This window comes from Vidua macroura, chromosome 25 (assembly GCF_024509145.1).
Source record: "Vidua macroura isolate BioBank_ID:100142 chromosome 25, ASM2450914v1, whole genome shotgun sequence".
NCBI lineage: Eukaryota > Metazoa > Chordata > Aves > Passeriformes > Viduidae > Vidua > Vidua macroura.
In genome coordinates, this window is record NC_071595.1 from 7,374,758 (window position 1) to 7,588,691 (window position 213,934).

The 213,934-nt window shown below is 48.8% G+C and overlaps 6 protein-coding genes across 47 annotated transcripts; 4 read left to right on the plus strand and 2 right to left on the minus strand.

Annotated features, from left to right (window-relative positions):
* The first annotated feature begins 4,508 nt into the window (after positions 1-4,508).
* MECR (mitochondrial trans-2-enoyl-CoA reductase) lies at positions 4,509-11,118 on the plus strand. 2 transcript variants are annotated; one of them, XM_053999020.1, is made up of 10 exons: positions 4,509-4,899; positions 6,133-6,230; positions 6,405-6,536; positions 7,964-8,107; positions 8,191-8,293; positions 8,504-8,606; positions 9,006-9,079; positions 9,482-9,542; positions 10,004-10,076; positions 10,882-11,118. In XM_053999020.1, the coding sequence occupies exons 1-10, from the start codon at positions 4,604-4,606 to the stop codon at positions 11,043-11,045; spliced, it is 1,248 nt and encodes a 415-aa protein (XP_053854995.1). In that variant the 5' UTR covers positions 4,509-4,603; the 3' UTR covers positions 11,046-11,118. The 2 variants fall into 2 exon arrangements, with proteins under 2 accessions (XP_053854995.1, XP_053854996.1); XM_053999021.1 differs by having other exon boundaries at positions 4,717-4,816.
* Positions 11,119-14,685: 3,567 nt separating this feature from the next.
* SRSF4 (serine and arginine rich splicing factor 4) lies at positions 14,686-23,604 on the plus strand. Of its 2 annotated transcripts, XM_053998848.1 has the most exons (6): positions 14,686-14,858; positions 18,096-18,238; positions 19,106-19,218; positions 20,912-21,126; positions 21,939-22,022; positions 22,180-23,604. In XM_053998848.1, the coding sequence occupies exons 1-6, from the start codon at positions 14,752-14,754 to the stop codon at positions 22,949-22,951; spliced, it is 1,434 nt and encodes a 477-aa protein (XP_053854823.1). In that variant the 5' UTR covers positions 14,686-14,751; the 3' UTR covers positions 22,952-23,604. The 2 variants fall into 2 exon arrangements, with proteins under 2 accessions (XP_053854823.1, XP_053854824.1); XM_053998849.1 differs by lacking the exons at positions 14,686-14,858; positions 18,096-18,238 and adding an exon at positions 18,466-18,792.
* Positions 23,605-27,247: 3,643 nt separating this feature from the next.
* Positions 27,248-68,032, plus strand: LOC128818965 (lethal(3)malignant brain tumor-like protein 3). Of its 8 annotated transcripts, XR_008440607.1 has the most exons (23): positions 29,340-29,405; positions 29,493-29,597; positions 34,866-34,974; positions 35,282-35,390; positions 36,734-36,791; positions 37,838-37,926; positions 39,103-39,207; positions 39,845-39,980; positions 40,473-40,564; positions 41,513-41,664; positions 42,425-42,501; positions 44,722-44,807; positions 48,443-48,553; positions 49,682-49,796; positions 49,897-49,996; positions 50,809-50,985; positions 52,340-52,471; positions 52,850-52,911; positions 55,870-56,036; positions 60,623-60,685; positions 60,771-60,945; positions 61,915-61,993; positions 63,973-63,997. XR_008440607.1 is itself a non-coding variant. In XM_053998806.1 (21 exons), coding segments are annotated over exons 2-21 (2,070 nt in total). In that variant the 5' UTR covers positions 27,251-27,267; positions 29,493-29,596; the 3' UTR covers positions 64,099-68,032. The 8 variants fall into 8 exon arrangements, 7 of the variants coding, with proteins under 7 accessions (XP_053854782.1, XP_053854781.1, XP_053854784.1 ...); XM_053998806.1 differs by lacking the exons at positions 29,340-29,405; positions 60,771-60,945; positions 61,915-61,993 and adding an exon at positions 27,251-27,267 and having other exon boundaries at positions 63,970-68,032; XM_053998809.1 differs by lacking the exons at positions 60,771-60,945; positions 61,915-61,993 and having other exon boundaries at positions 29,341-29,405; positions 63,973-68,032.
* A 19,901-nt stretch (positions 68,033-87,933) lies between these two features.
* On the plus strand, positions 87,934-96,858 carry TMEM200B (transmembrane protein 200B). Its single transcript, XM_053999092.1, has 2 exons — positions 87,934-88,053; positions 95,094-96,858. Exon 2 carries the CDS (start codon positions 95,117-95,119, stop codon positions 96,407-96,409), a length of 1,293 nt encoding a protein of 430 aa, XP_053855067.1. The 5' UTR covers positions 87,934-88,053; positions 95,094-95,116; the 3' UTR covers positions 96,410-96,858.
* Positions 96,859-102,535: 5,677 nt separating this feature from the next.
* On the minus strand, positions 102,536-198,136 carry EPB41 (erythrocyte membrane protein band 4.1). 33 transcript variants are annotated; one of them, XM_053998690.1, is made up of 24 exons: positions 153,336-153,795; positions 150,473-150,703; positions 148,030-148,134; positions 144,974-145,016; positions 142,955-143,030; positions 142,274-142,492; positions 140,018-140,105; positions 139,330-139,482; positions 138,444-138,541; positions 137,937-138,109; positions 136,332-136,448; positions 134,948-135,076; positions 133,620-133,727; positions 131,926-132,131; positions 130,099-130,155; positions 129,942-129,986; positions 129,125-129,187; positions 126,009-126,188; positions 112,448-112,909; positions 111,118-111,246; positions 109,015-109,116; positions 108,478-108,558; positions 106,894-107,001; positions 102,536-106,003 (listed from the first exon to the last, which is right to left on the minus strand). In XM_053998690.1, the coding sequence occupies exons 1-23, from the start codon at positions 153,786-153,788 to the stop codon at positions 106,903-106,905; spliced, it is 3,417 nt and encodes a 1,138-aa protein (XP_053854665.1). In that variant the 5' UTR covers positions 153,789-153,795; the 3' UTR covers positions 102,536-106,003; positions 106,894-106,902. The 33 variants fall into 33 exon arrangements, with proteins under 33 accessions (XP_053854665.1, XP_053854646.1, XP_053854655.1 ...); XM_053998671.1 differs by lacking the exon at positions 112,448-112,909; XM_053998662.1 differs by lacking the exons at positions 102,536-106,003; positions 106,894-107,001; positions 108,478-108,558; positions 109,015-109,116; positions 111,118-111,246 and adding exons at positions 187,422-187,656; positions 188,742-188,829; positions 188,912-189,027 and having other exon boundaries at positions 111,254-112,909.
* A 937-nt stretch (positions 198,137-199,073) lies between these two features.
* On the minus strand, positions 199,074-212,081 carry LOC128818911 (CCN family member 2-like). The gene is made up of 5 exons (XM_053998694.1): positions 211,823-212,081; positions 206,463-206,676; positions 202,429-202,680; positions 201,256-201,464; positions 199,074-201,047 (listed from the first exon to the last, which is right to left on the minus strand). Exons 1-5 carry the CDS (start codon positions 211,883-211,885, stop codon positions 200,736-200,738), a joined length of 1,050 nt encoding a protein of 349 aa, XP_053854669.1. The 5' UTR covers positions 211,886-212,081; the 3' UTR covers positions 199,074-200,735.
* Positions 212,082-213,934: the final 1,853 nt, after the last annotated feature.

The window sequence follows — 213,934 nt, forward strand, 5'->3', positions numbered from 1 at the left end:
ATTCCAGCTGCGTGGATTTGCCCATCCCTAAACCTCACAAGAAAATGACCTTGATTAAAAAACAACCAGAACTAAAGCATGGAACCCAAGCAGTTCTACACCAAAGCTCTTTGTGCTGCTCCTTCGGTATGGCCTCAGGATGGAGGTTTTCTTGAGGGGGGATGTAAACCAGCTGAGGCATTTTGTGTCTCTGATCACATCCAAAATCACAAATGTCATTTATTTTCAGACCTGAGGTTTGGCTATTGCTCAAATTTCTCATATTCATGTCTCAGTGCTGACAGGCTGGAGCCTGAGCACAGAGCTGGCTGTGCAACCCAGCTCCTTTATAAATCCAACTGCAAGGAAAGGAGGGAACAATATCACATCCAATATTTATTTATTACCATTTAAAATTTGATTTTACATCTTGTTTGGGTTTATTTTGTTCAGTTTTATGTTCGGGAAAGTGTCAGCTCTCCTCTCTCTTGTTTGCCCTCCTCCGAGCATCAGCAGCTCTGCTTTGGTGCCTTTCCAAACCCCGTTGGGGAAAGGATGCGCTCGGCAGTTTGTGACAAAAAGAGTTCATCAGGCATTTCATGGGAACAAACAAAAGCAACTGGCTCAGGAATAGACAGAACCCAGACATCCCTCAGTTCTTTTCCCAAATAATTGTTCATGCTCACAATTTCCTGCAATGCTGGGAAAATTTCAGGTCTACGGACAACAGAAGGAAAAAAAAGAGAAGTTAAAATGCAGTTTAAAAAGGATAAAAGACACCAATTTGGTGCCTTTCTTTACCTGGGCAACTTTTCAAGCCTGTTCCAAGAGATCTTCCCTGCCAAGTCACTTGGGATGATGCCTCTGGGTGCCATTGTGGCAACATGGGGCCCAAAAGCAGCATCTCCCCTCCCCACCCCAGCTGCGCTCCTCCTCATCCAGCTGCATGATGCCCTGTGGACAGCACACCTCACTTCTGAGTCACCTCCCACACACCAATCCCTGGGACCCGTTCCTGCACTGTCCCAAGCTGGAAAAATGCCTCAACGGGATGATTTTTGCATCAATCACCCTGAAAGTCCAGGGATGGAGCAGCTCCACTGCACAACCCGAATATTGGTAGCACGGAAAAAAGCCGTGATGGGAAAAGCAAGGAGCAAGCAAGGACGATGTCCCAGCACAGCTGGATCCTCTCAGCATCTCCCTCTCCTTCCTTATTTATGGCTGGAGCTGAATCCTCCTTGTTCATCTCCTTGGCAGAGGATCAGAACTCATCAATTCTCCATTTGCCACCGAGAGTTGTGTTTCTTCCTATACTTTTTTCTTAATTATCTGACAATAAAACAACTTAAAAAGGGATTAATAAAAAATCAGAGAGGCAAGAAAGAGCCATCAGTGTGCTTAAAAAACCAAATCCTCTGTGGGCATCCCATCCCACTGCCCTCATCCCCATGTGGAGCTGGGAGCATCAGGCACACGTTTTGAGGTGAAGAATACAATAGTTTATGGGATTGTCCAGCTCCATCAGCGATGTTAAATGAGGGATTCAGGGATAAACCAAGGATTATGTAAAGCAGATCTTTCAGGACGATGTGTTTTCCATTCAAAGATTCAGGCATGTCTAATAAAAAGCGATTGATGTCAGAGCAATGGGGCTTTGCCAGCAGTGCTGGGTTTGGGGGAATTTGAGTTTGAGGCTCAGAATGGGAAAATAACCAGCTGAGCTGTTCTTAAGCATTACAAAGTGCAGGAGATGGGGAGGGACTGGCCCCAGGAGCCTGCAATGGACACAGGAGCAGGATGGTGGCTGCAGTGACTGGGAAGAGGCAGAAGGGTCTGGGACAGGAGCTCAGTGCTCGAGGACCGAGGCAGCCCCTCCAGCACCCTCCCCCACGGGGATTCTGAGCATCCCTCTCTCTGCCTGCACAAGGAAGTTACTTTGCAGCTTGTTTCAAAAGCCTTGTCCTTTTGGTGCATCCTAGCCCTGAAATCCCAGCCCAGCCTCCTGACCTGATGTCCAGGGGATCCAGCAGGGCTTGGACCACCTCTGGCTGCCCTGGGATGGCCACTGAGATGCAACATCAAAACTCCCCCTCAGAAACTCTTCCCAGAAATCTCTCCAGCCTCAGCTTTCTTATTTTTTCCTAAGCAAAGCAGGCACACCTTCCATTTCTCCACCAAAAAGGGAAAAGGTAATAAATTATTATTCCTTTTAATTAAAAGAGGTGTCAGTCTTATAAGCAGCTAATTAATAATTCCACATTAACTTAATTAAGCACTGGGAGAGCCGGAGGCAGCACAGTCCACACAAGGCTCCTGGGGTCAGGCTGAACCTGCTGGGCTCAACTCCTCCTAAACCAGGAGATAAAATCTCTGTCCCCAACAGGATTTAGGGATGAAATCCCAGCAAATGCCACCCTGGTGTCACAAAGGTGCTTGTTCCTGCCCTACATCACCTCACACCTGCAGGAACAAACCCAACTTATCATCAGCACTTTTGCTTTCCAGCCATGCCCAAGTGTGAACAACTCCAATTAATCAATAGCTGTAGAAATCACAATATTATTATGATAAATCAGAGCTCATTAACAATAACAGGGGTTAAAGCAGAGGGGAGAAGAGGACAGCACTCCTTCCCCCCACCAGGTGCTGAGGAATCATCTCCTCTTCCTCCTCTGCCCACCCACTCCTAAACCCTCAACTGCAAAGTGGATTTTCATGCAACGCTCCTATAAAAAAGTGCAATTCCAGGATATGAAGTAGTCATTAATCACCCGGAAATTGTGCTTGTTACAGGAGAAACATTAACAAAATAATCATAAATCGTCTGCCAGCCCTGATTTGCGGGTGCACACATTTGCAAGGGGATGGAGAGGCCTCTCATTTGCTTCTGTAATTAGTGATTAACCCTTTGCCACGCGGGGCAGAGCATGGACACCACCAGCATCCTCCACCACGGATTGCTCGTGCATCCCCCCCAGCACAAAATATCTGAGGCATTCCTGGCGTCCTTGGAAAGCTGCAGGTTTTGAGGTTATTAAAATCCCATTCTTTTATTGCTGTGATTAGATTAAAATGATCAAATGATTGAAGTGCCCAGCCATGCTGGAGGCAGCTGGGGAGGCCCCTTCCTGCCTGGAGGTGGAGGTGCTGCCAGGACCTGGATGTGCCCAGGATGCCAAAACAACCAGGTGGGAAAAGGCTGGTTTGTCCTCTGACTCTGCTGTCCTTGCAGTGCTATCACGTGGGAGACTTTTACATCCACTTACAAGTGACCTCAAGGCTCCTTATAAACTGAAGAAGTCGGTGAGAAAAGTTCTTTTTCTCTCCCTCTCCCCCGTGCTGTACAGAGGCTCTGGTAGGAACACCTCTGAGCCCTCCGAGGCACCCCCAAAAGCAAATCATACCCCAGAAAAGGCAGAAAACCCATCACCAGCACTTTGGAAGAGAGTTTTTTCCAAACCTGAACTTTTCCTTCTTCTCGAATCTGAATTAACGTGAATTCACACCCCAAAGAATATGTTGTTTTCCTTTTCTTGAAAAAAAATGATGTGAGCTATCAAGCAGCTTGACTAAATCTTCTATTTAGGATCATGGCAGCCTTAGGGCTGGGTCACCTGAGCCAGAAAAGACCCTGCCCTGAGCAGCTGGCCTTGTTTTAGTACCCACCAGTGTCTGTCTGTGCTGGATCACTGAATGGGGACAGCCTTGGGACGGTCTGTGAGGATCCAGGAGGAACCTGCGGGGCTGAACCGAGCAACTCCTCCCTTGGATATCAATCCTTTGCGAAGCGATTCTCTGTGACAGGTCTATCGGGAAGGCAGGAGGCTCTGCTTCTCTTTTCCCTCTCCCATCTTGTCAGTTTTAATTGGAAGACTAAATGAGACCTTTCCTTAAGATGATTATACAAAACATTGAATTAAATTACTATCGGGAATTTTTTTCTCACCGCTCGTGTCAGGCATCTGCTGTTTTAAATAATCATCTGACAAACACTTCCCTGCAGCTCTCCGTGCTGGGAGAGTGTCTATCCCGGACAGGGCAGCTGGTGGGCACTGGCTAACAAAGCACAGAAAAGGGACTTTTCTCCCCAGAATCACAGAACCATGGAATGGTTTGGGAGGGAAGAGACCTTAAAGCTCATCGCATTCCACCCCTGGAAGGGCAGGGATCCCTTCCACCGTCCCAGGCTGCTCCAAGCCCCATCCAGCCTTGCCTTGGGCGCTGCCAGGGCTCCAGGGGTGTCTCATAACGACGATCCTGGAGGGATTTTCCAACCTAAATGACTCCATGACCCAGCGACCACGTGGACCGAGATGCTCCCGTGCCCGTCACCGATGCCCGTGGCACAGAGAGCTGGGCTGCGCAGACACGGACGCGGTTAACAGCGTCAGAGCGTTTTGGGGGCAGAGCAGCGGGACCCGGGACGCGGGGCGGCCGGGCCGCCTTAAGGCCGGGGGGCGGGGCCGGGGGCGGGGCCAACCCGAGCGTCCCGCCGGCAGTGCCGGGCTCAGCCGAGGAGCGCCGAGCGGAACCGAGCCGAGCGGAGCCGAGCGGAGCCGAGCCGAGCCGAGCCGAGCCGAGCCGAGCGGAGCCGAGCCGAGCGGAGCCCGAGCGGAGCCGAATGCAGCGAGCGGCAGCGCGGGCGCTGCGCGGGGCGCGGAGCCCCCCAGTGCTGACCCCGCCGGGGCTCACCCACCCGGGGCTCACCCAGCCGGGGCTCACCCGGCCGGGGCTCACCCACCCGGGGCTCACCCACCCGGGGCTCACCCGGCCGGGGCTCACCCACCCGGGGCTCACCCACCCGGGGCTCACCCAGCCGGGGCTCACCCAGCCGGTGCGGGCGCGATCGGCCGCGGCGGGGCCCCCTCCGCTCGGGCTGCTCTACGAGCGGCACGGAGAGGCCGCAGCCGTCGTGCAGTAAGGCGGGGGGCGCGGGGGTGCATTGCAGGGGGGGCGCAGGAACGGGCTGGGTGTGAATGTGGGGGGGCGTTGCAGGGAGGGGGTGCAGGTGTAGGGCCGAGGCTGGGAGCGGGGGGAGCAGCTGGGCAGAGATGTGGAGTGAGGCTGGCGCAGGGGTGCAGGGAGGGGTGGGGATGCAGGTGAGGTTTTGGGGTGCTGCAGGGCTGCTTTGGGGGTGCAGTGCACAGGGGTCAGGACGTGCCCACCCCAGGTGTAGAGAGTGGGGATGGGGTGCAGCTCCCTGTGGGATCCCCGAACACGCAGGGGGACAGGAGGACCCTGGCATGCCCCGATGTTTTCCTGGTGCCATGGTCTCGCAGGTGGATGCTGGGGGTGATGCCTCCATATCCCCCACCCTCCTGCTGCTGGTGTTTTTCTCAAAAACCCCATTCTTGCTTAATTTGGGGTATGACAGGGAGGTCCGAGCCTCAGCATTGCTGTGCCCCAGCTTCACCATTCCATTGATGGGTCTTCCCTTTGAGATCTCAATTTAGGGACCACAGCAGCATCGCAAGCATTTTTTGGGACAACTGCTGATGCTCAGCATCAAAAATCCTGGAAAGGAAAAGTTGTAGTTTAGTGGAGTTCAGGCTTTTTTTTTCAAGGGAGGAGACTCTGAGCTCTTGCTGCCCCTCTTAATTCATGCTGATAGATTATCCAGGTGCATCCAGACACCAGCCCCCTGTTTTCTTGGTGAAGGACTGTTGCTTTTCCAAATGATCATTTAGTAGTGCGATGGTGCTCGTCACCACTGCTACTTCCTGAGATTTTCTGTTATCACCCCATTGCTTGTGTAAGACTGGTCTTGCTTTGTGCTTTGTGACTTCTCCTTTTTCATAGATTTCCAGAAATACCCCAGGTTCCCATAACGCTCTAGTGGGGCAGGATGAGCCGTAAAATCCCCAGCCAAAACCACAGCTTTTTTACGCAACCTGCTGAGTTTGTTAAGTTTAGTGAGCATCACTGGGCTTGGTGGCACGGGATTGTTTTGGGCAGTTGGCTTTTAGCAGCCTCCTCCAAAAATCTGTTCTTCTGTCTAACAGAAATCTGATTTTTTTTTCATGGGATGGGGCATACGGTGCTGTTAATTTAGGCAGAGTGTGTAGGTGATACAGACATCCTTCAGCTTCAGCACAGAAGACACCAGCAAATTGGTGTTAATGCCCTTTTCCTTTGTCTCTCCCTGTTCAGACTGAAGGATCTGGAAGTGCCCAAGCTGGGGGACTGTGATGTCCACGTCAAGATGTTGGCAGCCCCCATCAATCCTGCCGACATCAACATGATCCAAGGTGATGTGCTGGATTAATACTTTGCACGTCGGTTCTCGCAGGATGCTCCGAGTTGGAAGGGACCCACGAGCATCTTCAAACCCAGCTCCTGTCTCGGAGGGTTCAGAGATGGCTCCTGGCGTGGGGATGTTGGGGTAGGAGGGGGTCTCCAGCTCACCTCCAGCTTCCCTACAGGGACCTACCCCGTCCTGTCGCCGCTGCCGGCCGTGGGAGGGAACGAAGGTGTCGGGGAGGTGCTGGAGGTTGGGCACCGTGTGACGGCTCTGAAACCTGGGGACCGGGTCATCCCTGCGAACGCCGGGCTCGGTGAGTTCATCCTCGGCACTGCTGGCTCCTCGCTCTCCCCCCTGCAAAGAATCTTCCCAGGGGGGTTTTGGGGTGCTGGAGCCCATGGAGGGTGCCCAGGCTTGCCCAGAGAGCAAACCCATGGTCGGCTCCTGGGTGAGCTGCTGTGGGGATTTTGGGGGTTCCAGAGCAAAAGCACAGTTCTCCAAAGCACCATCTTTGCAGGGTGTGAGTAGAGCCATGAGCCCCTGCACTTACAGCAATTACACCTGATGAGATGGGATTCAAAATGGGGAGTAAAACTCCATTAGGGAATGCTGGACAAGGGAAGCAGGAGTTGGAACCCATTGAGTGGCATGTGAGACCAGTCATAATGAGACAGTTGAGATAACTGATGGGGTTATTTCTTACCTGTTTATTTTCACCACCTGTTTTTCTTATTAATTTTAATTTTATTTTTAATGTATTTTTTAAAACCAAACTCAGTCCCCTGGGGACCTGCATCCTTCTCAAGAGCCTTCCTGTGTCTGTGGAGGTTGAGCAACATCACTTGCTGGGGCTGGGCGGCAGGAACTGAGTTTGCTTTTAAAAATACATTAAAATACATTAAAACACCTGGAATAGGACCAGTGGCAATGCCATTGCTTATGCCAAACTTAAATTCAGCAATAATCTTCTTTTTTGTAGCACAGACCCTTTATGGGATATCTGTGCTATTATAAAGCATTGCAGCAATCTGTGTTCCTCTGGAAACAACTACATTTTGTCCCATCAGCTTAGAGCTTCACTAAAGACCTGGGATAAAACATTTCACATGGGCAAGGTCACAGTGGCCTCTCACTGTAGTTTTCTCTTTAATAATGCTCTGCTGGGAAAGTGTTGGGAATTTATTTCCCAACAAATGTCTCCCCTGCTCCTCCAAAATGCCAATGGGCTGATATTTGCCGGTTGTGGTTTAGTGTCACAGCTTGTTCTTTGCCTATTTTGTCTTAAAAGATTTTTTGCTAAATGGGAGAAGGATAACTATAGAGTTAAGAGCCAAATGGGGTATTTTTGAGTATAAAAACACTGTAAATAGATGATAGAGGGTTAAATTGCATATAAGGGCAGAGGGAGTAAAGCTGACTAAATTGGCTTGGAATATATGGGCTCATCTATAGGATGGAGAGTATTTCCATTATCTCTGCTCACATACCCCGGGAGCCCCAGTCCCATTACCCCTCTGGGAAATGATTAGGCTTATGCTGGGTGATAAATCTTGGCAGGCAGCGAGGAATCCATTCCTTGCCTCTTGGAGCATCTACCCATATGGGAATCCATTCCATAATTCTCTCTCCAGGGTGTAGCTGGTTCCCAGCACGAAATGCTGCAAGGCTACAGTGTGAGCTGATGGTTTTCCTTTGCTTTCCCCCCTGCTGTGGCTGTGCCCATGGTGCTGCCGTGCCCAGGGACGTGGCGGACACGGGGAGTGTTCCCTGAGGAGATGCTGCTGAAAGTGCCCAGTGACATCCCGGTGCTCTGTGCTGCCACTCTGAGCGTCAACCCCTGCACGGCGTTCCGTCTGCTGGCTGACTTCGAGAGCCTGGTGCCCGGTATGACCCTGCCATGAGGGAGCAATTCCACACGGATTTCCCGGCTGCCTCTGCAGTGGGAATCTGGCTTTGTTCACATCCAGGTGACTCTGTCATTCAGAACGCCGCCAACAGCGGTGTGGGCCAGGCCGTCATCCAGATCGCCAGGGCCTCCGGCATCAAGACCATCAATGTGGTGAGGGACAGGTGGGTCCTCTGGGGAGGAGCGAGTTTGGGAGCTGGATCTGCTCATCCTGCCCATCCAACCCAGGACTTTCTCCTGTTTCCTCCTCCGAGTTGTTCTGCAGCCTCTTCCTGTTGTCCCCATGCAACACCGGAGCAGAAGGAAGGAGAAGGGGGAACTCTGCTTCCTGGCTCATTTAGTCCTCTTTTTTTATCTCCTTTTTCCCTCCCCAGACCTGATCTCCCTAAACTGGTGGAGAGGCTGATGGCCCTGGGTGCTGACCACATCGTCACAGAGGAGATGCTGAGAAAGCCAGAGATGAAAGATATATTTAAGGTACCTCAGTGCTGATCCCACTGGAGAGATGGTCCAGGGCTGTTGCTGCTGATCAGCACTGGGGAAAAATGCAGGGATGGTGGGAAGGACAAATTTCTCTCTAGATCAGGATTTAGCCTTGGTAGTGGAGGGATTTTGCTGCTGCCACAAGGGAAGGATCACAGATTTTGGTTCCAATCAGACTGGGCTTGAAGCAGCCTGGTCTAGCTGAAGGTCTCTTCCTGCACATGGCAGGGGATTGGAATGAGTCCCTTTCAACCCCAGCTGTTCCTTGATTCTACTACTCTCAGCAGCCCTCAAGTAAATATTGAGGTTAATGCAGATGCTTTATCAAGAACCATGGTCCCATCCCCTAAAGAAGCCATAAAATTTGAGAACCTTTGTCATAAACCCTTGCAGAGCATCCCGAGGCCCCGGCTCGCCCTGAACTGCGTCGGGGGCAAAAGCACCACGGAGATGCTGCGTCATCTGCAGTAAGTTTGGCTGTGTAGTGGCTTGGGCACAAGCTTGGGGACAGAAACTGGCAGTAGAGGGTCCTGCTCTGGAGTCTGTTGAACCTTTGGAAAGGGAAGATGAATGGAAAAGTGGTTTTGGATAACAACAGTGATTTGAAGTCTCAAGCTGCTGGGGGTAGTTGGGGTCCAGTTGTGAAGGTCCCCCGGGTTCTGGCCAGGTGTAACTGGTGTGCTGAGCTGCAAATTCAGCTAATGGTGCATGGAAGCAAGAGGAGAGTCTGGAAAGTGGGATCTGAGGGGTAACTGGGGAGTCCTGGGTGCAAGGACAGCCCCAGGGGGTTGGGGGCAGCAGAGGAGGAGGTGGCAACTCAGAGCTGCACTTTTGGGACCACCTAAACCGATACCCCTTTCCTACTCCAGGCCCAAGGGGACCATGGTCACCTACGGGGGGATGGCAAAGCAGCCTGTGATGGTGCCTGTGGTGAGTACTGGGGATGTCCCTCCTTAGTCCCCTGTGCTCCACTGCGTGTCCCCATCCCCTTGGTACTGTAGGCACCTGGCTCTCCCCAGGTGCAGATTGAGACCCTCCAGCCTTTTTTATTTGCCTGACGGTGTCCGTCACAGGACAAGCTGCATCCCACTGCTGGGCTCTTGGCTTTTTATATAAAGCATCTGTGCTGCCCAAAAATTCCAGTGGGGAAATGATCCCGCAGGTGCTGAGCATCAAACCTGCCCTGACTCCACACCTCAGAGTTGCCTCTCTGCATCCCTGGCTCACAAATGGGAACTCTAACAAGGGGCCTTACTGCCACTTTCCACCACTGTCATGCTGGGAGGGGACACACGCCTGTGTGAGGGGACATGGGAGTCACTGCATGCACAAGGGGACATAGGCATGTTGCTGGGTACCAGGAGGACACACAGGTGTCACACATTCCACAGAGTGCCTTCATCTTCCGGGACGTGCGGCTCCGCGGGTTCTGGATAACGCAGTGGCGGAAGGACCACGTGCAGGGTGAGCCAGGGGGGCTGAGGGTCCTGAGCCGGGGGGGCTGAGGGTCCTGAACTGGGGGGGCTGAGGGTCCTGAGCCGGGGGGGCTGAGGGTCCTGAGCTGGGGGGGCTGAGGGTCTGTCCCCCTGCCGGACATGGGAGCGGCGACAAACCCCACCCAGCACCATCCTCACTCCCACTCGTGGAGCCATCTCTGCTTGTCCCAGTGATGCCTTGAGAGGCTGCCTAGAACAGAGGCTGGGCATGATTAAAGGAATAAAGCAGGGATTTATGAAAAGGCCTTCAGAGGACACACCTTGGGCAGTACAAGAGCTCGGCCGAGGCTGCTCCCGAGATGGACGGTGCGTCACAAGTTTTCACACTTCTATAAGTTTTGGTCCATTTCCATATTGGGGTTAATTGTCCAGTTACAGTCCCATCCTCCCAGTTTGCTCTTCTCAATTCACTGCTGTTTACACTTTTTGGGCCTGAAGCTGCAACGGTGTCCTTGGTTCTCGGGCTGGAAAAGGATTGTTCTGTGTGACTAAACTGTGAAGGGAACTTGCTAACATTTTATATGAAGTTCAGAGTTATATACTAACGCAGTACAGAATCTGGAAAATATGAAAGCTAACACTTAAGGCATCACCAGGGTGCTGAGGCACTGGTGCTGGCCTCAGGCAGGGACTGTGCCGGGGGCTCTTCCCTCATGCCACGTGCCTGAGCTGGGGCATGTCACACCCAGGGACCCAGTACGGCCTCGGGCGGGTGTTCCGGGGTGGTGGATGGCCCTGCATGGCGCAGTGAGAGCTCCCTCCTTCCCCTGCAGACCAGGAGAGCGTGGCCGCGATGATGGACGCCCTGTGCCAGCTCATCCGCGGGGGCCAGCTCACGGCGCCTGCCTGCACCGAGGTCCCGCTCCAGGACTACAGGGCAGCGCTGGAGGCCTCCATGAAGCCCTTCGTGTCCTCCAAGCAGATCCTCCTCCTCTGACGTGGAGCCCTGTCCTGTTCCACATGCTTGTCCACAGACTTGAGGGGAGAAAAGACCCTCCAGATTGCTTGAATTTCTTTTTTTCCTTTGTTTTTCACATTTTGGATGCCCACTGAAAGCTTTAAAAGCCTCCGCAGCTTTGTGTGGAAGTGCTGCAGGAGGGAGGCTGCGTCTCACTGTGGCTGGAGGGAGTTTGGGATCCCAAATGATGGCTCACTCAGCTCAGGGTGTGAAAAGAGCAATAGTTCCCCCTCACATGTGCTTTTGGGGCAGGCAGGGCCATAGTTATCCCAGCTGGAATGTGGAATGGGCAGGGAAATCGAAGTCATCTCCCGGCAGCCCTACTGCCTCCAGGCCAGCTCCGAGTAGGAGGAGGAAGGGGCCCAGACTGCCCCAAATCATGAGGGGGTGCTGTGCTTGGAGTGGCCCTAGGTGCTGCCACAGCTGCTGGAGGAGCCCTGGGTCACCCCTGGCTGGGTCTTGCCAAGGGCACTCCAAGGGCCAGAGCCTCTGGCCATCAAGGGCTGGAGCCAGGCCCTCAGTGTCCCTGAAGGGCCTCCTGCCTGGGTGTGGGACAGTGACTGTGACACTGCAGAGCAATGTGAAAAGATTGAGAACAATGTGTGAAAATCATTGAGAGCAACCAACAATGTGTTCCTGCTTCCTCCTTCGCTGCTCGTCTACTCTATGACCCCGCGATTCCCTGTGGTCCTGCTCTCCCCAGACCAGCTGTGCCGAGGTCTGGCAGCGTTGGCTGTGCAGGTGCAGGTGGAGCAGTGGCCACGGGCCCCAGCGTGCCCATGCCGAGCCGCGGAGGGGAGTGCGGGGGCAGCGCGGCCCGGGCCCCTGCGCAGCCCCAGGATTTGGCTGCCCAGGGCGGAGCGTGAGGGCAGCCGCGCTCGGCTGTGTGTGGGGCACCGAGCGTGCGGCAGGAGCGGTGGCGGGGCAGGGCAGCCGCCCGGAGCTGCCGGCGGGGCCGCGCCGCAGGGCCGCCCGTGTGGGGCGGGCGCGGCCCTGCCCGCCGGCCTTGTCTGCCCGTGCCTCGGGCACGGTGCAGCTGCTGCTCCCCGGCGTCCGGGTGTCCTCATCCTCCTCCTCCTCCGCTCCTGCCGCCGGCTGAGCATCCCACCTTTTCCTTGGGAGCTTTGCCAGGATCTCGGTGCCCGGGGAAGGGCACGGCCAGGAGGTTTGTGCTTTCCGCAGCACCCTCCGGACACAGGGCAGGTCATCCCTGGTGAAACGGGCTGGAGTAGAACAGCAGCTGCGAAAGGCAAAGGAAAGGAGTTGTTGGCTGCGAGGAGGAGGAAGAAATCCGAGAGAGAGCCAGGAGCTGGCACAAGAAAGGAGAAATAGGTGTTTAAAGGACTCTGGCATTTCACGCCTCAGGCTTTGGCTGAGTAAAGTGTTAGGACAGAGCTTTGCTAAGTCACATCCACCCTCATGTTTTGAGCATTTGGGAGCAGAGAAGTGTAGGGTTTTCAAAAGCCAGAAAACTGCTGAAGTACCCCAAAGCCCGCTAGTTTTCAGTGTGTCCAGAGTAACTGACGCCAAGACAAAACAAAGCTGTTTGCTCCTGTCCAGTCTCCAGCCTTGGAGAGAAGTAGAAAAAAAACTGTTTATTCAACAAGCAAAACACTCCCCAATACAAAAAAAAAAAAAAAAAAAAACAACACCAGATGACGAAACTCTTTCACCGCTCTGAAGAGATGACAAATTCAGAAAGTCTCTCCTGGGAGTGGTTGCCCAGCTATCAGTCTCCGGTGCTGGGGATGGCTGCTGCAGGTCACAAAATGCAGACTCTTGGTGTTTCTTGATGTTTCCCAGGTCCAGGTCCAGAGCAGGTTCAGACGATATTCAGGAAAGGGGAAGAAAAAAAAAAACAGTCCAGGGTAAAAATTGGACTGCCTAGCTAAACTAACTAATAAGCAAAAGCAAAAGCAAGCAAGCCAAGCCTCTCCTAGACACAGACCATGGGGGGAGGTGAGCCGGCTGATAACAAGACAAAACAATCCTTCACTTTCAGAGTCAGCCCTGAAGGCACAGAACATAATATCAGGCATGAACAGAACACACGACTGGGGATACAAGCACCATAACGTCACCCCAGGACACAGCTGAAGGCTCTTCCAGGATTCATCCTGGCGTCCTGGATGAGTTGGTGGGGTTATGGCAGGGCCCCTCTGGATCTACCAAAGGCCTGGGGGGTCCGGGGAGGTTGCTCCCCTCCTCACTGGGAGCTGGCAGTGCCATTCCCTTGCACACAGAGGGTGTGGGGCACAGCCCAGGAAGGTGGTCCTTCATTTGGGGGATTTTCTGAGTCCCGTGGGGTGAGGAGAAGAGCAGGGCAGGGATGTTGCTCAGGACTGGAGGGAGCACTGTACAACTGCATGTGCGCTTGGAGGAGCAGAACTCCCTGAAATTAAACCCCACTGCCATGCTGGCAACTAAATGGATGCGTCAAAGCCATTTCATCCCCTCTAAAACCCTCACACTGAGACCTCCCTTAGCAGAGAGCAGGTGTCTCCCTTCTGCTCCTCCATCCCTAATAAATCCCCCCATATTTTGCCTTTTCCTTCCCCCTGACAGCATTGGAGGCAGAGCCCCATCCTGTGCCTCGGTGCTTCCTGATCGATGGATAAAGTGGGGAAGAAAAGCAGAAAAAGAACATAGAGATCGTTACGAGCACTATTAAGCATGGCATAAACCAGAAAAATTAATGCAGAGCTTTTATCCCCCATTGTTTATTGGGCTCAACAATAAAACCCAACATGCATTAGAGAACTCTTTCACAAAATGTTCCAACCTCTCACTCCTACACCAGGGCACAAAGGAATAAATAAATAAATTTAATTCTCCTTGTCAAATGAGCAAGATCATGGTTGGAAATCCAGCTGCTGGTGTTGCGCCTACACAATATTAATAGTTTTGGAAGTGATTGTGGGGTTTTTTAGGGGGGTGGCTGCTAATTCTGGAATGTTCCAGGAGCCTCTGCTGGGATTTGGTGTGATTTAGGCATCTGACGTCTCAACTGAAAGGATAAAAATAATTCCCCAAAACTGACATTTAGAGTTCAGCAAGAGGGATGTTGTTGCTCACCAGAGGGAATGAGGAAAAGCCAAGTCTGGGCACGGATGGGGAATGCCATGGGGGGATGCCTGGGCACCCCGAGCGTGGGGATGGGGTCCCTCATCCCTGCCTGCCTTTGGGGTCCCGTCAGGAGCCAGCATTTTGGGAACGGGGCAATCCTCAGGCCCCTGCCAGTGAGAGGACCCCATAAGCACCTCGGCACCCTCATTGGTGGCCCGCACGTGGGAGGGGGACCGAGCCGTCCTCCCCGTGCGGACCGGGACCCCCCACGGGAAGGCAAACTCCAATACACCCCGTGTGTGGGGAGAGGGGACCGCACAGGTCCCCTGGCCCATGGGAAGCGGGGATCCCGCAGAGCCCTGCGGGACACGCGGGAACGCCCATTGGTGCCCCGCACGTGGGACGGGGACCGAGCCGTCCTCCCCGTGCGGACCGGGACCCCCAGCTCCGCGGCGGTGGGGCCCACCCGGCGCCACGGCCCCTTGAAGAGCCAGCCCGCGCGAGGGGCGTGGCCCGCCGTGACGTTGCCGCGCGTCGCTGCCCGCGCGCCGCCGTGACGTCAGGCGGCCGCGCGGCCCCCGGGCCCCTGACGCGCCGCGGGCGCAGCCCCGGCCCCGCGATGCCGCGGGTCTACATCGGCCGCCTCAGCTACCAGGCCCGGGAGCGCGACGTGGAGCGCTTCTTCAAGGGCTACGGCAAGATCCTCGAGGTGGATCTCAAGAACGGGTGAGCGCGGGCTCGGCCCGGCTGCCGCGCGGGAGGGCCCGGGCGCCTGAGGCTCTTGGAGGGGCCGCGGGGGAAGAGGCCGCCGGGGCGCTCCGGGCCGCGGTGGGGGCACGACGGCTGGGTCGCCTCCTTTGGGCGGGGTGAGAGGGGCAGGAAGCTTGAGCTCCCCCTTGGTGGGGAGACGCGAAGCCTGGTCCTGTACTGGGGCGGCCTGTTGGGTTCTCTCTTGTGGGGAGTGGGCAGAACGCTTGAACTTCCACTGGAGGAGGGCCCGGGCGGCTCTCCTGCGGGGGAGAGGATGGCTGGGCTTTTATTGCGAAGGGCAGTCTGCTTGGCTCCTCTTTTAGGGGGGGGCGGGACGTTTGGGTTTCTCCTTTTGGTTGTGGGGGAGAGGGCAGGACGTCTGGGCCCCTGCTGGAGCGGGGACTGGATGCCTTGGTTCCCCCTTTTCCTGGGGGGCAGGACGCCTGGGTTCCCGTTCTGGCGAGGGGGATAGGTTGCCTGGGCTCTCCTTGTGGGGGGGGGTAGCAAGACGCCTGGGCTCTCCCCTTGGGGAAAGCAGGATGCTCGGGTTCCCCTTTGGGGTGGGGCGCAGGATGCCTGGGTTCCCCTTCTTGTCAAGGGGGGACACGACGTCTGGGCCTTTTTTGGGACAGGATTGCTGGGGGCATGCGGATGCCTGCACTCTGCTTTGGGCGGGTTGAGGGAGGCTGGACGGTTGGGTTCCCTTTTTTGAGAGTGGATGCAGGACACCTGGGCTCCCCCTCTGGGGAGGGCTCGGATGGGCGGGCTTCTCCTTTCTGCAAGGCAGGGCACGTGGGTTTCTGTGACAGCTGGGGGTAGGACAGCTGAGTCCCACTTCAGTTCTTAGCAGCCAGCTCAGCTGTGTCCCGCCCTGCCTTCTGCCCTGAGCCCCCAGGGCAAGCGCTCAAGGGTGAGCCGGGCTGCTCCCCAGGATAACTCGTGCCCACAAAGAACCCCACTGTTTTGGTATGGGGGGCAGAGCTGCTCCCAGGACCCCCAGGCTGTCCGGGGCTGTGTTCTGCCCCCCTCAAACACCCCAAGCCCGCCATACCTCGGTGTTCTTACCCGTGCTGTTCCAGCAGCTGAGCCGTCGCTGCAGCTCCAGGGCTTGGATCCTGCTCCACCAGGGCTTGGCCAAGACACTCAAGTGTGGATTTTTGAAGAAAAAGCAAATTGCCATTTTTGGTGGGTTTTTCCCCAACACCCAAAGCTTCATGAGTGCCTTTGCTTTTTCCAAGAAACCCAGCTTGAAGCCTTCCTTAGGAAGGCTGAATGGAATATGGATTTATCATTATATAGCCAGGAGAGTGAGGTATTAATTACACCTCAGAAGTGGAGAAGAGGAATTTCTTTACTCCTTGAGCATTAAAGTGAAAGGGGCTCATTAAGTTTTAATGCTGCTTGTGCTGGCAGGTGGACCTTTAACAGGTTTTATAAGATGAATAAAATCCATTATTAAAGCAAACAAGTGTTCATGTGTCAGTGTTTTAACCTACACAGCCTCAAGTGTTGTTGAAGCTTAGCTGAAATATCTGAGGCTGCTGTTTTCCAGTCCTGCTGTGTATCCTTGGAAATGTTGGGGTGGTGGTGGTGTCAGTTTTCCTGTTGCTGAGTAAGCCCCAAATTCAGTATTTCTGTTTCATACATGTTGTACATGTTGGAGGCGAGGGGGGAGGGAAGCCAGCTAAACTTTCTTGACAGATGTGGAACTGTTGAGTGATGTGGCTGATGTGGTAAAGGGACTTGTCTTTCTGCTTTTAAGTCAATTTTTTTTTTTTTTTTTAGTTTTATATTCTGAAGTCTTTTGACAGGTTTGAAGGTAAATTCTTTGTCAGAAATGGAACTTGAGCAATCAGGTTTTGTGCCTGTGCTTGGGAAGCCCTGGGCTGAGCTGTGCTCTCCTGAGCCTTCCTCCATGGCTTATTTCTGTTTTGTTTTGGAAACAATTCAAGCTTCCTGCATGATGTTTGACTGGAGAGATTCTTGCAGTTGTTTCTGGAAAGCTGGAGGTTCTCCTTGGTGGATCCCCCACTGGGTTTCAGCAGCTACACTGGAAAGCTGGAGCGAGACAGTGGAATGCAAAGTGATACCACAGAGCTCCAAAAGCTTATCTGGGGCTCACTACTTGTAATTTGAGCTTGAAATTCAATGGCTTAAAGCAATTATTACCTGAGGGAAGGATGGGGAAATGGAAATGTGGGTCATGTAGGATTCTCTATTTCAAATGGCAGTTTTTAATTGTGTGCTCTTAGTTTGCACACTCTTTCCTGCTCAGAGCTGCACTGACAGTCACAGCTCTCTGTGTGTAGTGAATGTATGAAGTGACCAGAAAGTTGAACTTTTCAGCCTGCTTTTTATCCTCTATGAACACACTAAAAACTGCTTGTGATGCCTCTCAGGAAAAAACCAAACTAGTTCTACTCCTGTACTCACCTGCCTGCATTACTCTGGGCAGCTCTGAAGAATTCAAGGCTTCATCCTAATACAACACCTGCAGGACAGAGGGATGTTCTTCTGCAGTGGATTGAGGAACACAGGTCAAAGCTTCAAACTTCCATCCTTCCATCTGCCTCCCTTCAAAATCAGTGTTTGCTTTCCAAAGAGGAGTGGTTTGGCTGGGAGGGGACCTTAAAGCCCACCCCGCTCCACCCCCTGCCATGGGCAGGGACCCCTTCCACTGTCCCGGCTTGCTCCAAGCCCCGTCCAGGCTGGCCTTGGGCACTTCAGGGATGACGAAGGCCATCTCTAAGACTCCCTGATCTTGGAGGGCTTTTCCAATCTGAACAGTTCCGTGGTTCTGTGTTTATTTGGTGTGTGGGTGAGTTTTAACTTCTACCTTTAAAAAGATAGATGACACCCTTGATTTCATCAAAGAGTATGCCATAATCGTAATCTCTTGCTAACATAAATGAATTCAGCCATTACACTCTCACGTGATTTATCATTTTGTTGGTGAAGAATGACTTTAGGTTCAATTCAGCGAATCAGCAGATGTGTTTTCATGCCTTGCTATTTCTCTCCCTGGTTTTGGAAGGGTTTTAATTTTTTTAGGTTTTTGTCAAGGCTCAAAGCCTTGAACCCTCAGGTATGCTCAGACGGCTCATCGGCAGGACAGCATGCGCAGGGCTCTGCAGGAGCCCACGAGTTGCTTTTGAGCACAGATGCCTCGGGTTCAGTTCCTTCCCAGTGATCCCTTTCCCTCCCTGTCCCTAGGTACGGCTTTGTGGAGTTCGATGATCTGCGAGACGCCGACGATGCTGTTTATGAGCTGAATGGGAAAGATCTGTGTGGGGAGAGAGTGATCGTGGAGCACGCCCGGGGCCCACGCCGGGACAGCAGTTACGGTTCTGGACGCAGTAAGCACTTGTGCATTTGTATCCGTGGCTTATTTTAAATAAAACATTGTTTTACTCGTTTATAAAAGTAATATAAAAGGAAAGCAATACAAAGTTGTGACTAGTGTTCTGTAACTGTAAATGTAATTGTTGATCTGATTATTTATTAATTTGTTTGTTGTATTAAACTCTTTTAATTGATACATTAATAAACACGGTTTCTTGTACCATTTTTATTATTATCATTTCGTTTAACTATTTGAATGGTTTATTTGCAATGTGATGTTTAACATAGATTTAACAAAGACCTCAATGTTTTAATTGAAAGAGTCCTTTGAGGCTAAGATGACTGCCCGTTCCATTTGCTGACCTTGGGGTACCTTTCCATGAGTGGCTCTTTGACCTTTGTGGCCCTTGGCTGTCCAAAAAAAAAAGAAGCCATGTGACGACCTCAAGCTTTTCCTGTTAGACCTGGGTGGTGAGGATCCCAAGGGTTAGAGACAGATGAGATTAATCTGAAATAGGTGCCTGAAAAGCTTTATTCATGTCAGATATTCAGAAAGCTTTTAAGCAGTGTAAGTAACATCAGTCAACTGGCTTTATTAAATTTCTTCTTTCAACCTGTTTTTAAAATAATATTAAATATAATTGCATGTTAATTCTAGCGTAATTATAGTTCTGTGCCTTGTTTAATTACAAGCTTGTAGTACAACTGTTTTAATGCTTTGGGTCTTTGTAAGGTGTTACATGGAGGGGGCTGGATTTAGCCTTGAGGGTGGGTCTGTGATATCTTGGGGAGCGCCTGGGGCAGAGCGGTTCCGTCGGGGCGGAGAGCGAGGCTCCATTTCCCTGGCTGAAGCTCTGCTGTCTGCTTGTCACCTCCTAAAGGTGGATATGGTTATAGAAGAAGCGGAAGAGATAAGTACGGTCCCCCGACCCGTACAGAATACAGATTGATTGTGGAAAATTTGTCAAGCCGCTGCAGTTGGCAGGATCTGAAGGTATGGGGCCCTTTCCTTACCCTCTCTCTGTTACAGAGCACAAAGGGTAAAAGACATCTTCAGCAAGGCAAAGTGGTGTGCAGCTCTGCTTTGCTCCAACTCCTGAGCAGCTCCATGGGGAGTAGATTTTGGAAGTAACACACACCTTAATACAGGAGTATGTTTGCATATATGAAACCGTTCAAGAGAGGTTGGGAGTTGCACCTGCAGAACTGTTGGCACTGGACAGTGGGAGAATAATTTTATCCTTAGCACCAGCTAACATCACGTACAGGTGTGTTTTATCTTCTCTTAAGCCCTGTCAAAACAGACTCAAATCACACCAGGGGCAGGATTCACTAGAGATGAAGGAGTTTGCCCTTGTCAGTTGGGATTGAACCCATCAACTTGTAGGGTGCTACAGCTGTTTGAAACAACAGCATTGTTCCTGCAAAGTCTCTGTTAGGAATTTCCACATCATCTAAAGCTGTTTTAAGGAGAGTTTCGGGGAAAGGGTGCTTCCAGAATGAGTAATCCTGAAAAATCTCTGCCAAACACTTATTTTTGAAGTCTAAGGGAGTGGCAGGTGATTCTCAGTAGTGGAGGTGTTGAGTGACACTGTGGAGCCCACGGTATCTCTGAGAACTCTGGAGGTGACATGTTGGCTCATGATTATCCACATTGTGGATTCAGGGAGCAGGATTTCAATAGTGAATGCAAAAAGATTAGTGCTTCCTTATCAAACTGAGCAGCAATGGTTAAACCCACTTGTTCTTACTGGAATACTTTCTCTTATGGTTCTCTTTTAAGGGTGTGTAAAATTTGTTCTAAACAAACTTTGACGTAGTAGAAACTGGTCTGTAATTGAATTTTACACTAGTTCAGGTACGTATGGAGATGCTTCCAGTGTCTTTGTTGTTAATGCTTCACACTATCAGTAGCTTGTCTTTGCTTCTGGTATTAAAATCCTAAGTAGAGCATGGCATGATTAATCCTCCAAGTGGATGCATTACTGCTTTTTTTGGGAATAGCTTTCATGTCAGTGTACTTAAAATGGGAGTAGCTGGGTTGAAAACAAATCAAACCAGAGCTCTGTGCCCTGTTCCCACTGCAGCCAATTTCCACAGAGGCTGAAAGATGCCCTGGCCTGGCAGCTTGCTCAAAGCAGGGCAGAACAAACCCCTGATAAACAGAGGGGTTTAGGAATTGAAATGGAGAAGCCAGGAAGCATGAAGTGGGAGAATGAATTGAGCTTGGAGTTCTGTAGGGCTTTTTTCCAGGAGAATGAGCTGTGTTGACAAGGTGGAGGATGAAGGGAGGTCTGCTTCTCTGTGGGCTTCTCACCTCTTCATATTCAACCTTTATGATCTTTCCTAATTATTTCTGAAAACATGATTTGGAGGGCAAGCATTTTAATTCTTTAACCACTTCTGTAATTTGAAATTTAAGAGCCCAGAGCATATTTGATCTAAGACTTGAAGTGGGAGACCTTAAGTTATAATTTGGCTCAAAACTATCAACCTGGTTCTAATCACACCGACTCTGTGAAGTCATAGTGTGTTATTTGGCACTACAGATGCTCTTTGGGTCAAATGCTTGCTGACATCCCTGTGAATAGGAGATGCTCAAGGAGCATCGTGTCAGAAGTGAGCAGGGTCAGCTGGAAGCCTGGCTCTGGATTCAAGGCAATGGTGATTCTGTCCTCTTCCCCCAGGATTATATGCGTCAGGCAGGGGAAGTGACATATGCAGATGCACACAAAGGAAGGAAAAATGAAGGTGTGATTGAGTTCAAATCCTATTCTGACATGAAAAGAGCCCTTGAAAAGCTGGACGGGACAGAAGTAAATGGCAGAAAGATTAGATTAATGGAAGACAGACCTGGATCGAGACGGCGCCGCTCTTACTCCAGAAGCCGAAGCCATTCAAGGTATGTCTGTAACGTATCTCAGGCTGCAGTTAATGCACCTAGAGGGGATTGAGACTTTTGGGTTCCAGAACACTCTGGAAATGTTTGGAGTTCTCAACAGATCTAGTTTTTTGAGCATGTATTAGTATCCAGGGCAAATGAGGGCTGTGTTCTAAGGTGTCTCCCTTGGTGGATGTGTGGACCTGCTCCCTGAACACCTGGCACTGCTCTTCCCTGATAACTCAGCCCTTGTTCCTTGTGGGAGCAGCTGCATGGCCAGTGGAGCCATGCTCATGGAATGAAACAGAAGGTGCTTCTAACACTTCAGCTCTGAACACTGTTCTGTTCCAAGCACCAGGACTAACAGTTCTTTCTCAGCTTGGAAACCTCCACCTGTTCCCTGTTTCTCAGAGATCTGTTGCTTTCCTTGACTGACCAAGAGCTGCTTCAGCAGCACCAAGCGTTCTCCCCTTTCCATTCTGGAGTAGAACTCATTGCAAGAAAACTCAGGCAAATCTTTACTGTTCCTAGAATAACTTTCTTATGAAATCAAAATCTGAAATCAAAGCTTTATGCCCGTGTCTCACCATATTCAAACTGTGATTTGATTGGGAAAGCGATTGTCCTTTTAATAAACTGGCATCTTTTCTTCCAGATTAGCACCCTGCTCACAGGCAGACCTGGCAGAGGGATGAGAGGTGGGGAGAGGGCACTCGTGTAACTCTGAACATTTGGCTGCTTAAAGGTGCTTCAGCGCCGTGGGGTTCTGCCCACAGGGGTCACGAGCTCCCCATGGACACGTGCCAACGTGAAGGTGGTTCCTTGTGTTGCAGGTCTCGCTCTCGAAGCAGACACTCCCATAAGAGCAGGAGCCGCAGTGCCAGCAGCAGCCGCTCCAAGAGCAGATCCAGATCCAGGTATGTCTTCGTCTTGGGACAACTGGGGGCTCCCACTTCAATGAGAAGCATCATGTTAAATTTGCAGTGGGAACACTTTGTTTTTCTTGCCCTCCCATTCTCTGCTCAAACCCTTGCTGCACTAAAGCAGAGCTGTCTGTTGCTTTTGCACTTCCAGGTCTGTGTCCCGTTCCAGAAGCAAGAGCCGTAGTCGAAGCAAGAGCCGTAGCAGAGGCCAGAAGGAGAAAAGCAGGACTCCAAGTAAAGAGGATAAAAGTAGGAGCCGAAGCAGGAGTGCAGAGAAATCCCGAAACAAAAGCAAGGATAAATCTGAGGGCATTCTCCATAACAGCGATGAGAAAGCCAAGAGCAGGAGCCACAGCAAGGAAAAGAGCAGGAGCAGGAGTGGGAGTAAGGAGAGGGGAGAGGCGAGGGAGAGCGTGAGGAGCAGAAGCAAGGAGAAGAGTAGAAGCAAAGACAGGGAGAAGAGCATTAGCAAGGGTAGAAGCAGGAGCAAAAGCAGGGATGAGAGTAGGAGCAGGAGCCACAGCAAGGATAAAAGGAAAAGTAGGAAAAGGAGCAGGGATGACAGCAGAAGTAGAAGCCGGAGCCACAGCAAGAGTGAGAAAAGCAAGAGGCGCAGCAAGCGAGATAGCAAAGGCAGCAGCAAGAAGAGAAGGAAGGATAGCCACGAGCGGTCCAGGTCAGGCTCCAAAGAAAAGGAGCAGCTCAAATCCGAGTCAGACAAGAAAGAGGCGAAAGGCGAGGGGGAGGATGCGGTGTCCCGCTCCAGGTCTAGGTCCATTTCCAAGTTCAAACCAAATATCAAATCAGATTCTCGTTCCAGGTCTAAATCTGTTTCAAAGCCAAGGTCCCGGTCCAAGTCCAGGTCTAGATCTGCCTCTCGGTCACACTCCCGGTCGCGGTCAAGGTCCCGCTCCAGATCCTAACCTTGCTGCAACCCCACTTGGAATGGTTGGAAAAGTCTTTTGTACATGTTTAGTAGCTGTAACCAAGTGATTGAAGTAGAAACCCTGTCGATGCTGTGTATTTTTAACAACCTGATGGTCTGTCTGTCATTAACTGCAGCGCTCTGTCCCTGCCGTGCTCTCTGGTGTGAGGCTGCTCCGCTCATTTTCTGTCCAGTAGAAAGGTTCTCTTTACACGCAGCTCTTCCTCAAGCCCCCAGATTGCCCTGTTTTCCAGTGAGAGCCTTGCAGGGAATGAGCACTGCACCCTGGTGGGTTTATGGGATTGCAGTGGTGACTGATAGGTAGGTATGATGGGTTCAACAGACTTTGCCCTCGATTGATGCCCTTTGATGTCTGCCATGTAGTGGAAGTGCTAAGTCTTAAGTTTCATACTACTTTTGTTCCATATTTTTTGGACTTACAAAGTTGTGAATAGCACAGTCAAAAGGAAAAAAAAAATAGAGGTATTTGCAGTAATCTATAGGGAAAAGAACTATAGTTCCATATTCTGGTATTGTGACAATATCCTTGTTTTATATTAAATTTTTTTATTTTATTTTTCCCTGTCTTGCAAAGTACAGTGATCCCCGTTTCCATGAAATTTGAATAAAGACTATTTTTGCTTGATGACATTTGGTTATGTGGTGCTGTGTTGTGATTGTCAGCATTTTCTATTGATCAAGGTAATCTTGAATTTGTAGAGAGTCACTCACAGAGAAAAGGTTCCTAATTCAGAAAGTCACTTCACATTCAGTGTAGGCACAACACTTGAATACAGTCCAGATAAAGAACTTATTTCTCCAGCATATTTTCCAAGAGTTTTTCCTCCTACTAAAACCCATGTGATTGGGAAGAGTTTTTATAAAAGAAAAAGCTCAGGATGTGCTTCTGGGCTTGAAGCACAGGGGGTGGTGGCGGCAGTTCTGTAATATGTCCCCAGCATCCCTGGGGATCTGGGGAGATGGGAGGGCAGCTTCTAGCAGGCGTTTTGTAGGTGTGTAGGTGCTCCTGAATAATATCCCAAATTTAGGCTTGGGCCATTTGCAAGTTGCTCAGACTGAACTTCCCACAAGCCCTTCTCCTGCACAATCGGTTTTGAATGAAGAAGTGACATCCCCAGCACCTGTTCTGCCTGCAAGCAACATTCTGAAAAATAGAAGGCAAAATGTATTTTATGAGTTCTTGGTCTGGAATAAAAAGGTTAGTTACAGCTTCCCCTAATACTGTCCTTTAGCCAATTCCAAACTGCTCACAACTGATGGCAGCGGCTCTCCAGTGACAGTCACTTCATAGGTGCAGTAATTCCATATAATTTGATCATTTGGAACTTGTCCTGCCATATTAAAAAGATGAAGGGGTAATAGATCATCAGAGTTGCTTGCAACACAAAATATCTCCCCACACTTTGAGAGGGGTCAGGGCTCAGCAAGTGGCTCAGACTTTATCAAATGTCATATTACCACGGCAGCATGAGAAATCTCTGTGGAAGTGGTATCTTCAGGAGGAAATGCCTTTTCCAGCTATATATATTTAGTGCTTTAACATCTTATACTCTCAAAATGACATTTTTAATCCTTTTTGCTGCTTAATCGTAATACAGAAGCAAACCAGCCAAGGCAAGACGTTTGCTAGTAAGGAATAATTAACTGAAAAATATTTTTTAAAAAATCTGCAAATGATACAGTCTAGGTAAAGACTAAAAAGTGACTCCAGTTTCTGCTGTCTGGCAACTCTGTTCCAAATGACCAAGGCGGGTTTTAGTGAGCCCTTTGGGAGAAGCATCTATTCCTTAAATACCTGAGGACAGGCATGGAGGGAGGTATGTGGGAAACTGAGGTCTGAGGTGGAGGTTGTCACTTCGTGCAGTAAGAAGAGGGAAAGCCCAAACTCCTTCCTGTGCGAGCACCTGGAGCGATGGCACTCCCTGGGTGTGCAGTGCAGGGTTTGGACACACCACCCACTGCAGGAGCACCTGTGCTCTACTGCAGGGACAGCCCTTGGGGTGGGCTCACCCCCCCAGCCGCCACGTGTGTGGGCTGGAGTGTCGGAGCAGGAATTCCCAGGCATTCTGAGACATCTTAACTGCTGACAATTAGCGGGAAGCATTGGGAGTGCCCCCAGAACACTGATCCCATGGGCAGGGCCAGGCGCACGCCTCAGCTGGGCGCTGCTGCATCATTTAATGTTCATTTCTGTCGCACAAACGTCACTGAGTGAGTCTCACCCATTAATTTTGCATTAAAGTATAGGGTTTGCATCAAAACCTCCAGCTCGTGTGGCTCCCTGGTGTGGGCACTTTATCTTTCCCAGCTTGGAGTCCCTGCAGTCTTGATCTCCTGAAACTGCAGAGATTGGCCTGGCAGCAGGTGTGAAACCAGGGCAATGGTAATAATATAAAATATTAAAAATAATAATTATATTGCATAGCCAGAAAGATTAGTGGAATGTCTATTGCAATAATTCCACAATATTCCCAAGTAACATTTCTGTGAGAGTAATTACACACAAAGTGAGGACTCAGCTTTAGGCTGGAAGTACCTACCCAAAATGCACTGAAAATCAGACCCAAATCTGATTTAGGGTTGGGGTAACTGTCTTATCGGGCACCCTGGAGGTGAGCTCTGAGGAGGGAAGGCAGGAATGCATGTGGTGGGCACAGGGCAGGTTCTGGCAAAACTGTCAGTAGAGCAGCAAGATAAAAGGGCAAGAAGCCCCAAACTAGGGATGTCTCAACAAAACTTACAACAATTAAAATCAAATTAAGCGTCTAAATAAATATGGATAGTTCAATTACTTGTAAAGTTTTTTGGCTCCAACAGCCCTGTAAACCTGGACCCACTGAATACTTCCAACACTGGCTGCAAGCTTCTGCAGGATTTGCATTTTAGCTGGAACTTGCTGGCACAGATGAGGTAAGAAATGTATTTGTTTTCTGACTAAATTTAAAGATTCTAAAGGGTACTTTATGTGCCTCACTCAAGGGATGAAGAATATTATGATGTGTGTTTCAAATGAGCCATTGCAAATCTCATTTATTATTCTCCTGAAATCCCATTCCATTTAAGCTGTCACAGCTTGGGGCCTGCTTGCGCTCTTGGCGGAAACCCCCGACTCGTCATTAAAAAATCCTACCCCCACCTCTTTTATTGCTCCAAAATTCAAACACAAAGGAAAATAAGGGTCCCAGATGAGAAGACAAACACATTTTACAAATGCAGAGAAGATGAGACAACATCCTCTGTTACTCCTGGGCGTGGGAGGCAACGGGACGCGGCGGTCAGGATTTGCCGGGTGCCGGCAGCAGTGGCGATTCACAGCTCCCCGTGGCAAACCTCCCCTTCCCAAATCCCATCTCAGCCACGAACGTGCCCAGCGCCCACGGCCGTGCCCAGGCTTCACCCGGCCGGCTCAGGGAGCGGGGCTGTGCCCCTCACGGCCACGTGCCCCCTCCCAGTGCCCCCAGAGCCCCGCGTCTGCCTGTCCCAGTGCCGGCTCATGCCTCAGTGCCAGCCCTATCCCAGTTCATTCCCATCCCACGCTTCCACGTCCCAGTACCAGCCCATTCCAGTGCCATCCCTACCCCAGTGCATCTCCGTCCCCGTGCCCAGCTCTGTCCTAGGTCCTCCCCGTACCCAGTGCCCCCTGTCCCAGTACCACACATCCAGTTCCCCATATCCCAGTACACCAGAACCCCATACGTAGTACCCCGTATCCAGCACCCCATATCCCGTACCCCACACCCCGTACCCCACACCCCGTACCCCACACCCTGTACCCCACATCCAGTACCCACACCCCGTACCCCACACCCCGTACCCCACATCCCGTACCCACACCCCGTACCCCACACCCCGTACCCCACACCCCGTACCCCACATCCAGTACTCACACCCCGTACCCCACACCCCGTACCCCACACCCCGTACCCCACACCCCGTACCCCACATCCCGTACCCACACCCTGTACCCCACACCCCGTACCCCACATCCAGTACCCACACCCCGTACCCCACATCCAGTACCCCACACCCCGTACCCACACCCCGTACCCCACACCCCGTACCCCACATCCAGTACTCACACCCCGTACCCACACCCCGTACCCCACACCCCGTACCCCACACCCCGTACCGCCCCGCTCCCGGTCCCCATCCCCTGCCAGCGCCGCCTCTCCCGGGCCGGGGCCGCGCATGCGCCCGGGGCCCGCGGGGCTCGCAGCGCTGCCTGGGCTCCGTCGGGAGGCCCCGGAGCGGCGGCGGGGCCGGGCCGGGCCGGGCCGGGCCGGGCCGGGCCGGGTGAGTGAGGGGCGGGGGTCGGGGCCGGGCGGGGGCGCCGCCGCCATCTTGGGCGGGTGGGGGGCCGGGAGCGCAAATGGCGGCGCCGGGCCGGGCCCGCGGCGCGGAAAGTGCGTTTAAAACCCCCAGGAGGGGCAAAACCACCGCAAAGCCGCCGACGCACGGCGGCAGAACGCGGGCTTAAGTTTTTTTTTTTGTTTTTTGCACGGTCATAAAGCATTTACAGTTTCTGAGGTGGTGGTTGCCCAGTTTTGACCCGAGAAGTTGCGGAGAAAATCGGGGTTATCCCTCCTGGGCGCCGCTCCGGTGAAACTCCTCGGGACTGTGACAACTCAGAAATATTAACAAACATATAAATCCAGTAGAAACAATTCTTGGAGACCTCCCCAAACCCAGAAGGATTTAAGTTTGGAAACAGACATTTTACATGACGGAACAAACAAAAAACCATCAAAGTTTTTGGCAGCAAATTCAAAGTGCAGAACTAATGGAATGGGGAGTTTGGGAGGGGAGGTCTGCGCTGAATAAATAGAGGGATAAATATAATCATTCAAAAGTATCGATCGGCTGCGGGTAGGGATCGGTGTGGGACAGTCCGAGTGATGTTTGGTGTCAGGAGAAAGGGATTAGGACACTTTTATGGGCTCCTGGTGCCGCAAGGAATCGGATTAGATTTATACTATGAAAACATTTAATTTATTCAATTACTGCCTAGATAAATTTTAAAAAATAGCCTGTAACTGGGATTAAGAGATAAAGAGCTCTGATATTTTGTACCAAATTGTAAAAGACCTTTCTGGTCCATGTTTTATTGTACAGTAAAACAGATGTAAAAAGGAGGGAAAACAGGGACTTGGTGCTTCAAACTTTCCTTCCCTACACAGCAATTAAGAGTAGTCTGGTGTGGTCTAATCAGCGTTTTGCTTCCTCAGTTTATGATCTATAATCTACTCAGATTATACGTTTTTGAGGATGGGAACAGTCTTTTCCTGAGTGACTATTCCTGCTTGGCCATGGGAGATATGTAATAGTGATTAATAGGGGTCCCCAGGGTAGTCTGCTGGATTGCAGTCTTACAAAGTAATTACAGATGCAATTAAAACAGAGGATGTTTTTGGCCTCTGTGCACTGGTTTTGCCCTAAAATTGATTGCATCTTATACTGCAAGTAATCCCATTAAAGGCGAACATGTGTGAAATGAATTGTAATTCCCGGTGAGTGCTGGGGTGGAATCAGAGCCCAGTTTGAGCTGCTGAGGACAGCTGGGTGCAGCGGCTGGGCAGGTTGTGCAGGTTGTCCGTTTGTCTTGGCCAGAGGTGATTTATTCTGGCTTCAGGGTTACGTTGCCATAACGAGCAAGTTGCAGGAGGGTGAGTGGGTACACAGCCAGATGTACTCTGCAGACTGCTGCCCCACTGACTCCTCAGGACCCAGGGTGTGTTTTCCTTGTACCAGCCATGCTGTTTGTCAGCAATTTTATCACCAATTCTTTATTTACTGAAATTTTAAGGCTTTACACTGATTTTTAAAAGTAGCATTGTGAATTTATTTAAAGCAGTGTCTGCAGTCTTACTTTAAATGTGCTTAAAATTGTGTTGGTTTATCTGCAGGAGAAGGCCTTATCTCACTTCTATCTTCATGCAAAGCATTTAGTGCAGATCCTTCTGGTATGACAACATATTCCATTGGTGTTGAGGGATGTGGAATTGAGGATGAAGCTTCAGTGTAACCCCCTTGTCCTTTTCCATGAGTGCTGGTAGTTTTTTGAGAGATGTGCTTGCATGTGCTGCAAGCCTGATGCTGGCACATGGAATCAGATTCTCTCAGGATGATGATGGAGATCTTAAAATCATGGAATACCCCGCGTTGGAAGGGAGCCACAGAGATCATCGAGTCTGAGTGCTGGCACAGGACACCCCAACAATCCCATTGAGAGTGCTGTCAGACCATAAGGTGCAGAGTGTCCGTGTGCCAGTCCATGCCTCACCTCTGGGCAGGAAAGTGTTCTGGAGGATAAATCCCATTCTCAGAATTGCACAGTTTGAATATCAAGGAAATGTAGATAAACTGGATCAAAACCAGATTGACCCACAGCAGTGATTACTCAGACATTTACAGTCTCTCTATGAAATAACAAGGTGATTCCTGAGTTGCAGTGTCAGTTCTTCTTCCCCACACACTGTTCTCTCTGTCCCATATTTTCTGTAATTTTTAATCTATTTCAGCCTTTCCTCAAGCCCTCCAATTGTGCTGCATGGGCACGAGAGCGGGAAGAAGGAGACACAGTGGGATGAAAAATCAGATTGGAGACTTGGGGGAAAAATGACCAAGTGAGTCCTTGTTAAGGAAGCCTGGCAGCTGCACACCTCTGCACGTGGAATCAATTAGCAACCAAAGCCAACAGAGATCTGAGCAAACCCTCTTTCTCCTAATTAGCATCACTCACTGTGCTCCACAGGTGAGGTGTGAGGGCAGATGTGCTTTGCTGAATTTGGCGGATTCTCTTCCAGAGAATGGTTTAATTTACTGGTAAAACACTTCACCCCCAAGGAATGGGTGTTCTGTTGCTAGGTTTAGCATCTTTTGGCTCATCTCCTGTTTGTTTTGTTTTGTTTTTTTAATTTCTGATTGAATCCAGCAAAGTGATGGGATAAATGCATGGTGGAGCTAAGCAAACAGGTAGAGGTTCTATTCATGAATCACACAGAATTTGCTTTGACAACCCTATTTATGCTGTAGCTTTTAAACTGTTTGAAAGGCTGAGAGAATTGGAATTGTTCAGCCTGGAGAAGAGAAGGCTTCAAGGTGACCTAATTGCAGCTTTCCAGTGCCTAAAGGGAACCTACAAGAAAGCTGGAGAGAGACTATTTACAAGGGCCTGGAGCGACAGGGGAAGCAGGAATGGCTTCACACTGACAGAGGCAGGTTTAGATCAGATATTAGGAAGGAATTCTTCTCTGTGAGAAGAGGAGCAGCTTTGCTCAGCTCCCGCCCTGTTTCAGGGCAGAAAGGTGATTTGTAAATCAGTTATTCCCGGAACTGCACAGTATCAGATGGTTCCCTCAATGCCAGGTGTTCTTGAATGGGATTTTGCCTCCTGGTCCATGGAAGCTTAGTCAGAAGTGCTGCAAATTTCATGTTAATACTTGATTTACAGTCTTTGGGTTTATTGCACCATTGCATTCATCACCAGAGAGAGACACTGGAATTCTCATGTCATTGGAAATGATCCTGGCAGCACCTGGAATGGGATTTCTGTTGAAATGTTTCTCTTCCCATCAAGACTGATGGTGCTTATAGAAGTGTAGTGAACCCCTATCCACCCATTTAGCCTTCACACTCACTTGGAGTGAACCTTTACCCTTTTTTCTTCCTGTTTTTTAAATTTTTCATCTCCTAACAAAGGCAAGATGGATGTTAAAAGCCAAAGCTGAGGTGGTTTCCCAAGCCTGCAGTGGTTCAGGCACAGAAATGAGATCAAAACCTGAGTATTTCTGACCTCTTCCTGTGGATTACCTATCTAAAGACAAAGCATAGAGGTCTGGGTGGAAGCATATTAATTAGGCTTCATTATCTCTGCCAGCCTGGCAATCATTTATCATTTCATAAATCTGAATCTGCAACTTGGAACGGAATGACTCATCTCAGTTTTGCAGTATCTTCTTTTGCCTTAATGTTTCTGAGACTTAAAATGCTAAATATGAATAGAAATCAAAAACTGGGACAAATGAGGAATCTTTGGGCCTGACTATGGTTCTTCAAAATGTTTCATGTTAGTTTCTGCTCTCTTTTTAATTGCCCCATTTGCTTCCTTTTATTGGGTTGTCTTGATTTTATTGCAGATTTTACTGATAAGGGAGTATTATAAGAAAAGCAATTTCTTTATTATATTTTTCTGTGGGTTTTACTGGATTTATAAAATGCAGAGATGAGAAAGACCAAATATTTTATTAGGTCTTCTCTGGTTAAGTTCAAGATTATTGTCTACATTGTGATTTTTAACAATTTTCCTGGCCCAATTTGAACTAAAATCTCCAAGTTAATTACTTCTGTCCAAGTAACTTCCAAACTCCTTCTCCCAGAGGGAGCTTTGTAAATAATCTTGGTGCTTGAGCTTCTTTATTTTTAAAGCCTGAAAGCAAAGAATAAAATCTAAAAAGGGATGGGCTTGCCCTTGTTGAAACTGGCAACCAAATATTTGCTACAAACAAACGTTTATAGATGTACAAGGCTATATCAAATATTAATGTATTCAATAGCACCCAGTGCAAGGCTCATTTAGTCCAATTCCTGCCTCTCCCTGCAGCTGTGGGATGTGGATGTGTTCTGTGACCCTCAATGTGGACACTGGCCACAGATGTTCTGCACCTGCAGCTCCAATAAACCAGTGGAAGCTGGGGAGCTCCTACAGAGGTTATCCTGTGCTACCCAGACTTAATTGCTATTGCCATTTGCAAACGTCTGTCCTGCTTTTGGCCCAGTTAAAATAATCAAAGAGCCGTGGTGGTGCTGGAATTGGAGCTGCAGGAATGCTGAAGTGTCCTGTGTCGTCCTGCATCAGGTCCGTGGGTTTGCCTTTGGCTGAATTAGGCTCACACTGAACGTGTAGGTAGAAAGTTGAGCACCTGGAAGGCTTCAGGTCAGGAATGGAGTTCAGGGGCAAACAGGGCTCTCATGAATCAGAACCAAGGTCTGATGGCCACAAACATAGAGGAGGGGGATAACAACATTCTGTGTTAGAGGAGGGGGAGGGCTGTTGACATTTGCAAATTAAGGTATTCAGCTGTTCTGTTCCTTTGTGCTGAAAACAAATACACAGAATTGCCTTCAAGGCTGCAAGTTCTGAGTCTTGGGGAGAAAAAGATCAATTTCAAGTGAAATAAATTTGAGCTGAAGGAACTTGAGAGCTCTGAAAAATCAGGTTGTTGTTACCGCATCAGGCATTCAGAATCAGGCCCCTGACATTTGACCTGTGTTCACAATCTTCCTTTTCTTCCTCCTCCTCCCTTTGAGCAGTAGCTATGAGGAAACAATTCTGCCAACAGATGTGGATAAACCTTCATGCTTGGAGTGTTCTGAGATCAGCGGTGTACGCTCCCATAAAACATGGAATTGGTCCATTGACTCCTTTGGGTTATTTTGCAGTGGTGTAACTTTTGCCCTGTGTTCAATCCAAGTCATTATGCTTCTGCTCCTTACCCGGCAGTAACATTCCATTGCAGAAACAGCTTCACTTTTATTGATTCCTCCTAATAGCAGAGAATCACAAATCACCACGTTATTTATTAGACTGAAAGACACCAAATAATAATGTGTTGTTTTATATTAGATGATCAAGTGTAAGAGCCCTCAGTACCCTGGTTAATGGGTCTGGTTGGAATGTTCAGCTGGAACACAATAAGTGGCTGCCCAGAGAGCTGTCCTTAAGATGCCAAATATATTTTTTTTTCCTATTTAATCCTTTTTCCTCCTCTCTCTTCCTCCTGTATTGCAATTCTTACATGCACAAAATGCATTTTTCCTTAATACCATTCAAGAACATCTCTGGAAGGACAGATTATTTCTGGAGGGTTTGTGTGGATTTCATATTAGCAAACCTGCTTTACTGAGCTCTGTTGTGTAAAGGAAGATGCAGTCCTGATAGTAAATTCTGCATTTCCAGAACTTAGGAAGGAGGGATAGAGCTGTGGGATGAAACTGGAGGTTTCCCCGTGATCAGCCAGGCCTCACCCTCAGATCAGAGACTGTTAGTAAAGACGCTCATTGTATTTCTAATACAAATTTATGTGTTCTGGGATTGGGGCTGGGCTTCCCCAGCTCACCTGGCCACAGGTGCACTGTGAGATTTTGGCAGGAGGGAGCCCCAGCCTCTGTCTGCACCGCTTTGGGCAGAAGCAGAGCTGTTCATTCATGTGCAGGGGCATCACTGCCTTGGAGACCTCTGCTCCTGCAGTGCCACGGGCACCTTCCCCGCTCCCGGGCACAGGAACTCCGTCTGGAACAGCATGTGGAGCTTGGAGATCTCCTTCCACTGTCCTTCTGCCATGGCACTGAGCTGTGCCACCAGCCTCAGCCCCTGGAATCTGCCCCGGGATGGTGCTGCTCCTGAAGTGTTTGAGGGAGGTGAACTGGATGGAATCCTGCAGGAAGCTGAGTCCACTTAGAATTATCATTTCTTCAGAATGGGACATTTCTCTTTGTGTTGAAATGAAGTGATGCTCTGTCTCCTTGGGGGTGGAGAGGAGGACGTGAGCTTTTCAGAAGCAAGTCCAGCATCTTTGAAGCTTTAAGAAATACAAGCTTTAGATAAAGAGAGGGAAGAACATTTGGGATGAAGCTTTGATAGGGTGCTGGAGGCAGGATCCTGAGGCCAGAAAGCACATAGGAGTAGAAGACGGAGGGGGCTTCTCCACTCAACAAAGGAGCCCTGTTTCAGAGTGAAGCAAATGCTTTCAGACCGAGGTTTCAATGAAGTGCAGATGGCTGAGAAAAGATCTCAGACTAATGAAGTGCTTGGAATAAAAGCTTCGGAGCAGAGCTTGCAAATGCAACCACCTTTGACTTGCCTCTTTCTTTCTGGAGTTCAGTAGCTCCATAATGCACGCAGTAAAGATGATCAAGGAATGGGTAATCTTTGCAGCTATTTGCTCATCAGAAAGATGGTTTTCTAGTTTAATTTTTTTATGCTTGGTTGCATTTGCAGGTCAGGAGTAATAAAAGATGCACAGTGACACTATTTAACAGACTTTAATAATTTTATCTGGACCAGTAAAGTGTTCCTGCATGCCCTGTGTTTTAAGCTCCAAAGCTTAAATCTCTGAAGTCTGCCACATATCATGCTTTTTCCAAAGCTGCCCTGTGTGTGTGTGGATGGGTTTTCTAGTTCTGCACCTGGATTTCCTGTGATGTCCTTAGCAGGACAGGCTGTGTGTGTGCAAGGCTGTGCTGGAGCAGGGATGAGTGTCAAAGCCCTCTCTCCTTCCCAGCTCTCCCTCCTCCCCTTAGTGGCACACGGAGATGGGAATGGGGGTTATGGTCAGTTCATCACAAGGTTGTTTCTGTTGCTGCTCAGAGAGGAGTCAGAGTCCTTCCCTGCTCCAGCAGGGAATTCCTCTCGTGGGAGACAATTTTTCATGAACTTCTCAAAGTGAGTCCTTCCCATGGGCAGCAGTTCTCCACAAACTGCTGCGACGTGGGTCATTCTTCCCCGGGGTCAGCCCTTCAGGCTGTTCAGCATCACTTACTTTGTAAATCACCAGTTTCCTTTGATTAAATTACTCACTGTTTCAGCAGAGCTCCCTCACAGGTAGTGTCAAGGAGTCATTAACATTTGAAAAGACCTTTAAGATCATCAAGTCAACCAAGATGTGCCTGAGAGTACTATTGGAGACCAGTGCTCCAAAATTAAAACATTACCAATAAAAGGGGGTTTTCTCTACTGAGGTAGTGTGGCAGCACACAGATGATAGTTACTTCCCTCACAATGGGATACTGAGTGTCAAGTAATGAAAGTTTGTAAAGGACTTTGACAGAACTCATTGCCTGAAAGGTGTTTTAACATTTTAATTTGATAGTTGTCTTTTTCTTTACTTCTGCAGTGCCAAGACAAGCTGTGCCCTGCTCTGATTCCCAAACCTGTGGGCAAATGGATTACTTTGAGAATGGAAAGATTTGTACTCAAACAGGCTCCCAGCAGCACAGGGAGAGGTACAGAAATCCCAGATTTTTCCCATCTTTTGTTTGAAAACGTTTAAAGGGAGCATGGCGTTACTGTGAGTAGAGTGATCCTATCAGACCAAGTGTTACAGTTCTATATCCAGGAAATCCTTCAGACACCTTTCATTTCTTCAGGTCCTCAGCCCAGGCCTCCTCATTCCAAGAGATTCAGAGACACTGGAAACAGTGCAGGAATAATGTTTTAATTTTATATTGCTCTTAATTTTGGATGTTTAATGATGTCAAAGACATTCCAGATGATTGCAGAGACGGCAAATAATGGAAATCTTACTACCAGCAGTGGCTGTCAGGTGACTGAGGCTGGCAGACCTGTCAGACGTCTCCGGAGGAAGAGAAGATTGCCTCTGGATTCAGAGGATGAGGAGGAAAATGCATATGAGGATGAGGTAAATGAGGCTGCATGCACTTCCTTTAATGAGAGCTGTGAAAAGCAGGGGCAGTTGGCTCAGGGCTCCTTGTGCAGTGCCAACTGGGCTGAGGGAGCTTGTTCTGTACCTGGGGAATGGTCTGGGTCTGATCCTGATTTACATCAGTGATGGGAATAACTGTTCTGAGGAGTCACAGGGATGAATGAATAGCTCAGGTGAAGTGAAAGTCGGGAGTTCACAGTAATAACACCACATGTCTCCAGAATAACTACACTCAAATACTGTTGTGAGATATTGAAGATCAGTGTCAAACCACAGGGTTTGTTTGGATTTTATTACATACTTGGACGTACTCTCACTGCACTACTAGAAACCTGTATTAGTGGTGCATAAACAGCAGCACCTCAATCCTGAGCTGATCTTTCCTTCCGTTTCCTGCAGCCCCTAACTCCCTCCTGGGGCCCTGTGCTCTGCTCCTGCCCATCAGTACCCCTCTGAGCCATTTGATGTTTATTCACATAACACAGGGCTCTGTACGGCAGAACAGGGGCAGTAAAGCTGCAGCCTCTGCTGTCATGAGCAGTTTAACTCGGCGTCTTGCTCAGCTTTTCTCTGGGATGTGGGTGAGATGTTTTAAGGGATGGATGTTCTCAGAAGTCCTTGCAGTCTCTCTCTTCCCCCTTCTCCTCGTTCTCATTAGAAACTGCCCCCCGTCCCTTCTGGGAATGTTTGGCAGGCAGCTTTGTATGGCACATTTTGCCTGGTTTTGGTTTGGCTCTGAGAAATGACAGCCTGGGAGGAATCAAGCCCGAGTTTGCAAACACACAGAAGAAACGGGAATGCATGGAGTATGACACAGAGAGACCACATTGTCTGGGGTACTTATCTATGACAGGAGTTACTTGAAGGTTCTGCTTCCTTCAGGGCTTCATAAATTCCTTTTTTCCCCCTGTATCCATTCCCTGGCGTAGATGGACGTAAGAAAGGGAAGGGAAAAAGAGTGTTCCAGTAAGGCTGCTGATGTGAGCAGCAAATCCTGCATTGCAGAAAGGCAAATCCTCTGTATTGTAATGGAGATTTTGGTCCTGTGCTTGTCTTTAACAGCCACATTTAAATGAACTTCAGTAGCATATATTAAATAACTTGTAAAGCACTTTGGGATACCAAGATCACTGTTATCTGTGTAACACTCCCTCCTGATGTTCTTTCAGGGTTGTTCAAGAGACAGCAATGCTGGCTAGTACTCCTTTTAGTTACCTGTTACTTCCATGCTACTTCCATGTTGTTACCTGCATTGTGAGATGATCAGAGGGAGGGAAAAACAACCTTGCTAAACTTCTTTTTAACATATCTGTGTCTAGGAGAAGAATAAATCAAATAATATGAAAAGCCGCAGAAACACTAAACCAATAAAACAAGGTGAGCTAAGCTCATAGTCTCTTTTCTTTAATGTTTATAGATATATTTTTTAGTAGCTATTATAAAGTTAATAATAATAAACAGAAGAATAAAGGACAGGAGAGCTCATTTCACATTCAGGACAGCTTATTAGGTACATAACCCTCTTACCACAGTCAGCTTTGGAGGTGTATTAGCAGGAATATCCTGGATTTGCCTGCATGATGGACACAGGGTAAGGATCTGGAAGGAGTCAGCTTCATCCAGAGCTCACTGAAGACAATAAGAATCTTTTTTTCATTGACTTTGGAGAGCTTCAGCCACAGCCTACAGTGCTAAGTAAAAAATAAATTGTAAACAACGTGATTGATTGTAGACTATGAGTTAAATGTATTATATAGCTTAAATCAGTCAATATGTAACTGGGGGGAGAGTTTTAATATACATTTAGAATGTAATTTTCTATATGTATGACTGTGGTTCTACCAGAATGAATTCAAGTTGTTTTCATCATCTGGGAGCTGCCTCTCTAGTAGATGCATTGTGTTATTAGGAGGTTATAAATATATATGTGTATATAAAAAATATTGTGAACTTAGCAAAAAATCACTTGGTTTTTAATTTATTTTATTTTAGGCTTATTTTAGCTGCAATTCTATGCCTCTCTGTGATGCCTGTTAGTTTGTATTTAACCCCTTATTCCTCTGTGAAATGTCAGGAGGACGAATTAATTCCAGCAATTTTAAGTTATTCTGTCTTGTCCAGTCTTTCCCTTGGCACCTTTCGTTGAGCAGCTTGCCAGCAGTCCAGGTGCCACAGTTCATTTGACCTGTGGTACAATAAATTTTCATTTCCTGGGGAATGAGCACAGTTTTCCTATTGCTGGAATTTCCAAAAGCAAGCAAAAGCAAAGAAAGAAAGCAAAACCTTTCCTCAAAAGTTGAGTAACACTGCCTCTTCTGGGGTGCCACAGCAAATGTGGGAGGAGGAGGAGAAGAGATGAGGAGAAGCAGAGCAGGAGGCAGCAGAGAGAAGCATTCATTTTCTCGTTGTTTTTGATTAATTAGTGCTTCCTGGAAAGAAGAAGGTATGGAACTGGTCTTCCTACTTGGAAGAGGAACAGATGCCAGCTGCTCCCCAAAAGCTGTTCAGAGAGGTTGGCAGTTTTTTTCACTCTCTTGCTGTTTTTCTTGGGCAACATCACAGGATTTCTGGCAGTCACAGGATTGCCAGCTCGGTGGAGGTGGGACTGGAGACCACCCTGAAGCTAGCACTTGTATTTCTGAGTTGTTCTGGTACAAGTAGGCCAGGGAAGCAGGCATTTGCCCTGGGCGTCTCATCCCAAACCAGGGTGTAAAAAATGCTGGTTGACTCTCACAGACAAGCAGCAGCTGTTTGGATCTGCTCTGCTCTGGACCAGAGGCTGTCAGGCAGCTTCCAAGGACGGCTGCAGAGGGACAGCCTGCTGTGGGATTGCCCAGAGCCCTCCCAGCCTGTCCCTGTGGGAAGCCATGAGTCTGCTGGCTCGGGCAGTGGTGTGGGCACGCTGGGGAGTGCCAGGAGGGAGGCTGGGCTTGTGTCAGTCACACGGCAGTGCCAGAGGCTGAGTTCAGCCTTGGCGAGGCTGCCTCTGCACCCCAGTTAAATGTGCAGCTCCCAGGGAGCTCTTCAGAGCCCAGGGCTGTTGGTCCTTCCAGAGGGAGCTTAAAAGGAAGGTCCAGTCCTGCAGTCCTGCAGTCCTGCACTGGGTCATTTGGAATCCCAGTTCAGGGTGCTTTTAAACTTTTACTGTATTTCAGCTGTTTCACTTGGATTAGAGACTGCAGATAAATGAAAAACACAAATGTTTTCTGGAATAACTGTAAAACTGGGCTGCAGATCAAGCCTGCCTTGTCCCTTTCACCATTTGAAGATGACAAGTTACCTTTTGGTGAGAGTCTGGACTGACACAAAGTGATTGTAGCTTTCCCAGCTCTTTGATTCTGCGTTGATCTGGGAAGGGGATTCTTTTGTGTTTGAGAAGAGATCATTTCTGCATCTGCTCAAAGATGTGTTTGTAGCTAATTGCAACAGTGCAGTGGTTTTGAGAGATTAATTAGAAAAATGAGTAAATGTGAAATATGGTGATGGTGCCATTACTGATCCCTGAGCCTGCTGTCTGTTGATCCCTCCTGTCTGTTGGAGCCACAGTCACTTGGGGTGGGATTTTCTTCTCTGAGTTGAGCATTTGAAGCCTGAAATACAAAAATTGAAGCCTTAAGTATGTTATGACTGCTCTGCAATAGATTTTGTCTTTAGGAATTAAAAGCAAGTGTTTCTTCCCCCCTCACAGTATCAGTCGTTCCCACAAGGCCGAAATGGATTTAAAGTTGGAATGAAATTGGAAGGGGTGGATCCTGAACACCCCTCTCGATTCTGTGTTCTCACAGTTGCTGAGGTAGTTGCTTTTCTTGTCTTTGATTCCAAAAGTCCCATGTACATCTAGAATTTTTTTTTCAATAAAAAGTAGAAACGTAAGAGTAATAGTCCTTCAGTTAGTTAATTAATGGTAGGAGTTCAAGGTGACACTGAAGGAAAGGTGTTATGTAATTAAGGATCTTTGCCTGAAATCCTACTGGCAGATTTTTACACTTGTAACTAAGAATAGCAAACCTATTAATTGCCTGTAGTGAACAAGTATGAAAGAGAACAATGCCATGAGGCCCTAAGGCTTAATAAATATAAACAAGTCAGAATACTTTTATGCAGCTTCAGTTATGTGAAATCTGGGCTGATCTGGTATAGACATTTAAGTTTCTGGGGCTGCTTTTGTACCCCCCATGCATGTGTGCATGGCATGGAGCAGGGGCTCAGGGAGGTTCCACTGACCAGTTCTATTTCCAGCTGTTTGAAGTGGGGAGAGAGGAGCATGGAAACTGGGAGAGCAAAGGAGTTAAAATACAACTAGAGTTTCTGAGAAATAAATGAGATCCTAAGTTACCTTCTCAGAAAGTCAGATATGAGGGAGTGTTTTATTAGTGATTATTTTTCTCTTCTGTGACCCTTGGTGATAATCAGAGCTTCTCTCACTGTAGGTTCAGGGGTACAGGATGCGACTGCACTTTGATGGTTACCCAGAGTGCTACGACTTCTGGGCTAATGCTGATTCCTCAGACATCCACCCTGTGGGCTGGTGTGAAAAAACAAGCCATAAGCTGCTCCCTCCTAAAGGTATTACAGAAAATAGAGCTGTGTACAAGAAACCATAAATTCTACTAAGATGTCCTGGCTCTGCATATTTCATTTTTAGTGTGATTTCATCTTGGAACTCTGTCTGAGGGGCTAAAGGGAAGAGGTTTAACTAACACAATGACTCACAAAAGAGCAAAATATCTTCCCTGTGATATTCCTAAAGACTGACATTGTTAGTCACAGTAGAAACTCTGGATTGAATATCTGTCTGTGCTTCAGAACTTGTTTCTTTCCTGCGGTCAGTTCTTTCCTGCATTCAATTTCCTAGAAACATTTGAAGGTTGAGATTAATGATTGGACATTATGGTGAAAAAGAGAGAGCTGGTTTAGCTGAAATGCACAGCCTCTGGAGATCGTAGCAGGGCAGTTGTCACGCAAAGTTTATATTCTTTCCAGGTAATTTCCATTTCAGAAAAACTCACCAGAATGTACCAGGGCCATGTAAAACAATCTTTTTTTCTCTCTTCCTAGGTTTCAAGGAGGGAGAATTTAATTGGACTTCCTATTTGAAGAACTGCAAAGCTCAAGCAGCTCCAAAAAGCCTTTTTAAGACCCTCAGCAGTGTAAGTGGTGATATGGAATAGAAGGGGTTTCAATAGGTCTGGTGCTAAGTGAGTTTTGACCAGAATATTTATGTGCTTTTAATATGCTTATGTCAGAGGTACAACCATGGTACAATCAGATGCAAACTACTTCCTGCTGTGTTTTATTTTTAAGAAGGAAAACTCATACAATTTTTCTTCTTTCCCCAGTCACTGACTTTCCAGAGAAAGAATTTGTATTTCCCTTCCTCCTTAATGCTGGAGGAAAAGATTTACTGAACCATTTATTAAATATATTACAACCATCTGTTTTACTGCGCCCCTACCGTCAAGATATTTGTGTCACTTTCATCTAATTTAATAATCTCCAAAATAATTCCTGGATTCCAGCAGCATGCTCATGTGTGCCGTGGGATTCATTGTGGGGCTGAGATCTTGAGCACTTGTCATCCTTCCCCACTGGTGCTCTCTCAGTGGTTGTTAACCTCAGTTCCTGTGGAATGGGATGACACAGGATGGCATCCTGTCCTGGGATGACACGAAGCCCACGGGCTGGTGGATTGGAGGCTGCACATGGACAGTCACTGACTCCAGTAGGATCAGGGCCCAGCTCTGCCCTGCTTCCCACTCAGTCACTTTGTCTCCCTGAAGACTCTCCTAACTTTTCCACCAGTAAAACAGGATGTGCAATGCCCATTATTATCCTCAGCAAATCACTGCAGGGTGTCTCAACCTGGGAGTCTGCAGTGGTGGGTGTACCTGGAAATGCTGTTTTTTGAGCCACATTAGCTCTTTTTTAGTAATAGTCATTGCCAGAACTCATGGAAAATCCTGTCTGCAAACCTCTTGGTAGTCACTGCAGTGTGTTTTGGTCTGTAGGTTTCGGGGTCAAAGGAGTTTAAAAGGGGGATTTCAATGGCTTGACCAAGAATGTGGCTGATTTCTCTTTCCTGGTGTCCTGTTTCTCAGCCTGTCACTCCTTCTGGGTTTCGTCTGGGAATGAAACTGGAGGCAGTGGACAAGAAGAACCCGTCCCTGGTTTGTGTTGCCACCATCACAGACATGGTGGAAAACCGGCTGCTGATCCATTTCGATAACTGGGATGAGAGCTACGACTACTGGTAAAAGACTCTGGTTTTGATACATGTCTGAAGGTAGACTGGCTTTGTTTTAAATGCAGGCCCTAAAGTTGGGATCTTATGTCAGTTCTCAGGCATCTGAATATTACTTGGGGTTTTCAAAGTGAGCCAGTTGCCCAGTAGTTCCCTTCCTGTTTGGGTGCTGGGCAGCTCAGTGCAGAACCATTGGGGTGGCCTGAGCTGTCTGGGAAGCATTGGAGATAAGAAAACTCCTTGTGGTGCCTGAAGGAGCTCCAGGAGAGCTGGAGATGGCCTTTGGACAAAGAATGGAGGGACAGGACAAGGGGAATGGCTTCCCACTGCCAGAGGGCAGGGATGGATGGGATATTGGGAAGGAATTGTTCCCTGGGAGGGTGGGCAGACCCTGGCACAGGGTGCCCAGAGAAGCTGTGGCTGCCCCTGGATCCCTGGAAGTGTCCAAGGCCAGGCTGGATGGGGCTTGGAGCACCTGGGGCCATTGGAAGGTGTCCCTGCCCATGGCAGGGGGTGGAACAGGATAAGATCCCTTCCAACCAAACCACTGCAAGATTTACTTTGTGTTTCCCTTTCTTTTGGGACAGCTTGAATGCCTTGAAAACCCAGTGTTACACATTCTAACGAGGCAGTGCTTGTCTTCTACACCGTGATCACACCCACTGAAAGCATCTGCTCACCCAGCAAAGGCCTATCAGACAGCATTTGAAATCCTGCCTTTCTTTTTGCTTTCCATCTGACTGCTGCCAACTTTCCCTCTTTGATTCAGGTGTGAAACGAGCAGCCCATATATCCGTCCTGTCGGCTACTGCCAAGAAACTGGAACCCCACTGACAACACCACCTGGTAGGTTGCAAGTGAGACTTACTTCCCGCTTCAGCCAAAAAACCTGCAAACTATATCTTCCACATAATTACATATTTGCAAGTTCCAGGTAGCTTCAGAATTCTTTACTGCCTGAACAATATTATTGTTCCTAATTTTCGCCACTGCAATTTATGTTGTTTCATAGTTCATTGAAGAAATCTGTCTTAGTTTGAAAAGACAGGTGTCTGCTAAGGAAGGCAGGAGCCTCTCTTGAAATGAAAAATGTAAACCCTCTCCCTCCAAATTACTATAATTTTGAAATCAAGGGACTCTCAGGCAAAGATATGGGAGTAGGAATTGCTGTTCTTTATTAAAAAAAAAAAAAATTAGAAGAAAATATAAAGATAAAAATGCAGTAATACAAAACAACACTGCCAGGGTCAGAGCAGGCCCTGGCAGGCTGTGGGGCAGGGTGGTGGCAGCAGTCCCATTCCATGGGGGCTCAGCCCTCCTGCAGTGCCAGCTGTGCTTCTGCTGGAGCAGGATCCTGCACAAGGCTGGAGTTTTCCTCTGGAGCTCCAGGGCTGCTGGAGATGGGCCTGGGCTCCCTCTGGGAATGCAGTGGGGCAGAAAGCTGCTCCTCTGGGAATGCAGTGGGCAAAGGCTGCTGTGCTGTTCCAAGGGCAGATTGGATCCAGGTAGGAATGCTTGGCTGCTCCCCCTGGGCGCAGCCTCTGCCCATGGGATGCTGGAATTTTCTCAGCCATGCAGGGACACTCAGTGGCCATGGACAGAAGAGATCTCCTGGAGGGAGGATTGGCTGTGGGAGAGAGAAAGAAAACTGCCCAGAGAACAGCAGAGAGCTGCCCCAGCTCTGACAGGTGGCAATAGAATACACACCCCCAGCTTCATCTTGCAAGCTAGGACAAAATGGAACAGGGTTTGGTAATTTATAATTGAATTTGATTTTATAAGGGAAAAGTGAGAAGGATTTCCAGGATTTCTTTCAAGGTGAGCTGGGAGAAAAAGGGATCTGTTCCATGATTTCCTAGATGGCATTTCTGGAAATCACAGAATACTCTGGGTTGGAAGGACCCACAAGAATCATTGAGTCCAGCCCTTAAGTGAATGGCCCATACAAGGATTGAGCTACTGCCTTGGCATTGTTAGCACCATGCTCTAATGATTTCCTAGATGGAATTTCTGGAAATGAAGGAGTAACTGAATCCACATCTCCTTCTGCTGTACTGGAATTTGGTAAATAAAGAGAATGTTGGCAAATGAGAGAGGACAGAACGTACAGGGAAACCAGTGTTGTTTTCGGGCCTTGGAAGTGCTCATTCACCTTAAAAAGAGCAAACATAAAAAAATTAAGCCTGACATTTGTCAGACTGACAGCCCTGGAGCAAGAATTCCTGTAGTTGCTGCGTTCCAGGTTCAGTGGAGCAGGAAGCACTGCCCGATCCCTCTGCATGGGGGGAATTGGCCTCAGTGTCTTCACTTTAGATGTAGAAGGGGTTGTGAACATTCCCTCTCAGCAGTACCACATCTGTCCCTGCTCCTGGAAGGTTCAGCAGGGCTGGGCTCTGCAGTTCTCTGCTCATGTCAGGATTTCCTGTGCCCCCACAAAACCTGCAGCCAGTTCTGGTCTCCCTGCTGAAGGACTTAAATGCAGCAGTTTGCAGACTGTGCTCTGCATTTAGTCACTGCACCCTCCTGCCAGAAGGAACCTGTCCTGGGGGTAAGCATTACTGAAATAGGAAAGAAGTAGAGCAGTTTCTTAAATGTAATAGCCAGGGAGAGACATCCCACTGGTGTTAGAGCAGCACACCCACAGAGCCTTTTCTCTCCAGGCTGCTGGGTTTACTCAGCCTGGGTGAGCGGGCAGCAGGAGAGGAGAAGGTTCTACAGTCTTACAGGCACTCACACATAGAGTGGTTAATAAAACAGGAAATTACCGTAGTGATGCCATTGCACATTACAGAATCATCCCACTAGCTCATAATTGGAGTTCTCTTTAGAGAATAAGAATTGATTAAGCTGTGCAGAAGTGAACTCACCAGGGTTCAAGCCCAGTGTAAAACTGGGGAACTGGCAGAGCTGCTCTGGGTGGAGGTGGTGGGTAGGAGCAAACAGGCCACTTTCCAGCACCATCCATTGTAAGTGCTCATTACAGTGCCACAGAGCTGCCTTTTTGCTGTTTGTAACAGTAAATGTGGGGGTTTTCTTACAGAAATGTTTATTCTCTGTTTTTTTCAGGATACAGGGATTCCAAAGCCTTCTCATGGGAGAAATACTTGGAAGAAACTAATTCCCAAGCAGCCCCAGCAAGAGCCTTTAAATTGGTAGGTGAATGTCTCTGATTGCTCTAGCTCAGGTGCTGTTATCCACCCTTTTTTGCTAGAGACTTTATTTGAGCATGGTTCACCTTGTCTGTGCGAGGAAGGTGAAACTGGTTTACTTTAAGATCATCTCAGTGCTGCTGAAACAAAAATATACAGCAGAATACAAGATTTTTTTGGTTTTTAATACTGCGGAAGGCTGGCTTGGAAAGGATTTTTGACTAAGTATCTTCAGTGGCTCCATTAGCAGATTTAAGGGCAGAGCCTTCAGTCCACACAGGTAACTGTGGCTTCCAGAGGTATGTGGGAAGTGCCTCACAGAGGGCACAGAGAGGAGAAAGAGTGCAGTTATCTGGTGTCCCCTCTACATGAAGTTTTAAAAACCTTTCTAAAATTCGCCTTGCAGGTGTGCAAATCCGTACTTCCCTGGCTGGTGAGGCTGGAATTAAGGTAGAGAAGTTCATATCAAGGGTTTATGTGTGCTGATATAGATCATAGTCCTTCTGGGGAGGAGCCAGCTGTGCCCTCCACAGAAATAAATGTATTAACAGATGAAAGAGCATCTCTGCCAAGCCCCTAAGACCATCCTGCAGACTCAGTGTGAAGGTGCTTCTCTCAACCTTGAGATAGTGAGCTTTTGTTTCTTTCATTGCAGTTCAGTGTGTTTATCTGGAATCTCACTGTGAGCAGAAACAAACCAAAAGCCTCTAAAATGACTGTACTTTCAATTTGATTTTTCCCCTCCACGCTGCTGGCTCACCTTGCTAAACTTTGCAATAAGTTTAAAAACTCTTCTTTGCCATTGTGACACTTGTCTTGGTTCCTTTTTCTGAAGTGGGAGTTGCAGGTTAATACCTGCTGCCCTCCTGTGTATTTTTGTGGAAAGGTCTTTGGGACTGAGGAGGAAAAGCAATCAGGGAGGCCTCAGATAAGAGAGGCAAAAATCCAGCTAGACAGGTTTGATAATTGCCAGATTTCAGCAGGTATCCTGCTGAGGTTGGTGCAGGCTGGAAAGTGGTATTAGGGAGGTGGAAGAAGTTTTTGCCTCTTCTGAGAACTGTAGGGCTTTAACTGGAGTTATCTGCAGCACATCCAAAACATCCCTGGGATTGAGGTTTCCCATAGCTGCGAAGCACCTTGGAGCCAGGGGCAGGATGAGGAGTGGAGCCTGTCAGTGGGACACAGTTGTTGCTCCCAAGGGTGGACTAAGCTTTTTTGAAATCCCAATAGAGCTGGAAAATGTGAACTTAAAACTCCCAGTCCAAGTCTTCTGTAAGATCTGCCATTGTGGCTTCTTCCCTCAGATTTTCAGGGTCTAAAGTGTGGTGAGAGATGTCATCTGAACATAAGAGAGCTTTGCTCAGGACAGGGAGCCTGCTCAATACTGAGAACTCCCTTCTTCGGATTCTTCTGAAGTGAAGTGTCTTCCCAAGGGGGATGCAGCTGCCTTGTCTGCCTCCTTTCCTGTTTTCCAGACATTTCTGCAGCCATTGTTCTGCTCCTTCAGGTATCAGGCTTTGAAAGAAGAGTAGAAGGACCAATTCTGGCCCTCATGCAACTCCAGAGTGCAAATTAGCATCTAAAACTGTGTTTCAAAAATGAGACAGAAAAGAAAATGTATTTGATATATCAGCAGTTAATAGGACTCTTTCAAGATCAAACCTCGTTATTTTTTCTGGCTTGGTTGGACTGAAGTGCAAATAAATGGCAAAGCTATTGATTTTTTAAAAATAATTATTATTATTCCAGCTAGCAATTACAGGAAATCAGTACATAAAAATGCGGGTTGAGAGCCAGAACAGACATTTCTCACTGAATTAGCTTTTAACAGTTTTAAAGAGCTGTCTTATGTAGTCTGGAGACACGGGTCATCAGCACAAATAGCAGGTCTTGGGTCTGGATTTCTGCCCTCTCCACCCAAAAACTCAGGAGACATCTCCAATGTAAGCATTGTTATTTCAGCCCATCCTCTTGGGCTGGCAATTCCAAAACATTCGTCAGCTATTGCCAAAAGGACAGCAACCCTTCAGCAAGACTTAAGCAAAGAGCCTGGCTCCTCTTCTGGGCAGGATTTGGACCTTGAGCACTCAGCTCCTTCTTCAGGGAGGACAGACAAGGTTGGCTGGTTCAATAAGATGCTCTTGAAAATAAAAGCAGTTTAGATTGTCTGTCTTGTGGTGTGTCCAGTGTCTGACAGCACACTGATAGATGTCTGTGTCCAGGTGAAATGGCCAAAGAGGAACTTCAGGTATGGAGTTAAACCCCTTAGCCCAGGAGTGCATCTCCTTCCTGCCCCCAGCCACTGGCAGTAACGAGGGGAAGGAAGACTGGGAGGGAAGAGTGATTTTAATAATTTCATTAACCTGGTCATGTTCAAATAGACAATTTATCATTTCGTGCTAAAACCCTCACCTCTGTGTGCAGAAGTGAAGAGGGACATGTTTTGAATGAGCATCCATAACCCCGTGGTGAGGAGGTCAGAGGAGGAATTTGCAGTCAGATAAATGGAAAAATTGGTAAAAGCTGTCTGTTGCTTAGAGGTTACATAGGGTGCTGCAAAGGGCACACATCAGGTCAAAGGACATTCTGGAGTTTTCCCAAAGTCTTCAGGGTGTGAAGAAAAGGATGAGTGAACCTCTGCAGGGGGAGGCTCCGGGCCAGAGCTGCTGTAAGCCCCAGCACAGCAGTTCCCAGCAGCTGTTCACAAGCAGCACAGGTGTTGTCATAAGGAGTAATCTGTGTAATGGGGATAATTCTGATAGCCAGGAGCTGTGGCTGAGGCCAGGGAAGATGTAGGGTAGTGAAGAGAGACTTCACCCAATGGTGTGTTCAGATGTGAAAAGTGGGGAACTGGCCACTGTCCTTGCTGGTGTGACATCACAGAATAGTCAGGTTGGAAGAGAGGCTGGAGATCATCCATTCCAACCCCCTGCCAAGGCAGAGTCACCTGGAGCAGGTGACACAGGTGGGTTTGAAATTCTGCATCCAGGTGGGTTTGGAATGTCACCAGAGAGGGAGACTCTTCACGTTCCCTGGCCAGCTGTTCAGTGCTCTGCTACCGTCCATGGAAAATTCTTCCTCATGTTGAGGTTTTAGTGTTTTATTTCAGGGCCATTGCTCCTTTTCCTGTCACTGGGCCCTGCTGGAGAGTTTGGCACTATGCTCTGACACTTGCCCTGGAGATATTCATATGGACTGTTGAGATCTCTCCCCTCTCAGTCTCCTTTCTAGAGAAGACCATGTCCCTGCTGTGTGGGAGCTGTGCTGTCCGGCTGGGGAGGCTGTGTCACTGGAGCTGCTTGTGGTGGTCCCTGGCCTTCTGTCTGTGAAGGAAGGGTCTCTTGTTCTGGCTGGGACAGCTCCTCTGTGTTGGGCCACCTCAGGCTACCTCTCCAGCAGTTTGGGGCTGCTGACAAACACTCAGCTAAGTCCTCTTGGGAACTCTGATTTTAACCTCCTGGAAACTCTGATTTTAGCCTCTGAACTGTCTGCCATGTGACATAACCCAAGGCTGCAAAGGCAGCTATGGGTGGATGGAAACTGGAGCACGTTTCATTCAGAGCACATTTCATTCAGAGCAGGTACCAGCTCTGAACTCCAAGGCTTTTTAGCATTCTGCTTACAATCCTCTCTTCCAGCGTCCTCCTCACGGATTCCAGGTTAATACGAAGTTAGAGGCTGTGGACAGACGAAATCCCATCTTGATAAGAGTGGCAACAATCATTGACAAAGACAGCCATCGCGTTAAGGTATGACCTTGCTCCCGAGTGCAGAACCTGTGCTGGGAACCCTGGGATGGGCAGCACAGGGAAAACAACACTTGGGAACAAGGGGCAGCAAACAACAGCCTGGCAGCTGCTGTGGCCTCCAGGCCTGCCCAGCTGTTGCTTTGTTTTGCTGAAATCTGATGGAATTGGGCTGGTGTTAGTTACTATTCTAACGTAACTGTTTTGAACTAACACTTGACAATGTGATGTCCTATCTCTTGGCATATTCCCTGTGATCTCTGTGACTGATGGCAGCATTAGTGTTCTGCTGGGGAAGCTGCCTGACCGTGGCTTTTTGCTACCAGGAAAGGAAAACCCAAAGCAATTTAAACCCTGGTACATGTGGGAAGTAGTGGCATTCTCCAGTACAAATTTGTCACATCAATGCATTTTAACCTAGTCTTTTCATGCAAATATATTGCCCAAATAATCTGTTGTGCTTTGGCTACTGAGGAACTAAATATGAGCCAGCTAAAGTGGAGGCTGCACTGATGGAGACTCCATGGCCACAGATCCCCTTCCCAAAGGATGATTACATGGGCAGAAGTGGAGTTCACTCCCCATTATCTGGTTGATTCTGAGTCTCATTGCTGTGAACAAAAGCCAAGCTTTGCCAGTCCATAGTGGCATGATACTCAATTCATACATTGAAACTTTCCTGCATGAACAACCCAGTAGCCTTTAAACTCCAGTGATCCTCAGTCTCTGGATCTGAGCTACTGCCAGTCTCTTCATCCAGCAGAAAATTGCAGCTTGTTCACTGCAAAACTCACCAAACTTGTTGGCTTTTATGGTGTTTTGGGATCCACAGAAAACAAAACAAATAGGCGTTTGTGTTTGCATAACTTTGGACTTTGCATGTTAGAGCATCCCATGGGCTGTGGGGTGGCAGACTGTGTCACCAGAGCCTGATTATTCTGTGAAACACAGATGCAGGAAAATAAAGAGTTAGACTGAGCACAGAGATGATTGTGCCTGACTGAAAGATTGATCTGAAAGATGGAATGAATCAGCCCCAAGCTGAGCAAGGTGAAACAAAGGGGGAAGTTAACATAAGAGCTGAGTCATGCCCTGAACTGTGTCTTTCCCTGAGACTTCTGCTTCTTTCAGATACATTTTGATGGCTGGGACCATCACTACGATTTCTGGGTGGATGCAGACAGCCCTGACATCCATCCTGTGGGCTGGTGTGACAAAACTGGACACGCTTTGCAAGTCCCTCTCGGTAAATGCAGGACACACTTTTGTTATGCTGTATAATTTCCTGAGTGCAGTCTGCTCCTCATGTGCAAATCTGTTTATCTTCCTTTTTTTACTGCTCTCAGGTGCTGAAGATCCAGAGGGAGCAGTGGGACAGGCGTGTCCTACTCCGGGCTGCCAGGGGATCGGGCACGTCCGGGGCCCCCGATACGGAACACATTACACGTATGTGGATGAGTGCTGTTAATGACAATAACAACAGCTACAACAACAATAATAATAATAATGATGATGATGATACAGCACCAAGCAACTGCACTGCACTGAAATGATCTCAGGGTAGTTATTCTGGAGATAGCTATAAATGCAATCGCAGCTCCCTCTTGTGTCTGAGTAGGCTGTTTGATCATAAATTTTGTTTATACCACTATAATCATGATAGCTGCAATGCAAACAGATTCATTCGCTCCAGTTTCTACATTCCAGCAGTACTGAAGGAGTTATATTTGTGAAATAATATACCCAAGAACAACATGCAAGGAGACAGTTAAAGAGGAGAGGGCATGGGTAGGATGTTAAAGTGAGGAGAGGTTGCTCATGTTTTGTGCTCTGCCTTTTGATTTCTTACGTGCTTTTGGAAGAGGAAGCTTTTTCTCAAGTAAATTATTTTAAGAGCAAGAAAACAATCTCAAGTGGGAGGTCAGAAGACCTGGTAGTTTATAATGTGGTAAAGGGCTTTGAATTTTTCAGGTTGAAAGTTGCACAACTCTGTTGATTCATGAAATGTTGTTCCGATAAGCAAGTTACAGAGGACGAGCTCTTCTTGTCCTCTGCAGTGGTTAACAACATGACTTTGGGTTTTAATTCTGCCATATAGTCCCCTGCTTTCTCAACCTAGAGCTGGGTAACAGCACCTCCTGAGAGTTTGTGGCCTCATTTTTCCTGTATTTATGATGGATTTCTCTTCCTGAGGTAAGGAAGACTGTATGACTGTAAAGCTTTCATTGCCCTCTCTCTTTTTTGTTTCTCCATCACAGCTTAGTTGGCTGCCCATACTCTGATGTGAACCTCAGCAGAGAAAACCTCTTACAGGACCGGCTGAGTGGGGAGAGACCTTCCCCTGGGAACATCATGCAGAAAGCCAGGAGGCTGGAGACCCCTGGCCCGTTGCTGGGAGCAGGGGAGTCTTCTCAGGGCGACTCTTTACAATCCAGGTGAGCTGGATTTTACTCTTGGCCAGGTACTGGGGAGCAAAACCATTGACAAGGATGAAAACCACTGGAATTGGCAGCAACGCAGTGGAGCACTGAGTTCATCTGTCTGTAATATTGACGTGTGCCCCAATCACTCTTAACACAGAGCAGTGCACTTTTATACCCTCATACGCCTTAATAAGTTTCTCGACTCCTTAATCCTGGTGCTCTCGTCACGTTCCAATAAAGGAAATTGCATTCTGTCTCCATACATTTTTCCTTGCTGTTTCAATTTAAAATGGACTTTTAAATTTTTAAATTTTGTTTCCTGTCCTAAAACTGTCAAGCCAAGGTTATTTTGCACTATTAAACTGTAACTGTGATTCACCCTGGGTCACCTAAGCAGTGTGTGTGTGTATCTCTTAGCAAGCAAACAAGCTGAGCACTCTCAGATACTTTGTTTTCTCACAAGAAAATCTTGCAACTGAGCAGCATTGAAGGAAACTGTGCCTTGGTTCTTGGGGTGCAGGAGTCGGTTAAACCTGTCATGGGACGGACCAGGATATGAAGGATTTTTTAAGATAATTTTTAGTCTTCACAAATCCAGTCTCACTAGGGCAAACTCCAGTAATACTTTCGTTTTTTGTTGTATGTGAAAGCTTATCTGTATTTTAAAGTTTATCTGTTTGTTTAGATTTATAACATTTTCAAGATCTGTTTGTCCAGAAAAAAGGAGTGAATGTTTCTTTCTCCTCCTGAGCCTTCATGGCCAAACTGCTTCCTCCCATGCCACAACTAGGCAGGCATCTTCATTTCCTAATTTCCACACCAAAATCGATTGCATTTCAAGGACACTCTTACCATAAAGTTTGCTCTCAGGAGATTTTGAATTCTTACAGAATAAATGGCATTTTAGAATTGTAATATATTTCTTTTCTTCTAAGTATTTCATTTCCTGATAGTGGGAGGTCTGAATTCAGCCTAGAAGTCTGGTATCATCCTGCTGCTTGTCCTCCCTTGGCCCACTCTGTAGCTCAGCTTATGCATCAAATTTAGTCATGGAAACTCTAAATATTATCCAGAGGTATCGAGATACAGAAATCTTAAATCTCTTGCTTTCACCATAACACAGTGGTTTCCTATAGCTGCTGGGATCAGAGCCTGAGTCCACAGAGGCTGATTTATTTCACTTAAACTCTCTCAATCCTTGCAGAAGAGGAACAAAGCACTTTGTACTCATGGAGGGGAGAGCAAACTTCTGCCACAAGGTGGTGGTTGTTGCTCTCACTTGCCAGGAGCAGCCAGCTTTGTTCTCCTGTGGGAAAAGGGAACAGAGGATGTCAGCTCAGCTACTGTCATTCATCTTTCTTTCCAGAAAATCTGCACCAGACAGTGAAAAGTGGTGTCAAAGCAGCATCCACACTCCATCAGAGCAGTCAGAAGACAGTCGGGAGAGAGGCTGGGGAGAGGAGGATTCCTCTGCAGACATCAAAGCTGCACCAAAAACGTAAACAAGAGTTTTGTGATGTATTTTCATGCATTAACAGTTGTGTTTCTTGATGCTGCTGCAGTATCTGAAATAAAGATGTAAATAACAAACAGCCCAATTTGATTGAAGTTTTGCAGCAGAGTGTTTTAGAATGACATGGTAAATCTCCTCCCTTCCTCCTGTTGTTTTGTGCCCTCTCTTTCCTGCAGTAAACTCAGATCTGAGTTCTGGCCATGAATTTAATCTAACAGCTCAGAGAGAGGTCAGGGGTGGAGCTATTGCTTGTTTCAAGAGGAAAAAGTTTTTAGTTTCTATAAATCTCATTTATCTTTGTATGGAGAAGAAATTACATCCATTTCTATATCTTCTGAAATGTTTTGTAATTGTTGCTTTCAGGCTTGGGTGCTCACATGCCTATATCAAGTTTCAGCTGGTGAAACAGGAAAGCAATGGGAAAGGTTGGTTAAGTTTTATTTCTTCTGTTTCTCTGTGTGTGCCTATCTCTGCAATATCCCCACAGTGACGAGGAGCATTAAGAATTCACAGCTTTTTTTGTCTTTGATTCCACAATCAAGAGAAAGCACATGCTGGAGATGATAGCAATGGTAGTTTTTCTTCCTTTAAAATTAGGAGAAAGGGTAAAATTACTTAGAAGTGAAAGGTTTAATACTTTGTAGAGTGGAGCCGTGTATTTATTAACTGAGAAGACAAGTTTGCACTGGTTTTGTGCCACTGCAAACTCCTCTGCAGTGACAAGGGGTTCCCAATCAGTCTGTGACCTGTGTCAGGCTGTGACAGAGCCAGCACAGGGCTCAAGGGAGACTTCCTCAAAACTTAGCAGATAGTTTAGGTTCCATCAACCCCTTTTTTTAGACCCTCATGGGTATTCAGAAACATATTCTGAATCATTGGAGGATTTTTTAAAGGTTCTCTTAAGGATTAAAAAGAAAGTGAAAAGCTAAATGGAAAAACAGTGGGTTTTTTTTCCTGGTACGTGACAGGTTAAGTTTCCAGAGCAGCTTTCTGCTGTCACTTTAGCAAACCATATGCTTAACTTTCAGATTTACTATAAAAAGCTATTTCAGAGAACGGAGCTGACCAGGCTTTTAGGAGGATTTGAGATGGTAATAAGTCTCTAATCAAAAATAGCTAAGCAGGAACAAACTGGGACAGGTGCCTGGATGTTGTTTGTTTTTTTTTTTTCAATACTCATTTTTACCTAGTGCTGAGTTCTGCAGTCAGAGCTGAGGGATCTGCCTGCTCCAAGCAGCAGCTGCAGCTGGCAGGGAAAGCTGCCCACTCTCCCTTCACATTCACCTTCCATGGAGTGATGGAAATCAGGGGAGGGAAATGAAATCATCCACTGACCTGTAATTTCACAATTACCCAGAGCTTTCCTCCCAGCTGTGTTTAAACAATGAGATCACTGCTTCTTGGTCAGAGGGAAAGTCACTTGTCTAGGTCATGGTTTGGGTGCTTAGTCCAAGGATTTGTGCTTAGCAGAGAAAAGGAATTGGTCTGAGGTGGAAGCAATGCCCACCCAGCAGGGATGTGGCACTGGGGGAGACCTTGGGCATGAGTGGGACCTCCTGGAGCAGGAGGTGGGGACAAGACCAGGTGCTGTCTGTCCCCACCACTGCAGGACGGGGGTGACAGCCTTCTCAGGAGCAGGTCCTGTGCCCTCTCACCACCAGGAGCTCCTGAACTGAGCAGTTCTTACTCAGGCTTTATTTATCATCCCTTGGTTTCATTATTAGAAATTTGATGTTATTTGATGCTGTCTCATGACTGTTAGGGATGTGGAGATGAGATGAGCTGAGTGGGCTCTGGGGCCAGGGGTGTGACTCTTCACAAGGACAGGCTTTACCTCCAGAGCTGCTTCCCCTTCAGCTAGGGGCAGCTGGCTAACCCTGGGAATCTGCTTTTTCTTTGTATTTCAGCTATTTTCCTTTGTGCTTTCCACAGTAGTGACTGCTTGCCCCCCTCATCTTACACCCCAGCCCACTGAGAGCCGCTGAGCAGGGGCAGGAGGGGCAGCAGGGACAGCAGGGACAGGAGGGGCAGGAGGGGTAGCAGGGACAGGAGGGACAGCAGGACAGCAGGGACAGCAGGACAGCAGGGACAGCAGAGGCAGGAGGGGTAGCAGGGACAGGAGGGACAGCAGGACAGCAGGGACAGCAGGGACAGCAAGGACAGCAGGGGCAGCAGGGACAGGAGGGACAGGAAGGGCAGCAGAGGCAGGAGGGGCAGCAGGGACAGCAGGGACAGGAGGGACAGCAGGGACAGGAAGGGCAGCAGAGGCAGGAGGGGCAGCAGGGGCAGCAGGGACAGCAGGGGCAGCAGGGACAGCAGGGACAGCAGGGACAGCAGGACAGCAGGGGCAGCAGGGACAGGAGGGGCAGCAGGGGCAGCAGGGGCAGCAGGGGCAGCAGGGACAGCAGGGGCAGCAGGGACAGCAGGGACAGCAGGACAGCAGGGGCAGCAGGGACAGGAGGGGCAGCAGGGGCAGGAGGGGCAGCAGAGGCAGGAGGGGCAGCAGGGACAGGAGGGGCAGCAGAGGCAGGAGGGGCAGCAGGGGCAGCAGGGACAGCAGAGGCAGCAGAGGCAGGAGGGACAGCAGGGACAGCAGGGGCAGCAGAGGCAGCAGAGGCAGCAGAGCAGCGGCTGCTCCAGGCACACGGAGCCTTCCCGAGGGCTGGGATACAGTGGGAATGCTCGGGGATGCCACGGGATGGCGCTGGGCCATCCCATCCCATCCCCCGGTGCGGGGAGGGAGGTTGGGGGCAGCCCCCCGTGCCGCTCTAAACCAGAGGAGTGCTTCCCAGCCTGCTGCCATCCTCTGCCTGGCTTCCTGTTGTATAACCAGCACGTCCCTGTAGGACCATGACTCTGCACTGCTCCAGTGATCTCATTAGGGAGGGGTGATTCCTTCCTCCTTTTTTTGCCTTGGTTTTCAGAGCTTCACTTGACACATGAGGAAGGAGTTGATGTCTGGAGGTACCGTGAGCACTCCTGGCCTGGGAGTGTCCTGGGGAGCGAGCCCAGGCCATGCTGGCAGCACAGAACTCTGGCTACAGCTGGGGCTGGAACGGTGCCATCAGTTCCCAGCCGAGGATGCTGTTACCAGAATTCCTCCACCTTGTCAATAAAACGCTGCAAACATCTTCTCTGTTAGCAGCATGACATCATTTTCCAGGGAAGAAGCTAACGATAAAGCCTCCAGCCTGGCAGTCTTATCTTTTTTTTTCCCTTTCTCCTGCTCAGGAGGGGGAGAACGTCCTGTGCCACACAGTAGCCGTGCCTGGCTCCACTCACCCTGCTTTGCTTTCCCCTCCAGGCTGTGACCCTTCTTCCTGCTTTGTTGTAGTTGCTGCTCCTTGAAGCCTGGCTCTGACTTGTCTTGTTTCCTTTTTCAGGCCCTGATTTGGATCTCCAGCAGGCCCTCCACCAGTCTATCTTCATGCCTTCCCTGGCCTCTAACCCGACCCACCGCCTCCATCTCTTCTGGGAGCAGCACTGCAGGCTCCTGCCGGAGGTCTCCGGCCTGACAGCCAAACAAGTTGCCAAATGGACCGTGGAGGAGGTGAGTTACCTGTTCCCTGTTCCACTCTCCCGGGATGCAGGAATGCCAGAGCACTCTTCCTCTGGAGTGCTTCTTGGGAGACATGTTTATTTCCTTCCTCTCCTAGGCACTGCTCTTCTGTTTGCTGTGCGTGTGCCACAGCTGACTCAGCTGGAAGTTAGACCCAAGACCCTTTATCAGGGAGGGGAAGGACCCCTGTTAACCCTCTAGTATCCACAGCTTATTGCCCTCAACCGGATTCCCTCCCTCCCTCCCTCCCTCTGTTTATTTACCCCTCGATTTCTCAGTCCTCAGGCCTGAAGCATCATTCTGACAGCAGATTCCCTTTCTCTGATCTCCCTCCCCCTCTCCTGTGACTTTGCTGCTGATTCACTTTTACAGTGCAGAGAATTCCAAACTGCACTGTGCATGCCCACTCCTGCTGCGTCTCCCTGCCGGATTCCGTGGGAACAAAACTGCCCACAGCCTGACCTGATTTCTGGCAGAGGTAGCTGTGCAGCTGGAGATGCGTCTCTGCAGCTCCTGAGATGTCTCCTGTAATTAGGTGGTGTGTGAAAAAGCCAGAGTGTTTTGTGTGCTGAGTAGTTGATTTTTGCCTCGATGCCTTGGGCATAAGTAATATTTCTCTCTGCGCTTGGGAAGTGGTTATAATTTGGATCCTGGTGCTTAATTGCAGGGCATTTAATTCCAGAGAAATGTGCTGTAGTGTTGTGCTTGCAAGGATGCAGGGAATCTGCAGAGCAGGAAAAAGGTGCTGCTGCTCTTGATGCAGAGAGGTTCTTCAGAGACTTTTAGAAAGTGCATTTTCCCTAAGTGCCTCTTAACATTGGATAAATCCTATCTTGACTTTGTTCTTCATGCTGGAGGAGTGGTAGGAGTCTGGTGGGACTTGCAGTGATGTGGGAGATGGGAACCACAGCAACTGGAAAAGGGACAGAGCAATTAGTGCTGATGTTTTAAAACTTGGTCCTTTTTTGTGTTGAGTTGTTGTGGTTTGGTGGTAGTGTTGGGTTTTAGTTGTGGTGGGTTTTTTTGGTGGTTTTTTTTTGTTTTATTTTGTTTTTTTTTTTTTTTTTTTTTTTTTTTGTTCTTTTTAATAAAAATGTTGTAGAATTAAATTCATACCGAGGAGGAAAAAAAAAAAAATCTCTGAATGATTTACTGTTCCTGTCCTTTTGAGAAAGCTTCCAATTATTTGTCCAAAAGGTCTTTTATCAAATCAATAAAGTCAGAAGCAGATAATCCTCTGACATGATAATCAAAATCTCTTTCTTTTGGATAAAACAGGAGGTTGCTTCATGGGAGTACAGTGTCAGGATCCAAGCCAAATAAAATTTGTCCTTTGCAGTTGACCTTTAAAGCAACTCCTGGGTAAATTTAACTGGGATATTAGTTTGATAACGGATGAGTGTGAGCAGGGACCACAGACATGGATACAGGGCACTGGATATAGTGATTCAAACCCGGAATAAACTGAACTCTGCTGCAGCCTGAAACAACTGGGGAACTTTTGGCTGCCAGTAGCAGTGTGAATGGCACATTAAAAAGCTCAGTTGCAGCACCACAATGCACTGGCTGAAGTCATTACAGGTTTTATTTTGAATTTCAGTAAAGTGCATCTGGTTTTGAAAATGTTCATCACAAATTCCCAGAGGAATCAATTTGGGTTCTCTCTGAGCACTTGCAGGACCAGCATGTGCAGTGCAGCGTAGCCACAGATCTGGGAGTTGAAAGCAGCAGGACTTGCTGTGTTTCAGGGAGTCCAAAGTACATTTGGTCTGTTGGCATTTGGGCTCGGCAACATCTTCCTGCATGGCCAACATTTGCCTTTGGGTTGTGCTTTGAACTCTGCTGCACAGAGGAGTCCTGAAGGAGTCTAAAGGAGTCCTGTGCTGATCTGAAACAGGAGCTATGGGGATCTAAAATTCTCCTTTGGTTTCATGCTGAAGAACTGTTTTTATTTTATAAAAATCACATTAAGGGAGAAAAATATTGCTTTAATTCTGTGCTGCTTGAGAGCAGCTGAAATGGCAGAGCAGCAGCAGTAGCAGTATTTAGGGGTCCTCAAGCTAAGAAAGACGTGGTAACACTGAGCAGTTACTAAGAGTAGTTACTTTAATGCAGCTTTGGTATTTATTGAAAGCTTCCTGTCATGTTTTCAGAGCACAGACTATTGACTCACAGAAGAACATTAAGATGTGCTAGAGTTGTATTGTTCATTAGTTAATCCTGCTTCAAATGCCAATACCCTGGTGGGGGGGACACTGTCCTTGTGCCAAGTGTAAGTAGATTTCTAAATCCCAGTTAACCCAGCTCCTCTCTGTGGCCTCAGAGGGGACCAGTCCTGCAGTAGCTGTTGAAGGGATGTGATGTGGGGCTGCCTTGTCACCACAGGCCATCAATCTTGTGCTGATCTCAGCAAGCCTGCCACACATCAGCACCTTCCAGAAGGGTCATGTCCAGTTTCCAGGGTGTTCTCAGGATTGCACAAAGCTCTTTTTCAAGCTCTTTCCCTTTACCAATGTAAGAGTTTCCAGCAGGCAGTTTTGAGCCATGGGATGGTTACAGCAGGAAGGGCCAGCAGACTTTCACCTCTTCATAGAAAAGCTCTGATCCCACTGAGATGTTCCCAACCTGCCCAACACCCTGTCACACCCTCACTTTGAGCCCTCCCAGTCTCAGCCTTTCTCAGGGTTCAAGGCTTCCCTGCCAATATTGTGGGGTTGTGTTGGATTCCTGTGGTGTTTTTTTCTTGGGCTCCCAAGCCTCCCTCATTCCTCATCTGCTCTGTCTTGGTTTGGGAACCCTCCTCCCCAGCAGTGACAGCCAGACAGGTCCCTGTGGCTCAGTGGGGTCTGTCTCCTGCCTGGGGACCTTCTCTCCCGTTTTCTGCTCTTGCATCTTTCTTCCCTCTCTGTTATCCATTCCTGGTAAACCCCAGGGCTGCTGTTTGCTCAAGAGGCCTCTCCAGTGGCGCAGGGAGCTTGCAGTGTCCCTACAAAGGACTTTGGGGCAGATCAAAGGTCTGTCACTCCGTGTCAGTGGCAGTAGCCAGCAGCAGTTGTGCAGGGAAGGATACAGGAGCAAGCCAAGCCCAGGTCATTCCCTGCAGATGTCTGCCAGCCTCTCAGTGCCACAGACACTGAAGAGCACCCAGCTCTTGCCCCAAGGGTCCAACTGTCTTGTAAATTCTCGAAGGAACCAGACCTGGCAGAAGGATTTTCATTTGTGTTTTCATTGTTAGCAGACGGGGGACTCAAAAGGAAAGTAGTCTTTTGTTATTGATTATTAATAGGAGTTTACACTTCTACAGAAGAAAATTTGGAGTCACTGCGTAACAGAGATGTGGATTTTAGGGGTTGCCTTTAAGATGGAGCAGAATAAAGAGGATGAAGGAGAGGGATGCTCTGCTTTCAGGTTACATAACAGAAACCACAGGAGTCAGAGCTGCTCCTGCCAGGGCAGAGCAAACCTGGAGGGCACTCTGAGAGCCCAGTTCCTGCCTGGCTGGAACTGGGTGGGAGGGGATGACTCCAAGTCTAGGGGCAGGATGATCTAGAGGTACAGGGATGTGATTTAGGAGAGACTTTGACAGTTTTGAGTTGAAGGGAGCATGTATCTATCTGACGGTGACCCCTCCCAACTGCTTGTTTGTGTACAGGGAAGAAATGTCACATCTGCAACAACTCACATGGTTACACCTCATGAGGCAGAGCTGCTCCTGCAAGGGAGCATCCAATTAACAGGACATGTTTGATCTGATAATGCCTCAATGTACAAATGTCCTGTGAACCAGTGAAGCTGCAGCTGGAGAAGACAATGCGCATTAAGTCATCCTTGACTGCACACAGGGCTACTCTGCACACTCGTTGGTGTTATATAATGTAACCCAGGGCTGCTTGCATGACTCCAGGGAGATTATTCCAAATGTTAACAGATTCCTTGCCTAGAAAGGTTTTCCCTAATGTGAAATATAAAATTAACTTTTACTTGTTTAATCCTCTTGGTTCCGTGGATCCTGTGTACCCAGCACAGATTAAATGAAACCAAAACTCCTTTCCTTCTCTTCTGCCTTCTTTCTTCCTTTCCAGCTCTTCTGCCTTTGCATGTTAGTAAACCAGCAGTGCTCATTCACTTGATTTATCTTGTCTCTTACAGGCATGTCATCTTCGGAAGCTGTCTAAATCCTTTCTTCGTGTTAGTTTTACTTTCCAACAGTGCTGTAGAGAAAGTGAAGTTGTGAGTGAATTTAAAGTAGTCTAAGCCATATATAGCTTTTTATCTGGAAAAATAATGTTGATTCTGTGAGAACCTTCTAGAGGAGTGGAGAAGCTGGATTCTTAGAGGGAGAGAAATGGTCAAATGGCAATAGGGGCAGCTATTGGTGTTAACCAAAATATACAGAGGAGTTGCAGCAACAACCCAGCAATGTTTTCCATCTGTATTCTTCATTAATGTGAGAGTTCTGAGTATTAAAGTTTTAAAAACTCTTCCATAGAGAATTGTCATAGAAAAATAAGAGAGTTTTTCTTGATGGTGTCTCATTTTAATTGTCTGTGTTTCCTTTCTCTTACATGCAATTGCAGGTGGTGAGCTTTATCCAGCGTTTACCTGGCTGCAAAGAACAAGCGTCTGTGTTCAGGGAAGAGGTAAGTGGGGTGTGCCCAGACCCTGTGCTGCAGATCCCTGGAATTACAGCAGAGAGCTCAGACCTGCTCACCTGTTTCATTGCAGAGCAGTGGCATTTAGAAGGCAGCCTCAGCATGGAGCTGAATTCCACCATGGCTAATTGCATCCTGCTGCTTTAAATTTCCCCTGCAGTTCCAATCACTGAGCTTATGCTTAACATCCTGTGTTGGACCGTTGTACCATGGGTTTGGCACTGCTCTAAAGATGCCCTGTTGGAATGGTTAGTGAGGCTCTCATCTGCTGCCTCTAATGAGGACATGTGCCTGTTTCTCCTGGGGAGCCTGGCAGGCACAGGGTTTCCCAGGAATCGCTGGCTTCCCCCATGGGCTGGGCTGAGAGCAGGAGGGGAACCTTTTGTTTCGACCTTTTGTGAGGTATGTCCTGTCAGTACTGCCAGGGGCTGGGCTCTGGTCCCATTCCTGGTGGGTTCACCATGGCCTCTGGGAGACCTTCATGGGCACAGGGTGTGGCTGTCCTGGATTTTGGCACAGCTCTGTAGGTGGATCACAGACAGGGATCTCTTGGGTGCTTCAGCTTCCACTTAGGTTGCAGGTATCACTTGGAGGTTCTTTAGGAGCCCCTGATGAGTTTGCACAAATGCACTTTGTCCTGGACTCATCTCACGGTGTGGGCAGCTCTTGGGGGTGGAATTCTTCCCCTCTGTCCTGCTCAGGTGATTCCCCACCTCCAGAGCTCCCTTCGACTGTGGGCACCAGCGTCAGAAGCATGTGGAGCTCCTGGAGTGAATCCAGAGCAGACCACAGAGATGCTTCAGGGGCTGGAGCCCCTCTGCTCTGGAGCCAGGCTGGGAGAGCTGGGGGTGCTCACCTGGAGAAGAGAAGGCTCCAGGGAGAGCTCAGAGCCCTTCCAGGGCCTGAAGGGGCTCCAGGAGAACTGGAGAGGGTCTTTAGATAAGGAGTGACAGAACAAGGGGCAATGGCCTTAATGTGAAGGAGAGGGAGCGTTAGAAAGAAGTTCCTGCCTGTGAGGGTGGAGAGGCTCTGGCACAAGGTGCCCAGAGCAGCTGTGGCTGCCCCATCCTGGAAATGTCCAAGGTGAGGTTGGACAGGACTTGGAGCCACCTGGGATAGTGGAAAGTGTCCTTGCCCATGGCAAGGGGTGGAACAAGATGAGCTTTAAGGTTCCTTCCAACCAAAACCGTCCCATGGTTCTGTGGTTCTGTCCCCAGAGCTCTCCTGTGTGGCTGTAAGAGCTTCAGGGAAGGGCTGGAGTCTCTCCTCCTGCATGGCAGTGACTGGAAAGGGCAGGTCTGTAATCGCTGTCTGCTCCAGAGCTGGCTCCCTTTCAGGGGGAATCAGGCTGCAGTGCATTTTGTGGATTTATATATCTCTGTTTTGGTTTCCTGTGTTTTAAAAACTGTGCAGACTCACACAAAATAGGAAGCAAAAGAAACAGAGGCTTGCAAAGAGCACTATCCTCAATGTGACAATACAGTAGGATACTTGTGAACTGAATATAGTGGGAAGAGTGAAATTTGTTCAAATGAACCCATCTTTCACTGTTGCTGTGTTAAAGGGATTTCTAGGGAAGGTGTGTACAGAGGTGAGATGTACCAGCAAATCTAATAAATCCAACCATTCTTCGTGTGTTTTATTTCTTCTGGTCCTGAATACAGCCAGTACTTTCTGGTTCTGAGAGTGCCATAGCCACAGTCTGTCCTAATCCTTATTTTCTGCAGCCTCAAAGTGTGGTTCCCTATGCCTGATTTAGAGGGGCTTGTGTTGTTTTTCCAGTTTATGCTCAAACCACATTGTCAGTTTGAAATTAAAACCCTTTTAGCAGTTTGGCTTTGGCCAGAATACAGGTGTGAGTGACAGGAGAGCTGAACTCCCCCACACTGTCCAGGATCAGCCTCCAAGTGCTTCATGTCCAGGATAAATAAATCCCTTGCAGACTTCCCTTGGTGGGGGGCTGGAGGGGGATAAGTTGCTGCTTACATTAGGAGCGAAGAGAACAAATTGTGCAAAGAATTCTAAAACCCATCCAAAAAACATGGAACAAAGGAATGAATAATAAAGCACAGACTTGCTTCTAGGTCCAGTTCAGGCCAGGACTGTTTAAAATAAGCAAGTGTAAGGAAGTGCAGGGAAAATGAAGCATAGGAATAAATAATATTGGACACAAACCCATTTTGAAATGTAGGACTGTTTTCCAGCAGTTTTCTGCTCCTCTTGACTCTGTTATTTGATTTAAGCAGCACAGTCCTATTTGTTTCAAGCTATTTTTAACACATTCATTGCAGCAGTGTAGACTTGAGGCAGCTTGAAAATAAGATCCAAGGAGATGGTGTGGCCATCTGTGGTCTGGGAGCACTGCTGTCGTTCCCAGTGCAGGAATTAACTTCCCAGTTACTCCCAGTTACTTAAGTAGCAGGTTAAGTAACTTGCTGAGGGTCTCTTGTGTGGTAAGAGGTGGGAAAAACAAATCTCCTGACTCCCAGCTCTTTGCTTTAATTATGTGTTCTCTGAGTTTACTCAGTGTTTCCTCTTGCACCAGGCATTGACATCCAAAAATACTCTATTTGGGAAGACTACAAAAATAGCAGAATTGTTACTCTGGCTGGGCTGACTGTCCAGTGCTGTATGCTGCACTGGTGAGCATCAAGTGAGAGGAGGAGACGCTGTCAGTCTCTGTAAATGGATTTTAATGGAATAACTTAGGGAGACACATATTGTTTGTCTCTGTCCATTAATCTTTGGCTTCATCCCTGCAGCATTTGGGGTTCATATTAATTATATCTGTATTGTCTCAGTGGATATTCTTGCTCAAGTAAATTTTTAACCTTTTCCAGAAACAGTGTGTCATGATTTTACTCCCTGCTACCTACAGCATCCTGTATTTTCACATGGTAGTATGTTCATCACTTGCTTAATTTGCATCTAATCAATTATATGTCCTTGTTGATGAATTAGGAGATTGTGTTTTTCCAGCCATATTGCATCTTCACTATGCCTTAGTCTATATAGCAAATGGAATCATGGAATGGTTTGAGTTAGAAAGGCCCTTAAAAGCTCATCTCATTCTCCCTCTGCCATGGGCAGGACACATGGAGCTTCTCCATTTCTAGGGAAAGCGCTGTGAGCTGAGGTCTGTGTCCTTTGGAGAGGGGACATCATGGGGTGTAGGGGCCAGAACTAGGCAAGGATCCCAGAATGAGCAGAGGTGGAAATCCTGCCTGTCCCTTGGTGGTTAACCCCTGTCCTGTTTGTGTTCCAACCTCCAGCAGATTGACGGCGAGGCCTTCCTGCTCCTCAAGCAGAATGACATCGTGAAAATACTCAGCATCAAACTGGGCCCTGCCCTGAAGATCTACAACGCCATCCTCATGTTCAAGTCTGCAGAAGACAACTGAGAAGGGGCCTTGAGGCCAGGAGGAATTGACAGGGAATGGATCTTCAGCTGTGAGCATTACAGCACGCCGGACAGGTGGATTGGGACTCTGATATATTTTAAGTAGAACTTAGTAAAAATGGTTTGAGGTTATAAAAATCCTGCCACAGTCTGGAATATGGGGCAGCTTCACTTCCAAGAAGAGGATATTATTATATTTTGTAATTGAATTTGGTTTTGATATATCAATCTCTTTTTGAGATCAAGAAGAAACCTCCAGTTCTAAGGGGAATCCAAGGTAGCACTGGTGGAGCTGCAGGAGCAAGAAGAAAGTTTTGAGTAAAACTGGCTTTGTGTCCAGTGATAGTGCCTGAAAGACTGAGTGATCACCAGCGAGATTAATGTGTTCTGTGTAATAAAAGAGAGGAGAAAGATGCACTTCAAAGCAATCCCCCTGTATCCTTCACTGCTGTGACTCAGGAGATGACTTTTTCAGGACTGATTGTTAAATTCCAGTTTTTCGTACTGCTCCTGGTTGTTGTGACAACAACAACCAACCCTTGGCTGCTGGGCTGCTTACACCCCAGCAGGAGGGGAGCGTGGGCAGAGGGTTTCCATCAGGGATGCACTGGTTCTGCCAGCAAGCAAAAAATCCTCATTCCTGTCATTCCCTGTCAGGAGGCAGGGGCAGTGCAGGTGGGCTTTGGGTAGGCAAAGATCCCATAAGGGCATCTGCTGCTGGAGACAGAGATGTGTTTGAGCTGTAATTCTCCCATCAGTGCTTTTGTGCAGCTCCTTCTGCACCAGGAACATCTGGCAAAAATGGCACAATCAGGAGCACTTGGGGACTGGTGTGTGTTTGTTCTTGCCCTCTCCACTGCCAGCCAGATGCTAGGAATGGGAGCTGGAAAGCCAGCAGTGGCCAGAGTGTGTGTGTGTAAACAGATTTCCTAGAAACAAATGGCTTTTCTTTTGAACCATCCAAACTGATGAACGTGAAGTGCTTTGGCCTTTGTCCCTTGAGGTGGACTTCAGTGTGTTCTGCCAGAGAGCTGGAGGGCAGGGCAGCAGCTCCTCTGCCTCTGGGAGGGGAGCAGGCAGGGCACACAGGGAGGTGAGATTGGAGAGGAATCAGGACTTAAACAGCAAAACGGGGTAACAGTTACTTCCCAGAAGAGAGAGAGCTGCTGTGTGTGGGGACAGGAGTGGAGCTGTGCTCCTGCCCCTGCAGCCTGTGCTCTCCTGGGTGGGAGCAGGGGTGGCTCCTGCTCCAGCACAGCCAGTTTGAGGAGCATGCCCATGGACGTCCTGGGTGGGGGTTTCTACACGGTACTGCTGAGCTGTCCTCTCCCCATGGAAGCCCTGGCAGATGTGGTGAGTCCTGCTGGCTGCTGCTCCGTCCTGCTGGCAGCACCAGCTCGTGGCTCTCCCTCTGGCCACTCTCCCTGATGGCTGTTTGGCTGTTCTAGAACCACCTCAGCTCAGGCAGCCCTTGCTGCCCCTCATCCATAGCTGCCAGGCTGAATCCTGTGTGTGGGAACCTGTGGGAGTACTGGGGGTGTGACCTGGAGCTGCCAAGGGCAGGTTCTGCCCTCAGCCTCTGCCAGGCTGTGTGGGTGTCTCAGGGCACTGCATGGTGATGTAATCCATCCACAGGCACCTCAAACTCCCTTGGCATCTCTGCCACCAGCGTGGCTTCCCAGGAGCTGTCAGGAACAGAGCGAACACGCTGTCCATGACCGTGTGTCGACACAAGGAACACACTTGTTCCCCCTTCCTGCGTCACCCACATCCTTTGTCCAACCCTCCTGCTGCTGAGAAGGTTCTTGTGACTTGTCTGAAGCAGAAGGTTCCTAAAAATTGTAAATAGAATCCACACCACTGAAGCAATTCAGTCCTGGAACAATATTTAGAGCAGTTTATTTCCATATATATATTTTTTTAAATAAGAATTTAAGGACTTTAAGCCTTCACAGAAAAGACACAGGTTTAGTGGGATATTTAATAGCTAAACCATTAAACATCATCCAGGCAGCTGCAGGGGAGAAATTTATTGCAGTGTTAAAGACTAGGCAAGGGGTGAATTTAGTTTATTAAAATACATTTTTAGTATGATAACCAGGATATTCACCAAAGAGTCACATCCCTTTATCCCGCTCTGCACATCCAGTGTCAACATTAAGACTTGAATTGTAAGTGGCATGTCCTGTCCTCTGACAGAACTCGCCTTCTGGGCAAAGCAAAATTGTTTCTTGACAACTGGATCCAGAGCTGGGCTGTTTTATTCCTGGCTCTCCACTGACTTGCTAAATAACCCTGAGCCCTTCCTTGCTCCAGTTTCCCCCTCTGTGACACCCAGCCAGGTGGGGCAAGTGCAATTTTGCCTTTTTCTTGTTTCAAGAAAACGGGTCCTGCCAGATTTTCTGTTTCACCTCCTTCCTTTGGGAGCCTGATTTGGGGGACAGCAGATTTCCTCTAGCAATAAACCAAAATATAATATTAATTCCATTTCTTTTACTATATATAGATGGAGGATGAAGAGAACCGGTTAAACAAGCAATGAGATTCTAGTCAGTGACATTATTCAAACAGAAGAGAAATCTTTAATCCTTGGGGCTTCCAAGCCAGCTGGATCAAAGAGGAAAATGTGTACTTGGAGGTTGTTCAGTGACAGCCAGCACAGTGCTTTCAGCAGGGGGGAAGGAGGAACCTTTTAGGGATGAAATAAGGATGAATGTGCTTCTTGTGCCTTTTTTTGTAATCTGATAATTGTCTTTGCAGAGCAAGCAAGAATGTGCACACATGTATGACCCACTCCTTTCCCAAATATAGCTGTATTCCAATTAAATCCAGCAACTTCACAGGACAAAAAGACTTCTAGTGTCTTCACTGGACACATTTAAAACTCCCCTGATATGAACAAGATAGAAAAAACCTAAACCACCTCATCCTTTAGCCCCATAACTTAGGAATTCATCAGTTGCTGGTGCCATTCTGCTTGTGTCAGGGAGTGCTGCTTTCCACTGTGTCTCGGTGAGTTGTTCCTGCTGCCTGTCCAAACTCTGCTGTTCCCAGTCCTGCTCCAGGCCTGTGGCACAGCCAGGGCTCTGCAGGGCCTTTGGTTACCTGATGCCTTGTGTCATTTGAAATGTGCACTTTGAAGCGAAAATCAAAAAGTTGTGGCTCTTTGGGGAGCAAAACTGAAGCTGGTTAATGCCTGCTGGGACTGGGAGGATTTTGAGTCTGCTGGATGTCAGCAAGAGCCAGTTGTGGGCCCAGCTGAACCCAGGAGTCTCTTAGCAATACAGATATATTCCTTAGAAGCAACTCGGAGCTGTGACAAGTTCCCATGGGCCAGCAGTGCAATTAGGAATTTCCAGTTCTCAAAATCTTATTCCTGGCTGTGTTTTTGTTCTCTTTTTGTTGTTTTTGAACGTCAAAGCAATCACATTTTTTCTCCTTTTCTCTTCTTCTCCTCGGCTGGGAGTCCTGTTCAATTTTTTCTGAGCCATCACCAACCATCATCCCCGTAATCCAGTAGCAGCAAATTTCAGCTCTGGGTAATGAATCACATTAAAGTTGGACAGGAGCATTTGGCATCGCTGACAGCAAAACTCTGCTGCTGAAGGAAAAGCCCAACACTTGGCCCAGGGATAAGCCAGTTCAGCTGTACAAGATTTCCTGCCTGCTACTTTTATGCCCTACTTAGGGATTTATACCACAGAGAGCTTTAATGTTTTTGACATCCCCCCCATGATGTGATGAGCCAGCTTATTTTGGAGATTCTTGTTACTTGAACTGGAAGCACGTGCAGGGGAAGAGAGCGGGGGCTCGGCTCAGCCTCAGAAATGTCTGCCTGTTTCAAACCAAATACTTGAGCCTTTCGACACTAGCCATGGCCTTGCACTCCACTGATGCTTTCCTCTGGAAATGTGAATAAAATTAATATAAATTCACACCTGGTTTGTTTCTTCTGTGTGTGTGGGGCTGACCTCAGCAGTGCTCAGGGAGACATGGGGCTGGCTGCCCTGGAGGGCTGGCACTGGGAGGGCTTGGTCATCACATTGTTGTCCTTCCCTTCAATGGCAGTCTCAACACAAGGCAGCATCTTCATTTTTATCTCTTTTGTCTGTATCTCTTATCTCTGTACTTGAGCTGTCCTTCATGTGTTCACAGGTCAGCACTGGCTGCTGCAGCTGTGCCTGATCCCCAATTCCTCACTCTCCTCTGCTGCTGCCAGGTTTTAATCATAGAATTCTGGGATGATTTGGGATGGAAGGGACCTTAAAGACCATCCAGAGATGGAGTAGCTACAGCTGCTCTGGGCAATCTGTGCCAGGGCCTCCCCACCCTCCCAGGGAACAATTGTTCTCAATACCCCATCTATCCCTGCCCTCTGGCAGTGGGAAGCCCTTCCTTGTGTCCTGTCCCTCCAGTTCCTTGTCCAAAGTCCTTCTCTGGCTCTCCCAGAGACCCTGTAGGCACTGGAAGGCTTGTGGTTTCCTCTTGAATTCCTTAATCCCTCGTGGTTTCCTATCACAAACAATCCCAGAACTTAATATTCTTAAAGCAGCTCCCAAAGTTGGGTTTTTAACTAAAACTAGCAAGAACTTGTCAGTATGAATCCATGTTAAAACTCTGTATTTTGGGGTCTGTTTTTCCTTTCCTTAATGCCTCCTGAGCTTCTTCACTGTGTGTCCATAACCATGATAATTACCTTACCTGTTTCTGCTCTAATCATAATTAGCTGGTACATTGCATGCCATTCTCTGATGTGCCCCAAAATGAGGCATGGAACCTTTCCTCCTGCTGCTCCCCAGGGCTGTCTGGAGCTGCACCTGCAGCAGGTCACGGGTCCAAGGGCAGAGGGGCCAGGGCCACATTGGCAGAGGAGGTTTGCAAACCTTCTGAAACTAAAAGTATTGGAGAGTTGGCTCCCAGCCATGATTTCTAAACTGTCCCATCCTCGGGGTAAACATTTGCTCTCATTGGTTTTTCCCTTCCAACGTTTTTGCTTCTATTTAAACCGTGGTTTGTTTGCTTTTGTTACCGTGATCGGATTCCCGGTCTGGGGAGCTGGGCCACTTGGAGCAGGCTCGGGAACATCAAATGCTGCTCTGTACTCTTGTTAGTTCCCTCAGGGCTGTGCTGGGTTTTGTGGCTGTGTCCTTTGCACTTTGGAGATCTGAGTTTCTCCTCAGCAGCGATTTTTTTTCCCCCACAACTTTGATGGAGAAGTTTGAGCAGAGCAAGGAGCATCAATCACACAAATGGCTGATTGCATTTGCAGATTATTCTGCTCAGGCAAACATGGAAGTTTTTTGTCCAAGTCATATTTCTCTTTTGGCAGGGAAAAACTGTGGCTGATGTTTTTGCCTACTCAAATTACTCTTTCAGCCCTGACCATGCTCTGTGGACTGGTTTGTCCCTTGTGCCAAGACCCATCACATGATGCTCAGTGGGGTTTGCAAACGCCCTGGAGGGACTGGAGGGGTCTCTCATTTTATCAGGTAAACTGCTGTTAGCTGTGGGTGTCCAAGGAGGGGGGTACCGACCCCAACTCTCACCTTCTCACACTGTCTGGATCCTGCACCACCCTGGTTTCCACAACAAAGCTCACCTGATAACCTAAAATTCTCAAATCCTACAACTTTCTGTAAAGGAGTTGGAAGTGTAAAGACAAACCACTGCAACTCCCCTGACAGGCCAACCCAGTGGGAAGAAGGATGTGGGGATGGATGGAGAGGGAACCTGCTGTCTCCATCCTGCACTCTGCAGCTGACGGTCAAATTCCAGCTTCGGGAGAAAAAGAGAGCGGTGGCATTAGAGAAAAATGGAGTGTTGGAGTGTTCAAGAGAGCTGTTGTGCTCTGCCCAGCCAGCTGCAGAAGTGCCAGACCTTTCCCAAATACCACTCCATTATTTATTGACTTTGCCTGTCACTTCCCCTAATATTTTCTTCTCCTTGACACCATGTACAGCCTCAGCTTATTAATTGCCCCATGACACTTTCTCCTCTCTACATTATTCACCATCCAGACACTTCTAATATAAGCAAGATATTTTTTGGAGTCAGATACATTTGCTGCTGGAACACTTCCAGCTGCTTCTTCAAGAAATGTGCTGAAGGCCTTTGCAGAAGGGTATCAGTGCCTGAGCCCCCAGAGATGCTGGTTTTCCCCCAGGAAATCGCTTCCCACCCACTCCATCCTGGACCAGGGCACTGGTGACTTCAATTGTTTCTTCTCAAAAAAAGGGTTATGGCTTCACCATCATTCAACCTGGTGCCCTCACATGTCATCAGCAGTGGGTCTTTTTGGGCCAAATGCTGGTCAAAGGAGCTTTTTAAACCAGAGTATTGCCCATGTCCCTTTCAGCACTTGAGTCGACTCAAATTGCCCGGGTGTTCAGAAATGCTTCCAAAAGGTTGCTCCAAACTGAGGTGGTTTCCATGGTTGGGGTTGTGGCTGTGCTGGAATCCAGCAGCTCTGTGGGTCACGGTTGCCAAAACACCTCTGCTTTGTGCACCCTCCTAAAACTCCAGAGGGGATTTTCCACTCGTGGCTCAGGTGCCCGGAGCCCGTGGCTCCAGGGTTTGTTATCCCTGGCAGGACTGGAGCAGGGGAGGCTGTGCTATGTCTCTGCTGCTCAAAGTGGGACCACACAACTATTCAATGAGTCTCCAGATGGTTTTCACAATGTCTTGAACTCATCTCTCTCATGGGTGGCATTGAAAAATTCCAGAGAAGAGACTCAGATATAAATTTCCCCATTCCCAAGCATGTCTGTGCTGCTGGTTGATGGCTGGGGAAGGTAATGCTCTTCATTTCAGAAGAAACACAACAGTTGAAATGTTGATTTTTGTTTTCTTCCCCACAAATAGGTATTTTCCTCCCCCTTGTGCTTTGCCAGAACACCACATGCTGAAAGAATTAACCTGATTAAGTCTTCAGAGCTCAGTAGCACCATCTCCCTTTTTCTCCTTGGTTTTTTTTTTTTTTTTTCCTCTCTCTGGCTGTGCCTGTGGGATTTCCCTGCCCTGTGATGCTTCTTCCTCACCAATCAATTCTTCATGCAATCAGTTAATTCTGCCACTATCCCACCATCAGTCCCTTTCCTTTTCATGAATGCTGCACACACGTGACCCCACGAGCATCCCCTTCTCTTTACCACCATCCCTCCTTCCCAACACCATCCACTCCCCAAATGTCCCTAACCCTGTGTCATCCCAGAGCTGGTGGGATGAGCACCAGACCGTGGGGTGTCCCTTGGGCCTGGCGGGGTAAAGGCAGATCCACGCATTTCCCTCCAGCTCCTCCAAATCCTGTCACAAAACAGCAGGAAGATGCTCCTGGGCAGCAGCAGCGCAGCCCCAGCAGCATCTCAGCCTCCCCTGCTCCCACCAAGCCAGGTGCAGACCCTTGCCATGGTAGAAAGCCCAGGGTAAGCCAGAGCAGCAGCACTGGATCCACCCAGCCCGGCTGGAGGCAGGAGCCCTGTCTGTGCACCCACCACCACAGCCAGGCCAGGGTGACCCAAAGGAGTGGGAATGCCATGGAGCCCCGAGGGGAGAGGCTCCAGCGATGACGTGGGATCCTGTTGGGATCCCTGTGCCCCCATGGTGCTCCCCAGCTGGAGATCAGGCTGGGCCAGAAGCAGAAAGGAGCCTTGGAGCTGTGATGGGTGCGGGCAGGAGCGATGCCGGCGGCTGCAGCATGAGCTGCACTGCTCATCTTGCTGCAGCAACAAGTCTCCAGCAAAGGCAGCTCTGGGAATGCTTTCACTGGGGATGGGAGCCCCCATCCCACTCTCCATAAATCAGACAGCAGCGTTTCTGTGTCTTCCTTGCTTTGCTGCTTTCCCTGTTTCCCAGGATTTTGCAGAACTCTGGGCTGAGCAACCTATTTGGAAGGAAACTGCCCTAAACAAGCCCTGAAACAGGCAGTTGATAAAGGAACCGTTTACATTTCAAATAAATAAAACGTTTTTGGGGTTTGGATCAAAACCAAGTTGAGTTCAGTGTTACCAGTTTCAGTGAGTCATTTCTTTTTATACCCAGGCAGTTTCTCTTATAAAATGTGCATGAGGACTCACTGTAAGCAGGGCAAGAAGCAGACTGTGGGGTTCTTTACTATTGCACGATGTTTTCCCAGGACAGAGCCACCAAAGCTTTTCTCTTGCCTTCAAGCTGGTGCTTGTTTATGTCTGTTTACAGGCAAATTCCATTAAGAACCAGGAGTGATGCTGTGGATGGCTCTATTATATGTTAGCACTGTATTTCCAGCTGGATGTTGCAAGTAACTGTATCCATTACAAATGGAAAACCTTTATAAACTTGAATTGGAGCTTCTGATCGTGGAGCCAAGGAACTTTCTTGCAGGCAGAATAAAAATACAGGATTTGCCCCTGTAAACTGCAAAGGGAAGGACTGGACATGAGCACAGACAAAATAACCCCTGTGCACTTGGAAGCACTAAGAGCTTGTGGTGATAACCAGGAGGAGAATAACATATTCATGTCCCCCCAAAATCAATATCCAGCCCAGCTGGAGACTTGCCATGTCTCAACCATGAGCTTTGGCTCTCACCCACACTCGAGAGGTGCTTAATAGCACCAAAGACACCAGGGGTTCACAGCCTTTGTGGTGAGGTGACGGAGGTCAGTGCTGCAGCCCAGGTCCTCCTCAGGAGCATTCTGTCAGCCACGTGAGATGGATGTGATCTTCCTGCGTGAGCTTTGCCAGTGGGAAGAGCTGGTAATATATGTTTAAGTCCTGTTTATAGATGTTAAAATATATGTTTAAGACTGTTAGAAAGCAGGTAACTCATCTTTGAAGAGGAATATGAGGTATTAAAGTGAATTCTCCAAGTGCTGTTTGATCTTATATCCTAGAAAGCATCCAAAAGAGGCTACAAGGCTGCTGAAGGATCAGGAGGGACCACAAGAGGAGCAGCTGAGGGCACTCGGTGTGTTCAGCTGGAGCAGAGGACACTGAGGGCAAAGCTCAGTGGGGTCTGCAGCTCCTCCCGAGGGGTAGCTCTGATCTCTGCTCCCTGTGGTAGAGGAGGTTTAGGCTGGAGCTCAGGGAAAGGTTCTTCCCCCAGAGGGTGCTGGCACTGCCCAGGCTCCCCAGGGAATGGGCACGGCCCCGAGGCTGCCAGAGCTCCAGGGATACCCAGGGTGGGGTTGTTGGGGGGTCTGGGCAGGGACAGGGTTGGACTGGATGATCCTTGTGGGTCCCTTCCAGCTCAGGACATTCTGGGATTCCATGACCTTCCAGGGTGCTCAGCCAGAGCAGTAGCATCTGCATGCCTTTAAAAAGACGTGTCTGGTCAAGATCATCCACAACATCTCCTGAAACAAGATTTAAAATAGGAGACCTCCCCTTCAAAGAGTCAGCTTTGTTTAGCAGTAAAATTGATTAATTGGAAGGGATAAAGAAAGCAAAGTCTTCTGTTGATCCCATGGGGTCAGGCTCGCTCTGTCAGAGACGCCCTGCGAGCACCGGGCGCTTTCACCTTCCCTTGCCCTGCTCCCCTGTGCTGCTCTTTGCTTTTTCCCTGAGGGACCATCCCGTTGCCTGAGAGAGAGGAGCATCACCCAGACGGTGCAGGGACTGCAGCAGCCACCACAGGGAGTGTCAGCTGCTCAGCACGAGGGCAAACGAGGACAGGAGCTCCAGCCTGTGCCTGCTCCTGCTGCGCGTGAGCGCTGCCGGCTCTCGTCCCTTCTCCCTGGCACGCGAAGGAGAGCTGGGAATGGGATAGGACAGCTTTGATGGCATCTGGGGTGGTCCAGAGACCTGCTGGGCACCGTCAAAAGTCTGCTTTCGTTTCAAGTGGTATCAGCCTTCACAAAGCTGAAAATGTTGTCTGAGGTACCTCAGCTCCGGTGCTGGGCACAGGAGGAATCATCATCTGATGAAATGAAGGAATCCCCTTCTCCTTACACAGCTCTTTTGGGATTAGATGTGTGGAAATGCTGACTTTCTCCTTTAACCCTCAGAAGAGCCCAGGGGACGGCTGATTTTCAGCTGGCTGAGATCAGGCGTGGTGAATTCCCTCAGTCAGGATGTATGGAATGCTTTCCTTAGTATTTATTGTGTGTTTTATTATAATAACATGGCAAGATTTTTATTCCTCTCTCTTTCCTCATGCCTGCCTCCCAGGCTCTGAGCATGATTAACCTAGAAAAGCTCCTTGCAATGTTCAGCAAATGCTGGATAACTTTAGGAAAGCAGCAACTGGGAGGCATCCCCAGCTGAAGGGGTGTAGAGGTGAGGTGTGGTGGGGCTCTGTTCTCACAGGACAAGAGGGTCCCATAATCCACTGCTGCTCAGGCAGCTCAGTTAAATCCATAGATGGAAAAATTCAGTAGCTGTATGTGAGATCCTGAAATAGTCCCAAAAGAGTGAAAAAACCACACCCTGATATTCCTACGGGAGCTCAAATTCATCAAGACTCATAAAATCACCACTTCAGCTGTGGCAGAGTGTTAACTGTTTTCTTGCCTATTACAGCCATGTGTGTAATTGCTCCAGTCCCCACTAATAGGGTTAGCAAAGTGTTCTCCCAAATGGCACTTCCTTTTTTTCTCTGGATTTCATCCAGACACAGTCACTTGGAGACTGGATCCTACTCTTCTACTTAACATAGTGTCAAAAATCATTGCTCGTCAGATGATTCCTTTCCCCTGGGCCACTATAATGCCAAAAGAGTTTGCACTGTTGTCTTGGGAGAACTCCAGGATTTGTGAGCTGATCTGTTTCCCTTTTCTCCAGAAAATCACCCCAAATTTCATATCATCTCTAAGAAGATTAAGCAGCATTTTGGCAGCTGAGCTCCCTCTTGGTTCAGGATTCCCAGGAATTGCTTCCCTCTGGATGAGATCCAAGGCCAGGGCTGTTCTTCAGTTGCTGTTTAATTAGTTTCTAAGTTCTTCTAGTGCCAGAGTAGATCTACATAAATTAAGTACAATAATCTCTATAAGCACTTCTGTAAGGAATAGAGCTTTGGAAGGCCACATGGCACAGATTCCACCCCCTCCCTTCAGAGGATGTCTCCTCCCCTCCCCGTTTCTTCCCCTTTTCTACCCTGTTTTTAGCTCCAACTCCTTTTTTCTCGCTCTGTCTGGGTCAAGATCTCCAGCCAAACACCCCATGGCACGCGGGCTGGGAACAGATGGGGTAGGTGTCTTGGGCCCTTGTGGGCGGCTCAGAGCTCTCAGGGTCGCTCTGCCACCACCCATCTGTGCTGAGTTCAACCACGAGCCTCTGTGGAAAGGAAAAATGCTGCTTTTGTTCCCTCTGCAGCCCCCGGAGAGGCTCTAGTGCCTGAGCTTGACTCCTTGACAGTCTTCAGCTGCTAATCACACCCAAAAGTGCCTGCAAACATAACCAGTGGTAAACGCACAGATCTAATCACGCCAGGGAAGGGGAGAGGTGCCATTTAGCAGCTCTAGAAAAGAATCAGTTTTCTTCAGACTAACGGTCCTTGGGGAACGATAGCACATGCAATATTCAGTGGGACATGGAAAGCAACACAGAAGGAGCCAGAAATACCTCTAGGAAAAACCTGATGGAGATGATGAAGCTGAAGAGGATCAGAGGGCTGGAAAGCCTCCACCAGAGCCACTGTGTCTTGAGACCTTCACTAACTCTCTCCAGCTCGCACTCAGAGTGGGAGAAACCCAGAGCCTTTCCCCACCACATGACGGTGTTTTGCACATCAGGAGGCTTCCCAAATCCTGGAATTTCTGCAGGGAGCAGGGGAGGATGGAGGGGAGTGGACACATGGGGCAGGTTGTGCATGTTGCCTCTCTGCTCTCTGGAGGAGTCTAGCACAGCCCTAATCTCATTACAGCATTTTCCATAATACTACAACATGGACATAATTATTACATGATTTTCCCAGTCCGTAATTGAAAACTTACTGGGAGAAATAGTGTCAGGTTCCCTAAACGAAAGTTATCCCTTTTTGTCCCAAAAAAACTCCAGTTTGTTGTTACTTCCACTCATTCCCTCATGCGTCCTTTTGCTGGTGTCTGGTCTCTTGCTCAGTTCTTAGGTTGCCATAAAGTGTCTTCGTTTCTGCATTCAGCATGGCTTAATCCTCTCCAGAGGGATTATGAAGAGCATTTTTCATGGTTGCTGCTGCCTCTGCAGCGGGGGCAGAGGCCGTGACCGTGCTGGGACTGGCGCTGGGGCCATTATGGATGCAGAGCATGGATTGGGATGGGCTGCAGGAGGCTTTGTGTTTCCAAGGTAAAACTTCTGAGTGGTAACTGGTGTAACTTCCCCTGCTGAATTCCATCCAGCACCCAGCCTCCTCAGCTCTGCTCCACACCATCAGCCAGTCCTTTCCAGAGACCTCTTGGACAGGAGGGGTGAAAACTCACCCGGTGCCAAGGAACTCTGGCCAAGGGCTTTGAAGGTTGCTGTGGTTCAGGGGTGAGAAGCAGTCTTGCTCTGGAAAGGGCTGGGCTGTTTAATTGCAAACAGCATTACTGGCTTCGCTCATAAATGCCTGTGTGCTCAGCCACCCCCTCCAAAGCTGTCCTGAGTGAGCAGGAGCTCACAGCGCTTGCTGCCAGGGTCTAGAGTGGCAGCTTTTGGATGTTTCTCCCCAAGAGCCGAAGCCCAGGATGGGGTGCAGGGAAAGGCTGAGCTGTCCTGTGTCTGTGGCGGGCTCCTTTCAGCAAGTTGGGCCCAAAGCCCACACAGGCAGCGCTGCGGGGAAGCGCTGTTTGCCTCGCTCGGCGTCTCATTAGAATGTGGGGTTGATTAAGCACCAGGAGGAGTCGGGGGCTTCGGGGAGGGGGGGGCTGTGTGTGTGTCTCCGTGTGTCTCTGTGTGTCTCCCTGTGTCTCCCTGTGTCTCTGTGTGTGTCTGTGTCTGTGTGTGTCTCCCTGTGTCTCTGTGTGAGTCTGTGTCTCTGTCTCTGTGTCTCCCTGTGTCTCCCTGTGTCTCTGTGTGTGTCTGTGTCTCTGTGTGAGTCTGTGTCTCTGTCTCTGTGTGTGTCTCTGTGTGTCTCTGTGTGTCTCTGTGTGTCTCCCTGTGTCTCTGTGTCTGTGTGTGTGTCTGTGTCTCTGTCTCTGTGTCTCCCTGTGTCTCCCTGTGTCTCTGTGTCTGTGTGTGAGTCTGTGTCTCTGTCTCTGTATCTCTGTGTGTGTGTCTGTGTGTGTGTGTGTGAGTCTGTGTCTCTGTCTCTGTGTGTCTCTGTGTGTCTCCCTGTGTCTCCCTGTGTCTCTGTGTCTGTGTGTGTGTCTGTGTCTCTGTGTCTCCCTGTGTCTCCCTGTGTCTCCATGTGTCTCCCTGTGTCTCTGTGTCTGTGTGTGTGTCTGTGTCTCTGTCTCTGTGTGTCTCCCTGTGTCTCCCTGTGTCTCTGTGTCTGTGTGTGAGTCTGTGTCTCTGTGTCTCTGTGTCTCTGTGTGTGTGTCTGTGTCTCTGTGTCTCCCTGTGTCTCCCTGTGTCTCCATGTGTCTCCCTGTGTCTCAGTGTCTGTGTGTGAGTCTGTGTCTCTGTCTCTGTGTCTCTGTGTGTGTGCTCACAGTGCAAACCTCTCTGCTTGCCAGCAGTAATAGCTGCCATATGGAGCCCGGCACAGAGGATGCTCGGCCGGCAGCGGGCACAGCCTGGTTCTCAGGATCAGTTCAAGCTGCAGAATGTTCTTTGTGAGCCCATTTCCCTGCAGAGCAGCCGTCTGGGGCATGCTCACACACTGGAGGTGTTGCCAGTGTCGGGAAATGAAACCTCCTGACACTGCTGGGTTTGTGCCCCATCCCCAGTGCCCAGAGTGGTGCTGGGGACACCAGGATGCCTCTTGTACATCTTGTGGGGTATTTACAGCACAAGTCTGATGAAGAATGGCTGAGGGAGCTGGGAAAGGGGCTCGGCCTGGAGGGTCAGGGAGGACCTTGTGGCCCTGCACAGCTCCTGCCAGGAGGGGACGGCCAGGGGGGTCGGGCTCTGCTCCAGGGAGCAGGGACAGGAGGAGAGGGAACGGCCTCAGGCTGGGCCAGGGCAGGCTCAGGGTGGATATTACAAAATATTTCTTCACTGAAAGTGTGATCCAGCCCTGGCGCAGGCTGCCCAGGGCAGTGGTGGATTCCCCATCCCTGGAAGGATTTAAGAAATGTGCAGAAGACTCACTTGGGGACATGGTCAATGGTAGCCTTGGCAGTGCTGGGGAACAGTTGGACTCGATGATCTCAGAGGGTTTTTCCAACCTGAACAATTCTGTGATTCCTCTGATTTAAGCCATCTCCCCAGATCACAGAATCCCAGAATGATTTGTCTTGGAAGAGACCATAAAGCTCATCCCATTCCACCCCTGTGCTATGGGCAGAGAGTTCCACTAGACCAAGCCTCATTCAACCTGGCCTTGAACCCTTCCAGGGATGGGGCAGCCACAACTTCTCTGGGCAACCTGTGCGAGGGTTCACTACCCTCAGAGGGAAGGATTCCTTCCCAATGTTCCACCTATCCCTGCCTCTGGCAGTGGGAAGTCATTCTCCCTTGTCTTGTGCCTCCAAGCCCTTGTCCAAAATCTCTCTTCAGCTCTCCTGGAACCCCTTTAGGCCCTGGAAGGGACTCTCAAGTCTTCCTGGACCCTTCCCTTCTCCAGGCTGGACACCCTCAGCTCTCCCAGCCTGGCTGGGGATCCTGCCCAGCACCACAGGGAGATCCCAGCTCCCCTTCTTGCCCTGTTTCCAAAGCCTCTGCACACCCACACAAGGAAAGACCTCACAGTGTCAGGTCCAGAACTGTTCTGCCCTGTCCCCAGAGCCTCTGCCTCAGGCAGTTTCTCCTGACTGAGCTCAAGCTGGCAGTTCCATTTATCTGGCTGCATTAAGTGCCTGGCAGGTTGCATTATTCTTTAAGTACGTGAGGCTTTTCCAAACCTCATCTTCTCCCAGTAGTTCCTGCAGGCTGGCACTGGGGAAATCTTGCAGCATCCCAGCCCATGGTTCCCAGTTACCTTCCCCATCCAAAGGTCACTGGTGTGGGGGGCTGGAACTCCTACATCCTGCTTTTTTTCTGATAAATAAGGAAAAATGGGGTTACAGCTTAACCATTTGGGCTTTTTTTTTTTTTTTTAAATTTCCAGTCAGCTGTGGATCTGACTATTTTCATTCAGAAAATAATGTACTGATATATATATAATATATCCATATATATAAAACAAATACCTGTAGTTATTTCAACTGAGATCAAAGTACAGTCCCTCATTTCATCTGGGGGATGGAGGGGTGCAATTAAAAATTATCTATTCTGCCAATAATAATTAAATAAGTGGTTTTATTAACCAGGGCAACACCCTTTTTTATTAGCATCAGTGGGACCCAAGGATAACAAGCAAGATGTTGCAGTATCCTGCATTAATGGTTCAATATCCTGCTCTGGGACTTCTGGGATAAAAAACTGAGATGCCCCAAGGATGTATTACCAGCTGGGGGGAAGGAATGGAAACTGGAATTTTTATATCTCAGAACCCACAGGGCATAAGCAAAAGGAGGTGTGACCTACACCGTGTGCCCTCTGGGAGCCATAGCCAAATCCAGTCTGCTGTCAGCTCCTGGTGCTTGGAAATGGAGATCCCTGGCCCCCAGCCATTGTTCTCCATCCCCTCTGGCTCTGTCCCCAGTGCTCAGCATCCAGCCCCACTCACAGCTCGAGTGGGACCCTCCCCAGCACCAGCCCAGGGCAGGGGAGATGCCTCCAAATTTTCTGCATGGCAGGAGAGGACATCAAAGGCACCGAAGTGCTGCCTCATCTGTGCCCTGCCTTGGCCTCTCTCCCCTTCTCCCAGTTTGCATCATGGAAAATGATGTCCACGGGGTGCAGCCAAGGCTGCTGGCTCAGCTCCACATGCCCAGGGCCAGCTGAGACACAAACACGAGCTCCTATTCTGTCCTGGGAGGGGGCATTTGTCCCCTCCCTCCTCGGTCCTGCATCTCTTCCCCTCTTCTGGAATAGTTACAGCTGCTCAGAAAACACCAGGGAAAGCCAGCAAAAGAAACTGCTGTGTTTCCCTTCTTCCTTCTTATCCACCAGCCAGAACCAATTAAACTCACAGGAGCTCAGCTCTTCCCTCATTCCTTTTTAATTTCAGACCCTCTGGTAAGAGGAGACATGATAAAATGTAAGATTAAATGTCTAATGCCTTGGATTTGGAATTACTGGGGCCAGACTGGATGGCTGGAGGTAGAAGGATTTGTCTGGTTACAGGGAGGAATCGGGCTGGTGGTGCTTCTCCTCGTCTTGTCTCTCATCTGTGGCATCGAAAGGGCGGGGAAGTGTGAAACCCCTGCACAGATCCAGCCCAGAGCTGTTCCAAAGGGAAAGGCTTCACTCTGTGATGATCAGTTGTGGCTTTGGGAGGGGATTTCTGTTCAGTGCTGGGGGTGAGGTCCAAAATCCCCCACGGCAGCAGGGTGGGGATCTGTGGGGCCAAGTCTCTTGGGTTGGTAGGTAACAGCATCTGATAACCCCTGTCATAGACCAAACATCACCCTTCCTCCCATCTGCTCTTCGCTCCATATGGGAGAGTTTCAGGCTTTGATGGTTGGGAAGATGCTGCTGATTTATTCATGGCCACTTCCCACCCATTAGCGTTAATAGCTCTTCTTTGTCTGCGGAGCCTCTCAGTGACCTGGGAAGGTCAAGCACAGTGAGATGCTGTAGCCCAAATAATTTCCTGGAAATCACTGGTGTGGTGCGTTTCCATCCTCAACATCTGAGCTTTCCAGCAGGGAAGGAAAAGGATACCTGCAAATGTCCCCTCTTTTCTTTTCCCCTTTTTTCCCCTCCCTGCTTCTTCTTCCTCTTGATCTTCTCACTTTAGAGAAGAAATTGCAAAGGTGAAATTGTGGAAGCTCTCCACAGCCTTCCTCCCAGCTACTCCTGGCTGCACCATATGACAGACAGGCTCTGCTCCAGCTTGCTTTGGGTAGGAGAGTGCCCTTTGGGTGGAAATGTGTCCTTTGGATGAATCCCAGCCCTATATAAGCCCCACGGCTTTTGATGAGGTTGCCACATCTCAACCATTGAGCAGCCAAGGGGTTTCCAGGACCTTCCCAGGGGAGAGAAAATAATTTGTCCAAGACAAACCCCGTGTCTGAGCTGACCAGAGAGAAATGAGTTCCCTGAAAGTTGCTGTTTAATGCCTGGGTGTTCCTGCTTTTTGGGTCCCACAGCTCCAAACCCATCAGGTTAATTTGGCCAACATCACCTTGAACACAACCAGGGCACAGCTCCAGCCCAGCTTCTAGGCTAGTGTCCCTGGGGAGTAAGGGAGGAAGGATTTGCAAGGGTCATGCTGATGTTCTGGTGTTCTATGGCTGAGATCCCCTAAAGCCTCGGGGGCTGCCCTGCTGTGAGGTGTGGGGGAGCATTCTGCATCCTCCCATGCTCCAGAAAGTCGGAGAAGCTCTTGTGTGCAGTGGCTCCATGTCTGTGAGGTGATGTGGGTGAGGGGATCCAAATCTGCCAAGGAAAGGGCTGCAGAGGACAATGCATCCTGGGATGAAACAGAATATTCCAAACAAGAAAGCTTTGTGGCTGAGATTGGGCTCACCTCCCTTTCCAGAGGATCTCGCCCAAGTCCTCTCCCCTCCTGAGGTCTCAGCTTCCTGATGTTATTTGAAACAGAGACATGGATAAATGCAATAATGTTCCAGAATTGCTGAGATGCAGCTGATGGGCTGAGGAGCAGATAAATGTGTTAGTGCTGAGGCACTGCACAGGCTCCTCCTGCTCCTGCCTGACCTCAGCAGCCAACTGTAAAGCACAAGAAAGGCTGTGTATATTGCACAGAGTGATTTTTTTTTATTCTGGTTTGGGTTGTCTGTATTTTTTTTTTTTTCCAATTTACTAATCCTTTAGCAGCTTGGTAGCAGAACCAGAGCCTTCTCTAGGGCTGCTGGAAGACCAGGTGCTCAGGCACAGCAAGAGGCACCATTTCAGTGAGGATGTTTGCTGTATTTTGGGAACACTGGGCTCAGGTATCTGAATTGCCAATAACGGCCATTTGATGTTCTGAGCCAAGGCGTGTCCTCAGCCTGTGAATCAAGGCAGACAAAGGGACATTTTTGTCTTATGGGTGCCCAAGCACCCAAGTCGTGCAGTTTTCCTTGTGCGATGGACTGGGGGTGCTCAGCTCTTGCATCACCAAAGCAGATATTGAAGCGTTTTAGGAAGGGGCTTTTGGTACAGGATGGCTCCATGTCCCACTGTGGGAACAAGGAGCAGAGACGCTGCCAGACCCTGTGGTTTCACATTTCCTTCAGGGCACAGCACCTTCCCCCTGCAAGCTGCTAATGAAGGCCTGGTGCTAACGAGCGTGTGATTTAATGAGGGAAGGAAAAAGGAACGGGAGGGTTTTCAGATGTGGATCTTGGCATGGGTCAGGATGGATGGAGGACGATTCTTCCCTGGTGTGCTCCATCCCTTCAGAGCAGCAATGCCCTGAGGGCTTCTGCAGTGCAGGCGTCATCCCGCCATCCCATTGACCACGGTTGTTAGCTGACGATGAAGCTCTTTCCCCTCAACTGCAGTTTGCCCCTTCTGAACTTGTTCCTGAGCTCCTGCAGTGACAAGTTCAGCAATTTGATTAAATAGGGTCTAAAATGCATTTTTCTCAGTGACTGTTCAAATTTGGCCCTGATGGGTTCATTAGATTCCCATGGGATTTCTCCTGTAGGATGAGACATCAGGATGATCCCCCAACCCCAAGCCACCAGGGTTTCACACAGCTGCTGACAGTGAGAGCCCAGCCTGTCTCAAATCTTTCCCTGCCTGCTCTGGCAAAGCAAGAAAGGGTTGAAAATCCAAATTTCCTCCCCCCACCAAGAGGCATGTGGAGCTGGAAATATTATGGCTCATTTTGAAATGAAAAGGCAATCTCAGAATATTGCATTTCTGTAAAATATCTCATCCCAGCTTTAGCTGAAGTACTTCAGCTTTTATTTCTGTTACTTCAACATTAGCAAGCACTAATGCTTAGTAATTTAGGATATAACTGAAATGACAAACCAAAACACTTTGATGCAAGAAACTCTCTGAAAGCTGGTGAAGAGATAGAAGGATGAGCCTTTTGGAGCATTTTGGAATAATCTTTAGAGACAGTCCACCCTTCCCATCAGGATGTGGATCTTGATCCTTTATGTGACGAAGAAAAGCAAGTGATGACCAGATGCAGCTCCTCCAGAGCAAAAGCCCCTCTCCTGAGTGCTTCTGGCTGCTTAAAATTCATTCTGGCTGCACTAACCCCAGCCTGAGCCACCCTCTGAGTGCTGGGTATGTGTACACGAGATCGAGCACCTTCCCTGCAGCTCTCTGCTCTCAGTGTGTGTTAGAGACATAGGGTGACATTAAACCCACTTCAGTGCAGATCTCCTACCCAGCCTGTGCTAACACTGCACCATCCAAGCTGGAAATGCAATGGCCCAGTAGTTTCTAGCAAGTGCTGCCCCCAGGTCTGCAGCCTCTCTCTTCCTGCTCCTCCTCCTCCTTTTCCTCCTCCTCCTCTTGCTCTTCCTCTCCCCAGGTGGCTGCTGGAGCATCAGGAATGTAAATGCAGCAGGCAATGACATTTTCCCAAATATTTTCAGTCAAGCATGTATGTATTTCTGTGGACTTTCAGTTGCATAAAACTTTGGCTTGAAGTGGTCGACTTGATGTTCCTTTCAACTGGAAAACATTTGGGTTTGGCTGTTTGGAAAGAGGAATTTGTTACACGGAGCTCTGCACCCATGAGCCCAGTCAGGCAAGGAAGGATTGCTTTACATGGCAGTGGAGGACAGATCTGTAAATCAGATCCCATCTTATGTCCACTGGCTAGAAAATTAAACACAGCACCACAGGATGCGTCCAATGTTTGTGTCCAAAGTTTGCGAAACACTTTCATAAATCCCTGGGAAGAGAAGAGACATTTAATTTACAGCTTTGGAGATGTAGTAAATCTCACTTATTTTGTACATTCGATTAACTTGCATTAATATGTGAAAATATGCAGCTTTTCTTCTACATGGAGATGGATGACATTTCCAGAACTCAACTCTTTAGGTTTTTCCAAGTTCTTATTGAAAAGCTGGAGATAATTACTTTTCCAGATAATGACTTCACATTTACAGAGCATGATTAATTACAAGTCTGTTTGTATTTACAGTAGTTTCACTTACCCCAGTAGTGGGGCCACCTCCGAAGCAGCCTATGGAGCTTTTAGCCCACAGCACCAGGAATCTGGTTTTTGTATGATGCCTGGATGGCATTTTGTATGATGCTTTTAGCCCACGGCACCAGGAATCTGGTGCTGTGGTTATTTCCAGGCATCATACAAAAACCATCTCTCTGAAAGTGACTTTGGGGAGGTGCTGGCTCACCCTTCTGCTCCTAATGCCCTGCCCAAATCTCCTTCTCTGCCTGCCCCGGCTCCAGTGGATGTGGGGGACTGTTTTTCCCCCTCAGCCCTGTGGCAGCCTTGGGAATTCTGGGGAAGCTGCTGCAGCACCTTCTGATGGATGGAAGTTGGATGGAAGCTGGATAGAAGCTGGATGGAAGCTCTGGTGCCCTACAACCATCAGCTGCCAGCAGCCCAGGAGGGATGGTGGTCTGACTCCTCAGGCAGAAATCACTTCCAGGCCCCATCCACCTCTCCCAGCACGAGGAGGCCGTGACCATGGGCCAAGGAGCCCACAGGCAGCATATTCTGCTCCATGCCTTGGTTCCCCTGTCACTAGGTAAGGGGGTAATGTCTGCTTCATGCTTTGTCCTTCACAGCTGACCTGGCCAGCCCCATCCCAGCCCCACTGCTCTGACTCTCCTTCTCCAAGGCAGTGTCATGGAGAGTAGCCCTGGCACTCAGGATACACATCCCTCAGCCAGAGGGGATCTCACTACTGAGCACTTTCTGCTGCCCAAAATACCTCTCCAGGCCATGACCCCACTTTAGCAGGCAGCATTCTCTGCCCGTCACCTCCAGCACAGGTCGACAGCTGCCTCTGCCAGGTCAGAGCCGAGCCAGCATGGAGGCTCCTCTTTCCCTCTCTGGTAATGGGGGAGGCTCCTCAGCCCCGCGAGCCGGTGCCAAATCCCGCTCCAACAGCTGTATGTTCTCCAGCATGACTCATCCCCACCCCGAGCTTTCAGCCTCTCCATAACAACATTCCTTCTCTCTGCTCTCAGATCCTGGCTGTGATCACTCCCTGCCTGGTCCTCCTTCCTCCATCCACATGGTCCCTCCTGCCCAGATTCAGTCCCCAGCCGAAGCAGCAGAGAGCAGAGAAGGCTTTGCCAGGATTACCAGATCTTCAAACAAGGATTCAGGTTCCCTCCCTCCCCTAAAATCAAGAGGAGGTGGCCAGTTATAATGAGATCTAATTTTTCTCTCTTTAAAGAGAGACAGTGATGTTGGTTCTTTTTCATATCGTTTCTTGTTGTTCTTCCCCATCCCAGATGTGTCTGTAAGAGCCACCACTGCCACCCTCTCCCAGGGCATAGGGAAAAGCTCTGAGCTTTTGGCCCTGCACATCTCCTGCCCTGCCATGGGCTCTTCTCCAAAACCTCCTCCCTGAGCCCCCTCTTCTCTCCCTGCTGGCACTTTTGTCCCCAGTGGGTTCTTTTCTTCTCTTCATCCCTCTGCTCCTCTGGAGAGAGATGGTCCCACTATCTGCAAGGACACAGGAGGAACCCACATCCCCATCCCAGCAGCTTCCATCTCAGGAAGGGTGGAAAACCCAGGCTGAGCTCTTCCTGTCCTGCACAGTCCAACTTTAACCCCAGGGAACCACAGGCAGCTTCCCTCTCCCCCAGTCCTGCCTCCAGCATCTCTCCCCACATTAACAGTTGACCCCTGGGGGAGACCAGCCCACTCAGTGCATCACTGGTGACCTGTGACTGGAAAACTACTGTGGAGACAGAGCCTGTGCAGGGAGGGGCTCTACTGGAGCATGGTGGCCTCTGCCAGCCCCATGCTGCCAGCCCCCTGCCCTGCCCATGCTGCCAAACCGCCAAGCCCTGCTCCAAAAGCTGCCAGCACTGAGCTCCCACCACTTCCCGCTCTGGCTCTTTGGCCAGCACTGCCTGGCACAGGTACAGCCTCTGAATAGAAATCAAATTTTGCTCAAAAGCACTAATTTCTTCTGGATCATGGGGTACCCAGATGGGTTCCAGTGGTGGCAAAGGGACACCTTGAATGTGTTGCTTGAACAGCATGAAAAGCTAAAGTCAAATCCCATTCTTCCCTGGGCAGTGGTGTTCCTTGTCTGGAAGGCTTGGATGAGTGAGGCATTGCTACACTCCAGCAATGCAGCTGGCACCTTGGACCCACAGCCATAATCCCTTCCCTGAAGAAACTCCAAAGATTCACAGAAGTTGCTTTAATTGAGCTCGGCAAGGAGACGAAGAATCAACCCTGTGCAGCAGTCCCCCAGAACTGGGGACTAACTTCCCTCATCATCAGCCCTCTGGATGATGCTCCCTGCCAGAGACAGGTGAGGAACCTGGTGTCCTGCACCTCATTTTTAAGCTTTATCCCTAAAAACCTTTCCTAGGAAGTGCTCCCTGCCACAGAGACATTTAGCTGGATCCTGTATCTGCTTCTGGACTGTGGGGCGTCAGTGGCAAAGTTACACAGGGCATTGCTGAGTTGTTTTGTGGCTTCCTAGGGAGAGCAGGGATCTGGGGAATATGACCTTGGCACACTTTTAATTAAAGGCTGAGAAAGAGCCTCTGCCTGCAGAACATCTGAGGCTCTGGGTGAGTTGGAGTCCCCACAGCACTTGCTGGAGTGTGGGGGTGTGGTGCTGGGGTGGAAATACGCTGGTGAAGGCTTGGATTGCCAGTTTTGGTGTGTCAGGATGTGCCCCTGGTTACAGCTGGGGGATTCTGTTCATTGCCCTGTGGGGATGTGGGCACGGGGAGGAGGAAATGGGGATGAGCATGTGGGGATGGAGATGAGGATGAGGATGCAGGAATGGTGGTGCTGTGCCATAATCCCTGGGGATGACAGAGAGATGTGCTGTGTCTTTGGCAAGTTCAGAGGAGGGGGAACAATGCCCTGCACTCTGAGCAGCTCCTTGCAGAGGGTCCTTACACTGTGCCTGCCTGGAGGAGAAAGTGCCTCTGGAACCTGTGTTAGCACCGTCTGGGGGGGCTGCAGCAAACGCCTCCAGCTGCCAGGATTGACGTGGGATAATGCTTCATCCCAGCTGCCGAATTCCCTGTGCTGAAAGGGAGGGGGTCCACTGCAGCCCCAGCCCCAGCACAGGCTGGCCTGTCTCGGAGAACTGAGATCTTCTGGTGCACTGCAGGCTGGGGGCCTGGGGGCCTTTGCTGGTGGGGTGGAGAAGGGTCTCTGAGCTCTGAGTATTTCATAGGATCACAGAATCATGGAATAGTCTGTCTGGGAAGGGTCCTTAAAGACCATCCAGTTTCATCCCTCCCCCCTGGCGTGGGCAGGGACACCTTCCACTGGAGCATCCCCCGGCGAGGCAGGGCCCGTCCCGCGGGAGGGCCCGGGGTCGCGGCTGGCCGAGGGGAGCCGGGAGCGGGGCGGAGGAAGGATCCCAGCCCGGCCCCTTCCATCCCCCGCCGCTGCCGGCCCCGCTCGGAGCCAGGAAAATCCCAAATCCCATCGATCCCGCACCGCGATCGCAACTTTCCCACGGCCGGGAAGCGGCCGCCGGCCCCGCCGGAGCCCGCCCCGGGAGGGGCACCGGGGGGTCCCGTCCCGGCCGCGTCCCCCCCGCCCGACCCCGCCGCGCTCCGCCCCCCGCGGGGCCGGGGCGGGACCCGGGCCCGGGCGGAACCCGCCGCCCCCCCTGCCCGCGCCCAGACGTCCCGGCGGCGGCGAGCGGGGAGCCGGGAGCCGGGATCCCACCGCCCCATGGCCCCGGCCGCGGCGGCGGAGCCCAGCGCCCGCCGCCCCCGGGGCACCGGCCCTGGCCCCGGCGGGAGGCGCACGGCTCGGCGGCCGCCGGTGAGTGCGGGCACGGGGGGACGGCGGGGGGGACACGGGCACGGACACGCGGCACCGGCCGTGCGCATCCGCATCCGCATCCACATCCACATCCACATCCACATCCACCTCGGGCACACGGAACCCGGGCGGGATGCGCGGGACGCTGAGCACCCCCGGACACCCGTGGGCAGGCACCGGGCACCCACAGGCAGGCACTGAGCACCCCCGGACACCCGTGGGCAGGCACCGGGCACCCACAGGCAGGCACTGAGCACCCCCGGACACCCGTGGGCAGGCACCGGGCACCCACAGGCTCTGCGCACTGGGGGGCACCAGGCACCCACGGACACGATGTACCCACAGGTACACATCTGCTCCCACAGACACCGAGCGCGCACGGGGACACCCAGACACGCACACGGACACGCACCACACACGCACAGCCAGCTGTGCACAGATGTGCACGCACACTCTTGTGCAAGCCCACACAGAGGCACACACATCTTCACACAGCCAAAACCCGGGAGCTGAGCAGAACTGCCCAATCCCAGCACTTTTTGCAATTCCCGAGGCTCCTGGCAGAGGAGTGGGGTGAGGAGTAGCCCCGCAGCTGATCCCCACGCAGGGTTTGAAGTAGACACTTGAGAGAGAAGTGGGTGGAAATTATCCCAGTAGGTCCTGGAGTTTGGGATCGAGAGGGCCTGTGTGCACAAGGGGCTGAGCTTTATAGCATGGAGGGGTCAGAGACCGCAGCCAGACCCACTCTGTCTCACCTCTAGGTGGGTTTGGATCCTTGCTCATGAAATCAGCGAGATGTGTCTTTTGCAGGGTAAAGAGCAGGGGAGATGGGGGTTAAAAAGCTGGGAGTTAAGAGTGATACCAGCTGGGAAAACAGCTGGGAACTTCATTGCTCGCAGGCCGAGTGGGATGTGGGCCTGTGGAGCGGGAGATGGGATCTGTGTGTCTGTACCCCCTGGATAACTTGGGGAGCAGGGAGGTAGCCTCTGGACTCCATCCTTCCATCCCATCCCCTCCCTCCATGCTGGCAGGGATTTTTTCAAAGAAGCAGCAGAAGGCAGAATTTCTGCCAAATTCAGAAAGAGTTTGGTCCTAATTCCCTGGAAATCTCAGCCTATGGATTTTTCTTTTACTCTCCTTCCTTTTCTCGTGGCTGTGAGGATTTGCAAGGTGCTTGGCCACAGCCTGCATCCTTGGGTGCCCTGCCACCCCATACCACTTCCCAGAGGCAAGAATTCTCCCAGGAAATCCCCCTGAGCCCCTCACTCCTCCCCCTCCTCCAAGTGAGCAAAGAGCTCTCTCCATTTAAATTTAGTCTGCATTATCTTGAATTTGGATTTATTAATTATTTGCATCTGGTCCCTATCAAAAAAGTTGAGCAATGCAGATGTCCTGATTTCAGCACTGACTTGAGGGAGAAACACCAAATTTGTGGATTTTCATTGTCTCCTTAAACAATGGCCTGTCAGAAGCAGCCAGGAATTACAATCACGCTCCCATCGCAGGGGTCTGACATGTCAGAGTTAAGCAACATCCAAGTTGCGTGAGCTCCTCGCCATGGATGACTGCAGCTCATTTCCCAGCCGTGGAGATTAGTCTAATTAGCAGAGCAAATCTGGGTAAGGCAAGCTCTGATAATTAGTAATCAGTGGGATGTTTCCACACACTTTCTCTTGCCTGAGGGTTAGAGAGGCGTTCAGAGCATGGCCCCATTTTTTAGGAGCAGGGAGGAGTTTGGGGAAGTCAAGGTGAATGGAGCTGGAGCTACTGGTGGTACTGATGCCTCTCACTCCTCACGTCCCATTTGCCCATCAGGACCCTTCTGCCGGGGGTCAGGCACAGGGCGGAAAGCAAAAGGAGAGACCCGTGTGTCCCCAGATCACCCCAGCACCATCTTCCCCTGGATCATACTGCAGGTGACAGTAGTGGCCTTGGTGGCTCCTGGGACGTGTGACCTGATGATGGGAGGCAGGCACGCTGCTTCTCCACAGCCCGGCCAGGTGTGGGGGTGATGCCCCTGTTGATAGTTGCTTGGTGCAGGTGGTTTTGTGTTAAACCCTCCTGATCCCATCCTTCCCCTGGGAAAACCAAGGTCTTCGTGTTGCGGAGAGGGGAATCAGGGGCACTTCTGACCTTTGGGTTGTCAGTCCCAGGGTCTTCAGTGCTGCAGCAAAGGTGAAAATCTGTCACAACCCCAGTGAGACTCCCTGTCCAGGACCAGAAGGTGACTCCTGCTGGGAAGGGGATAATCCTTCCCATGCTGTGGTAATTAGCATTACTGAGTTTATATGGAAGTTTCAATGAGGGAACTTAATTAATTGCGGTTGATTAATGTGTGTCCCCAGCTGGAGCCATGGATTTTGTCACCGCATTGGGAACGCTTGTGTCAGGTTCACACAGGGAGGTTTTATTCCTTGGGAATGAGCCCAGGGGAGGCTCGGACTGGGAGCTGCCAGTGGATGCTGGGATGGTGACAGTTTGCTCCTGCTGGGAAACCCCCAGAAATGTCTGGCAGATTTTTCTCCTGTTCCCTCTCTCTGGAGCCCTTTATGTGTAGCCAAGGAGGGGAACTTGAGGTGAACTCAGAGAATTAGGGAAGGAGGAGGCACTGCACAGGTGGGATATGAGGGCTCAGACCACCCCGAGTAGCCAGCATGAGGGGTGCAGCATGCACTGGGATCACTGCTGCTCCCCTGCGGGCCTTGGCTTCAGTCTCCAGCAGCCAGGATGGGAGTGGGACAGGGAGGGAGCTGGTGCCTGGGTACTGCTCCTGTGGTCGCCTCCTGCCCCGTGCCGGGGGCGGCGTTGGAGGTTGGGCTGAAAAGGAGTTATTTTTAAGCAGCACATCTCAGTGCAGACTGTCATTCCCATTCTCCATACCTTCCCTGTGGGTGGGAGAACCGGGGGGGCTCCGGCAGCTCGACACAGCCTCATACCCAGAAGGTCTTGGCTGCCTGGATCCCCTTTCCTTGTGGAGAGGGATTTGGGGGAGCTCAGCCACTAAGGGCTTGGGTGTCATAGGCTCCCCAGGGCTTGGATGAGGCAGAGGGGGCTGGGCTGTGCTCCCTGGTTTGGGGTCTCACCCATCACTGTGGCCTTTAGACACACTGCAGGCTTTGCTGGCTGATTCAGCAGCAAATTGCAAAATCAGTTTATTCCCAAAATGAGGAGAGCATCTTTAAAGTCACAGTACTTTAGGAAAAGAAAAAGAAAACAGAGGTGGTTTCTGTTTGTTGGGCATTTCTTGGGTGTTCATTACAGCCAGGGGTGCTCCTGTGCCAGCTCCCGGGGTGATGCCCTGCACAGGACCTACAGGATCCTGCATCCAGGGTGGGATCCTGGGTGCAGAATGGGATCATGCCCCGTGGCTGGGGAGCACAGCCTGGGATGAGGCATGGCAGCAATGGGAACACTCTCCCTAGGGAGATGCTGGATTCCCTTCTGTGTGGTGGATGCTGTCCTGCAGTGAAGCCCTTTCCAGGTACGAGCCAAGGAAAAGAAAAAAGCTCCTGGAAGGATAACTGGCAAGAGGGATAAACCTCAAGGGGAAGGCCCTCAGAGCTGCCTGCACTTGGCCCTTCTCCATATGGCATTTCTGCATCTCCAGCCCATCACTGAGCTGGGTGGCACCTCCTGTGGCACAGGACTGGAGTGGCACTTCCAGACACCATTACAGCTTCTCTTCCCTCAGCCAGAGGGAGATTTGGAGGCCATTTCTGCTTTTTGATAGCCTTTGATGTTGGAAATTCAAGCTGGCAGTGTGGTCGTGGTAGGGGCAGAGCATCCCAGGGACACCCAGGGGATGTGAGGATCTGCCTGCAGGAGGGACCCTTCCCAAATTCTGCTTTACCACCACCCAGCTCTGCTGCTGTCAGATGCAATGGGATTTAGTGTCAAATTTTAGGAGAATCAATCTGCGAAGGCGGCCAGAGAGGATTGAGGTGGGAGGGTGGAGCCAGCAATGTGCCTTCGTGATGGGAGGGATTAGAGAAATATTTGGGTTTATTTTAATGTCAGGCTTATTGCGAGGATTGGGAGCTTAACCTGGCAGCAGAGCAGCGCTGATCCCGCTCCAGTACGACATTTACAGTTCCATGCTGTCATTCCTTCCCGCCGGGAATGGAAACCTCCGAGCTGGTCCTGGTGAGCCACAAATGCCTCCGGGCTGGACGGAGGTGGCCAGGAATGCCGAGCCACTGCCTGTCCCCAGCATGGCACCGGGCTGTCCCCGAGCCCCGTTCCTGTGCTCTGAGCTGTGTCTGACGCCGCTGCTCTAACGTGGGATTCATCCGTTCTCGGGAGCATCAGCGGCTGCAGGGTGCAGGAGGGAATGGTGGTGCTGGGTCTTGTATTTTTTTAATTTATTTTTTCTAAAAGGGTTATATAACCTTGGGGATTCTATTAATAAAAATAATGGTTTTGAACTCTGGGAACAGCCAGCCCCAGCAATGAGCAAGGAAATGCTCCAAGTTCAGAACACGGCAGCGGGCACATAAGGGACAGGCACTCTGGGCAGGAATAGTGGCCAGGGCTACAGAGGGTATTCCCCACCTGCAGCCAGATGGGTGGCATCTGCCTGTCCCTCCTGCCAGCACCTCTGTCCCTGTGCCCAGGGAAAAGGAGAGGAGGTGGGAAGGGGATTGTTCCAGCCCCAGTGTGGTCTGGACCCTGTGGATGTGGGGTGGGTGGGCACCTCTCATCCTCCTGTACCCATTCCCAAGCAGCCTGAGATGAATCCCAGACTGTATCCAGAGCAAAAGTGTGGTAAGAGCAGCCTGGTGCAGCCCAGGTGAACATCACCTAGACCCAAAGCATGGTCCTGGGTGGGATCCAAAGGATGCGTGGTCCTCACAGGCAGGATTTGGGAGGTGCTCACGGTCCTCACAGGCAGGACCCCAGTGAAGCTTGTTCTCCCCATGAGATGCTCTTTGTCCCCACAGGTGGGACACCAGGGATGCTCCTGGTCCCTGTGGACATTGGTCTTGATTCCACAGCAGGGGTTAGAGAGGTCAGAGGAACTGGGGTTAAGGAGGCATGGCTGAGGCTCCAGAATAAAACAGGAGGTGCGTGGTGTGTGTCCAGTGTGAGCTTGGGGTCGTGAGCTGTGGGGGTCATGTTCCCCCCAGTCAGTGTCCAGGAGCTTTCTCTTGCAATGTAGAGGGTCATTCTCTTCTGAATCCCTAAGTAGCCAGCAAGGCATTTAAAGGGTTTGCTATAAAAATTAAGAGAGTTTGAAGCAAAGATGGCAATTAGAGAAAATTGAGACATAACTTTAATCAGGGCATTTGGAGGCAAAAAGCCCACAGTCTTTGGGATGTGTTCAAGTGTTCAGTAGTTTCCCTTTAATACCAAAATATTTAAAGCCTCATTTTTCAGGATGAACATTACCTTGGGTTTATTGTGTTTCTCCCTTTGCCATGTGGGATTATCAACTTATTTTTCAGAAAGCCTTAACACTCCACTCAGCAGTGGCCTGGGGTTTGGTCTAGTTTGTTTGGGACTTTATTTTTTTTCCCCTTTAAATCTCCCTTACTCGAGTTGTCACAGCTTGACAGCCTTGTGCCAGGAACAAGCTGTCATCCTGGATCTCGTATCTTTAATTCCTTCCCTCTGATGCTAATAACACCTTTAAGATGATTAACTGGGGGAAAAAAAGTAGTATTTTTCTGCTGTTTGGATGCTGGTCACTGGATCTCAGCACTTCATTCATCTTGGGGAGCGAAATTGTAGTGATCACCCCTCTCCTCCTGCAGGGCTCTCCCTGCATTTCGTTTCTGGATTTGATTTGCTGAATATCCACGATTGTGTTGTCCAAATGCTTTTCTTGGCAGTTTAAGATGCTGTGGGGTAACAAGCTCCCTCCCACAGCATCCCTTGGCTGGGGGCCAGCCTGCAGCTCTCCCTGCTCACATCCCCTTTGGGATGTTCCTTTGGGAAGGGCCTGGGCAGCATTTCCATGCTGGCAGTGCTGGGAGACACAGGAGAGTGCACGGACACCCCATCCTGCCCCAGCCCCGCTGCCAGCCATGGCTGGGCATGCAGCACCACTCTGTGAGGACATGGATTCCTGTCAGCATGAGCTTATTTATGTTTTTAAAGATGATTTTGCTCTGGGACTTGTTCAAGGCCTGTTTTAGCTTCCCAGGGTTCCACTTATCCCAGGCACAATGGTGCCTGCCCAGCTGATGCTTCCTGCCAGTCTGGTCACCCGCTGTGTTGGGCAGCAGCTTCCACACCTTTTTGCTCATCTAGGAAATAAAGTTCTGGATAAAATGACACACCATGCACTGTAAATCCCTGTAAATCCCTAGATGTGGAGTTTTGTGTTGGTGTGTGTGAGGGTAGGATCCTGGGGATGCACTGAGCAGGTCAGAAGAAATAAGAGACAGCAGAAAATTGGGGAAAACACCTCTTTTAGCTTAAATTCTCCATGGATTGGTGGGTCCTGCCGTCTAGAGAGTGCCTTGATGTTGGTTTAGGTTTTTAGGTCCTGCTTGGATCATCACTCACAGGGCTCTAGGTGGTGTGGCTGTGTCAGACCTTTCATTTGAGTTTCCAGGTGCCTCAGTTTCCCCAGCAGATGAATAAATAGCCCCTTCCCTCACTGCTGTTGTGGTAGACTGGGGGTGGCACCTTCTGCAGGTGTTGCAGGACTGAGGCGACCCAGGACAGGTCCCTTAGGCTGCGATGCCAGCGATGGCTCTGTGCTGGGTGTGGCACAGCAGGGTCCCAGCTGTCCTCGCTTCCTGCGCAGCTCAGGGGTTTTAGAGGGGTGAGTTTGGGAGCTTTGGGAGCGTGGTTGGAAGGGGTGCCTCAGCCCTTCACTCCTGAGTGGGGAGAGAGAAGTGACTTGAGGAAAGAGGGGAGCAGTTGGGCAGAGCGAAGCTGCTTGTCCCTGCCTGGTGTAGCCTGTGGGCTCGGTGTCCTTGTGCCCCGGCATCCCCGTGCTCTCAGTGTCCCTGTGGAGCCCACGCTCCAGCATCCTGGGCACAAGGATCCCCAGTGATGCCTGCTCACCTTTTTCTCCTCCCATCGTGCAGGAATTGCGGCTGAGCCAGAGACGATGACTGCAGAGAGCACCGAATCCAACGTGCCCATGCGGGGACCCGAGCACGGAGGGCCCAAGGTGCCCGTGCCCCTCGTCCCAGCGCGGCGCCAGGGCCGCCGCCTGCGGCGCAAGCCCCCGACGGAGCCCTCGCCCAAAGGGCAGCTCCGCATGCGCTCGCCCGCGGGGGCCTTCGTTATGGTGGGCATCTCGGTGGTCCTGGTGGGCATGACCATTGCCGTGGTGGGCTACTGGCCTTACCGGGGATATGGGGGCACCGGGGCCAGCGCGGGGAACACCAGTGCGGTGGGGGACACGAGGAGGGAGGTGGCGGCTGGGCGCCACATGCCCCACAGTGAGAAGCTGAAGCTGATCGGCCCTGTCATCATGGGCATTGGGCTCTTCATCTTCATCTGCGCCAACACGATGCTGTACGAGAACAGGGACATGGAGACCCGGCAGCTGATGCAGAAGGGGCTCTACAGCCTGGCAGTGGGCCTGCCCGAGGGGACCGGCCCCGAGGATGGGCACTGCCAGCATGGGGACAGCCAGCCCTTCCCCAAGGCCAATGCTGAGTGCTTGGAGGGCTGTTACCAGGTGGACCTGTCCTGTCAGCCCTGCCCCAGCCCTGGCAGCAAGTGGTCTGACTGCTACGGCCCCGGCCGGCTCCAGGCCATGGCCGAGCTCCTGCAGCACCCGGCGGCTTCCCCTGCGACCTCTCTCCGCAGCCTCCGCTCCACCGAGGTCAACCTGAGCCTCCCGTGCCACGCTGGAGCCGAGTCCCTCCTGTCCTCGGCCGTGGGGGCCTTGACGCTGCCCATAATCAAGCTCAACAACTGCTTGCTGGATGGGGCAGCACGGGGGGCCGATGGGAGGGCAGAGAGGGGCTCTGCTGAGCATCCCCCCAAAACACCACAGCTCTCCCGGGCTCCGCTTTCCATTGGTGACAGCACCGCACTCTGCAGCCAGGGTGGCCGTGGTGGTGGTGGCCACGTTGTCATCAGCGTGGATACCAGCTGTCCCGGTGCAGAGCCGCTGGTGGAGCTCGGCTCCGACGTGCACCTCCACACCCCGGGACACTCCAAATCCCTGGACCTTGGCCGGCCGGGGGTGCTGCTGGTGGCCCCCATCAAGGACCGTAAGAACCGGAGCTGGCCTCGGCTGGACCACGTCAGCCTTGTGGGCTACGCCAAACTGGAAAGTACTGGCGAGTCCTCAGACCAGCTGCTGGAGCCCAGCGAGCCCCCGAGCCGGGGCGAGCCCCTGCCCAGCTCCTGGGTGGTGGGGATGGAGCAGGGCACACGGGTCTGATGTTCCCAGCACCTTTGGGGACCGTAACATCCCAGTCCCTCATCCTGGCCCCCAGCACCCACCAGCAACCCCAAAACCCCACATCCAGGAGGGGTTTGGGGGCGGCATTTTTAAGCCAATGCCAAGAGGAAGGTCCTGACCCTCCGCTCCTGGGTGAGGACTCGCCTAGGTGGGATGTCCTGCCGGCTGGATGCCCTTGGCCTTACAAGCCCTTCTCCTGGTGGCTTTTCCAGAAGAGTCCTCGCTTTGAGACCCCACACAAATGGTGGGATAGGGACATGGGGGCAGGTGAAGCCCCACCAGGTCCCACAGCACTTTATCTCAGCAGGGTTGGGGTGGGGAGATGCTTTGGGGGGTGATGTCCTCTTATCCAGCCTCAACCCACCAGAAAATTTGCTTAGCCAGAGCACGTCGGCCCAACGGGGCTATTAAATATTATCTGGATGCCATGTGGTGCTGCCTTGCCTCCTCCTCTGGCCTGGGATGCTTGGGAGGGGCAGTGCCTGCAGCAGTCTGTCCAGAGGGGCTGTGAGGCCTTGTGCCCCCACCCAGACTCCACTGAAGAAGGAATGCTCCATAACCAGCTGCTCAGCATTCATAGGATGAGGTGATAAGTACAAGGTTTGGGGTTTTTATGGAGAGAAGGGATGTAGAAGGTGCCCAGGGAGTTGCAGGCAGCGAGCCAGGTGCTGCTGCCCACCTGGGGTGCAGCAATTCTGCGAGCCTCTCAGTGGATCTGGGTTTGTTTGTGCTGGTTTTTGGTGGGATGGAGGATGCAGGTGGTGGGAGGAAGGATGTGAAGGGGCAGAGAGGTAGGGGAGTGTCAGTGCTGTTTTTGCCAGGTGCTGTTTGGTGCTGTTCTGTTACTTTGTGCCTGTTGGATGCAGAACAGGAGCTGTATGGGATGAGGCCAGAGAGGCAGCCTCAGCACTGGGATAGATTTCTGGAGAAAAGGGAGCTGGGGGTTCATCCCATCCCTTCTTACTCCCTCCAGCTCTCCCTTGGGCAGGAGGAGACCCGGGGTGCCAGGGCATGTGGAAGGATGGATTGGAGCGATGGGACAAGGACAGCTCTGCTCTCCAGCAACTCGGGAGGCTTTAAAATGGCTGTGGCAGCCTAGATGAGATCTTTGCCTTTTGCCTTTCCAAAACCGGGGCCTGTTGGGTGGCTGTAATCTCTTTTATCTGTATGAAGTGTTTGCAGGAGGGGTTATTCCTGTCTCTGCTTCTCCTTCTCTGGTCTGAAGTTAACACAGAGTGTCAGACCTTGCAAACTTTGGGAACCACATCCTTCTCCAGATCAAAGTGTCTTTTCTTCCCCAGCCCCACCTTCTCCCAAAAAGCTTCTCCCAAAGCACTCCCCACAGTGCTTTGATGGGGGGTGTTCTGCTTTACAGGGAAAAGCTGTCTGTTTCCAGTGCCAACCCTCCCAGAGAGCTTGGATGCAGCTTCCTCCGTGCAGGGACCGGAGATGGGACAGACAGCTGCAGTTTGGGCCCAGTTGCATCCCAAAGGATTCTCTGGGAGTGATACCAGCCCAAGCTCAGCTATTTATTTGGCTGCTTAATCTCAACATTATTCAGGCACTGATTCAATGCAATAAACAACAAGAAAAAGTCACCATTGGGGTCTGCCCTGGAGCAGCATCCCAGGGGAAGTGCCAGAAGGTTTTTGTCCAAAAATAACTTTTTACTTGGGCTTAACCATCTGCAGCCAGAGCTAATGCTGGGCCCTGGGCCATGCTTTGGGAACTGGCAGCAAGAAACTGAAGCCCAAAATGCCACAAGGAGCTGCACGAGAAGCTGCTGGGGGTGGTTTTTTTTAAATTTTTCCCCTTCAGTTTCTGGCTGAGGCTCAGTCTAACTGTGGGAAATGGCTGGATCACAGGGCAACCTGCCTGGACCATGTGCCTGCACCAGCATCATCCTCCTGCCCCATCCTCCTCCTGCCCTATCCTCCTTCCCAGCTCAGCAGCATCATCCAGGAGAGGCATTTCTGAGTCACACAGGGATCATTTCAAAACACAAAGCAGCTTGATTAATTAATCTGGCAGGGTGAGAAGCCCTGTGCCTTCTCCAGGGAAGAGCAGCATCTGTGCATCCCTCATCTTCAGCTCCGTCTGTGGACACTGTTCCCAGAGTATTTGTGGGATATTAGCAGTGCTGGTTTCAGTGGATGGATGCCATGTATGCTGTCCTCACGGTGTTCTGGGAATGAACTGGGCAGGGTGAGGTGGGTTAGAAACAGAAATTAAAAGATCCTGGATGGATCCCTCCGTTGACTGCTTGGCTGCAGAGCTGTGAAGTGGAACAATCCTGGAAGCCCTGGAGATGTCACACTGCACAGCCTGTGAAGGGCAGTGCTTGGTAGTACCTTCTGTCCTACTTAGGAACAGGCTGGACACACTATGGACTAAATATCCAGCTGTTGTCACCCCCATGGTATCCCACCCCAGGAGGTGGCCACTGCAGGAGGAGATTCCTACCAACAGAAGGGGTATTTCATCATAAACATCAGCAAAGAAAATCGGGGGTTTGTCCCCAACACCAACATGTCCAGGCTGAGGAGGGCTGAGCCCAGGGGTCCCTTGGACCAGAGGATGGAGGCCGGAGAGACCAAAGGCAATTGCAGTTATCCCCCACCACCAAGAGACCTCTCAGCCGGTGCATGGCTACAGGACAGCTTAGTTTGGGCCAAAAATGGATAAAATTGGCAAAATGGATTGAGGGAACCACTACCACAGGCTGTGTGTGGGAGATATGCCCTGGGGAGGTGCAGACCCTGCCAGTGGTTGTGAGAGGGTCTCTCATGCCCAGGGACAGCCCAGTAGTGCCAGTGGGTCTCCAGATTTGCTGCTGGTTCACCTCTGTCCCCAGAGAGCACAACACCCACAGCTGGGGACAATCACTCCCTGATATTGCTCAGCCGTTGGCTGGTTTGCAGCTCTTTCTCCTCTTCTTCCTCCACCTCCTCCTCCTCTCCCCACAGTGGGGCAGGTCACAGCCATGGATCTGCTTGGCTGGAGTGCCCTTCCTTACGATTTAAGGTCTGTGGGAAGGCGAGGGCTCTGCTCCCAGTGTGCACTTGCAGTACAGCCAGGAGTGAGTGATCCCGGCCGTAAATCTCCTGCCGAGGTGTCGGGAAGATGACGCGTAGGGGACAGTGTGACCTGTGCTGGGTGAGTGTGCCTTTTTTCCTCCATGGCTAAAGAGGACCGGTGGGATGGGTGCAGGTGTGCTCCCCAGGTCTGTAACACCCTGGCCCTTTTGGCAGGGGGCTCATTTCTGTTGCTTTATTTTAAAAAAGGGCAAGAGTGTGATACAAAATGCCTCTCTGAATGAATGAGCCAGCACTGAGCCAAAGGCACCCATCCTAGTGCTTCCCGGTACCCAGGGGAGCTGGAACAGGGCTGGAGCTGGGGTGGGGTTGGGAGTAGTTGCTTAATTTTTTTTTTTTTTTTTCTGTGGGTTTGGGAGCATCCTGTATAGGTTTGCTGCCACCCAAGGCTCTGCACGTTAATCCTACTGTAGAAATGTGCTGAGCAATGTGGGATGATTGCCCTGGGGCTGGTCCTGAGTCAAAAGCCAGAGTTCCCTCAGTGTTGTCAGCATCCACAGGATGTGTCCTGACAGCTGAGCACTGGCATGGGGCTGGAGCCCAAATCTCTGGGGCTTTGGCTTGGAGCCCATCAGGGACCACTGCCCATGCTGGGGGCAAAAAACAAAAGATACCCATGAATCTGCAGGAGTCTGCACTGGTGCTTCCCTGGGTGGTTGGGGACGGAGCAGGGGTGAATCTAAGGCCATTGACCCAGCTGCTGCAGGACCTGAGGTGATTCCCCACCTGGTTTTGGCTATTCTTTTGTGCCTCAGTTTCCCCAGTGATGGAACTCAGAGCTGAGCTCAGTGTGTCCAACCTGGCCCATTGCCAACATAATTCCTCCCCTTTCAATCCTGTTTATTTCAGACCCTTGTCTCTCCCAGCTGGAAGGGATGGAGTCACCCTGCTGCTGCCTGGCTCCCGCAGCAATTCCCCCTGGAGCCCTGAGGGCAGCCCTGATACTCCAGGAACACGACTGGCTGCTGAGCCCCAAAACCAGGAGGAACAGCCTAAAAATAGCCTGGGCTGGAATAAGCTGTGACTTAGTGGGAACTTCTCCTGATGTGACAGCTGCTTCTCCAGGCTGAGTTCTGAGATGGAGACATGAGGAAGGACCAGGGATGGGTGATGAAGGAAAGCAGCTTTTGTGGTTTCTTGCCACAGGATGGGACCTCCAAGACAGTCATTGCCTTTGGTGTGGAATCTGGGGCCTGGGGTGGGAGTAGGGCCACCCAGGAGCGCAGACTTGGCCCGCCGGGAGCTGCTGCTTCCTGCACAGCTGGGACAAGGGCTTGGGGTATTGATTTATTTGCATCTGGATTGCCATGGTATTTGCCTATTTTCCCTAGCTGGTAGCCAGGCAAAACGCCACAAGCAACATTACCACACCCCCTCCTGCTCTTGCTGTGAGGTGGATAAAGGCACCCTGAGCTTGGGACACTCACCCAGAGGGGCTTTGGGGAGCTTTAAGGAAAAGCCTTTCCAGTCTCCTGGGACGGCCCCAGACTGCTGAGCATTGAGGTGGGTGTTTGCTGTCTCTGTGCTTGTACCCTGGGGAAATAAGATGAGGACACTTTTCCCCTGGGCATTGTGGATGGGGTTCCAGCGTCCCCTGTGCTGGAGTGTCCCTTCACTAGCAATGGCAACACTCCTGCCCAGCAAAGCACCATGGTTTGGGTGGATGGGCAGTGTGGGACCATATCCCTGGTGCCACTGACGTCCCTGCAGTGTCCAGGACAGGGATGTGGAACCACATCCTTTGGGAACCATCAGCCCCATGTCCCCTCCTGCGGGAGTCCCAAGGCTGATGATGGTGGTTCTGCCAGGACACACTGGGACCCACAGGAGCTTGACAGAGCTTGGAGCTGCTCCCCAGGTGATGCTCAATAGGACCAAAAGTGGGAGCAGGTGATGATGTCTTGGCTGTTGAGCAGGGGACTGACATCCCAAAGTGCAGCTAAGCAAAGGGACTAAGCCATTTCTTGGCTGGCTGTCTGCAGACGTGATGTTTTTGGGGCTGTGCTTTGTAGCCAGCCATGACCCCTCACACCAGTGCGGTCTGAAGGTGCTGGGACCTCCCCAAGCCCCAGCTCCCTGGAACAGGGCTGTTTTCAGCATGACCCTGCCAGGCTGGGGGCAGAAGCCTGGAGGTAACAGGACCTGGCTCTGCTGCAGAGCTGAGTGAGTCATGCTGCTGTGACACTTACGGGAAAGCAGCTCCAGTGGTGGCAGGTTCCCAACTCTCCAGGGTCAGGTTCTGAGGCTCCTTGGTAATTTTGGCTTTACAGGACACTGAGATTTAGTACTTGGAAGCAAACTGTCCAGGGTCAGGGTGGAAGCAGTGATGGCTGTCTGGAGCAATGGGAATTCACATGCCACGTGCCACCCTTCTCTTTCTGCCTGTTAGGGAAACCGAGGCACAGGGAGGTACCACACCAGCCCCTGGGCTGCCCCTGCCCCCAGAGAAGCTCTTCCCAGCCGATTTCCAGTCTCCAGCTGCCCTAACTGGGCCATCTGGTTCTTGTTCTCTGTCAGGCCTACAGCCAAGATGCCCTGTCAGCTTTTTATGCCTTATTTCTGTCCCTCCTAAAGCTGCTGCAGCCAGAAAAAAAATTAGGACCAAAATATCGATGGATTTCACTCCAGTTGAGTCACACTTACTTAGAGTTGGGCAGCAGCTGCTGAGCACACGCCTCACCTGGGCTCACCACAAATTCTACAACTCAAAGGAAGGTTTTATATCAAGTGATGCTTCTTTGGGGCAAACTGCAACTCTGGGAATTGCTTCTGGCCCTTCTGGGGGCTTTGGTCCCTCATGTGACCACAATGGGAACTGTTTAAAGGGTCTGAAGGCACCAAGAGTGCAGGGAAATGTTGGCCCTGGGCTGGGAGAGCTTTGACACCATTGTAGCTACATTTAGGGGCTTTGGTTTAGGCTAGTAAAACCAAGTCACCACAAAGCCAGGCTAAGGAGAGAGACCTGGAGGAAGGTGAGAAGGAGGAAGAGAATTCAGTGCCAGGGAGAGAGTTTTGTTTGAAGATTTATTGAAAAAATGCAATACAAGAAGCAATACTGAACACTTAGGTCTGCCTAAACACTATGGCAACTTTCCCTTTGATTCACTATGAAAATCCAAAATAACAGCTCCCATTACTAGTTGATCTAGAAAGTTTTGCCAACTTTAAAAGTTCCTATTTTTATAAAGAGTGTAAATGCCTAACCTAGACAATTCACAATTGCCTTAAAAAATTTACAAAGCTCCTTCATCTTCTCAACTAAATAATTTATTTTTTTGTTTTTACAAGTTTCATCTCTAAGGCTGGGATGCTACCACCTCTTAAGGTAATTGTACAATTAGGAAAATCAGCAAACCACAGTTTATTAAAACCAGAAATCAGTCAGTCCTTTGCTAACACATCTCTGTTGGTCAGGGATTGCTACTGGGCAACCGGAGCTGCCATTCCAGTTTAATGGAGAAGAACAAGAGCTCCTTGCCTTCCTTTCTATAAAAACATTCATTCATATATAAATAGCTTCCATATAATGCATATTATACAATCAAGACAGTCTCTGGGTGAATTTGTGGAGTGGGAAGAGCTGGGAACATTCATATAAATAGACCTTACTTAGCTGGTTTGTCCCTAGAGCTGACACAGCACGCTCAGAGCCAAGGATTTTAAATCCCACCAGAGGTGGAAGGGGAGTGGGCAGCTCCACCACGGCCTTGGCTGAGGGTGAGAGAAGCTTCTTCTGCTTTTAACTTTTATCTTCTTCCCAGGCTCCTGTCCAGCTCCTGGGCTCGGGCACCGTGTTGGCAGGAGTGGGGCTGGAAACCCCTGAGGTCAGACAGCAGGCAGTGGCAAAGGGCACATGAGGCCATGACTTGTTTGAATTACTCCAGGAGAAGCACGAACTCAGCGGGGGCAAGTGTGAAAATGGACAACCTGGAAACAGCCACCCAAAATCAAAGGAAAAAAATAAAAATAGGGTTGTTCTGGTCCACAGGCCCTTTAACAAGGGACATCTGCAGCGACAGTGACCATATCCTTTTGGAAAGGAACAACCTCTCCTGCCAGCAGGTTTCTCACCCCAGAAATCCCCTGCGGTGTTTTGTCCCACTCACCGTGCTCAGGGCATGGGATGCCCCAAGGGAACACCCAGGGACCACAGTCCACTAAATTCTCCTGACAGCCAAGTGCCTTTGAGTGCTGTGCACAAACTTAATTTATCACACTGGCTCTGCCTGGTAAAGCCCAGAAATCCCCTCAGCCACTGCTTCATGTGCCCCTTCACTCCTCAGGTGTCTGTTGCAAGAGAGAAGGAAGGACAGAGTGGCAAAGAACTCAATTCCCAGAAAAAAGTCAGTGACAGAGAATGCTCAGCATGATGAGTGTTTAAGGCAAGCATTACCCAACTAAGTTGAGGACAGCAGAGACACAGACCTCTTCCAGAGCCTGCGTGGCAGAATAAGGAATGAATGGGCTTTTCAGACATGGATAGGAAGACTTCATCTCTGCACTGTAGCCCAGGACTCCCTAAATCCCCAGAGCACGATGCCCTGAGGGAGGCAGAGCATCTCAGGCACCAGAGCAGCCCAGAAGAGGCAGCTGCTGGCACGGGAAGGCTGGAGGCTGAGCAGGACCCAGGGCCAGCAAGGCTCAAATAGAGCCAAAATCCAGCAGCTCCAGCAGTGTCTCCAACCAATACTGGCAACTTAATTAAAATTGCACCTGAAGCTGAGAAGCTGCACCAGCCCCAGTGTAGTTCCAGGGCTGGTTGCAGCTAAACAGTGAAGTCATTGCAGCCTGAGCTAAATCCAGTGACTTCTGAAATACATGATTTAAATTTAAAACTGGAGAGCTTTTATCTTTATTGCCATTTTTTTCCCATCCTCACCTGAGGAGCAGAGCACTCCCTGCCCTCAGCTACCACTGTGACACACTGTATATATATATATATTTATACATGAAAAAAAAATCACAACCTCAAGTGGACTATAGTGTTCACAAGTGTCTGGGCAGACTCTTTACAGAGCTTGGTTGATTTTTTGCTTCTTGAATTTAAATGGTAGAAGGACAAACCAGGCAAGAACATTCCCATGAAGCTTAGAGAGCAGCAGTGGGAGCACATCCAGCCCCTGAAATCATGTTTTTCCATCACCCCCTCTGTGCTGGAGATGGCCCTGGGGGGTCTGTAAGCTCAGCCTCAAGATTTAGACAATCACCCTGATATTTCATTCCAGCAAGGGGGTCATGAAGCCAAATCCAGCCCCACAGGCCAGCGTGGAAGAGAGAATGTCAACACCTCCCATGTGGTTTGGTTCTATCACAACCAGCAACACCTGACACCTCCTAAAATTCCTTGTTCGGCCTCTCCAAATACAGCTTGCAGGCCTAGGAAGGATTGTCTAAAGGAGTTTAAATTAAATGATAGTAGGATACACACTATGGGAAATGAGTAACGTGTTCAGCTTTAAATAGCACTGTGAGGGGAGGAAAAAAACCCAACCCATGACTTACAAAAAAACCAAAAACCCCTCCCTAGTTTAAAAATCATGAACACATACAAGTTAAAAACTATGACATCGAAAAGCTCAGTTCCTGTGAATGCTGCACAAGCCTACCTTAATAGCATCCCGAGTCCAAACACCTTAAACACACACTTCTAAGGGCTTTTTAATTTAATGGCACCTAGAAAACACAAACGGGTGGGGAGCACTCGGCAGAGACACACGGGAAGAAGGCGAGATGCTATCACAGTCCTCTTAAAGCTCTAAAATTCACAGTATAAGATACTTGAAGCAACTTCCAGTATTCCTTAAATCTAGTCAACTATTCAGATGTGTGCATAGGCTACACCACAAAACCCTACTGTGATCACACGTCAGGGCTGGAACCCAGTGGGGAGGGAGCTCGGAGCAGCCCAGGGGTCGCAGCGGGGCTGGAGCTCTCCAGAGCTACAAAAATAAGCTAGAGGCAATGGGAAATGCTGCATGAAGTCTGACTCTTTAAACTGACTCTCCTGGAAGAAGGACCCATGGCTTTGTGAAGGCGCACACAGATCCCGCACTGGGAATATGCATGGAACAGCTCCGTTATCCCTGACGAGGCAGAGGGAATACAAGTTAAAACAGGGAGCCCTGGAGCCCTGTGAGGTGGGATTCTGTGTCTGAAGAGGCTTTGTGTGAGAGGGAATGCAAAACTGAAAACCTGTAAAAAATATTAGAAATATTTTAGAAGTTAGAAATATGGCATATCTCTGTCGCAATAGATATAAAAAAAAGAAACCAACAAAACAAAACAAAACCCTATATCCAATAGGATCTAGTGGACTCTGGAAAAATCCCAAGTAAAATGTCAAAGCGCAACTCTTAATAAATGATATTCATGTCTCTGAGTGTCAAGTCTGAAATCCGAGGTCTTTGTGCTCCAGGTAGTTTCTTGGTAGTTTTGCTGGGTTTCTTTTTCCTGGTGGTGTAGCGGGCAGGAACATTTCCTAGCAAGAGAGGAAGATGATAAGTTGCACCTACCAACAGCAGCATGCTGGAGGAGACAGGAATCTGCCTCCCTGAAGTGGATGAGAACTGAATTCAGGTGAGTTACCACCAGTAGCAGGTCAGAGGTGCCTAAAGGGGACCTAGGAGAGTGACTTTGCACAGGGGTCTGGAGCAACAGGACAAGAATGTCAGAGGGCAGGGCTGGATGGGATATTGGGAAGGAATTTTTCCCTGGGAGGGTGGTGAGACCCTGGCACAGGGTGCCCAGAGAAGCTGTGGCTGCCCCTGGATCCCTGGCAGTGTCCAAGGCCAGGCTGGACAGGGTTTGGAGCATCCTGGGATAGTAGAAGATGTCCCTGCCCATGGCAGGGCTGGGACTGGATGAACTTCATGGTCCCATCCAACCCAAACCATTCCAGGATTTTGTGATCAGTGGTATGGGGCAGAATGGCCTTTAAAGCACTGAGGCACAGCCAGAGCTCCAGGATTCCTTTAGGAGCTCCTTCCCAAACTTAAAAAAATGCAGGAAACAGGATTTCCAGGCAAGCTTGGGGTCCAGCTCGGGGGTTACTGGGCACTAATGTGGGCAGGGGTCTATGCAGCACCTACAGCTGCTCCATGTGCTCCCAGCACATCATGGATATTTGGGAAGGCAAAGTAGCTTCATGGCAGGAGCTGTGTAGCTTTTAAACCATTTGGGCTCATTTCCACAGGATTAGTCTGTCTGTGACTGCCTCATCAGCCTCCACGGATCTAAGAGGAACAGCCTGAGCAGGACTCGGCAGAGAACAATGATCATTTTACTTCACCTCTGACCCTATTTACCCAAATCTCCTGTGCACTGAGATCAGTCACCCCTGCCCCCATCCGAGGTGGTCTCTTTACTCACACAGCCCAACTACTCCTCTGCAATCTCGGTCTCCTGGTGCACAACCACTTTGGTCACCGACATGTCTGGGTGCTGCTCCTTGGCAGCCTTGATCGCCTGTGCCAGGACCTGAGGGACAGCATGGGAGAGCACGGGTTAGAGCATGTCAGAGTGTCAGAGCATGGCATCCACCATCCCCAGGGGCACAAGAACCTTCTTCTAACTCCAGGGTGTAAAAAGGAAAAACAGATGCACTTGATAGAATTTCAGGAAAATTACAGTCACAAGTTGGGAGGGACCCACAGGGATCATCCAGTCCAGTCCAGGCCCTGCCCAGACCCCAAACAACCCCACCCTGGGCATCCCTGGCAGCGCTGTCCAAAGGCTCCTGGAGCTCTGGCAGCCTCGGGGCCATGCCCATTCCCTGGGGAGCCTGGGCAGTGCCAGCACCCTCTGGGGGAAGAACCTTTCCCTGAGCTCCAGCCTAAACCTCCTCTACCATAGGGAGCAGAGATCAGAGCTGCCCCTCGGGAGGAGCTGCAGACCCCACTGAGCTTTGCCCTCAGTGTCCTCTGCTCCAGCTGAACACACAGAGTGCCCTCAGCCACCCCCTCTACGGCCCCTCCTGATCCTTCCCCATCTTCAGAGCTTCCTTTGGAATCTCTCTAATTGTTTTAGGTCTTAAATTGTGGTGGCCAACACTGCCCCAAGGACATCAGCCACGCACTTTGGTGACTTTTAGTGCTATTACATTATCTCTGAAAGGGAAAGCACTATTTGAAGAATACCCCCACCTCTCCACTGCCCCATGGCAGAAGATGGATGAGAGCAATTAAGCATAACCTGCTTATTCTTCCAGCAAGTGTGATAGGCACATCTCAGACATTTTCTGTTGGAGTTAATAAACTAGATCTTGTCATAAGAATATTTTCCACCCCCATGATACTTGTGACTAAATTTAAATTCAAAGTATAATTCCCTGATGACAAAATCATCACTTCCAACACATGCAAGAGGCCAATGAGGCTGAGTCATCAGAAAGGTTTCATATAAAGCCAAAGAGATGTAACGCAGGTGCTGAGTGCTCTGAAACTACTTCTGGCACTACAGTATAGCAATAGTGCTTCAAAGTTATGGGAAAAGGAATGCAGATCAGCCAGATGTCAAAGAAAACTTTTATTTCACATTTTTATGGATTTTTAAAAAAAGCCTACAACTGTCTGAAACAATTCTGGAATCAAAACTTTGCTGCTCATCATAGAATTCAGCTTTCCTGGCTCAGCTGCTTAATGTCAAAAAGGAATTTATTACTGATAGAATCATGGAATGGCTTGGTTGGAAATGGACCTAAATCCTCATCCCATTCCACCCCCTGCCATGGGCAGGGACACCTTCCACTAGACCAGGTTGCTTTAAGCCCTGTCCAACCTGGCCTTGAACATTTACAGGGATGGAGCAGCCACAATTTTTAAAAATACAAACTTTTATCTCTACCCCAGTAAAGTTTCCCTGGTTCATTTTTTGGTGACACTGTCTTTGAACGGGCAGCCTGACTGATTTTTGCCAGCTCTGGGAAACTCTTTTGGATCATATCCATACTCCTACCTGGTCATGGTCTACATCTGCATCTCCTGTGATGACAATCCTCTTCTCAATCCGTGTCTCTGAGATGCCACCTTTCACAGTCTAGAACAGAAGGAAAAGCTGCTGTTAGTGTAAAAGTACAGAGGCGTTTGAGCTCACGGGGGCTGCCTGTCTAAAGATGGTATCCAAAAATAGCATCACCAAATAGTGCTGTTGTACCCAGCATTAGAGTCACAGGGGAAACTGCTGCTGCTCAAGGAAAAACTGTCAAAGAGTTATTCTTTATAGCTGAGCCAGGGAAGAGCTTCTCCTCACAGTACAGCTCTTCCTGCTGCCCCACAGGACAGTCAGAGTCCATGTCCAGACTGTGCTGCAATTAATGCACAATCCACAGATTTAACACAGGCGAAAATGAACCCTTTGTGCTTTGCTCCAGGTACTAATCATGTGTTTGAAAGGACCTTCCAAAAACTTTTTTTTTTCCTCTCTTTCATCCCTGCCCATCTCTCCATCAGGCTGTTGGTTGAATTGGTGTTTTGTGGTGCTCCCTGGTGTTACCTTGGTGATCTGGGTGGTGGTGGTGCTGCTGGTGGTTTCTGAAGTGATGGTCTGGGCAGTCAGCAGGATGCCAGGGTCTAAATCCCCATTGCCACCATCTGTCTGTGGGAAACAAGAACAGGCCATCAGTCCCTGAGCAGTGGGGACAGAAGCAAAGGCTCCACATGACCAGAGCCAGACAAAGGACAATTTGAGGACAGCAGCTCCATTGTGGACAAGACACAAGTCAACCTGTGCCTAAGTGCACAAGAGCTGGGCAGGTCTCTGAAAGCTCAAAGTCCCTATGCTTTAAGGCTGAAAAAGCACAGATCCTTCAGGGAGGACCTGTGACACCCCTCAGACCGGGGGCACTGGGATGTACCCAAATCTGAGCATGCTGCTGGCCCTGCAGTGCTGGTCATACAATCCATGCCTGAACCATGACAGGAGACCAACACAGACACCGATCCCAAATTCCACCTGCCTGCATCTGTGGAGATCAACAAAGCCAAGAGCACAATCTTATTCAGAAGGTAATTGTCACCCTTCCTCCTTCCTGACAACACCTTGTACATCCCTCACTTCATGCTCTGCAGAAGCAAAGAACGTCCACACATTTGCTGAAACAGGAATAACTTTTAGAGCTAGTTCTTGGATTTCAAGACTCAATCACTCAAGGTCTGCCAAAAATCCCAAACTAAGTCACTCTGGCCATGCTGTCCATGTCCCCACTGGGCAGCGTCCTTGCTCAGCACTGGGACAATATCTGGAATTACCACAAGGTGGGACCATTTTCCACAGTCTGGAAGAGATCTTATGGCACATCACATCCTGTGCACACATGGCTGACAGATCCCAGCCCTGGAGATCACTTTTCCTTTCCATTTTCCAGTTAGAGCAAAACTCCTCCACTCACCTACACACTTGCTGAAAGCCAGGGCAATGCTCACCACCATTGTCTGAATGATCTCTCTGGTGCTGCAGCTGGGAGGATGCAGAGCAGCCACAGCATTCCTTAGGAATCCCAAATTATACAATCATGAGATTCCTGCAGTCACTTCACTGCAACAGCAGAGCACAGGCTGCTGCTGACCACCGCAGTGATGGCAAAGCCAAGCTGACACAGACTCCAAAATTTCAAATACATGAAGAAAGGCTGGGAGGGATGGGGGTGTTCAGCCTGGAGAAGGTTCTGGGAGACCTTAGAGCCCTTCCAGGGCCTAAAGAGGCTCCAGAAGAGCTGGAGAGGGACATGGGACAAGGGATGGAGGGTCAGGACACAGGGAATGGCTTCCACTGCCGGAGGGCAGGGCTGGATGAGAGATTGGGAATCAGGAATTGTTCCCTGGGAGGGTGGGGAGGCCCTGGCATAGGCTGTCCAGAGAAGCTGTGGCTGCCCCTGGATCCCTGGAAGTGTCCAAGGTTGGACAGGGCTTGGAGCAGCCTGGGATAGTGGAAGGTGTCCCTGCCCACAGCAGGGGGCTAGAACTGGGTGAACTCTTAGGTTCCTTCAATCCCAAACCATCCTGCCATTCTGTGATTAAAACCTGTTTTAGACTGAGGATTAATTTTAACCTCAGCATTGAATCCATACCTGTATATCCTCTGCTTCATAACATTGCTCCACTAAGATTTTTACTTTCCAGTCACCACATACCCACTGAGGTTGCATTTTATACAAAACATTTGGTGTTTAACAACCATTTCAGTCTTGAAACCTAATGATGACCAAATAATTTATAAACCAAGTTCTGAAGAGGCATAAACAGCCTCTTTGGGTGATCTGGGAAAACAAGACAAGGCATTTATTGCAGAAAAAAAGGCCAACTCAGGTTAACTTTGTACAGAGAGAGCCACATCCTGACGCCACCACCAGCTGAAGATAAATTCTGTTTGCAAGCACATCTTGAAAAAATAATTACTCTTCAGGGATCGCAAAACCACTGCTCCTCTAAAAATATTTGATGCACCTGGAAATAGTGTCCACAGCATCAGTTAATGCCTGTGCTGCACCCAGACATGCAGAGACAGGCAGGTGCTGCTGTCTCATCCTGAGGATTCGGAAACAAAACGTTTACTTGGGTTTAATTAAGCCCCTAGGAAATTTATCAGAACACACCTTACCTGTGCAGCTTCATAGGTGATGGTCTTTGTCTCTGTGTGGACAATAGGGACTTCCTTTGTGGGAATTTCACTTTTGATGGCGCTGGACACATCAGAGATGGTGACAGTCTGTGTCTTCACTAGCGGGGGCTGTGAGACAGGGTTAAAAACATCTTGTAAACAGCCAGTTCCCATCTCCACATCCTGACTGGGCTGCTGGCAAGTGTTCTGACACTGATCTGATAAAAGTACTGTGGGAACCAAGGTCAGCCTGGAAATCTTTGGGTTTAAGTCTCTGGAACAACACACTGCTCTGAGGGCAGCAATGAGGCGTGAGGATTAGACAGGCAGCAAAATCCTCCAGCCCTTCCCCACACTGTGGACTCTGGTCAGCCCAAACCAGGCATTAAGGGTTTAACGGATGTGTCACAACACCACAGACGCTGTCTCCACTGATTCTTAACTTTCTAATTACCAGAAGCTCATTGCCAGTTGCCAGGAGAAGATGACCCTCACCTGCTGATGCCAGCGTCAGCATTAACACCAACCCTGGGCACACAAAGACTTTATCACAGTTGAGCAGCTTTATCCTGACCTCAAGAGTAATACTGTGTTATGAAAAATCCTCATCAAATCTTTAACTTTTATTAAATCAATGTCAGATAAAACAGGAAGAAAAATAAGGGTGGAGAGAAATCAGTTGTTCCAACACCTGATGATTATCCAGAAGAAGACAGAGTGAGTTCAGAGCCAGTGCTTTCCCAGAGAGCTCAGTTTCTGCCACCATCCCCAACCCTGCCAGATGCCACTGCGATCATCAGGGAGAAACAGGCATCTATTGAACCAAAAGCAACATCAACACTGGAGCAGGCAAAAATCCCTCCCACAGTGGGGAGCACAAAGGGACACACTGGACAGCACCTCAAATTTGCTCTGCTGTGCTGAGAGTCAGCTGCCAGTCCAGCTGGAGCCAGCACTCCTTAAGGAGCTAAAATTACATTATTTTTGAGCCTAAATATTGCCTTTTCATGGGAATGACACAAGATGCTTCAATCCAAGAAGAGCAAAGGGCATTGCACTGTGGCAACTGTATTTCATGCAAAGATAAATTGAAAGGGACTCGTATTTAATGCAAAGACAAATTGACAGTGGCTCATATTTAATTCAAAGATAAATTGAGAGGGGCTTAATTGCACTGACTGTGGGAGATTCACCAGCTCATTAGCTCCAAGCACGAGTCCAAGCCAAGCAAACCCAACTCCTATGCGTGTCTGGCGCCTGCTTGCTGCAGTGTTTGGGTTCCCACTCCAAAGGAAACCGGGGTGTGGGGTGCAGGAGCTGGGCTCACTACCTGGAAGCAGCGAATGAGCTCCAGCAGCCTGTTAGGAGCATCTGGGTTGGGACATTCGCCATGTGGCTTTCTAAAGGCAAAGCTGTCTTCACCATCCTCTGCCACCTCCTCCTCTCCTCCCCAGGGCTGCAGGGGAAGTGTGGCAGGGCTGGGTGGGGGCTCCAGCTCAGAGAGCTCCGAGTCCTTCTCCACATCCACACAAACCCCCTTTCCACATGTCAGGTCCTCCTCGCTGGCGGATCGGCTGGGAACCGCCTCCTCCTGCTCCTTCTCCTCCTCCTCCTCGCTGCTTAGGGAGGAAGCACCAAAGTGCCAGCTGGCAGAAGGCTGTGAGGCGGGTGGCACTGGAGTCTCACTAAAAACTACCGACTGCCTTGAGCCCTCCCACGCAAAGCCAGTGTTAAAACTGCTCCACTCTGCCACTGCAGCCACATCCTCTTGGGAGAGAAAGTCACTCATTTTCTAAAAAGAAATGGATAGACAAAAAAGGCCAGAGAGAGAGAGAGAGAGAAAGAGAGCAGGGAGTTAAGGAGAGCAGGAGGTCAGAAGGCATCAAGGCAAAACATCAGGTTCTTATCATATATCACATCTCCAGTAACACATGCAACAGTGGGGCTGGACACTGGAAAACCTCTGTGCTGTACCCAGTGCATTTACTGACACAGTAATAATCCACTCTCCTAAATTCTAAGGAAGTAATATGAAAACAACTCTCTGCACCTAGAGGAAGAGCCACCACTAAGTGCTTTTTGCTCAGTTTGGAATTATTTCAGTGTATCAATCAGTGACTTGCGCACATACAAAACTTCCACGGGCAACAAAACCCACCAAAACCATCCCGATTCTGCTTTTAACTCCTTGAAACTGTTGCCTCACTTTCTAACAAGATTCCCTGGGCAACCAAAAAACTGTAATTTGTGTTTAAAATGTGAGGCCTGAAGCCTGTGAGTTATTTGGTATGATTAATTTTTTATACCCCAGAGGCTTTCACTTCAACTGACCTCCTCTCACGGCACTGCTCAATGGTAGGATAAAAGCAGGAGCCGCTTTATGTAGGAACAAATAGATGCTTTTTTAAAGTATAATTTCAAGAAATTACTCTTCCCCCATTTCTCATGGTATTTTTCAGTTCTCTGCTTCTTTATGTTGCAGACAGGTTGGCTGTAAGCTTTCCATTTATTAGAATTTCCAGCCTCTTGTACTTGTCTTAGGTTGTTGGGATATTGCTTAGCAAAATGCATTTAATAGAAATGGAGGGAGAACAATCAGCACTGAGATGGGAAGGTCAGACTGTGCTCACAGGGAAAGGCTATTTCTGATCCAAACCCACTTCCACATGTTTCTCCAAACATGGAGAAACTTGGAGACCTCAAGGCAGCGTGCAGCTTCCTCCTGAGAGGCAGCTCCCAGCTCTGCTCTGGGACAGGAACAGCAGCCAGGGCACGGCTGGAGCTGGGCCAGGGCAGGTCAGGCTGGAGCTCAGGGAAAGGTTCTTCCCCCAGAGGGTGCTGGCACTGCCCAGGGTGGGGTTGTTGGGGTGTCTAGGCAGGGCCAGGGGCTGGACTGGGTGATCCCTGCAGGTCCCTTCCCACTCAGGATATTCTACAATACCATATCCAGATCCCACCCTCATTTCCTAATGCAGCACTCTACATTGCAATATTCCACAAAACAGAACATGAATGTGGTTGTCAGCTGTGTACAGCCATGTCTTGTTGGTTTAAAACTTGAATTTATATACTGCCAATATGCTGACCTTCCCTTAATTATAGATGCTAAACCTTGCAAATTATTCATGGGACCTTGAGAAGACACAACTCATCTTCTAGGGTTTAATGGAACATGCCTTAGGAGTGAGATTTCCTTATGTAAGAGTTGGAGCACTACTCAGCCAACAGAAGAGTCACAGAGAAAACAAAGAAGATTAAGCAGCTACACAAACACTGATGTATTTAAAAGGCAAAAATCTGTATATAGTCAAAACAACCTCCCAGTTCCCTTTCACAGACAGATAAAATAATTTGCATTTTGGAAGCATCTTGTATGACAGATGCAAAAAGGAAGGGAGAGCTGGAATGAAGCCTGTGCCACATGTATTCTCATCACCAGTAGAGCCAAGTGCAGCAGCAAACATGCAAGCTGGAAAGACAGAATAAAATCCTGATAAGATCAACTGATCAGAAACACTTTTTGCCTTGCCTTCCTATTCCACTTATTATTATTAAGAAGATAAACTAATGGGAAGGTATTTGTTTCTAAATAAAGTAATGTATGTAAAATTCCCCCATAGAAATTTCAGCATCAGTTACAAATTCTGATCTTATCAAGATTTGTTTTAAATTGCAAATGCCAAAGCATACCTATGTTTAGGGCTCAGATTTGCAGAGTTCAAAGCTCACCTTGAGACCCAGGCAACCTGAGAGGTGCCTGGACTGCCAACTACTCATTTCCAGGGACATAGCCCCAAACCAGTGAGGCCTAAATCAAGCACAAAGCAGTCAAACACACAGTAAATTAAATACAGGAGAGGATGCAATGCCCCAGAAGAAACAAACTGACCCAGACATGAATGCAACTAAAGCGTCACCCTTCAAAATACAAATCTTTGTGCCTCTGAAGATACAGCTGAAGCGTTGCAATGAAGTGACACACAATAATTCAGACTGGGGATAAATTAATAACAGGCTTAATTTCATGTTTGACACCAGTGGCCAAGAGGATTTATTTTTCTCAAAAAGTGGTTTTGTACAAATTGGTTTGCTTGCATTTTTTCAAGACTCTGCTGTTTTGGATCAGGATCTATTTGTATGATTCAGCTGCCCTGTGTTGTCAGAGTGGATGTTTTTTTTCATGCTGCTGCCTCTCTCTGTTGAATATTCCATTATTCCCATCCCAAATCAGACTACTATCCTGCAGAAAACTTAAGGAGTGCTAAACTTATGTCAACTGCCAGTTACCATTAAATAAAAATTGCTAAAACCATGAAGTTGTAGTGCACAGTAACTGCCTACAACCACCACATGAAATGCTAGGAATCCCAGCTGGTTAATACTTCCCAGTCTTGTTCTTTTCCAGCATGGCAACGGAATTGTTGACGCTGTTATTAGGTTATCCCCAAACAAGGATCCACAGAAGCTCACAGGCTCAGAGTGACTGTCTAGGGATGCAAAAGGAGATTATGTTGCTTTGCAGCAAACCACACTCACCAGAGAGCGCTCCCAGATCAACTGATGCTCAATCTCACAGCTGGCAAAGCACTTGGGTAAAAAGTATTATAAAGCAGAAAACAAGAGATCCTTATTTTACAGTACCCGCCACTGCCTTACCAAACTGCTTTGCCTTAAGGTAAAAGTTAAAAATGTTCAGAAGCTGTTCGAAACACCCTGGCAATGAAATTTGTGTTTTTCAGTGGATTTTCTCACTGCCATTGATCTGATCACAACATCCTGACCAGCCTACTCAGATGATAGACAGATAAAAGAGATTTTGACCAGAAGTAAAAGTAATGCTAGAAAACACACAGTGTGCCCAAACCTTCGAAAGACTAAATTCTGTCATGAACAAGAATCCAATATATTACACAACACACAGCAATCACCTCCAATCACTACATCGATGTCTTGGCAACATGAAACAATCTCAAGATCAAGACTTAAATTATCAAAATGAGGTTGTTGGGCAATATGATTCCTCTGCCCACCCCCACTGGTCTCCTTTCCCATCTCTTTTGCGGGACAGGTACTCTCGCATGAAGGGCTCTTTATTCCAAAACCCCTCTGCAGAGAACAAAGTAGTGACATTGCAAGAGCTGCCTTAGTGCAGCAGCAGCAGGTGAAAAGAGGGGATAAAGTCAGTGTTTATAAATGCCATCAATTTTGTGCTGTTCATTCCACTTCCCTCATTCCATAAATGAAGTGTCTTAGGTTGCAAGATGTGGATGGGGATGTGTATTCTATTGCCACCTGTTAGAGGTGGGGCAGTTATCTTCTGTTCATTGGGCAGTTTTCTTTATCTCTTCATAGGACCAATCCTCCCTCCGGAGAAATATCTTCTGTTCATGGCCACTGAGTGTCCCTGCATGGCTGAGAAAATTCCAGCATCCCATGGGCAGAGGCTGCGCCCAGGGGAGCAGCCAAGCATTCCTACCTGGATCCAATCTGCCCTTGGAACAGCACAGCAGCCTTTGCCCACTGCATTCCCAGAGGAGCAGCTTTCTTCCCCACTGCATTCCCAGAGGAGCAGCTTTCTGCCCCACTGCATTCCCAGAGGAGCAGCTTTCTTCCCCACTGCATTCCCAGAGGAGCAGCTTTCTTCCCCACTGCATTCCCAGAGGGAGCCCAGGCCCATCTCCAGCAGCCCTGGAGCTTCAGAGGAAAACTCCAGCCTTGTGCAGGATCCTGCTCCAGCAGAAGCACAGCTGGCACTGCAGGAGGGCTGAGCCCCCATGGAATGGGACTGCTGCCACCACCCTGCCCCACAGCCTGCCAGGGCCTGCTCTGACCCTGGCAGTGTTGTTTTGTATTACTGCATTTTTACCTTTATTTTTTAATATATATTTTTTCCTAATAAAGAACTGTTATTCCTACTCCCATATCTTTTCCTGAGAGCCCCTTAATTTCAAAATTGTAATAATTCGGAGGGAAGGGGTTTACATTTTTCATTTCAAGGGATGCTTCTGCCTTTCTTAACAAACACCTGTCTTTTCAAACCAAGTCACACAAAGCTCTGCCTTGGTGCCACACTCAACTCGGGAACTAGCATTATGAGCAGCCAGATCTGCCTTCCTGTAATCTCGAAAAACTTGGGACTTAAAATTGACTCTTGACACAACCTCAAAACAACCTGAGTTTCAACCAGAAAAAACCCACCAGAAGCTCATGTTGTATCACTGAGCTGAGGAACAGTGGTTCATTAGGAATGTGGTTTCTTCACCTACAAAACCCAAAAGGAGCATTTTTGTCCCCATATTAACACTCCAGAGGCTCTTGTAGCTGAGCTCTGCAGGACCTGCCTCACTTCTGCTCTCAAAACAACTTTCTGCAATTGATTTTTCCTACCACACAGTCTCCAAAGTGAAGTGGGAGAAGGTGCTAGAGTGACATTAAGCACTTGGTAGAGGACTCCTGCAAACAAAGCCTGTCTTAAACCAAGCTGGATTTAATCCTCAATTGAATTATTCTGGTCAGTTTGATATCTTAGAGCTGCAACCTTGTATACCCCCTCTCCCCAGGAGCACCCAACCCACACCCAAGAGTGTCCAACAGACCCTACACTTTGAATGCCATCCAGCAATGACTCAGAGTCTGATGGCTCCTGCTTTGAGAAAGGAATACTGAAGGTTAGTCCAAGAAGTCATTAACACAGATCATATATAGCTTTTTTTTTGTTAATAAGCAGTGGAAAGAAAGATCTGATTTGCAATAACATTTATTAATGGATAAATGTACATATTTACAAAGAAAAATCTGAGAAAAAATACAAAACCAAAAAAGTGTTCCAAAAGAGAGCATTTTAGGTAAAAAAGAAAGTGTTTCTAGTCCTCTCAGGACTAGTCTAACAGGACTGTCTACCATTGCTAAAAGATCCCAAAGGGGCTCAAACCAAGGCCCGTCCTTCCCTCCAGCCCCACAAACCACAAAAGATGCAGAGACACAAGAGGAATCACCTCTGTCAGGTTCTCCAGTGTCACCCACCCTTGGTACAGACCAAGGAGTTTCTGCATGAATCCATAACCCTTTCTCGGGCTGAATTTATCCAGAAAGCTTCCTCCCTCATCCTGTAGGTCAGAACAGGCACCATCAACTCATGACAAGGAAAAAAGAAAACCCAGTAAACCAGTGAAACAATTCGCAGAGTGACAAATTACTAACACTGATGTGAAGTGAAAGACTTTGCCCATAATCATTAGGATCTGGACTTGATGATCCTTGAGGGTCCCTTCCAACTCAGGGTATTTCATGAGTCTATGATAACCTTCCCAGGAGCCGGTGGTACAGCCAAGCCTCATTCCTCCAAACACAAACTACTTCCCTTGGTGCTGAGGAAATCCACCTCTACTGATTATTTCAGGACAGGAGGGAGATATGGAATACCTGCTCTTTAGAGTCATCACTAGTTACTGGACAAACACAAGAGAGGGCAGCCAGTCTTGGCTGAACACTGCCCTGACTGAGCTGCCCATAGAGAGTCCTCAGCTCACCTTCCATCACTGCTCGAGTGAGGCAGAAGGTGGGAAGAGATGCAGCCAACACCCTCATTTATCTGCTCCCTTTTAGCAGTCGAAAAAGAAAAAGGGATGTTGTTTTACAGCAATGAAGACCTCAAGTATCATCACACACAGAGCCCCACACCCAGCACAGCCTCGGAACTGAATCAGAGTTCCAAGCTATTGCCTCTGGCACATCTGCTGCTTCAAAATACGGGCTTCCACTTTTTCCTAAAGCAAGAAAGCACAAGAAACTCCTGTGTGTTTTAGGTGGTGTCCAAAAGAGCTGGAATCTGGGTAAGGAGATTCAGGAAGTGAGTGTGGAGCCAACCCTCGATATCATGACAGGAAGCACTGAACCCTCTACAGGTCCCAGCGGGATCCTACACACGAGCATCAGAGTGACCACACCACAAAGCACTGGGCAAAACTGCAGGCAGACTCATCCTGCCTATGTCACCAGTGTGCCAGTCACCAGAATGCCATTTTCTGCAGCAGGAAAACCAGGATTTCTCATGCCAACCTGGATGAGGTTACATGCTGCAGACATTTCCAGCTTCTCTGCAGGAGGGATAACGCAGCTCTCCATCGCTCATAGCCTGGCACTGCACCAGCCAGGCTGAACAAGGTGTGTGAATCTCTGTGTCAATGGGTGCCAGTGTCAGGGCAGGCAGAGAGGAGCTGCTGGTGTTCCCAGCAAGTTTATTCCTGAGGAAAATAGGAGTGAAGTTCATGTATTGGTTCCTTTATAGATCCCCTGAGATCTCAGCCTTTTAACAGCAGTAGAGCCAATCAGCTCTCCCTGTGCACAGGGATGACAGCAGGACTCACAAAATCCTCCTCTTGGTGCTGCATCCTGTGCTGACATCACAGGAAAAGGGGGAAACCAGAGCACCAAGGTGTAAAAGATATGGAATGTGCACAAACGGGATACAGAATGTGCAAGAATCCTTACGTGGATTGCCATGGACTGTCACTCCCTTTGCATCACAAGCAAACAGGGAAAAAAGCAGAGGAGTGACTAGGAAAGGGGCTCTAGCCCAGCGGGCACATCCCTGGGACTTTGGGCAGATGAGGCTTCTGTTCCTGCTAAGTTACAGGCTTTCTCTGTCAGGAGGGATCATATCTACCTGGAGGAATATGGATAACTGGCACCTAAACTGCCAGAGACACAGAAAGCATTTGTTCAATTTCTTTATACTCTGCAGTGATAACTGGTATATAAATCCCAAAAATGTTCCTGAGCGTTCTCAGAGTGTAAAGTTTCCAAGGTTTTTTGCTGATGACAACCAGCCTTATCTCAAGATTAAAAAAGAGAGAAAGAGACCACTTGAATTAAAGAGTTACAGAATTGAGGAGAGGTGACAGAGCCCATCTCTTATCCCGCTGGGATGAGACACCCCGAGCACTCCGGCCTAAGGTTGCTCTGGTCAAAAAGTTTTAGAATTCAGGTCCTTTGAAAATGGGTGACAGAGCTATAGAAACCATGGCTTTGCCAAAGCCACCAGTGTGGCTTCCAGGTTCTTGTCACTGGATCAGAAATGCAGTAAACTCAGCAGTGCTCACTGCAGCATCCCAAGCAGTGATCCTGAGCAGTGGCTTTGGGAAGGAAGCACCTGTGTGTTCAAACTCCACGAAATATGAACAGAAAATGGACAGAGAGATCCAAACAACTCCTGTTTCTTCCCTCTTCACGCCAGGTTGGGGAGAACAAACAATCCCTGTTCTTCATCACAACTGTTACTATTTTGGAAAGGAGATGCAGGCAGGGAATGCCAGCCACAAGTATCCCCTGACTTCTTCCACCCTGCATTTTCTGCACAGAATAAGGCATCCCAGCATCCTCCCTCACCTCTCCTCTCCAGGGCCCACCTCCATCTTCCTAAACTCCACGCCAGATGTGCTGGAGTCCAAGTGCATTCCAAGGGATGCTCCACTGCCAACACCCTCCTTCAAACCAGACTACACCTGGCCAACAACCCTCAGACTTCTACACTTCCGAGTGCCAAAGGAGGAAGACTGTGTATTAAAGGCAGTGTATTAAAAAGGGAAGAATATTTTTCAATGAAAAATCAGCATCCTCACAAAACAAAGTCCTAAAGGCACAAACTGGTGAACTAATCGGAGCAGGTTACAAGAGGAATTGGAAAGATTCCTGTGGGATTAAAACAAAGGGTTTCACTAGCAATCTAAGTTTCTGAGACAGCATTTAGAACCTCAACCTGTACCTCAAGAGCGAGAGGTGGCTCGAGTGGCCCATGATAACCCATGGACCCTCAGACCAGACAGCATATGCCATGTTTGCCTTATTCCTTCAAGTTTATCTGCTAGCTTCCTAAATAATACTGTTCACACAGATACAGATCTAGAAAGGCTTATAAATACTGGTATTTATATATATTCACACATTTTAGTCCATGTAATAAAGGTCTGCTCCTTTCTCTTCCATGCTGCTGGAGCAGCTGCCACCACTGGTGACACTGGGGGGTGTTCTCAGAGTGACTGTGTCCAGCCCAGTCCTCCAGTGGACACAGGAGAACATGGATTAGTGCTGAAAGGAGAAATGGGAGGCTCAGCTCAGCCCCATCATTACTATTTACAGAAAAGAAACCCCTTAGACACAAAGTCTCACATTCCCTCCAGTTCACAAAGCAGCTCTGCTCAGTCCAGCTGGGCTGGAGCCTGCACAGCTCAGCCAGGATAACTTGGATAAATGGGAGCATCATCCAGACACTTACATTGTAGGCAGTGGAAAAACAACTGGCATGCAACAGTTTGGTTAAAGAAGTCAAAAACAATTGAAGGCTTTAACATTAGAATTGTGTCCTGATGTGGCTAAGCCAACATGCCAACAGAGGGAATGCTCAAACAACAGGTAACTCCATCTCTGTGACCAAAGCAAACATGCCTCAGTTAGTTCCACACAAATTAAATAAAACACATCCCAAGTGCACCAAGACCTTCAGATTAAAAAAAAAAAAAAAAAAATCTATGTTTACAATAAATATTTCCTTGGAATGGGTTTTCTCCTGTAACACTATGTATTTTCTTGGATGTGAGAACAGGGGTGGAGAGGGAAGCTGGGATACTTTGTCACAGGCTTCCCACACTAGAAAACGAAAAGCAGACCCTGTCCCTAAGTTATTGCCAAGAGGAGCAATGAGCACTTTTTATTTAAATGCCAATCTGAGTGTCCTAGAAATTTCGTGTTTATGGATTAGATTCCAATGTTCTTCCTAGAGAGTCAACCTCTTGTTGTCCACAGAGGCTGTGGATTCCCATGCCTGGAATTGTTCAAGGCCAGGTTGAATGGGACTTGGAACAACCTGGTCCAGGGGAAGGTTCCCTGCCCATAGCAGAGGGGGAACAAGATGATCTTTATGGGCCCTTCCAACCCCAAACCATTCCAGGATTCTGTGATTCAGCAGATTCCTGTAAAGCACGTTTGAGATCAGTGTCAAATGTTCTTCAGGTTGTGAATATCTTACATTTAAAACAACAAGCTTAAAAGCAATTCTCCAGCAGTTCCTTATGGGAAGTCTTCAGGGGCTTGGGAAACCACTCTCTTCTCAGGATTTCCTCTCCTCATCTGCCCTCCCACAGCAGCTGGGAACACAATTCAAGGAATTTGCTTTTGCACCATAGGAAACTTCAGAATGGACCTGGCAATCCACAACCACTCCTGCCAGGTCCCATCACAGCCACACAAGGACATACAGCAGGATTAACACGACAGTCACAGGGTGTCCCCCGCAGGGACAGCGAACTACGGAGATCAAAGACCAGGACAAGAAGATGCAGCAGAGACTACAGCCCAGAAATTCAGGAGCTTTGGTCTTGAGGTTTCAACATGACCCTGTTGCCACTCAGAGAAAGAGCAGCCACCAAACAGTCAGTGCTATGACCAGGAGAAAGGACATCATAAAGGGAATACGAGGAGAAGGAAAAATGCTAGAGTACAGCTGACACTTTTTGAGTGATTTCTGCTCTTCAGGGATTGTAATAGAAACCTTTGGAAGAGTTGCTTCACTTGCTGGCCGGGGAAAGGCTGTCTCAGTAGGTATCTCCTGCTCTTTTAGTTTGTCTTCATTCTGTACTAACAGAGGCCGTTCCTGTGTCTGCTTTCGTGGTAGAAGATCAAGAAAGACAGAGAGAGATGAACAAAAATGACAGATGGAAAGTGCCCAAAATGACACTTGGAGATGTGCAAAGCATTATGGCAGCTCTTCTCAACATAAAATAAACTGCCCTGGGGAGCAGAGCTGCTGGTGGCCTGGGTCACACCAGCCCTGGAGCTACAGAACCATGTTCTCTCTGCAGAGCTCATCAACATCTGCATCAGGATCATGGGTGTTTGGTGACTGTCCTCCCAGAAAAGTGGATGCCCAAAATCCTCCAGAGTGTTTTGGAATTTGAATGGTGAGAAAAATGTTTGAAGCATTCAAAACAGGAATGGTGCAGTACAAAATGTAGTCTCTGACACCTTCCTAATCTACAGTGCCCTTAAAACCCAGCGTTTGGAAAACCCCATGGAACAGCCAGATTGCAGAGCAGATACAAAACACTTTTCCAAAGTTCTGATCAGAGTATCAAAATTTCAAAATTTCAATTGGTTTGAAAATTCTATTGAACAAGTGAAAAACTGTAAATCTTAGAAATCCCATGCATGGAACGGGCAGGGTGGCAGTAGGAGCAGTGCAAACTCCTGGAATTTTGCTCCGTGTTTTAGCATTTTTGTTTCTGGAGTCTAAAGAATGATAAAAACCCAGAATGAGTAAATCAGCACACAGGACCATGCAAGGGCTTCAGCACTTCTGCTGAAGAAAGGAAAGATTGTGGGAATGTTGCTGTTCAGTAACTCTACATCCCTTTAGTTTGCCAGCCCTGGTCAAACCCAAGTGTACTTAGGAGAGGAAAAACTTGGCTCTAAGCTCCCTCAGCTGAGCCAACCTCCGCTGGTCAGTGCGGTATTTTGGGACTGGTTCTTTGCACACCCCTAAGTGGTGAGAATTTGGGAGAAAGTAGCTGGGAGACTGGGCAGCGAAAAAAAATATAAAATGCAAGAGTAACATGATCATTAAAACAACAACAACAAAAAAAAAAAAAAAAAAAAAGAGAAGGAAAGAAAGACAACATAAAAAGAACAGGGAACAGTTAAATTTTCAGAATTGCTTTTGTCTCCGAATACACGGTTATATTGGTCATGCAGCTTTTTCAAACCAGCCATGCACCAAAATAAGCAAAGACTGAAAGCTGCAAAAGCTGCAGCAGTGCCAAAGTCCTCTGGGTGTGAGTTATGAAACTACTTCATGTAGCAAAAAAAAAAAAACCACATTATCCAGCAGCTGCTGTTGAACTTTTGCTCAGTGCCATTGCAATAGCAAGTCTGGTTCAGAAGCACAAATCAGAGCAGCAGCTTTGCCTCAAGCCCACCAACCTGTCTCTCAGAAGATGGGACAGTGACTTTCTTGACCTGGACACACAAAGCGTGTTACGGTTCAGTTGTCTCGTAATAAAACATAGAGGAATAGCAGAGAAGTGGCCTCTGGCAAAAAACCCTTTGGCCACTAAGGCAGGGTGAAGGTACCATCATGAACAGGAGCGATGGCTTTGCACCATGATTTACAATCCTTAATTACCATCTGATTTATGACCCTTCAGTACATGCAGGTGAGGGAAAACTTTCTCCCCGGTCAGTGCCTGGAGAAGATGCATTTCTGGAAGTTCAAAGCAGGATGTAGCAACCTCAGAGTGAGATCATTTCAAAGAGGACCAGATTAAGAAGAAACTTCCAGAAATGCAAATCTAGGGCTGACACCAATTCTGCAGTGCTGCAGATCCACTGCAGCCTTAGGTGGGACAAGCCCACACCATCCAGTTATGGTGACCAGCAGCCCTCCAAGGTCTCAGTGTGGTCACCTTGCAAGAAATTCTTCTTAAACACCAAGAATAACATTCTTGAACTGCAGTTGTAGAGCTTGAGAGCCTCTGCTCTGTCCCACCCACTGGGCACCGTGAGCAGAGCTCTGCTGCCCACACTCCTGAGGAATCTAGGCTGAGGCTCAGCCACAGAGGGTGAAGTCTGTCCATGTGTTCAACAGGGTAATCCCAACAATAGGCCGCCCGCAAAAGCAGTGGCTGCCCCTGGATCCCTGGAAGGTCAGGCTGGATGGGGCTTGGAGGAACCCAGGACAGGGGAAGGTGCCCCAGCCCATGGCAGGGGCGGGACTGGAAGGGCTTTAAGTTCCCTTCCAGTCTAAACCATCCTGATTTAGTTCATTTTGGAGATCTCGCTTTTCCAGTAGGCAAAAAAAGCCCTTTAGCTGTCCTGGCTTTACTCCAAGCTTTGAGGAGCCTGTAGTCAACTTGGTGTTAAACCCCTTGTACATGTTACAATTACCCTCCATCCACTGAAAGATTATTTCCTGATTAATAAGTATCTGCCTTGTTTGAACATAAAATACTAGTTCATCTGCAGGGCTGTGGGAAGGAAGGGGAAAACTGGCCTTTCTACCAAGAGAGTCTTCAATTGCCACTACTTGCAGTCAGGATGCAATTTTTCTGTTGCAATAAAAAATTGCATTTACCACTTAAAAGACTGATTACCACAGGCACTAACTACAGTTTTACTCACAGACTCCAAATCTGAGCCAGTTAGCACCAGCATTACGCAGAGGTGTCTGCTAGCCAAGAAGAAACCAGTTGGTGACTGTTTTTTCCTTGAAAAATTACCTTTTTAAGCAAATTAGCAGAGAAACTGTGAGTGTATGTGGTTACTAACACACAGTTCCTGGAAGGAGGGAGAGTCTCATCATGTTTGAACAGCCCTGCTGTGGCCACCCAGGTAGTCTTCTCAAAGCCTCCACAGTAGATCAGCACCTGGCGTTCCTAATGCAAGTCTAAACCCAATAACATACCAGATTAACTGGAGAACAAAGTGATTTTGGAAAAATCATCCCATCCCAGTCCTTCTCCACTGGGTTATCTGTAATGTTATTTCTGAAGTAATAATTTCGGTATTTGGATATTGGGTTTGTCAGGGTTTTTTCTACATTTTGGGGAGATCCAGGAATGAGCCATTCCCCAGACCTGCCATGGGAAGTGCTCTCTAGCATCCGACACTGACAGCAACGCTAGGAAAAGTAGTATCAGTAGCAGTTAAGGAATTCTTACATCCTTCTTACCAAAAAATCACATTTTTATGATACTATGACTAAAGCTTCGATTCTCTCAGAGAACATTCTACATGTCACAAGTCAATAGTAACTGTTAAAACTGAAAATGAGCAGAAGCTAAGGGGAGCTGAACCCCACACTGCAGGCTGCCCCTTGCAACACCCCGTGCCGAGGTACTCACTCCATCCGCTCCCGTGGGAATCTGCCCGTTGACGTTGAGGCTGCGGAAAGGGGAGTGGGTGGACAAACGTTTGTCCCACTCACTCGGCCGAGGCTCTGGGACGGATTCCATGAAGTTTTTCTTCAACTCACTGATGTTGGCATGGTGCTTCTTTATTTCTTCCTGGGTCTTATCTAGGTCCTATCAGCAAAAGGACAGGATAAGTGAAGGGACACGGAGAGACTCGGGACTGCCTAAGCTGTGTTTAGCAAAGCTGCACTTAGCAGAGCTACTGACAACTTCCCAACCTGTGCTCACACTGCAAACACACAAAGGGAGCATCCTCTCTCCTCCTCCTTGATTAATTGAGATAAACTACAACCCCAGAACAGGGTCTCCTCCAGCAGCAGGACATGCCATTGATTCATCTCAAGCCACACCAAACCAGATGACAGCTGAGCTGGAATAGAATGGATTTTCCCCCAACAGGATTTTTTATATTTGCCAGACTACGTTTCTTTGGCTTATTATATTTAACATCTTTAAATTTTGTGGGTTTGCTTTCTTTACCCTCTGCTAGCCTGAGTATTTCCAGGTATTAATACAATTGATGATAAAGAAAATGTTTTCTCAATTTTATTTACTTGCTTCATACCTTTTTTTGTTTCTCTTTTTTCCTAGCAGAAATTATCTTTGCTTCCAGAATATCCTCATTACCATTTTTTTCCCTCCCTCTCATCTCATCCCTCCAGGAGCTATCATAGGCAGTTTTAGACTTCAGAAACAAAGATGAGATTTTTTTTTTTGGAAGAAAATCAAACTGAAAATTTACTTTATGCTGGATCAATCAAGAAACTCCTGCTAAAATTTTTCATCTGGAAAAAGTCAGATTTTTACTGTGTGATGCCAGTTTACAGCATAAACACACATACTTCAAGGCATGTCAACCTGTTAAAAATAGTTCTTCCTTGCAAGCAAACCAGAGGCTGTAGAAAAGAAAGCTTTTTCAGAATGCAAACAACTTTTCAGGACAAGGCCAAAAAGCAGCAAGAAAGGGGAAAATCAAGGTCAGTAAAAGCATCACCAGGAAATTTCACTCTTTTTGTGCTTTTAGGTGTTACTCAGCCCATCAATTTTAGATGGGACAGCAAATGCATCCCTAAAGGAGGGCCCTCCCAAAAATCTCCATTCCTGCAGCTCACTGAGGACACACCGCCCTCCCTCCAGAGGGCCAAACCCTAAATGCCTCTTTAACAATATTTACTTTTTTTGGCACAGTTCTGGGGGGAAAAATAACAATTTTTGGCTTCTATCCTAGATGAAAGTATAAGGCAAGTGCCTGTTAGGTAGGAAAAAAAAGTAGAAATGAGTCTGCTGTGGACTCTGGGGTAAATCCCTGCCTGATCTAAGAACCTTACAGCTGCTCCTGGCTCAGAGAAGAGAGAAGGACTACCTTGGCTTTCCAGCACTGCCCAGAAGCAGGGCCTGGGAGGGTTGGCAGAGGAGCCAAAGCCACGAGGAGCTACATGGAGCCAGGGAAACACCTTGAGGAACCAGCTTGCTCAGTGTCACCCTTTTCCTCCTGTTTTGCCCATTCTGCAGGAAGCCAGTGCACGTGGAGTGTTAAAAGGCTTTCAGCAAAATCACTAGGCAGTTTCAGGAGTGTGAGGTCTGCCAGGAAAATACCTGATCTGCCAAGTGCATGGATTAAAAAAATAAAGGGAATAAAGGGGGTGAGCTGCTGGGTCAGCCCTATTGTAGGGGAAGGCTGGAGTACCTGCAACAGAACTGTGGGAAGAGGAGTGGAAAGGGAAAGGGCTTGGAGGCAAGTATTGCACTGATGAGAAAAAAAGAGGTTAGAAGCAATGACAAAGCTCTGTTTGGGGTTGGGGAATTGGAGCTCTTTGAATTGGGTGAAAAAGCAACAGGCAAGGTCTTCAGAGTGCTCCGATGCGGCCAAACTCTGCCTGTCATGTGCAGTCCCTTCACTTGAGACTCAAAGCTCTATGTTGTAGTAAAAAAAAAAAAACAAAAAAAAAAAAACACCACCAAAAAACAACAAACCCCAAGAAACCCACACAGAAGCTGCAAAACTTTGAACATTCTGATGAGAAGGCAGTTAGTACACTCCATTTTCAAGGGATACCACTAGGGGAAACCCTACGAGCTGCTGGTGCTGCAAGTCTGAGTAGGAACACGTAACACAGGACCAGAGTATCAGAAGCCACAAAACATCTCCCATAACAGAGTGTATTAAAGAAAATAAAATATATGATTGGCATGGTCTGTTCTGAGACTGAGTTTAGGTGAAAACAAGTGGAAAGGGCTCCCAAATCCAAAGAGAGGAGCTGTAATGTGGAAGGATAAGCCACCTGTGACCACTGAGCCTCTCTATCAGTTCCAGAGGGACATGGCACTGAGGCAGGATGGGGCCCAGGGGTGGTGAGGTGCTGCAAGGCCAAAAAGGGCTGGGAAGAGGATGGAAAAGCTGCAACCACCACTGCATCATTCAAAATGATCATTCCTGCCTGAAGCAACATGGACATTGTGATGGCCTGGACACCACAGAGGTGACAATTTCACATAATCCTGGAATGGTTTGGATTGGAAGGGAACTTGAAGTCTCCATTCTCCCCCTGCCCTGGAGAGGGACACCTTCCACTATCCCAGGATGCTCCAAACCCCATCCAACCTGGCCTTGGGACACTTCCAGGGATCCAGGGGCAGCCACAGCTGCTCTGGGCAATCTGCCCCAACTTCACCAGCAGCTTATCCTGAATTTTATATTTTTACAGACTGGCTTTTACCCCAGAAAAAGAATTTGTTTCAAGCTGTGAAAAAGCCCAGCACTACAATCCATGACCCTCTGAGCAGCCAGCAGTCCCAGAGCAGATCTGAGCACTGCCAATCATGTATTTTGGGGAGGTATGAGAGAATGAAAGTCAGAAGAGGAAGAAGGCCTGCACATCATCATGTTTACTGTCACCATGCAGAAGCATAATTAAAATATCAAATCAAATGGTCTTTCATGCAAGAGCATGCAAAAACAAGGGCAGCAGCAGAAGAGGAAGAAGTTCAGCGCAGATACAGAAGTTTTAGCAAATGCAACTCAAAAAAAGCTTCAAGTTCATACAAACCTCCAACATTAAATTGCTATGCCTGATATAAATGTTTTCACCATCTAGCCTCTTTGATCTCTTCTGTGAAAATGAAAGAAAAGGGGAAAACAAAACAAAACAAAAAAAAGCACAAAAAATTAAAACGTTGGTCTTGTGGGATCGATAAATCGGCAAATTAAAAAGTTAACTCAGCGTTGGGAGTGCAGCACTGTGGCAGCATGAGGTGGGAATTCCCGCTGGGAATGGGGGTCTGGCTCATGGCAGATGGGAGATGCAATGAGTCCTTTAAAGAGACAGCTCCCGGGGGGCCTTGGTTCTGGCCACAAAGAGACAGTTCCTGGTTTTCTGTGGAAGCACAGTCACCACACCACATTCCTGAGAGATGCAGGCCCACCCCTGAGTTCGAGGCTGCACTGCCTGGGGGGACTTTTACAAGGTCCCAACGTGCACAGCAACTGCACCTGAGCCACTTTCCCATCCTGGATGTTTCCCTATTACTTAATCAATACCAAAGAAGCTTTCTCCTGATTTTTGTTTTGCATTTCTGACAATGCAGGCTACATTTAGTTTCTAGCTAAATTTGTTACAGAGAAGAAATTTCATAAATCAAAACACATGTGTTCCTTCTGAACATTCAACATGCATAATTTCAGCAATGAGGTTGTCTATGGGACAAAAGGCTATTAATTTTCAAATCAAGTATTTGATAGTTTAAAAGAAAACCAACACCCCAACCCAAAACCCATACAGAAATTGGAGCACTGTCTTTTTAAACAGGTTACAGATGCATGAATGATATGGCAAATTTGGCTGGTGAAAGGGTAAAATGGCTAACCTTCCTCATTCTTATCAGCTCTTCCTCTTTTTCTGCAGGCTGCTGCTGTTGGGCAGTGATAAAAAAAAAAAAAAAAGAGTTGTTGGTTCATTTAACTACGTTGAACCTTGGAAAAAAAAAAAGTGTGAGCAACCTAAACTGAATTATTAGCACAAACCTGGGGATGGGCACCATTCGTGGTGGGGACTGTGACCTCAATGTGTGTTTTCCTCACCTACATTTAAGAAATAAATTGGCAAAAACATTTCTTGTTAGTAGATTTGTTTTAAGAAACCATTTAGTTTCTGAACACAGCTGCATAAAGTTGGTTTTGAAGTGCTGGGGGAACATGCAAAAACCAACATGCAGCCCTGGGCAGGGGTTAATGACATGGCAGCTCCCCAGCACTTTGTTAGTCAACAGCATGTTAAATAATTCCTCCAGCTTGAGAATTATTTGTATTTGAAACCAGTGCTCTCCAGTGCTTCTGAAGAAGGGCATCCCACTTGCATTAGCTTGGTTAGGCAATGTTTTCAAATGGCATTTGCAGCTGGATCTCCCAGTGAAAATCCAAACAAAGCAACATGCTCAAATTAACACAGATCTTCTCAAAACCAGAAATTATTGGTTGTATCACAGGTATTATGCTGGAGGAGGCAGTAAGAAGAGGCATAGCTACAAAACCAAGCCTAACATCACAAAATAGGTTCTTTCCTGTCCATAAGTAGAAAGCCAAGATTGTCTTAACACTTTAAAGGAAGTATTTTAGGGAAACTAGATTGACAAGTACTCTGAAGGCAAAAGCATCAGTGGGTGTTAAAAGAAGCGATGCAGCTCCATTGGAGAAACAGTAAATTTAGTTCAAATACACATTTTCCTCCCACAACTATATTTAAAGGAGAAAAAATCTAATGTTTAAGCATTTACGAAAAAACCTGTAATAAGTAAGATGGGATAAGTAAAATTTCCTCGTTCTCAGTGTAACATGATGGGGGGAGCAGCTGAGCAGGAATAGGAGGGCAGGATCTCTGTGCTCTAATTCCCACCCCACAGTGCCAGCCTGAAGCTCTCTTCAGCAGTTTCATTTAAAAATCACTGTTCACGTGGGCCATGGAATTTTTTGAAGCAACTGCCCTTTCTTCGCCTCCATCTCCAAACCTTAATTAATAGGAATCTTCCCTGGAGATGCTCACACAAGACCCACTGTGTGATATGTTTAGTATTATGTGGTTCCAGCAATGCTGGTAACAGCTAAATTTTGGAGTAATGTGAAAACTGTGTCTCAAGGCAAACACTTCTGTTGCACCACTGCAAGGTTTCAATACGTTGGTAATATCTGCTGAATATTAAGGACACTGTAATATCAGCAATAATTTTGCACATTATTTTGACTTATTAGAACAGCACACACGTATCAACCCCAGCAAAGAACTCAGACATTTGGAGAAAGATCAAATGACCATTAAAAGTATGGAATTTAAACAATAATCTCCCCAAGGTCTCACCAGTGCCATTTTCAAGTTTCAAGTTTTAAACTAACTAAAGTTTTAGTCCAGTTTGCAGGCACTGTATTACCAGCTCTCCCAGCAAAAGCCTATCACGGTGAAAAACATTCCGGCGCTGGGCTGCAGATCAGATCCATTATCACTGATTTCACTGGAATTCCCTCCTGCTGTCATACCAGGAATCAGGGGGCACAGTCTGGCCATGGGTGAGCTCTGAACTCTACTTCCATGATCACGTGCAGCTCTTGCCAGTGTTTTTAACCATCTATCAGCAGGCTGCACTTGCTTTGACTACAACCACCAATACTCAACTGCCCTGTAGCTCCTTCTTCCACCTGGAATGTCACAGCTGGGATTTCCCTGGCACCCAGACCCCTATGCCTGCTCCCACCTGACACTGAGGGATGAGGGATAAACCCCTCATCTCCCAGGACAGAGCTGCTGCTTTGGGGTGACTTTCTTGAGCGATGCTCTTCCCAAGAGACTCCGCTCTGACCTACCTTTGAGGCATCCACTGGCTCCTCGGGTTTCTCCAGTGGATATTCTTCACGTCTCCCATCAGATTTTGCTGTTTCCTTCCCTACTTTAGATGTGGCCATGTCCTTCACGTTGGACTTAGCTGGGGCTGGCTCTGCAGGGTGGCTCTGAGCGATGGCCGGGGCTGAAGTGGGCCGGGGACTCCGCTCTGGGGTTATCACAGCCACTGCTGAGGATGGGGGACAGACAGGGACACGGTTCAGAGCAGGTAACTTTTCAAAGGACTGCGCAAAGTCTTTCCAAATTACAGTGCTGTCATTTAAAAGAAAGGGAGAAGGAGGAGGAGGATAAAAAAAAGGGAAAATAAATAAAGATGTTGAGCAAAGCAGCTTGTGCATTTAATACAGGAGAGTTGAGATTATTTTCCTTATGGTTTAAAATAAAATCAAATAAAACCCCATACCAGATGGTTTACAAAAAGCAAGCTTGCACTCTGCAGAGAAGCCACACCAGAAAGGCAAATCTATTTTTGACATTGTGCCATGAATTTCTGGGTCCTTCACACACAACTGACATGGACTCCATTCCAATGCAACTAGAAAAGACACAGCATGAGGAGTTCTGTACCCATGGGCATCTCCTCACGCAGAAACAGGTGGCTTCTGGAAGAAAAACACAGGCTTTCACCCCCCTCAAAAAAATAATCAACAAGCATTGCTCTAGCAAACTTCTCAGCAACTTCCCGGTGGGTTTCAAGGCAGGCTGGGGCTGTGTGTCTGAGCTGGGTATCTTCAAGGCAGCACCATGGGAAGATACCCAGCACCTCCAGGCCAGTGACAGTGCAGAAATGAATAGCATGCTGCCAAAAATCATCTTTTCAGAGGATCACCGTTGTACGAGCAAGCACTGGGTGAACACAAAATCAACTGCCCACTCCTTTCCTTCAATTCCTGATTTGCCAGGTAGTTGCCCGACCCCAAGGAAATAGTCAAGCCAAAGCTGTGTGACAAAGCAAGCCCAAATTAATTTCCTGTGTGCACCTAGGTATATAATAAGCTATTTGGTTCTCCTGATGTTGGTTTTTAGGGATGTTTCACTAAAAAGATACCGTCACATAAAGAATATCTTTGACATGGTCTCACATTCCCGAAATCACAGTTTGCAGCAGGACCATACTGTGTATCATATTCCAGCCAACACGAGGTCACTCATGTCCAGCCAGTCACTCACAGAAAATTTGCTGTTAAAATAAAAATTGTAATTTCAAGCAACTCCTTAGTAAGAATTCCTGTTGTACTGAAAAGGTAACAACATCTCATCTGTGTCTTAATAAAACATAGAGAGAATAAGGTATCCATGAGGCCAAAATTGTACAAGGTGGAGGCAAAAAACCAATTTTTTTTAAACTTCTGAATTTCCAGAGATTGGAATGACACTTTCAAGACAAACTCCTGGACATCACATCCTGTTGTAAACAACCTTAAAACCCACCCCACCACTGCCAGCTCCACTCTCTCCCTGCTCCTCGGCACAGCAGTTCATTTCTGTGACCCAGACAGTGTGTTATCCTCTTCAAAGGACCATAGGTGCAGTGTCCCAGTGTATTCATGTCACGGAAGCAGTGACAGCTGCTGGGAAGGCTGTACAGAGGTGAGATGGCAGGGATGGCCAGGATGAGGAGGATGCTGGGAGTGCAAAGCTGTCACTGCAGTGGTACCTGACTCCTTCGGCAATGGCTCTAGTTCTCTCACCACCATCATTTTCTCTTCCTCCTCCTCCTCCTCTTCAATTGGGCTTATCTCAATACTGCCAAGATCACGTTTGGCTAAAAAAGTTATGGATGTGTTAAAATGCCACCTTAAAGAGGAAGCAGCAAAGGAAATATTGCCACCAGTAAATCTGCAGGGCCATCTCTCTTGCTGCTCTCCCAGAGTATCAAGACATGCAGGAAAAATGGTAACAGACACCAAGCTTCTCCTGTGCCATCCAACAATGAGTTCTGGGCTGCCAGAACTGTATTTTAGTTACATTTTCATGATAGCCTTTGGCTATTTTGACACATGATTTAAACACAGTAAAAAGCACTGAGATATAAAACATAGGTTGGAACTGGGTGATTTTTAAGGTCCCTTGCAACCCAAACCATTCCAGAATTCTGTGACTGATCACCATCACCATGGCTATCACCTCACCAACAGTCAGTCCCTACTGGGAGCAGAAAAGACAGGATGAGGGAAAGTGCAGGAGATGGATGAGAAGGGGCAGCTGCAGCAAGAGAGCCTTGGATATGCTCAGGTCTGACAACAGCTGATGTCCGATCTGCCGCCACACATCCCGTGGAATACAGAATCACAGAATCTGCTGAGGTGGAAGACACCCACAGGGATCATCAAGTCCAATTCCTGGTCCTGCACAGAACATCTCAACAATCCCACCCAGTGCCTGAAAGCATTGTCCAAATATTCCTGGAACTCTGGCAGCCTTGGGGCCATGACTGTTCTCCAGTGGTTTTCATAGCAACCAAGGAAACATGCGATGTTCCCAGTTACCTCCCTCTATGGCTTCAATCTCCTCTTCCTGCAACAAATAATCAACTCTCCTTTTAATTGTGATTAATATGGATCTGTCTGCAGCAGCGATGTTGCTTTGACATCTTTCCCCAACTAGGCAAGTAGCAGTTCCTTAGTGAAGCAATAAAGTGGAATATAGGTGACCTCCAGCAGTCCCAGATCTCATAACCTGATTCCCAGGCACTGTACGCTCCTGCAGCTCAGGGGAACAAACTTCACAAGAAGGGACAGTATGGGAGGAGCTTTAAGAGGCCACTGCACACTCATTTCCACACACAGCCAGGGCATGGCACCCCCTCACTGCACCCAGAGCACACCCGAAAAGCAGCACACGGCAAAGCCAGGAGTGATTTTAGTGCCAACAAACACCACCACAACCAGTGTAACCTCTGTCCTACAGCACTGCATCACTTCACCTCAGCAGCAACAGCACAGGAGCCTCTGCCACTGCCACCAAACACCACTGCAGCTGTACCTGATCGCGGCTGCACCAGCTCCACTGACTTTGGCTTGACAACAGGAACCTTAACGACCTCTACCTTTTCCTCCTCCTCTTCCTCCTCTGCAATGGGTTTCATTTCAAAAGTTTCAAGAGTGTGTTTGGCTAGAAAGAGGTTTGCAGGTGTTAATGGGGGTTGGGGACCCACACAAACACACGATGGTCACCACAGCAAGGAGTGAGGAGATCCTTGTCAGTAGCTGGGAACAGCAAGGAGGTTTGCAGGCAGCTCAATAGTCATTTTCCACCACGGAACTGTGTGTCAGTCCTTTTAGTGCTGTCAGACCCAACAGTGTATTGGATGAGAGGAGGAAAGAACACAAAAATAAGCTTTATGGGCTCCTTGCCCAGGAAAGGAGACGTGGGACACATGAACAGTTCTCGAGTGTGGAACTAGGAAGTGCTCTGCCTGCAAAGTCTGGAGGGAGGCAGGTGCTGGCTGGCAAAATCCAGGAAAAACACATCCAGTCAAAAAAGCTATCCAAAACCTAGCAGCTTTAATTAAATGTACTTGAGTAATCAACTTCAAATCTACTCTGGTGTCTGAAATTCCCCACCTTCTGCTTTTACAGCATCGGCTTTCCCCGCCAGGAGATGATGATTACTGAGGATTCAAGGAATGCCCATGAAGAGGAAGTTTGCCACATTTCATGAAAATTTGATCTATATACTAGAAAAGCAGTCATACGGTCAAAAGCAGTAATGCAGTCAAAAAATTCTGGGTGGTAGGAGAATACCCAAAGCATTTGTATATGAATTATCTCCAGCCCAAACAAACCACAGGTGGTCACTATCCAAGTGATGAAGACTGCAAATATTTGCAACACTGCTGCTGTGATACACTTATGAGTTTTCAAATGTGCTGTTGTACCTACACACCTCTCAAGGACATTCATATTTATTAATAGTACCTATTCTAAGAGAAAGATAAGCCCCACAGAGCAAAATGGGTAGCATTTCTCAAACACCAAAAAAAATCAACCCAAAATGGCAAGGAGGCTCTGGGATGAAGAATTTCAGAAACTTCATGAGAAGTTTCAAGATCAAAACTTGAAAACTTTAAAGTTTTCAAATCCATATATACAAAACTACCCACATTTAACAAGAGAGTTCTAAAGTGCCAGCACATCCTAATCTTTCCCCCACCTCCCCAAGGAATTGCAGTCTAATGAGGTGCAAGATGGAAATGTAAGGAGTCTTCTAGAGCTGGGCTGTGTCTCCTCTCACTGGGAAACTCTTCTTGCAAAAAAATGAAGAGAGAAAGCCATCAGATTTGGTGAAAATTGGAAATTGTCAGAAATGAGCGTGTACAGGATAGGAAAGGCACTGCAGAGAGTTTTAGCCACCACCACAGCTATACCTGGCTTCTCTCGGATCTGATCCGCGGGTTTTGGTTCAGGAACCTCAACCACCACCACCTCCTTCTGCTTCTCTTCTTCTATGGCTCTGAACTCAACCTTTTGAGTCGCACGTTTAGCTGAAGAAACGGGGCACATGTTAACAACCGCCCGCGTGGCAAAGGCACAGATGTCAAGGGGGCAGGAATGCCACATTCCCAGGCTGCTCTTCTCCCAGCTCTGACATCCAGGTGTAGCACTGCAGCTGCAATTTCTCTGCTCATCTGGAGTCATAATGGCATGGTCAATGGGCTGCTTTGCACCGTGCCTGAGGAATCTCGTGTGCCCAGACTCCAGGGAACCTGGAATTGGCTTTGCTGCCTTATGGAGCTTGAACCATCCCTTCCCTCCAGCTCCACGACATAAAAGCCAGGCTCAGGAGATCACTGAGCCCAGAAGCAGGGACAACCTGGCTGCTGCTGGCCATGGGGTGCTGAGCAGCCCTGGTCCCCCCAGGATGCAGCACAAACTGAGGGATCAAAGCAAGACGGTCCCTGCTCCATCAGGCAGGTGTCTGTGGTGCACAGGGATGCTCCTCTTTCACGGGATCTTAATACCCTGTGATACAGATGACCAAACTTAGGCACTCCCTTTTCCATGCCTCACCTCCTCTGCTGCTATCAATTTCTTTTAAAAATCTCAAAGATGAGCCCATCTCAACTCCAACCTGAGCATCGCTTTAGGAGAGACTGAAAAAGTTTCTATCAAAAAATCTCCCCCTCACGTAAAACTACAGAATTTAAGAACTCATATTAAACAAAACGAACAGAATGGCTGCATTTCTGATTTTCTAAAGGAAAATGCTTTGAGATCAAATGAAGAAATATCTTTACAAGCAGAACTTAGCCATAAGCCTTCAGCACCTACCTAAATTCTTTTCATCAGTCAGTTCTGCTGGGACCAGCCTTGGTTTGCATTTTTGCATTGGGTCTGGCTGAGATGGAGTTCATTTGCCCATAACAGCCCTCACAGTGCTGTGATACTGAGATAAGGATAAAAACTGGGAGTGGTATTGGGCAAAAATACTGAACAATGTTAGAGAGCAGAATGATCATGGGGAATTCTTGTTGTAATTGTGGTGAAGGAAAAAGGGGTGGATTAGGTGCAAATTGTCCACTTTTATTCTGTGTTGGGGGAATTTTTGGTTTGGTTGGGTGGTTTTGTTGATGTGAATGAAGGTTGTGTGATGTATCAGAATTTTCTGAGTTGGAAGGGACCCACAAGGATCATCAAGTCCAACTCAGAATCAGAGAATCACAGAATACTCTGAGTTGGAAGGGATCCACGAGGATCATAGAGTCTAACTCTTAAGTGAATGGCCAATATGGGGAACAAACCCATTCCTGTGGTGTTACCAGCACCCTGCTCTAACCAGCTGAGCACCAATTCAGTCTCACTACAGGCACATCATTCCCAAACACGTAAGGGGAGGAACAAGGTCTTGTACTACACTGACAAGTTACACCTGCATTTTTGTACATCAGGGAATCCAGGTGTTCCTTAAGGAGTACTTCAGCATCCTGGGGACTCCAGAAGGGAGAGAGAAGACGCAGCAGGGACTGACTCACCTCCATCGAGGCTCCTGGACACTCTCTTGCTGGCCGTGCGCTCGAACTGGGGCGCGGGTCGGTCGATCAGGGCGCTCGCCTGCCGCGTCTGCGCCTGCGTCCGGCCGCTGTAGCGGAATTTGGAGCCCAGCGCCAGGAACCTGCTCTTCGGGATGGCCTCAGTGGAAGTCAGCCTGAAAGACACACACATTTAAAAATCACACCTCCAAAGCCAGGAAGGGGCATGTGAAGAAGAATTAAAATATAAATTAAAGGAGTCTCTTGCATCCACTTGGCCAAGGAAATGTACATACTAATGATGTCTCACATCTACATGACCCAAAGATCTCGGACTTATGGGTCTTACAAAGCAGAACTTGCTTAAAAATTTTCTGCAAAATAAACAGCTACTGTCCCTGAAACCATTTCTCTCCCATTTTTCCGAAAAGCTAAGGAACAATGTTCATTTTCAACACTTAATTCAAGCACTAAGTTACTCAGGGTGAGGCTACTGTTCAGAAAACCCACCTGAAGAAGGTGTGATGTTCAACACATACTTTCCAGAGCTTCTTTGCTGCCCGGTAACTTGGTAGCTTGAACCCAATTGTACTTTCATACTGCTCTTGCTGTGGAAAGCATAAGTTATTTAGGTATAGCAGGAAATAAATGTGGTAGGAGCCAAGTCCCCAGCCCACCACCCTGGTCTGCTGTGGCACAAACTGCTGAACTCACCCCACAATGTGCAGCAGGACCTCAGGTCAGAGGAAAGAGAGGGCTTGGCCACTAGCCCGGGCATCCCTCAGGATGCACAGGGATTTGCAGAGCAACATGCTGTAGGTTTATCCCCCCTGTCATCCTGCCCAGCTGTGGGCTGAGGTCAAACACTGACCCCCCTGCAAGGCTGGGTCATGGCAGTCAAACCAGGAGAAGGAGGAAGAAGAGGAAAAAGGCGGATCCCCATTGTAGCCTCTCTCCCTGATGTAACCAGGCTGCCTCCAGGGATTTCCCCATTCATGGGAGGCAGCACCAATGCATCCATTCCCTGCTTCTTGCACTTAGGTGAAAAGCTAATTCTAATTTTTAATTATTTTCTTTGAATGCAAGCAAGACAAAGAACCATTGTCTTGCCCCGTTTCCAAAAAACGAGTTAGTTCTGTCCCAGTTTCATCTGTCAACCTCCCACGCCTTTCCCTGGATGCTGGGAATACCCAGCGATGCCAGGAGGTGGTGCTGGATGACACGTTGTTACACTGTCACCAGCTGGCTTGGCGCTTCAGCTGGGACCAGACACCCCGATGTCAAACGTTTCTGCAGAGAAAAGCCTGACCCCGCCCCGCTCCATTCCAGGGACACACACACAGTGAGCATCCCAAGGAAACAGAGGATGACAGGAGCCCACAGGAGCCAGTCCTACCTCCCCTGGCCGAATCTTTATGAAGAAGCTGCTGCGTTTGTAGGAAATCTTCAGAACTTTGGGCCATGGGAAGCGATTGATTCTCAGTTTATCTTTGTAAACAAGAAGGCCACTGGAACAGACTCCCAGAGTGATATCCACTCCTTCCAAGTCCTAGGAATGCAGATGAGGATTTAAGCAGCGTCAGGTTTATGAGCTTCATGTCAACAGCTGCCTTCCAAATTATCCCTCTGGTCTTCCCATAAATTCATCTCCTCACCACCCAGATTCCAGCTCCCAGCTCCATGGCCACTCTTCCTTTTCTTTCATGCTTTTCCTGACAACCTCCTCCCTCCTCCTGATCTCTCCTGTTCTGATGGTTGCCCAAAGGGCTCATCAAGAGCCCATCCTGCATTTCCTGGAGCACAGAGGCTCATGTGGCAGGGAATACATATTTATTCTAAGTTACTCGGAGCAAAGACCCGTCTATACAAGGAGCTGCAGAAAGTTTCCTGTGACATATAAATAATAAGCAACCACAAACTATCACTTCTCTTGCAGGAATGCCTGAGGCATTCCTGGTGTATGTCTGTATTTCCATACTTCTCTTTCCAAAGGAGCTTCCCAAAACAGGTAAACTTGCTCCTGCAAGGGAAGGATAATCAAATTACAAAATCCACAGGTAGGTGCACACATGCTGGGCTCTCACCTTGGCTTGGTGAAGGTCGACTCCATACATAGACAGCTTTTTTGCATTCTCCAGAAATTCCAGGTCTGCTTGGGCTGGAGTCATGGATCTGCAGAAAAAGAAAGGTATTGGTATTCTCAAAACTGTTGCTTTTAAGAGGAGACAGATCAGACTTCATGAAATCCATTAGATTTTCTTTTGCTTTCAACACAAACAAATCTGTGTCCAGATAATGAGTTATGAAATCACTCTCACTGCCCAAATTTGTGCTTTGAGACATCCCAATAACACGGCTGCACTTTATTCCTGTGAAGCTGTAAAGGCACTAGAGAAGGAAGGGGGGAAGAGCAGTGAGGGGACAAAACTTGATTCAGCAGAAGAAACCCAACTAAGCAAAAGATGATAGGTCCTATTCCCCGCAGACTGGCTGCCTCGAGACCTCCCCAAACCCAGCTATTGTTCTCCAACCAAACACACAGACAGCTGAAACCACTCAGCAGAGATTCCAACCAGGGGACCAGATGAATGAGGGTTTTCTGGGAACAGATGGTGCCCTGTCTGCAGGAGGGGCACAATTTAACAAAGACATCCTGATAATGGAGTCCATTATCAACGTTATTGAAGGGTCCCTGTTAGTACATTTCTGGTGTATGAGGTACATTAACAGCTCTGCTGGGAGAGGATTCAGCTGCATACATTTCATTTTCTAGCCTCCTTTGATGTCTTCCTTACTGAGCGCTCACATACATCTTGTGAGTGATGTAAATAGAGGTTTGAGCGGTGGGAGACAGGGCAAAGTCCACTATGAAGACAATCTTGTAGGAAAGCCCCAGGAACAGTCACTATCTTGATATGTGCCTTGCTTTGCAAATAGAGTAGCAAGAGCCAGAGCACAGTTTAGCAGAGATTTCCCTGGAAATGCCCAAAGAACACATGGATGTTAAACCTGGGGACATAGTTTAGTGGTGGGCTTGGCAGTGCTGGGTAATGGCTGGACTCAATGGTCTTCAAGGTCTTTTATAACCTAAACAATTCCATGATTCTATGATTCCCACTGAAAACCCTCTGAAGTTTAATGTTCACAAAATACAGACCAGAAATTAAATGGGGACGTGTTGCTTTCTCCTGCACATGCAGACAGATGAAATATAACTGTATCTTATACATTAAAGTCTCCTTCTGATGAGGGAATGAATAATTCAGCTCTGTGATCCACCACTTCTAGCACAGCAAACGGCCTTTGACTCCAAGTCATGAAGCTTGTCAGAGGTCCAGTACTTATTTTCTCTCATTTCCTCTCCTCTCAGTGTAAATGGAGGGGAATCAATTTAAAATATTGATTTGCAGGCTTGAGTGAGGTGTTGCGTGGTCACAGCCACAGCCCACATCCACCTTTCCCAATGTGCTCCAGTTTTTTGCCCCCATCTGCCTGTCAGAAAGTCTTGTCTTTGCTCCATGTTTTCCTTTCTAGGAAGATATGTCCAAAATAGAATGAGGACGAGGTTTACCCTTGAATCTGCTACCAGGGAGAGTCCCAGGAGTTGTTCAACCCTACCTGAACCAGACACACCTACCCAGGTCATGGCTGCACTAGGAAACACTTACTGCAAGTTTGTAATTCCTGGATCACCTGGAATCCTTCCACATTAGAAAATGAATGTTACTCACTAAATGTGGTAAAAGAATGCCCCAAATAGGCTGTAGGCTATAGTGTGTAAACAGAGAAACGAGATCAAACTACAATCCAAAATTACATAAATCCCAAAGAAATATATTTTAGAAAGGCAAAGGGCGAGGTTAAAACAAGTAAATTTTGCATTTGCACATGAACTAAACTCGACTTTCATGACTATTCTGTGGGGGAAAAAAAAACCACTTGTTACTAAATAATTGCAAGACTTCCCATCTGCTTTCTAAAAACATAATTTCTTCTTCATGCAGGAAAAAATAGTTCCTGCTTCTAGAAAGATTTTGTCCGAAGTATTAGATTTTTTGTTAAAAGTTAATGTTCACAGAGTCATCATAAAATCACAGAATGCTCTGGACTGGAGGAGCCCTCAAAGATCATCTCATTCCACCCCCTGCCATAAGCAGGGACATCTTCCACTATCCCAGGTTGCTCCAAGCCCCATCCAACATAGCCTTGAACACTTCCAGCGATGGGACATCCACATGTTTTCTGTATCTCACAGAGGTGGGGAAAACACCAGAAAATCCCATTATTTCCCTTATTTGTGCTGCTGTGCACAAGCAAGTCTTCCAGCCACCATGCCTTACCTATATGTTTTATGAAGCTCCACAACCTTTTCTTCAAGCTCTTTTGTCTGGTTTGGGGCCAGTTTGAATTCACTGATGTAATCTGGGCCATGGAGATCAGGATCATAATCTCCCAACTCTGACTGGACCGTGTAGGAACCCAGCAGAGCCAAGGTGGCAAAGGAGCAGGGCAGCCGCCCTGTAAGGATGTCCTGTCTAAGCTGCAGGCACAGGTAATACCTGAGGGCAGAAAGGAAAATACTATTCACAGAGAACAGAGAGAAATTTATTAACTTGAGGATCAGAGTCTCTTTTTTTATGCCACGGATGAACATATGACAATGCTTGTTTCCAATTTTTACTTATTCCCAAGGTAAACAGCGTGGAGGAATGGGGGATTCAAGGTCACTTCCACTCTGCAAAGGGAGTAAAGGACACTATGACCAGAAAATCTTGGCTTTAGGTAAGAATTTTAGTTTTCTATATGAACACGCACATGGCAGAGTTAGAAATGACACTGCTTTACACATGGACTCCAGTGGAGTGTGGGAGAATCCTCACATCCACTAAAAGCAAACCAAACCCCCTCCAAATGGTGAAGGCATCTGATCTCCTTCCCAAAGGAGGGAAAATCACCCAAATATGAAACATTTCTATTCCATATCCAGGAGAACGTGGCAGTAGGATTCCCGGATAACTCACCTGGTGATGTCCTCTGTTAGCTGGGCAGGATCTGGCGGATAAAACTTGACATTGAAGGTAAAATCCCAGGGGCCTCCTGCAATGACAAGAGAGAGCTTGAGAAAAATAAACACACTGCGACAACTTTGTGATGGTCAGTTGATATAAAAAAGAGCTGAGAATAGCCAATCTGATCTTCAGAGTTTAGCAGATGCAAGACTGATTCAATACTGCTTGCTCTCACAGCTGGCTGCAGCTTAACACCTGTGTAAGTGTAAGATGTGATTTCATTTACAGCAGGTAAGAAAAGCAGGAGAAAAAAGCAAGGTCGGGAAAATCACCTGGATTAACCACAACTTGTGGCAAAAATTAAATTAATTGCTAAGAAGCTCAATGACTGACATGTTTTTTCATTGACTGAAAAGGGATTCATGAAGATAAGTCAGGCATAGGCTATAAATTAATGAATTGGTTGGTTGACCAATTTAATGGATTGGTTTACTGCTTAACCCAAATTTCAAAGTTCAAGGAAGGCGGTGGTAAGTCACTCCTCAGCCTAATGCTGGGATCAGGTGCTCAGACACAGCTTAAACTTAGCCAAACACAAGCATCAACCTCTGGATGAAGACAGAAAGCACTAGGATAGGAAGAACTTTTCAAGTCCAGACCTAATTGCTTAAATACACCTTGTTGCAAACCTTGTATAGCACCATTACAGGCATTAACTAAGTCAGAATTCACATAAACACACATAGAATTGGCATGATATGTGGTATGGACAGCCTAGATGACACAGCTAAAGAGGTAGCTCTCTCTTTTCCTTGAAAAGAATCCCATTTCCTGGTAGAAGCTAGTCCTGAGTGATTTCCATAGTTACATCTCCCCTTGCTCTGCCCTTTAACACTAGTTCAAAATAAGATTTATTTCAGAAAGAGAAGGTCTATCCCTGCACTTAACTCACTCGGAGATTTATCCCAATCTCACACAGGGAACAGGAGGAATGGAGCATTCCTGGATTTACTTCTTATGCAATGCCATAACTGGGATTAAACACAAGGCATGTTGTTTTCACCACACACAGTTCAAAACAAGTGATTCCAAGGTGACAATGAAGGGAGCAGAGGTTACCTAAACCACCACACACTGGTGTCCACACATTCGTATGTACATGCAAAATACCTTCACTTCAAGTAAAATCAAGTAATTTAACCCATCCCCAGGGGACCAGATTTCACAGCAGGCTGCTGCCATTCATTACATTCACTGGATGAATTTTATGGATGGAGCAGCTCCTGCCCTTCACATGCACCCTGCTACTGATTCCAAGAGAAGATGGTAAGACCAGGAGCTTTCCCTACTCCACAGCCTTGCTGGCCCCCCAAATCTGCATTTAATGACACACTTGGTCCTCAGCCTCCCACCAAAAGGATCCAAAACCAGTATTTGCCTTCCCAAAACTTCTAAAGCAGTCAGATTTGCTCCCAAGAGAAAACAAAAGCCTCTAAAACATATTTAATTTTGACACTGCCCTCATCTTGAACTAATTCGGTGCTAGCAGACCTTAAAACACAACTTGGAACATCCAGTATTTTTGCTGGTATTTCTCAAGCCATTTATCATTCCAGTGCCCCTGTTTGGACCCCAAAACAGCCTCAGAGTCCATAAACCTTGTTCCACCATAAAATTCTGCCCGGGGTCTCCCAATCTCCTTTGGGATTTCAGTGGTTCCCACTGACACCCATTTTCCCATCCTCCAGCAAGGAGCACATCCCCATTTCAGCACTGCACTGACAGTGTGCCTTTCCTTCAGGCAAACACACCTCAAGCTGTTCTGCCAAGGAAATGACATTTTTTCCTAAATCTACATTAAGAAGATCTTAAGAAGGCCAGAAAGAATGCACAGACTGCTTGAACTTGTGCTGATCCCTGTCAGCCACTCTCACTTGACCTCTCTCCATCCCTGGGCCCCCTGGATAGCTCACCAAAGCCACACTGGGAGAAACCACATCCCCCTACAAATGATAAATTAAATCTACTTACCATGAACCTGTTTTTTTATTTCTTTGGCAGGATCCAGCCATGTCTGTAAGAGGATAAAAACATTCACAGTTTACCAGACATTCCAGAAACACCACAGAAAGCTGAAAATTGCTAAAAATACAGGAAGAAAAAAAAAAAGAAAAAAAAGGACAGTATTTGACACAAAGGCAACCATGGAAACTGACGAGATGGTGCATTCTTCACTACTTTCACTCCAGTCTGTGGTCTCCGTGGGTGTGTTTCCAACCATTCACCTGCCAGGGACTCATAAGGGAGGCAGGAGTAACAAGAGGGAAGAACACCAAAAAAGCAGATTATTTAGAGCTGCAAGAACAGAGTAACAGGCATGGCCACAGCCACATCCAGCTACCAGGGGCACTTGTACAACACCTTTTTTATTCTCCAGAACCCTTAAAATAGGTAAATAGGACAGATACATTAATTTTAAGAGCCCTGTCTCCTTACTTACCCTATTCAGATCAAAGATCACCAAGACTTTCTATTATTAGCTATAGTTTTCAATGACCTAATTGCTGAAATACGAGTAAAAACACCCAGTTCCTGAGTAAGGCTGGAATTTTTTACAGGAGTGTGACATAAACTTCATGTCTTTTAACTATGACTCAAGTTTCTAGTATTATCTCTGATACAAATTTAGAAATATATCTTTTTTCCCCCCTCCTCTGTAATTTGGGGTTTTGTGGGATGGTGGTGCAATTTAAACCTCAAAACACAATTCCTACTTTTTCCATGGTCTAAGCCTTTCCCTTTGCAGGAGTCAGGGCCTGTCCTGCTGCAGGTGCTGGCATTGGGCTAGCAACCCTCCTGGAGAGGTTACATTTAACCACCTCTTCATTTTCACCAGCTCGGAATAGGATTTGGACATCCAGGTCTCCTGAGGTGAAGGAATTAACTCACTGAATCCCCCAAGCTAATCCCTCCTGACCAGAAGGACACGTAACTTCATGGCAGGGAGACAGCAATACTTACATTTAATCTCCTCTTTTTATATGCCTACTCTGACATATAAAAGTGGGGATACAAAATCCATTTGAAAGGAAGATTTGCTGCCTTTTTAGGGCCACAGCTTGGAGCACAGCATCTCCATGGCTAAGCTGGTGCCACAACTGCTCGTTACTGGGGTGAGCCCAGGGTGCAGTCATGCATCCCACCCTGCCTGATCCAGCAGACAATGATGGGAACAGCAATTAACAGCACTTTTATCCCACTGGGTCATGAATCAGTGGGAAACAAGCCTCCCTTTCAGGGCAATGAGCTCCTTGCTGCTCCATGGTGCCCAGCTGCTCCAGCCACTGTCACAACCTCCTAAACCCACTGACACCCTCTGCTATGCCCATGTGGGTAATTACTGATCCTCAGAAAGTTTATTCCCTGAATATCAAGGTGGAAAATGTCACATACAACCCTTCCCTACCCAGGAATATACATGTGTATCTCCACCTGCTCTACACAACTGCAGGTGAGGTGCAATAGCTCATCCTTGGATCCTGTTAACACCATTTTACCTGTGAATCAGTAACTCTGGGGAGATGGTGTTGGAAATTACAGCAGGAGAGCTTCAGATTTCAAAGTTCAATGAAACATAACCAGAAAGATTAAAAAAAAAAAAAATAATGGTGTTTTCACCCATCAGAGCAAACCAAACCAGTTTGCTCCACACTGGAGCTGAACAACACTGATGGACAGTGGCCTCATCTGCCCCAGCTTCCAGCTCTGGGACACAGATCTGACAAAACAATCTGTTTTCAGTCCCTACAGTTAAAAAGCTGCACAACCGTTCAGCCCTTGTTGGTTTGGAGGAGAAGGTACATGCTTGTGCTTCCAGAAGAATGCCTAAAGCCTGGACATGAGAAGAGCAAGTCCGAGGGTCTGGGAGACCACAGAATCATTTAGGAAAAGCCCTCTAAGATCATCAAATCCAGTCATTACTCCAGCACTGCCAAGGTTAGCACTGTACAGTGTCTGCAAGTGCCACATCTATAAGCTTTTTGATCCAGGGACATTCCATCACTTCCTAGGGCGGCCTGTGCCAAGGGCTTGACAACCCCTTCCAGGAAGGAATTTTTCCTAATATCCAAATGCAGCAGTGAGCTGCCCACAGCACACACAGAAGAAGCTGCACTGCTCCAGCTACACTCTTTTTGCTCTTAATTTGATCTAAAAGTACACCTACCCCTCCCTCTGCAAAACAAACTCAGATTAAAAAAAATCCTCTGATATAAAAAATATCCAGGTTATATACATGGAAACACATTTCTCATCCAAGAAAACTGGAAGACATCAGAGACTGTAAAACAAAGTAGGAGTTCTACGTGTCTCAAATAGTGTTATTTTTGGTTGCTATTTTGCCTGTGTATAAAACAATATAAAGTATTCAATGACAGACATCTGTCAGTCAGTAACCTGGCCACAGGGGATTGTTGAAGGTGAAGCAGAGGAACAGTCAGAATATGGACCAACGTAACTGGTCTAAAGGACACAGAATTGGGCCCTTCATTTCAATTACCTCACTTTTGGCTTTATAGACCAAAAACAAACCTTGAGTAATTGTTGAGTTAGAAGGTAACCAAGGTCTCAAAAGATAAGATTTGCTTGAGTCAAATCAAACAAAGACCTTAAATTGAAACTGTGAATAGAAGCTTTGGTATAGAGTCACATCTGTTTTTCTGCAGGGCAAAGGCTCAACTCCAAATCCTCTGGATGGCTCCAACCAAACCTTCCCAATGCTGACACCAGTGCCAGGGTAGCCTGACTCCTCAGCTTTTTAACTTAATGACATCATTTTGCAGTAAACTAAGAGAATGACTTTTCTCCAGGTAAAGACCCAAGTTCACTAGGATTCATTCTCTGATTCACTAGACGAAAATCCACACTCCTGTAGTCATTTATTCACCATTTCTTCCTGTGTCATGACCTGCAATCCATATTAAGGGAGGACACCAAAAGAAATTTGCAGAGGAGCTTCTGCTCCACTTCCTGCCTTGGGGAGATGATGCAGAAAGAGCTGAATCCCCTTGGGACCAGCAGCTGCTTACCCTGGAGGTTGGTGTGTCCCACGTGGCCAAACCAAAGTAGTCTTCTTCCAGCAGATTGAGGTGGTCACAGACTTTTTTAAGTAGATCCTGTCCCTTGGCATGTTTCTGCAAACAGACAAAGAAATCGTGTAGGACAGGGCTGGGTTTTGCCTGTCTTTGTTCACAGGAGAGGGGAAGAAGGGAATAGGATCAAACCACACCATGCACTATCAGTAAGTGGGAAAAGGGTCCTGAGTAGCTCCAAATCTTATCTCCTGACTGTTTCAGAGCAAGGACTCCTTACGGGAAAGGGCATAACAATTCCAGAGGCAACCAGACATAAAAATTCCATGGAGGCAACAAGAACCACAGTGGGTCTCTCTCCTCCCACCAGCTCCATGTCTGAAAATCCCCCAAAGCTGGACTTTCCAACACAGCTTAATAGACACTAAGGATCTGTACATGTTTTCCCTCCCAAGGTACACCTACAGTGCTGGTATCTCCCAGATTCAGGTGTGGATCGAGAGACGAAATTGCTGCTACAACCTATTCATTTCAGGGGCAACCTGACTTTTCTTAGGTTCAGAAAAAACCAAAGCCCATGATTTCCATGGCCTTTCCATCACCCTGCTCTGCTGATGAAAACCAGCTTCTCCCATCTGCCTCATGTGCCCAAAGCTGCTCAGCACACAGCTTCCTACCTCCAGAAATACACTTTGAGCATTCCTATTTCCTCTTTTTCTCTTCCCCAAATCCTGCAGAAGTGAACTGGCCAAGGAACAAACATCCTTTTAGTCCAAAAGCATGAAGGAAAACATCCCTGAGGCATAAAACTATGGCAACCAGAAGCAGCTCATTCCATTGGCGGCTTTGCTAGAAGAAAGTGCAGTTCTAGTGACGCAAAATCAGCTTCACTAAAGCCCGCAGCTCTCCTGTCAGGCATCTCTGCATGGTAACTGCTCCAAGACCCCTGCCTTGTTTTATTCCTTGGCTTTATTTCAGCCTTTCAGCTGTCAGGTCCTTTGTGCACACATTGTGACTCTATAGGTAACATAATGTATGTGTTAGCCTGAGTGTCCTCAAGGAATTGGCACTGATACAGGAACGAAAAAGCTTCCAGGGCTGTCAGTCGGAAAGGATGCCTGAAAACACTAATTCTCCTTGAATAAAGGCATTTGTGCTGCTCTTTGCCTACACCTTTGCAATTCCTTCCCAATTAAATCTTAATAAACTCTCAAACCACCAGAGCAGAATTACACTGGCATGGTGTAAAAGCCAAGGGTGCTTCTCGAGTTAAGAGTTTCACTGACACAGTGGCCCCCCTAAACCCTCTGCAGTGTCCATCACAACACTCTAGACCTAGAGAGAGACATTTCTCATGTCCTGCTCAAGTCAGGCTCTCCCTGACTCTCCATGGCTCTCCCTGCAACAGTATCCATGACAGCATCCAAAGGCTTCACTGCAGCAAACTAAGGCACAAAGCCATAGCAAGCTGTCACTGGGATTGGGGAAGAGGTTCCTTGGGGCTGCACACAGTCTCCCTGGCCAAGGGGAAGGTGATGGGGGCAGTGATGCTCTGAGCTGATCCCAGGCAGCAGCAGCACCATTACACAAACACTCAGCACTGACCTACTTACCCAGGATCACCCAAGGTGATTGTTCCCACAAGGAGCCCTGTGCCCACATATCCTCTCCTGCCCCATTTACCAGCAGGACTGAGGGAAAACAAGCTGGTGGAAGTATGTTCCAATAGTAAGTACGAGATTATTAGTATTCCAGACAAGTATTTTGATACCAAAATAGGGATTTCTGCTCGCTTTTTATTGCCCTGACAGCACCACAGCCCTGTGAGAGAATACACAAAATAAAGGAGGAAAAAAGCTCTCGAATAAAGAGGGTTGCAGTGCTCTAAGTCAACGTAATTTTAAATTGTTTACTGGAATTATATTCAACTGCAGGCTAAATACAGTGTGTTTTTCTTTACATCCAAGCACCAGGAGCTAAGTGAACCAGCAGCCTGAGAGGTAAAGGTACCCTGGGGGACTAGAAAAGCACAAATCAATTTTATACAACACATTTTATTCAAAGCCAAGTAGGCAAAAGTTATTTAGACAATTGCAACCTACCCCAAAAACTCTAGCCTGGGATACAAATAAAAGAGATCATCAACAACAAGTAATATAAAGTTTGGGTTTGTTTTTCTTTTAAACTTCCCCCACCTTTATAAAGTAAGGCACCCTGGAATTGTAGAACAATAAAATAAAGATTCCTAGTACCCAGGGGTTTTTACAACACAGTAAATAAGTTGTTATAGCTTACAGCAGGCTTGTTCTGCAGTAAAACCTGTCATGTAATTCCCTGGCAGCACATTAGGCCCCTATTAAATCGTGCTTGTGGTGATTTTTCAAGAGAAGCAGAAGGGAGAGGGAAGAGAGAAGCAGAACCAAACCCCCAAAGTACTTACATCCACAGAACACTCAAAAATGGTGTCATCCAGCAAGACAACTTTGCAGTACATGTTTCTGTGTCTTTTCACTGCTTTTTGGGCAGCTTTCAAATCCTTGTCTGCTTTCGTCTCCAGAGACTCTGGCTTCGGTTCTGGCTTGGCACCCTCCTCCTTTGCTTCCCCTTCTTCCCTGTCCTCGAGGTCTCTTCCCTCTGGCTCCTGGTCGTCCCTCCTCTCCTCCTGAGCAGGCTGAAACCCCCAATTTAGAGGTGTCAAACAAACAAAGCATCACATGGAACAAGCACTGCAGGGCTGGGATCTCACTCAGAATTCATTATCCCACTTTAACCTGTAACCCAGGATCTGGAGCAGCAACTGGGGTGACCAAGGGAATGGTATTAATTTTTAAAACTCTTCCAAGTATTTTCAAGTTTTCATTTTGTAAATGATGTAATAAAAAAGAAGTAAGGGTTGATTAGAGAAATCAGGGCAGATTACATCATGCATTCATGGTGTTAGTGACAGCATCTTCTGGACTCGGAAGGTTTTTTCCCTCCCAGGCAGGACCCCCAGTGCTCCCACTGCCACTCTGGCATAGCTGTTGTTCCAGTGCACTGGCTTTGGCATGGCAAGGGAGAACTGTTTTAAACTGACAGAGGCTAGATGGGATATTGGGAAGAAATTCTTCCCGTGAGGGTGGTGAGGCCCTGGCACAGGTTGCCCAGAGAAGCTGTGACTGCCCTTGGATCTCTGGAAGTGTCCAAGGCCAGGCTGGATGGGGCTTGGAGCACCCTGGAATAGTGGAAGGTGTCCCTGCCCATGGCAGGGGGTGGGATGACATAGGCTTTAAGGTCCCTCCCAAATTGTGGGATTTTATGGTAGCAGTGGCACTAAAAGGAGGGTCAGGGCTGAGGCTTCATGGCCATTGGAGCTGACCAAGCAGCTCTCTGCCACCAAAAAGGGAAGGCAGCCTCCACACCACCGTCCCCTTTGCCTACAGAAGCAACTTTGCAATCCAGTTTAATCCACTAAATAGCAGAAAGAGATGCAGTTTGGGGACAGGAGGAGGAAGGAAGCTGTTTATTTTTTTTTTCCTCTGCCACTTCAGCAGGTTAAACGAGTTCACGACAGGCAGTGATGATGCTGGAAGGGGCTGGATGCAGCAGGAGCAAAGAGCTGCAGCAGAGGAAGAGCAAAACCTTGTCTGTTCAGCCCATCACATCTCATGAAATCACACCCAAGCACAAGTGCACAGAGGTATTTAAAAACTAAATAATGTCCACAAGCTGCTGACTTCTGTTCCAGCAGAACTGGGACAATTGGGAGCAGGGAATCAGTCAAAGCTCCTAATGCCCATCGGTCAGCATTTATCAAACTGCAGCACCTCACAAATGCTTTCATAGCAGAAATATCTGCCGAGTGTCACAGTTCAGAAAGGCACTGACAGTGATCTAAAATAAGAACTAAAAAAGACACAAATGTGTCGTCTAAAATGAATGACCCATGAAGAAAGGCTGGGGTGCAAATTCACATGGGCTCAGGACCAGCAAATCAGAGACAAATAGAGAAAGACATCATGCATTAAAAAAATCAGAATGGTTTGGGTTGGAAGGGACCTTAAAGCCCATCTCACCTTCCACTAGACCATGTTGCTCCAACATCCATGCAGCCTGGCCTTAAACACTTCCAAGAACAAGTTCCTCTTGAAAATACAATTTCTGGGCTGAAACTGCCTGAAGATCTTCACCTCTTCCCCATCCTGCTAATCCCAACCCTCAGAGGTATAAAACAAGAGCAGAGATCATCCCATGGTCTTCACAGGCTCAGAAATTTGGGAAAAGAAAGGAAAAGCTGTTATCTACTACCCTCTCTACAACTTTGTAATTTTAAGGAGGTGGATTTACAATTATTGCCTACTGGCAATGCTTGAATTTGTAAAGCATTGCTCCAAAACGGAGCATTTGTGGGTATCTGCAGTCACTGTGAATTTAAGGCAGTGGGTAAGAAATCCAGATTTCACCCTGTCTGGCTTCAGCAATACACAGGTTGGTTGGGATGTAAGAAATTCCCAGCTGAGGAGAAGGAATACTCACCTTTTTCCACTTCAGGTTCAAGTAATAGTAGAGCTGTAACTACCCAAGAAGGAAGAGAGGGCACCCAGCACCCCCAAATCAATAACCAGCCACAGCTCAGTGAATGTTCCCTGGGGTGTCTCTGCCTCAATTGCTACTTTAGATTTTTAAACTTTAAATTTTGCATGAAAAATTACTCTGGCTGGAAAGAGCAGACATCAGACACACCCCAGGAGCTGGGTTCAGTGCATGTGCCATGCAGAAATCGCTGTCTACATGATGCATAAGCAGAAAATATTTATATTTGGCAGGCTCAGCACTAGCCCAGACCGAGCAGATGACCAAGTCCTAAAATGCCGTGCTTGTGCTCCTTGAAGTTGAAAAAACCCATTCCCAAATCCAAATACTCTTGCAATGTCCACCTGGGGCCACTGACTTGCCTTGATCCTGCTCACACCAAGGACATCCTGATGATCAACCCTGGTTTTGGACTCAATGAATGTGAACCCTCTGTGTTCTGAAGTGACATTCCAAGCCTCAGCAGAGCAATGATTCAGCACAGGGCACTTTAAATTATGCTGTGGAGTGTGACTCTAATTCCCGGAACAGGTACTTTGCAGGTCTGATGCAGGGATGCAAGAGTGGGAGGTACACAATGAAGCACAGGGAGCTAACAAGAACCTTTTTGGCATCTCATGACCTTTTCTGGTCAAGCTCCCCAGCCTGGGATATGACGTTGTTATAGTTCTGGCTACAAAGACACATTTTAACGCAGCAGGGAGCATGCCCCATGGAATGGCGTGCTTTACCTGGGTTTCTGCACTGCTCAAGGAATGGAGATCCAGCGATGGGTCAGTTTTAAGCTCGGGCTCAGGAGCTGCAATCGGGGCTTTCACCAGGATATCTTCATCAGGGCTGGCTCCTAATCCTGCATCTTTCTGGTCACCTCCCACCTCTTTAGGAGCATCAGTGTCTTTGTCCTCTCCAGATACCTGAGACTTGGGCCTCCTGAGGAAGGAGGAGAAGAGGCGGGAGAGACCTCGGCCCTCAGAGGTGCGACGTTCTTTTTTGCCCTGCTCCTCGTGTGTGGGGGTGTCTCCGTTGGAGGCCTTCTGCCTCTGGGGCTGCCTCTCCGGTGTTGGCTGAGCCCCTTCCTCTAGGGAAGCTTCTTGCTTCTTTGTTTCAGCAGCTCCTTCCTCCTCCTTGGCTTGCTGCTGTTCTGAGTTGTCAGCGTTGGCTGCTGGGCTCTTTTCTGTTGTCATGATGATGCTGTATGAGAGGAGCAAAAGGGCTCAATCAAGAGGTTTCCAATACCCATGTCTGACTGAGCTATTCAAACCAACCACGAGCACAGACACGCCATGTTCACCAGCCACACCACCCTGTCACAGAACCAGAGTGGAAGGGACCCACAGGGATCATCAAGTCCAACTCTGAAGCAAATGGCCTGTAAGGGGATGAAACCCTGGCTGACTCCAGCTTACTAGATCAGCAAAATCAAAGTCATTCCTTTTGCTAAAGTTTGCTTTGTAGATAGTCTTTAAGGTCCCTTCCAACCTAAACCATTCTAGGACTCTATGATCTAAAACACGCCAAGCCACACTGCTGGCAACAGCACCCATTCAGTGTTGAGAAATTACACTGTTCTGTACCAGGCAAATCCAGTGGAGCCCAGCAGACTTTGGGATTCATAGGATATTTGCACTGTACACTGGAAAAATGTCAAATGAAAAGGTTTCCAAACAACATCCATAATGGAGAGCAGATTTCCTCAGAGCTTGTGCTATTAAGCTGATGCAATGTTTATTTCAACTTTAGCCTGGGCTGTTGACACAAAAAGATGGAAATCACATGAGAAGAATATCTATTTAAGGTATAAAGAGGACCCAAAATAATCATGCTGTAGAGGGGATAGAAATAATCTTTGCGCACCATATCACATGTATCTGCAGCAATAAATTGCCACTGCTTACACTGAGCAAATAGCATATAATCCAATATGCCTCAAGCCCCCAGCCTGAGCCTCAGTGTATAAACGTTTGCTCAAAATATACATTTAAAATTAAGAAACATTTCAAGATGTCATCGTCCTACATATTATTGCATTAATCAACTTTAATTTAACTCATTCTGACTGCTAAAAGAACCAAAGTGCTTGAAGGAGAAAAGCTCTCCCAGCTCTTCAAAGGACTTTCCCCTTGCATTTAACGCAAATATTTCATATTATGTCTAACGCCATAGTAAAATCAGCACAGCATCACAGACCTTCCCTGAATTTGTTTCTCCAGTGACACAAATTTGCTGAGGTTACAGGATTTGGTTTGGGGTTTTTGTTGGGTTTTTTCACTTGGACTCAGCCCCAACAGCCAGTCTTGGGGACAAGCTGCAGGGCTCATTTTAGCATGGTCTCCTCCAGAAGCAGAAGACAGAATTACTCTCCACTCACCATCTCCCCTCCGTGAGCTGCTCTGGGTATTTCCAAACCCAATGGAGTGGCAGAGACCACTGAAACAGCAGCTTCCAACTTGCACTGAAGAAACAGGCACCCAAACAGAGAACCTGCATCATGAGCACCCAGTGGACCAGGGATTCTACAAGGCAGAGAGGGTACCCAAACCCAGATGTGCCCAGATGTGTTTGCAATCAGCTTGCAGATGGCAGCATATGTGTGACTTGTCCTTGCAGCTCTTACTTCTGCTCCCCTTCCTCCTGCAATCCTTTGCCACAGATGCTGCAGGCCCATTAGCAACCCATGGGTCCTACTGCAGAGAACCCCAGCCACCATGCAGCCAATTTCTGCTCTCGTCAGCTCTCCAAGAACGCCTGGAGATGCTACAAGGCAGTGAAGAGGCCAAGGACTCTGTTCAGCCAAACACCCATCACCCCAAACCCACTATGCCAACAGCCAGGGCAAAGCTCCCAATGCCCCAGCACACACAGAATGAAAGGGATGTTCTGCAAGCCTGTCCCACCACAATCACACACCAGCAGCCAGCTCCCTCAGGCACCAGCTGTTGGAGCAGCCTGCTTTGTAGTTGCTTCCCACTGTGTTTGTTTTGAATAAATACATTTGTAGGAATCGTTATCAAAACGCATAATAACATTGGACGAGTTGCTCTTCAAACCAAAAAGGCAGAACCAAAGCTTTAGAGATGACGTTGGTGGGGAGGGCACAGCTGAGGAGCAGCTCTTATCGGCTGCAGGAAGCCCCAGGGACAGTCCACAAAGGAACATTTCCTCTGCATGTACTTTTCTCTCTTTAAACACCAACAACTTGGAACCAGATTTGTTGGCTTGTTTACATTTCAAAGCCGGAGTCATGGACCTTTCCCAGCGCAGGAAGGTGGGTCTGGCTGGCGATGAGCAAACATCTCCTTGTCTTTCCTCCCTCCCCCGAGAAATATGCTGCAGCTCAGCCAGATCCCCTCGGCAGTGCTGGGGATGCAGAGGAGACCTTCTTTTCTCAATAAACATTTCATAGCAGCCAGCACTAATAACTCACTGGGTACAGCAAACATCTTGCTGCGAGACCCAAGTGCACTGCTCCAATGCATGGACTCCTGGCTGGCTCCCTCCCTTGGAAGTTTTATGCTCAGAAATTATTTTCCCTACATTCATTATCAAAAGCAAAAAGATTTTTAAGTAACATAACTGAGAGGTTGTCCATGGCAAGGGGGTGGAACGAGATGGTGTTTAAACTTTCCAACCCAAGCCAGTCTGTGATTCTGTGATTATACACAGAAGAAAAGGGCGTTTCCTGCAAGGAGATGGGTGCCAAGTGGTGTTTTGTTTCCAACTCAGCCCACAGCAGAGCAGACACAAAGAGCGAGGCTCCCACTACTCTTCAACCCATCCCTTGGAGAAGGCACTGCCCACAGCCAAACCGCAAGCAGGTTTTTATTTAAATTAGATTTTCTTCCCTTGCTATTCCATAACGCAATTCTGCTGAGCCTGCAGGTGCCTCCAGAGCTCCCTAGATGCTGGAGGAAGATGCTCTGCTATTGTATGAGCACCCAAGCAGTGCTGTTAACCTTCTGCTCTGAACGGCCACATTGTAAATACTTCATTTGGAGGGGATTTCTTTGGTACAGGCTGAAGGTTTGATGTCAGACAGCCTGTAAAAGGCAGGCTCTTCACAAGTCTGGAGTGGAGAAGGTGTTAAACACTATGGAACTACAACAAAACTCAGATACGATCCCAGAGAGAGATTTCGGAGTAACAATCTCATCAGAAAGGAGTACAGTATGTATTTGTATCTAAGGATTTTTAATCTGAAGAACACCCTCCAGATAAGGCAGTTTTGGCAACTGGAAGCAACCTGAAGAGAAAGGCGTTAAATACTTCCACAGCAGAAAACAGGCTGAGCACATCTGCACCATGGGGTGACCTCCCACCGGCAACATCCCGCCTCATCTGAACTGGAGCAGCCCCCGGGGGTGGACCTGGACCTCCTCAGGAATGTTGGTGCTTTGGTGATGAAGAGGGAGCTCCACAGATCTTCTCTCAAAAGGCATCAGCAACTCTGAACACCAAATGTCAAAGCAAAACAGTGCAGGGACACCTCCTGAACCTGCTGTACCTGCAAGGACTCTACAGCCCCCCAATACTCGAGTCCCCCAACCTCAGTGCTTATCCTTCTTTCTGGCCAAGGGCACAGTTGTAGAGAACACACAATATCTCCCTGGGCTTGGTGTAATTCATACATACTCATCCCTCTTTCCTGCATCAAAATCCTCGAAACAAAACAGACTTAAAAGGTGCGCAAGTGCTCATTGCTCAGCCTGCTCCCAACATATATGGTTCAATGATAAAATCATGGAATGCTTTGGGTTGAAGAGACCTTAAACTCATCTCATTCCAACCCCTTGGCATTGGCAGGGACACCCTCCACTAGACCAGATCACTCCAAGCCCCATCCACCCTGCACTAATTATCTGGTGAGCAGATGATGGCCAAACTCAGTTTCATCCCCACATGGCTCCATGGGTTCTGCTCTTGCAGACATCAGAAGACAACCCCAATCTAAGCCAAACCATCCTCATTTTCCATGCTGCACACACACACAGAGACTTATCTAAAAGATTTTAGAGTAGCTCAATACACTGCAACAGTTCCCTGTTGAGAAAGCCTTCAATCCTCAAGAGAACACTAAATCCCTTCCCCTCATGGCACTTGTGCTCTGGAAGGTTCTCATTAAGAGGTGGCACCTGAGTTCCCTGGAAATGACAGTGCTGCTCATTTGGGCTGTTCCATGATGAGCTACAGAGGCTCAATGAAGGTAAGTTTAGATATATCTGTCACCCTCTCCTACCTCTCAGCCTACTTCAGTCTCTCTTATTTAGGCACCCAGTAAGTTTAGTGACAGTAAACCGAACCTACGCTGAAGGAAGGAAGGAAGGGCTAATTAGAAAACAGGAAGAAAGTCTTGCCTGTGAGGGTGGTGAGGCCCTGGCCCAGTTGCCCAGAGAAGCTGTGGCTGCCCCTGGATCCCTGGAAATGTCCAAGGCCAGGCTGGATGGGGCTTGGAGCACCCTGGGATAGTGGAAGTTGTCCCTGCCCATGGCAGGGGGTGGGATGACATGAGCTTTAAGGTTCCTTCCAACTCAAACCAGCCTGCGATTCTGTGAAAAATCTAACTTATGCCTGTTTCCAAGCCTGCAAAAATGATTTATGGGTTATGTCATAACTTACTTAATTTCCAGTGGCTTAGTCTTTCAGAGAAAGAAGAAAAAGGACTGTCCATGTGGAAGGTTCAGTTCTTGGAAACACAAACTGTCTTGCAGAGATGCCTAACACCAGATAATGGGTGGGACAAACTGTCTTGACCTTCCTACGCAAAAATGTGTGGCTTCACTGAACACTGCTGCTCCAGCAAGAGCTGGAGATAATGATAAGACAGAAATTTCTGCTAAAAATAGTCAATAGCAACAGTGTGGTGGGTTTTTTTAAAATGCGTTCCTTCTCATTTCATAATGTGTGTGAAAAGCACATAATTCACCAGGGAAACAGAACGCTGCTTGAAATAGAGAGCACAGCCCGAAAATTCAGTTTTGTCAAGACCTGGTGCACGTGCAACAAACCTGTGGGCGGGAGAGGAGGAAACTGCAGCTGCCACCAGCACGACTCACTCCACGTGTGTGTTATGTGTCCTACATGTCATTTTTACTACAGTAAAGAAAACACTGGATAGAGCTTGAAGCAACTTCATCTAGTGGAAGGTGTCTCTGGCCATGGCAGAGGGGTGGAATGTGATGGACTTTAAGGTCTCTACCAAACCAAACCAGTCTGGGATTCTATGACCATAGCAGGGAGCTGTCTGCTTGGGGGTTTCAAGCAAGGTAAGAAATTCAAATGCAATAAAATAAGCCTCTCAACAGAAATTCAAACAACTTTAAAATAATCTAAAGACTCAGAACCTTCCAGAATTAATTTAATACATTTCATAGAGGAATAATTAGTGCTGACATTTTATAACCCCTCTTTCTATTAACATGCCTCATTTTTCTGTGCTGGTACTTTGGATCATGAACATAAAGGATGTCATCACTCAGCCTGACCTGGAAGGTAACAGGAGACTTCAGGAGCCTCACTGAACGGGGCAAAAATAAACCACCCAACACAACACAGATGGCACATTACAGCTGCCCGGATTTAATTCTCACCAGACCAGCCCTGGTAATCTACTGCATGTCGGCAGCACCGTGCCCCTCTCCCATCTCCTGCTATCGTACAGCTTTCCTGTTTAAATGAGGGCAAAAATAGTAGCTCACCATCTGCTGAAAGCAAATCATTTATGTCAAATTGAAGACTGGGCTTATAAAATGACCTGACTAAATGGAGCAGTAAGTGCATTATAAACAACCAAAGGGAGCCGAGCACTCCTCCTCCGTATCCTCAAAAATCCTCCTGGATGGTACAGAATTCCTTACATAGAAATTAACGGGCTTTGCTCATTTGTGAAGTGCTGAAATTTAAATGAAAACATGTACTTGTCACTGGGGCCTTGTCTACAACAATGGGTTTGGAAAGGCTGCCTGTGTGGGACCTATCTGGAAAACTCACTTGAACTTGGAGCAGTTGGATCCAGAACAGAGACACGGAGAAGGCACGTGCACCAGACTGCCAGCAAAATCAAGCTGCTCATAGACTCTCCCTCCTCCCATGGCAATGTAGTAGTTGGCTAAGAAGACTAAGAAAAGCATCAGTTTAATACAAGTGCTGTTTCCTATTCAGTAGCAAGCAGTAACTCTTGGGGCTCCCGTCCCCTCTGCAGCAGAGGCCAGAGCAGAAACAACATGGTTTCATCTCAAATACACAGTGCCTGATGGGGCTGCTTCTTCAGAAACAAGTCTCCAAACCCTCCTGGGGGACACAGCGGCTCAGCCTGGCAGGCAGCAGTCACTCCAAAACCATCCTTTGCCGAAAGAGCCGTATCTGCCCGACCTGGCGGAGGGAGGGATCCATCCAAGCCCACCCTACGAGCAGCTCAGCCCCTGCGTAGTGCAGATAACATCCTGGGGCTGCTCCCTTCACCAGCCTCCCATGGAAACAGGGAGCACGGGCACTCGGCAGGCACCAGAAATCTGTGCAAAGAAAAGCAGTGGGAACGGTGCTTACAAAAGCACCATGAGCGAGCCATTCCATCACAGGGAGGCAGTGGCAAGGACAGGCTCCATCCAAGCAGGTCACCCCATCACAGCCACTCCTGACTCCACACCAAAGGAATACCCGCAGTGGCGATGACAGCACAGCAGAGATGACAATGCCACCGCTGCGTGTGACGATGGCTCTCCCTGCAGCAGCATTCCATCTTGTTAAAGCAACAGTTCAACAGAAATAAGCAATAGCTCTCAATCAGCTGAACAGGAGGATTTTTTCCATGAATTATTCATAACATGGTTTTTTTCCCTGACTGAACACAGATGTGTTTACTTACACTGTGCCTCATTTACACTCAAGGTTTAACAAAACAGGGCTCATATTCTTTCCTTACAGTTTACCGAGAACGTGAGTAAAGTGCTTTTTGCTTTTGTTGCTCTCCCTTTGGTTGCTTCCAAACCAAAGCTATAATTAGAAGCCCCGAGGGCCCCGCACGCTCCTTTGATAAAGAGCTGCCTGTTAGATAAATACAACCCCTACACACACACACACACACACACAGAGGCACCTACCAGGATGAACTGCTGCTGCACCAAGAGCCACAAGGATGTTTGATGCTAAAACCTCTTAACAGGCTCCATCACTGACTGTCCCAGTTCACACACCCCTGCGTGCCAGGGACATTGCACTTAAGCGCTTCATTTGTTACTTCACGACTGTAATGCAATTTGCATTCACCCAAGTGCCTCAAATATATCTGCCGCACCCTGGTACAACACCCCAAATTCATTAAAAATGACCATGATCACGCAGTTATTCGGATGCTATTAGCACACGTGAAATGCACAATATTTGAACTGAGGGAACCACTTACAGGAAGGGCTGGGAGAACAAGCACTGGGCTTGTTCTCTGCTGAGCCCTCATGAAATCTGGCGGAAAAAGCTGGAAGAAAACGTCCTCAACCCCAGCTTTCAGCTGGGCTTACTGCTTCAAAATTGCCATCAAATATCACAGAATCCTAGAATGGTTTGGGTGGGAAGGGACCTGAAAGCCTATCTCGTTACTCTTCCTGCCACAGGCAGAGACAACTTCCACTATCCCAGGGTGCTCCAAGCCCCATCCAGCCTTGGACACTCCCAGGGATCCAGGGGCAGCCACAGCTTCTCTGGACAACCTGTGCCAGGGCCTCCTCACCCTCACAGGCAAAGAATTTTTCCTCACCATCCCACCTAATCCTGCCCTGAAGTCATTCCTCTATTCTCTCACTATCTGCCTGTGTAAAAAAGTCAATCTCCCTCCTTTTTATAAACTCCTTTAGGCACTGGAAGGGGCTCTAAGGTCTCCCTGAAGCTTTCTCTTCTCAAGGCTGAATACCCACAACTCCCTCAGCTTGTTAAGGACACTTAAGTTAGTCACTACAGTACCCTAAGCTGATTTCAAGACCTTTTCTTCTGACAGCAACACTCCAAACATATTTAATGCAGCAGAAACATCATTCTCCCCCACAAGAGCCTGCAGTGAGGTAAACTCCATGGTGCCTGGGTCTGCCCAGGGGCGTAGCTCTCCCAAGGGAGAGCAACAAAAGTGGTTTTGTGCTGTTTTAATCAGTTTTAAGAAGTTGTACCAGCTGCCAGGCTGAGTTTATCTACCTGGTTTGCTCTCACATGCTCACTGCTACCATCAAGCAGTGAAACGAGGTTGCAAGGTAACTAAAATTACCATTACAGTAATTATCAGCCTCAACATTGCACTTTTAAAGATTAATGACCCTTACCTAGGAGTGCAGGAAGGCGCTGGCCAGCTGCAGATTATTTACTAAATTCCTCAATTATTGGGTTTCTGGCCAAGCCCCAGCCACTTACATCTTCAGAGCAACACGGGATGAAGAAGCTGGAGATCTCCTCAGCATCCACCAGCATGGAACGAGCCAGATCCAGCACAGACATGGATGCCAGCTATGGAGACACAACTGGGACAGCAAAAGCTCCGAGGAGCCCAAGGGAATGGGTCAGCGAAGCAGGGGGGTTGTGAAGCCTTGTTTCGCTGGGTGGGTACAAACACCACAGGTATCAGCACGCAGCAGCCTGTGCTGCTGCTGAGCTGGGGGAAGGCTTTGTTTCAGGAAACCCCACTTTTCTGAAGTCTCCTCTTCTTTCAGGGCTCAGCATCGCATGCAACAGCACAGAGAAGGAGAAGAAATCCATTCTCACCACAAACCTCAAGCTGCAAACTCCCAACCTTCAACAACTTGGAAATCACAAGATCAGACAGCTTGGTTTTAGAGCCCACCCAAAGCTAACTGAGGTCCCCTATCCAAAGCAGCAGCAAAAGCCCCACTCCAAGCTGGCTGCAGCTCCCCAAGGCACATAGCAATGAGGAATGCAAACTGGGATGCTGCTGATCTTGCCTCAAGACTGAGAACAGCCAAGCATCTTCTCTGGGCACTACGCACAGGAGGGAGGTGAGGAGACACCTCCTCCAGAAAGCTGCCCTCTTCTTTTTTTTCCCTCTTTTTTAAAAAACATTGCAGGTGATGGTTAAATTCTGCACCACTCCCAGGAAAAAAAACCCATGGGGACGATCCTACTGCGCATCTGCAGGCTCCTCTCTATGCCCAAGAAGAGCAGGCAAACATCTACATCCTGGGTGTAACCATGTTCCCAACAGACCAGGCAACAGGCAGAAAACCAGTTACCCAGCTGCTCCCCCAAACACTCAGAGCCCGGAAACAGAAGCTGTTTGTAAAGCCTCAAGGGACTGACTCTGTTTGATTGGGACAAACTCCAGTGCCACCAGAGACCCAGAAGGATGTTGCCCCAATGAATGCAGCACCAGAAGAGCACTGCATGTCCCAGGAACATGCTCGAACACGTCACACCACCTCCATAGGGTGGTTTTCTTCCCAGCTTTCCTGCTCGTGATGCTCAGTGACCATAAAGTCACCCTTGACCCTGAGGTCGTTCCACAAGCCAGGTAGCAAAGGAGAAGATGGTTCCTGGAAAATCACTGCAGGTTTTGTAACAACTCCCACACAGAGGATGTTCTCCAGAATCCCCCTAGGGATCCTGCACCACAGGGCAGGTGATGCCCACCCTGAGTTAAAAAACCATTGGGATATCAGTGCTTGGATTAATGAGACATCCTCGTTGGCAGTCCTCATCCCATAACAAAGTCATTCTCCTCTTAGCAAGGCTAGGGAGAAGCCCTCAGTGAGCACACCTTCCTAATATTTCCATTGCACAATGTTCTTTGTCCTCTATTGGCACAATTTGGCCTGTTTCACGCATGCAGAAAGCACCTCACAATGCCAGGAGGTTCTGCCCTGTGTCCTCACACACATCCCGCTTCTGCTTCAACACAACAAGATCCCACAGCACCATCCAGAACAGCCAAATAGTTGGGGATGGGTACCAAGATGGTAGGAGACACCAGGACACCAAACTAACCTGGGGTGACACAACTGTCAGCTTCCCAAGGCTGCATCCCAGCATGGCTGGCAGGGATGAAAATCCTCCCATCCCCACCAGGAACAGGAACCAAACAGAAAGGGAGTGTGAAGCAACAATTAAATAGCATCATGTACAGTCAGCAGTCAGTTATGGCACGTAGCTGAGCAGCTAAGTCCTGTCACCTCCCAGAGCTGCTCCTTTCGTGAGCACAGGGACTGCAGCAGAACCCCTCTCACCCCCTCAAGATTCGGCTTCCAGCCATTTCCACCAGTCTGTTTTCTTCCATCCAGCAGTGGAATCAGGCAGCTTTAGTTTTTAATTCTCTTAATTAGGGGTGTGCAGCAGTCTTCATTCCTTAATTACATTCATTGACATATCTGATGCAACAGATTTACAAACAACCATTTTCACTGAAGGTGGCTTTGAATCAAAATTGCCGTTGAATTCCCACACTGGCTGTGCAGTGTCACCAATGGGGAGAAGACATAACATGGCGTTCTGGATGCTTTAACAAGACACACAGCTTGGAAATGCCATTTTCATTAAACAATCACCTCTTTCTTTGGCAGAGCAGATAAACCACTGGCAGTCTGAGGCTTCGGAATGGGAGCACAGCTCTCAGAAGTTTACAGCAAAAAAGTGACCACTTCAAGCAATCCTCTCCAGTACTGACCCACGGGATGGAGGAACAGCATTTCAGTGCCTATCCTGATGATTTTGGTCCATTACCATTCAGTAGCTCAGTTAAAGGCAGACAATGGGGATGCTCCATTTCAGCTGCTCAGCTGTCAGGAATCCCTTTGATCCTCTGGGACAGCAAACACTCAGTGAGCACTTTATCACCCCCACTTCTGCTGCAGCATGAAAATAACGATGCTGACACCTTCTGCCTGCCCACAGAGCCATGGCAGCATTATCCCACAGGGAGCCTGTGCTCACTCCTGCTTTGAATTACTGCCCCAGATCCCATCCTGATGCACTAATGGCTCACCAGGGCACAGCAGCTGAGCTCCAGCCAGCAGCCTGGCCTATAAGCAGTAGGAAACAGTGAACAGGATATTAAACACCACCATGGGGGGAAGGGAGAGCACTGATTTAAAGAATGAGATGAATGATAAGATGGTATTGTGAGGGTTTTTTAACCACTAGAGACCCAAGTAAGGATCCATGCTGGTTCCGGCAGCACGCTCTGCTCAGCTCCAGCATCAGCCCAGGGTCGCTGCAATTATTTGCATGGAGGAAATGTAAACAAACATCGCTTTCTTCAGACTACAGAAAGGAAAAGGAAGTTGTGTTCACCCTCAATACAGCAGGGAGGGGTCAGAAATACACTTTGCACCCACATTCAGGGGCTGTTTGCTCATATTTTTGGTCGCCGCCCTCCTTTCTGTGCTGGATGGGTTGGTGTGGGAGGCTGTCGCAGGTTGTGATTTCACTGAACAAACACCAGCACAGCCACATTCCACCAGCTCTCAAGAGGAATTTTCTACCTCTTCAATGCCCACCTTTGCCTCCCAGCACACCATAGCAGGGTTAGTGTTGAGTATCACACTGGTGCTCCTGGATGGCCCTTCTGCTTCTGAACAAAACACCACAGCACTTTCCCCTCCAGCCACACTTAATCCTGCTGATCCAAACACTGCTCCATCCAGGAGCTCCATGGACAACATGTACTAAAAGGATCTCTCCTCCTCTCCTGTCTGGCTGCACCAGACCTGCTCTTTCTTCCATCACCCCTGCTCTTTCTTCCACTACCCCCTGATTCCCTCCAACCTTCCCCCCACTTCCAGGAGCTGTCCAGGATCCCCTTCCCCACCAACTCACACTTTTCTCCCCAGTCCTCTCCCTTTTATCTTGTATTACACACCACACTGGGAGAAGCTTAACGCCCCTAAGGGCATTAAAGGGAGCGTGGTTATGAAGTCAGGTGGGCATGTGCACTGGGGAAACTGGGGCAGCACTTGGAAGTTGTAAACCAGCTTTCTCCACTCCCACCAGTGCCAATGCAACCTGCCATGGCACAGCCAGGACACTGCTGGCCACCAACCAGCTGAGAAGACAACAATAAACAGCTTCCAACTCTTTTAACATTGCAATATTTTAAAATAAATGAAGAGCCAATACAGACAAAATAATTCTTTAGTAGAGATAAAGCATATGCAGAAAACAGTAGCTGGTTTAAATTTCTCCCTAATAAAATAAATTGTACATGGGGCTGGTGATGCTTTATGGATAAGATACAGCCCTATAAACACAATTCAGCATTTAAACTTATTTTATGAGTTAGGTCTCAAAATAATCCTTATTCTATTCAAAGTGTGTGCTTGTGCATATACACACAAGCCCCCAACAATATAATGGTGGTAGGAACAATCACATGGTTTCTCTTTGAGAAGCTTTGCTTATTTTCCTCTTTTTTATATTTAAATCCTTGTTGTGCAATTGCTTCATGCACAGCTGAAGTTGCACTGAGCCCTAGAGTGCTTCATCCAGCTGAAAGCTCCACAGGGTGCTCACAGGGACTCAGCGCAGCTCAGGTATTTATCAAGTATCAAAAGCAACAGCAAATTAAGAATAAACCATATTATTCTCAGTATTTCTGATCCAAAATCAATTGGTCTTGCCCAGTACTGAGGAATAAATGGAGAGCCTCAGCTAAAATTATGCTGCTAAAATCCTGCGAATCCCACAGTCACAATTCCAGACAAGTGAGCCACTCTTTTCACTGTGCTGCTGACAGCAGGAGCCACACAACAATATTGCTGAAATCCACATTCATGCAGCACAAGGGAATAAAATACCACACAGATCCTCTTTTCTGCAGGCTCTGGTGATACCATTGTTCAGGTTAAAACTGCCATGAGAAGACCCTTCAAACGAGGCCAGGGTAAAAGAGTGGAGAGAGCAAAAAGCATCGGTGAGCTCACCCAGGTGCCCCAGCCAAACTCCCTCTTTGGTTCTCCAATAAATCCTAAACCACCTCCTTTGCACTTCCTTCAGGTTTTCTTTCTATACATACAATCTGAAGGTAAACAGTCACCTGTTCCTCTCTAAGATGAAAACAATGAACATACAAACGAGGTCTGAGCAGGTTGAGCTAGCTGGGAGGCACCTCCTCACCAGTGTAAGCTGTGAGCAGGGCAATACAGAAAATAAAAGTAGAGAAATGGGAGCTCTTGCAGTGGCAAGAAGTGTAGTTTAAGAGTAAACAGCAAAAACAAGACAGAAACAAATACAATGGGCTGGTCTCTGGAGAGGACATCGGTGCACAGCCTGAGCTCACTCCAGCTCAGGCTCTTTCCAGCTAAACAAGCCGCAAAAACTCTTTAGAAGTGAACTAGAACTCAACAACATGAACATTTCATTCTCTTATTCCTAAGCATGGGAGATGTTTAAAAAGTATCTGCCTATCCAGGCTGTGTCCCCTGTTCAGCACCCAGGGAAGGAGAAGAGGAGCTGCCCTGCAGGCTTTGGTTCGCTGCCTGGGCTTCGAAGTGCCTGCGTTGAGCACGGATCTCACTGGCGTCACCACCATGTGGACTTGCTGTTTCCCAGGCGTTTTACCTGCTGACATTACAGCTGCAAGCCTGTTTGTTTTATTAAACCATGCTCCTACTCTTAAGCTACCATCCAATTACTGCTCCCAATTACTCGGCGCTCAAGAGCCAACATTAATTACAGAGTACCCTGCGAACAAGGCTGCTGCCTGCTGAACTGCACAGAGCTGAAGCATCCAGGACCAGGATCTCTCCTCAGGGAGAAGAAACAGAGATCCCTCATCTCAGAGGTGGATTAACAGTCCTGAGCATGAAGGGCAGGTTTGGTGAAACAGACCATGAGCATCACAGCCTCAATGCCCAGATTTCAGCAGCCCTTTGGACCCCCCAAGTAGCCACAGCAATAAATATCCATTTTTCCCTATGGGATTCAACAAAACAGAGCACCAGTTCAAGCTTGGGGTTGTTAACCCAGAAATCTCCGGGATAAAGGGCAGCAGCAGCAGCCAGTGCCGTGTAAATGCCCATGAGTTTTAAGTGCCTTGGCAAAGCACTCAAAACCAGGAGGATGAAGAACCCAAACTCTATGGGAGAAATGCCTGTGTACCGTGGCCCTTCAAGCACAGGTACTTTTATGCCAAGAACTGAGCTGTTCAGGCATTAATAACAGACCTGTGAGGTTAAGACCCAAAACAACTCCCTGTGCAGAGCCCAGGGACACAGGAGTACAGCCTGAGCCTTCGGGAAGAGCACAGAATGCCTGTTTGCCTTCACACAGTGGCCTCTGCAGACAGCAGCATAACAAGCTATTTTGCAACTCACATTGCTCAAATTTAATAATCCCCCTAAATTCTGGCCTCTTTTTTTGCTTTCCACAAATAGATCTTTATTGCACAATGCACTGATGCAGTGCCATTTGCATGAAACAGCGATATGCCATAAGGAAACAGTACTTTGTCACTATTATCTACTTATTTTTAAGTTGAATATTAGATTTTTTTCTCAAAAATGTGTTTCCCTTTGCATGTTGCAGTGCACTTTCAAAGTGTTTCACCAATAGCACTGCAGAACTCAGTCTTGACAACAACAGGGAAGATCAGTGCTAGACATCTAAATACAAGAGAAAAAATAAAAAGGTGAATAACTGAATAACTCTTCTCTGAGCTTCACTTCTGCTCCCAGACCTTGCCAAGCACAGCTTTTGAGAAAAATCCATGTTGTAGCACTGGGGCAGGAAACACCAGGGTGGCTTGAACTGCTCACACCAGGGACATGCCTACCTGGGGACCCAGGGAACACACCCCACATCTGGGACAGCACTGGTCGAGTACTGTGGAGCAGCAGAACATTCTCCCATAACCCACTACATATTTCATATTGAGAGCAGTAATTAAATCAATTAGTGGTTACCCAGCGAACTGCTACTTTACAGAAGTTCATTTTAAGCAGCAAAACCAACTTCCAGCACAGCTTAAAATAAGATGGTGCCACACAAGCACACACATGTTCATGCCATTGGGAAATGGGGAATGGCTGCATAAGCTTCTGCTGCAGATGGTTTATACCAAACACTTCCCTAGTACCAGATGGGTGGATCTCAGATTCCAAATGAAACATACACATCCCCATTTACAGTGATTCAATACAAAAAAGCCAGTCCTCCAACTAAAATGCAAGTGGCCACATCCATTTTTCTCCACAGTAAGAGCAGATCATATATATGATCACTGCAAAAGTCAGAAGGGACTGTGCTGGATACCACACTGGCTAATTACTTGTGTGCCAAATTATCAACTTAAAAATCAAATATCTGCATAGCTCCAAGCTGAATTTTTTTTCCATTTTGCATTTTTTTTTCCAATTCACATTAAAAAAAATATATAATTCACAGCTTGGAGCACCAAAGACACTTCTTTTTTTAAACACAGCAACAAATTTCAAGCCTATTTCTCAAGGCATATCAAAAGAGCTCATCACTGCCGATACCAAGAGGTCTGGATCTTTTCGTGTCTGGGATCAACTCTTACTTTTAAGTTTTCACAAAGCCTGTTTTCTTGTTTTCAAGAAACTTGCCCCATCCTGAGCTCTAGTGACTCATCCCCAGACATCTCTGACTTGCAGCACCTAAACTGACTGCACCCATGAAACACCTTGTGACTAGGCAAAACCACAGTCCATGGGTGGGAAAGCAGGGCAAGGAGACTAACTCGGAAAAACAAAAAAAAAACAGCACGCTCCCTGTTTCTTCTGGAGATGTGGAACTGACCAACTGCTAGGCTTGGCTGACATAGGAACGTTGAGATGATGCTCAATCTCGTGAGGTGCAGCTGGCTGCCTGTCTGTCCTATTTCCCTAAATCCCAAATGCTCTTGCTCCAATAGCAAAGCTCTGACAATCCTTTACAACAGAGAGGCTTGTGCTTTTCTCTCTCCCCTTGTTTTTTGTTTTAAAGAAATGGCTCAAAATATTTTCTCAGGGAGTGTTTCTGCTGAAGGGAATTGGGGAAAAACATAAGCAGACACTTGAGGTAGACAGGAACCACCCACTCACAAACCTCCTGTTTCAGAGGTGCATTTTTATGCAGCTGCAGCTCCAGTTCTCTCCCCCCAAGTCTAGAAAATTTTTTAGAACAAGTGTTTTAGTGAAAAAACGAATGTTCTTCACCAATCCTACAGTTTTTCTAGTGGTGAAGCTGAAGTGCTATGAGAGTTACAATTAATCAAACCTCAGTTTCAGTATAACTCATCACTCCTTGGTTTTCTGCCAGAGTCAGAAGTTTCAGAAGGTTAACTAACCTGTTTCCAAAACAAGCAGAATCTATCAACAAATTTTCAGCTGATTTTGTAGTTAATACATCAAAAGGGCAGAGTTCTTTATTTCCTTACATTTCTGTTTTCAAAGGCCAGGCAGGAGGTGGTACCTCTGCACAGCAAAAGCAGGGCTGAGCGCTTTTTGCAGCTGCTCCTACCACAAGAGTGATTTACAACTGTTTGTGCTGAGAAATCATGAGAAATGGTTAACGTACAACCACTTCCCCAGCAGCATCAGCCCAGCAAACAGAGCCAGCCCTGTAACCAGGTTAGCACCTCACTGAGACACCAATGAGCTCCGTGCACACCTTCCAACCTCCTGAACCTGTGTGTGATGGAGCTGCCGGCACAGGGTGCTGTCACCTCTCCTCTACCTGTGCCTGCAGAGAACCTTATCACTGGCACAGATGCAGCTGTGCATCTACCTCAAAAAAAGAGGAGAAAAAAGTTTAATTCCACTGTATTTGCATATGCTGTGTATAATATAATGTATTTTATTGCCAGCCTTTGCTGTGATTAGCACTGTGCAGGTCAAACCCACCAGTGCAATAGTCAAGCAATGCTCATGCTGCGGAGTGCAGCTCAATTATAAAAAAAATAAACCTGCAAGAATAGCATCACAGTAAAATACCAAATTTCTCTGTAATTGCAAGCCTCCTTGCTTTGTGAATTCATCCCTCATGTCCACTATCTACTCCCATTCCTGCCTCAGGAGGCACACAGGCAAGTAACGCTAATAGATTCAGTTTCCCCAAGCGCTCCCTCTCAATTCATCATGCAACAGAGACTCTTTTTTTAATAAACCACATCTTTGCAAAAGGAATATCCCCATACATCATCATCAGGATAGATGAAGAGAGTCAATCATCATTTTAAAATAAACCAAGAGCAGCAGCTGCAAAACATGAAGCCACTAACACTGTTGGTGCCACTGATGGTTTCCCCACAGGCATCTGATGGGTGTTTGCAGGTGGGAGAAATAGCACCTGAACCAAGAAGAGAAATGCTTTCTGCATTGGTGCCCCAAAACTGAGGAGATGGGGAGAAACTAGCTAATCAAAGCATCTTGCTTCGGAACAAAACAAAATAAAAAAACTTGCTTCAGTCTGTAAACAGAGGAAAAAAGGTAATTTTTTGAGACAAACTTGCTTGGACAAGAAGACCAAGTCCAAGCCCCTTGGGTTCTCATTATCAACGGAATGAAGTGTCCCAAACCTCACTGAAGAGATGGGCAGGGATGGGGCCCTGCACTGGGATGGGCACAACAGCTGCTCTGACCTCATCAACCAATCCCAGCTTTATTCCACCATTTCCTGGAGGAGCGAAGGAAAGAGCAGAGATGGGTGGGAGCAAACAAACTGATACTGCCACCCATAAACAAAGGAAGTGTTTTTTGAAGGCAGCATCTAGGTAGATCTGATGGAAGCAATAGAAGCAGGAGTTACAACAACAGAAGTCTGAAGAAACTATAGCACTCACTAGAAGCAGTATCAGAGGAATTCAGCATGTGGCCATTTTCCCCCACTATCACCAGCATACCCTTCCCATGTTGATGCAGTTGCTCCCACTGCAGATAAACTCCCTTCTTCAGGGCCATCCTGACAATATTAAATTTTTAAGAAAGCCCTGAAGAATGAAGCCAGCTCATGTGTGTGAGTCAGCAAACTCACATGTCTGCAAGACCCCTTTTTCATCGTGTTTAAACAACTGGGGGAGCCTGGCTGCACATGAAAATCCATGGAAAAGCAATATATATGCACCCTACATTCTTCCCCTTCCAAAATAGTTTCTCTTGCTAGTTGCTCCCCCTCTTTGAGAAAGTGTGGGGGTCCTTAAACCCTTTTGACTAGAAACAGCTGAAAACTCGCATTTTCTCTGCAACTGAACTCTTCTCCAGGCCCCAAAAGCTTACAGTTTTTCCTGTGAAAAGGAGAAAAAGTGATGAAAGTTATTCCCGCAGCTGGACCAGGCAGCCCACACTGAGTTTATCTTGTTGCTACTTCATGTGCATATTCACCAAGACTCTCATGAGCTTCTCACACACACACTCAACTTTCAAGTTGGCAGTTGGAGATAAAAAAGCAGCTATATCAGCATCAGCCACCAGCACCAATCCCAGGAGGAATGGAGGGACATGGGAGCAGTGCTGGTACTTCCCAGGAGGAGGGATGGAGGGACACCAGGGAAGTGCCTGATACTCATCCCACCTGGTTTCTCCCTGTTCAAATTGTAATACGAGCTACCAAGGGTCATAAAAATGCTGTTTTCTTGCATGGAACGTGGCCCCTTCCTCCTACAAGCCATAGGGGTCTGCCTTCTGTCTGTGTCAGGGTATGTTCACATGACAAATGGCCTTTTTACTGCCTCTGTACGCTTACATGCATTCATGCAGAAGAAAGAGGGATACTGGTTAGGTGACTGGTTAGGTGACTTCTTTTGACTCCAGACCAACAACTATCCCCACAATTTAAGTACATAATTTCCATCTTGCCTGTCAATTCACTGCCACCCAATAGTTGCAAAACAGGTATTTAGGGCAGAAAATTTTGGCTTAATGCTGGATTTCAAGATTTTTCAAACCAAATGAGCAGCTGAGATTTCATGGTACATGAAAGACAGGAGGACTCCCTTGTACCAGGAGGATGACAGCTCACCACTGCTCTTCTCCAAGGGGCTGCATCCCTGGAGGGTCCCGTTGGCTGTGTCTGACATGCATGTCAAAATGACACTGCCAGGATATGTGTCTTTGCCAACAGGACTAATACACTATGCACACACAGAATCCAGTATTTAAAGGACAGACCAGCAGTTTTTGTTTGGGGATTTAAAAGAGTTTTTTGTCAGTCTGCAAAATGTTACCCTGAGCTGTCTCTGCACTGACTAAAATTTGCATTTTCCCATAAAGCCCCAGGGCATCCTCCTCTCCTCTGGCCCTCATGTTAAGAGGGGAAATAAGGAATATACATTTAGGTGGCATACCAGGAGAAGTTTCTTTTCCCAGAGGGTGGTCAAGCACTGACCAGACTCCCCAGGGAATAGTCAAGAGCCCCAAAGCTGCCAGAGCTGCAGGAATGTTTGGACAATGGACAACCCTCTCAAGGATGCACAGGATAGGATTGTTAGGGTGTCCTATGCAGGGCCAGGAGTTGGACTTGATGATCCTTGTGGGTCCCTTCCAACTCAAGAGGGCCCTATAACCAATGTCATAGAATCTCCTATCCATTGGTTCAGGAACTGGAAGGCAGCATGCAAGGCAAGGCTTCAGGAGGAAAAATATTTGCTGGTTAGGGCAGCTGAAGCTGGACCTGAAAGATTTTTATCCTTCCACAAACCAGCCCCTGCCCAATGACAAAAGACTCCTAAAACTCCCCAGGAATGGTTACCAGCTGCATGTTTCTCATTTTCCAAGTGCCTGGCTCAAGGCATTGCAGGCAGCTCAGAGGCAGAAACCAGGGCTGGAACATAAAATGTTCCATCAAGCTCCATGTCAATGGGATAAAACCAAACCACCCTTCAAGCCATCCTGGAGCATCCAGACCATCTCATGAGTGAATTTCAAAGACCAGCTCATGCTTTTGATTCATTTGTACACAGGCACTGCAGATGAATTTGGGTGGGAATTATTAATCCTGTCTTTGGATGCAGAGTTTGAATAACAGGGAATAAATACAGCCTGGAGCCCTGGACACAATGGGATGGGACTGTCCCCACTTACACCCTGCTTGCTCTCATATTCAGTGACACACAGGCCCTAGGGGTGAAAAGTCCATATGGAATTATGCTCCAAAGCCACACCAACATGGGAAGGCAAGGAGATGCTCTGGCACCAGCAGCAGCACACGCCATCTTCCACCTCCAAGGCTTTGGCTCTGCAATTCTACTATAAAGCCATGTGAGCAGCTTAGTTATTTATTTAACTAAAAGCTTTTAATTATCTCTCTCACACACACACATTCCATGGGGTGGGGAAGGAGCAGAATAATCAGCCTACCTCCAGTGACCAGAAGGTTCGAAGGAATTGTGGTTTTCATAGAAATAGCTAACTAGGCCAGTTCTTCTTCCACTGCTTGCAGAGCATACTCCCATACCCAGGCTCCAGCCATGGCGTGTTTTGCTGTGGCTACATCTCAGGCTGAGCTGATCCTGTAAGGACCCAATTTTGACAGAGCAAAGGATCCTCCACAGGTCTGGGCTCCAGGTTTCCTAACGCAGCCACAGAGAGTTATTCCATTCCAGTCTGAAAGCCATGGCACTCACCCTCACCAGCTGATGGACTGGCCTGCTCCCCAAAAATACACATGTGGGAGGGAAACACCCAACACTGTGGCTGTGGCCATGCAACCAGGCAGCCATGGAGCTCTCCCACTGCCTGCAAGACGAAACGCTCCCCTGAGCTTCTCATCTTCCTACATCTTTTAGGCTCTGCACTGAGATCAGGGAGATACAAAATTCTCAGTCCCCTCCAAAAGCACCAGAGTTCAAGCGCAGTAAGACTTTATAAATTATAAATTACAAACCACAGCTATCAACATTTGCTCTGAGCTCAGCAGCTAAAGCAAGCTGGCATGGGAATTTGTTTAAAAATCCCAGATCAGAAATGCAGCAGGGTCTGGAGGAGCATGCCCTGGAAGAGTACAATTGCTTGAACACATCCCTGAAGCCCATGCAATTTCCCTCTCTGTGGAGCTGCTTCATTTAAAAAAAGAAAAAAGAGAAAGATTTAGTCCATCTACACGATCTACATGGACAAATTAAAAGCACTGGCTTTTAATACACAATGTGAGCGGCATTACACAAGTAAAAATTCACATAAACAGAAAACAAGCGTAAACAACTGACTGAACGTAAGGAAACTAATAATATTAATCTGGATTAAGTACAAGCCATAAACATTCCTACCTAATCCATCCGATGGACAAAGATAAATCCCTGCTATGCCGCATCTACAGCTCTTTGCAACTTAAGAAACCACAATACTGATCAAAACAGTAGTAGATAAGACATACAAAGGGAAATCTTTATGCATCGTTGTCTGCTTAATCTACACAAGATTACAGCAAAAACCAAGCACCAAGAAAGAATAATCATTGCAAAAGATCCCCAAACCCAGACTGCAACTTCTACTACTGATGCAAAGCTTTATATTGAACTTCCCCGGAGAAATACACAACAGCAAGAAACACAGCTCCAAGCCTGAACAGCCTGAATGTCTGCTATTCCTTAACACTCTAGGAAAACTGCACAGAAGTTAGACGGAAGCCGACAGAACTGCAGTGGAGCTTGAAAGTACAAAGTAAGGTTTATGATGGGAAATTATTTGCATACATAGAGCCGCTGCAGTGACCCTCACACTGTCCTATTAAAGCCCTTAGATTCATCACAGCTTCCCAGCATCACACAGTAATGTAAAAGCAGCTCCAGCAAGTTCGGACACTGACCCAGTGCGGCACACAGTACAGCTCAGCTCTACCTCCCCACTGCAGCCTCACCCACACATGCCTCCATCCACAGAGGGGTGGAAAGCTCACACTAGAAGCAGGGATCCCTAGCCTGGATAGGTGGGGAGAGCCCAGAGCTTTCCCACCCGGCATGGACACAAGATCTCTGAGCATTACCAATTTCCAGGGCTTTTTCCAAGAAACAGGTGAAATATGGGAGTAAGGGGCTGAAGAAAAATCCACCTGCAGTGACACAGGTACCGTCACGGTTCCCCCAAATGAAGAGGCTCTCAGCACATACCCCTCATTTGGGAACACAAGGAAAGATGTTTGAGAAGAAACTACTAATCAGATGCTGTGGATACTCAGCCAACACTTCCACTGAACACCCAAGGATGAAGAGCCTGAGGTTCACCTGCTGACTCCAAAAATCCAGGATTCCTTTGAGATGCCAAGTAACTGCTGGTGAAAACCTAGTACAGAGTCACTGCCTTCCATCAGCAAGCCTTCTGTATACACAACTTTATTCAAGCATGTTACATGCCACATTCACAACGTCATTATCATCGTCATCCACCTATCAATGTATCAAAGCACATGGAGCATCCCAACACCCCAGCAAGCTACCCCGGTAGAGCAACACTTTGATCTTTAATAAATGAATTTGTGGAGATGGTTGCTCACTAGATAAGCCACATCCTTGCCAGCCTATGTCCCATTCATTCAAATATCTGCTCAACAAGCAGTAAATGGGGCAGTAGGAGAGACACTGTTTTACCACTTTCCAAAAATCAAAGGATGTCAGATGAAAAACACCATGGATGCTCATGCAGAGCGCATAGCACTTGGCAGGGAGATAGACTTGGAGTCAGGAGCTGTAGGTTTGGAGTATCATTGCCTGAAGCATTTATGGGCTTTAGGAACATACAATGTTTGGAAACAGGCCAAGCGGAGTCCTTACCCCTCAGGATTGCTGCTTTCCCATTAAATGCTTTGCTTTTTATAAGATTATTTGTTTTAACTTGCAATTGTGAGATCAGGTGAAAACACAGGTAATTCCTGTTCTTGTCATCTAAATTGATATAGGAAATAATGAATGTGTTTATATTAGGAAAAAAAAAATCATCCTTCTCTCTGTTTCATAAGGCTCTAATTCAGTTTTCAAGGTAAGGAGTGCGCACTATAATTATCCTGATATTTATCTTCCGCAGCAGATTATGTTTGTCCACGAGAATCCTATAAAATCCTCACCTTCTTTAAGGCCATGATAGCAGAGATATGCACTGCCTTTTAGATCCCACCCAATGCTCAAAATTGCCCTAGAAGTGCAACTGAAGATGCAAGATTATGTAAAATATAAACATCAAGAGTATCAGCATCACTGACATGCGACACACAACCCTTACCGACCACCACAATGCTGCAGGAAAACCTCCAATTCATTAAAAATATTGCTGGACCATCCATTAAAAAAGAAAAACAGCCTACTTTGGATCTCCACAAAGCAACCTTTGAAGCAAAGGGAGCAGATCCTGGGGCAGCAACACAAGAGTTAGCCAACTGTGAAAGGAATTGCACTCCATGGCATCACAGCAGTAGCAGCAGCCAGGGAAGAGCCCCTCCGTATCCCTCCTGCAGACCCAGCATATTCTCTGCCCCTGACATCTTACAGAGATTATTTTTACATATCTCAACTGTAAATAAGAATCACTAATTCAAAGACCATCCCTCCAGATTTAGCAAACTAAGGCAAGCAAAATCCAGCATGTTTGAAAAGCCTTCAAATCCTAACTGGAAAGAGCAAGGAAAGGCAAAAACAGGGTTTGTGGTACTGTTCAAAAATTAGATTTTCAAGGAATAGTTTGGATTGGAAGGGACCTATTTTGCTTTGCTTGTCCAGTATCTTAATTAAATTAACACAAAAAATTACAACTGAACCAGCATAGCACGTACTCCAGAAATTGGACAATCTCTGAGAAATTTTCCCTTCATCATGCAATTCTTGAATTACCATTTACACAGCCACAGAGGGAAAAGCTGCCAGACCCTGCCCAAAACCAGCTTCCTCAAACCAGTGCAGCAAGGGTGAACAAGTTCCTTTTCCCCAAAAGACAGGGAAGTGAGAACTTGGGACACTTGCAGCTGCAGCACTCAGAGGTGGTCAAGGTGGATTTTAACTCATTCCAGACCTTCTGGAGTAATTTTCATCACAAACAGTGCCTCACTGGAGATAGGAAATAAAAATACGCCTTGGTGGAAAATCCAGTAAGAGCAACACTTCCCAGTGGGCCAAGGTGTTTTCTTGAGCTAGAATTCACATGAAAGGAGGGTGCCCGGACAGGAAAGAGTCCTTGCCTGACTGATACCAGACCACAGAATTCACATTTGTCCCACGGGTGGGTGAAAAGGCATCGCCCTGTGGAGCCCTAAGCCCTTCCCCGCCATATCTCCTTCCTCCTCCCGCACAATGGACTCCGGGCACAGCTGGGGATCCCAGCTCGGCCACGGCAGGCCGGGCAACCCCACCCCAGCAAAGGGGGACACTGGGTGCCAGCTCCCCTGAACTGTGTGTCCCTATCCTGCTATCCCCATTTCTTGCCTCCTGCAGAACCTGTCTCGGGCTGAGCCTCAGCCTTTTGACTCCCAGTACTCCATGTCACACACAGCCCCACGGAGCGGTGGCACACGAGCCGCGCACACACACGCGCTGGATTCGGTCACTGCAAACCCACTGTATACACACAGATTCCCTGTGCACGCACACAGGGCAAACGCAGACACGCACAGTACATACACACGCATGGAGCACACTCACCTGCTGCGCAGAGACACACGGTGCACACACATGCACAGCTCGCACATGCACTGCGTGTACACGCAGTGCTCACAGCAGTCACACCACACACCCCCGCTACAAACTACACACACAAGGTGCTTGTGCAGACCACGCGTGCCCACTCCACCACCCCACGCACCCTTTACACGCACAGGCACACCAACCGCACACACTCGCTGTGCAGATGCACCTTGCGCAGATGAGCACACGCACTCACACACGGTGCACAACCGCACACGCGCACATACACGTGCCCACCCGCACAGAGTCCGCGGGCGCGCACCGACCCGCCGTTTGCGGACGCGAACTGGGACCCGGACCCGGACCCAGACCCGGACCCGGACCCGCCGCGCAAAGGCCGCGCGCACTCCCCCGCGCCGCGCACACGCTCCCGCGCGCACTTACCCGGCCGCCCCCGCGCGTGGCGCCCGCCGGCCTCACGCCGGGCCCCGCAGAGCCCCCGGTGCGGTGCGGCACCCCGGGGCCGCGCCGTGCCCGGCCAGGCGCTCCGTCCCCGCTCCTCCCCGCTCCGCGCCCGCCGCTCCGCGCCAGCTGCCGCCCGCCCGCGGCTCTGCCCCCCCCGCCCGCCTCCTCCCCCCACAACACTGTAGTAAGTTCTCATTGGCCGAGGGCGAGGGGCGGGACGCCAGCGCCGCCTCGCCATTGGCTACGGGGAAACCGCGGCCGGCGGCGCGGGCGGGGGAGCGTGCGCCCCCTCCTGGCTCCCCCCGTGCCGTTCCCTCACGTTCCCTCCCGCGGGCGGCCCGGAGGGAGCGCCCGGAGCGCCTTCCTGAGCCCGCCACAACAGCACCGCGGGAGGCTGAAATGACGGGATTACCGCCCGTTCCTGCCACCACCACACCCTCCCCCGCTAAGGTGATGGTGGCGGGGGGGCGATAATTTGGCGCCGCACGGCCCCAGTAGGAAGGGGATGGGAAGGGTCCTGCCCGCCGGTACCGCGGGCGGCAGCGCCGCTCCCCCTCCCTCCGTGACCTAAATTTTAAATACCGTTCGCTGCCTCCCAGAGAAAGTCGTGGCGCAGCTCTGAAGGGAAACCCAGGGTGAAGAAGCAAGGAGGAGTGTATGAAGAAAGATAGGGGAGGCGTTGGGGTTTTTTTATGCTGTTATTATAGTCTTCATTTTTTTAAGCATAAGGCCATTCGTAATCGAACAGGTACTGCCTCAGTCTGTGGCAAGCCAAAAAAGCGACAATTGAGGTGTCTTGGTCAACAAGAAACGCCCCCAGGAGCCTAGCACAGCCCCACCGAGGCGCCCGCCCTGCCCCTGCTCTGGAATCCCGCACCTCCAGCACGGACTGGATTTTCCTCGCTTACAGCCAAATTAGAATCAGTTATTTTTATCAAGCAGAGCTGTCTAGCTCTCCCTGCTTTGTACATCAGAGCAAAACACGCTGCCCAGTGCCTCTTGAGCACTTCCAAAGGTTCCAGTAAAGCTGCTGCCAGCCTGCCCAGCTCAGGAACCAAATCCCCCTCATATATTTGCACAATTCCAAAATACGCCTGGCACTAAGGCATCTCCGTTTGTCTCCCATAGAGAATTAAGGTCTCAGGCACATTATTCTGCTTGGATTAAGAGCAACCGCCCTGCCTCTTCATCAGCAGATAATACCCAGGGCTGGGTCCCAGGCTGGGATCGCTCCATCACTGGTACCGACCTAGCAAGGGCCACTCACACACTGAGGGCATTTGTGCTATATGAAGCTAAAAATACCCAGATTTTTAGAAAAAAAAAAAACAAACCATGCTTCTCACAGCTATTTACCCCTTCTCCTTTATGTGTCTATGACAGCGCTGCCAAGAAGAACAGAGCAGCTCCCCTGTGTCTCAGTGTTGAGACCACTTGCAAAAAGCTCCTTAATGAGAGGGAAGACAGATATTTTTTGCCTTAAATCTGGACAGCTTGGTGGTTTCCTTGGACTTAGATGAGCACATCTAATTAAAAAAAAGATAGGCTGGGAAAGTTCTGGCAGCTCTAAATCACTGCTCCTACATTAGGGACAGGTAGTTCCTTTGAATCATGTCCTGAAGCTCTGACTTCAGTCCCCAGTGCAAAAAAATAGCACATTTTAACAGCCCGGGCAGGGCATGGAGGAGCATCAGATGTTCAGTGCTGACCCACTACAACTGCTACCTTTGCTACTGCTCACCCATGGGTCAGCTTAAAACACTGCCAGAAGAGAAATACCAGTCCAAAGGGCTTTGAGGAGAAAACCATGGAGCAAAGAAACCACAAGTTTTGGTTGGCAACAGCTTCTTGCAACTAAGAAAAACAAGCAAACAAACCCACACTGCTTCATTGTATACTACACATGGCAGATTACATGGAGGAGAGACCAGGGCAACAAAAATTTCACATCAAAGTGGTGATTTAACACTACACAGCGCATCATCCACTGCGCTCCCATCACCAGATGATCCCCAACTCCATCTGCCAGCAGCTGAGAACAGAAGCAGCAGCTCCTGCATTTTGTATTCCCAGGTGAAGCATTTATCCACAGGGAGCACTAGTGCGAGCTGCCGACGCGCTTGTGCGCAAGGGCAACGGATGCTGTCACCTCTTCAGACCCCAAACAAATGGCTGAGAGCTTGATTGGCTAAAAAGCTAAAGGAAGAGAAACTAAAAAGTTGAATTATCATGTACAAAAAGAGGCACTTGGTCTACGGCATGAGAGCCTGAAAAACATTCTTCTGGGGCAAGGGGATCTAAGCCTACATAAAGCAATATTTTATAGGGAGCAGAAAATATGTGAAAAAAAAAAGGGAAAAAGAAACCCAAAGCCACCACTCTTATGCACATGGAAATAAACCCATCACCACCACATCTCTGGAATTGACTGGCTTAGCTTCAAACTTTTTCCTTCCTACACAGCCCCAAACTGACCTCTGAAATCCCATAAGAAGTAATGGAAATTTCTTAAATTCTTCACTATAAGAACAGTTTGCCCTGTGCCAAGCCTGGATTGCAACTATTTAAAGAACTCTCCCAGTTACAGCTGGTTACAGTCACTTTATGGGAGTCATTTAGAGACTGAGAATTATTTTATTAAGTCAGGATTTCTTGGTATTTGCCTGCTGGATATAGGAATAAAGACAGGAATTATATTCATTTTAGGCATGCGTTTGGGGTCGCTAAGGCAGAGGTTGTTCCTTGCAAGGTGAAAGGCCACTGGGAGCACTCAGATCCTGGTGGACTCAGTCAGTGCAAACCAACTGGGTCATGGAGGACAAAGCCAAACCCTGCCCTCTGCCTGGGTAACATGCAGGCACTTTCAAGCAGCTCAGCAGGGCACACTGCAGTGTCCTAGGAGCATCCAGATAACAGATTAAATCTAGCTCAAGTTAAGTTCTTCATAGAACAGATCTTTGTAAGGTGATCCAGCACTCTGTAGGCCCCACAAGATACACTCCTGGTAGGATTTGTTGCAAAACAGGGCTCCCAGTTTACACCAGTGCTGGGAAACACTGCCCAGAGCATTACTGGCACAACAATAAAAGGCACAGAGCTCTCCTCTTTGCCCTGAGGAGCTTCTCCAGTGAGGAATTCCCAGTCTAAACAAAGCAGTTGTGCATCACACTGGTGCTGTGCTCCCTTCCCTAAAGCAAGCAGAATTTAAAGTGAAGAGAAATACTTGGAATTACACCGAGGTCTAGGAAAAGAAAAAAATTAGGCTGGTCAGATGAATCCTCTATGTATCCTGCTCTAAATGAGCTGCATTACGCACACATACGTGAACACACAACAGGCACACTGTTTCCCTTTCTCACACTCACTTTGCAAACAAGTGACAGTCTCCTTGCAGCAGCAGCCATTTCACAAGAGCAAACAAGGTGGGAGGAGAGCAGGTGGCTCAATTTTGTCAGTTCCTGGCCCTCTGCCCTTGGCTCCTCTTCCAGCTTTGCTGTCACCATCAGCAGTGCTGATTTGGCTGTGAGCAGAAGACAAGAATGAGGAGGAAAGGAAGCCTCCTTTTGACTTTTCAAGCTTTGTCTTCCTGTAAAATGGTGATCTAGAATTAAGATATTGCAGGTAAATGATTCACCTGGAAGGAAAGAGTGCTTCAACTAATGCTGCATTTCTCCCTTGCCCACCCTCATTCCAGCACAGAATTCACTGCTGAAAAAGCCTCTGACAGGCTGAACTGCAAATTCAAGGAATTTTCAGTAAGGTCTAGAACACTTGCACTGATTTGCTACAACTCATACTGTGCACAGTGAAGGCAACCTGGAACATCTACACTCACCTGGCTCTGTTTCAAGTATTTAACCAAAGATTAAATCTAGTCCAGCCCATCATAATACTCTCCAAAACCAACCATTGATTCATTGCTGAGATAGTTATTAAAGGGCCAAGAAGCGCCCTCCATTAGCTAAAGAGACTGAGTGACTTAGGTATTGGAATCATACTTGGCATCAGGGCAGTTGACCTCCAATTTTGCTAAATCCAAACAGCTTCTGCCATCCTTTTCTTTGTGGTTTCCTTCTGGAGAATTTTCTTTTGTTGGCTGTAATTTGTAGCCTTTAAAAGCTGCTGTTGCTAAACTACAACCACGTATTCTCCCATGGGCAGAAAAATCCCATTTTTTAGCCATTAGATCTTTTTGGTACTGGGCTGGCTCATATGGATCCCTTTTGGGCAGATGGGGAAAGCAGAGGGGGTGGCTGGGAGCTGAGTCTGTACACCCAGGAATTCCCATCCCACCTGCAATCTGGTTAATTGATTCCAAAAGCTCCCGTCATGAGTTTCACTGATTTGTATGAAGCTGATGTTCATTTGAGGCAGTGTCTTGCAGCACAGCAGACAAACTCCAAGTAGAAAGAGGAATAAAACAGAAGAGGAGCTTCAGTTCTCTCCAGGCTATGTGCCAGTGCAGGGAAGAACAGCTCCTGGAGAGTCAGCTTTGTTTAGACTTAGAGCTTAGTGTCAGCATGTAAAGCACATTTCTGCCAAGATGCACCATTAAAGATTAGAGGAGGTCAGCTGCAGCCTGCAGGGTTGGGTGTGTTAATGTGGTGACAGAGAAATACTTTTCCTCTCAAGTATGAGTAGGAAGTATTAAACACACAAGTGGCTGCACTGAAATGATCTATAAAAAGCTTAACAAATCCTGGAGAATAGATTACAGGTGATGCTGTGAATTCAAGCAGGCTCAGGAAAAGGCAGAGTCAGTGTGGCATGAGCCTGAACTCCAGAAACAACCTAAGAAACTGACTGAACCATGGAAAGAACCATCACAGGAGCCTCAGACTGTCCCACAGCACACTCATCTCCATCACCTCGAGAGCTCACCCTCCTTCCAAGCATTTACTAGGATTTCATTTCCCAGCAGACGCAGTAAAAAACTAAAACCAGAGGAGTGTGCTCACAGACAGCACTTGACTCCCTATCCCTCTTTCAGGAATGCTGCTGGCAACTCCTATGTTTGGGCAGCAGGAAGAAGCTCGAGCCCTTGTGTCAGCCTCCTAAGAGAAGCAGGACCAGCCAGCCTGGCCAGAGAGGCAGCTGTCCCTTCAGCGGGGGACAAGCTCAGCTATGCAGCCTTTCTTGAAATGCACCCAAAAAATAACAGTGAGTGCCACCTAGAGACCAGAGCTCCAGCCGGGAGGCAGCCAGGCTGCACTACAAACAAAAGATGTCAGGGGCTGATTTACTCCTTGCATGGATGAGGAGTCAAACTGTCGCCAAGAGAAGCTCTGGCTTCTTTAAATAACACCAGGTAGGTGTGTTTTCAACTGCAGCTTCTCCCCAGAAAGGCACCAGTTCAGTGAAGGAGATTTGACTCCATGCTGTTATGCTCTTGTTGGGCAAAGAGCACCCCTTGGCTTCAAAATGCTTAGAGCTCTTTGGTATGGGGAAGGACAGTTTCAAAATCAGGGTTTATTTAGGACTATTTAAGACTATTTAACTTTACCTAGCAGTAAGTTTGAGGCAGGTACTTGGCAGAGAGCGTTTGAGTCTGCACTAACATATTCCATGTAATTCAAAGGCCAGGCAGCAAATTCACGCAAACCATGAACCCAGCTCTAGTCAACAGACAGCAAGTCTGTTGGCAACTGAGGGCTAGACCTGTGCATCAGTGAGGGACACCTGGCAAAACCTTACATTTATTTAAATTAAACTTTACCTGTGGAGAACAAATACAACTTCTAACCATTATTTTTTCCACAAATAAGAGCCAAAGCTCTGCACCACCTTGGTCAGCACTGCGTCCCCTGCCTGACATGCCCTTGGACCTCGCAGGGTTTGTCCCGAGCTACTAAACTGGATCAGACTCGTCACTCTGAGTCCTGCCTATTGATGTTCCCAGAACCTGATAGAGCACAGCCAAAGTCTGCCCAGAGGCATTTCTGCAGGTGCACAATGATTAATTGGTGCACATTTCCATATCACAAATTAAAAATACCTCAGCTTGCTTGAAATGCAGTATATTAACCTCTGAAACTGGCAGTCATGGATACCAGCTTCAAAAAGATGAATATCAATAAGAAGAATCCCAGAGGATAGCATCCCACTGCTGCCAGATTTTCTGGAGCTCAAAATAAGGCACTTTGAGGCTTTTTTAAGGTAGTAGCTTGACATGCTTATTTTATTAAGAGAACCCAAAGTGGTTCATAGTAATAGACAGAATCCAAGAAACTGAGGAGGGTGAGGGGCATAAGGTTGCCAAGGAAAGCTGTGGGCATGGATGAAGAGACAGGAAGCTGAGGGCAGGAAGCATACTGCCATTGTCACAGTTAATTGCCAAGAGTCTGAAAAGGTTGGTCACTAAAATAAATAACTCTGTTAGTTCGGGGTGTTCTGCAGGTCCACTGAGACTGCACAGTAACAGTGCACACAGTAAATCTCTAGAGCAGGAGATGCAACAGCAGCTTGGAGACGCCAGTCTCACCCTGCGCTCACTGCAAGCTGCATCAGAAAAGCTAATAATCATTAAGCTGCCATCTTTTATTTCTAATTATTTGTCTCCACAGCAGGGTTTCTCCAACCATCAAGCAAAAGGGAAGCAAGTCTCAAAGGCGTAACTGTTTTGAAGTGGGCTCACAGCTGCCACGGCATGAATGCCTCTCCAAGAACAGTAGCAACTGCTCTGCATGGCCCACGGAGCCGGGAGGGAAAGCATCTCTGTTTAGGCTGGTTTTCAATGTCGGTTTTTAGGTCAACCAAAACAGCTTTCCTTATGCAACAGAAAGCTCACTTGTTTTGGAGTTTTTGCTTTCATTTAATTAGATGGTAATTCAGAGGGCAGCGCTGCTATTCTGAATGCCACAATGAGAACTGTTTTCACTGCTTTACTAAGCAACAAAGTGAAAACACTGAGCTAAGCTGTCTCTAGAACTTGACACCATATTAGGGACCACGGTCTCCTCTGACAGGGTGGGACAAGTGAAAGAGATACCTTGCTGCCACATTTCCATAGAATCATGGAATCATTTAGGTCAGAAAAGCCCTTCAAGATCAAAGAGGCTAACCATTAACCCACTACTCTCAAGCCCACCACTAACCCATGCCCCTAAGTGCCACATCTACACAGATTTTAAACCCCTCCAGGGATGGGGACTTCATCATTGCTCTGGGCAGCCTGTGACAGTGTTTGATGACCTTTTCCATGAAGAAGTTTTTCCCTAATATCCAACTTAAACCTCCCTGGCACAGCTTGAGGCCATTTCCTCTTGCCCTGTCCCTTGTTCCCTGACCGATCCCTCCCAGGCTGCCCCCTTCTATTAAGGAGTTGTGGAGACAGAAGGTCCCCCCAAGCCTCCTTTTCTCCAGGGTGAGCCACCCTAGCTCCCCCAGTTGCTCCTGCTGCTCCAGCCCCTTCTCCAGCTCTGTTCCTTTCCCTGGATACGCTCCAGCCCCTCAATGTCTTTCTTGTTATGAGGGGCCCAAAATGGACCCCAGGATTCAAGGTTTGGCCTCACCAGTGACCAGCACAGGGGGACTGCCCTAGTCCTGCTGGCCACACTAGTGCTTGTACAGACCATGTGTCATTTGCCTTCTTGCCCACCTGGGCTTATGTTCAGGCACTGTCAACCAACAGGAGAGGTTAAAGAAGAAAATCTCACTGAATGGTGCTGGAAACCTCATTTGTTCTTCCTCTTTGGGCTATGTGTAAACAAGAACTAAGGGGAGACCCAAATTCACAACACAACAAGCTGTTCGAGGGCTCTGCAAAGCAGTGCCCTTCTCCAGGTCACCCATGAATTCTGGAATAGAAAGAAACAACATATATAAATAAAAATAACAGCACACGGCTTCCAGCATCACCAGTGCCACCGTATGGAAAGACAGAGCCCAAACACAGCCCATGAATGGACACTCTGCACTTACCACCACAGACACAGCTCTGAACAATTTTTCAGCAGTGGCCTCACCTTGGATTTCCTGACAGGCTTTAAATAATGGCAACATATGTAAATCTCAGCTTGAAGGTCAAGAGCAAAATCCCCAACAGAGGCTCCTCTAGCATTTTCAGCATTTTCCCTCATGGTTTCTGCCCCGCAGCTACTCCCAGCTTCTCTCCATGGAAGCTGTTGGTGTGTTACTTTGCCCAACACTTACCAGCTCAGGAGAGGAGATTATATTACTATATTTAATATAAATATATTACTAAAACTCCTATGCATTTTATGTTTACCTATGAGATAAGCTAGGCTTAAAGATGGAGAGGCAATCTGAGCCTGCTGTTTTCTCTGCTGAGTGAAGGTCAGAGCTGTCCCTGAGTCAGTGATACTGTACCACACCCCCTTTATCTTTGCTATCCCTAACAAGGTACCAGGTGGCTTTCTTGTTTGCTGACAAAGAGTGACACCAATTATTCAGCAAGCAGTAAATTTCACCTCATATCAGGATCAAAACCTCCACAGCCTGTAACAAGCAGGACCACCAAAATGCAATTCTCTCCCCTCTGTGCAATACATGCAAGAAAACTGACAAAAGTAACATGGAGACTGCTCTGGGGAGAGAAAACCAGGGATGGTCCAGGTTATCAGTGTTTCCCAAGGGGGAAATTCACCCTTGACCAGAGACTTGTCATACAGAGACAGCCAGATGAGTGACCGTCCTGAGGGTCTGCTCAAGCACTGAACAGGAACACTCTCTGGCCAAAGATTTGCTCCAGGCTACCCTGGCACAGCTGCAGCTGCTGTGCTGGTACAGCTTTGCCTCTCACTAACCCATTCCAACGATCATGCAAGTGAGCACTTGTATCTTGCTCCACATCCAAGCTCACAGCAGCTTCCAGCTGTACCTTCCGCACGGAGGAGTTTTATTCTGCATTCAAATGGCTGCTGGGTGTTTGGTGGGGTTGGAGCTCAGCACCTCTGACCAAGGCAGGTTTTCTAGTCAATTAACAATCCTGATTTTGGAGATTTGGTAGCAAAGCTCATTCAGATCAGGAGGCAGCTGCTCATCTTCCAAATATAGTGCTCACTTCTGAGTAAGAACAACAGGTTTATGCTTGGATTTGATTCATCTCTCCTGCCCTGCAACGAGGCATTGTATAATGATGTTGAGTTTAAGAATAAAGCAATCCGTTCCCAGCACCTTTCTCTGCTTTCCCTTCAAGTCTTTCATCAATGACTGGCAGCACATTAAATACTCAGGCACAGAGCAGAGCTGCTCTAAATGTGCTCAGCCCTTTCCCTTACTAGGAGAGGAGAGGGTGTTACTGGGGAAGAGGAGTGATGGAGAGGGGAAAGCTTAGCAGGAGGATAGTTTGAATTTTAAAAAAGAAACAAAGTAAATTTAAACTTACTGAAGTTTCCAGAGAACACAACCTCGATGCAAAGGCACCACTGCATCCAGAGAAAAAACTTCACCAAGCAGATCCCTTCCTTCCCTCCACCCTGAGAACACACACCTTGTCCTCAGAGGCTTTAATATACAAACACCGCCTCACAGCCAAGTTCATGGCAGGCACCAAACCCCTGCAGGGAAACAATCAGAATCCACCCCACCAGGGCAGTTTTTCCCCCATGCAAAGCAGGCTCTCCATGAACACAAACTGAAATTATCAGTGCCTGATGCTCTTCTCCAAGCTCTACATGCATTTCCCCTCCTCTCCTGCCAGAAGGACCTCAGCCTCCTCTCCATGCCCTGCAAAGCCCCAAACATCCATGGTTTGCAAAGGCCATCAGAGAGCCCCTTTCACAACCACAGTGCTGACTTGCCACCAACAGATGCCAGGAGACATCCTGGGAAGAACAGGAAGCATTGCTTTCCATTCGCAAATATACTTTCCCTGCCATTTGCTCACTTGCTGGCACTTAGGTGTGTTTTTACCCCCAGGTCAGTGCTCCACAGCCTAGGCTGGTAGGAAAAACTACTACTGGGGGCTTCTTCATATTATAAAATACAGCACTTTCCAGGCCAACTAAGTGCTTTTCAATATCCAAAATCTTGACACACACACATGGATAATAAATCATGGTGTTTGACAATAACCAATGCTTCAGAGTTTAAGACAGAATAAACAGGCTGGTTCATTATTTAAATAAGTCCAATCATTAAGTCAAAGCAACTTGTTTCAACTATTTCTGCCCACTGATCTAACAAAGCAGGTACTTACCCAGAGATGAGAGAGCCAGGCCAACCACACAGGCGAAGCACCAAAATCCGTCGTGGGGCAATGGATAGAAGAGAAAGGAGAAGAGACACTGGTTAAAACGCAGTTACAGCTAAACACGAAAAACCCATGCACCCACCAAAAAAACCCAAGCCACAAAGCCAAAAGCTCACATTTCTACCCACATGAGCAAGGCAACAGAGCAAAACTTCAGTATCTGACTCTTCCAGAAGTGAAGGTGGAACCGGATGTTCACGGTCAGCCACTTCTTAGAAATGTAAACACCAAGTGGGGAAAAAAAAAAAACCAAAAAAAACCCCAGAAACACCAGCTCGGCATTGCCCAACGCTGATTATACCGTGAGCAGTGACGTAGGCCCCCCATGCCTGCCAGCCTCCCGTGAGCCCGGGCCAGCCTCCGCCGAGCTCCGGCCACAGCCGGGCCGCGGGAGCTGCGGGCTGGCCCCGTGCAACTTCTGCGCCTGTCCAGCTCCTCTACACTTACATAACTTCTCGTGCAAACTTCTGCAGGGCTGGACACAGCCCAGCGCCGCCGGTCCGGGCTCCACAGGGCTCCAACTGAGCCCTCTAGTGGGCTTCAAAAATTCCACAAAACACCAGAGCCTTAATTTAATTAACACTCGGCCAGAGGCCTCTAAACCTTAATCCTCTCAACAAAAGGATCATTAACTAAATGAAGAGATTCAAGAGAGCAACGGTGCTCCCAGCCGCGGCAAGGCTGGCTGTGTGCTCCAGTGGGCACACAGCAGGGCCTGAAATTCAGCCACATCCTCGGCCCACGCAACAGCCCCGCTGAGGGTACAGGGACCCGCCTCACATAAGCACACAGTCGAGCACTCAACAGTCATGCCAGAGCCATGCCAGAGAATCACAGAATCATGGAATGGTTCATGTTGGAAGAGACCTTAAAGCTCATCTCATTCCATCCCACTGCCACAGGCAGGGACACCTTCCACTAGACCAGGTAGAAATATGTGCACAAGCCCATACCCATCCTTTGGGATGCACCATGATGCCAACAGTCCTGGTGCCATCATCTCCGTCAAGACTGAAAACCCAAACTACTGAACCAGGAGAGCAGCTGGAGCACCATTTATTTTTTAAGTGTTATTATCCAGCCTGGATGCAGGTAGAGAGCAGCTCTCCTCTCAAGAGGCAGACTCAGACCCTCAGCTGAAAGCTGGGAAAACACCTCTATCTTGTCCAGCCTTGCAAGCATGAACAGCAGGAAGGGCTCTCCTCACCAAGAAGCTAGGGTGTACCTTGGCAGAAGAATTCACAGCACACAGGGTGTAGTCAGGGAAAAGCCTTCACAGTCAAAGATTCCTGGCCCACATACCTCACCCCAACGTGACAGGAATGGAGAACTTGCCCTTTGCAGGTGGCTCTCTTGGAAAGTCACCTCCAGCTTCAGAGCCACACAGAGGATCCAGAGTAGTTGTGAGGAGCACATCCATGAAACAGCTCATTAGTGTTGTGAACGGGAGCAGAAGAGCTTAATTACAGGGCAGGAGTTGTTCCCTCTGGGTTTGGATGCCCGCAGCAGCCTCAGCAGGGGCGTGCTGCCCCACACAACAGGCATTCCTCAAAAGCACCCACAGCCAATGTCACCTCTGCCCATGGTGAGCAGCATCCCAGCTGGGGCTGCAAATGGTCTGCAGGAGCAGGCTCCAAATGTGAGAAAACAAAATGAGGAAGAATTCAGGTGTTGCTTGCAGAAAAACTTCTCTGCCAGCAGCAGACTGCACAGGTCTGGAGATGCTAGTGCAGCTCTGTATAGGCACTGGTCCCCTTATTTTGGTGCTGTGTGTGCCCCAGTTTCCAAAGCAGCTTTTAAGGCTCAAATCAAGCAGTTCACCAGGACAGACACAGCAGTAGCTGCTGGTGGGGTACACCCCAGAGGCTGCCAAAACCTGGCAGGGTTTTTTGGATGGCCAGGAGATGCTTCAGAGTACTATCTCTCCTCAGACCTGGAACCTCAGTCCTCTAGGGTGCCAGCCAAACTGGTCACAGACCCTCCATGTTTGGGACTGAATGCTGGACAGCATTCACAGAGTCACATTTTTAGCCTTTGCCCCCATCTCCTCCCTGCATCTCCTCGGGATATGCCTTCAGGACAGAGCCGACGCGTCAATGCCTCCTTGCCCAAAGATGCAGAACAACTGCTCCCAGAGCTAATGAGGATGTCCTGCTCTGACCCTGGGCAGTTTTCAGCATACACAGAATAAGCAGTCCTCTCTGTGTTCACCTCCTGGGAAAATCCGAAGGGCTCCCATCTCCCTAGCCTGGGAAAGAACACAGATGGTCACAGAGATTAAAGCATACAGAGAATTAACCACGCTATGCAAATGAGCTTCTTCATCCAGCCCAGCACTGCCAGGTGGCTCGAGGTCCAGCACTTGGATGTGATCATCATGGCTTGCTGAGCTCCAATAACAGCCTTGTATTGACTAGGACAGGGGTCAGGAAGCTGAGCAGGATGAAGACAGTTTGTAGGGAAGGCAGGATGCAAACTGCCAGAGCTAGGCAGCTGCCGAAATCACATTCACCTCATGCTACAGCAGAAGAAAAAGCTGCAGCATCAGAAACAACCCTGGTCAGCAGCACAGATCAATTCTGCACTTGCATATCTTGTATGTTCCCACTCAAAGGCAGCTCGGATGAAGCAAGCAGCGCTGCAACTCTGGACGCTGCTCGCACAGCTCCAGGCACCCACGGGATGGCAGAAGAAAACCCATACTGGCTCCTGCTGCCTTTCCTAGAAGGCTGAAGTCTTGGCACCCAGCTGAGGTATGGGATCTGTCAGCACAGCACAGTGGGATGGGGCCACATAAACTTCCCCAGAAAGGCAGGGTTCCTCCAGGCTACCTTCCAGGGAGGAGCTGCACCTCAAACCCACCAGCAACAGGTTTAAGTCTTATTTAATTTTTACTCAAAACCATTTTACTTTACTTTAACACTTAAAAAAAATTCCAACCGGCAGGGACATCTTGCTCAGCAAGTGCCCAGCTGCCAGTGGATCCTTAGGGCCAAGTTTCAGGCCATGTCATGATGCAGATGACTGTGTTTGCTATTAAAAGCCTCCACTCTGCACCCAAGGAAATTCTCAAGCAGTGCTGACCCCGTCTGCCAGCCTGTGAGCCTCTGAGCAGCCACGGATTGGCCAAGGCCAATCCTGGCCATATGGGAGGGGTTCACCTCCACATCAGACACGGCACCTCCAGCACAACATCAACACAGACGCACAAAGTCACGTTACAGCTCAACGTGGCTCTGTGCTGGGCTAACATCTGCCCTCCCTTGTTCCCACACTCAACGTTTGAGTTCACCTGGGGGCAGGGAGGCAACATGTGCTGTCCTGTCCAATACGTACCCTCAGCACAGACAAAGAGCTTCCCCTCAAGTTCTGAAGTGCCTACAAGCAGCTTATCCATCTCCAAGGGGTTTTGGAGAGTGGATATAGAAATACAAGCTGGTACTATCCAGTGAGCACCTAAACCACCATAGCAATCAGAGGGATCAGGTCACGGAGGTCACATACAGCATGATACACAGCTGCCTTAACACCCTGGTGATGCTTTGAGGCATCAGTCCACCCCACTCCCCCCCACAAAGCTGAGGTCAGTGCCAACACCAAGTTTTCCAGGCCCTAAGGCTCAGAGCTTCTCCATAGCTGCCCTGCACTGCCTTGTTAGCAACACCTACCAGATTGCTGTAATGCCACTGCAGTCAACTCCAAAGGCTCCCAGCACGTGCCAAGCCTTATGTTCCCCTCCTTAAATCCAGCTCTGGTCAACTGTGGCCAGATGTAATTACCTAAATAAAAGGCACTCAAAGCCACCTCTAATAAGAGGATATATGCCGTTAGGCTGAGGTTCCTCCTCATCTGCTGCTTTCCAGGGCTCAAAAATTTGCCTCACAGTAAGTGGACCAGCAAGAACTTCACCTCATTCCTCGTTACAAAACCTGCCTTTCCCAGGAATGGAAGGAAAAGTCGAGTTTCTCGGTCATTTATCCACAAACATTTTAACATGATTTCTTCATTTAATTGAATAGCACACGGAGGCTTTATTTGTATTGGCAAAGGGCTTTGGGGTGAGCAAATGGAGGAGCAAGGGCAGGCCCCATGCCCCAAAACACTTCTCAGGGGCCAGGAAACACATCCAGGTCGAGCCCACAGCCTTACACAGGCTGGGATGGGCCTGGGGTGGCTCCCACAGCCTCAGCATCCTCCCAGAGGGGTTCCTAGCTGCTCCAAATCACCGGGAAGTCACCAACCAGGGTTGACACAGCACAACAAGACACCTCAAGTTCCCATCAAGCCTCTTCTCCTAAAATCTGCCAATGAGTGGCAGTTTTGGAGCCTTCCCAGAGCCTCGGGGTCTGACTTAAGGGGGTTGAAACAGTAAAAAGCTGTTCCAACACGGCATTTGTGTCCTGACACAGGCTCCGAGCCGGGAGCCCAGATGGTGGTTGTGTGAGCCCTGCCCATGGCGCCCCATCCTCATCTGGTGGTTCAGGCTTTTCTCGGGGGGGGCATCAGGAAGGGACTAGACACAAACCATACTAATTGGATAGACAGAGAGTCCTGCAGCCCTACAAAGCTGTGAGCAGCTGCTCAGAACCTCTTGTGAATCACAAAAATAGTTTCATCTACAGAGAATGGATTAAACACCACAAATACCCTTTTCTTCCCTCTGTGCAAATAGCATTTTCCCCCACTGTGGTCCCAAAACAAAATCCAGCCCTGCAGATCAAAACAGGAAATTTAGCAAACTTTGAGCATGAACAATAGCAGGAGGATTTTCCAGACCTTCAAGCTTGTTTGGCAAGTCGCAGATTATGTAAAGCGCTGCTCTGCCATTGTCGGGGAAGCCGTGCCCTGTGCCAGAGCCAGCTGGCACCACACTGCCCACCCAGCACTGCCTGCACCAACAAGGACACTGGGGCTTGTGCAACTCCACAGATTCCTTCCCAGGCAGTTCCACAGCAGCAGCCACTGCCTTTCATTTTACACCTCATTGTTTTAACCATGATTAACCATCTTTCCAGGGTCTCGGTTTTCCAGCCCAACCTGCCCAGGTGTTTGGTGGCTTGGACTAAGAGTCTCCTTTGTGTCTACAGGGTGGCTTTACCATGGTTGTGGCCAGAGGTGAAGGATCCTTTCCATGGCTTAACTAATCCTTGGCTTTTCTGACAATTGAGCCATGCCAGAGGGCTGAAGCTCTTATCGCTGTGCACACATCCTCTGGGAAAACAATACAAGAGCCTGAACTCATTCCACATTCAGCACCCAGCTGGAAAAAACCCTGAGGCAGGCAGGACGGTAGCCGGCATCCCGGGTACACAGCTCCACGCATGATCCATGTCCCTTGGCAATGGCCTCGCACATGGTGCTGGTGCATTTACCTAATTAAGACTTAATGAAGTAGGGAGATCTATTGTGAGCCTGGCAGGGGAGCAGATGTGTCCCCTGAACCCAGCCATTGCCAAAGAAAGCGCACTGCTGTCTCCAAGGTGAATCAGCAGGAAAAGCTCAGGCCGGGATGCTCAGCCCTGCAAATTCCAGACCCCAGTGCTTTCTCAGAGCAGGGATGGAAAATGCTCTGGTCATCAGCAGCCTCTAGTGGGGAGAGATGGGCAGCCGTGGTGGCTGCTTTGGCCAGACCCCAGAGCCCCAGCCAGCCCACCCTGGCTGTTCCCACCAGCTCAGAAGGGGATGGCATGACAAACTCCCAATATCACGGTATGAGGGACCCGAACCGTCATGGCCTCATTGCGATAACTGCTGCGTGAGACTGCTCGTCCCCCGGGTGCTGGTCCCAGGCTAAATAGGGACAACCAACTGCAGCCCCTCCTGAGGAATCCCAGCTCAGAGCTCACAAATCACTGCACGAGGCAAAACTCATAAAAAGGACAACCAAGACATCCCCCTGCTTCCTGGGCAGTTCAGTAAGAGACACGTCCGGGCTAATGATGGGCAAGTCCGCCCCCTTCCCAAATCACACCTCCAAACACAGCATCCAGCGTGGCCAAGAGGCAATTATGACCCTAAACTTCCAGCTACCACAGCCTCAAGCCTCTTCCTGCAGCTGTGAACACAAAGGTGAAACACTGCTTAGCAGAGACAGGACAATTCCTGCCCTCTGGGACAGGGACCACCTGCAACCTGCCTTCCCCTCCAGGGAATAGGTGGGGAGGGAGCTCAGAAAAACCTTGCTATATATTAAATCAGTGACATAAGTCCAAAATGCCCTCCTCGGAAAACAGCTGATGTTTGCCTTTTCTCTGAGAAATCCCTTCCCCGTCATTGGCTCTGAAAGGACCATGCCAGCCAGGGGGAACACGCGGTGCGGAGCGATGCGGCTGCAGGCAATTCCAGCAGCTGCCAGGCTGCGCGTCAGGAAGAGGGAGCCTCATCCATCCCAGCAGCACCGCTGCAGATGAGAAGGCACTTTCACTGCTCAGCAGGTTTCAAGCCCTCTCGGAAAGGCCTGAAGTTGCTCCTATGCACAAGGAAAAGCGAAGTGAAGGGACAGGAGTGGCCCACGTCTACAGAAGATGTTGAGCACAACCATGGGAAGCAGTTTGATGCACAGATCAACTTTTTGCTTCTGCTGATTCACCGTTACCATCACCACAGACAGAAGCAGCATGAGCCCCACTTTGTCAGAGAAACTGAGGGGCTGCCAGCACCGTGAGCTGGAGGAGACCCACGTCTTCACAGGCCCCGGAACTGGGAGAGGAACTGTACTCGTGGGGGGATGCAAATTGTTCCGCAAGTTTCAGCTGCCTCCTCTCAGAGACAGGCATGGTGCAGCTGCACCACCACAGGCACAGTGGCCATGAGCAGGGCAATGGCTCAGAGGAAGGATTAAGCCAAACATGGAGCCTCAGTGCCAACTCTGGTGCAAGTTACTCCCATGGACTAACCAGGTTACTCTGGCAGAACCAGGACTCAAAAGAGACCTGAGACTGGCTCTCTCCTACAGGTGCATCTGTAGGAGATGCTTCCACTAAGCCTCAGGAAGGGAGCACAGGGATGGGAACATTCTGGGATGCACCTTGCAAGAACCCAACTTGCTCCCATGCTCCAGGGCAACTTCTCTCCCAGGAGGCAGAAGAGATTCCCTGCACCATCAACCTTTCCCATGCTGGCTGTTTGCTCCAGCTCAGCTGTTCCCACTGCCAGGCAGTGGCAGAGCATGTGTGACACATGACAATGCCGAGGGCTGACAGTGCACCCCAAACCTCGGCCCTGCACACCTCACACAGCCTGACCTCATGCAGGGCGTGTGTGACTGACACCAGCCCCCATACTGTCCGACCCCTGGCTCAGCCTCACAGCCCCATCACAGCCCCTCCTGCTCACACAGACCGCAGAGCAAGTGTTGATTTCCCTCATGCGGGAGCCTCGGCGTAAGTCAATCCTCGGGCGAGGAGGCGGCTGCCGGCAGTGCCGAGCCAAGGCACACCCCTTCATTGCAACACAACCCTAAAGATAGTCACTGTCCCCCGCTGTCCCCTGCCATCCCACCAGCCGCTCGGACCCGCCGCCGGCACAGCCAACGGCACGGACTAACGAGCAGGTCCACCAGAGCAGGTTCACCAGCCTCTCGCCCCACCACGACTGCAGGAGGGCGAAATTCAGGAGAGGAAGAGATTGCAGGAACCGCCGGGCACGCCGCACACGCCTGTGGTTGCGTAAAGTGTCCCCGTCGAGGAGGGACGTGAAGACATCGACCCCCCCCGGGTGTGGGGAGGTCGATGGGAGGGTTCAGCGCGGCCCCGACCGGCGCCGGGACAGGGATCGACGGCAGGAGCAGCCCCCGCCGCCCCGCAGCTCGGCCACCGCCGCTGGCTTTGGGAACCGAACCGGCGGGCACAGACGGTGTCTCGGGAAGAGATCGCCCCGAAGCCACAGGCTGAGCTGCTGCATCTCTGGCACAGCCCCAGCAACACCGAATGCTCCAAGAACCAGAGCCGGACCCAAATGCCAAAGCAGGAGCTGCCACCTCCCAGGAACGGACACCAGTGCTGCCGCCGTGACTGTGGGGTGCAGGGGGGACCCCACTCCCCGAGGCTGCACCTGCCCTTTCCCCTCCACTGCATCAGAGGAAACAACAGTATGGGGGGAAACATCCGAGTCCCAGGGCTGGCCACTCCCCGTGAGGCAGGGCCCCATCCACCTCCTGAGTATGAACCCACTGTGGGTGGCCCTCCACCCCACATCCTCCCCTGCAGCCCCAACTTAGAGTCTCTAGGACAGCCCTAGTGCACCCCATTCCCCGCACACCCAGCCTGACCCTACTAGGGATCTCCCCACTCCAGAGCACCTCACTTCCCTTCTGCCCCATAGGCTTCCTGACAGCGCTGCAGGTGCTTCCCTAGTCTCCCCCAGCCCCCGAACATCCCCCATTTCTCCATAACCCCCTGCTTCACACCTCAGTCACCGTGGGTCCCCCACACCTAGACTGACATCCCCACCCCCACCCCCCAAACCCTTGAGCACCCTAAACCACCTCACATGCAGCTCGACCTCTACGGGTGCCCCTGGTTCCCACAGCCCCAGATCACCCCACATCCAGCCTGACCCCACCAGAGATCCCCTGCTTCATAGCATCCCATGTCCCCTGGCAACCCCTCCACTCTATTACCAGCCTGAGCCCCCATGCGCCCCCACAGCACCACAGCTCTTCCTACAACCCTGCAGCCCATGACCAGACTGACCCACTATGGGTCCCTCTAGGGAGCCCCAAATCCTCCAGAACCTACCTGACCCCTGTACCCCCCAAAGCACCCCAGGACCCCCACAGCACCCCCGCAACCTGCTTGACCCCTACAGCCCTCACCCTCCCCTCAAAAGCCCTCTCGCCCCAAACAGGCCCGACACGAGGAACTTCACCTGCCCCCGCTCACCGGGGCCGCCACTCCGCTCCGCGCTGTCTCCACCTGCACCGCCGGCCCCGCCCCCGCCCCTTTACGTCACCGCACCAGCCCCCTTGGCCACGCCCACCGGCTGTCGCCCCCGCCCGTCACAGCGCGGAGGGGGCGGGGCCGGCGCGCGCCGCTGCAGTGGGCGGGGCCCGCAGGTGCCGGGCGGGGGGGCGGGGCCAGGCGATTCCTCCCAGCGCTCCCGTGACGTCATAGGCCCAAATAAGGAGAAGGTGCCCCCGCGCCAAGGCAGAGGCCCAAAGCCCACCCAAACCGGCAGAATCAGGGCTTTTGCAGACCTTTTTGGTTATTTTCACTATTTTCCGAAGCTTTCTTAGGGAAAACCCCGTCCTTGCTATGGGCTGGAGGAGCCGGCGGTGTCCCCGTCCTGGGCCCACCGCGGGAGGCGGCGGCGCGGCCGGAGCCGGTAAGGGCGTCAGGGTCACTGAGGCTGCCCCCACATCCGACCCCATCCCCGGGGCCACGCCCGGGTTATCGGTGCCGCGCAGGCGGCGGCTGCGGAGATAAGGCGGAATGGGGCCCCCGCGAGGACGGGGCTGGAGGCGGCGGCAGGATGGAACTCGGCCCCGGCACCGAGGGCCTCGCTGCCGTCTCCGCTGGCTTGGCGGTGGTGGCCTTGCGGTGGTGGCCTTGCGGTGGCGCTGGGTGCCGGGACTGGGCTGGAGCGCCCAGCGGGTGCTACCCGGGGTCACGCTCCGCAGCCGAGTCCCCCCAGCACCGCAGGGGCCCCGCACTCCCCTGTACCCTGCCCTGGGGACGGGGTGTCCCCATGGGGGGGTTCCTGCTGGCACCCGGTGGTCACCGCCCTGGGGGCGCTGCGAGGACCGTCACTGCGCGTCCCCCGCTGCCTCTCCCGGGGCCTCTGCAGCCGCCAGAGGGGCGCGGGCCGGATCCTGCCCTGAGCTCAGAACCTCAACGCCACGCAGCTCCAGCGTGGCAGGGTGTTTGTTCCCCCCCATCCGCCCCTCCCGGGAAGCCCTAAGCCTTCCCCGGTGAGGATGAAGGTTTGGGGGCAGGAAGAACCTCTAGGCCCTGCAGAGTGAGAGAGGGGGGAGTCCCCGCTAATGTGATGAGAGGGGGATGAATCCATAAGCTGTTAAGCCACTGCAAAGCCCCTTGCATTCTGGCCCTGTTATCACCGACTTCTGCTCACATCTGCTCCCGGGGTTATTTTTAATCTGGTATTAAGGACTTGTGGGTCCTTCTGCAGGCAGAGGAGGGCTCTGCTTGTCCCCCCCTCCAAGCCGTGGAGGGAGGAGCTGTGTTTTGTGGGCCGCAGAGGTGTCTGTGAAACACTAAGATCAATCCTGCTGCTATTTGGGAACATGAAAAGAAACCCCTGTCACCCCCTCCCCTCCAGCACCCAGCCATCAACTCTCCAGAGGGTCCCAGCACTGGGGAAAGATCAGCAGGGGAACCAGGCAGGAGCCTCACACAAAGGGATGAGTTCAGAGATCTAAAAAATAGAGATATTTATTAGCATTGAGTAAAGTGCAACCTCAGGGTGGTTTGAGACTCAGCAACTGTATGAATGGCAGGAGAGAAGCTCAGAGAGGGGTTAAAAGCCTGAGCAGGGCTGTGCCAACAGGATCTCAGGATTGCACAAAGGCCTTAAGAACAGAAACATCATCAGATAAATTATTTACAGTTCAAATTGATGACAGGAGGGTGAAGACTCACGAGCTGCTGCAGGCTGAGAGAAAGAACAGAAGCTGGGATGGAATATGGGCCCTGAGCTGGTGTGTCAGCAGTCTGGAAATTCAGGGCAGCAGTTGGGGACAGCTGGGAATGTTCCTTGGCATCAGGCTCTAATTTGGCGCAGGAAGATACAGTGAGGTGAAGCCTTGGGGCTGCTGCTCCTGCCTGGCTGGAACAGAAATGCTTCATGATTTCCAATGGTGATAGGCAAGGATGACTTAAAAACCAGCATCAGGTCCTGTACCTGGATGTTTCTGCTAAAACTCAGAAGATTTTTCCACACTTGAAAAGACCTTAGCAGTCCCACAAAGCTGCCAACGTGCTGTGGGACATACCACTGGCACTGGCTGCTGGTGGCCTTTCCTGGCACTATGGACTGGCAATGGGGTCCTCTCTGCCAGGTCTGTGGCCAGGAGGAAATTCCACTGCTGGAGACACCAGTGCCAACAGCTCCCCATGGCACTGCCCCAGAAACTCCAGATGGGATCTGCTCCATATACAAATAGGAGAATTTCTCTTGCCAGTACCTTAAACTCTCCAGGGAGACTGGAGCTGAACAGTGCTCCTCCTACTTACAAACATCCAGAGCAAAGACTGCAGAGCTGAAACAGCTGCAGCCTCACTGTGCATGTGTGGGGTGGGAGAGGGACTGGACCCACAAGCTCAGAGCCATTTCTGACAAGATTAGGAAGAAGTTCCTTCCTGTGAGGCTGGTGAGGCCCTGGCACAGGTTGCCCAGAGAAGCTGTGGCTGCTCCATCCCCAATCCTGGAAGTGTCTAAGGCCAGGTTGGATGGGGCTTGGGGCAGCCAGGGCTAGTGGAAAGTGTCCCTGTCCATGAGAGGGGGTTCAAACTAGATGAGCTTTAAAGTGCCTTTCAACCCAAACCACTCCATGGTTCTATGAAATGCTCGTCAAGGCACTAAAAGCTGCCCAGAGCAGCACCTTCAGGGGACAGAGCCTGGTCCACCCCCAGTTCATGCTGGAAGAATTCTCGGGATCTGAATCAGGAATTGTGCTCTGGGCTGGAGACAGGCAGGACCACATGACTTTGATCCACTCTCCCTTCCGGCCAGCAGGAATACGAATCAAGTTTGCAGCTCAAGCTTGTTTCTGGTTTCTTCACTGACCTTTGCACCACTGTGGGTGGAGGTCAGAGGCTCCTCCCTTGGCTCATTGGGAAAACCACAGGGACCACTGGTGTGAATGGTGCTGCTGTGGAAAGCACAGCCCCTCACAGAAGGGGAAGAGGCTGCGTTGGCCAGGACACAGCCACAACAGCATTGCAGAGCCCTCCTGCACGCCTCAGATCCAGCAAGACAGGGCTACTGCTGTTCAATCTTGACATGGTCTCCGATCATCCAACGGTGATATGTGGCCAGGAAGATGTCATTGTCTCGGGGGCAGTCATAGTGGCAGGAGCACATCTTGATGAACATCATCTTCCTCTGGAAGAAGTCCCCCTCAGGGCAGTGGAACTCCACATCCATGGTGCTGGTCAGGAACGGGGTGCAGCAGCGCCCGTCTGAGCAGCTGCCGCAGAACCGGGGCCGGTAGGAGCGGCTGCTGGTGCATCCTGAAAACTCAAAGTGGAGGCTCTGCCGCTGCTTTGGGGTCTGCACACACTTCTTTCCCTTCTAGGGAGAGAGCAGATGGATTACCATGGACATGACAGGAAAGATGCACTGAGGCCTGTGCTCTGACCCCATCACTGGGCTATGGGACACATTGGACAGAGGAAGTGGAAGCACAGAGCAAACCCTTTGAGCCAGGATCATTCCCAAGGCTGTCCCCAGCATTTGGGGTGCCATGTCCCCTCCCTTCCAGCACTGTACCTCACCGTACCTTGGTTTTCTCCGTGGAGAAGTCGCAGGGCCGGACCATGCAGAGCCGGGTCTCCTTCTCCAGGCGGCACTGGGGGTTGTTGTTGGTCACACGGGTGGAGATGCCCATTCCACAGCTCCGGGAGCACGTGCTCCACTCTGTGGTCTGCACCAAGCAGTTCTCCTGCAGGATGTTCAGCTCCGGCTTATGAGCTGGATCCTCCCTGAAAACTGAGCCATGAGGAAGAGACACAAGGCAAGGCTCAGGGCTTTGGACAAAGAGTGGCAGCTCCATGGCTGCTCCCAACTCAGTTTAACACTTCAGGAACATTAGCAAAGGTCTGGCCCATCCCATGAGATGCTTGGTCTCTCAGCAGAAAGGGGATGCATGTGAGCAGGGGCCATTTCCTACATAGCCCAGCTCCAGACAGGTCTGCTGTGACACTTCAGGACACAGGAGATTTCCCATAGCATCACTGAGGTTTCACTTTGTATTGGGTCTGGCTGAGCTGGAGTTGAGCAGCCGTTCCAGTGCTGTGCTCTGCAGTGGGAGTTGGAAAGGTGTTGGTAACACACCAGTGTTTTTGGCTACTGCTGGGCAGGGTTGGCACAGCATCACCAATGTCTCTCCAACATTCTCCCCTGATGAAGGGGCTGGGAGTGGGCAAGATCCTGGGAGTGGACACAGCCAAGACAGCTGACCCAAATTTACCACAGGGATATTCCAGACCGTGTCCTGTCAGCTCAGATATAAAAGCTAAGGAAAGGAGGAGGAAGAGAGGGGAGGGGGAATTTGCTATTCACAATATTTGCCTTCTGGTGCAACTGCTCCATGTGCTGAAGCCCTGCTTCCCAGGAAGTGGCTGGGCACCACTTGATGACAAGAAGTAAAGAATAAATCTATGTTTTTTCTCTCTGCTTGTGCACATGCAAACTTTCCCTTTTGCTTTAGTAAACTACCTTATCTCAACCTGCAAGTCACTTTCCATTTATTTTCTCCCCCTTGTCCAGCTGGGAAGAGGAGTGATAGAGCACCTGGGTGGGCTGGTGTTTAGCTCTGGAACACAACACTTGGTATTCACCCCCATCATGATGATGCACAAAGCCACCACCAGCCCCAAACCAGTCAGTGCCCCAAATCCACCCCTCTTCCCCAGCAAACAGCTCCCAGCCCCATCCCACGTGCCCCACTGACCTGCCATGGCTGTTCCAAAGCGGTTATCCTCGCTGCCCTCCTCACACACCCACTCCTCGCAGCACTTGTTGTGGAACTTCACCCTCCGGGGGTTGGGGCACTCTGGGGACGGCAGGCGCAGGTCATCGGAGCAGAGCGGGGTGCAGCCGATGGCCCCGGCCATGCAGATGCACTGCAGTTTGCATGTGGGCTGGAAGCTCTCCCCGTTGAGGTAGATCTTGCCCAGCAGGTCACATGTTGCACCCGCATGAGCTGGGGGAGGAAGAGGAGGAGAAGGAGGAGTAAGCGGAAGGCAGAAGCCCTGTCTTGGGGACACAGAGCTCCTGAGGAGGGACAGAGCCCATCCTCCTCTGCTCTGCCATACCAGTGCTGAATATATCCTATTTGCCTCCCTGGACCCAAGGCTATTTCTGACACTGATTTTTCCGAAGTGCTGGTCCTCCCAAAATTCTCTAAAAAAAATTCTTTTCCATTTGGTTGAGCTACTAAGTATGATTTTGTGTTTGGTGCCTGTAAAGAGCCTGTCAGAGTTCTTCCCAACCACCTCAAAGTGACCGGTCAGTGGTGCTGTGCAAGACATATTCCTGATATGGCATGTGAGCATGGCCTTGCTCCTCAGTACTCCTGGGATACCAACAGGCAACACTCTTCTAAGAATGGCTGGTTCCCCCATGCAAATGGTACCTACAAATGAAAAGGATACTTTGGGATGGTGACCTTTTTGGCCCCTCTGTGATGTACAAATCTCTTCCTCCTCCTTCCAGCCCCAATTTCTTTCCAGTTCTCACCCTTCTGATCTCTGGATCTCTCATCTCCAGACCTCCTACCAATCTCTGCCTCCTTCCCAATAAAACTTAAATGGGCAAAAAAAAAGGAAACTCAACAATATCTGACATAGAGCAGCAACCTTTACTCTGCAAGCACGACAATGTTCCCAAGTTCTTACGAGTGCATTAGCCAGAACTTTCCCAGTGAAGCTTTCCAGCAGAAATCTCTTACCTGATTAAGATCAATAATGTTTTCAAGAAGAACCAACTGAACCATTTGATATGAAAGATTTCCTTTATGCTCAACCAAAATACTCATGGGATAGTATCCATAGAGGGAAGCATTTTACTCATTAATTATTTTGATACTATAAAGATCAAGATGAAATATTTGGATAGAATGGAAAGGGAAAGTTTTGAGGTTGTTTTTTTAAAAAATACTTTTATATATATGTATCTTTAATGTATTTTTTTTTCTCTCAGCTTGAAATTCAATGTTGAAATCTCAGAGTTTTCACAGAACAGAAATCTTGATTTTGGACAGTTTTCAGCAGCTGCTGTTTTCTGCAATCCTGAACCTTAAAAAAAAAAAAAAAAATCCATGCAAACCTCTATGGGGAAGTTACCAAAAGGAAGGATTTTTGACTGCTTGGGGAGGCTTCCCAGGGAACCTGATCTGTTTTTCCCTAAGTCCTGCTCGCCCGGGGGACACTGTTTCAGACAGAAAGCATTTGAATCAAACAAGGAGTAAGAATCTCTTTCCATCCCATCTCTATCCCTTGAAGGGACACAAATCCTTCTGTCCTTCTGGTGCAAGACCTGAATCTCATCTTTACAATGTCACTGGGATAAAAATACTCCTGTGCTCCAACTTTGACACTTCAAAATCCTCACTTTTTCCATCAAAGTGGAAGCCATCCATCCACCATCCCTCTATACAACCATTCATACTTATTTTTAAACACTCTCTCCCATCCCAGTGAGTGGATCATGCTGTTCCCTCTCCTCCCTCCCTTCCCAAAGAACAGCAGCCCGCTCCAGGGGTTGACTGTGTTTTCCAAACTCAATCGCTCTGTTGTGCCCTTCATTACCCTCCATGATCTCCCTTTCCCACTGGCCTGATCGCATTAAGGCTCCGAAAAGACAGCACCTGTTAAGTGATCCAGCTCTTTATTCCCTGGCTCTGCCTGGCACCAACCACGCCCAAACACCAAGTCCAGCCAAGGCTTTTGCCCTTTTCCTCGGGATACGGCACTGCTGAAAGAGCTGCTCCATAAAGCTCTACCAGCTCCCTGCGCCCCTTATCACCCGTAGGACCCCTACTTTAGAGTTACTACAGGATCCTCTCTACCTTTCTGATACTCTGAGGTCTCCGCAGGAAGGAAAGGATTCCTCTGAAATATGTGGAATGTGCTAATATTACACAAATATAAAATAAGTTTCCCTCTGATGGTTCCCTTCCCATCTCTCCCAGTACAGCCTACAGACTGGTCTCAACTGAGACACTTTTCCCATGATACTTGAGCATGATACTTTTCCAATGATACCTCAGCTCCTTTTCTCCTTCCAGCACATCTGCTTATTTGGATAAATTTAAGTCAAAACATTGATCTTTCCTTTCCTCTGATTCACTCCTCCAGCTTCCTTCACTGCCTCCAAAATCCCCCATCTTCCAACAGATCCATGTGGACGTCATAAAAAAACGTCACCCAAGGGTGTTATGGCCCAAATCCTCAGCCCATTTTAGAAATAAATCCTGGCCCCTGGTCACTACAGTTTTTGCTGTGAAAAGACTAATTTCTCATTTAAAATCAGGAAGGACGATTGTGTCTGCAATTCTGATTTCCTCTACAGCAGAATCACTTCAAATGTTTGGATCAAGCCTGGATGTCTGCTGAATACAAAGCACCTTTATTAGAAGGATTTCAAGGCTTCACGGAGGGATTTTGAAATGGTGACTCCCACACTCCTGAGGAAATTGTTCCTGTGGTTTTGCTACCTTCCCTCCACAAACAGACACCGCATTCCCATTTGGAATGAGGCAGCATGCAGCTCACATCTGCTGGATGGCATCACACCTGTGTTTGCCTTATTAAGCTTCAATCCTCAGCTCTCAGGTGTCTCAATGTCTGCGGAAAGTACCAGGAGCTCACATGCCTTCCAAAAATCCCCAAAATTGGGGAATGAAAATGAAGCAACTTGTAAAAACTTCTTGAAGGAGCAAACACCAACAAGTTAGACTCATTTAGACAAGGGCTAGGGATAAATGGGATATTAAGAAATTCTTCCCTGTGAGGCTGTTGAGGCCCTGGCACAGGGTGCCCAGAGAAGTTGTGGCTGCCCCATTCCTGGAAGTGTCTAAGGCCAGGCTGGATGAGACTGAGCAAACTGGGATAGTGGAAGGTGTCCCCACCCATGGCAGGGGGTGGCTCAAGAAGAGCTTTAAGATCCTTTCCAAGATAAACCATTCCATGATACTATGATTCTGTGTCAGGTTGGTGCTGGATCATTTCCAGAGACATCCAGTGCTGTGGCCAAACATTTCCCTAAGTACTCACACCAAACTGCCAACTCTTAGGTCTTCCTGATTATTTTGAAATTTAAGAAAAAAATGTCAGCTCCTCTCAGAGATGGGGCAGAGGAGTCTTGTTTTTAAACAAAGACCAGGAGGTTGCAGAAACACTTATTTTCCTCTAGACCAAAATAATTTCTGCTTGTTTCAGAAGGAACTACTAAAAAATACATTAAATTTTTTTTTTTCTTTTCTAGATGAAAAGGGGTGTCAGGAGATAAAGCAGTTTCTGCATTTGCATTACCTGGCTCAGGAATTCTCATGTTCCACTCAGACACAATATGGTGAAGGAGATGTTCAGCTCCTCCCACATGCTATGGCCAGAAATACATTTTGCCTCTTGCATAGGAGCAGCCAAGTGCAGAACACCCACGCATGGCACAAGGCAGAGGGATTTGGGGTAGGATATTTCAAGGAAAAGTACTTTCAGTAAGAGCTCAGACTGCTGATATTTGCCCAAAGGGTAGAGGATGTCCCCTGAGGATGTCACAGGACACAGGAGAGTCCCACAGCCCCATTCATGCCCCACTGGAGCTGTGAGAAGCCAGCTGTGTGTGTGCCAGGGGATCTGCTCTTCCCGGGGCTGGCACTGATCTCCCAGCATGACACTGGATGAAGCTCCAAGGAAATTCTAATGGGTATTCTGGGGAGGCACCACAGAAAAGCCACACAAGGACAGAACCCGCAGCTCTCACCTAAGCAGATCCCACTGCCTCTGTGGATTTTGGAGAAGTCACAGTAGAGTCCCTTGTGATGGTCACAGGGCCTGTGCAAGGAGCAGAGCTCACCCAGCTGCTGGGCACACACCTTGCAGCAGCCACAGGCATCCCACACATGGCTGGTACCCGCAGGGCACTGCAGAGGCTGGGAGGGACACTGGCATGGGAACGTGCAGGCCTGTGGTTCTACCTGGAAGGCAAAAAGCCATGGAAAGAATGAGTCTATTGCAAGGCACTGGACAGGGAGAGGAAAAACACGGCTCTGCTGAAAGCACAGATACCACAGAAGAGAGGGGGAACAGCCCTGCTGCAGAGGGGTGTCTGCAGCTCCCAAGGACTCACAGGACTCATGTTTTCCTCATCCCTACTTCATCTGGAGCTCAAGAGTAAAAAAAAAAAAAGATGCCTCTTGGAAGCAGATCGAAACCAAACGGGACAAGCGATAGCTCAGAGTCCCCTGCACAGCTCACCCTCCCTGGAAGCAATAAAGTAGTAATCACTAACAGCAAGGAATGCCAGCTTCTACACAGGACAACCATCAAAGTCTCTGCACCACCATCAGACACAGTGGAAGCTGAAAAAACAATGTGCACAGCAACAGGGCTTGCCCAAAGCCAGGCAGTGGGACTGTGGGGATGCTGAAAACCAACCCAGAAGCTCGCAAGTTTCATTTTGTCCCCTGCATCTCACACTTTCTTCCTTATTACATGCGCCCTCTCCTTTCCATTTTCCAAGGAACGCAGCATAGCCAGCCTTCCTGGGGACCTTGTGAGTGCCCTGATGCCCCCCTTTGGCAGCATTTCACTGGACAGCCCTTGAAACCCACCCTTGGCTTCATGACACTTCAGACACCAAACAGAGACCAGGCTACAGCTGAAGCAGGATTACCTGCTCTGGAAAACCCAGATGGGTCCAGCATCCCAGTCACTGAGTGTGTGCCATCCCTGTTCTGCATCAGCTCAGAGCAGGAGCACCAGCTCAGCTCTGGCTGTGCCCAGATTTGGGCAAGATGCAACACCCTGACTGTGAACAGAGCACAGAACATGTGGCCTCTAGAGATCCTCTGAAACCTCCTCAGAAACAACAGTGCCAGCTCCAGCCTGGTTTGCTGTTCAGATCCTGCCCATCCAAATTCCCCCTTGCCCCATTCCATGCACCACTCCACTATTCTTGACACAGCTCAGCTCACACCCAGAGCTGACACAACCCTGGCACATGGAGGATGCCACCAAAACACTCCGGGATCCCGCACTGCTATGAGCGGGGTGGAGAGGGAAGCATCCAATGGGGCAGACTCCTCACAGCTCTGCTGTCACCCCAGGAGAGCAGCAGCTGAGCTGGTAACAGCCTTGAGGGCAGCAGGGAGGGGGACACACACCTGGAACAGGTCAAAAAATGTATCTTGTTATGGCTCTGTTTGCACTTGTCAGATTCCATCCAGCCCTCACTTGTGAAATAGCTTCCTTGGATATTGTGTCTGTCACCAACCAGAGTAGGAAAACTTCCAGCTGTTTGGACTGTTGCTCTGACTTCAGTTCGTGTGGGGTCAGAATGTGCCAGCTTCTTTGTACAGCTGTGTCACCAACACAGCACTTGTGGGACTGGGATTGGGCTAAATATTCCCTCAAAATCATGGAATGTCCAAGTCGGGAGGGACCCACAAGGATCATGGAGTACCACCCCTGTCCCTGCACAGACACCCCAACAATCCCACCCTGTGCCTGAGAGCGTTGTCCAAATGCTGCTGGAGCTCTGGGGACATGACCATTCCCTGGGGAGCCTGAGCAGTGCCAGCACCCTCTGGGAGAAGAACCTTTTCCTAATATCCATCTAAACTACTCCTGAAACAGCTCCAGCCATTCCCTCAGGTAGTCCCAAGTGGTGAATCCTTCCAAAGTCTCCCTCTTCAGCAGGAATCAGCATAATTCTCCTGGATAACTCCTAGCACTAAGTATTTTGGAAACAAGCCTCTCCAGCCTGCAGCCCAGCTGTTCCCAGCCCTGGAGCCACTCACCAGAACCTGGCTTGTCCCAGGAATCAATTCCCAACTCCTGAAGTGCATTAAAAGAACTAAAAATACAGAAATCTTCCCTACTTTTTTCCAGCTCCAGCTGCTGGAGCTGCCAAGGAATGTGTTATTCAGTCCTAGATGAGTTGTGGGGGGGTGCATGAGATCACACAAGAAACAAAGCATTCCTAACATGGGATCTATATCAAGGTGTAATCCATGCACTTAATAAAAAAATAATAACAAGCATTTTCCAATGCAGTGTCAGCCACAGGCCATAGAAAGAAACAGTCCCAAAATAGCTCTCCTGCTGAAATGCAAACCAAACCAAGCTCTTTGGGGATAAGAGAATGCAACAGCTTTAAACCCAGCTGAGTCGTCTCACCCCTGGAAATGTCCAAGACCAGGCTAGAGAGGGCTTGGAGCAACCTGGTCTAGTGGAAGATGCCCCTGCCCATGACAGGTGGATGGAAGTGGATGATCTTCAAGATCCCTTCCAACCCAAACTATTCCATGATTTTACAATTCTGTGTTTTTTTCTTTCACACCCTCATTAATCATGGCTGGCACTAGTTATTTCCTTAATAACTCACCCACATAAACCAGCCCACCTGGTTTTACCTTCTGTTCACAGCAGCTTTACTTCCTCATTGTATCACAGCTGCTTTTCAGCAGGAGAACATCTGGATTCAGATCTCTGTTGTATCAGAGACCAGCTGGTGACCATGCACCCACCTATGCTGTACCTCAGCTCCCCCAGCCATCAGCTCAAAAGCCCAATTCATCATGATTTTCAGGACCCTTCTAAATACTCCCAGATGCTCCCAGTCGGCTCAGATGTGTCTCCTTCCATTGCTCAGGAGGTGTTGGGGCTCCTGTTTGCTGGTTTTATTGCTGAGCAAAGTCAGCCCAAGCTATTTATAATTCCTGCTGCTCTCCTAGGCCTGGTAGAGGAGGGAATGAGCTGGAATGGAGTTTGGCTCATACACACCCAAACAGCCAGAGCATTGAAAAACTGCCTGGCCAGGGAGGCTCTCCAGTGGGGAATAGCTGGGAAAAAGTCAATGTTCAACCAACTTCCTTGAGCCCTCCATTACAAAATTTTCTTTCAGAGAGGCTGAATAGTGGATTATATTGGTTCACCCTGCATTCTTTCCAAGGGCTGCTTCTGGTTCTTCTGCCCAAATAACTGCCTTAAAACTGCCCCAAAGAACTCCACAAACTGTTCCCAAGAGCTGCCAGGATTGGAATTCAGGGCTTTGTTGCACACCTAAAGGTAACACAAAGCCCAGCTCTTCCCAATAACCTGACACTGACCTGGGTCCAGAGGGATTCAACTCAGAGATCAAGGCCATGGATCTAAGAAGGTTCTAAAGCCTGGAATGTTGGCTCTCCCTGCTCCTGGCTTTTCCGACAGCTCTTGCATCCATCACAAACACTGTGTGTGAAGCTGTGGGACTCCCAGGACCCCTGAGTGATGGCCAAGCCACGCCAGAAGTGCCAACACTCAGACCAGAGGATTCCCCTGCTCTGTTCCACTCCATTGTGTTCTCTACCTCTGGCTCCCCAGAGCTGTCTGCTCAGCTGACAAGCCAGAACAAGCTCCCTCCCAAACTGCCAGAACCAAACCCAGTTACCTGCAGGCAAGAAAAATTGAGAATGTTCTTCCTGCTTCATATTTACATAAAACCTCTTCCCCTGCACCCTTAGGAGGGCACAAGTGGTGCAACATGAGCTCCCACCACTGCAGCAGGTCCATGGCACTTCTGGATTTCTCATTCCTGAGCAATGTCCACAGGAGCCCAGGGAACCAGCTAAGGGAGCCAAAACAAAGAGGATTTTTAAAATGTTCTTGGGCTCATGACTGCACTCAGAGGGCAGGAAAAGGTGAATTTTGAGCTGAGCTGGGTGATTGCAAAGAGCTTTGGGAGCCAGGGGTTAATGCTGCAAGGTAGAGGTGATATAATAAACACTCAGCTGGTTCTTTTAGTGCTCCAAAAACTAAGCAGCCAAAACACAGCTATTCATCCTTCAAACTCCAAGTACTTTGGATAACCCCTGCTCTCTCTCCATCTCAGGCTCAAAAGACGCCTTCCTACAGCTGCTGCAGCACATTGTACAACAGCTCCTTTGGAGAGACAAGAGCCAGTGACCCCCTTCACAGACAGAGCACGGGGATACAGACACCTGCCCAGGATGAGCCTAAACACAACTCGCACTAATTCTGGAGCTACTCTCACCTCTGAGCAACACAGGAGAAATATTCAGGAGTAACAGCTCTCATTTCCTGTCTTAATGCACAAAGCATCACAGAATCATTAAGGTTGGAAAAGACCTCAAAGGTCACTGAATTCAACCTAATGCTCAAAGAAAGTCAAAAGTCACATTTCTGAGGCATTTGGCATTGAGGTTTAGAGGAAATCACCTGTCTCAGAGTGGTAATCAAGGGTCACAGTGGTGGGATTGCTTGTTATTGTTTATATGAGCCACAAGTTGCTGCCACAGCTGAGCCAGAGTAAGAATCAAGATGCCCACCCTAAATGGCAGCAGTTTCCCTTAGACTGCAGCTCAGTTCACATTCTTGGCAGGAAAGGGGCTGGCACACACTAAGTTAACTGCCAGGAACAACCCGACAGACCTCACCAACCAGGAGCTGATTGCCTCTTTCACCACAACAAGCCCTGCAAGGGGCTCTGTGAACCCAGTTCCACTGAGCCAAAAAGCACTTACAGCAATTTAACGATGGCAGTGACGTTCCTGATACTGCTGAAATGAGAACAGCACTCAAATGTCCTAAGAGGAATCAGCTGCTCTCTCAAGAACTTGTATTAACAGGAAAACAGGCGCAAATCCTGCCCTGGAGATGATGCAGTCTAATTTTCCCCTCGGGATCACTGCTTTTGGGTGGACTCAGTGACAGCTGGGGAAGGATGGTGATAGTAAGGAACTGGGATATGAGACTGTTTCTCTTTGTAATGACAAACTCACTGACTTCCCCTCTCTCTCTGCTCTCTTCTCCCGCTTCTAGACCAGGGCGAATTTCTGGCTTCCAGGAGCAGGAGGAAACAAAACCCATTCCCGTGTGCCAGGAGCTCTGAGACCCGTGGATGACACACGTTACACGGGGCAGCCCCCGGGGGCGGAGGGGCTGAACAACCCATTGTCCAAGTTACCCAGGACATTTACATCACTCTGCCCCCAGCCCAGCTTCCCTCGGAAACTCGGGAGCAGGTGGCAGCCGGGAAGAGTCTCTCAACCCAAAGCCCTCGCATGCATCGAAGCAAGAAGCTGCAGTGCCCAGGCAGAGCTGCTGCAGGGCCGTACGTACCCAGCCAGGGGCGAGGAGGAGCAGGAACAGGGTCCGGGTCACTGTCCCCAAGTTGCCAGGCATCCCGGGTACTGCGAAGGGCAGGGATCCAGGCTGCCGGCCACTCCCTCCCGCTCCTTCGGAGCTTCCCACCTCTTTGGAGCAAGCGGTACATCATCTTCTCCCTAAATACCCTCTGCAAGGGGCGGGCCCCGCGCTGAGTGACGGGCTGGAACGGAGCCCCAAAGGGTGCAACAAAAAACGCCCAAATTCCAGGGAACACGAGTGAATTCCTGCGGCTCCGGCGGTTACGGGGCTGCCAGCGCTGCCTGCAGCTTGGTTACTTTCCAGGTGGGTAAATCAAACCCCAGTAAAAGCAGGATAATTATTTTTTTAATTTTTCCTCTTTCTACCTCCGAATATGAAGCTTGGCACAGCTTTCCCTGACGCAGACCCCCTTTCCCTACCTACAACCGTTCCTTTTCGGCTGCAAGAGCTGAGGAGTGATTAAACAGAGATTTGTGGTGTTCAGAGTCTGAGCAGGAGGGAGGGATGGGTAGTTCGGTGCTGTCAGGTATCACGTCTGGCTGTGCATCACCTGTCAGCTCCGGGGAATGAAAGTTTCATAATTAGAGCTCCTGCATGAGGAGCTGCGTATTTTACAAGGCAATGAAAAGCTCCTGGATGAAAGTTTTTCATAAAGGACAGCAGTTCCCCAAAGTGCTTTGGAATTGATGCAGGATCACACACATCTTTATTTCGAGTCATCATCCTTTCTGTTTGCTGCTGAAATACAGCACCAGGCTTGTGCACAGCCAGAACGGCAGAACTTTCGAGCATGAAAGAGTTGGGTTTTGCGTTAAAGGGTCGTTTTGTTTATTCCCGAAGAGAAAGCAGAGCGCTGCCACGGAAGGAGTGCAGCAGAGGGCACTCTTAGTCCTCGCTGGCCAGGGTGGGACAGAGCAGTTGGGTATTGGACAGGAGCCTCTGGACATATGGAGTGACTTGAGAAAGATGGAGCCGTTCCTTAGGGTCAGGAAGCTTTCCCGGGGAGAAGTGGTGCAAGGGATGGTGCCTTCTTTGAGCCACTACAAAGCCGGGCCGGAAGCCCAGGCACTGTGCAGTGCAGCCCCAGCATGTCCCCCTCCCAGCTGAGTGCTGGGAAACAAGAAGATGGAAAAGAAGATGGAAAAAAACACAGGGAGTATGTAGGGGGTTATTTAAATTCAGCCTCCTTCCTTCCTGCCTCCAAGGTAGGGCAGTTTAGCTGGGAATCAAGCCCTGCAATTCATCCCTGTCCTTTCAGGTTCCTGTGCAACACCAGATCAGCCTCCACACTCCCTGTGTGTCCACTACTGGAAACAGAAAGCTCGGATTCTTAATTAATTAGCATTTGGAAATCCCCTTGGGTTTGGGGCTGGAGAGCATTAGCACCGTGCAAACCACCCCAGATGCACCTTCTTCTCCTCTTCCATGAGATGGGGGATTTCACAATCACGTCCGTGACAGCCACCTCTGCTCGTGGCACACCAGACGATTATGTCTGCACACAAAAGATTTCAGGTTCTGGAGATGCCATAAACATCCACTGTCCTCAGGCAGTTCAGAGCTCCAGGCAGTCTGGCTGCAGATACATTCCTTCTCCTTTTGGAGGGCCTGAACTATTTGTCACCTAAAATTAGCTGCTCACATTTCCCAGGACATTCTCCCTGTAAATCTGCCTGTAAATAAGACAGGGATAAAGTGCTGCAAACTTCTGCTCTCATTTTCTCACACAGCAAGAATATAAACCCCTTTATATAAATATAAAGCTGAATTCTGACCCCTCCAGGGCCTCTGAAGATGGGAAGATAGCATATTTATGGCTTTTTAAAAGGACAGTATGTAATGTGTTGCTCAATCCATTCCTCCTTCTGCTAGAATAAGATATCCTCCTTTGTGCATCGATAGGACAAGGAGGAATAGCTTTAAGCTGTAAGAGGACAGGTTTAGATTAGATATTAGGAAGAAATCCTTCCCTGTGAGGCTGGTGGGGCCTTGGCACAGGTTGCCCAGAGAAGCTATGGTTGCTCTATCCCTGGAAGTGTCCAAGACCAGGTTGGACGGGGCTTGGAGCACACTGGGATGGTGGAA

Excerpts from the sequence above, each read along its gene's own strand:
- EPB41 (XM_053998690.1), bottom strand. The coding sequence starts at position 153,788 with ATGACAACAGAAAAGAGCCCAGCAGCCAACGCTGACAACTCAGAACAG. Across the intron at positions 143,031-144,973 it reads AATAAAAAAACAGGTTCATG|GAGGCCCCTGGGATTTTACC; the intron begins GTAAGTAGATTT and ends TTGTCATTGCAG. Across the intron at positions 135,077-136,331 it reads TCAGATCCGAGAGAAGCCAG|CCAAACACACTCTTGAAACT; the intron begins GTATAGCTGTGG and ends ACCTCTTTCTAG.
- TMEM200B (XM_053999092.1), top strand. The coding sequence starts at position 95,117 with ATGACTGCAGAGAGCACCGAATCCAACGTGCCCATGCGGGGACCCGAG.
- LOC128818965 (XM_053998807.1), top strand. Across the intron at positions 49,797-49,896 it reads CGCTTTGCAAGTCCCTCTCG|GTGCTGAAGATCCAGAGGGA; the intron begins GTAAATGCAGGA and ends TACTGCTCTCAG. Across the intron at positions 60,686-63,969 it reads CGTCTGTGTTCAGGGAAGAG|CAGATTGACGGCGAGGCCTT; the intron begins GTAAGTGGGGTG and ends TCCAACCTCCAG.
- LOC128818911 (XM_053998694.1), bottom strand. The coding sequence starts at position 211,885 with ATGCCTGGCAACTTGGGGACAGTGACCCGGACCCTGTTCCTGCTCCTC. Across the intron at positions 202,681-206,462 it reads AGGCAGTGGGATCTGCTTAG|CTCATGCGGGTGCAACATGT; the intron begins GTGAGAGCTGCG and ends TTCCTCCCCCAG. Across the intron at positions 201,465-202,428 it reads CTTTGGAACAGCCATGGCAG|TTTTCAGGGAGGATCCAGCT; the intron begins GTCAGTGGGGCA and ends CTCATGGCTCAG.
- MECR (XM_053999020.1), top strand. The coding sequence starts at position 4,604 with ATGCAGCGAGCGGCAGCGCGGGCGCTGCGCGGGGCGCGGAGCCCCCCA. Across the intron at positions 4,900-6,132 it reads GAGGCCGCAGCCGTCGTGCA|ACTGAAGGATCTGGAAGTGC; the intron begins GTAAGGCGGGGG and ends CTCCCTGTTCAG. Across the intron at positions 8,108-8,190 it reads CTTCGAGAGCCTGGTGCCCG|GTGACTCTGTCATTCAGAAC; the intron begins GTATGACCCTGC and ends GTTCACATCCAG.
- SRSF4 (XM_053998848.1), top strand. The coding sequence starts at position 14,752 with ATGCCGCGGGTCTACATCGGCCGCCTCAGCTACCAGGCCCGGGAGCGC. Across the intron at positions 14,859-18,095 it reads GAGGTGGATCTCAAGAACGG|GTACGGCTTTGTGGAGTTCG; the intron begins GTGAGCGCGGGC and ends CCCTGTCCCTAG. Across the intron at positions 21,127-21,938 it reads AGAAGCCGAAGCCATTCAAG|GTCTCGCTCTCGAAGCAGAC; the intron begins GTATGTCTGTAA and ends CTTGTGTTGCAG.